The 271,209-nt window shown below is 44.4% G+C and overlaps 1 protein-coding gene across 5 annotated transcripts; it reads right to left on the reverse strand.

Moving 5' to 3' along the window:
• Window positions 1-98,579: 98,579 nt before the first annotated feature.
• net1 (neuroepithelial cell transforming 1) lies at window positions 98,580-243,467 on the reverse strand. 5 transcript variants are annotated; one of them, XM_086010698.1, is made up of 12 exons: window positions 243,304-243,467; window positions 200,510-200,573; window positions 179,708-179,770; window positions 106,470-106,577; window positions 104,753-104,920; window positions 104,060-104,122; window positions 103,504-103,600; window positions 103,011-103,087; window positions 102,115-102,372; window positions 100,989-101,159; window positions 100,567-100,753; window positions 98,580-100,055 (listed from the first exon to the last, which is right to left on the reverse strand). In XM_086010698.1, exons 1-12 carry the CDS (start codon window positions 243,399-243,401, stop codon window positions 99,616-99,618), a joined length of 1,794 nt encoding a protein of 597 aa, XP_085866824.1. In that variant the 5' UTR covers window positions 243,402-243,467; the 3' UTR covers window positions 98,580-99,615. The 5 variants fall into 5 exon arrangements, with proteins under 5 accessions (XP_085866824.1, XP_085866825.1, XP_085866828.1 ...); XM_086010699.1 differs by having other exon boundaries at window positions 179,708-179,767; window positions 243,304-243,466; XM_086010702.1 differs by lacking the exon at window positions 104,753-104,920.
• Window positions 243,468-271,209: the final 27,742 nt, after the last annotated feature.

Raw genomic sequence — 271,209 nt, forward strand, 5'->3', positions numbered from 1 at the left:
CAAGGGCAACTAGGGATGGGCAATAAATGCTGGCCTTGCCAGCGACGCCCACATCCCCCCAAAAAAAATATTTTCATCCTGACACAGGTTTATGAATGTAAATATGGCGAGGACCTCACATTACATGTGCTAGTGCTTGTCACCAATAATGAGACTAAATCATAGAATCGTACAGCACAGAAGGAGGCCATTCGGCCCATCGTACCTCTTTGAAAGACTTATCCAATTAGTCCCGCTCCCCATGTGTATAATGAGAAGGAAAATCGAGCATGCTGGAGATCCCAAATAAAACAGAAAGAGCTCAAACAGCACAACATCTGAAACAAAAAAGCTAGGTTAGGATTTCATGTATGAGCCTTTGGTTGTTAGTTCTGGTGAAAAGCTAGGCCTGAAATATTATCCAGCATTTTCTCTCTTTATATCATCAAGATCACAAGATATTTACAGAGGGCCATTCAGCCCATTTAGTTCATCAATTGAGAAAGACCCTGAAAGTCCCACAATATCAGCATCAATGGTCCTCAAATGAATCCAGGGTTTTTGCTTGTACCATTCTATCCTGAAGTCCACTCCATGTATTGATCACTCTTTGTTAAGAAGAACTTCCTTTATCAGTCCTACATGTTCCTTCATACTAGTTTGAACCCGTAGCCTCTGGTTCGACTCTTACAATTGAACTAGTTTTTATTCGTTCCTGGGATGTGGGCATCGCTGGCAAGGCCAGCATTTAGTGCCCATCTCTAGTTGCCCTTGAGAAGGTGGTGGTGAGCTGCCTTCTTGAACCGCTGCAGTCCATGTGGTGAAGGTACTCCCACAGTGCTGCTAGAGAGGGAGTTCTGGGATTTTGACCCAGTGACGATGAAGGATCAGCGATATATCTCCAAGTCAGGATGGTGTGTGACTTGGAGGGGAACTTGGAGGTGGTGGTGTTCCCATGTGCCTGCTGCCCTTGTCCTTCTAGGTGGAAGAGGTCACGGGTTTGGGAGGTGCTGCCGAAGAAGCCTTGGTGAGTTGCTGCAGTGCATCTTGTAGATGGTACACACTGCAGCCACGGTACGCCGGTGGTGGAGGGAGTAAATGTTTAAGGTGGTGGATGGGGTGCCAATCAAGCGGGCTGCTTTGTCCTGGATGGTGTTGAGCTTCTTGAGTGTTGTTGGAGCTGCACTCATCCAGGCAAGTGGAGAGTATTCCATCACACTCCTTACTTGTGCCTTGTAGATGGTGGAAAGTTCTTTGGGGAGTCAGGAGGTGAGTCACTCACCGCAGAATACCTAGCCTCTGACCTGCTCTTGTAGTCATTTTTGCGATTTATCGTTTCCATTCTGTAGTTAAGATCATCTCTCAAATGCTTCCTCTCAAAGCTGTAAAGCCAAAGTTTCCTCAGGATTTAGCCTCATAACTCAGACCTTTGGCACTCGTGAATCAGCCGCGTGGCTCCTCTCTGCACTCTCTTCAATGCTTGAATGTCTCCCTTGAGTCTCAGTGACCAGTACTGGACATAATGTTCAAGGTGTGGTCTGGCCTGAGCAGTTTGAGCATAGTTTCCTTTGACGTACCATCCATGTTATATGTGGTAATTTGTTGACGTGTGTGAAACTAGACCCAGTGTAACCTTCCAGGATTTTGACAAAGAAGAATGAGTTTGAAACGCATCCTTTATCTGTCTGCATCAATGAGGGGAAAGGCCTCCCTCCTGTTTATGCAAACACAGGTCACTTTGACCCAATCTAATGCTTGTGTGAGGCAAATGAATATTTCAAATGAGCCAGGTACTGATAATCAACGTTGTTCCATCACTAACCTATTTTGACGTATTAGAGAAGTTTTGAAATGTTACATGACGGCAATGATTTAAAGAGATGATTTGTACTGTTGGAATTTAACATTGGTCTGGCAGTCCCTAGCGAATAATCTGGTATTCAGTTTCTCCTGCATTAGTTTTGATTGTCCAAGGGGGGGCTCGGAGAAGAATTTCCCAGATTTTATTTCCCAAAGGCCAGGGTTTTTCTCTGGTTTTTCGCCTCTCCTGGGAACTCACATGGCATTGGGGAGGGGTGTGGTGTCTATATCCTCTTCTTAGGCAGTCCCTCGGAACTGAGGATGACTCGCTTCCACATTAAAAATGAGTGCTCAGGTGACTGATGAGTCCAGTGCGGGACCTACAGCCTCTGTCACAGGTGGGGCAGACGGTGGTTGAAGGGGCGGGGTGCTTGGGTTGATGTGCGCTCCTTGCGCTGCCTGCGCTTGCTCCCGGCGAAGAGACTCGAGGTGTTCGGCGCCTTCCCGGATGCTTCTCCTCCACTTTGTGCGGTCTTGGGCCAGGGATTCCCAGATGTCGGTGGGGATGTTACACTTTTTCATGGAGGCTTTGAGGGTGTCCTTGAAGTGTTTCCTCTGTCCACCTGGGGCTCTCTTGCCGTGCCAGAGCTCCGAGTAGAGCGCTTGCTTTGGGAGTCTCGTATCGGGCATGCAAACAATGTGACCCATCCATCGGAGCTGATCGAGCGTGGTCAAAGATTCGATGCTGGGGATGTTGGCCTGAGCGAGAACACTGACGTTGGTGCGCCTATCCTGCCAATGGATTGGCAGGATCTTGCGGAGGCAGCGTTGCTGGTACCTCTCCAGTGCTTTGAGGTGCCTGCTGTACATGGTCCATGTCTCTGAGGCATACAGCAGGGCGGGTATCACTGCTGCTCTGTAGACCATGAGCTTAGTGCCGGGTTTGAGGTCCTGGTCTTCAAACACTCGCTTCCTCAGGCGACTGAAGGCTGCACTGGGGCGGTGTTGGACTTCGTCATCAATGTTTGCCCTTGTTGACAGTAGGCTCCCGAGGTATGGAAAGTGGTCCACGTTGTCCAAGGCCTTGTCGTGGATTTTGATAATCGGGGGGCAGTACTGTGTGGCGGAGGCAGGTTGGTAGAAGACCTTTGTCTTACGGATGTTTAGTGTAAGGCCCATGCTCTCGTATGTTTCGGTGAAGGTGTTGATGATGGTTTGAAGTTCGACCTCCAAGTGAGCGCAGACGCAAGCGTCATCTGCATACTGTAATTCGATGACAGAGGATGGGATGACCTTGGATCTGGACTGGAGGCGACGGAGGTTGAACAATTTCCCGTTTGTTCTGTAAATTAGCTCCACTCCAGTGGGGAGCTTACTGAGGGTGAGATGATGCACAAGGCATCGCAGCTGTGTGGGACAGGCTGGATGGACCAGAGGGTCTTTTCCTGTCCGTCATTGATCCTATTTGAAAGTGGCAATCACAGAATCTACAGTGCAGGTAGAGGCCATTTCGGCCCATCGAGCCTGCACCGACACATATCCCACCCCATCCCCGTAACCCCATGTATTTAATCCCCTAACACTAAGGGTCAATTTATCATAGCCAAATCAACCTAACCTGCACATCTTTGGACTGTGGGAGGAAACCGGAGCACCCGGAGGAAACCCACGCAGACACAGGGAGAATGTGCAAACTCCACACAGACAGTCGCCCGAGGCCAGATTTGAACCCGGGTCCCTGGCGCTGTGAGGCAACAGTGCTAACCACTATGCCACTGCGCCTTAAGTGGGAAATCACAAGTTATGAAGAAAGAAAGAGAGGGAGACAGTGAGGAGTTTTCGATGCAAAGCTTGGAATGAGTGACCATAACATGGTTGAATTCCATATTCAATTAGAGGGTGAGAAGGTTGGATCTCAAACAAGCGTGCTAAGCTTGAATAAAGGAGACTATGAAGGTATGAGAGCGGAATTGAGTAGAGTGGATTGGGAAAATAGATTAAAGGGTAAGACGATACATGATCAGTGGTGTACATTTAAGGAGTTATTTTACAACTTCCAAAAAAATATATTCCACTGAGAAGAAAAGGGTGTAAAAGAAAAGACAGCCATCCGTGGCTAAGTAAAGAAATTAAGGATAGTATTCGACTAAAAACAAGGGCATATAAGGTAGCCAAATCTAGTGGGAGGATAGAGGATTGGGAAAACTTTAAAAGACAGCAAAAAATAACAAAAAGATTGATTAAGAAAGGGAAGATAGATTATGAAAGTAAATTAGCAAAAAATATAAAAACAGATAGTAAGAGTTTTTATAGTTACATGAAAAGAAAAAGGGTGGCTAAAGTAAATGTTGGTCCCTTAGAGGATGAGACCGGGAAATTAATGGTGGGAAATATGGAGATGGCAAAAACACTGAATGAATATTTTATATCAGTCTTTACAGTAGAAGACACTAAGAATATCCCAACACTGGACAAACAGGGGGCTAAAGGGGGGGAGGAGCTAAACACGATCAAAATCACTAAGGAAGTGGTACTCGGTAAAATAATGGGACTCAAGGCGGATAAATCACCTGGACCTGATGGCTTACATCCTAGGGTCTTGAGGGAAGTGGCAGTAGGGATTGTGGATGCATTGGTAATAATTTTCCAAAACTCCCTGGACTCGGCAAAGGTCCCGGCAGACTGGGAAACTGCTAATGTAACACCCTTATTTAAAAAGGGCAGTAGACAGAAGGCTGGAAACTATAGACCGGTTAGCCTAACATCTGTGGTAGGTAAAATTTTGGAGTCCATTATTAAGGAGACAGTAACAGGACATTTGGATAATCATAATTTAATAGGACAAAGTCAGCATGGTTTTATGAAGGGGAAGTCATGTTTGACAAATTTGCTGGAGTTCTTTGAGGAAGTAACATATAGGGTGGATAAAGGGGAACCAGTGGACGTAGTGTATTTAGACTTCCAAAAGGCATTTGACAAGGTGCCACACAAAAGATTATTGCTTAAGATAAAAAATCACGGGATTGGGGGTAATATTCTGGCATGGATAGAGGATTGGCTATCTAACAGAAGGCAGAGAGTTGGGATAAATGGTTCATTCTCAGACTGGCAATCAGTAACTAGTGGTGTTCCGCAGGGGTCAGTGCTGGGTCCCCAACTCTTTACAATCTATATTAACGATTTGGAGGAGGGGACCGAGTGTAACATATCAAAGTTTGCAGATGATACTAAGATGGGAGGGAAAGTAGTGAGTGAGGAGGACATAAAAAACCTGCAAGGGGACATAGACAGGCTAAGTAAGTGGGCAGAGATTTGGCAGATGGAATACAATACTGGAAAGTGTGAGGTTATGCACTTTGGCAGGAAAAATCGTAGAGCAAGTTATTATCTTAATGGCAAGAAACTGGAAAGTACTGAAGTACAAAGGGATCTGGGGGTCCTGGTGCACGAAACTCAAAAGGTTAGTATGCAGGTGCAGCAAGTGATTAAGAAGGCCAATGGAATGTTGGCTTTCATTGCTAGGGGGATAGAATATAAAAATAGGGAGGTATTGCTTCAGTTGTACAAGGTATTGGTGAGACCGCACCTGGAATACTGCATACAGTTTTGGTGTCCATACTTAAGAAAGGACATACTTGCTCTCGAGTCAGTACAAAGATGTGCGGGTTAGGTTGATTGGCCATGATAAAAATTGGCCCTTAGTGTTAGGGGGGATTAAATACGCGGGGTTACGGGGTTACGGGGATAGGGCTTGGGTGGGATGGCTGTCGGTGTAGGGACCGGGTACTGAATTTGGATGATCAGCCATGATCTCGTTGAATGGCGGAGCAGGCTCGAAGGGCCGAATGGCCTACTCCTGCTCCTATCTTCTATGTTTCTATGTAAGAAGGTTCACTCGGTTAATCCCGGGGATGAGGGGGTGGACATATGAGGAGAGGTTGAGTAGATTGGGACTCTACTCATTGGAGTTCAGAAGAATGAGAGGCAATCTTATTGAAACATATAAGATTGTGAAGGGGGTGGATCGGATGGATGCGGGGAGGATGTTCCCGATGATGGGTGAAACTAGAACTAGGGGGCATAGTCTTAGAATAAGGGGCTGCTCTTTCAAAACTGAGATGAGGAGGAACTACTTCACTCAGAGGGTGGTAGGTCCATGGAATATGCTGCCCCAAAAAGCTGTAGAAGCTACATCATTACATAAATTTAAAACAGAAATAGACAGTGTAAAGTCTGTGGGTTGTGCAGTTAATTACGACACAGACTTCAGGAGTAACATACAACAGGACTTTACTATTCGAAGGTCAGGGCGAATCTGCCCTATAAATCATGCCACAGCACTTATATACCGGTGTGGTCACCGTCGGTATTACCGTATACAGAAGCCAAACAAGTAGTGCCACACCTAAAATAGTTCTCTTAAAGGTGAACGGTTACATACAATAGTCTCTTAAAGGTAGACGGTTACATACACTACAATCCTCCCTTTTTAGCTTACAACATACTATTTCTCATTAACATACATATATTCAACTTCAGGTAAACAATTTACAGATATAGTCTCTGTGGGAAACAGTTCACAGGTTCAGTCTCTGTGGGAACAGTGTATAGATTCAGTCTCTAGTCTTGACTCGGTCCGAACAACATCTCTGTGGTGTAGCCGGTTCACCTTGCTAGCGTGACTCATCCAATAGCCTTTCCCTTGACGTAACAGCTTGAACTTCCGTCCTGCTGAACCAGCAGTGCTGACTTTTACAAACAGCTGGACTGCCTTAGTAATTTTTCCCTACTTTCCCATTAGAAGTGATAATGATTTAGATGGTTATCATCTTCGGCTTCGGCTTTTCCTTTTTTGCTTCTTGGAGACTCTCGGGGCTCCCTTCTCAGCTGCCAGCTGTAGCGCCACCATCTCCCTATGTTCCTTAGACTTTAAGTGCTTCATCCTGATTTCTGCACTTTGGGAGTTTTCATCACAAGCTGGGCAGACCAAGTCCTCGTAATATTCCGTGTCACTCAACAGGTCATGGTAATATTCGGTGTCATCCTGAGCTAGTCTAGCGAGAGGGCCTGCTACTTCTTCCTTACCCAACTGGACGTTAGCCGACTGTTGTTCCCTCCCTAGACATCTTTCCTGAAGGGACTTCTTCATGCGTTCATAGTCATCCCGCTCTTCCTGGGTTTCCTGCAAATCCTTCACTAAGGACCTCATTTGTGATTTCAACACTTCCCCTTCCATCGGGGATTGATTGATCGGGCTATTCAATCCTTCTACTGGAGCAGCTGTTTCAACATTCTGTTGTTCACATAGACGTGATTCAGCGTCCTTTTGGCATCCCAGTAAAATCTGTGTTGCAACCTCAGCTATTTCCATAACTTTTGAGAGCTCCGAACTCCTTCCCTTTGAAGATTGAAGCTCGTGTTCAGATTGTTCCCATTGCAGAGTCTTGTCCCTCAGCATATGAAGGAGTTGGCTGACCGTTAACTCTTCCACGGGAACACTGTGGGTCAGAGTCTTCTCCATTTCATCCACCTTTTCCTCCAATGCTTTCACCTTCTTTTCCTCTTGTACTTTGGCTTCCAGCGCTCGGAGAAGTTGCGCCTTGATGCTCTCTAGCTCATGTTCAGAGGCCATTCTTACAGTCTCTGTGTTTCTTACAGTTCCCTTTTCTTCCACTGAACGGATTCCCAGTTGAATCTGTTCTTCAAGTTGTTGAATCTCGGTCATTGCCGCCCCATATTTGTCTTGGGTTTCCTTTAATATTTTTATGAGTTCTTGTACATCTTGTCTTTCAGGTTCTGCCATGTCTTTCACCTCTAATTTCTCATCTATGGATGGAACTTCTACTGATGAGTCTGTCTTGGCCTTGAGCTCATCAAGAATTTCCCGCAGCCTTTGGACTTCTTGCTCATGTTCAACCTTCAGTTGCTCATATGCTTCCACTGAAACTAGCTTTTCGGAGGTTGCCGAGTTAACCCCTTCCAGAATTGTAGCCTGGGCCTGTTCATACTGTTCTTTCAACTTCTCACACTCTGCTTGTAAGGAGTCGTAGAGAAGAACTGGAATAAAATCCTGGCTTCCTGAAGATTCCTCTTCATTTGCTTCTTCCTGCAAATATTCTAACTCCTGAACAGCATAAGGGAGATGTGATCGTTAATTGGTCACGATGGCTCTATGGTCGCTCTCTGCTTGAGCTAGCTGCTTCTGTTGTCTTTCCAGATTCTCCCATTCGGTGTCATAGAACTTTTTCATTGTTTTCATCTCTTGTACGAGACGGTAACTCAGTTGTTCTAATTGTTGTCGTAATTTGAAATAAGTTTGAGTCCGAGCTCGGCGTTCTTCCGTCATGGATATGTCCGTAACTTGAACAGGCTCAGAATTTTCTGTCGAACTAGGTTGTCGTTGTTCGGTGGAGTTCTGTTCTGAAACTTTGTTCTTCTCTGGAGCATAAGCCTTTATGCATGCCTTCGTTTTTCCAACCTTCGTCGGCAAGTCCATTTCAGCCTTGTCTTTCATATTTGGGTTGGTCTTATCGTCATCCGTTTCAGAATCTGAGCTGATTGTCTGCACCGAGTCCTCACTCGTTATGGCTTTTAGATAGTGCCATTCCATGTCTATTTTCTTGATCCACTCCCGTCCTAGAAGTGGTGGTCCTCCCTCATGTAGTACGTATAAGTTCATTCTTGGGTGTTCTTTACCCCTATCTCTCACTTTGACTCTTATCTTTCCCATGGGGTATACTTTATGCCCCGTGTATGTCTGCAATACGAACTTGGTATCTCTTAAGGGTATATGTGAGAATAGCCGGTGGTAATCCCTTCGATTTATGACTGATAGAGCTGATCCAGTGTCCAACTCCATTTTCACTTGGATTCCAGCTATTTTTAGCATGACCCAGATAGTTTGTAGGTCAGCTTCCTTACTCACATTGTGAATTCTCAGACTACCCAGCTCCTGGCCGTTTGGGTCTGAGTCTGAATTCTGTTCGTCTGAACTCTTCTCAGCCACCTTGTGTACCTTGTTGTACTTTTCCTGTGATGGCTTCCTTTGGTTGTTGGTCCTTTGGTTGTTGGTCTTCTTCCCTGACCGGCATACCTTAGCTATGTGACCCAGTTTGCCACATTTCCTACATTCCTGGTTCTTAAACCAGCATTGGTTCTGGTCTTGTGTTGTCTTCCCACAACGATAGCATTTTGTTGTTGTCGAGGTAATTTGATCCACACTTAGTGCTGCTGTCTTTAGCTGCATTTCCGCAGTTCCCTTCGCTGCGGCTTCGTGCGATGCTGCAATAAGGACAGCCCTGTCAAGTGTAAGGTCGTTCTCTTCGAGTAGTCGCTTTTGCGTTCCTTCCTTTGCCAACCCGCACACGAACTTCTCTCGCAATGCCTCTGTCAGATTCCCTCCAAACTGGCAGTATTTCGCTAGTCTACGCAGTTCGACCAAGTATTCTGCGTTGCTTTCGTCTTTCCGTTGCGTTCTCGCATAGAATTTGAATCGTTCCGCCAACATCAACGGTGTAGGGTTCAAGTGGTCCTTCAGGACAGCCACAATATCATCGAAAGTCTGATCCGCCGGTTTAGCTGGTGCTAGTAGATGCTTCAAGAGCCCGTATGTCTTTGCGCCCATCGAGTTCAGCAAGGTTATAGCTTTGTCATCTTCTTCTATTTTATTGGCCTCACAATAGATCTCAATGCGTTCCACGTACGTGGCCCAGTCTTCTACCTCGGAATTAAAATCGTTGATGTTACCACGCTTAGGCATCTTCCTCTCTTTGGGAACAACACAAGTATTTCTTTAAATTATTATTTCTTTTTTTTTCTAAGATGGCGGTTTTCCCGCGAAAATGGCGCTTTCCCGCTCTTATCTTCTCTCCCCGCCGACTTCAATGGCGGTTTCCCGCTTCTGTCTTCTTCCCCGCCTAATGGCGGCTTCCCGCGTTTCTTCCCTGGCGGGAGGGGTACACTTTCCCCACGGGCGACGGCCGCTGGCTTTCAGGTTCACAGCCTGCGCGTCGGCTTCAAGGCTTTCCCTTTTTTTTTTTAAATTTTATGGCAGGGTGACCGGCTCTGGGTACCCCGTTGACGGCGAACAGGTTCAGCCGCTGGGCTGGCTCTCGCACAGTTCCCCTTGCTCGGCTCTGTCTCTCTCCCGCTCGCTCGGCTCTACCGGCGCTGGGTACACCCCGTTGACGGAGGACAGTTCAGCCGCTGGACTGGCTCTCGCACAGTTCCCCTTGCTCGGCTCTGCCTCTCTCCCGCTCGCTCGGCTCTACCGGCGCTGGTTACACCCCGTTGACGGAGGACAGTTCAGCCGCTGGACTGGCTCTCGCGCAGTCTCTCTTGGTCGGCTCTGCCTCTCCCGCTCGCTCGGACCCCAATCGCGCCTCCCAGCCCTCTCGCAGTCCGGTGCTTCTCTCCCCGGCTGCGGCTGAGTTTCTCTCTTCCCGCGCCTACGCTCCCGGTCGCAGCGCTTCGTGGCTTCGGTCACCTCCCGGCTTTTCCCGCCGGTTGCGGTCTCTCACGACGCCGTTGGACCCGACTTTTTGTCCGGCTCCTTTTTCCCCTCGACCGTGGTCGAGTGCCCAGCCCTTATCCTCCGGCTATTCTTTTCACTTTCCCTTACTCACAGTCACCGTGGCAGAAGGGACAGTCAGTGCCTGTTGCTGATGGAAGTTTTTGTCGCTAAAGTCTTCCTCCTTTCTATTGCTGCAGCCTTGAGTTTTCTCCCAGCCGAATGACGAGGGCGGTTGCCTCTTTTCGACGCTCTTTCGTTGCTTGAAAATATTGTTGCCGCAGGGTACGATCGGACTCGTCGCCACTGTAAAGTCTGTGGGTTGTGCAGTTAATTACGACACAGACTTCAGGAGTGACATACAACAGGACTTTACTATTCGAAGGTCAGGGCGAATCTGCCCTATAAATCATGCCACAGCACTTATATACCGGTGTGGTCACCGTCGGTATTACCGTATACAGAAGCCAAACAAGTAGTGCCACACCTAAAATAGTTCTCTTAAAGGTGAACGGTTACATACAATAGTCTCTTAAAGGTAGACGGTTACATACACTACAGACAGTTTCCTAGAAGTAAAGGGAATTAAGGGTGACGGGGAGCGGGCAGGAATTTGGACATGAGTCCAGGTTCGGATCGGACATGGCCCTGTGGGTAGCGGAGCGGGCCCAGGGGCCGTGTAGCCTGATCCTGCTCCTATTTCGTGTGTCTAATTCTGTTAGATTCAGGAGATGGTTCTGCGATAGTAGATTGGCGGTTAGGATCAGATCAGCCATGATCTTATTGAATGGCGGAGCAGGCTCGAGGGGCCGATTGGCCTACTCCTGCTCCTATTTCTTATGTTTTTATGTTCTTATGAACAAACATTTCCATGCAACATATCAGTACAAGTATTTACAGATTGGAAATGTGCAGAATTGCTAACCAGGAACAAATCAGGATTTGGGGGGGTGGGGGGGTGGTTTCAGTATATTATGGAGTTTTACTTGGATCTGTTGTATTTGGTGTTGTTGGTCAGATCACCGGGCATTAGGAGACATGTGACAGACTCGATCTTTCTGGGAGTGCTATTTGTAACGAGCCAGGTGGGAAGCGTCAGTCCTGATGCACCGGAAAATATAATTCACCGTATAATTCCGATTCCTCATGGCACTGGAGCAGATACCAGTGTCTGGGTGAACCTGCTTCGTCACTTCGTACATGGAAGTGGGGTAGCGCGAATTTCTTGCTTTTCATTGTCCCTTGGCTTAATTTTCAACGCAGCTGCCTGGTCTTGGGAAATGACACCAAGAGCGACCTTTGCTGGAATGGAATGAGAACAACAACAACAACAACTTGTATTTACTGCTCTCTCAGGTGGATGTAAAAGATCCCACGGCACAATTTCAACATAACATCCCTGAATTAACATAACAAAAACAGCTTATCTGGTCATTATTGACGTAAGAAAACTACTAGGCACTTGGTCTAAGCGTTAAACAAAGCTTTAATCAACTGTTTTACAACATGGAGATCTAGTTGTGTCCTTCACTAGTTCCTGTTAAGAATGTCCTGCGCAAGCTGGGCCCATGCCCGAGTATTTATACTCTCCCTGGACAGTGCCACCCGTAGGCCGCTCAGTATTATTTCATAAGTCTTTCTTTCATAAATGACTGATTCATGTCAATTATCACATTGCTGCTTGTGGGAGCTTGCTGTGCATAAATTGGCTGCCGCGTTTCCCACATTACAACACTGACTCCACTTCAAAAGTACTTCGTTGGCTGTAAAGCGCTTTGAGACGTCCGGTGGCCATTACAGGTGCTATATTAATGCAAGTCTGTCTTTCTTTCTTATACAGCACCTTTAACATAGTAAAACATCCCAAGGCACTTCACAGGAGTGTTTTAAGACACTTTCTATATGCTAAGGGTAGTTGGAGCAATGGTCATTTATAAATGATTTTTGAATACCAAAAGACTTTTTCAGTCTTCAAAACGCACATCTTTTCTTTCCTATGACATGGGAACAGTTGGTTGTCGGTTGTCTTAATTCTGCAGACTCCTGAATCTGGCAGATTTATTTGCTGGGTAAAATAAATGATCAAATTTTAACATATATAAAATGTTATTTATATACTTATCAAGCACAATACATTACAATATACAAGTATGTCCTTGGATCTGTGGTTAAAAAGATAAAGTAAATGTTCTATAAAAACAGATCACACTGGAAAAACACAGCAGGGCAATCAGCAACTGTCAAAGAAAGACTTGCATTTCTATAGCGCCTTTCACGACCACTGGATGTCCCAAAGCGCTTCACAGCCAATGAAGTACATTTTGACATGTTGGGGGCGAGTTGAAGGCAGGACTGCTGCTTGTCGGGTCTCCATCGAGTTGTGGCCAACTCACGCTATTTTCCCTTGATTGACCTTGTTAAACCCGCCCAGCGGGTTTAGCAGGCCAATTAAGGGAAAGCTGGTTGCAGAGCACGTCAACATATGACGTATCATCTGTCAAAAATGAATTGTCATTGTTTGACAGCTGTGTGAAACAGTGACAATCTCTGCAGTTTGATCAAGACCTCATCAACCTTTCTTTTACAGAATTGAGATGTTTGTTGCATCTGAGAATGCAACGGACATTTCTCATCTGCAACACGGAGGCGCGAGACTCTCTGTATAAAAGCCGACTGAAGCCTGCAGGAAGAAACAAAGGTATGTATACTTTTAAAAACACTTAGGACTTACGTCAGATACTCACCTCTACACACTTGCACCCATCACTTACCTTCACACCACACTTTTGCACCCCCCCCCCTCGACCCCCGCAGACCCAGTACTCGCCTCGGTGACCCTGGCGGGTTTCGGAGCCTTCGGGAAGCCCGCACTTGTGAGGGCAAAAAGGGGATAATCCTATTTTCTGCCTGTTAACTACTTGTTCCGGGCGCGGGACGGCTACCTGCCTCCTGGCAAGATGGCATGGAGGCGGGTTGGGGCGGGTTGGGCACCCACCCCCAAATTCTGCCATTTTCCCGGCAGTCCCTCCTCCATATCCGCCTCCCCAGGGCTGGCAAAATCACCCCCGTAGTCACTGTTGTAATGTAGGAAATGCGGCAGCCAATTTGTGCGCACAGGCTCCCACAACCAGCAATGTGATAATGACCAGATCATCTGTTTTTGTTATGTTGATTGTTAAGAGAAAAGACAACTTCTGACATTTCGGGTGTGTCTCTTTATTCAGGCAGCGAACCGTGCTCTATCAAAAGGTCTGTACACGAAACATTAACTTGTCTTTTTTCTCTTTACTGGTGTTTTTATTTTTGGCTTCTTTCTTTTTACATTCGATCAAATGACGCATCTTTACAAATGTTTATAACCAAATCAAATGTCCATAAAATGTTGCCTAAAAGGAAAAGAATCCTTACTTCAATTGTCTCTCCATAAAACAACCTAAAAAAGATCAGCAAACATTTGACCCTGAAATGAGCTTCCGACCACATATCCGCGGCATAACTAAGACCGCCTATTTTCACCTCCGTAACATTGCCCGTCTCCGCCCCTGCCTCAGCTCATCTGCTGCTGAAACCCTCATCCATGACTATTGTTACCTCTAGACTTGACTATTCCAAGGCACTCCTGGCTGGCCTCCCACTTTCTACCCTACGTAAACTTGAGGTCATCCAAAACTTGGCTGCCTGTGTCCTAACTCGCACCAAGTCCCGTTCACCCATCACCCCTGTGCTCACTGACCTACATTGGCTCTTGGTTAAGCAACACCTCGATTTCAAAATTCTCATCATTGTTTTCAAATCCATCCATGGCCTTGCCCCTCCCTATCTCTGTATCACCTCCAGCCCAACAATCCCCCGAAATATCTGCTTTTCTCTAATTCTGCCCTCTTGAGCATCCCTGATTATAATCGCTCAACCATTGGCGGCCGTGCCTTCCATTGCCAAGGTCCTAAGCTCTGGAATTCCCTGCCTAAACCTCTCCGCCTCTCTACCTCTCTCTCCTCCTTTAAGACGCTCCTTAAAACCTACCTCTTTGACCAAGCTTTTGGTCACCTGCCCTAATTTCTCCTTATGTGGCTCGGTGTCAAATTTTTTGCCTTAAAATACTCCTGTGCAGCGTCTTGGGACGTTTTACTACGTTAAAGGCGCTATGTTGTTGTTGTTGAATACATAAATTCCGGATCAAATGAAATGTTTGTTTAACGATGTTCTTGGCCTGATGGCGGAGCAGCAATTAAATTTATGAAGGAGTCAGCCTGGAACAGTTGGTAACTCAACAACAGCTGCAGGCCTCCTGGCAGCTTACTGACCATTGGCAAGCAAACCAGTCACATGGTTACCGGTATCTAAAAGGATCACTTGGAACCATCACAAGCAGAACAGTCGGATTTCCAACATCTGCAGTATTTTGCTATCGTCGTAGTCAGGTGACTACTGTTGGCCAATAAGTTTGGCGAAGAACAATGCACAATCAAGTTTTTTTTTATTGTTACTTGCAGATTCCCCATGCTGTTGCTCATGGTCATTCGCAGGGAGAGGGGCGGTGGGAAGAGGGGAATTGTAGAGTGGGGATAGAATGAGGAGGAGGGGTGGGAAGAGGCGAGTGGGGAGCAGGGAGAGGAGAGAGGATATTTCCACTCAAAGCATTTGGAACCAAGTTCGGGAGAGATGTGATTAGTGATAATGAAATAAGTATTTTTTTGAGTGGCCCCCTAGATCATTTCTTTTCCATGGCAATTTGCCAAATCCAACACAGGGGAGAAAGAAGATCTCAGGGAGGAAAAGGCAACCCAGGGCCACGTTCCTGCATGATTCTGTTGTCCAGTACAGTGGTGTAAAAGATCCCCTTGAATTTGTTTGGCCTGGAGATTCCCTTGCAGGGACAGCATGAAGTTTATTTTTCCCTGCAGTAAAGTTGTCGGGAAGCAACAGCCGGTGGGCAACAATCCCCATTCCCAAAATCACTGGAGTGAGACCATGATGTGACTGCAGGGGAAATTCCACACTAAACGCGCTGTTGCTGGCCAGCAGTTTTGGAGCCCAGGACACGAGAAAGCAAAGACTGAGAGACGCCAGTTTAAGTGTCCAGATTCGTTCTTTAATAACATGTAGGGCCGAGTAGCAATTTAGATAAATCCACTTACCCAATAAACATGAAGGTTTATAGCCAACATATGGTTTTCAGCCAAATTACTTTACATTAGAGCTGTCAAATCTCGCTGTATTTTCAGCGACATTTGCTGTTTGCTGTGAATAAAATAAGCTTTTTCTGTGCTTCTCGCTGTAAAGAGATGACTCCAGCTTGGAATATTGTTCTTACATTGGTCTGACCCTTGGGGGGGAGAAATGAGTTTAACAAGGATGATGAAACCCAGCTGATTTTAATCAATTACAGCTAAATATGCCACAATGTATTACATCTTACATCTTCCCCCAGTTCATAATTAGATGGAAATACTTACAGTTAAAACATCAAGATTCCTCAAACAGGATTGAAATGAAACACCAGTTAATCTGTGTGTTTTTTTAAGTGGCCAGTTATAGAATCATAGAAATTTACAGCACGGAAGGAGGCCATTTCGGCCCATCGTGTCCGCGCCGGCCGACAAAGAGCTGCCCAGCCTAATCCCACTTTCCAGCTCTTGGTCCGTAGCCCTGTAGGTTACAGCACTTCAAGTGCACATCCAAGCACTTTTTAAATATGATGAGGGTTTCTGCCTCTACCACCCTTTCAGGCAGTGAGTGCCAGACCCCCACCACCCTCTGGGTGAAAAAAAATTCCCCTCAAATCTCCTCTAAACCTCCGACCAATTACTTTAAATCTATGCCCCCTGGTTGTTGACCCCTCTGCTAAGGGAAATAGTTCCTTCCTGTCCACTTTATCTAGGCCCCTCATAATTTTACACACCTCAATAAGGTCTCCCCTCACCCTCCTCTGTTCCAAAGAAAACAACCCCAGCCTATCCAGTCTTTCCTCATAGCTAAAATTCCCCAGTCCAGGCAACATCCTGGTAAATCTCCTCTGTACCCTCTCTAGTGCAATCACATCTTTCCTGTAATGTGGTGACCAGAACTGCACGCAGTACTCTAGCTGTGGCCTAACTAGTGTTTGATACAGTTCAAGCATAACCCCCCTGCTCTTGTATTCTATGCCTCGGTTAATAAAGGCAAGTATTCCGTATGTCTTCTTAACCACCTTATCTACTTGGCCTGCTACCTTCAGGGATCTGTGGACATGCACTCCCAAGGTCCCTTTGTTCCTCTACACTTCTACAGTTCGCTGGAGAACTCACTTCTCTCCAGATACTGAACCGGTAGACTAGGCTTCAGTTTAACGTCTCATCTAAAAGGTGGCACCTATGACAGTGCAGCATTCCCTCGGTTAGGCATTGAACTGTCAGTGTGGATTATGACACAAAGCCTCTGGTATGGGATTCCAAACCTCATATTTCTGACCCAGAGGGGAAAGGGCTACTAGCTGAGCCAAGTTCTCACACATCACAATTGTAAGGAAAGGGTTAATCAGGCTGTCGTCAAATCTACTAATATTGATTTCTCTTTATTTCTCTGCAGGTGCAGCAGGCGGTTGTGGGCAGAATGCTAGAGTCCATTATTAAGGATAAAATAGCGGAGCACTTGACAAATGGGGAAAGGATCGGACAGAGTCAACATGGATTTACAAAGGGTAAATCGTGTTTGACTAATCTGCTGGAATTTTTTGAGGAAGTAACTGGTAAAATAGATGGGGGAGAGCCAGTGGATGTGGTGTACCTTGACTTCCAGAAAGCCTTCGATAAGGTTCCACACAAAAGATTATCATGCAAAATTAAGGCTCATGGGATTGGGGGCAAAGTATTAACGTGGATAGAGAACTGGCTGGCGGATAGAAAACAGAGAGTTGGAATAAACGGCTCGTTTTCGGAGTGGCAGGCAGTGACCAGCGGGGTGCCGCAAGGATCTGTCCTGGGACCCCAGCTGTTCACAATATATATAAATGATCTGGATCAGGGAATTGGATGCAATATTTCCAAATTCGCTGACGACACTAAACTAGGAGGAGGGGTGGGCTCTGATGAGGATGTCAGGAGGCTACAGTGCGATTTGGACAGGTTGGGGGAATGGGCGGATACGTGGCAGATGCACTATAATGTGGATAAATGCGAGGTTATCCACTTTGGGGGTAAAAACAGGAGGGTAGATTATTATCTAAACGGCAATAGATTGGGAGATGGGGAAGTGCAGAGGGACCTGGGTGTTCTTGTGCACCAGTCACTGAAGGAGAGCATGCAGGTGCAACAGGCGATTAAGAAGGCAAATGGTATGTTGGCCTTCATATCAAGGGGGTTCGAGTATAGGAATAGGGATACCTTACTACAGCTGTACAAGGTGCTGGTGAGACCGCATCTGGAGTATTGTGTACAGTTTTGGTCGCCCCATCTGCGGAAGGATGTTCTTGCCATGGAAAGAGTGCAACGGCGATTCACCAGGCTGATACCTGGAATGGCGGGAATGACCTACGAAGAGAGATTAAATAGTTTGGGCTTGTACTCACTGGAGTTTAGAAGATTGAGAGGGGATCTCATCGAAACATATAAAATTATGGCAGGCCTGGACAGGCTGAATTCAGAGAGAATGTTTCCAATGGCCGGGGAGCACAGAACCAGGGGCCACAGTCTAAAAATAGCGGGCAAATCATTTAAAACAGAGATGAGGAAGAATTTCTTCACTCAAAGAGTGGTGAGCCTGTGGAATTCCCTGCCACAGAGGGCTGTGAAGGCTAATTCAATAAATATTTTCAAGAGAGAATTGGATATATTTCTGAAGGCTAAGGGGATTAAGGGTTACGGAGAAAAGGCGGGGACGGGGTACTGAACTGGTAAGATCAGCTATGATCTCAGACGAAGATCAGCCATGATCTCATTGAATGGCGGAGCAGGCTCGAAGGGCCGAATGGCCTACTCCTGTTCCTATCTCTATGTTTCTATGTTTCTATGTTTAAGAAGGCAAATGGTATGTTGGCCTTCATAGCGAGAGGGTTCGAGTACAGAAGCAAGGTTGTCTTGCTGCAGTTGTAAAGGGCCTTGGTGAGACCACACCATGAATATTGTGTGCAGTTTTGATCACCTTATCTGAGGAAGGATGTTCTTGCCATGGAGAGAGTGCAGCGAAGATTCACCAGACTGATACCTGGGATGGCAGGAATGACGTATGAGGAGAGATTGGGTCGATTAGGCTTATATTCGCTAGAGTTTAGAAGAATGAGAGGGGATCTCATTGAAACTTATAAAATTGTAACAGGACTAGACAGACTAGATGCAGGAAGGATGTTCCCGATGGCAGTGGAGTCCAGAACCAGGGGTCACAGTCTAAGGATAAGGGGTAAGCCATTTAGGACTGAGATGAGGAGGAATTTCTTCACCCAGAGAGTGGTGAACCTGCGGAATTCTCTACCACAGAGGGCAGTTGAGGCCAATTCATTAAATATATTCAAGAAGGAGTTAGATATATTTCTTGAGGCTAAAGGGATCAAGGGATATGGGGAGAAAGCAGGGACAGGGTACTGAATTTGGATGATCTGCCATGATCTCATTAAATGGCGGAGCAGGCTTGAGGGGCCGAATGGCCTACTCCTGCTCCTATCTTCTATGTTTCTATGTTTATGTTTATATTGGAATAATGTTAACCTTTAGCCCATGCCTGTTAAGCAGAGAAGTACGTGCCTCACTGCATACTGAATCATTTGATAACAGTGCAGTTAGTTGTGCAAGAGAAAACATCTGAGCGTACGTCATTCTGTTGAATTGGTACGAATGATACATAAAAAGAAAGTGACATATAATTCAAGGTTTCACTAGGGAGAATAGCGATTATATGGAACAAAAATAAGATGACAAAGTAAGGAAGCTATGCTCGTTAGCTCATCAGAAAAGGAGCTCGTTAAGTAAGGAAAGTTATTGATAAGGGATAAGCCAATTAAATTCTCCTTATATGGAGTTGTATTTTAGCTTTTATATAATTATGTCATGCAGAATTGTGTGGATTGTTATGTCGAGAGAGTGAGAGAAATGTATAAAAACTGGTTGTTTGTAATGAATATTTGGATTCATAAAGGCCTAGGAGACTGAGCTCAAAACCGTAACACATTTAAGTGTCAGCCGTGGTGTGGTAAACCACTGTTGTTAGTATTGTTGTTCACTGTTAGTACTGTTGTTCACTCTTGCATATTGTTGTACTTGTCTGTGCATGCCTCAGCTGACTCCGCCCCTGGCTCCACCCTCATGGCTGGGTATAAAGGTCGCTGCTCAGAAGCCTCCGGCCCTTTTGGATACCAGGCAACCACAAGAGGCATGCTCTGTTCTTTGGTAATAAAAGCCTGTTTATTACTTTCTCAATCTCCAGTCTTTTGTAGCAATTGATAGTGCATCAATTTTATTACCAAAGTTAAATGTTGGCTGCGGATGCTGATCAACCGATGGCGCAAAACGCTGAGCAGCAGGCGCTGCTGCGAGCCCTCAGACCAACATGCCTGGACTTAGACCCCCAAGAAGCAGGTTCGTCGACTAAATTCGCACAATGGCTGCGTTGCTTTGAGGCGTATCTGGAAGCCTCGACCGTGACTCTTGATGAGTACTCCCGTTTCCCGTTTGCCATCCCTTGCTCGGACATGACCAGTACCACGGTCATTAAATGTCTGAATGACCTCTTCGCCTTGTTCGGTTTCCCTAGCTATATCCATAGCGACAGGGGCTCATCTTTTATGAGCGACGAACTTCGGCAGTACCTGCTCGCGAGAGGCATTGCTACAAGCAGGACCACCAGCTACAACCCCCGGGGTAACGGCCAGGTGGAAAGGGAGAATGCGACAGTCTGGAAGGCAGTCCTTTTAAACTTAAAATCTAAGGGCCTTCCGACCTCCCGCTGGCAGGAGGTCCTCCCTGCGGCGCTCCATTCCATTCGGTCGCTGCTCTGTACACCCACCAATGCCACTCCTCACGAGAGAATGTTCTCCTTCCCCAGGAAGTCCACGTCGGGGATTTCGCTACCAACATGGCTGACTTCTCCAGGTCCCGTCCTACTGCGGAAGCACGTGAGGACCCATAAGGCGGACCCCCTGGTCGAGAGGGTGAGCCTCCTCCACGCCAACCCGCAGTATGCTTACGTGGTGTACCCGGACGGGCGGGAGGACACAGTCTCCATTCGAGACCTCGCACCTGCAGGTGCTCCTGAAACACCCTCTTCGCCACCCACCGCTACTCCTGCCTACCCCCAGGACACAGTCCCCGCACGAGACCTCGCACCTTCGGGTGCCTCTGAGAGACCACCATCGCTACCTCCCATTACCCATGCTCTGACCCCTGTAGACGGCATGCAGCAGCCCCAGGGTCCGCCACCTGCTACACCTCCTCTGAACGAGACACCGGGTTCACCGTTGGATGCTGCACCATCACCGCCGCTGCTGCGACGCTCAGGACGGCTTACAAGGCCTCCTGATAGACTTCAGTACACGAATTTTTAGTGCACTTCACCCCGCCGGACTCAATTCTAAACAAGGGGTGAATGTGGTAAACCACTGTTGTTAGTATTGTTGTTCACTGTTAGTACTGTTGTTCACTCTTGCATATTGTTGTACTTGTCTGTGCATGCCTCAGCTGACTCCGCCCCTGGCTCCACCCTCATGGCTGGGTATAAAGGTCGCTGCTCAGAAGCCTCCGGCCCTTTTGGATACCAGGCAACCACAAGAGGCATGCTCTGTTCTTTGGTAATAAAAGCCTGTTTATTACTTTCTCAATCTCCAGTCTTTTGTAGCAATTGATAGTGCATCACGTGGCTCAGTGGGCAGCACACTCACCTGAGTCAGCAGGTTGTGGGTTCATAGTCCCACTCCAGAGACTTGAGCACATAAAGCTAGGCTGACGCTCCCAGTGCGGCGCTGAGGGAGTGCCGCACTGTCGAGGTGCCACCTTTCGGATGAGACGTTAAACCGAGGCCCCGTCTGCTCTCTCGGGTGGGTGTAAAAGATCCCTTGGCACTATTGCAAAGAAGAGCAGGGGAGTTCTCCCCGGTGTCCTGGGGCCAATATTTCTCCCTCAATCAACATAACAAAAAAACCAGATTATCCGATCATTATCACATTGCTGTTTGTGGGAGCTTGCTGTGCGCAAATTGGCTGCTGTGTTTCCCACATTACAACAGTGACTGTACTTCATTGGCTGTAAAGCGCTTTGAGACGTCCGGTGGTCGTGAAAGGTGCTATAGAAATGCAAGTCTTTCTTTTCACATTTGAATCCCCCAACTAAACTATTAGGTTTTGTTGTAAGTACTGCCTTTTAAGTGTATGTTTAAGTATTATTGCATGTACTGTATGCTTAATAAACATATGACACCTGATTTTCAATGTTTAAGAACCTAATTGATTTGAGGAGTAAATTTTATAAATAAGAATCCCTCCACTTACCATTGGAACAGAACATTGGGAGAGGTGTAAAACTGGCTGCCGATTCACTATCACCCGTTTTATGCCTGCCGATAAATGTTAACATTACCCCACTTGTGTGTTGCACTATGGGAAATCAACAGTAATATTATAAGAATACTGCACATCACCCGTGGCATTGCTTACAGTGAGGTGGCCGATAAGCTGTTCTATAAACAGCAGGAGCATTATACCACATAATGCACACTATATTATTCCATTGCTGTGGTACAGCTGAGTTTAACCTGGCCTATCTCTTTAAGGCCATAAAGTCCAATTGCTTTACATATTCTGAGATGAATTGCTGTGGGTGAAGAAAGTTTGCAACTTGGAATGTGCTCGCAAATTTCTAGCTACAGGTAATTAACAAAAAGCAAATTTAACACTTCAAGGCTTGAAGGATGATTGATAGACAGACAGACAGACAGACAGACAGACAGACAGACAGACAGACAGACAGACAGACAGACACAAAAGCAAAATAATGCGGATGCTGGAAATCTGAAATAAAAACAGAAAATGCTGGAAATACTCAGCAGGTCAGGCAGCATCTGTAGAGAGAGAAACAGAGTTAACGTTTCAGGTCGATGACCCTTCGTCAGAACTGGAGTCAAAACGAAGGGTCATCAACCTGAAACATTACCTCTGTTTCTCTCTCTACAGATGCTGCCTGACCTGCTGAGTATTTCTCGCATTCTAGATAGATCGACAGATAGACAGACAGACTGACGTAGATAGATAGATACACAGACAGACAGACGTAGATAGATAGATACACAGACAGACAGACGTAGATAGATAGGTACACAGACAGATAGACATAGATAGATAGATACATGGATACACAGACAGACTGACAGACAGACGTAGATAGGTAGATAGACAGAGAGACAGACATAGAGAAAGAGAGTTCAATGGTCTCTTTCTCTGCCTCCACATAGTCTCTAGTTTAGAGTCAACGTGCTGAGCCTCTACATTTCCAGACTCCCCCGGGACTCGCTATCTCTCTGTACACCTCTACTTTGCTTGGAGTTACCACAGTGGGTATCTCGTTCCTGGGCAGTCTGAGCACTTGACCCATTCAAGATGGTGCCCAACAACGCCAGTGTCCACCACCAGCTGGTTGCACTGGATTATCTTTGATTGTTTTTCTACGCCTAGCCTGGCTCCCCTTAACTGCGCCGACTATTAACAGAAAAGTGCACCAGGCTGCAATGCCAAGGAAACTCCTACTTCTCATTTATCCATCTAAAATGGACAAGCTAATCCTGAAGTCCAGCAATTCATTGCCCTGCACTAAATGTAAGCATATTAGTATCAGAATACAGCCCATATCACACAATCTTTTGAATTGCTCTTCATTCATGGCAATTGGGTGCAGGAATTCCACCATATCCCATAATATCACCCAATGTGATGAGTCAACTGCCAGAGTCTGACATCTGGGTTCCCATCTTCCTAGTGGCTCCTCGGTGTTTGTAAGTCACGGTCCAGTCAGCGCTCTGTCTTGGGATCCTGGTTTCTGATTCAAGCAGCCTTAAATTATCTGGAATGACCTCTAGAAAGGATCCTTTGCACTCTTTGGGGGGAAAATTCAGTTGTTTGTGCCTCCCGTTAGCGCCTTAAGAGGGCGCTAATGGGGCGCAAAGCAACTAGCGCCCGGGCGCGGCGATGTTTGCGCCGCTCGCGAAATTAACTAGACATTTTGCGGCGGCGCTAAACACTACCGCCACGATCTCCTGCCCCACAGATTGTGACGTCAGTCGAGTGCGCAACGCCCCGTTAGCGCCCCGGACTGGATATTGAGTGGCGCCCCCTGCCTTACCGCCTGCCGCTAGCAACGACAGGTTGAGAGGAGTGTTATGCTGTCAGAAAGGGACTGGGGGAGCGCTATTTAAAGGCGACCGCTTCCTGCCTTTTTTTGTCGGTGACATTTTTGCTCCACACATTCTGAGAGAGAGAGAGAGACTTCTGGAGAGATTCAACGTTGTGTGAAGGAGTTTTGGGTATTGAGCAGCACTTTGCAGGTTCATTTTGATTTGCCCTTCCATGCTTCGCCAGCGCTCTGAGGTAGCACCTCGCTCCTCGGCCTTTGCGCCTTAAGACAGGTGTGAAGCGCCTGATTTAGCGCTCCAATCACCTCCAGGGGCGATAAAAGCCAAGTTTGCCGTTGGAGGCGATAATTAGCGCCAGGCGCTAAACTTTGCGCACGGCCGAAAATGGCGCCCCAAACGGGGCGATACCGAATTTTTCCCCCTTTACCTCTAACCACAGATTCCATGCACCATCCATTTCTATTCCCAGTTCTCCAGCACATTAGTAACCTATTAAATTTATGCCTATGGATTTCTGGTGTGAGGTCAAAAGAATTGAGAATTGTTCATTTAATTACCTCACAACCACACGAAACATCGGGGGGGGGGGCGGGGGTCGAAGTTCCACAGGGGTTCAGTGGAAACCGCAGAGAAATGCGGCAACCACTGGTTCGCGCCTTTTCTCCAGGGTTTCTGACAAACTCCCTCCAAAGTAACGGTGAGAGATTGGGAGAAACCGCACGGAAATGCTGGATCCGGATCTATTCCTGAAAATGCAGAAAGTGTCTTCCTGTTAAGTGACAGCACCAAACCTTCTCCACCCAAACTTCTCTCTTCCACATAAGAACATAAGAACATAAGAAATAGGAGCAGGAGTAGGCCAATCGGCCCCTCGAGCCTGCTCCGCCATTCAATAAGATCATGGCTGATCTGATCCTAACCGCCAATCCACTATCACAGAACCATCTCCTGAATCTAACAGAATTAGACACACGAAATAGGAGCAGGATCAGGCTACACGGCCCCTGGGCCCGCTCCGCTACCCACAGGGCCATGACCAATCCGAACCTAGATTCATGTCCAAATTCCTGCCCGCTCCCCGTAACCCTTAATTCCCTTTACTTCTAGGAAACTGTCTATTTCTGTTTTAAATTTATGTAATGATGTAGCTTCTACAGCTTTTTGGGGCAGCATATTCCATGGACCTACCACCCTCTGAGTGAAGTAGTTCCTCCTCATCTCAGTTTTGAAAGAGCAGCCCCTTATTCTAAGACTATGCCCCCTAGTTCTAGTTTCACCCATCATCGGGAACAGCTTCCCCGCATCCACCCGATCCAACCCCTTCACAATCTTATATGTTTCAATAAGATCGCCTCTCATTCTTCTGAACTCCAATGAGTAGAGTCCCAATCTACTCAACCTCTCCTCATATGTCCATCCCCTCATCCCCGGGATTAACCGAGTGAACCTTTTTTGTACTGACTCGAGAGCAAGTATGTCCTTTCTTAAGTATGGACACCAAAACTGTACGCAGTATTCCAGGTGCGGTCTCACCAATACCTTGTACAACTGAAGCAATACCTCCCTATTTTTATATTCTATCCCCCTAGCAATGAAAGCCAACATTCCATTGGCCTTCTTAATCACTTGCTGCACCTGCATACTAACCTTTTGAGTTTCGTGCACTAGGACCCCCAGATCCCTTTGTACTTCAGTACTTTCCAGTTTCTTGCCAATAAGATAATAACTTGCTCTACGATTTTTCCTGCCAAAGTGCATAACCTCACACTTTCCAGTATTGTATTCCATCTGCCAAATCTCTGCCCACTTACTTAGCCTGTCGATGTCCCCTTGCAGGTTTTTTATGTCCTCCTCACTCACTACTTTCCCTCCCATCTTAGTATCATCTGCAAACTTTGATATGTTACACTCGGTCCCCTCCTCCAAATCGGTAATATAGATTGTAAAGAGTTGGGGACCCAGCACTGACCCCTGCGGAACACCACTAGTTACTGATTGCCAGTCTGAGAATGAACCATTTATCCCAACTCTCTGCCTTCTGTTAGATAGCCAATCCTCTATCCATGCCAGAATATTACCCCCAATCCCGTGATTTTTTATCTTAAGCAATAATCTTTTGTGTGGCACCTTGTCAAATGCCTTTTGGAAGTCTAATTACACTACGTCCACTGGTTCCCCTTTATCCACCCTATACGTTACTTCTTCAAAGAACTCCAGCAAATTTGTCAAACATGACTTCCCCTTCATAAAACCATGCTGACTTTGCCCTATTAAATTATGATTATCCAAATGTCCTGTTACTGTCTCCTTAATAATGGACTCCAAAATTTTACCTACCACAGATGTTAGGCTAACCGATCTATAGTTTCCAGCCTTCTGTCTACTGCCCTTTTTAAATAAGGGTGTTACATTAGCAGTTTTCCAGTCTGCCGGAACCTTTGCCGAGTCCAGGGAGTTTTGGAAAATTATTACCAATGCATCCACAATCCCTACCGCCACTTCCCTCAAGACCCTAGGATGTAAGCCATCAGGTCCAGGTGATTTATCCGCCTTGAGTCCCATTATTTTACCGAGTACCACTTCCTTAGTGATTTTGATCGTGTTTAGCTCCTCCCCCCTTTTAGCCCCCTGTTTGTCCAGTGTTGGGATATTCTTAGTGTCTTCTACTGTAAAGACTGATGTAAAATATTCATTCAGTGTTTTTGCCATCTCCATATTTCCCACCATTAATTTCCCGGTCTCATCCTCTAAGGGACCAACATTTACTTTAGCCACCCTTTTTCTTTTTATATAACTATAAAAACTCTTACTATCTGTTTTTATATTTTTTGCTAATTTACTTTCATAATCTATCTTCCCTTTCTTAATCAATCTTTTTGTTATTTTTTGCTGTCTTTTAAAGTTTTCCCAATCCTCTATCCTCCCACTAGATTTGGCTACCTTATATGCCCTTGTTTTTAGTCGAATACTATCCTTAATTTCTTTACTTAGCCACGGGTGGCTGTCTTTTCTTTTACACCCTTTTCTTCTCAGTGGAATATATTTTTTTTGGAAGTTGTAAAATAACTCCTTAAATGTACACCACTGATCATGTATCGTCTTACCCTTTAATCTATTTTCCCAATCCACTCTACTCAATTCCGCTCTCATACCTTCATAGTCTCCTTTATTCAAGCTTAGCACGCTTGTTTGAGATCCAACCTTCTCACCCTCTAATTGAATATGGAATTCAACCATGTTATGGTCACTCATTCCAAGGGGATCCTTTACTAGGACATTTTTAATTAATCCCGTCTCGTTACACAGGACCAGATCTAAGGTTGCTTGCCCCCTGGTCGGTTCAGTTACATACTGCTCAAGAAACCCATCCCTAATACACTCAATGAACTCATCCTCAAGGCTGCCCTGCCCAATTTGATTTGTCCAATTAATATGATAGTTAAAATCCCCCATAATTATAGATGTTCCCTTATTACAAGCCTCAACTATTTCCTGATTGATACTCCGTCCAACAGAGTTGCCACTGTTCGGAGGCCTATAGACTACGCCCACTAGTGTTTTTTTCCCCTTATTATTCCTTACCTCCACCCAAACTGTTTCATTATCCTGATCTTTTGACCCAATATCATTTCTCTGTATTACAGTGATTCCTTCCTTTATTAACATAGCCACCCCACCTCCCCTTCCTTCCTGCCTGTCCTTCCTGATCGTTAAATAACCTGGTATGTTTAATTCCCAGGCATTGTCACCCTGCAGCCATGTTTCTGTAATGGCCACAAGATCATACCCATATGTAGTTATTTGTGCCACTAACTCGTCTATTTTGTTACGAATGCTACGTGCATTCAGATAGAGAACTTTCAAAGATGTTTTGTGACACTTAGTTACTGCTTTTGCCCTTTTTATTACTTTACCTTTTACTCCATACCTTCTGCCCCTTCCTGACACGCTCTGGTTTTTAATTTCCCCACTGCTACCTAAGTCTATGACCTTCTCTGTTGTCATTTTTATTATTTGCTCTCTAGGAACCTCCCCCCCACTAGTTAGTTTAAAGCCCTCTCTACAGCCCTAGTTATATGATCCGCCAGGACTCTAGCCCCAGCACTGGCCAAGTGAAGCCCGTCCCAACGGAACAGCTCCCTCCTGCCCCAGTACTGGTGCCAGTGTCCCAGGAAGCAAAACCCATTTCTCCCACACCAGTCTTTGAGCCACGCATTTAACTCTTTAATTTTATTTGTCCTAGTCAAATTTGCTCGTGGCTCAGGTAATAATCCAGAGATTATTACCCTTGTGGTTCTGCTTTTTAATTTGGCCCCTAGCTGCTCAAACTCCCTCAGCAGAACCTCCTTCCTTGTCCTATCTATGTCGTTGGTACCAACATGGACCACGACAACTGGATCCTCCCCCTCCCACTCCAAGTTTCTCTCCAGTCCAGAGGAGGTGTCCTTAACCCTGGCACCGGGCAGGCAACACAGCCTTCGGGACTCTCGCTCTCGGCTGCAAAGAACATGAAGGCTTGTTAGAGGGAAAAGTGAAAGATTGTTTAAAGGAATGAGGGAAAAGTGAAGGATTGTTAGAGAGAATGAGCGAATGAATATTAGAAGGAACTAGGGGGAGGGAAGGTATGTTGGAAGTACATTGAAAGGGTTGCACCTACATTAAAGTGTATGACAAGCCTTTCTTTACTGGAGAGAAAAGGAGAAACTGCCCATTATTTCCACTGTGACCATCAGACAAAAGCCTAATGACATATTTTGACACAGTTTACATCACAACGATGTGACCGAATGAAGAAAGGTTCCCCAAACATTTTTTTCTTGAAGGTAGCGCCCCAACAACAACAACTTGTATTTATATAGCGCCTTTAACATAATAAAACCAAGGTGCTGCACAGGAGTATTATTAAATTAAAAATTTGACACCGAGCCATATAAGGAGAAATTAGGGCAAATGACCAAAAGCTTGGTCAAAGATGTAGGTTTTAAGGAGCATCTTAAAGGAGGAAAGAGAGGCGGAGAGGTTTAGGCAGGGAATTCCAGAGCTTAGGGTCTAGGCAACAGAAGACACGGCCGCCAGTGGTTGAACGAATATAATCAGGGATGCTCAAGAGGGCAGAATTAGAGGAGCGCAGATATCTCGGGGTGGGGGGTGGGGGTTGTGGGGCTGAAGGAGATTACAGAGATAGAGAGGGGCAAGTCCATGGAGGGATTTGAAGACAAGCATGAGAATTTTAATAATCGAGGCGTTGCTTAACCCGGAGCCAATGTTCTTCTCTTCTTAACCGGGAGCCAATGTAGGTCAGCGAGCACAGGGGTGACGGGTGAACGGGACTTGGTGCGAGTTAGGACACGGGCAGCCGAGTTTTGGATGACCTCAAGTCCCTTTAATAAATCTCACTGAAACAGAAGGTGCTGTTTCTAAATCAACCCAAATATGCAGAGGTTCATCAGTCAGTCAGATTCAAGTGTATCAAACTGAAAAGGAGATTGTAATTTTAATTTATTTTCAGAGCTTGAGCCAAAACCATCAGTTGGCAAACACTTAAGGGTCTGAGCTTTAACTATAGAAGCTGAGAAGGTGATAGACATAAACATGTGCATGCTCATGTGTGCCTGTGTGTGTATTGGTGCGTCTGTCTGTCTGTGTATGTGTGTGTGTGATGTCATGTCTGTGTGTGTGCGCCTGTGTGTCTGTGTATGTGTGGGTGGTCATGTCTGTGTGTGCGTCTGTGCGCCTCTGTGTGCGTGTGTGTCTGTGTATGTGTGTCTGTGTGTGTGTGGTCATGTCTTTGTGTGTGTCTTTCTGTGTGTGTGTGCGTGTCTTTGTGTGTGTGTCTATATGTGTGTGTTTGAGTCTGTGTCTGTGTGTGCGTGCCTTTGTGTCTGTGTCTTTGTGTGTGTATCTGTCTGTGTGTGTTTGTGTATGTGTGTCTGTGTCTATGCGTGTCTTTGTGTGTGTGTCTGTGTCTGTGTTCTATTGAGAGTCAGTGTAGCCAAAAAAGCCAGGATGAGTTGCTTGAGTCAGAGAGGTGGAATGTTACAGTGGGGGTCTGCTCAGGTCTATATATTTCTGCAGTCACTCCCCTCCCCCAAGCATAGTTACAACATGACTAATAAAGTGGATTGCCTTTCCTTGCACGGACTGACATAAAGGTCATTTATCAGCACAAGAAAATTTCAGCTCGAGTCCATTTATTACAAGATGATCGACCTTTGAACAGCTAGTTGTTGACATCATCCTCCCTGAGAATGACTGAACAAAGCACTTCTGGTTAATAACCCTTTGTGGTGTGAAGCAATACCCACCTGTACAGGTACACTTACTCTGAACAGCAAGAAACTAGGCTTTGTGATATCAGCATGTTTGTATGAAATGATTCTATGCATCCTTTTAACAGAGGCATTAACCAATTTAAACTCAACTGGTCACTTACCACATTAAAATAGCAAAATCATTTCATAGAAGCCTATTCAAGAGGTTTGTACCCTAATATCACAATACAATGTTCAAGCTATCAATGTTTTCATTTGCACTGAAGTTATTTATTACACCCGATGTCTTCCAACCCTGTTTGCTGATATCATTTTATTAGGCAGTGCGCTACCGCACGTAAACATCTCGTGACAAGGAACTGGTTCAAATCTTCCCATGACCGTAAACAGTTTAATTGTTGTATCAGGATTTGAGCATAGATATTACCAAGACTCTCCAGTACAGCTGCAAACTCAGTTTTGGATGAGACATTAAATTAAGGTCCCAGCCGCCTGGGAAGGTAAACATAAGAAATAGGAGCAGGAGTAGGCCAATCGGCCCCTCGAGCCTGCTCCACCATTCAATAAGATCATGGCTGATCTGATCCTAACCTCAAATCTTCTATCACTCTCCATCCACCCGAACCCATGTGATCTCCCAAGAGAGGCGAGAAACCAGATAAAAAACCCAATGGCCAATTTGGGAGAAAAAAATCTGGGAAATTCCTCTCTGACCCATCTAGGCGATCGAAACTCATCCAGGCGATCACTGTCCCTATATTTTCTACAGTACTTACCTTCTGTAAAGGCAATCTCCACCCCAGCCAGGAACAGGAATAAAACCATCTCCTGAAATCTAACACAGAATTAGAACACAGTAGGAGCAGAACCAGGCTACACGGCCCCTGGGCCCGCTCCACTACCCACAGGGTCATGACCATTCTGAACCTAGACTCATGTCCAATTTCCTGCCCGCTCCCCGTAACCCTTAATTCCCTTTACTTCTAGGAAACTATCTATTTCTGTTTTAAATTTATTTAATGATGTAGCTTCCACAGCATTCTGGGGCAGCAAATTCCACAAACCTACCACCCTCTGAGTGAAGAAGTTTCTCCTCATCTCAGTTTTGAAAGAGCAGCCCCTTATTCTAAGATTATGCCCCCTAGTTTTAGTTTCACCCATCATTGGGAACATCCTCACCGCATCCACCCGATCAAGCCCCTTCACAATCTTATATGTTTCAATAAGATCGCCCCTCATTCTTCTGAACTCCAATGAGTAGAGTCCCAATCTACTCAACCTCTCCTCATATGACCACCCCCTCATCCCCGGGATTAACCGAGTGAACCTTCTTTGTACTTACTCGAGAGCAAGTATGTCCTTTCTTAAGTATGGACACCAAAACTGTATGCAGTATTCCAGGTGCGGTCTCACCAATACCTTGTACAACTGCAGCAATACCTCCCTGTTTTCATATTCTATCCCCCTAGCAATAAAAGCCAACATTCCATTGGCCTTCTTGATCACTTGCTGCATCTGCATACTAACTTTTTGAGTTTCGTGCACCAGGACCCCCAGATCCCTTTGTACTACAGTACTTTCCAGTTTCTTGCCATTAAGATAATAACTTGCTCTATGATTTTTCCTGCCAAAGTGCATAACCTCACACTTTCCAGTATTTTATTCCATCTGCCAAATCTCTGCCCACTTACTTAGCCTGTCTATGTCCCCTTGCAGGTTTTTTATGTCCTCCTCACTCACTACTTTCCCTCCCATCTTTGTATCATCTGCAAACTTTGATATGTTACTCTCGGTCCCCTCCTCCAAATCGTTAATATAGATTGTAAAGAGTTGGGGACCCAGCACTGACCCCTGCGGAATACCAGTAGTTACTGGTTGCCAGTCTGAGAACGAACCATTTATCCCAACTCTCTGCTTTCTGTTAGAGAGCCAATCCTCCACCCACACCAGAATATTACCCCCAATCCCGTGATTTTTTATCTTGAGCAATAATCTTTTGTGTGGCACCTTGTCAAATGCCTTTTGGAAGTCTAAATACACTACGTCCACTGGTTCCCCTTTATCCACCCTGTATGTTACTTCCTCAAAGAACTCAAGCAAATTTGTCAAACATGACTTCCCCTTTATGAAACCATGCTGAGTTTGTCCTATTAAATTATGTTTATCCAAATGTCCCGTTACTGTCTCCTTATTAATGGACTCTAACATTTTACCAACCACAGATGTTAGGCTAACAGGTCTATAGTTTCCAGCCTTCTGCCTACTACCCTTTTTAAATAAGGGTATTACATTAGCAGTTTTCCAATCTGCTGGGACCTTTGCTGAGTCCAGGGAGTTTTGGAAAATTATTACCAATGCATCCACAATCCCTACCGCCACTTCCCTCAAGACCCTAGGATGCAAGCCATCAGGTCCAGGGGATTTATCCTCTTTGAGTCCCATTATTTTACCAAGTACCACTTCTTTAGTGATTTTAATCATATTTAGCTCCTCCCCCCCTAGAGCCCCCTGTTTGTCCAGTGTTGGGATATTCTTAGTGTCCTCTACCGTAAAGACTGATACAAAATAATTGTTCAGCGTTTTTGCCATCTCCATGTTTCCCACCATTAATTTCCCGGTCTCATCCTCTAAGGGACCAACATTTACTTTAGCCACCCTTTTTCTTTTTATATAACTATAGAAACTTTTGCTATCTGTTTTTATATTTTTTGCTAATTTACTTTCATAATCTATCTTCCCTTTCTTAATCAATCTTTTAGTTATTTTTTGCTGTCTTTTAAAGACTTCCCAATCTTCTATCCTCCCACTAGATTTGGCTACCTTATATGCCCTTGTTTTTAGTCGGATACTATCCTTAATTACTTTACTTAGCCACGGATGGCTATCTTTTCTTTTACACCCTTTTTTCCTCAGTGGAATATATATTTTTTGGAAGTTGTAAAATAACTCCTTAAATGTACACCACTGATCATGTACCATCTTACCCTTTAATCTATTTTCCCAGTCCACTCTAATCAATTCCACTCTCATACCTTCATAGTCTCCTTTATTCAAGCTCAGCACGCTTGTTTGAGATCCAATCTTCTCACCCTCTAATTGAATATGGAATTCAACCATGCTATGGTCACTCATTCCAAGGGGATTCTTTACTAGGACATTTTTAATTAATCCTGTCTCATTACACAGGACCAAATGTAAGGTTGCTTGCCCCCTGGTCGGTTCAGTTACATACTGCTCAAGAAACCCATCCCTAATACACTCAATGAACTCATCCTCAAGGCTGCTCTGCCCAATTTGATTTGTCCAGTTAATATGATAATTAAAATCCCCCATAATTATAGCTGTTCCCTTATTACAAGCCTCAACTATTTCCTGATTAATACTCCGTCCAACAGAGTTGCAACTGTTCGGAGGCCTATAGACTACGCCCACTAGTATTTTTTTCCCCTTATTATTCCTCATCTCCACCCAAACTGTTTCACTATCCTGCTCCTTTGACCCAATATCATTTCTCTGTATTATAGTGATTCCTTCCTTTATTAACATAGCCACCTCACCTCCCCTCCCTTCCTGCCTGTCCTTCCTGATTGTTAAATAACCTGGTATGTTTAATTCCCAGTCATGGTCACCCTGCAGCCATGTTTCTGTAATGGCCACAAGATCATACCCATATGTCGTTATTTGTGCCATTAACTCATTCATTTTGTTACGAATGCTACATGCATTCAGATAAAGAACTTTCAAATATGTTTTGTAACACTTAGTTCCTGTTTTTTCCCCTTTTAGTACTTTACTTTTTACTCCATACCTTCTGTCTCTTCCTGACACGTTCTGTTTTTTAATTCCCCCACTGCTACCTAAGTCTATGACCTTCTCCGTTGTCATTTCTATTATTTGCTCTCTAGAAACCTCCCCCCCCCCCCACTAATTAGTTTAAAGCCCTCTCTACAGCCCTAGTTATATGATTCGCCAGGACTCTAGTCCCAGCACTGGCCAAGTGGAGTCCGTCCCAACGGAACAGCTCCCTCCTGTCCCAGTACTGGTGCCAGTGTCCCAAGAAGCAAAACCCATTTCTCCCACACCAGTCTTTGAGCCACGCATTTAACTCTTTAATTTTATTTATCCTAGCCAAATTCGCTCGTGGCTCAGGTAATAACCCAGAGATTATTATCCTTGAGGTTCTGTTTTTTATATAAAGATACCATGGGACTACTTGGGAAGAGGCCTTGGCTCAGTGGGTAGCACGCTCCCCTCTGAGTCAAATGGCCATGGACGTTCAAGCCCCACTCCAGTGACTTGAGTACATAATGTAGGCTGACACTTCAATACGGTATTGAGGAGTGCTGCACTGTTGGAGCTGCCATCTTTGGATGAGATGTCTGCCGTCTCAGGTGATGGAAAAGGTCCGCATGGCAGTATTCAAAGAAGAGCAGGGGGGTTTTCCCCAGTGTCACGGACAATACTTATCCCTCATTCGACACCTAAAACAGGTTATCCGCATAAATTGGCTGCCGCGTTTCATACATTACATCAGTAACTACACTTCAAAAGTATTTAATTGGCGGTAAAGCACTTTGGGACATCTTGAGGTTGTGAAAGATGCTATATAAATGCAAGTTCTTTCTTTCTTTCTTCACCTTGGGACTATTCAAAACACCTCGAGTCTCTTCGCTGGGAGCAAGCGCAGGCAGCGCAAGGAGCGCACGTCAACCCAAGCACCCCACCCACCCGCCCCTTCAACCACCGTCTGCCCCACCTGTGACAGGTCCCGCATTGGACTAATCAGTCACCTGCAAACTCATTTTTAATGTGGAAGCAAGTCATCCTCGGTTCCGAGGGACTGCCTAAGAAGAAGATTCAAAAGAACACGGGAGTTCTCCCAGTGCTCTGCCCATCATTCCTCCTCCACCAACACCACCAAAAAGAGATTTCCACCTCATCCTCATCTCATTACTGTTCATGGACATTTCTGTCACAGAATGACATTTACAATTGCTTCCATACAAACAGTCACTGCACTCCAATAGTAATTCACTATGTGAAGCTCTGAAAGATTGTCATAAGGCGCTATGTAAATGGGATTTTTATTTTATTTTAACTGCCTCTCAACTGTGACATTTAAATTACGACTTCCAACATTGTACAATGCCACTCAGCAAAGCAGCAATGTCGTGCAAAGCTTTCAAGCTGGCAAAATGTCAGGTCATTTGCTAGACTTGACTCATCCATGCCTTTGTTACCTCTAGACTTGACTATTGTAACACACTCCTGGCCTCCATATACTTAAACTCATCCAAAACTCGGCTGCCCGTGTCCTAACTCGCACCAAGTCCCGTTCACCCATCACCCCTGTGCTCGCTGACCTACATTGGCTCCTGGTTAAGCAACACCTCGATTTTCAAATTCTCATCCTTGTTTTCAAATCCCTCCATGGCCTCGCCCCTCCCCATCTCTGTAATCCCCTTCAGCCCCACAACCCCCCCGAGATATCTGCGCTCCTCTAATTCTGGCCTCTTGCGCATCTCTGATTTTAATCGCTCCACCAGCTGCCGAGTCCCTGAGCTCTGGAATTCCCTCCCTAAAACTCTCCGCCTCGCCACCTTTCTCTCCTCCTTTAAGATGTCCTAATATCTCCTTATGTGGCTCGGTGTCAAATTCTGTTTGATAATCGCTGCTGTGAAGCACCTTGGGACATTTTACTATGTTAAAGGTGCCATATAAATGCAAGTTGTTGTTGTGGTTCGACAAAAATAAAATGTACACTCCCGTCCCAAGCACCAACCCGACTGCTGGTTCAAACTCTGCATTAACAGCGCAGAGACTTGGGCCTGTTACCTGAGGTCATGGAAATGTGCCGGTGTTCTTTGGTGCTGGGTGCCAGCTCACTTGGTAGCTACACCCACAGTTCAAACGTGTATGTGGAATTTGTAGCGTCTTTGAAACATGAATAGTTCAGGATGTTTTGGGGATGTTGGCTGAAATTTTACCAGCTTTTAAATGTTAGCTTGAAAGGATCTTTCATGTGTCTCCAATTGTAGAACTTGCATTCCTTGGTTATCAAATGCAGATGTTAATCTGCCGGTTGCTTGTCTCCTTTCTGCGATATTTCATTTGTTTTCATAGCCTTGGTGGCAATTTTCATACTATCGGTTTCTAAAAACGTCATGCACCATGCCTCCCTCCCTCGGACACTCACGTACCTCAGTGAGTGGCTATTCTTTACATTGGAACCTCACCAGAATGTATCGGTAGGCTATTCTACTATGTGCGGCGGTCAGCACAGCTGAGCGCAGTCCTGGCCTTATCCCATGTCCACACACACGCACACATTTTTTTTCTCCCCCCCCCCACCCCAACCCATGGGCTACTATAATGCCTCTACCACTGCCCCAGTCAAGATCAGCTATCTCAGCAGACATCAAGAACCACACCTGGAACCTTTTGGGTCTGTATGACTCACTTTCACACCAGGTCGTATGAATCCCTTGCTCTGATGTCCCACCCTCTGCTTAGTACTTCTCCACAGTAACGCAGCTGAGATGAGAAGTGCGTATGATATTTATCAATAGTGAAGTCCCACCTGGTATTACTCTCTGGTGCTGTGTCTTGGCCTTCCATACTCTCCATTCTAGCACCCTATCAACGTATTGGAGCAATTAACGTGGAAACTATCACATACCTGGAATTTTCAGGTCAGTGTAAAGTTAAATAAAGAAATACTTTGCATTTACATAGCATTTTTCACCACCTCAGGATGTCCCAAAGCACTTCACAGCCAATGAAGTATTTTTTGAAGGGTCGTCACTGTTGTAATGTATGAAACACACAGCAGCTAATTTGGGCACAGCAGGATCCCACAATGAGATAAATGATCAGATTCAATGGTGTTGGTTGAGGGATAAATGTTGACCAGGACACCAGGGAGAACTCCCCTGCTCTTCTCCGAACAGTGCCAGGTGATCTTTTACGTTCACCTGAGAGGGCAGACAGGTACTTGATCTAACATCGCATTCAAAAAAACAGCACCTCCGACAGTGCAGAGCTCCCTCAGTACTGCACTGAAGTGCCAGCCTAGTTTATGTGCTCAAGTCACTGGAGTGGGGCTTGAACCCACGACCTTCTGACTCAGAGGTAACAATGGTACCACAGCTGACACAGATTTTTTATTTCCTTGCTGGACACGAGGGCAGAATTCTCAGAGCAGCCACTGGGTGACTTGCCAATGTATTGTGAGAATGTAGTATTGTTGAATTTTACCTCTGCTCAGTGGCTCCTCCTCCCCCAATGGTCCAAATCAACCTAGTCAAGACTGGGAACTTACCATGCAAGGAACCACATACGCAAGCTTGATTTATATCATGCCACGATGCCATAGTGCATTAATTTAACAGGAATTAGTACAAGTAGGAATATAGTGGATGCAGACTAGACCATTTGTACTGAATGAGCAGACACGCACACAGTACTTATTTCCATCCAAACATTTAATGTTGTCTTTAATACAATTTTATTATATTCTTCCCGTCACAATGCATTGTAACCAGTTGAGATGTTATGCTGATGCATGGGGCTTTACGGATGTCACTCTATGGCTGCCCACTAGGAACTGAGAGTGGTCCAATATTTCCACCCTGGGAAGAAACAGCTGACCTGTCCTCAGCATCTCCTCACTGCTATACTGACAAGCACAACTTGATTGGGAGAGTTGAGAGTGTGAACTGAATCCTCCAATTCTGGCCTCTTGAGCATCCCCGATTTTAATCGCTCCACCGTTGGCGGCCGTGCCTTCAGCTGCCTGGGCCCTAAGCTCTGGAATTCACCTCCCTGAACCTCTCCGCCTCTCTTTCCTCCTTTAAGATGCTCCTTAAAACCTACCTCTTTGCCCAAGCTTTTGGTCATCTGCCCTAATTTCTCCTTATGTGGCTCGGTGTCAAATTTTGTTTGATAATCGCTTCTGTGAAGCGCCTTGGGACGCTTTACTATGTTAAAGGCGCTATGTAAATACAAGTTGTTGTTGTTGTTGTCTGGTCACACCATATTACATTGGAATGGGGATATAGTGCCACCCGCCGAATATTATTATTTTTTGGTTTGAAGCTTCAAGCACAATATCATATGGGAAGCCCATGATGAGGGTGAAAGAGCAGTCGACAAAGATAGCAGTGATGTTAGAGCTCCTTCTGATAGCTCAATGAGTAAAACATGGTGGGGTACCGAGCCATGCAGATGAGGATGCTTCCACGTTCGACCGTCTGGTCCGTGTTGAGTGAGGGGATCTCAGGCAGACCAGCGGTTGGGTTCCTATGACTCCGTTCAGTGCCCCTGGGATAGGAGAATGGCTGGGTAGAAAAAGTCAGCTCTGGATCCCACTCCCGATCACTACTTGTTGAGCCCTGCTGCAAAGTATTCATGTTGGCATCAGGCAGGAAGAGGACAGGGTTCAGTTACGATATCTTAGCCATCCACCACCCCCGCCCCCGCCCCCCACCCCACCACCACCTCCTAACCCCACTGTCTAGGCTCATCCATGAAAATTGGACACTTGGATGAGGTGTTGCACAGTACCCCAAAATGAAGCTGCCCCTTCAGGAGAGGAGAGGAGGGGAGAAAGAAAGCTCAAACAAAATTCAGAACATCACACTGGGCAATTGTAGGTGAATCTTGTTGCTGGGGGACTTTTACCAAATGGCTGATGGGTGAGATCAGTGAAAGATATTTTCCAGTGGAAATGTGACAACAGGTGTTTGATGTATCAAGCAACAGAATCCTTTAGAGAGGGAGACAGAGAAGGAGGAAAGGTCAGATTCCAAAGGGATGTCATTAAGGAGTCAAACACAGACTTAAAAAAAATACACAGTGCTGGAAACCATAAAAGTAATTACAGATTATAGCTCTAAAAATTATAAATCAATTAGTCCAAAAGGCCTGATCATTATTCACGTATTATATGTACCTGCAGTTTTCTTCGCTCTTTTCCTGAAGGTGGCAATTCGAACTAGACTATGGTTCCACCACCAAACGTCCTCAGATGCTTCGCTGGAATTGCTATTCTTCACATGTGAGCTCATGAATATCAACGAGCTATTCAACCGTACAACTACTTCGTATGGCTGATGTAGAGGTAGAGCAACAACTACAGTGACGTAAGAAAACTCACTAAGCACTTGGTTTGAGTATAAAACAAGGCTTTAATCAACTGGTTCACAACCAGGAGATTCTAGTTACATCACTAGTTCCTGGTTACAAATACGTCCTGGGCAAGCTGGGCCCACGCCCGAGTATTTATACTCCTTGGACGGCGCCACCAGCTGGCCGCCCGGTGTTATTTCATGAGTCATTTCTTCATGAATGATAAGATTCATGACATATAGTTTTACCTTTAGGTGGTTAAGCCAGATAATTGCGTCAGGAGTAGCGGAGTGTATCGCTGTGAAGCCTCCTTTGTATTTGTGAATCGGGCATTGAGTCGTTCTATGTTCCACGGGCTGTTCTGGGTGACCACAGTAGCACACTGGAGAGTTTTTAATTCTCCATTTCTGCATCTAGTATCTGCATCTGCCACAGTTTGTGCGGATGCAGTTTAAGGTTGCCCATAAGCTTCGCAGAAGATCGAACCCCGGGATCTTCCACGGCGGGTCTTTCGCACCGTGATGTGTTATCACAGCCGAGCCTACTTCTCAGCAGGGCTTCACTGGATAGCAGTCAGGAGCAGGAACTCTGTCAGATGTTTCCTCTCGCTCACCTGCGGGTGCTGGGCATCCTCGAGCATCATACTGTTATCTAAAGTGAGATCAACAAATTTAGCATTGGCCACGGATTGAACCTGGGGACTTCCCTAGTCTTTATGAGTCAGTAGATACTGAACAAAGCACTTAACAGCTGAACCATCGCTGTAGTGGAGTGACAGAACACAGGCCCTCTCTCACAACAACCCACGCAATGAGCTCATGACCTCAACAGGCATTTCCCCAGGGGGGAAGGAGGGAAACATAAAAGGTGAAAAATTCAGTTGTTTGCGCCTCCCATTAGCGCCTTAAGAGGGCGCTAATGGGGCGCAAAGCAACTAGCGCCCGGGCGCGGCGATGTTTGCGCCGCTCACGAAATTAACTAGACATTTTGTGGCGGCGCTAAACATTTCCGCCACGATCTCCTGCGCCGGCAGATTGCAACGTCAGTCGAGTGCGCAATGCCCCAGTAGCGCCCCGGACCGGATATTGAGTGGCGCCCCCTGCCTTACCGCCTGCCGCTAGCAACAACAGGTTGAGTGGAGCTGTCAGAAAGGGACTGGGGGAGCGCTATTTAAAGGCGACCGCTTCCTGACTTTTTTGTCGGTGACATTTTTGCACCACGCATTCTGAGAGAGCGAGAGAGAGACTTCTGGAGAGATTCAACGCTGTGTGAAGGAGTTTTGAGTACTGAGCAGCACTTTGCAGGTTTATTTAGATTTGCCCTTCCTTGCTTCGCCAGCGCTCTGAGGTAGCGCCTCGCTCCTCGGCCTTTGCGCCTTAAGACAGGTGTGAAGTGCCTGATTTAGCGCTCCAATCACCTCCAGGGGCAATAAAAGCCAAGTTTGCTGTCGGAGGCGATAATTAGCGCCAGGCACTAAACTTTGCGCACGGACGATAATGGCGCCCCAAATGGGGCGATACCGAATTTTCCCCCCAAAGGGTCAGACACCCTCACCTCCTAGTGGCAGGTCATAGAGGAGCACTAAGAGAGACCAGGGACAATACTTACTTTCACAGGTTAATTTTCAAAGTCTTGCTTCCATAAAACTTTACCATCGACTTCACACGGTGCAGTAGATTGTTGTTAAAGACTTTTCAATATGATCTAATTTATTACACATGGGACACATTAGAATTCCTGGGTAGTTGGGACCATGGGAATGTTAGGCCAAGGAAGACAATAGATGAAGAAGGAAAAGTTAAATAAAAAAGTTGGGAGTGGGAAAAGCCCATTCGGAGTCTATGTATGATTTTAGAGAATGAGTATCCTAGTATTGACTTCCCCCTGTTAATCTTACTCAAAGTGTGTGAAATTTGCACCATTGGGGGCAATTTTGCCAGCCCTGGGGAGGTGGGACTGCCGGGAAAATGGCAGAATCTGGGAGCGGGTACCCATCCCGCCCCCAACCTGCCTCCGTGCCATCTGCTCAGGAGGCGGGTTAACAGGTAGTTAACAGGCAGTTTTTTGGAGAACGCCGATTTTCAGCCCTGAAGTGTGGGCTTCCCGACAGCTCCGAACCTCGCCAGGGTCAGTGAGGCGGGCCGTCGGTCTGCAGGGGTCGGAGCAGTCGAGATGTCCAGTGTGCAGGTGAGTGATGGGTGCAAGTGTGGCGAGGTAAGTGTGTGAGGTGAGTGTAAAGTGTTTTAATAAGTTTTACTTACCTTTACTTCTTCCTGCAGGCTTCATCCCTTCAGATCTCGGGAGTCCCTCACCTCATCGGCACAGAAAGCAGAATGGCCACTGAACTGTCAAAAGCTGCAGCCTCTGCTTTCTGCTCAGGAGAGATCTCCAACTGAGCCTGAGTGGAAGGACTCAACTTAGAGGACAGATTGTCAGTGTTGGACAGCTTCACAGAGCCGTCAAACGCTGCCATTTCATCTGTCAAAAGCTCTTGACAGATGAAACGTCACTCGCTGACGTCACCAGTAACCGGCTTTCCCTTAGTTGGCCTGCTGAGCCTGCTGGGCGGGCCTAACAAGGTCAATCAAGGGAAAATAGCGTGGGTTGGCCACATGTCGATGGAGGCGGGACTAAAACCCGACAAGTGGGAGACCCGCCTCCAAAAGCTCCCCATTGAGAAAATCCAGCCCATTGTCTTCCAGTCCTCTGCTCGTTATCCAAGTTAAATAGTTCACTTACTTCAATCTTTTCTATACTTTACATTCTTTTGAAGAGTTGTATCAAGTCTCCCTTCAGTATTCTCGTCAACAAAAGTAAATTTGGTCACTTGAGCCTTTCTTCATAACTTAGTCCCCTAAAGCCCAGAGTCATTCCACTCGCTCTTCTCTGAACCCTTTCTAACACAGATATATTTCCCAGATTAGGTAGGCCTTCTGGAGTTTTCCTATATTTGCCTTTGGGGCAGGGAGACATTTAGTTGAATGTTTCTTCAGGAGGTTAAACCATTTGGGTAGCATCAACGATAGGGTAGAACGAACACTTTCTCTGGGAGGAACATGTTGAAAGGGGTGACTGGCCTTTTCACAAGATTGATTCAGGTCAAACCATCCCTTCAGCCTATTTGATCTCAGAGATACCAACATTATCACCTTCCCATTACACTATCTAATTCTCTTGTTCCATAATTTGTGTTCTTATAATTGAATAAATCCTCTGCCAAAGGATTTTTCTGGCATCCAAGTAGTGCCAACATAGCGTCAATCAATCCAAGGAATGATTTCAGAATGAAGTGGAATGTCCTCTGTGGAGACCTACCCTGTCCCTCCACCGCTCCCCAAACTGGGCTAACAAACCAAAAGTATGCAAAAAGGCAGAAACAGAAAAGGAAATTGCAATAGAAATGAAATTGGATGAATAGAAACATTACACAATACCACAGATGGGGCGAGCAGCTCATCACAACTAATAGGCTTGTGGCTAAGCTTACAGCCAAAATTTGTGTACATCATGTACTGTGGTTCTTCTCAGCTCTACTTTACTGGCTGTATACCCAAGGTACCAAATCTTAACAAGTATCCATGGCACTGGTGGATAGTCAATACATGCAGTGGTACCAATTTAACATTTGTCAATGGGATAGCTCCCTCATTGATTTCATTAATGGCTTGTGTTAAAGAGGTAAGGCATTTCCTCAAACTCTGCAATCCACACAGTGTCCATTTCTGCTTCTTCGCTACAATTCTTCTAGAATATAATGCGGCTAAAATTACGGTTTAAGCAATCCAGAAGGCGGAAGAAGTTTGTTGAAGGATTCTGAACACTCTGTGGCTTCACTCTATATCAAGTGCTGTAACTTGGCAATTTCCCTTATTGTTTGTTTGCAGGCCAGTTCTTTCAGGTGCAAAGTATTCACTCAGTGCCGTTAAATGACCACTTGCTTTATTACAGTATTACTTTTGCCAAACCTCAATTCATGTTCTTTTACAAACAAACAACACTAGTTGCATCAAAGCACAACATTGCACGATTTGCATGTGGCCGTGACTAATTGATGCCACCTGAGGTGGGTTACTCTAACTGATGGTTTACCGAGACCCAAAGAGTGTGGAACTCTTTACTTCCCTCAGCCTTTCCTTCCTCCTACCAGCTTCAGGCTTTTATAAAATCCAGGTTTAGTGCCAATTAACCACTACAATGTTATTTGCCTCATATTCTTTTCTAAAAGAAAGAAAAGAAAGACTTGCATTTCTTTAGCGCTTTTCACGACCACCGGACATCCCAAAGCACTTTACAGCCAATGAAGTACTTTGTGAAGTGTAGTCACTGTTGTAATGTAGGAAACGCGGCAGCCAATTTGCGCACAACAAGCTCCCACAAACAGCAATGTGACAATGAGAAGAAAATCTGTTTTTTGTGATGTGGATTGAGCGATACCCTATTTAACTCTGGCAGTGTCCTGCACTATGGGCCTTGCCTCTTCATCTAGATCTCTCAATGATTAAAAAAACGGTTACAGGACTACCATAATAATGGCAGCCTAAGCAATCTAATGGAGGCACTAAAATTACTCTGGGGGGAGAGGAAGGTGAAAGAAAAAGAGGCTGAACATGTCTAATTTCTCTCGTTTACATGTAAGACTGAAATAGTGATGGCTATAATCATTCCCAATGGATGTTATATAACCAATCAACAGCCCTGAACCATAGTGCAAATTTGCAATGCTTCTGTTGGCTGGAGAGGAGAGAGCACCCATAGATCGACAGCCATAGGCTTTTAGTGAGCACATCCGTTACCACACGGACTGCAGCGGTTCAAGAAGAAGGCTCACCACCACCACCTTCTCAGGGCAACTAGGGATGGGCAATAAATGCCGGCCTTGCCAACGACACCCACATCTCGAGAATGAATGTATTTTTTAAAAAGACATAAAACTAACCGTGCAATGGTCCTACAATGCCTGCTGCATTTGGCCCGTACAATGAACTTGGCCTTGGACCAGCCCTGAACAAGACAAAAAAAAACAAATAAATAAATTGGGTACCAATCGGTTTTCTTTCTCCGTATACTGTAACATTAAATTCTTGCTGAGAAGCACAAGCTTTGAAGCAGTAAAATGTTGGTAGTAAAAGCAAGCACAGCACCAAGAGTTGACAGAGTGCTTTGCTTGTCTAGACGACATAATCTCAGTTGCTGAGAGTTTACAAGAAACAATTAAAAATCATGACTGCTGGAATGGTGTTTTGGCCTCAAGATCAGCAGCCTGGCACATGAAAGCTGTTGGTAATGTTCTCGAATGGTTGAGCCAAGACTATTCTTTTTGATGTGATCTCGGCGCCAATCATTATTATTGTTCCCACAGTGCCCATCTGCTGAAAAGATAGTCCAAAAAACAAGCAGAACCAAGACAGGAAACCAGGGGAAAGTGGGGCTGGCAGGACACGGTGCAGGCAAGGGATTCCTTCTCCTGCCAATCGCTCAGTAGGTAAGACTACGTACAGGATTACTGGTTTAAAGAAGTCAAACTCTGAAGAATTGTTATGCGTGGTTCCTCCAACTCTGGTCTCTTGAGCATCCCCGATTTTCTTTCCTCCACCATTGGCGGCTCTGCTTTCAGCTGCCCAGGCCCTAAACTCTGGAATTCTCTCCCTAAATCTCTCCGCCTCTCTACCTCTCTTTCCTCCTTTAAGACGCTCCTTAAAACCTACCTCTTTGACCAAGCTTTTGGTCACCTGTTCTAATGACTCCTTGTATGGCTCAGTGTCAAATTTTGTTTGATAACGCTCCTGTGAAGTGCCTTAGGATGTTTTACTACATTGTAGAGAGAAAGGATCTTAGCTCCGAAAATCAAGAAGTAGAATTAGTTTGGGTGGAGCTAAGAAACAGCAAGGGGCAGAAAACATTGGTGGGAGTTGGTTACAGGCCCCCAAACAGTAGTTGTAATGTCGGGCAGAGTATAAATCAGGAAATTAGAGGCGCATGTAACAAGGGTAATACAGTGATCATGGGGGACTTTAATCTACATATAGACTGAGCAAACCAAATTTGCAGTAATAGTGTGGAGGACGAATTCATGGAATGTATGCAAGATAGTTTTCTAGATCAGTATGTTGAAGAACCAACTCGGGAACAGGCTAGTTTAGATCTGGTATTGTGCAACAAGTTGGGTTAATTAATAACCTTATAGTAAAGGGGCCTTTAGAGAAGAGTGACCATAATATGATAGAATTTTATATTGAGTTTGAAAGTGATTTAGTTAAATCTGAAACTAGGGTCTTAAATCTAAACAAAGCAAACTATGTAGACATGAGGGGGCGAGTTGGCTAAGGTAGATTGGGAAACTACAGTAAAAGGTATGACGGTAGAGAAGCAATGGCTAGCATTTAAAGAATTAATACATCATTTGCAACAAATATACATTCCTTTAAGGCACAAAAACCCCACAGGAAAAGTGGTCCAACCGTGGCTAGCAAGAGAAGTTAAAGATAGTATTAGATCAAAGGAAGAGGCTTATAAAATTGCCAAAAAAAGTGGTAAGCCTGAGGATTGGGAGGATTTTAGAATTCAGCAAAGGAGGACCAAGAAATTGATAAAGAAAGGGAAAAGAGAATATGAGAGTAAACTAGCGAGAGACATAAAAACAGACTGTAAAATCTTCTATAGGTATGTAAAAAAGAAAAGATTAGCAAAAGTAAATGTGTGTCCCTTACAGACTGAGACAGGAGAAATTATAATGGGGAATAAGGAAATTAAACAAATACTTGGCGTCTGTCTTAACGGAAGAAGACGCAAAAAACTTTCCGGAAATAATGGAGAACCAAGGGTCTAGCGAGAATGAGGAACTGAAAGAAATCAGTATTAGTGAAAAAAATAGTACTGGAGAAATTAATGGGACTGAAAGCCGATAAATCCCCTAGACCTGATGGCCTGCATCCTAAGGTTTTGAAAGTGGTGGCTATTGAGATAGTGGATGCATTGGTTGTCATTTTCCAAAATTCCATAGATTCTAGAACAGTTCACACAGACTGGAAGGTAGCAAATGTAACCCCACTATTTAAGAAAGGAGGGAGAGAGAAAACGGGGAACTACAGACCAGTTAGCCTGACATCAGTAGTAGGGAAAATGCTAGAATCTATTATTAAGGACATGATAACAGGGCACTTAGAAAATAATAATAGGATTGGGCAGAGTCAACACAGATTTATGAAAGGGAAATCTGTTAGAGTTTTTTGAGGTTGTAACTAGCAGAATCGATAAGGGGGAACCAGTAGATGTGGTGTATTTGGATTTTCAGAAGACAATCGATAAGGTGCCACACAAGAGGTTATTAAACAAAATTAGGGCTCATGGGATTGGGGGTAATATACTAGCATGGATTGAGGATTGGTTAACGGACAGAAAACAGACAGTAGGAATAAACGGGTAATTTTCGTGTTGGCAGGCTGTAACTGGTGGGGTACCGCAAGGATCAGTGCTTGGGCCTCAGCTATTCACAATCTACATCACTAATTTGGATGTGGGGACCAAATGTAATATATCCAAGTTTGCTGATGATACAAAGCTCGGTGGGAATGTAAGTTGTGAGGACGATGCAAGGAGGCTTCAAGGGGATATAGACAGGCTAAGTAAGTGGGCAAGAACATGGCAAATGGAATATAATGTGGAGAAATGTGAAGTTATCCACTTTGGTAGGAAAAATAGAAAAGCAGAGTATTTTTTTAAATGGTGAGAGATTGGGAAATGTTGGTGTTCAGAGGGACCTGGGTGTCCTTGTACATAAATCACTGAAAGTTAACATGCAGGTACAGCAAGCAATTAGGAAAGAAAATGGCATGTTGGCCTTTATTACAAGAGGATTTGAGTATAAGAGTAAAGACGTCTTACTGCAATTATATAGGGCCCTGGTGAGGCCACACCTGGAGTATTGCTTTGGTCTCCTTACCTAAGGAAGGATATACTTGCCATAGAGGGAGGGAGTGCAGCGAAGGTTCACCAGACTGATTCCTGGGATGGGGGTATTGTCCTATGAAGAGAGATTGAGTAGACTAGGCCTATATTCTCTAGAGTTTAGAAGAATGAGAGGTGATCTCATTGAAACATACAAAATTCTTACAGGGTTTGGCAGGGTAGATGCAGGGAGGATGTTTCCCCTGGCTGGGGAGCCTAGAACCAGGGGTCATAATCTCAGAATAAGGGGTCGGCCATTTAGGACTGAAATGAGGAAAAATTTATTCACTCAGAAGGGGTGAATCTTTGGAATTCTCTACCCCAGAGGACTGTGGAGGCTCAGTCGTTGAGTATATTCAAGACAGAGATCGATAGATTTTTGGATATTACGGGAATCAAGGGATATGGGGATAGTGCAGGAAAGTGGAGATGAGGTAGAAGATCAGCCATAATCTTATTGAATGGCAGAGCAGGCTCGAGGGGCCAAATGGCCTACTCCTGCTCCTATTTCTTATGTTCTTATGTTCTTATAGCATTATTGCCTTGGTGTCAGAAGGCTGTGGGTTTATGCCTGGTCAACATTTCTTCCTCAAATTAACGCTACCAAAAGATAGATCAATTAGTCTTGCTATCAATGGGATCTGGCTGTGCACAACTGAACTAGTTATTGCTATCTGTGAGATCTTGCTGTGCAGAAGCTGTGCACCACATTTACCTACCTGTCAGTTACTGCACTTCAGAGTAATTAATTGTATGTTTGTGAGAGATGTGATAAGGTGCTTTTTAAATGCAAATCTTTCTTCCTTAAATAACAAAGAGTTTACGGAACAAAATTTGCTAGTCGCTGAAGCCAACTGCAATTTGCACTGGCCATCTTGGTCTCTCTTTGTATTGACTAGCCTAATGTAATGGGGTGTCCTGTAATTGAAATAAATAGTGCTGACAAAACAGAGTTGTGGACGAATAGCTCAAATTTCCAACAAAAGAATTTGAGACTTAGAGAATTAAATCCTTCAAAAACAGGGAACTTGAGAAACATTTGGTTGGAAAATAAATCTGTCTCATGCTTTTTCCTACACCTTTTGAACCTTGATGCAGTCCTGCGTGGAGGCCTCGACAGAATTATCTCAATTACAAGCAACAGATAAAAAATAAACTAAAAAAATAACAGATAAAAATAAACTTGCTTTTGGGTTTTTTTTACTGTTTGTGTTTCAGTTTGGTTCAGTCGGTCACACTCTTGCCTCTGGATCAGAAAGAAGTGGATCTGAGCTGACTTTACGCTGACATCTTGGTGCCCTACTACAGGAGTGCTGCATTGTCAGCGATGATGAGACATTAACCGAAGGTCTTGGCTGACTGTGCAAGTGGATGTTAAAGATCCCATGGCCATATTTGAACAGCGGGGAGTTCTCCTAATGTTCTGCCCACAGCCAAAAGCAAACTGACTGGTCATTCATCTCATTGCTGTTCATGGCATGTTCCTGGGGCAGAATGGATGCTTGTTTGCCTATATAGCAAGTCAGTGCATTTCAAGAGCAATTTGTTGCGTTAAGTTCTTTGAGGCCTTTCAGTGTGATAAGGCACTACATATAAATGCAAGTATAATTATTATTAGTTTTAATAGCCATCTTTAGTTCTGGTTTGATCTGACACTGAACTTCATTTGCCTTACCTGTACACAATGGGCAGGGTTCAAATAACGCTTCGGTCTGGGGTTCATCTCCAGAATATCATTTACAGGCTGGTTCCGAATCATTTTCTTTCCTCTGTGGACTACACCACAGCTGAAAGGCTGTTGCCCATCGTGGACTGATTCATTCCTTTCTTATGGTTGAAGTAATATGAAGTGGATAGATGGGCCGAGTCTGGCTTATGTCTTTGGGGACAAGAATAGTAATTGATTATTTTTCTTGTTATAGAGGCACTCTGACAAAAGATAAAACATGGATTTCAGTCCTTTGCATGAAAAGGAGTTTCCATGCTAAAAATAACACAAATCAAATAGTGTTACTGGGAATGGTTACTGTTTGAATGCCTCTGTCAGCACCACAGAGTTCAATCCCCACATTTCCTGCTGTCAGCTGTATGCCCTTGAGTAGAATGTTTGTTAAATGAAGTTATTTTTTTCCATGTTCCCTCCTTTTTTTCTGGAAACTTCCCACATCACCCACCCACGAGGCCTCAATCAGTGGCAACCTATAACACGCAGTTAGTAGGAGTTTGAGTGGCCTGGGGTGACCTGGCCTGCAATTGTCGCTCCTTGTAAGGAAAAGTCTGGCCTCTGCTCATGTCTTCTGCACAACGGCATCACTCGGGGTTGGTAGTTCACCATCTGAGAGGGAATCACAGCCACAAATCCCTCTCCTGTCACTCTATGGTACCGTGCTTCAGCTTCCAATGTACTGCTCCACAAAGCAAATCATTAGAAAATTAAAGCTATGCATTTTCCCTTACAGATGTGAATGAACGTACTGCGAACTGAATCAAGATTTCAGTCGCCTATGTGGCAAACATGAGCTGGGCCTGAAATTCTCCTTTTAAAACAGAAAAATGCAGGAGAATTCCTGCAATTCAATGCAGTTAACAAGCCTGTAATGAAATTGAAGGAACGCTCGGCTTTCAAATGCACGCTCGCCAAGAATGCCATTCCATTACTGGGTGATTTATTACAGAGGAAATCAGGGGGGGAAAAATTCAGTATCGCCCCATTTGGGGCGCCATTATTGGCCATGCGCAAAGTTTAGCGCCTGGGGCTAATTATCACCTCCGACGGCAAACTTGGCTTTTATCGCCCTTGGAGGTGATTGGAGCGCTAAATTAGGCGCTTCACACCTGTCTTAAGGCGCAAAGTCCGAGGAGCGAGGCGCTACCTCAGAGCGCTGGTGAAGCAAGGAAGTGCATATCAAAATAAACCTGCAAAGTGCTGCTCAGTACCCAAAACTCCTTCACACAGCGTTGAATCTCTCCAGAAGTCTCTCTCTCTCTCAGACTGCGTGGTGCACAAATGTCAGCAACAAAAAAAGGCAGGAAGCGGTCGCCTTTAAATAGCGTTCCCCCAGTCCCTTTCCGACTGCAAAACGCTCCCCTCAACCTGTCATTGCTAGCGGCAGGCGGTAAGGCAGGGGGCGCCACTCAATATCCGGTCCAGGGCGCTACCGGGGCATTGCGCACTCGACTGACGTCATGATCTGCCGGTGCAAGAGATCGTGGCGGCAGTGTTTAGCGCCGCCGCAAAATGTCTAGTTAATTTTGCGAGCAGCGCAAACATCGCCGCGCCCGGGCGCTAGTTGCTTTGCGCCCCATTAGTGCCCTCTTAAGGTGCTAACGGGAGGCACAAACAACTGAATTTTTCCCCCCAGGCATTCTCCCATTTTCATTAGCAAAAAACAGATCCACCCTGGCTCGAAGTTCATTGAGACAAACCGTTCTTGAGTTGAGTGTTACAGCAATTGGCATTAATTGGGAAACCACACTCAGAGGCTCTCCCAGGGCTAGAAAATAATGGCTGATCCTCGTTGGAGTGGATTGTCCTATCTCTCTGCACACCCATTCATTTCAGTGAACACGGTCTGACTACTCATGTGGACCAGGTGAATGACATCACATCTACATTCTTATACTTTTAGTTCCTTCTCAAACTCCATTACTCATTGGGTAATATCACGTTTGAATAGTTGGAATGCGTAACATTAAGTACAACATTTCAACTCCTCTATCCATTACACTGTGCTCCACTTAACAGTAAGCTTGTGTTCAGTATAAAATATTTTCAAATTCTTCCTTGGAGAGGGTACAGAGGAGGTTTACCAAAATGATACCAGGGTTGAGGGACTTCACTTATGTGAAGAGATTGGAGATTGGATTGTTCTCCTTAAAGCAGAGAAGGTTAAGGGGAGACCTAATAGAGGTGTTCAAAATTATGATGGGTTTTTACAGAGCAAGTAGGGAGAAAATGCTGGAAAGTGCATTGGTAACCAGAGGTCACAGATATAAAATAATTGGCAAAAGAGCTAGAGGGGAACTGAGGAGAATTTTTCACACAGAGGGTTGTTATAATCATGGAACTCACTACCTGAAAGAGTGGAGGAAGCAGATTCCACAAGAACTTTCAAAAGGCAATTGGTTGTGTACTTGAAGAGGACTTATTTGCAACATTATGGGGAAAGAAGCTGGGGTGTGGGACTAAATTGGAGATGGGCCGAAAGGCCTCCTTCTGTGCTGTAAGATTCTATGATGTAAGCCGCAGAACAAAAACTCAATTCCAAAGTGAAATCTTTTTATATGTTGATAAAAGATTTCTGGGTTCTCTTTTATGTTACCCGCTAATCTTTTCTCATACTCTCTTTTCTCTTCTTATATACTTTTTCAATTACCCCCTGCACTCTGTATTCTGCCTGGTTTTCTACTACATTCTGTGCCTGACAATAGTCATAAACCTCCTTTTTCCATTTTATTTTAGCCTCTATTTCCCCTGTCGCCCAGGGAGCTCGAGCTTTGGATGAACCCGTCTTTCCTCCTTATGGGAATAAGCTTGGTTTGTACCCGAACCATCTCCGCCTTGAAGGCCTGCCATTGCTCATCAATGAATAAGCTCGTTAGTTAAACCTCAGGATATATTATCAACATATTCAGGAGAGGGGAAAACAACACTTGTTTCGATTGATGATGTGCTCAGAATTTTCCCTCAGTAATGCATCTGTCAGCTGTCGAGTAAAATATCCCTTTGTTAAACAGTAAAATTGAAATTACCATTCTGTGTTTTATAAGTTAGTCTTCAAAGCAAGTGGATTCAAAGTATTTTCCACCTAAATTAGAGTGATTTACTAGTGTGCTGCAAGTTTGGTATCATTAGTCTACAGCGGAAAAAATGACTTCATGTCCAGTCTGTCACAGGTGGTGCTCTTTTAGACGCGGGATCCTGCTGCCATTGATATATTTAATAGAGGGTGGCTTGGCTTATGCCTGTGGAAACAGATAAACTACTTCCGCCAGAACAGAAAGTGTTGCACGTTCAACCTTTTTTGCTTTCCGTCCATTTGACGCTTCTATAATTAAATTATTTAATAGATGCAAATAGTTTCTCCACATACGTGGGACTCAGCAGTAACATCAGAGAAATATCGCAGCTTTTGACAAGAACAAGTGTGTCAACAGTAAAGGCCTATTTTATAAAATGAGGAAACGCTTCTGGTTTTCAAGAACTCTGCTCATTGCAAATGGGAGCAAAAACCAGAACCAGTGGTGATTGTCAAAAACACAGAACAGCCAAAGGGGAACAATTCCATCACATCACCACAGCTAAGGAGAACAATAAATTTCCTGCGGTGCTAAGAACTGTGTCTGAAAGGTGGAAATACAGACAGAGCCCATTTGAACGTGGCTCTCAACAAAGATGTGTAAAGAAGAAAGAACTTGTATTTACATAGTGCTTTTCATGTCCTTAGGATGTCTCAAAGCACTTTACAACCATTGACATACTTTAGAAGCGTAGTCACTGTTGTAGGAAATGTGGCAGCCAATCGCCGCACAGTAAGATCCCACACAAAAAAAAGCAATGAGATAAATGACCTGATAATGGCAGCACGGTGGCATAGTGGTTAGCACTGTTGCCTCACAGCGCCAGGGACCCGGGTTCGAATCCGGCCTCAGGTGACTGTCTGTGTGGAGTTTGCACATTCTCCCCGTGTTTGCGTGGGTTTCCTCCGGGTGCTCCAGTTTCCTCCCACAGTCCAAAGATGTGCAGGTTAGGATGATTGGCTATGATAAATTGACCCTTAGTGTTAGGGGGATTAAATACGTGGGGTTACGGGGATAGGGTGGGATATGTGTTGATGTAGGGGTTACGGGGATCAGGTGGGGTATGTGTCGGTGCAGGCTCGATGGGCCGAAATGGCCTCTATCTGCACTGTGGGGTTTCTGTGATAATCCATTTTTAGTGATGTTGGTTCAGGGGATAAATGTTGGCCAAGACTCTGGGAGAACTCTGCTGCTCCTCTTCGAATAGCGCCATGGGATCTTTTACAGTAGCTTCAACGTGAATGAAATCAAACTGATATCTAGGTTTCGTTTCTCAAGAGATGGAACAAGTCAGGGAATTAGGATAATTATTGATTCGTTGAAGCATCCGATGGGCCTGAGTTCTCCTTCAGAGGAATGGTGCCAGCATCAGCATCATCGGCACAAAGTGATCTGACCCGCCTGGGCCAGTTGGCTTTTTTAACAGGTTTTCTGATCGTGCACTGTGATACAGAAACAAACACTAATAAAGATACCCAAATGTTAGGAGCAGATTTAGTATTGTAACATTAACCCTGCACAACTAATAAATAATTTGAACACTTCAGCTCAACTCGACTGGGTTCTTTCCTCTTCTATGTCAACTTTACTTTTATAGATAAAGAGTCAGGGGTAGAAAAATGAGAGTCAGCCCATCAAAGTGCCCAGAAACCCTGCTCATATAAAAACCTCCATCACCGCAACCCCCCCATACCCCCTCTCACCCCACCCCCCCCACCCACCTACCCCGTCCCACCCATCACCCCCCATACCCCCACCCCCCACCCATCTCCCCCCGTCGCACCCATCACCCCCCATACACCCTCCCAACCCCCCACCCACCTACCCCCATCCCACCCATCACCCCCCCATACCCCCACCCCCCCACCCCCCCACCCACCTACCCCATCCCACCCATCACCCCCCATGCCCCCACCCACCTACCCCCGTCCCACCCATCACCCCCCATACCCCCACCCACCCCCACCCCCCACCCATCAACCCCATACCCCCACCCACCTACCCCCGTCCCACCCACCCCCACCCCCCCACCCACCTCCATCCCCCATCCCACCCATCACCCCCCATACCCCCTCCCACCCCCACCTCACCTACCCCATCCCACCCATCACCCCCCATACCTCCTCCCACCCCCACCCCACCTACCCCATCCCACCCATCACCCCCATACCCCCTCCCACCCCCACCCCACCCACCCCCATCCCACCCCCACCCCACCCACCCCCATCCCACCCCCACCCCACCCACCCCCGTCCCACCCATCACCCCCCCATACCCCCACCCACCTACCCCATCCCACCCATCACCCCACCATACCCCCACCCCCCCACCCACCTACCCCGTCCCACCCATCACCCCCCCATACCCCCACCCACCCCCACCCCCACACCCACCTACCCCATCCCACCCATCACCCTCCCATACCCCCACCCACACACCCCCGTCCCACCCATCACCCCCCCCCCATTCTGCCATCTAATTGTACTTTGAATCAATGTTCTCTTTAAGCTGCACATCCGCACAGCCCGTTAAAGGGGACGTGCGGCCCCCCAAAAAATTACAGGGAACATTGCTTTGAATATCCCCAGTTCTTATGCTTCTATTACCTTGCTTGATATATTTCTTCAAACACTGATCGCTCTCAGAATAAAGACACTTTTCCTGATCTGTTCTAAAGAAACAGTGGAGAATGGAAGAGGATTGCTTGACCCAAGCATCCCATCCCCCATACAAAGCTCTCGGCCCCGCCTTCCAACAGCAGATGTACGGTTTCCATATCATGGGCGGCCTTCAACTCATTTAATTTTCCAGAGGATAGTGAGTAACTAAAGGTCAAGCTTTCAAAGCCAAATAAAACATTTATACAACTTATCTGCTTGAAATAGCTTTTCCTTATCTTTTCTAAATTTCCGAGGGCCCACTGTCTAGTTCTGAGGTGGGTCCCAGACTAGGAAAAATCAGCCTGTGATTGGATAAACAAGAGCTCCAAACCCCAATTTTATTTCAGGCAATTGAGTAGCAAGTCAGTAATCATTGATCTGGTCACATCATAAACACAGCCAGTTCAATCTCTGATTCATTTTAACAAGTCAAATAGGCCCTTAAAGAAAGTAAAGAAAGACTTGAATTAATATAGCGCCTTTCACGACCACCGGACATCCCAAAGCGCTTTACAGCCAATAAAGTACTTTGGAAGTGTAGTCACTGTTGTTATGTGGGAAATGCGGCAGCCAATTTGCGCACAACAAGCTCCCACAAACAGCAATGTGATAATAACCAGATACAGTAATCTGTTTTTTTGGTGATGTTGATTGAGGGATAAATATTGGCCAGGACACCGGGGATAACTCCCCTGCTGTTCTTCAAAATAGTGCCATGGGATCTTTTACGCCCACCTGAGAGAGCAGACGGGGCCTCAGTTTAGCATCTCCTCTGAAAGGCGGCACCTCCAACAGTGCAGCACTCCCTCAGTACTGCACTGGAGTGCCAGCCTAGATTTTTGTGCTCAAGTCTCTGGAGTGAGACATGAACCCACAACCTTCTGACTCAGAGGCAAGGGTGCTACCCACTGAGCCACAGCAGGACAAGTTATTTTACCCATGATGCTAACCTGAACGCACCTAGACATTAAACTTGCCCGCAGTGCAAATAGGGTTAAAAGGTACCTGGATAAAATTGGTAACATGATTCTTAATCACTGCTCTTCATTTCAGGACTATTCGTTAAGCAGTAATGATCACAAACTGTGCATCGAACCACTAGATCGGGATTCCTGAATGACCTGTTCTCTGGCAAGTGTGAACTTCCTTAGACACTGCATTTGAAATAAACTGTATAACTCAATCTTAGCTGACAGATCCAGTGACGGGATACTACTACCCCCTCCCGGTTTTGTTTTACCAGCACCTACTTTACACGGGGAGCACCATTTTACATTAATGCTGGCCTCCTTCCGCAGGGGGTGGGGTAGTATTAGCAGTTGTTCTATCAACCCGTCGGAGCTGATAGACACCTCCCCTGCTTTCTGGTTGTTACAGTACAGCTGCCGCTGCCACCAACGTGATTAATGGTCCTGCAGCATCCACTTCTGCAATCTGAACAAAGGCTGATTCTAACAACAGGTGGTACTTGAACCTAGTTCAAGAGCCCCCAGTGCTGCCTGTGTTTAACACTGGAATGTGGGAAGGGGCAGAGTGACTTGGCAGATTTCAAGCTGTTCCAGCCTGTAATTATTAGTTTAATTAATAGTTAACAAATCTGGTGGTAACCATTAAAACCAGCCATTAATCTGGACTCCAAAATGCAACTCTGCACATTCATCTGAAGCTGATTTTACCATAAAAAAGCATTTTTTTTTGCTCCCAGTTATGTTTCCTCAAGTACGCTTTAAAAAAATCCAGGCCTATATTTATAACATTACTGTTGCGCAGATGATATCTTCTATTTTAACAGGCAATAAAACACAACTAACCTCAACACAGAATTTCAGAAACTTCTGTGCTGCAATTATATGAATCTGGTCTTTGTCTAAAGGTGCCAAGTTTCCATTACAGAACCTCCAAACGGAAATGTTGATCATATCTGTAGATCAATTAAAACTGATCCAAGAACATTAGAAACTTTTTTTATTTCGTCCCAAAATGAAAAATGAGATTCTCTCCCCAAGGAACTTGGGTCTCATCCTTTCACATTTTAAAGTGAGTTCAGGCTGTCATATCCCAATTAAAGTGAGCAGATTTAGGAGAGGCACCAAGTCCTGGTTTGACAGGGTTTGTGAACAGACCCATCTCACCTTTAAGGCAACTCAACATCAATTCCTCAGATAATGAAGTAGTCTGTGCCCGTATGCAGCAAGACATGGACAACATTCAGGTTTGGGCTGATAAGTGGCAAGTAACATTCACGCCACACAAATGTCAGACAATGGCCATCTCCAACAAGAGAGAGTCTAACCACCTCCCATTGACATTCAATGACATTACCATCAGCAAATCCCCCACCATCATTTGGGAATTCAGCGGCAGCAGCGGGGCTATAAAAGGCTCCAGAGACCAGGTAAGACCTCAGAGCGTCGGCGGGAATTCAGCGGCAGCAGTGGGGCTATAAAAGGCTCCAGAGACCAGGTAAGGCCTCAGAGCGTCGGCGGGAATTCAGCGGCAGCAGCGGGGCTATAAAAGGCTCCAGAGATCAGGTAAGGCCTCAGAGCGTCGGCGGGAATTCAGCGGCAGCAGCGGGGCTATAAAAGGCTCCAGAGATCAGGTAGGTTTACCAGTCTCCGAACTCGGAATTCAGAGGGAAGGAGAGAGGTAAAAAGTAATCGAGGTGTGACGTCACCAGAAAGCAGGTAAGTGATTGGTTGGTGAGTATTTCTCTCTTATAAAACTTAAACTCTGTGGTTTATAGTTTCTAAGGTGCGGTATTCATCATCTAGAATCGGGGCAGAGGGTATTTAAAAATAATCGGCTGAAAATTCAGTAGCCTTAGCGCCTCATTTGAGGCGCTAGAGGGCCTTGCGCCGGAGTTATGGCCAGTAGTGAAATTCCCTGGGGCCCTAAATCGGCGTTGCTCCGGTAGCGCTGCGCCGGCACCGATGACGTCATCGGTGTGCGCAGCGTCCCGGTTGCCGTGGTAACCCGCCCGAACTCCGAAATTGAGTTGCAGCCGCCTCGCCCGTGGCAGCCGCAACCAGCGTTTTGTCAGAGGTGCCTTACTGCAGTTAGCGCCGGCGCATTAAAGGCCCCGCAGCGGCCGGCCGCTTTCCCGCCGGCCGCCTGCCCGCAGCTCCCTCCCCGGACTTCTCTCCCCACCACCCCCCCCGGAACAGATGCAAGCCCGGCACTTGTCCGAGGTGCCGGGCTCATTTTTAAGCAGATTTGCGCGGGCCGCGGCCGGGTGCAGGCAGCTCCTCCTTAACGGAAGGAGGAGGCCTGCACTTCCCCAGCCTGCCGCACCGCATCGGGTGCCGCAGCGCCGGAATTGCGGCGCGAAACGGCAGTTAGTGCCCTTTTCCAGGCGCTAAGACCCTTCAGTAGCGCCGGCAGCCACTGAATTTTTGGCGCGCGCAGGGGACTTAGCGCCGGCACTAATTTCCGGCGCTAAAGCCCTGGCTAAGCCAAAACCCAATTTCTAGGCCCATATTAATAAATGTAATTAATTACATAGAATGGGAGAGCAGGTGATGTGTTGCTGCTGCAATATGTGGGAGCTGGTGGACACCATTGATGCTCACAGTGATCACATTTGCAGTAAGTGCTGGCTGCTCGAGGAATTCCGGCTCCGTGTTGAAGAGCTGGAGTCCGAGCTTCAAACACTGAGACACATCAGGGAGGGGGAGAGTTACCTGGACTCTGTGTTTCAGGAGGTAGTCACACCAAGTAGATTAATTAATTCAGACGTAGTCCATGGCCAGGGACAGGATGGTGTGACTAGAAGTGAGGCAGGTACGGGGATCCAGGAGGTAGTGTTGGCGGAGCCGCAGCCCTTGCTCTTGTCCAACAGGTTTGAGGCTCTTACTCCGTGTGAGGATGGGAACGGGGACTGCGGGGAGGATGAGCAACCTGGCCAGAGCACCGTGGAGCGGGGGGCCATTTAAGTGGGGGGAGTTAAAAGAAATGTTGTAGTGGTAGGGGATAGTATCATAAGGGGGATAGATAGGGTTCTTTGCAGCCGAGAGCGAGAGTCCCGAAGGCTGTGTTGCCTGCCCGGTGCCAGGGTTAAGGACATCTCCTCTGGGCTGGAGAGAAACTTGGAGTGGGAGGGGGAGGATCCAGTTGTCGTGGTCCATGTTGGTACCAACGACATAGCTAGGACAAGGAAAGAGATTCTGCTGAGGGAGTTTGAGCAGCTAGGGGCCAAATTAAAAAGCAGAACCACAAGGGTAATAATCTCTGGATTACTACCTGAGCCACGTGCAAATTTGGCTAGGGTAAATACAATTAGAGAGTTAAATGCGTGGCTCAAAGACTGGTGTGGGAGAAATGGGTTTTGCTTCTTGGGACACTGGCATCAGTACTGAGACAGGAGAGAGCTGTTCCGTTGGGATGGATTTCACTTGGCCAGTGCTGGGACTAGAATCCTGGCGAATCGAATAACTAGGGCAGTAGAGAGGGCTTTAAACTAATTAGTGGGGGGGAGGTTTTAAGAGAGCGAAAAATAAAAATGACAGCGGAGAAGGGAATAGAGCAAAGCAGCAGTGGGGGAATTAAAAACCAGAGCGTGTCAGGAAGGGACAGAATGTATAATGATAAAGGTAAAGTTGTAAAAGGGGTAAAAGCAGGAATAAATTGTCAGAAAACATATTTGAAAGTTCTTTATCTGAATGCACGCAGCATTCGTAACAAAATAGACGAGTTGACGGTACAAATAACTACACATGGGTATGATCTGGTGGCCATTATGGAAACATGGCTGCAAGATAATCATGACTGGGAACTAAACATACAAGGGTATTTGACAATTAGGAAGGACAGACAGGAAGGAAAGGGAGGTGGGGTTACTATGTTAATCAAGGATGGAATCACTGCAATAGTCAGAAATGATATTGGGTCAAAGGATCAGGATAGTGAAAGAGTTTGGGTGGAGATAAGGAATAATAAGGGGAAAAAGTCACTAGTGGGCGTAGTCTATAGGCCTCCTAACAGTTGCAAATCTGTTGATCGGAGTATAAATCAGGAAATAGTTGGGGCTTGTAATAAGGGAACAGCTATAATCATGGGAGATTTTAAATTTCATATTGACTGAACGAATCAAATTGGGCATGGCAGCCTTGAGGAAGAGTTCATAGAGTGTATTAGGGACGGGTTCCTTGAGCAGTATGTAACTGAACCAACCCGGGGGCAGGCAATCTTATATCTGGTCCTGTGTAATGAGACAGGATTAATAAAAAATGTCCTAGTAAAGGATCCCCTTGGAATGAGTGACCATAATATGGTTGAATTCCAAATTCAGTTTGAGGGTGAGAGAGTTGGATCTCAAACCAGTGTACTGAGCTTAAATAAAGGAGACTATGAAGGTATGAGAGTAGAATTGACTAAAGTGGACTGGGAAAACAGATTAAAGTGTAAGACGGTACAAGAGCAGTGGTCTACATTCAAGGAGATATTTCACATCTTTCAAGATAAATATATTCCACTGAGGAAAAAGGGGAGTAAAAGAAAAGACAGCCATCCGTGGCTTAGTAAAGTAATAAAGGATAGTATCCGACTGAAAACAAGGGCATATAAAGTAACCAAATCTAGTGGGAGGATAGAAGATTGGGAAGCATTTAAAAGCCAGCAAACAATAACTAAAAGATTAATTAAGAAAGGGAAGATAGATTATGAAAGTAAACTAGCAAAAAATATAAAAACAGATAGCAAGAGTTTCTACAGCTATATAAAAAGAAAAAGGGTGGCTAAAGTGAACGTTGGTCCCTTAGAGGATGAGACCGTGAAACTAGTGGTGGGGAACATGGAGATGGCAAAGACGCTGAACAAATATTTTGTATCAGTCTTTACAGTAGAGGACACTAAAAATATCCCAACACTGGACAAACAGGGGGCAATGGGGTGGGAGGAGCTAAACACAATTAAAATCACTAAGGAGATGGTACTCGGTAAAATAATGGGACTTAAGGCGGATAAATCCCCTGGACCTGATGGCCTACATCCTAGGGTCTTGAGAGAAGTGGCGGTAGGGATTGTGGATGCATTGGTGATTATTTTCCAAAACTCCCTGGACTCAGGAAAGGTCCCGGCAGATTGGAAAACTGCTAATGTAACACCCTTATTTAAGAAGGGAAGTAGACAAAAAGCTGGAAACTATAGACCAGTTAGCCTAACATCTGTGGTTGGCAAAATGTTGGAGACCATTATTAAGGAAACAGTAACAGAGCATTTGGATAAACATAATTTAATAGGACAGATTCAGCATGGTTTTATGAAGGGGAAGTCATGTTTGACAAATTTGCTCGAATTCTTTGAGGACGTAACATACAGGGTGGATAAAGGGGAACCAGTGGATGTGGTGTATTTGAACTTCCAAAAGGCATTTGACAAGGTGCCACACAAAAGATTACTGATCAAGATAAGAAATCACAGGATTGGGGGTAATATACTGGCATGGGTGGAAGATTGGCTATCTAACAGAAAACAAAGAGTTGGGATAAATGGTTCATTCTCGGGCTGGCAATCAGTAACTAGTGGTGTTCCGCAGGGGTCAGTGCTGGGACCCCAACTCTTTACAATCTATATTAACGATTTGGAGGAGGGGACCAAGTGCAACATATCCAAGTTTGCCGACGATACAAAGGTGGGAGGGAAAGCAGTGAGTGAGGAGGACATAAAAAACCTGCAAACGGACATAGACAGGCTAAGTGAGTGGGCAGAGATTTGGCAGATGGAATATAATATTGGAAAGTGTGAGGTTATGCACTTTGGCAGAAAAAATCAAAGAGCAAGTTATTATCTAAATGGAGAGAAACTGCAAAGTGCTACAGTACAAAGGGATCTGGGGGTCCTGGTGCATGAAACACAAAAAGTTAGTATGCAGGTGCAGCAGGTGATCAGGAAGGCCAATGGAATCTTGGCTTTTATTGCAAGGGGGATGGAGTATAAAAACAGGGAAGTCTTGCTGCAGTTATACAGGGTATTGGTAAGGCCATACCTGGAATACTGCGTGCAGTTTTGGTTTCCATATTTAAGAAAAGATATACTTGCTCTCGAGGCGGTTCAGAGAAGGTTCACTTGGTTGATTCCGGAGATGAGGGGGTTGACGTATGAGGAAAGGTTGAGTAGGTTGGGCCTCTACTCATTGGAGTTCAGAAGAATGAGAGGCGATCTTATCGAAACATAAACGATTGTGAGGGGGCTTGATCGGGTGGATGCGGGGAGGATGTTTCCACTGATGGGTGAGACTAGAACTAGGGGGCATAATCTTAGAATAAGGGGCTGCCCTTTCAAAACTGAGATGAGGAGAAACTTCTTCACCCAGAGGGTAGGAAATCTATGGAATTTGCTACCCCAGAGAGCTGTGGGAGCTGCAACATTAAATAAATTTAAAACGGAGATAGACAGTTTCCTAGCAGATAAGGGAATTAGGGGTTACGGGGAGAGGGCAGGGAAGTGGACGTGAGTCTAGATTCGGATCAGCCATGATCCTATTGAATGGCGGAGCAGGCCCGAGGGACCGTATGGCCCACTCCTGCTCCTACTTCTTATGTTCTTATGTTCTTATTATCAACATCCTGGGGGTCACCCACATAAATAATGTGGCTACAAAAGCAGGTCAGAGGCTGAGTATTCTGCGGCGAGTGTCTCACCTCTTGACTCCCCAAAGCCTTTCCACCAACTATAAGACACAAGTCAGGAGTGTGATGGAATACTTTCCACTTGCCTGGATGAGTGCAGCTCCAACAACACTCAAGAAGCTTAATGCCATCCAGGACAAAATAGCCCGCTTGATTGGCATCCCATCCACCATCTTAAACATTCACTCCCCGCACCGGCATACTGTGGCTGTAGTGTGTACCATCTACAAGATGCACTGCAGCAACTTGCCAAGGCTTCTTCGACAGCACCTCCCAAACCCGCGATCTCTACTGCCTAGAAGGACAAGAGCAGCAGGCGCATGGGAACACCATGACCTCCAAGTTCCCCTCCAAGTCACACACCATCCTGACGTGGACTTATATCACCGTTCCTTCACTGGGTCAAAATCCTGGAACACCCTAACTAACAGCACTGTGGGAGTCCCTTCGCCACACGGACTGCAGTGGTTCAAGAAGGCGGCTCACCACCACCTTCTCAATGGCAGTTAGGGATGGGCAATAAATGTTGGCCTTTCCAGCGACGCCCACATCCCGTGAGTTAATAAATGAAAAAATAACAAAGAGGGAAAAACGACTGAATGAATTTATTGATTGATGAGACTTTTCTTTGGTGGAATACCGCATAGTGCTATCATTGGTCAGTTTGGTTTCTGGTCAGGCACCTCGGTCACTCCTTTTGCTAACTTTTATTTTTTTTTCCTTTCAGTTTTTCGCCTCCTCATCCGGAAGCACAGAATCAGGCGAGGGTATGGTTTCATGGCCACTGACCATACTTCATTAGCTTGCTCAAATGACCATTCTCCATGTGTGACCCTGGATAGTGAGTGTCAGTAGACCATTTCACTCTGGAGAGCATCACAGCAAACCTGGTCCTGTTTTCACTCAGTGTCCAACCATCGCACTTTCCATTATATTTCCACAAAAGTGATCAGAAACAGGAGATCTGCCTGATTTTTTTAACTGGTAAAACTTCCAATGAAGACTCAATCCCTAAAGTGTTAACCTGCCTTGTCTTTTTTCAGACGCTGACAGACTTTAAAAAATTTTTTTTATGGGATGTGGGCGTCGCTGGCAAAGCCAGCATTTATTGCCCATCCCTAATTGCCCTTGAGAAGGTGGTGGTGGGCCACCTTCTTGAACCGCTGCAGCCCGTGTGGTGAAGGTGCTCCCACAGTGCTGTTAGGGAGGGAGTTCCAGGATTTTGACCCAGCGACGATGAAGGAACGGTGATATATTTCCAAGTCAGGATGGTGTGTGACTTGGAGGAGAACTTGCAGGTGGTGGTGTTCCCATGCGCCTGCTGCCCTTTTCCTTCTAGGTGGAAGAGGTCGCGGGTTTGGGAGGTGCTGCCGTAGAAGCCTTGGCGAGTAGCTGCAGTGCATCTTGTAGATGGTACACACTGCAGCCACGGTACGCCGGTGGTGGAGGGAGTGAATGTTTAAGGTGGTGGATGGGGTGCCAATCAAGCGGGCTGCTTCGTCTTGGATGGTGTCGAGCTTTTTCCAACATGTTTTGTTTTTACTTCATGGCGTATTTGCACATTGACTTTAGCAACTATGCTGACACATTTGGGTTTATTCCTCCCTCCCCCCCCCCACCATACATGCCGCTGTCCCTCCCTCCTGCCCCACTTTCCAGCTCTGGGCACCAGGTAGACAAAACTCACTTGAAGTACTCTCTGTTCGCAATGGCCTAAACTCCCTGTATATCCAGCGTCAGGTCAATATCATGATTCTAACAAACCCCCGGGACAGAAATCTAGCCATCAAAAGAAAAAAAGACTTACATCTATATAGCGCCTTTCACGACCACTGGACATTCCAAAGTGCTTTACAGCCAATGAAGTACTTTTGAAGTGTAGTCACTGTTGTAATGTAGGAAACATGGCAGCCAATTTGCGCACAGCAAGCTCCCACAAACAGCAATGTGATAATGACCAGATAATCTGTTTTTTTAGTTATGTTGATTGAGCGATAAATATTGGCCAGGACACCGGTGAGAACTCCTCTGTTCTTCTTCAAAATAGTGCCATGGCATCTTTTATGTCCACCTGAGAGAGCAGATGGGGCATCGGTTTAACGTCTCACCCGAAAGATGGCACCTCAGATAGTGCAGCACTCCCTCAGTACTGCACTGGAGTGTCAGCCTAGATTTGTGTGCTCAAGTGTCTGGAGTGTGAGAGGCCTGCAGCAGCGGGAATGGTCATTGTTTCTGGGGCCTTCGGTTGGTTGCCGTCCAAAAACAGGCCTCCAGACCCAAAGATTTCTGGGAAGCTGTAATAAAAAGGTTGCACTAAATTCTTTGGCTTTGCTGATTGTCCGTCTTAGATCCTTTGGTGCTAAACCCATGAAACTAGGCATTTAATGTTGTCTCCTGGACCGGAGTGCCTGTTTCTTCTAGATGTGTACTTTTAAACTAATATCAACCCTGAGTTAAACAATCTAGAGAAGAGGAAATATGCAGATAATGGATGGAAAGTTGCATTGTACAGTACAGTACCTGTTGGCAAATGAGGCTCACGCTGAGACCCCCCAATAACGATCGTCTGATCACAGTTTGGCTGCTAGTGTCTACAGAGATGAGGAGTAACATCTGCTATTGTATAATATTTTATTTGTAATATCACAGATTGCTATTCCAAAACTGGTTTTGCTTTTGGCTCGTGCCGTTTAATGATCGATTGCTGATAAATGTTGTATACCAATGGTGGAATGATAGGTTAGACTAATGGCTTTTGGTATAAAGGCGATGCCTAGCACTCTTCAATGGTAAGGATTTAATATCAGAAAACACTTGCTTGGATGGCTGTCAAAGTTTACCTTGAATCAATAGCTCCACGTATCTATTGTACGACAAGGCATTGGAAGCATGATTTTTCTCATGTTAGTGGATATTTGGCACAGATTCCCAGCAAACACAGTTAACTCTGTTAAAAAGATAATAAGGATAAAGGTTGTAAGGATAAGCACAGATCTAGATAATCAAAATACAAAGGGAGCACAATGATTGTGCCATCGTTATAATCACCTGTGAAATGACCTTGCCAGAGCTGATTAGTGCAGATTGTAAGTTTTATCTGATTAACCTTGAGAAGGCTTGAAGGTTTTACCTGTGATCATGTTTTCCTCAGGAGACTGAGTAGGTTACATAGCTTCCATAACTGGGCAAGTTGCAAGTTGTACATGGTGTTTGAAGAGAATCTTGAGGGGATGAATGGCCTTTTCTTGTTCCATACTTTCTTATATTATCAAAGATACAGTTTATTACTGGAATTTCCTAGGACATGGTTACTTGCCCTTGTCTTCTTCATATTCTTTGACCCACTTGTTTTTTTATAGTAATAACTCCAGCCTATCCAATCTTTCCTCATAGATAAAATTCCCCAGTTCTGGCAACATCCTCGTAAATCTCCTCTGTACCCTCTCTAGTGAAATCACATCTTTCCTGTCAATCACATTTTTCTAAATATTTTTTTCTGGAATGCATAATTTCTCGAATTAAAGAAGGGGGTAGATAATCTGCTTCAAAGCCTCTGCCAATGCTGCTCTGATGCCAGTCAGCAGGAGATGAAGGGATAATTACTAGTCCTAGCCCCTTTAGGGCTACCTAGGATCAGGCGTATTCCTCAGACGTTCACTTTGAACTAAAGTTTGAGGTAGCCGAATCCTAAAGACCATTAATTGGGTCTAATGGTCCGGACTATCTCTCCCTAAAGGAAAGGAATAACCTGAAAATGTTACCGTCCTCCAGATAGCACGTTTAATAAGTTTAGCTAGACTGCAACGTTCTGGATATTATGAGGGTCCGGAAAACTCCCTCAGAATTCTGCAACTCCTCACCAACGAGTGTACAGAGATTGAGTTCGCGAGTTTGATACAGAAGTCTTATGTGAGACAATTCTAAAAATATATAGATTTATTAAAGAACCGACATGTAATTTACAGTTGGTGAGTCAATCGCAACATTAACAGTTCCAAAAAGAGAAAGCTTATAATTCTATTATCAGAGAACCTTATTCTCAAATCTTAACTTCGCTACAGTTTTACAGTTCTTGGTTTTCTACAGGATATCCACCAAAATCAAATACCTTTGATCCTCGAGGTACAAAGAGTTGGAAACTTACAGAGCCGCCTCTGAAGTCGAGAATTGCTTTGCTCCTTTAAAGCGAGTCTACTATCCCATTTGAGAGTTCAATATTTATACCCTTTTCCAGTGGTATTTCCTTTAAGGTTTTCTGCTGCTGTAAGCTAATTATCTCTAATCATTTTTCTGATGACCCCTGCAATTCTTACAGTCACCTCAGCTGGTAGCATTACAGAATTATGTCTCTTCTCTAGGTGTTGTAAGTTTACCACAAAAAACAGTGTAACGGCAGGTGCGTTTTACTTGCTGTCATTTTTACGAAGGCAGATGTTTCTTAATTTTATGTGCTTTTTTACAAAGTGTAAATTAGAACACCTTGTCCAGGGTGAACCATTGTCTTGTTCCCAAAGATTCAGACTACCGGAGCCTTTAACCTTCTGTTTCAATAAGGTTATTGATTCAGTGTCAACAACTATCTTATCTCTATAGCCAGAATGCCTTCACAGCTTTTTCATAGTTAGGTTTCTAGATTTCCAGCCCCAGTTTGTCATATTTTAATAAGGCCAGAACTCTTTCATAGAATGGTGTATTTTTTTGAATAGGTTATATGGCTTATTCCTTCACAGAGATGCGTGAGGGATGATTTGGAAAATGCTCTTTTCACCAAGGTTTAAATGCAGTCTAAACCGAGTGATGGATTTCCCTTCACTATGGTAGATGTGAGGGTCCAAAATTAAATGAGATTGGTGTTGACCTGTCTTGTTTTACAATTTAGGCCACATTGTAAAAAGGCTTCTGAGATTGAGCTGTGTAACGTATCAAAAGATTGTGTGCAATGGCTTCGGACTGAATGTTCCTGTGGTGAATTTATATATTACTTAAAAAAAAAAACATGGGAGTCTTCAGCCTTCAAAAGAAGCCAATGAGAGAGAATATTATAGATGTATAAAAGATACTAAATGGAATTACAAAAGGTTAATTCGGAAACTATTTCAAGTCAGACCACAACAGCAGGAGATAAGACATTGGTACAAATTGGTAAAAGGCAAATTCAAGACTGATGTCATGAAGCACTTCGTTATATCGAGCGACGTTTGCCTGAATAATATTCCAGGTGGGGACAAAAACATCTGGAGTCTTTTATGGGCCAGTTAAGTGTGATGATGGTGGGACCATAGGTGTCATAGAATCATATAATAGTACAGCCCATCGAGTCTGCACGGTCTCTTTCGAAGAGCCATCCAGTTAGTCCCACTCCCCTGCTCTTTCCCCATATCCCTACAATATTTTCTCCTTCAAGTATTTATCCAATTCCCTTTTGAAGGCGACTATTGAATCTGTGTCCACCACCCTATCAGGCAGAGCATTCCAAATCCTAACCACTCGTTGCGTAAAAACGTTTTCCCTCATGTCGCCTCTGGGTTCTTTTGCCAATCACCTTAAATCTGTACCCTCTGGTTATCGACCCTTCAGCCATTAGAAACAGTTTCTCTTTATTTACTCTATCTAAATCCTTCATGATTTTAAACACCTCGATCAAATCTCCTCTTAGTCTTCTCTGCTCTAAGGAGAACATGCCAGCTTCTCTAGTCTATCTGCATAACTGTAATCCCTCATCCCATTCTAGTAAATCTCTTCTGTACTCTATCCAAAGCATTCACCTCCTTCCTAAAGTGTGGTGCCCAGAATCGGACACAATACTCTAGCTGGGGCCGAACTACTGTTTTATACAGGTTTAGTATAACTTCCTGGTTTTTGTAATCTCTGCCTCTATTTATAAAGCCCAGGATCCCATTTGCTTTATTAACTGCTTTGTTAACCTGACCTGCCTCCTTCAAAGATTTGTGCACAAACACCCCCAGGTCTCTCTGTTCTTGCACCCCCTGTAAAATTGTACCATTTAGCTTATATTGTCTCTCCTCATTCTTCCTAGCAAAATGTATCACCTAATTTTTCTGCGTTGAATTTTATCTGCCATGTGTCCGCCCATTCCACCAGCCTGTGTATGTCCTCTTGAAGTCTATTACTATCTTCCTCACTGTTTACTGCACTTCCAAGTTTGGTGTCATCTGCAAATTTCAAAATTGTCCCCAAGCCCAAGTCATTAATGTATATCAAAAACAGCAGTGGTCCTAGTCCTGAACCTTGGGGGACGCCACTGTATACCTCCCATCAGCTCGAAAAACAGCCATTCACCACAACTCTCTGTTTTCTATCGCTTAGCCAATTTTGTATCCATGCTGTTACTGCCCCTTTTATCCCATGGGCTTCAATTTTGCTAACAAGCCTAATATGTGGTGCTTTATCAAACACCTTTTGAAAGTTTCTATGAAAGGCTCAGCTAGATGAGCCAACTGGCCTCCCTCATCTGTACATATATGCACCATTGTCTGGCTGTGCTGCACCCCAGCTGTTAACATGGTTTCCCCTTTAAATGGATTCTTTCTATCAGTCTTCAAAAATAAAGACATTTTTTATTAGAAATTCCAGATCAGTCTTTTTGGTGCAGCTATGTATAACACGTGCAGATGTCAGGAAGGTTTTTTTTAATGGAAAAAAACTCAATGTTTGCAAAGCACCTTAGAATCCTGAAGCAAATATGGGAGGAATAAGGCAAGACTCTGAACAAAACGAAAATACTGCAGATGCTGGGAATCTGAAATAAAAACAGAAAATGCTGGAGATACTCAGCAGGTCAGGCAGCATCTATGAAGAGAGAAACAGAGTTAACGTTTCAGGTCGATGACCTTTCGTCAGAACTGGAAAAAAGCAGGAAATGGAACAGGTTTTTAAGCAAGTGTAGGGGCCTACACTCCAGTTCTGACGAAAGGTCATCGACCTGAAACGTTAACACTGTTTCTCTCTTCACAGATGCTGCCTGACCTGCTGAGTATCTCCAAGGCGCTGAACAATAGTTTTGGAGCTCGAGAAATGCAGGGTTTGTACCTGAGGACTGCAAAATAATTGTTGTTAATTTATATTCCAAAATGACCTCAAACCTTTTTCCTCTGCTTTACGCTCAGAAAATAAGTGTTCCTTAGCACCCAGTAGAAAAAAGTCAGGCACCTGCTCCTTTCACAGTTTAAGTCACAGCAGCCTAAGCAATCGCTTCTCCAGCACCATCTTTCAGGTTCTTGGAGCCCACTCCTCAGTTGTGTCTTCCCCAAAACAGCACAAAGGGACAATGGATGTTAATTAGATTTGAAGCAACAAACTCCATTTTAACAATTGATTAAAGGCACAATCTGAACCATAGCACCTAACAGCCCAGCACAAAGTCCTTTTATTTTTTGGCACGTTCCACCTTATCATCAGCTCCACTTCTAGCCATCGTACAGTGCCAGGTGGAAAAGTGAGCAGGGAACACAGAACTGGTAGGTTAGTCCTTCACTGCTCCTCAAAATTGATGCAACGATAAAAAATAAGTACCTATATAAATCAAATCAAATCAAATCAACTTTTATTGTCATTGTTAGTGCACAAGTGCAGTACAACGAAATGTAGGCTTGCGGCTCCCGAGAGTGTACATTTAGATTAAGACATTTAAACATTCAACATACATTTGGCTTGTAATACATTAACATAAACATAACCATAATAAAGTGCATTGGCAGATGTGCAGGCTTTAGAGTTTATTTGTGGAGTTCAGTAGGATGACAGCCCTGGGAAAGAAGCTGTTCCTAAATCTGGTCGTACGGGTGCGAATGCATCTGTAGCGTCTCCCAGATGGCAGGAGGGCGAACAGACTGTGGCTGGGTGGATAGGGTCTTTGATGATGGACCGTGACCTCCGTAAACAGCGTTTCTGGTATATGTGCTCTATGGTCGGTAGCTGGGTGCCGGTAATGACGTAGAGAGGTGAAACTCTCTACGTCAAGGGAATGAAAAACAGAGCGAGTCAGTCTGAGCCCCTTGTGTATTTGAGCCCTTTGTGCATCTCCGAGCCCCTTGTGCATCTCCGAACAAACTGCTACAGTGCGACCTTGAGTGTTATAGTCATTTCAAAACAATAATGAAACACCACTTGGTCAGCAGATGTCTGGACTGGTGCTTTGTTGAATGATATCGGATGATCAGGGGAGTCGGTCAATGCCAGGTCTGGATTATCTTCTTTCTTTGACATCCAATGCAAAATTGTGAGGCTGGTGGACTCCAAAAAGCCAAAATGGAATAATCAGATAAAATCATTGTATGAGAATGCCAAACTCGACTGACTTTAAACATACTGGGATGATTCAGGATTTTAGCAACACCATTATGTCAGTGGTAGACTAGGCAGCTGAAACTGGCACTCAAGGTGAATTTACATTGCATGTTTAGTGTTGGTGTAAATCAATTTCAGCTTTGTAGTTAAGCAGCACGGTGGCATAGTGGTTAGCACTGTTGCCTCACAGCGCCAGGGACCCGGGTTCGAATCCGGCCTCGGGTGACTGTCTGTGTGGAGTTTGCACATTCTCCCCGTGTTTGCGTGGGTTTCCTCCGGGTGCTCCGGTTTCCTCCCACAGTCCAAAGATGTGCGGGTTAGGTTGATTGGCTATGATAAATTGACCCTTAGTGTTAGGGGGATTAAATACGTGGGGTTACGGGGATAGGGTGGGATATGTGTTGGTGTAGGGGTTACGGGGATCGGGTGGGATATGTGTCGGTGCAGGCTCGATGGGCCGAAATGGCCTCTATCTGCACTGTGGGGTTTCTGTGATCTGTGAAATTAGAAATGTAAATCGGAACTGCAGGGCAATGCAGAGTGAGAGTCCTTGGAGGGGGCTAATTACATGCCCCTTTGGTTTAACACCACGTGGAGTATACATCCCGTGCCATGACAAGTCTGGGCCCATGGGCACCATAGACTTACCCGACCTTTATTTAAATGTTTAGAGAACATGGCTATCCAGTGACTCCTGCAGGAAAGAAAGAAAAAAAGAAAGACTTGCATTTATATAGTGCCTTTCGCAACCACCGGACTTCCCAAAGCGCTTTACTTTTGAAGCACTTTTGAAGTGTAGTCACTGTTGCAATGTTGGAAGCACGGCAGCCAATTTACACACAGCAAGCTCCCACAAACAGCAACGTGATAATGACCAGATAATCTGTTTTAGTCATGTTGATTAAGGGATAAATATTGGCCAGGCCACCGGGGAGAACTCCCCCTGCTTTTCTTCTAAATAGTGCCATGGGATCTTTTATGTCCATCTGAGAGAGTAAAAGGGGCCTCAGCTTAACGTCTTATCCAAAAGGTGGTACCTCCGACAGTGCAGCACTCCCTTAGTACTGCACTGGAGTGTCAACCTAGATTTTTGAGCTCAAGTCTCTGGAGTGGGACATGAACCCACAACCTTCTAACATCAAAGGCAAAGGTGCTACCCACTGAGCCACGGCTGACACTGGAAGTGTGCAGGTGAGGATAGGACTCTGGTGTGATGCTTCCTACATTGAATAGACTTTTGCCACTCACTGTCAAGGCTCATACATGAGGAATGGCCATTTGGACAAAGTACGGAGGGGAACTGGTGCTTGTGGACCTACACCATAACAAGGAGCCAACAACTTGAAAAGCAGAGAGGAAAGGAGAAAAATTGGCAAGAAGGAAGGTGTATTAAATAAAGAAAAGACGAACTTGCTAAAGAAGGTTTTCCTGCTGGCTTTTGCAACTCTAAGAGACTATGCATGTGCACAATGTAGAGGGGTTTGAACATGAAGTGTATTTTTTATCTATGTACAGTATTATCTGTATGAACCTTAGCCCACTGTTGAAGATAGCAGTTACAATAAAAAATTTGGATTGGGATATCAAACTCTACGTAACCATAGTTAAAGGCACATACTGTTCATCAGTGACCAGAGGACACAGATTTAAGATATTTGACAAACAAACCAGAGGGGAGATAAGGAGACATTTTTTGTTACGGAGCGAGTTGTTCGGATCTGGAATGCGCTGCTTGACAGGGTGCTGGAAGCAGATATGAATAGTAACTTTCAAAAGGGAATTGGATATATACTTGAAATGGAAAAATTTGCTATGGGGATAGAGCGGGGGAGTGGGGGCGGGAGAGTGGGACTAATTGAAGAGCTATTTCAAAGAGCTGGCACAGGCACGATGGGCCGAATGGCCTCCTTCACGCTGTACGACTCTACAGTTATATGAGCTGGAGTAGTGAGGTATAGTTCCAAGGGTGCCAGCGAACTGTCAGCACCTCACTCAAGAGGCCATTCCCCCTACCCCGGGGTGGGGGGGGATACTGAGGCCAATTGTAATGTCCCAACTGCTGTTAACTCAGCATAGGGTACTTAAATAGCCTGAATCACTGCAATACCAAACTTAACTGTGATAAGCTCAGGTCCTTGCCAGAATTTTTAGCACCTGCGAGCTAGGCAGGTCCTCAGTGATAAATAATAATCCACAATTGTGACTGCTAATTTAGAAGAAAGAAAAGAAAACTGTCTGCAAGAATCCACAGAAAATGTGTTGAAGAGGGTTTTAAAAAAAAAATTCCCTCCTCTCCATATTTCTCCTGAAGCCATTGACTTTGGGCTGGTGTTGGTAAATGAGGGAGAGAGAGAGGTACCCTAACCTAGCAACAATCGAGAAAGAGAATTATGGATCACCCTAGCCAGTGTTCAAGGTTGAAATAAGGCCTTGGGATGTTTCTAGTAGTGCCATAATAGAATATTTAGATTGTAACTGTTACGGTCACAACAACAAGGACGCTGCAACTTACGTGAAAGGTTGTTGATATACGTATGTTGTAGAGAAATGTAAACTGGTATGCGTAAGAATCGGCTGAAGGACTGTGCATTGACCAGAGACTACCATACAAGGCAGTTTGATAAGGAGAAAAACAGTGTGTAAAAAAGAACTTTTATGTGAAGTTTTAGAAGAGAGAAACGTACAAGGATGAGTGCATGCCTATGTTCAAATCTACTGACAAAACTCTGCTTGTAAGTTGTATTATACTCTGAACAAATTATACTCTGCTTTTAGATTGTTTTTTATGTTAAAGTAGAAAAAATAAAGTGATTATAACCATAAGACTGAATTTGTTACTACGCAAGTGAACAACGGAAGATTGCTTAAAATAACAGCTGGGTGTGGCCGTCATTCAGTATGTTGGACTTGTACTGGGATGCAATTCCATCGGCGCCAGTCACCCTTACAATACCCAACCCAAGTGGCCATTCTTCAGGTGTTAGCCACGACAGTGACCGTCAGCAGCCAAGTTGACGATCACAGCCAAGCCTGATCTTGACCTCATTCACACATATCCACCCTTCAAGCAAGGATTGTTGGACAGTGATCAACTATCCGCTCCCTAACTCAAAGGCACTGAGGCCAATTTTAGCACCCTGAATGCTGCCCCCACCAAGATTACAGATCACTTTCCAATGCCAGTGTCAGTCATGGCTCAGTTGGTAGCACTCTCGCACTCAGAGTTAGAAGGTTGTTGTGGGTTCAAGTTCCACTCCAGAGACTTGAGCACAAAATCTAGGCTGACACTCCCAGTGCAATACTGAGCGAGTGATGCACTGTCGGAGGAGACTGCCTTTAAACTGAGACCCCGTCTGCTCCCTCAGGTGGATATAAAAAAAACAATGGCAGTATTCGAAGAAGAGCAGGGGAGTTCTCTCCGGTGTCCTGGCCAATATTTATCCCTCAACCAACATCACTAAAAAACAGATAATCTGGTCATTATTGCATTGCTGTTTGTGGGAGCTTGCTGTGTGCAAATTGGCTGCCGCGTTTCCTACATTACAACAGTGACTACACTTCAAAAAGTACTTCATTGGCTGTAAAGCGCTTTGGGACGTCATGAGGTCGTGAAAGGCGCTATAGAAATGCAAGTCTTACTTTTTCTTTTGCAATGGCAGTTATTATAGGTAATAAACTAATAGATGTGCTGGCAGGTCTTGGGGATCCGGCAGCATTCCCAGTCTGCAAATGCTGTCATCCACATCACCAAGTAACAGAGACTGTTCCTCGTGTGTTAAAAGCTGTGCTTCTGTGGAGATGAGCAATTTGCATTTTAACCAAGTTTCGTCTTGTGCAAACATATAGATTTATGGCCAGGTGCCACTTTCTGTGAAGTGGCTTATGTGCTCTCACTGGGAATGGGTCGGGTAGTGTCGTGGTTATGGTGCTGGGCTAGTAATCCAGCGAATTAGTTCAAACCCCACCACCATGGTAGTTTGAGAATTTGAATGCAGTTTTTTTTTAAAATCTGGAAATATAAAGCTGGTATTAAGATGTGGGATTGTCATAAAAAAAAACAACTGGTTCACTAATGTTCATACTTGGCTCCAGTCCCACGCCAACATGGTTGGCTGTTAATTGCCCTCAGATGTGCCACTCAATTGTATCAAAACAGGGCAACTAGGGATGGGCAATAAATGTTGGTCTTGCCAGCAATGCCCACACCCTGAGAATGAATAATAAAAAATTACTATCGGGACTTTCTTTTTTTTTTAAAGAAAAAAGTATGATTAAAGCCAGCTATGTTTTAATTTGCAAATTCAGAACACTTTTTAAAATTTTAACAGTGAGGGGTAGAAATGATCCCGTGTGCTATTTTTTTTCCAAATTAGAAATGGTTTAAGACTTTGTTAAAAGTAGAGGAATTTCACCTGAATGTGCTAATCAATTAGCTAAGAATAGCACACACGCAGCTTTCTACCCGAGTGGCGATATCACTGAAGGTGCCTTTAAACAGTAGGACACAATGGGTTGGATTCTCCTCTCATTGGCAGAGTAGCAGCAGGCCTCCACCCCAGCGCAACCCTGACCCATTTTCCTGGGTGGGGGGGGAGGGGAGGTGGGGGGTGGATTATTACTAATACAGGACTGGCTCCCGGCATGTGGGGGGTGGGGGGGAGGAGGGTGGTGGGGGGATCCTCACCACCAAGAAGGAGCCTGAAATTTCAGGGCCGCAAAAATTCTGCAGCAGTCAATGAGGCAGCGAGGATTTAAAGCAGAGCCCCGAAGCTGCGAATTTTTATTCAGCCCCCCGCCAAGGCCAAGGCCTGAACAGGTAGTTCTACTGGGCCTATATGCAGCGGGGTCGGTGCCCAGAGAAGGTGCGGCATGGGTCAACAGCAAGGTCGGGAGGACCACAATGCATCCTACGAAACTCAGGCAGAGAGGACCTGCAGGAAGGAGGGAGGACAGTAGGAGTATGTTTGTGTGTGTGTGTGTGTGTGTGTGTGTGTGTGCTAGGCCGTTGTAGCAGAGCCTGGTCTCCAATCGTCTTGGATCCCCTTGCCATTGGACCAAGACCTTGCTCTGTCAAGCCCGTGTGGTAGCTGGTGTGCAACGGCCACCCCACGTTAAAAGAATTCACGCACAGGCATCTTCCACCCTTTAAAATGAAGTTCGGGACCTGGAACGTCAGGACCCTCATGGACAACCCCAACAGCGACAGAGACTGTAGGTCCCGCATTGGACTCATCAGTCACCTGAGAACTCATTTTTAATGTGGAAGCAAGTCATCCTCGGTTCCGAGGGACTGCCTAAGAGAGAGAGATATGGAGGAGGGAAATCCCATGGGTAACAGCAAATTCCGCAGTGATTTTCACAGCCGTAGAATCTTGGAGCTTTTGGGGCCATGTCGAGGATCCACTAGATCACCTACATTGTACCACCTTTGTGATTTCTTTTGCTGTAAAGTAATAAAAAAATGTTTTGTGCAATGATGACGTGATAGATAGCACTGTTTTCTTTTGGGGTGGCTGAGAGTAGCCCATTCCCAGGATGTCCCAAAGTCCGACACAACCAGTGAAGCAGTCACTGTTGTTATGCAGGCAAACATGGTGCTCACAGAAAATCCCAAAAACAGCCAAAGGAATGAATCATTCAATAATCTGTTTTTGGTTGCAAGGCGAATGCTGGCCAGGACACTGGGAGAACTCCCTGCTCCTCTTCGCCTGGAGCCAAGAGACAATATTTGCAGGATTTCCCCCTCCCCTATCAGGAGTCAAACAGAGTCCAATTAAGAAAAAAAACCAAGATTTTGCCTGCTGTTCTCTATCTCTCTTGTTGGTGGTAACAGTGTTTATAGATACCTTTTCACAAAGCAGATCACTGCCCGAGTGACTAACCATTAATAATTTCACGCCCTTGAGTACACTAAGATTAATATACAAGGATAGGGGGAGGTGACACACAGTGTAGCTGGTGTCAGCCTCCTCACTTCAACAATCATACCGTTGTCAAGACTTAGCAAGGCACAAGCTACAGGCACCACATCATCAGACCAAACATTCAGGGCGTTACAGGAACATTTGATAGTCACACATGACTCACCCTGTTTTCTGAAGGTTCAGTTTTTGTAGCCACAGTAATTGCGTCCATTCAGTCGAACCCTGGAGTCTTTCATTGTAGCAGACAGATTTGAAAGAGCGCATTATAACCACAGGGATTAGAGCGTTGGTTTAAAGTTACAAAGGTGTGTTCATCAGAAGGTTCAGTTCCTAGGTTGCTCTATCCCCTCATCACATCTCCCAGTTAATTTACCTGAAAAAAAACCTTGCATTTATATAGCGCCTTTCACGACCACCAGATGCCCCAAAGCGTTTTACAGCCAATGAAGTACTTTTTGAAGTGCAGTCACTGTTGTAATGTAGGAAACACGGCAGCCAATCTGTGCACAGCAAGCTCCCACAAACAGCAATGTGATAATGACCAGATAATCTGTTTTTTTCAGTGATGTTGATTGAGGGATAAATATTGGTCAGGACACCGGAGATAACTCCCCTGCTCTTCTTTGAAATAGTGGCCGTGGGATCTTTTACATCCACCTGAGAGAGCAGACGGGGCCTCAGTTTAACGTCTCATCCAAAAGACGGCACCTCCGACAGTGCATCGCTCGCTCAGTACTGCACTGGGAGTGTCAGCCTGGACTTTTGTGCTCAAGTCTCTGGAGTGGGATTCTGAACCCACAACCTACTGACCCAGAGGCGAGGGTGCTGCCAACTGAGCCATGGCTGACACCATTTAGAAAATCAGGAAAAGCTGAACATGGACGTGATTGGCTTTTAAGGGGGCACAATATTAAAGTGTTTGGCAAGTCTTTGTATGTACACCAAGCACAGCAATATGGTGGTTCAATTTATCTCGCACCATGGCTTATCTCGCAACATCACTGCATTGTTTGTGAGTGACATCATCACAACAAAAGGCTCTTTTAACTTACATCAGTGCTGGTGACTTCTGATGTGCAGGTCTTGCGCAGTTGATAGTATTGGTAAATGAAAACATTAATAAGCCTCAATATGACCAACTTTCCAATTCGGTCCCCCAATCTGCCACCAGCTTCTTTTATTGCCCTTGGCTTGGCTCAATGGCAGCACTCTTGCCTCAAAGTCAGAGGACCATGGGTTCAAGCCCCACTCCAGAGACTTGAGCACATAATCTAGGCTGTCACTTCAGTGCAGCACTGAAGGAGTGCTGAGACAATAAACTGAGGCCCTGACTGCTGTCTCAGGTGGGTGTAAAGGAGTCCGTGGCACCATTTGAAGAAATGGGGAGTTTTTCTAGCGTCTTGGCCAATATTTATCCCTCAAAAAAATCACCAAAACAGATTATCTGGTCATTATCACCTTGTTGTTTGTGCTACCTTGCTGTGAGAAAATTCCCTACATAACAACAGTGGCTATACCTTAAAAGTACTTCATTGGCTGTAAAGCGCTTTGGGATGTCCTAAGGTCACTATAGGTGCAAGTTCTTTCTTTTTTCTAAATGAGCTGGATCAATTCAGTCCGCAGTCTTGCACCGTGATATAAAATTGCATTGGATATTGTACATGATATGCGGGTACGACTCAGGGTATATTCCCAGGCTCGTGACTCTTTTATTGCAAATTGCAGAAGATCATCTACTTTATCCTTTGACTCCACTCTCCTGAAGACCCATGTGAGGGTGAATCAGACGAATGCTTAGAAAATGAGCGGAGGCAATGGAATACATGAATGCAGGAGAGCAGTCCTCAGGATTAGTTTTGGCAGTGCTCTCCTGCAACTGAAATGTAATGTGAAGTGCCTAAAGCTATTGTGTAGTTGTTCTGGTTTATCTACATCATTTCAGTCTCTTCCCACCTACTCCCACACCTTACAGTAACGGTGATGCCTTTATTTGTCTCATTTCCTGTGTTCTCTTGAAGGCATGGGTTCTCGTTTAACAGGCACAAGCAGCCATTTGCAGTACCTCACCCAAGGGCCATTGTTCACATGTGAGTCGACACAGAACCAATCAGTGGGCTATTACTCCGTGGAAGGCATCACCGCAAACCTGGGATCAGGTGACGTACCAGAGGGCCATTGGTGTCTTTGGAACTGTAGCTCCACAAGATAGAGTTTTCAGGACAAAAGGGAGGACAACTGGGAAGTGCTGTGTGTGTGTGTGTGTGTGGGGGGGGGGTGGGGGGGTGGAATCTATTAGAAAAAGTTTGAAGCTTTGTCCTTAGTAGTGGAGCAGTGGAGGGTCTAGCAGTTAACCAGTTATCACACGCTCCTCCAGGACAGGGACAAAACTCATTCACCCACATCCTGTCCAGCGCTAAATCCCTGCCCTTGCCAACCTTCACTGGCTCCCCATCCTGGAACGCTTTAGTAAAAATTCCATAAGATCAAATCATTTAGAATGCAGGCAGATGGAAATCAGTCATATCCAAAACATCAATGCAGATAGGAATATGAACTTGAAGTCTGTTGTTTAATTTCTAATTACAAGTGACAGATACACTGATCAATCAGCGAGTCTGTAGAAATGGCAACAGATGGCAGTCTGTGGTCATTTTACAATGTTCAAATGTCCTATCAGAAGGCATAGGTCATTGATGGTGAGAGAGAATGGCAGATTCCAATTGCCATTTATTCTGAGTGAGATGGATCAGGAGGCCAACATGTCTTGTTAAGACAAACATGTTTGATTTGAAAGCGATAAATTTTGCTGAGGCTACGGGGCAAGTGTAGAAATTATTAGGGACATATTTTTTCTACTTCTTTCCTACATTATAACAGTGACGACTCTTCAAAAAGTACTTAATTGGCTGTAAAGTGCTTTGGGACGTCTGGTGGTTGTGAAAGGTGCTATATAAATGCAAGTCTTTCTTTCTTCTCCAAACCAATAAAAAATAACCACTTTAAAGTAGTAAACATTTCAAGGTGCTGAACAGAGGAGAAATAGATACTGAGCAGAGCGAAGAGGGATAGGCAAGGTAACCTTGAGATTTCAAAGAGGCTTCCGATAGAGTGAGCAAGGTAAAGGGATGTGGGGAAGAAGTCCCAGAGAGTAGGGACAAGACGGTTGAAGGCTCTGCCAACTGATGATGGAATGGAGGATGGGGATGAACAAGAGTCCAAAGTCAGAAGACTGGGACGGAGGCCGAGTGGATTGCAGCACGAGAGTGGGGTAAGGCTGTGGGGACATTTGCAAGTAAGGGCACGGATTTTGAATTGAAAGTATGCGTGATGGGGAGATAGTGAAGGTTGGCAAGGACAGGGGTGATGTGTGTGTTGGAATTAATGTTGAACAGGTAATAGGTGATGGGAGTTTTGGATAAGTTGGACAACATTGAATTAATTCTACAGTTAGACAATGACATTTATAAACCTCATATTATAATCAATTTGCTCAGCTAGATATCAGGAGTGGGGGTGATAAACAGCAGTCATCCTGCATTTTGTCAGTTAGGTATTGGAATAGACCCTGTATCAGAACTTAGACAGAGGTATCCAGTTATTCAAACATAGCGTGGTCTCATCTGTGAATACACCATCTCTCTCACTGTTGTAATGGTATCTCTATAGCATCATAACATATCTCAGGCAGGACAAGACCATTGCCCAGAACTTCCACAGGCTGCTCCAGCAGGAGAAGGGGGAAGAACTCCATGGAAATTCATATGTCCAGCTCACCTGTCTATCCAATGATCCCCTATCTATCTCCATATCATTTACAAAATTTAATAACCACAAATGTTTTTCAGATGCCAGGAACTTGTCTTATTCCCTGCGTGTCTCAGCCGTGGTTCAGTTGGTGGACATTCTCGCCTCTGTTAGAATGTTGTGGGTTCAAGTCCCACTTCAGAGTCTTGAGCACAAAATCCAGGCTGACACTCCAGGCACAGTACTAAGGGAGTGCAGCACTGTCAGAGGTGTCAACTTTCGGAGGAGACGTTAAACCGAGAGCAGGGCAGTTCTCCCCGTTGTCTTGGCCAATACTTAACCCTCAATGAACATCACTAAAACAGATGATCTGGTCATTATCACATTGCTGTTTGTGGGATCTTGCTGTGAAAAATCAGCAGCCGTGTTTCCTACATTACAACAGTGACTACACTTGGTACTTCATTGGCTGTCAAGTCGTTTGGCACATCCTGAAGTCGCAAAAAGCGCTATATAAATGCAAGTCTTTATTTTTCTACTCTTTGCAACCCCCTTAAAGTGTGCAGATCGCCTGCACTGGGAGAATGCACCTTCCTTATGTTGATCCACATTCGGTCTGAATTGCCTGTTTATTTTAGATTACTTTATCTTGAATCTACGCCTCCAGTTCTGGAAATGTGTATGTACAGAAAAATGTACCTGCTTGAAGCTGATTAAACTTCTTCATAATCCTAAAAACTTCTACCGATTTCCCGCTTAGTCTTCTCTTCTGAAGAGCAAACAGTCCCAGAGTACACAACTACTTTTTATAGCTCAGCCCTCTACATTTTATAAGGCCTTCACAAAGCAGACCGTGCCCGAGTGACTCAATCATTAAAAGTTTCACGCCTCCGTGTACACTCAGCTTCAACATATAATAAATACAGGCAGCAACATGTGGTGAATGAAGTATCAGTCTCCTTTCTTAACTAATCATAAGGTGTGGAAATCCTCAGGGTATAAACTGGAGGCAGCTTATCCCAAGATGACTAGGTAAATGTAGGCAAGTAAATGGCAGTACTCCAGAATGTGGTGAAACATTTCAGGTGAGCATGGGCCGCTGTGCTTCGGTAAACAGGAAACCTCAAGGCTATTAGGACTGTTTTTGAAATTCTTTTTATTTCACTCCCTTTACATTTTTTCTCACTCCTCTCTTGATGTCATGGCCTCATTCCTTAAGCATAGGCATCCCTCCTACACCTTGTCCAAGTGGCTACTCCTCGCGTGTGAGCCTAGACACGTGAATGTCAGCTACCTATTCACCCAACTGAATAAGTTGCCTTGAAGGAGTGGCCTTTACACAGGGCTGTCTTTCAGTTATACAATTAGAATGAGGTACGAACCTTGTAAAGCTACCACACTGGAAATAAAAAGCTATTATCAGTAGAAAGTGGCCATGAAGGATTGTCGTAAAAACCCAACTGGTTCTCTAATGTACTTTCGGGAAGGAAACCTGCCATCCTTACCCGGTCTGGCCTATATGTGACTCCTGTCCCGTACCAACATAGTTGACTCTTAATTTCCCTCTGAAGTGGTCTAGCAAGTCACTCAAGACCATTGCATCTTTTAAGGAAAGAGTAGAGAAACACATGAAGCAGAGAAAGATACAGGACTAAGAGGAAGAGCAGGGCAGTGGGATTAGTTTTGATTACAATAGGAAAGAGCCGGCACAGGCACAATGGTCCAAATGGCTGCGGATGTAAAAAGACTACTGAGCACTTGGTTTGAGAATAAAACAAGGCTTTAAACAACTGTTTCAAAACCATGAGATTTCTAGTTACAATCACTAGTTCCTGGTTACAGAAACATCCTGAGCAAGCTGGGCCCACACCCAAGTATTTATACTCCTTGGATGGTACCACCAGCTGGCCGCCCAGTGTTACTTCATGAGTCATGATAAGATTCATGACAGACGCCTTCTGTGCTGTAAACCTCCATGGTCCTTCTATAATTCTATGCCCCAGGTATCTTGCCAGGACCAGCATCTGCATTGGGAATAATGCTAAATTGTACCTTCTGCAGTCTATGTATCAACTGTGTTTGTTATTATAAAAAATAGATTATAATTAATATAATTTCCTTTGAAAGGTGGCAAGACCCAAGGTTTTAAATCTTTCAGCTGATAGGTAAGTCGGAGAGACCATTGCATCTTTATCACCTTCCATCAGGAAACGCATTAATTTCAAACTGTGGATGTAAACAGGCTCGAGTCAAATGTGCCCCATGACATGAATCTTGTCATTCATGTGGAAATGACTTATGAAATACTACTGGGCGGCCTGCTGGTGGCGCTGTCCAGGGAGAGTATAAATACTCGGGCATGGGCCCAGCTTGCTCAGGACATTCTTTAACAGGAACTAGTGAAGGACACAACTAGATCTCCATGTTGAAAAACAGTTGATTAAAGCCTTGTTTAACGCTTAGACCAAGTGCCTGGTAGTTTTCTTACGTCACCCCATTTCCAGCCTCGCTGCTCAGGTTTCATGAGCTACTTTCCTTTTCATTGCTTATAAATGAATACCATGTTAAAGTTAAAGACTATGCCCTTTATGCCTGTAAAAACAAATGTACTAAATTGAGATATACTTCCAGTCATTAACCCTCATTTCCTCCAGAAATGTTCATCCCTAAGGTACTTGCTCCTGGATCAACACTGAACACCCTGTCAGCTATACGACTGCTGGCAAGACACTCTGTAAATCATGGAGCCAGCTTTCCATAGACTCTTCCAACAGGCAACAGTTTTTGTGGACTGGACAATAGTGCACCTTTGGGACAAGTGTGGCTTGTTATTTGTACTTCCAAAAGAATAATTAATTGAATAAGATTATGCAGGTCACTATGAGGTTAGAACCCTATTCTTTCAAGGCTATGTACAGCACAGATAGATGGGACAAAGTTCTCTACTTTGTGCCAGCTGCGAACTGCTTTATTTTATACGGGTCAGGCTGGGCACGATTCAATATTAGTGGACAGGGCACATCCCATAATTGTGAACAAACTCTAGCTATTTGGGCAACTTCACTGAAGAGGACGACGATAGTTCCAGTTAGAGGACGACTGTGATAGTTCCACTTGGAGGACGACGATAGTTCCACTTGGAGGACGACGATAGTTCCACTTGGAGGACGACGATAGTTCCACTTGGAGGACGACGATAGTTCCACTTGGAGGACGACGATAGTTCCACTTGGAGGACGACTATAGTTCCACTTGGAGGACGACTATAGTTCCACTTGGAGGACGACTATAGTTCCACTTGGAGGACGACTATAGTTCCACTTGGAGGACGACGATAGTTCCACTTGGAGGACGACGATAGTTCCACTTGGAGGACGACGATAGTTCCACTTGGAGGACGACGATAGTTCCACTTGGAAGACGACGATAGTTCCACTTGGAGGACGAAGATAGTTCCACTTGGAGGACGACGATAGTTCCACTTGGAGGACGACTATAGTTCCACTTGGAGGACGACGATAGTTCCACTTGGAGGACGACGATAGTTCCACTTGGAGGACGACGATAGTTCCACTTGGAGGACGACGATAGTTTCACTTGGAGGACGACGATAGTTCCACTTGGAGGACGATGATAGTTCCACTTGGAGGACGACGATAGTTCCACTTGGAGGACGACGATAGTTCCACTTGGAGGACGACGATAGTTCCACTTGGAGGATGACGATAGTTCCACTTGGAGGACGACGATATCTAGAAAGGCTGAAATGACTGAACTTATTTATGTGAAGAAAAGACACCTGGCAGGAGACATGATTCAGCTCTTCGAAATAACTAAAGGTTGAATTAGACAAGCTCTTTAACTTGGAGAATGAGGATAGGGTTAGAGAACACAAGTACAAATTTTACAAGCTTGAGAAATGATGGAGATTATATACATTAAAAAAATACATTTTCTCCTAAGGGTAGTACACATGTGGAACAGATTCCCAGAGAAGGGAGATAACTTGAGGGCAATTTACACCTTCAAAAGAGAGTTTAAATTGAGAGTTGCAGAGATGTCAACAGCAAAAACAGAAAACGCTGGAGGTGCTCAGCGGGCCAGGCAGCATCCGTCGAGAAAACGTGCGTCAGTTGACGTTTCGGGTATAAACCTTTCCTCAGCACTGCTTGGCTTTTATTTTTCAGGGGAGGTTGGGGAAGGAATTTAGTGCTCCTAGAAGTAAGAAGGGAAGAGATTACATTTTATCGAGTGCTTTATCGCAAAGCACTGAACATACAATGAAGTGCCTAGAAAGTTCCGTCACTTCTGTTAAAGAGGTAATTATGGCAGCCATTTTGTGCATAGGACTGTCCCACCAACAGCAATAAGATGAATGACCAATTAATCTGGTTTTTGGTTGAGGAAGGACGTTGGGAATGACACGACATTACACCCTGCTCTTCTTTGAATGTGACCATTTACCTCCACCTGAACCAGAGCTGGGCCTCAGTTTAACATCTCATTAGATGAGACGTTAAATCAGGGCCCATCTAACAAGGCAAACCATCAGACAGGGTTCTGTGACTGGAAATTGTGCACATACATTTAAGGGTGAGGACAACATCAGGCTTGATTGCGATGCCTTTCACAATCAAATGACCTGCGTTCAGGCCCAGGCTTTTCCCCTCCCACCCCAATTGATTTTCCATTAGATCTGAGGCAGAAAGCAACTCAGAGACGCACTCTTGTATGTCGCCATCTCCATTTTCCACAGGCCATTCCCGTTGGGATGTACTTTGCCTGCCTGTATGCATCTAGCATTCAGAGGTTGGTGGAGGGGGCCTCAGACCACAAACAGAGGAGGAGTTGTACAAGAGCACTCAGAGCGTTGGTGTGCTCAGGCCCCATTAGCTTAAATCAACATTATCAAGTTTTCTTTACATTTTTTTTTACATCAGGCAACCCTTTCTTCTGCTGGGACAGCCTTCCTTCCACAGCAACCTTCCACCCCCATAGTGACGCAACTCCCAGACAGCATGTAAATGCTGGAAATACAGGCAGACTCAACAAGGCATCTCAAGGGCAGGCGGAAGCCCCGACTTGTTAAAGAAGTGCCACCATCTGGGGAAAGGGGTTGGAACAGAGAGCCTAGGCCTCGATGTCTAGGCTCAGGTGTGAAGAATGGCCATTTGGGTGAATTACTTGGGGCCTGCTGGCAGCTAAGGATCGGTACCCATGTCAGAATCAGCACCTACAGGATAGGAGGGAAGAAAAGGGGTGAAAATTGAGGAAAAAAGTGGGAAATTAGGAGTATTTGCTTCAGTATAACAGTGACTACACTTCAAAAAGTACTTCATTGGTTGTAAAGCGCTTTGGGATGTCCAGTGATTGTGAAAGATTGTGAAAGGCACATTGGCTGCATGCCCGATACGAGACTCCCAAAACAAGCGCTCTACTTGGAGCTCCGGCATGGCAAGAGCGCCCCAGGTGGGCAGAGGAAACGCTTCAAGGACACCCTCAAAGCCTCCTTGAAAAAGTGTAACATCCCCACCGACATCTGGGAATCCCTGGCCCAAGACCGCACAAAGTGGAGGAGAAGCATCCGGGAAGGCGCCGAACACCTCGAGTCTCTTCGCCGGGAGCAAGCGGAAGCCAAGCGTAGGCAGTGCAAGGAGCACACGTCAACCCAAGCACCCCACCCACCCGCCCCTTTAACCACCGTCTGCCCCACCTGTGACAGAGACTGTAGGTCCCGCATTGGACTCATCAGTCACCTGAGAACTCGTTTTTAATGTGGAAGCAAATCATCTTCGGTTCCAAGGGACTGCCTAAGAAGAGAAATGCAAGTCTTTCTTTCTTTCTTTCTTTAATAGAAGAATATATAAGACGACATATTTAGGTAGATAGACTTGTATTTATATAGTGCCTTTCACGAACTCAGGACATCCCAAAGCATTTTACAGTCAATTAAGTACTTTTGAAGTGTAGTCACTGTGGTAATGTAGGAAATTCAGCAGCTAACTTGCACACAGCAAGCTCCCACAAACAGCAGCATGATAATGCCCAGATAAATTGGTTTTTTTGTGATATTGGTTGAGGGATAAATATTGGCCAAGAACCGGGGAGAACTCCCTTGCTCTTCTTCAAATAGTGCCATGGGATCTTTTACATCCACCTGAGGAGGCAGACGGGGCCTCGGTATAAAGTCTCACCCGAAAGACGACACCTCCGACAGTTATGTGCTCAAGTCTCTGGAGTGGGACTTGCACCTACAATCTACTGACTCAGAGGCGAGAGTGCTGCCCACTGAGCCACGGCTGACCGAAAGAAGAACAAAAGAAGATTAATTAGAGCAATGATCAGAGCATCAATAGAAAAACAAAATTATTGTGGACGGAAAGTGATGGAAGCTAGAAGTGAATAGATTACTGATCAGAAGTTTAAATTAAGGGTGAACTTCACTTCTGGTCATTGTTTTGAGTTGCCGTGAGTTAGTGCAGTTAGTTGCTGACATCAGGTATTATGGGCTGAATTAACGCCAGAAGTGTCAAGATTTGGGCAATTGTAACTCTACATTAGGGTGTCCATATTCTCTAAACTGCATCTGGGGGCACGCAGGGTGGGAGCACAGCAAAGCAGCCATGTTAGAAAATATAGGTTGTGTAGCGTAGCGAGAATTTTTTTTTTTTAGCAGCCTATATTTTAACAGTTGCACAAATACACTACAAATGGAATATAAATGTGCAGATAATTACCGCGGATGTGGCGTCACACTATTGAAATGCATTCAGACACCTGACCACTCCTCCCAGTGACTGAAGTCAAACCTGACCCCCACCCCCGTGACTGAGGTCACACCTGACTCCCCCCCGATGCCCCACCCCCATGACTGTCACACCTGACCCCCTCCCCCCGTGACTGAGGCCACATCTGATGCCCCACCCCCGTGACTGAGGTCACACCTGATGCCCCACCCCCGTGACTGAGGTCACACCTGACCCCCCATCCCTGACTGAGGTCACACCTGACCCCCCCACCGTGTCTAGGATTAGCCCCCCCTTCCCCCGCGGTCTCTCCCTCCCCCACTCCAGTTGCCGTGCTTCCGGCAGCACGAGCCCGGCTGGAAACTCAAACAACAACCGGCACACGTGCAGAAAGACCGCCGAGTCGCGCATGCACAGTGAGTCTCTCTGGCCATTGTTCAAGTTGTTGTTTAATTTAGCCTTAGAGCCGCAAACTGACTGCCCAGGGGTAAACTCACTGCCCGGGGGGTACGCTCACTGCCAGGGGTCCGCTCACTGCCCGGGGGGTACGCTCACTGCCCGGGGGGTGCGCTCACTGCCCGGGGGGTGCGCTCACTAGCCAGGGGGGGGGACACTCACTGCCCGGGGGGTGCGCTCACTGCTCAGGGGGGGGACACTCACTGCCCGGGGGGGGGGGGGGGTCACTCACTGCCCGGGGGGGGGGGGGGACACTCACTGCCCAGAGGGGGTGTAAAGTCTGTGGGTTGTGCAGTTAATAACGACACAGACTTCAGGAGTAACAAACAAACAGGACTTTACTATTCGAAGGTCAGGGCGAATCTGCCCTATAAATCATGCCACAGCACTTATATACCGGTGTGGTCACCGTCGGTATTACCGTATACAGAAGCCAAATAAGTAGTGCCACACCTAAAATAGTTCTCTTAAAGGTAGACGGTTACATACACTACAATCCTCCCTTTTTAGCTTACAACATACGTATTCCCCATTAAACATAACATATATTCAACTTCATGTAAAACAATTTACAGATATAGTCTCTGCGGAAAAAAGTTCACAGGTTCAGTCTCTGTGGGAACAGTTCACAGATTCAGTCTCTGGTCTTGACTCGGTCCGAACAACATCTCTGTGGTGTAGCCGGTTCACATTGCTAGCGTGACTCATCCAATAGCCTTTCCCTTGACGTAACAGCTTGAACTTCCGTCCTGCTGAACCAGCAGTGCTGACTTTTACAAACAGCTGGACTGCCTTCGTAATTTTTCCCTACTTTCCCATTAGAAGTAATAATGATTTAGATGGTTATCATCTTCGGCTTCGTCTTTTCCTTTTTTGCTTCTTGGAGACTCTCAGGGCTCCCTTATCAGCTGCCAGCTGTAGCGCCACCATCTCCCTATGTTCTTTAGACTTTAAGTGCTTCATCCTGATTTCTGCACTTTGGGAGTTTTCATCACAAGCTGGGCAGACCAAGTCCTCGTAATATTCCGTGTCACTCAACAGGTCATGGTAATATTCGGTGTCATCCTGAGCTAGTCTAGCGAGAGGGCCTGCTACTTCTTCCTTACCCAACTGGACGTTAGCCGACTGTTGTTCCCTCCCTAGACATCTTTCCTGAAGAGACTTCTTTATGCGTTCATATTCATCCCACTCTTCCTGGGTTTCCTGCAAATCCTTCACTAATGACTTCAATACTTCCCCTTCCATCGGAGATTGATTGATCGGGCTATTCAATCCTTCTACTGGAGCATCTGTTTCAACAGTCTGTTGTTCCCATTGACGTGATTCAGCGTACTTTTGGCATCCCAGTAAAATCCGTGTTGCACCCTCAGCTATATCCGTAACTTTTGAGAGCTCCGAACTCCTTCCCTCTGAAGATTGAAGCTCGTGTTCAGATTGTTCCCATTGCAGAGTCTTGTCCCTCAACATATGAAGGAGTTGGCTGACCGTTAACTCTTCCGCGGGAACACTGTGAATCAGAGTCTTCTCCATTTCATCCACCTTTTCCTCCAATGCTTTCACCTTCTTTTCCTCTTGGACTTTGGCTTTCAGCGCTCGGAGAAGTTGTGCCATGATGCTATCTAGCTCTTGTGCCATGATGCTCTCTTGCTCATGTCTTACAGTCTCTGTGTTTCTTACAGTTTCCTTTTCTTCCGCTGAAAGGATTCCCAGTTGAATCTGTTCTTCAAGTTGTTGAACCTCGGTCATTGCCGCCTCATATTTGTCTTGGGTTTCCTTCAATAATTTTCTGAGTTCTTGGACATCTTGCCTTTCATGTTCTGCCATGTCTTTCACCTCTAATTTCTCCTCTATGGATGGAACTTCTACCGATGAGTCTGTCTTGGCCTTGAGCTCATCAAGAATTCCCTGCAGCCTTTGGACTTCTTGCTCATGTTCAACCTTTAGTTGCTCATATGCTTCTACTGAAACTAGCTTTTCGGAGGTTGCCGAGTTAACCCCCTCCAGAATTGTAGCCTGGGCCTGTTCATACTGTTCTTTCAACTTCTCACACTCTGCTTGTAAGGAGTCGTAGAGAAGAACTGGAATAAAATCCTGGCTTCCTGAAGATTCCTCTTCATTTGCTTCTTTCGCAATTTTCTGTTGGAGTTCAGCCAAGGCTGCTATGCTATCTGCCTCTCGAAGTCTCACTGCCATCAAATCTTCTTTATTCTTGCAGTCTATCTCAGCCATTTTCCCTTTACTTTCATTTAACTGAGTGAGTAGTCCCTTATTCTGGGCTGAGAGATATTGCACCTTCTCCTGTAGACCATTGCACTCCTTCTCTGCTCGACATAGCTGGTTACTGCTGATTTGGTTCGGTGTTTCAAGTTCCAACATCCTTTGCTTAGCTTCTTTCAGTTTCGCCCCTATAAGCTCCTCTTGCAACATGGCCACATTATTCTCATAAGGTAAGGAAGCGTTTCTCTTTTCTATGTCCAAGATTTTTTTCTGCATCTCTTTAAGTGCACACTGCGATTCAGCTTCTCTTAACCTTGCCTGCACTAGCTCCGTCTCCAATTGCAGAACAAAATCCTCAGTGTAGCGTGGTTTGCCTTTATGCTGTATCTCTAGATCATGCAAATATTCTAACTCCTGAACATCATAAGGGAGATGTGATCGGTAATTGGTCACGATGGCTCTATGGTCGCTCTCTGCTTGAGCTAGCTGCTTCTGTTGTCTTTCCAGATTCTCCCATTCGGTGTCATAGAACTTTTTCATTGTTTTCATCTCTTGTACGAGACGGTAACTCAGTTGTTCTAATTGTTGTCGTTGTTCGGTGGAGTTCTGTTCTGAAACTTTGTTCTTCTCTGGAACATAAGCCTTTATGCATGCCTTCGTTTTTCCAACCTTCGTCGGCAAGTCCATTTCAGCCTTGTCTTTCATATTTGGGTTGGTCTTATCGTCATCCGTTTCAGAATCTGAGCTGCTTGTCTGCACCGAGTCCTCACTCGTTATGGCTTTTAGATAGTGCCATTCCATGTCTATTTTCTTGATCCACTCCCGTCCTAGAAGTGGTGGTCCTCCCTCATGTAGTACGTATAAGTTCATTCTTGGGTGTTCTTTACCCCTATCTCTCACTTTGACTCTTATCTTTCCCATGGGGTATACTTTATGCCCCGTGTATGTCTGCAATACAAACTTGGTATCTCTTAAGGGTATATGTGAGAATAGCCGGTGGTAATCCCTTCGATTTATGACTGATAGAGCTGATCCAGTGTCCAACTCCATTTTCACTTGGATTCCAGCTATTTTCAGCATGACCCAGATAGTTTGTAGGTCAGCTTCCTTACTCACATTGTGAATTCTCAGACTACCCAGCTCCTGGCTGTTTGGGTCTGAGTCTGAATTCTGTTCGTCTGAACTCTTCTCAGCCACCTTGTGTACCTTGTTGTACCTTTCCTGTGATGGCTTCCTTTGGTTGTTGGTCCTTTGGTTGTTGGTCTTCTTCCCTGACCGGCATACCTTAGCTATGTGACCCAGTTTGCCACATTTCCTACATTCCTGGTTCTTAAACCAGCATTGGTTCTGGTCGTGTGTTGTCTTCCCACAACGATAGCATTTTGTTGTTGTCGAGGTAATTTGATCCACACTTAGTGCTGCTGTCTTTAGCTGCATTTCCGCAGTTCCCTTCGCTGCGGCTTCGTGCGATGCTGCAATAAGGACAGCCCTGTCAAGTGTAAGGTCGTTCTCTTCGAGTAGTCGCTTTTGCGTTCCTTCCTTTGCCAACCCGCACACGAACTTGTCTCGCAATGCCTCTGTCAGATTCCCTCCAAACTGGCAGTATTTCGCTAGTCTACGCAGTTCGACCAAGTATTCTGCGTTGCTTTCATCTTTCCGTTGCGTTCTCGCATAGAATTTGAATCGTTCAGCCAACATCAACGGTGTAGGGTTCAAGTGGTCCTTCAGGACAGCCACAATATCCTCGAAAGTCTGATCCGCCGGTTTAGCTGGTGCTAGTAGATGCTTCAAGAGCCTGTATGTCTTTGCGCCCATCGAGTTCAGCAAGGTTATAGCTTTGTCATCTTCTTCTATTTTATTGGCCTCACAATAGATCTCAATGCGTTCCACGTACGTGGCCCAGTCTTCTACCTCGGAATTAAAATCGTTGATGTTACCACGCTTAGGCATCTTCCTCTCTTTGGGAACAACACAAGTATTTCTTTAAATTATTATTTCTTTTTTTTTTCTAAGATGGCGGCTTTTCCCGCGAAAATGGCGGTTTCCCGCTCTTTCCTTCTCTCCCCGCCCCTTCAATGGCGGTTTCCCGCGCCTGTCGTCTTCTCCGCCTAATGGCGGCTTCCCGCGTTTCTTCCCTGGTGGGAGGGGTACGCTTTCCCCACAGCGGACAGGTTCAGCCGCTGGGCTGGCTCTCGCACAGTTCCCCTTACTCGGCTCTGTCTCTCTCCTGCGCGCACGGCTCTACCGGCTCTGGGTACACCCCGTTGACGGAGAACAGTTCAGCCGCTGGACTGGCTCTCGCGCAGTCTCTCTTGGTCGGCTCTGTTTCTCCCGCACGCTCGGTTCCCATTCGCCTCCCAGCCCTCTCGCAGTCCGGTGCTTCCCTCCCCGGCTGCGGCTGAGTTTCTCTCTTCCCGCGCCTACGCTCCCGGTCTCAGCGCTGCCCGGCTTTCCCGCCGATCGCGGTCTGGCTGTCTCACGACGCCGTTGGACCCGACTTTCCGTCCGGCTCCTTTCCCCCTCGACCGTGGTCGAGTGCACAGCCCTTATCCTCCGGATATTCTTTACACTCTCCCTTACTCACAGTCTCCGTGGCCGCCTTGCTTCCTGCTGATCGGCTCACTCCGCACCGTGGCAGAAGGGACAGTCAGTGCCTGTTGCTGATGGAAGCTTTTGTTGCTAAAGTCTTCCTCCTTTCTATTGCTGCAGCCTCGTGTTTTCTCCCAGCAGAACGACGAGGCGGTTGCCTCTCTTCGACGCTCTTTAGTTGCTTTGGTAGTCTTGCCGCAGGGTACGATCGGACTCATCGCCATTGTAAAGTCTGTGGGTTGTGCAGTTAATAACGACACAGACTTCAGGAGTAACAAACAAACAGGACTTTACTATTCGAAGGTCAGGGCGAATCTGCCCTATAAATCATGCCACAGCACTTATATACCGGTGTGGTCACCGTCGGTATTACCGTATACAGAAGCCAAACAAGTAGTGCCACACCTAAAATAGTTCTCTTAAAGGTAGACGGTTACATACACTACAGGGGGGACACTCACTGCCCAGAGAACACACTCACTGCCCGGGGTACACTTCAGGGATGAGTTTTGTGAACCGGGGACACAGTCCCTCATCCAGGAACTGTCCCTGGAAAACGGGGACATATGGTCACCCTACTCTACATGATAAATGTTCGCTAGCACATGTAAGTGGAAGAACAAATATGTACGATATCACTTCCAAGTACTCACCATCCTTAAATGTACTGTGCAACATGCTGTGCTTATGCAAACTACTTAAGTCCACCCTTTATTTAAAAGTAGGTTTCTGCTTATGAAAATATGGCACAATATATAGCGATAGAGCAGTTCTTCCATTAGAGACCCTGACTAAACTGCATTTTCTCAGAGTAGTTCTAAATTTAAACAGCACACTTGTGTAAGCAACATTTACCCAACACATTTTCAAGTTATTAAGAGAAATGATTTGTCATTGACACTAAAAATTAGACAATTGCTCAGCAAGTAGCTCATCATCATAGCTTGTCACTGAAAAGCCACAGCCAGGAACGAGTGCCGTCATTTTATCTTGAATAGTTCCTTAGGAGTACAGGATGTTGACAGGGGCCACTGCATCAGGCAGTATTCAAATGTCTGCCCTAGGCTCTTCACATTCATGCACCCGAGGTTGTTTCTCAGCTGTCAATTGGTCATACGGGCAGCAGTCTTTGCCATCACAGCTCTTGATGAGTAACTGGACCGCACAGATGAAGAGCCGAGGTACAATCTCCAGGCTTGCTGATTTACACAATCTCAACCAGAGTGGCAGTGGAGGGGGGGGCGGGGGAGGCTCTAAAATTGATCCTGGCACCCATGGCTGGGGAGGTGTAAAGTGGCCACGGGTCCCATTTCCCAATAGCTAACCAGCCACTGCCGGTGGAAGTGTATGTGTCAGACAAGGACAGGATTGAGCTCGTCTGCAATGTCCTCCAGTCAAATAGCTAACTGAAATTCACTGTCCAAACTCGTAGATTAAGGAGGACACTGGGGCAGTGTGCAAGATGGCTGCCTGTGGAACTGAATTGCACAGCCAGTGCCTAAGGCAGAGAGGAGGGAAACTGGGGGAAGGGTTGGGAAGTCTGCTTGAATGATGCATCAGACATGTCAACTTCTGAATTAGGTTTGCAGCCAAAATGGGGAAGTACAGCAATTGTCACTAAAATCACATTAGCCAAATATGGACCCAGAGGCCTCCCGTATTTTCCATTTAGGTCGGAACTGTTTCCTTTACCTCCCCTCTCTCATCCTATTTCCACATCAGCTTACTGCAGATGAATAAATACCATCAAATCCGTCATTGTCCCTGACTGGGGGGGGGGGGACACACACACACACACACACACACACACACACACACACACACACACACACACACACACACACACACACACACACACACACACACACACACACACACACACACACACACACACACACACACACACACACACACACACACACACACGACTGCCTGGAATATTTTCACAATTAAGCACTTAAAAATATCAACAGCAATCTTAAGAGGCAACAGAAAAATAAATCAACTCTTCCTTTTTAATCAATGCATTTATGGAGGGGTAGGAAATCTCCCAAGATTCTAATGTAATGCTGAATACAACTTAATAGGAAATAAAATGGTTTTCCTCAGCAGACTAGATGGCCCAACCAGATGAGTAAACAAAAATATAGAATTACATGGAATATAGAGCACAGAAACAGGCCATTCGGCCCAGCTGGTCTATGTCAGTTTTGGTACTCCACACGAGCCACCTCCCACCCTACTTCATCCAACCCCATCAACATATCCTTCTATTCCTTTCTCCCTTAATGGCCCAGTAATTCCATTCCAAACGCGTGAGTACGGTCGGGGTACTCACGTGTCTGGCCGGAGGAAATGCCGGTTTTCAGCATGCACAGCGCATGCGGGGAAAATCGGTATTTCCTGTCCTCTGAACGAAGGGGTTCAGAGGCAGAACGCGCGCGATTGCACAGGCAGTGCGTGCGCAGTAAAATTCCTTTTTTCCCCCCCCCCCCCCAAGAGTTGCGCGTGTGTAAAGGCCTCTGGTCTTTACGCCAGGAAAAACAAGACGTAAGTATTTAGTGTTTCAGGTAAGTGGGCTTTTAGTACAATGTAGAAAATTTTTTCCCCACAGGTTTGTTATTTTTAAAGAATTTACAGGATGGTAAGTTTAGTTTTAGACCCTATTTATAAAAAAAATTTTTTTTCAAAAAATTGATTAATTGTTTAAAACATTTAAAAAAACTTATTTATAGTTATTATAATCAGTGGGATTTTAAATTTTTTTAATTTAAAGTTAAAGTAGTGTTTTGGCAGCCCATAATGAGTTTCCCCATCCCTGATTGGCTGCACAGTGCTCACCTGATCCCAGCCGGCACATCGCACTAACTACGCCGCTGGATCAGGTAAGCACAGCGCGCCGACAGCTGAACCGGGCCTGTGACAGGAAATGCAAGCAGGCCCGGGCTTCAGATGTCGGCGCGCAGGGAGTGCGCAGATCGGGGGCTTGCATGCGCGGCAAGCCCCCGAACCTAATTTCAGGGCCAATGTGTTTATCTAGCTTCCCCTTAAATGCATCTATGCTGTTCGCCTCAACTCCTTGTGCTGGCGAGTTCCACATTCTAACCACACTCTGGGTAGATTTTATTCCACCGATTCACATTTATGGATCATTATAGCAGATGCAGTTGGGTATCAACTCTGACACCTTTGCCATTCTCAAAACCAAATTCCTGTGAGCATTTATGGAGAAGGGCACAGGCAACAAGCTCACATCCATATTTGGAAGGGGCGTCTTTCAGTAAAATCTCATGTCGTCCCTTCAAATACACAACATGTTTGTCCTTTTGGTCCTCCAGAGGATTAGCTCTCATCAGTCAAGTGAGAAGATTGTGCTGACATCCCAGACACACAGTCATTTAGTCTATATTTATTCTGTGGGAGTGAATGTTATTTTTTTAAACTGCTCAGGAAAAAGGAGGCACTCAGGGGTTTATGGACCTTTTAACATTTGCAAAAATAATGCTGCCAAGTCACAGGCACCACTGGGCAGGACTGCATAATTATTCACTTTTTTGTCAGTTTATTGACTGCTAGCCAACCTAAAAGGTAGTTTTGTATTTTAACTCTGCTGCTGCTGTAGAATTTGCATCCTTACTCTTAAGCTGCCCGTGGAGACAAATTGATTTTACTACTACATGGGTATCGAGTGAACAGTCTCCCACTACGTAGACAGAGCCATTGTTTCTTTATTCATATTTAAGGAGATACTCTTCCTCTCAATCCCACCCCTCCTTTGAACTCAATGATTTTATCCCTCCCTAGCCCAAGGTCACAGAAATCACAGAAACCTCACAGTACAGATAGAGGCCATTTCGGCCCATCGAGCCTACACCGACACATATCCCTCCCAATCCCCGTAACCCCTACACATATCCCACCCTATCCCCGTAACCCCACGTATTTAATCCCCCTAACACTAAGGGTCAATTTTTATCATAGCCAATCAACCTAACCTGCACATCTTTGGACTGTGGGAGGAAACCGGAGCACCCGGAGGAAACCCGGGTCCTGTAGGCCAGTCGTAGCTTTGGGACTGTGATAGGCCAACTGATCGCAGCCTTGGGTCTGCTCTGGTCGGTATGGCTCAGCATCACACTGTGCATGGCCCTTAACCCCAGAGGAACCAGCGTTCCTCAATTTTTAGAATTAGTTGAGACACCCTGGGGCTAACTCTTGCGCAGTTCTGAACAGAGTGCAGATTTGAGAAAGTCTTACATTTATATGGCGCCTTTCATGACCACTGGACGCCCCAAAGCGCTTTACAGCCAATGAAGTACTTTTTGAAGTGTAGTCACTGTTGTAATGTAGGAAGGGGCTGGGGGGCAAGGGGCAATGAAAATTTTAAATGGATTGGAGGGGAAGAGGTAGAAGTTAAAGTGGAAATATAACTAATGCAAGAAAAATATTAATTATTTGTTGCATCGCTTGATACCACACCCAGTAAAAAAAATGATTTCAGTAAAACAGATGGTGCTTTGGCATCCCAGGACTGGAATCCTAACTCTAAAACATCCCTTTTGTAAAAAGCATAGTCAGTTCTTGGCAAACCACTTTAAACTGTTACTAACCCCAGAATGTCACTAAGTTTGCATAACATTTCAAACATAATACAAATTGTATACATTACAAGTGATAACAGCTGGCTTGTATCATATGTTATAGCAGAGGCTGGATCAGAATCACCAAATCTGCATCAGTCTTAAAGAATAACTGACGAAGTGTTATATTATGTAATAATGACCCATGACTGGTTATAAATAATACAAGCATTTCACTGGTTACTGGTGGCAACCTTGCCAGATAATACCATATTTATTGCATCAGACAATATAGGTGAAAAAAGGAATTCAACTATACAGTAACAAGGTTAACATGAGATAATTACTCACGAGAGTCCATTCAACTGTTCTGGGTTCATCCATCCAGAAAGACCCTGAAACACCTCCATTTCACCATTCAATTGTCCCTTAAAAAAATTCCAAGGTTTCCATCTTCACTACGCCAAAGAAAGACAGCACCTTTCACCACCTCGGGACGTCCCAAAGCGCTTTACAGCCAATGAAGTACTTTGTGAAGTGTAGTCACTGTCACTGTTGTAATGTAGGAAACGTGGCAGCCAATTTGCGCACAGCAAGCTCCCACAAACAGCAATGTGATAATGACCAGGTAATCTGTTTTAGTGATGTTGGTCGAGGGATAAATATTGGCCAGAACACCAGGGATAACTCCCCTGCTCCTCTTCGAAATAGTGCCGTGGGATCTTATACGTCCACCTGAGAGCAGACGGGACCTCGGTTTAAAGTCTCATCCGAAAGACGGCACTTCTGACAGTGCAGCACTCCCTCAGGACTGCACTGGAGTGTCATCGTAGATTTTTATATTCAAGGCTCTGGGGTAGGACTCAAACCCACAACCTTCTGACTTGGATGCAAGAGTGCTACCCACTGAGCCACAGCTGACAGTCCATGTGTCCATTCCATGTATTGACCACTCTGAAGAATTTGCCAATAGCCCTACCATTGCCTTTAACTGGTTTGAACCCATGCCCGCTTCTCCTCTCAATTTAATTTTTCACAGAAATGGGGTTGATTAGATAGCTCCCCAGTTATAGACATGAACAGGTTTTAGTTAGCCTCAAATGGAAATATCCAGCAAATTTTTGCTCTCAAGGAGAGAAGCGTGCGAAAAGGAACACCTTCAATTCTGGCACCCAGTATCAGCACCAAGCACTCCCAAATCAGGTAAGATGCCAAGTAATGCAGCATCTATCATCTCCCAACAATTGGGTTGAAAGCACAGGATTAGTAACAGAAAATGCTGGAAAGAAGGTTCTGACGAAAGGTCATCGACTTGAAATGTTAACTCGGTTTCTCTCTCCACGGATGCTGCCTGACCTGCTGAGTATTTACAGCATCTGCAGTATTTTGCTTTTGTATTAAGGTTAAGGAGAGATTTAATAGGAGATGTTCAAAATTATGAGGGGTTGCGATAGTAAATGAGAAACTGTTTCCGCTGGCAGGAGGGTCGGTAATCAGAGGACACAGATTTAAGATAATTGGCAAAAGAACTAGAGTGGTAAACACAGCGAGTTATGATGATCTGGAATTCACTGCCTGAAAGGGTGGTGGTGGCAGATTCAATAATAACTTTCAAAAAGGGAATTGGATGTATACAGGAAAAGAAAAAATTTGCAGGGCTATGGGGAAAGATCAGGGAGTGGGACTAATTGCATAGACTTACAAAGAGCTGGCATAGACATGATGGGCCAAATGGCCTCCTTCTGTGCTGTAGGATTGTATTCTAAGATTGGAAAGAGCCTTGGTTACAAAGAGGAACTAGAGAGGTTCATGTAAGCTATAGTCTATGATAAAAATTAAATTTACCCATGTTCATTGTGAATAAAATTAGTGAAAAGGTCTAGAAATAGGATATTACCCTATTTAATTAATATGAATTAGTCCACATGAAATGGAAGTAAACACCACCTATTAGAAAGAATCAGTGTAAACTGCAAGAAACACACTGGCCAAACAATTACAGATTACAATTTTCCAGTTTTATTGTACATTTTTGAATCCAATAATCTATACATCAGAGAAATGCCCAACTAATATTTATTTCACACTTACCACCTTGCCATGTGTATTTTATACACAATTACTGCTACATACCAGACTCCTCTTCAGCACTCACTTTCACAACACATACTTGTTCCATTTTATGCTGCAATATTTTTTCCATATTGCAATGCGAGCGACTGTTTAAACCTTCAGGCCACTTATGAACCATCTCAAACAGTCGCATCATGGCCGATTGCTAATTAGTCCTCGTCAACCAGCTTTCTTTTCTTCAAGTCCATTATATACTCCTCCTCTATCCTTCTGCAACTTTCCATCATCCGTCAAAACCCCTTTCCTTGGCAATTCTCACTCAGTAGTTAGAAGCACAAAACACTTTTTACATGCTTGCAAGATGATACAGCAGGTGAATGGTCTACAACACAATCACAGGAATGGCTCAAAGACTGAATTGCAGGATACCTAGAAATTGACTTCACAAAACATTTGATCTAAAAAAAAAAAAATGCATGTAATAAATCAAAAGTACTTTATGTCTGAATTGCTAAGTATCTCTTCCTCTAAATACTGTAATATTACATTGGATCTCTTTCAGTGGTTAATTAAAAAACAAAAATCTTATAAACTACACAAAAATATTAAACTTGAAAATGCCTGCAGGGAATATGGATAAGGGAATGTACAATACAAAAATATTGGTAAGACAGTAGGTGCCCTTTACAAAACTGCAACAAAAAAAGATTTTTAAACCTAAGTATGTTGCAGTGAATAACCCAGTAATTTAAAAACACTACTGGGTTATTAATGGATGTAGTCACTTGAGAAGAACCAGAGTAGTTCAGCAAAGCTGACTGCATTTAGTAGCTGCCATAAAACATATATATATTTAACACAGAACAAGATTAGCAATTTAATCCTGCTGCTACACCACAGTACAAACACTGTACAGAAGTATAAATAGAGTCCATTTCCTGAGCCAAAAACAGGAGCGCTCACACTAATGTTTCTGTTCTCTTTGTCATTTGTTCTTGCTGCTCGACTGTTTCTGTGCTTTGTTTTGACAAGGAGTTGCACTGCTCTACGGTTTCTTCGCTCTCTATGCTGCTTCGCAGGCTGCTTGGTTCGGATTCGCTTGTGTCCATGTTGGAGCCAGTTTCTGACCCACTATCTGCCATTTCCGCACTCTCGGAGAGGGCGGGCGACTGAGGTTGCTGCGCGAGGTCTGCTGGCTGAGGAGAGCCGTGCTCGGATTCTTCATTCAACTCGAAGAGCTCTTTGTGGTCTGTCGGAGAAGGCATCGTCTGGTAGAGGGACATGGCATTTCGTAGGCAATTCATCCACTGTTGCTTGTTGTAAATGTCGTTGGCCTGCAGCGTGTGCGATGACTGTCCTTGTGTTGTATGTCGGAAACGAACTCTGAAGATGTTTTTAGCTGCGGATAAAGAACATAAATGAGAATAGTTTCAGCAACATGAAGAAAAAGCAAAAGAGAGAAAAGGCTAGCTTTCTTATTTAATAATCTTGAGTGTATAATTTAAGAATCCATGAAGAAAGCACAGGCAACCATGCCCACCTATTTAAGAGAAGTGCACTCTAGACATTACAACCGTAAAACTAAAACCTTCAGTGGATGCCATTTACTGAATTAAAACCTAACAGCAGAAACACTAGAAAGAATTACTTAGGTCTTAAAAATGTTTAATTAAGCTTCTAAAATGCCACCAATTGAAAGTTAAATTATTTCAATAGGCAAGTATTAACTTTCCAATCTGGTAAAACAGCAGTGGAGCACTATCATCTCTTGGTTGATTGACATGCTGCTAATGAAAGTTGTTTCTCTGCATTTTAAGCATTAAATAAAGCACAGCAGGATAGTTCACAGCTACAATCAGCAATTCACGCAGCCGTTACACTCACTGTTCCAATCGCGAGCCGCAGCTTACCTTTGTCAGAATTGCCAAAGGCGCCTCTGAAGGAACCTCCCATTTTGGTATCCCCATCCTGAAGATCCTCCAGCAGAAGATCTTCAACTGGGATGGGCTGACGGTATACTTGGTAACACTGGCGGTCGTTACGGGACACTGGACGAGTCAGTACCAAGATTTCTTGGAACAGAAAGACATATAGTTTCTGGAAAAGAGAAAGGCAAAAACATTATTAAATTTTATTAAATAAAAAAGACCCCGCATAGGATGTTAAATAAATAATCACACACCAGTATCAACAAAATGTAATAAACCTGTGGGTAATGATGTTATCAATTTGTGTGTGTTCATGTGTTTAACTCCAAATATATACAAATAGCAGGACTCAAACACACCAAAACGTAGGTCTAATGATAACAAGAGGTAACTGCTAAACTTACTGTTCCACGGTTGTTTCGAAGCTCTCCATGGCAAAGCAGTGCCTTGCTGCTTTCAATTCGAGCATCCTTCTGTCTCTCATCCAGATAGTCCAGCTTGTCAATGTAATACTGACAGTCAGACTCTCCTTTTTTCACATTGATGTCGGATAGGACTCCTTGAATTATGGTAATCTAGAAAGCAACATCTGAAGATCAGCAATTGCATTAAACTGTACACTAATGATTATAAATGTCTGGCTTGCAATCTTTAATAATGGATTTAATAAGCATTTCATGTACAAAATTGTGGTCAATTAAAATATCTGAACTGAAAACAAAACATTTAACTCCAATTTAATTTAGAGCTCATTACCCCGTTGTCAATCACTACTAACGTTTTGAGATCATGAATCTGCGTCCACACTTCGTGGAGGAACAGAGATCCATGGGTACAGATACATATGGATCTTTAACATGTGGAAATACTAGTAGAAAAAAAGCCATTAAAAAGACAAACAGGATTCTGGATTTGCAATGAATGCAAAAGCAAGAAGTGATGGAGTACTATGTGCAATTCTGGGCACCCTATCGTAGGAATTATATTGTAGCAATGGAAAGCAGACAACAAAGATTCACCACCTGAAATATGACGTTAAGGTTGAAAGCTCAAAAACAAGGAGCATTTTTCAAACAGAGTGGGCCCAAGAGGTTTTCAAAATTATGAAAAAAAATTTAGGTAGTAAATAAATGGTGAAATATTCTTCCCGCTCGTTAGAAAACTGGCAACAAGAGGGCATAAACAGGGTTATTACTAGAAGTATGAGGGAGAGAAGTTAGAAGAAATTCACCAGAGGGCTAAGTAGAACCCTCACAAGTGGCTATTGAGAGACCAATATGTTCTTTAAAAGCAAATTGGATTTAAAAAAAAAAAAAAAATCATGTTTCCTGCATTTTTTTAATGTTCCTTTTTCAGAGGAGATAGATCGAATGAAAAGTTAGTACTGATACAGGAGTGATGGGCTAAATGGTCTCCTTCAGGGCTGTAATCTCTATAATTCAACCTACAAAATGTTATGATGCATGGGTTGTTTTTAAAGAAATATTAAACCTCACATCAACTATGTAGCTACATCCATTAGACACTTACTGCATCCTCCAGGCTCTTCTGATCAGAGTGGTCACTAGGCGTATGCCGCAAGATCTCCTTTAACAGCAGGGGGTATTTGACCAACCGGCTGCGAGGAATATCCAGGAAACTCCAAAGGTCCAGTTTCCTGCTGAAGGGTGACTCTAAACAGCGCTGAAGGAAATCCTGCACTCTCTTGTCCTGCTTCTTTTGATCCAAGAGTGCTTTTGCTGCCAGCTGGTTGCTGCAGTATTCTTTGTATTCATCAAGCCGTGGCAACTGGAGACAGAGAAAATACAGTTGAGCATGAGTAGTTCTGAAATTGATTTCTATTAAATTTGAAGAAAAAACAATTTTTTGCTTCTAAAATAATTTTATTAAATCAATGGCCATATTATTCTGGATAGACTGGAACTAGATAAATCAATGTGCAGAAAATGTAAGCCTAAGCAATTTACACAAAGCGCTATCTGCCAACCCATAACATTAGTCCATAAAACTAGCTTTCTGATATGAAGTTTGAGGTCAATTCTGGTCCCCTAATTAAACCCAAATAGATTTGTTCTTAATGTACCCACATTTAGATATTTAGGCACACCGCTTGGGGGTAACTTGAACCCATTGCCAGGCCTTTTGGTAAATGGTTCCAAGAAAAATGAAAAAGCCTTCAGCAATGGCCGTTTGCTTCAGGACTGTCTCATGTCATCAACCAAGGTCAGCCTTTGTTTGCTTATAAAGTAAATTGATTGGAAGATGGCACAAAGGCCCTCACACAGCTACATCACAGCAACAGAACTAGAACATAACCTCATTAGATGATTTGATGGTGAGTGGCTATTAAATAAAGTTTATAAGCCTTTGTTTATCCAGAAAAACTGGAGTGTTACGTCTCATGGAATGAGTTTAAAACAACTTACCCAGCTCACAAGAATGTGACCAATTTGTTCAACTATTCCATCTTGTTTTGTAGCTTTTGCAAGCTTAGTCAGCAGCTCTGGAAGAAAACAAATGCATTAATTCAGTTGTCAGCAGCATCAGTCAATCAACTGAAGATTAATACAAAAAACTCAAGTGAAATGAAGTGCTAAAATATGGAATTTCTAACACTCGTGCAACTAACTTCAGAGCATTTGGATTGGGAGCTAATTCATCACAAAAAGCCTCCTGGCATCCTGTGAATAATTGAGGCGGTACTGTATATAACTATTTGGGAGTAAAATAGTGATAATAATTGGGAGCTTCTGTTCTAACTATAGGTGAATCCCTTTATTTATACGGTGTTGATGATCATTATAGAAGAGTTAATTTGACTTGAATTATCTTGCACGTGGAAATGACAAGTGACACTATTAATAAGTGTACCAACTCCTTCACATTGATAGATAATTTTTCATATCAAGAGATATTCACCTTCATGCAGAGGGATGTAAGAATCAAGCGCTCCAAATATCTGTGTCAATTCTTTTTCTGTCAAGATGGACAACTTCAGCATAGGGTCATGATAAGCCTGTGCACAACAGATACAAGAGCAGAGTGTTTACACAATTATCTCCCAAAAAATTCTTAAACAAAAACAAGTATGAATCTGAATGTTCATACTGTAATAATGACTCCCCACCTTTAAGGATAGAACAAAATAAAAGATTAGCAGTTTTAGTACCCAAACATTTGCACTGATGCATCTGATTTTAGACATTGCTACAATATAACTTTGTAACATTTATTGCTTAGTTCCTTTGTATGGGTGTTTTTATAAAATAATTTTATTGTATCGCCCTCTTGAGCCAGAAAACTTACACCAAAAGGTTCAGATTTATAAACAAAACCTCACCAAAAGGTAACTACTACCATTATTCATTTTAAAATGAAGTCTTTAAAAACTGAAGGGTATTCCTAAATAGCTAAGATCTAATTTAAGTTTATTTGTATGGAAACTAGTATTTCATGCTTTTATTAGAACACTGACCTTTCTCGCTAATTTTAGGTCTTCAATTAAATCCTGTTCCCCTCGATACAGCTCAAATATAGCCTGGAAAACACAAAAACACAAATGATGATGACATGTACTTGGCATGAAACAACTGTGTTAAGAATGGCATGTTTTCATGACCATCTAATTTAAAATAAACTCATTTTACAGCCCAAGATTTTTCCCTGGAAGTTTTAAATTTAGCTATAGCTGTACCCATTTATTGTTGAATTAGAAAGGTAAAGTGTACTATGTTCATCACACAACAAAAGCAGCTAGTCACATTTAACAAGTACACTATGTACTTGTGTGCAGGATTAATGTATGGAGACAATTCAGAGTTTGGTGTTATATTTACATATAAATGCAAGTTAGCTGCCCTGAGAAAGGCAAACAGATTTGTGGATTTTGGATCAAATGACTGCACTGGCAAGCCAAATTAAACAAGAGACTTGACCTAAATGGCTAAATATAGTCTTCACAATTCTCTAAATAATCCCATCATCATGGAAAAACTCAAAATTGAGATGAATGCAGTAAAGTTCCAACTTTCATCTATTTTTCCTTCATAGGACAACATTTTTCTTCAAAATAGCTTTGATGTTTACTAGATACTTATTATTTCCGTACAAGGGCAAAATATTGCAAGTGCTTTGAGAACTACTTTGTTCCATGGCATGTACTTTATACCTCTTGTCGTTTAATTTCCTTTGAAGAAAAGTTCTTCGTGCTCATATCAAGAGTCTCGGACCACAATTTGCTGTTGCGCCTTTTAGGTGGGGTTGGCGCTGAAACTTTGCTGCACAGCTTTTGCGAGCAACTTGGAGATTTGTTGTCACTGCGGAATGTGATGGATCTCTGCAGATGGAAAAATTGAGCCTATTAGCATTCCAAAAACACACAAGAATAAAGCATCTATCAGGTTTGAAAACTGCTTATAGATGACAGCTTTTCTTTGTCCTGAACCAAAAAAATCAGAAATCCGTTTTGTGGGATGATTTACTTTGAAATTGTGTATTATTGGCTGGACTCCAACAGCACCGAGACAGAGAAGGCTCTGCTAAACTGGTGCCAATACGCAGACTTGGGTGGACTAGTTCATTATTTTCTAGGTCTTCATATTAGGCAGTCCCTCGGAACCGAGGATGTCTTGCTTCCACATTAAAAATGGAGTTCTCAGGTGACTGATGAGTCCAATGCGGGATCTACAGTCTCGGTCACAGGTGGGGCAGATGGTGGTTGAAGGGACGGGTGGGTGGGGTGCTTGGGTTGACGTGCGCTCCTTGCGCTTGCTCCCGGCAAGAAACTCGAGGTGTTCGGCGCCTTCCCGGATGCTTCTCCTCCATTTTGTGCGGTCTAGGTATGTTAGTGCTCAATAAGAATCCCCATCCACCAAATCTACATAGTGAAATAATCAAGATACTGCTCAAATCAAGCATGCAATATAGACCTCTGTACATAAACTGCCAATATGCCTCAACCATATTGCACTAGCCCTGTGGCCCTTTTGGTATAAAATTGCATCCGATTGGAGGTCAGCTTTGAGTGGCATCCAATCAAATCTAGCTTTCAATTCTATTCATGATTTAAAAAGCTACCCATTGAACTTGGGATCCAGTGACGCACGTCATCAAATTCTGACCACCTGTGTACAAAAGGTGTACAATGTTTGTTTTCATACTAAGGTAAGCTAACTGAAAGCTAGCGACGTAGATTTGTCACGTACACACCCACTGTAAAACAGATCAAACAGGAATTGCTTTTAAACTCAACCGTATTATTAAATCATTATTGACCTCTGACTTGCCTGTGCTAGGTTCGCACTGGTAGAACTTTTCCTCGGCACGCACTTTATTCTTTTGCTCAACACAAATGAGGGGGGGGGGGGGGGGGGGAGGGAGGGGGAAGACAGACATGACACTAATTTTAGTTTAAAACTTGGCTGCTGCAATAGCAGTGGTGGTTAATATGTTGAAGATTCAAGGTTTGACGCCCAGTCTGTGTGGGATTATTGGGTTTCAGCTGGGGAAGCTACAATTATCCTCTTCACCACACAAAAGAAAATCAGCTAAGGACCCTCTTGATCCAGTCACCCCTGTTAAAAAATACAGGGGTGGCTATCTGACAAGGACAGGACCAAGATTGGCTATGATACCCTTACTGTTTAGCAGCTTGCTAACAATTCCCCAAATAAAGCTTGCACACAAAAGCTGCTTGGGCAACTCAGCAGCGAGCACCCATCATCTGTGGTTAACACTTGTGGAAGAGGAGGGGGGGGGGGCGCATAAGTATTTAGTGCCTTATCGGCTCTATTAAACATTTCAAAGTGCTTCACAAAACAATAAATTATTCTGAAATGCAAGGACCGTTATGCAGAAAAATCGAAGAGCCAGGAAAGCAACGTTACCTGCAATGATTGGCCAAAGCGTCTGACGACTCCATTTTTTGAGGGCGATATTAAATTTGCTAGAGACGTTACACGTGACAAGGGTCGAACCCGCTTGTTGCTTGGCTCCTGTAAAGAGAACGAAAGTACCGCTCATGAATATGCATTACTTTCTGTGGAGACCCAAGGAATTCTGGCTGCCATCAGCTCAGCCAACTAAAACATCTGTTCACACACCACCAAATATACAAACACTTTCAAAGCAGACTAAAGCACTGTCTGGTTACTGATATAGCCCAACTTGGCCTCCTCTAGTCCGGAACAGACTGTCTTCAAGGTGAGGGGCAGAAGGGAAGAGGTGAAGGGTGGGTTTTTTTTTAAGTAAGAAATTGCTCCGTCAAGCTGATGAGAATTTCCTAACCAAGCATCAGACAGGCTCAGGTCACACATAGCAAACTAGGTGTAAAAAGTTTTCTCTGTGCCAATAACATGCCTTACACCCCACTACTCAGAAAATGGGATTCTGTAATTGACGTGGAATGGCTTGATGCTGGTATTAAACATTGGAAAGGAGTACACCCTTACCATCAGACAAAAATTAGCATTCAACACTGTTATAAATGACAAACCAGTTCAAGTAGCTCAAGGCGGAATTCATTCACTGAAACTGATTTCAACATTAATCTACAGGTTTAATGGAAAAATAACTTACAAAACCTATGAAAATGTTACAATATCAAGGTAACTAATAACCAGTACTAGTTAAGAGCTTCAATAATTAAAAGTTTCCTCTGAGGATCACCGTTCGGACAAACAAACCAGCAAAATTCTAAGTGTACAAAATAGTTCAACCCATTGCGCAAGAGTCTCACTTTTGTATCAGTGTCCTAGTGGGCAGGTTAACTTGTACGCCAAGTAGACAGCTGCTTCTCACTTTTATCTATACTTACACAAATCTACTGTAGGTTTAAGTCCACTGAGTTTTTTTGTGGACAACCAAATGCTGTGGATCACTGGTCTTAAAATGTCTGTCTCACTTAACAATGGACTATACAGAGCAACAGCTGATGGTACACAAGATTGACAGTTGTGTCCAACTTGGATTTTAGTTGCAATGCCAATGAGCTCACGCATGGCCACAGCCCTCAAGAACAGAAAAGGAAATTTGCATCATACATATTTTCGTTATAATTTTCAGTAATGGTACTGTTTATTTTATTAGAAACCTTGTAGTCAACTTTGTCCTTGGATACTTGTTTACATATTTGCTTCCTTTTTACATAGCTAAATGTTGGCAAGGCCTGTGGTGCAGACCACCACTTGAGTTGCTTTTATACGGATTCAGTCGCACGTTGGTGCCACCAGTTCCTCAGTGTGGGTATCAAGTAGCCAGAAGCAACCTCAAAAATGCATCTTCCAAGCCACTGGCCTTGGCAAACCCAACAGGTTTAATTTGAAACTGCCACTATTTGCATGAGACCTTGGCGATAGGAGCTGGCAGCACTAGGACACCACCAAACCGATAGAAAAACCAGACTGAAAAGGCAGGGGTAAACCAGGAAGTAATGATTAGGCAATATCAAGTGCAAGAGAAGTGCAGAGAGAAACATCAACTTATGGAATTTAAAACTGCATTTGCATTCCTCTTTTAATTGAGCTTCTGGGACTCCAGCACCTGTCAGCTAGCTCCTGTGGTTCATGATGTTGAATCAGTTTTCTATAGCCCAGTGGCAGATTCATAGACACAGTTTCACCTGTATCTGAGAGTCTCCCGCCAGGCTACAGAAAACAGGCTTAACAGCATTAAATGTCGGGAGCCAGTTTCTGGATGCCAGGCTCCTGGAATCCAAATTAAAATATAAAAGCAGCTCAAGAATTGTTGAAAGCACAATAGGTGTTTGACCAGGAGCAAGCTTCTTGCAGGTAGCATTACTTTCATGCAAGGATTCCACAAATTTGCAGGCCATTTAATTGCAGGTCGCCATGAATTGGGTATTCTTCTCTTCAAGCTAAATATTTAAATAACAATTACAGGCGGGACAAGAAAGCATGCCTGAAGTGATCAGTAGCTCCCTGCACGTAGCTCATATTCCAACAGGAATGGTGAAGCGCAACAACAAAACAGAGCGTTACCAGGTGTGAACCAGCGATAATTGCAAAAATAAACTCGGCCGTCTCCAGTGCTTGACTTCTACAATCACAGCTTTTCAGTTACCTATAGGCATTTTTACATTTAAATTGGAGTCCCAGGACAGTTGAACTAAAATCCAGACTCTCAAAACTCTGTACAGTTCTGCCCTACTTATCATCATTCCTGCCTCCCACTCCTAAGCCAGACCAGTTGGGAGGCCATCAATCCATGATGGGATGGCTTTAGAAGGAACCCACTCTGCACATTTAGTTGCAAACAGAAATTCAATGGCAGCTGAAGAAAATCCATGTTTTGAATGGCATCAAGACTATGGAGGTGTCTGCTTAGTGGATGGCCCGAATGCTGCATGTCTGTTATTGATGGCACTCCCAAAGTGCCGCAAAACATGGAAGTATTTAACAGAATATTAATTATGTGCAAAGATTCTGAGCAAATGCTGGTTACATATGGCAACAGAATAGCTAAAGAACAGCTGATTGGAGTCAAATTAGACTGCACTATCAATCTTGCATTCCTTCACTTCCTATCATGTCTGGCCCTAACTGGCATAAAGCCACTCGAGATGACAGCTCATTCGCAATATTGATCCCCCTACTCAGCTGCCTGACTGAGTTATCCTTATTTGAAATCAGAGTGCAACATCAAATGCCAAAAAGGCAGCAACTGCCACAATGGATACATTAAACAGTGAAGCCATCCAACATTTGATATATCCTAGTAGAGTGTACAGTTTAGCAGTGAATCTCAGGCACTGCCACTGTAGCTACCCTGTGATGGAAGGCAAAGTCCCTTTTGTTGGCACCATTAATTGCCATCCAGAATTACCATTATGTAGGCTCAGATTCATCCTGAATTATTGTAATGCGGGACAAGAGGAAAAACTAAATGAAGTAAATCTGGAAAGCCAAACAAAATGCCGGAAATAGATAGCTCAGCTCAAAATTTGAGAGAAATCAGATTAATGTTCCTTTGTTGAAATGTTAACCTTTTCTTTTGGATGCAGATGGGCTTGTGCATTTCCATCATTTTCTGCTTTATATGGCTCTTTTAGTTTAACCAGTAACTGTACCTACACACTACCCATGTAAGTAAGCATTTTCAGTTCACTTTATCATAACACAATAAATGTATTAAAAGTTGATTGCAATGAGAAAAACCACATTACATTGCCCAATAGGCACGTGTTCTGTCCATACCTCCCAGGCACACCTGTACAAACTAGTCTGTGATGCAACACAGACATGCAGCCAGAACACATTCAAACAGCCTGCACTGCAAGCAAAGTTACTTTAAAACAATTATTCCCTTGGGGCAGAGAAGTCAGACTGAAAGGAAGCGATTTTGGGCTCTCTACATCCGTGTTTTTTTTTTAGCCGATAGCAATGGAAAACTTACTGCGGTCTTTGTGCTGGCAAAAAAATGCCCCCGCCTGCTTACTCACTTTCTGACCCCTCCCCCAGTTGGCCTGAACCCCTCAGACAGTATCAGCCTGCGGATAGGCTGCTGGATTCCCCACCAATTGGTGAGCTACCCATCAACACTGGAAACTAGTGGGCAACTTGCCCATAAATAAGAGGCTGAACGGTCCAGATTTGCAGCAATATCTGGTTAAACTTAGCTACTACACACTTTAAAACTCCGCTTTGTGCTGCTGGCACAATAATCCCCACTTTTTAATGAAATTTAACAATGGAAATCTTGTGTACCTCTCACCAGTAGGTTATAAGCCATTTTTATACTGCGGTATGTTTAGTTCAAATTCTGGGAGATTGGTGTCAGTGAGCCACCTCCTCAGGTTTACAATACTAGAACTGGCACCCTGATCCAGGCAGCAAATTTGCAGACCTAGTTTTATGTGGGTGTATGATTTTGCTGCGGTGTCGAGTTCTGTTTAATGATATAATAATGCTGGGAGCTGGCTTACAGATGTTGATTTCCCAATTAATTATGGGGACAAGTAGTAGTTTTCTGGATAAAATGATAAATGGAAATTAAAATCAAGGAATTCAGAATTTATTCTGCACATGTAATAAACGTGTCTTCCCCCAACCCCCCCCCCCCCCCCCTCCCCAACGCAGGCACTAAATTCTATATTCCAGTTCCCTTTTAAATAATCACTAGCCTCAGTAATGGTTCTTTAGCACACTTCCCAATTCTGAACATACAGCTAAACCTAAAAAAAAACTTCATTAAAAGACCTCTTCTTCACGGAAATGGTTTTAGATTATGCCTCACTTCTACTTTCACAATGCGGATAGTTCCTTAAAAATGACCACCTTCTTGCAACACACTTCCTTCAAACAAGTTACTTTTAGATTCAACCCAATAATTAATCAAAAACACATTACACTGAAAATCAAATACCTCACACAAGTAACATCAACTCTTTGCCCTGTTTGCAGCAAGGCAGAACCACAACTAAATTGATCAGCCATTTCTATTTATTGCCGCTTCTATAATCTTTTACCTTGGATTGCTAAAGAAAATGTAAAAAGGACACTGCAGCTTGCCACAGTAAATTCTCAACGCTGTATACACAGTCGCATGCTCTTTTGTATATTCAATATTTAACAGTGATGGATAACCCAAGGTGGCTAGAATTTTAAGTTGTAGGGTCTTACACATCACAAGAGAAACTTTTAAAGTTTTTGTTGTGCAAACAGCTGCAGCCTCTTATTGTAGACACCCATCTTCAAATGGATACTATAGACACCCCAAGGTCATCTTACCCTTGGGAGTGACACTCTGATTACAGATGAATATTCGGCTGCATGGAGATACTCTGATGCATACTTCCGACTTTATTATAGATGTCTACATTACTCTATGTACTTGTGTCTTTTTTTTTAAAGCGACTTTTTGGCTAAACAATAGTTTGTTTTTTTAAATACATCGGCAGAGGCTGCACATCCTCAATGGAAACGGACACTGGATTGCTCCCACAAATCCCAACCTTCACTGAGCCTTATCTTCAGCATCCTTGTTTTTATTCCCTTTTCCTCCTTTTACTTGCTCAATGTTTTAAAAAATGTTCCAGCATTTGGCTCTTTTTTTGGACTTCCTGTCCATTTCTCACATTCTGCAGTTCTCTGGATCGGTTGCTCTCAATCTTGCAGCACTAGCACTGTCTTCAGCCTGTGATCAATAGCCTTTGTGTCCATTCACAGATAGCTTGCTGCTGCTATTATGAGCTCACAATTGTGATTGGTATCAGTCTTAAAACATTATTTTACATTAATATTTAACTTGCTTACCACAGTAAAAGTTTAACATAACTCAAAACTGCTGAAAACTGTATTTTGTTTTTGTTTTCAAGTTATTCCTTTAAATCGACATGAAGGCTATTTGATCACTGCAGACATAGTCCTGAAAGGGCTGTAGTTAATCACTAATTGAAAATACTGTCCCCCAATAACCAAACATGTTACAGCCAAGGCGGCTTTTATATTGCACTTGGTGCTGTAAATGGAGGTCTTGCTCAGCACCACCATAGTGAACTTGACAGATTTGTTGAGGTTGAAAAGACCTGTTCTTTTACTCTGGGGGGTGGGGGGGGGGGGGGGGGGGGTGGGTGGGAGCGCACTAGGTGTGGGAATAGACTATTATTGAAACAAAACTACGAACGAACGCTGGAAATTTGAACTGGTATAAGACTGTTCGGCAGCAACACTTACTAGTACTGTACTTGTTTAAAGCCGACAGTAGGGGAAATTGTTAAATGGATATGGAAAAATAAAAGTAGTGAAATCATGATGTAATTAATTTGAAATGCTAACTCTTCATGTTTAGTGCACAAGCTCTCTCTTTGTAAATGTTAATTCCAACTCTCGAAACCACCCACTGAAATTCAAATTAGCAGCAATTTCCAATTCGAGCTGTTGATTAAAGACAAGAAACAGGAATTATTCCTACAATGGGGTGAAAGATCATCTCAAATGGCTTTTCTTTGAGCAGGAAGGATTCCATATCCAAGACAGATCTGCTCCTTTTGTTTCCATGATTAAGTGTGAATTCTTCGCACTCCTAACATATAGTACAGCGGTCAAAGTCCCAAACCACCCATCCATCTATCCAGCCAAGGAGCAGAAATCCTTGGCTCTCAATTCCCACTGATAGTGTCCTAAATGAAAGGAACTTTTCTATCATCATGCGAATTTTATGTTGGGAAACCAGTTCTGCAATAGCAGCTACAGAACTGAACCAACATATAAATATCTGCACATGTGCAAGCTTGTTAGTGTGCATTAAAATTGTAAAGAGTGCCTTTTTGCCAGGGGAGAAAACTTTCCTCATTGTTTTGGAAGGTCCACACAGGCCAACAGGAGCAAAACCCCATTCTCGGCATGAATACAGCACAGGCACAAGCACTTCAGCCACTCAGCTTAGCCTAATGCATGGGTGTGTTTCCCAGGTGTTGATAGTGCTACTGCTGCTGCCACCAGTGGAAGGCCCAAAGGTCCAAGGCTCAATTCCCATTTTTTGCCAAGTTGGAGTTGAAGCATATTAATTGGCGACTACAACTGGGCTCAGCACTCAGGTCAGATCATGAGGAGGGCATGTAAACATCTGCTGGTAATTGCTGCTGGAAAATGTACGTGTTTGTATGTTGGATGAGAACAGGTCTACCCTCAGCAGTTATGCCCTCAAAGTCAAATAGCTTTTTGGCACCCACAAAATCTACATACGTAGGTAGAAAGATGCAGGAAGGCTGAAGGTGACTGTGGAACTGCAGCTCAGCATGCATGTGCATTTTAACGCTGGTGCAGTATCAGATCTTGTGTTAGTCACGATGTAGATGCTGATGTATACACACACTTTATTTCCCAGAACACTGCATCAGAACTAAAATCTCACCTAAAATGAAACGGTTTTGGTTGGACAGGAAATTGTATAAACTCAAACTGCAAACCTTTCAAAAGGATGTTATGGGAATCTTTTGGACAATAAAAAAGTTCCAACATGTGCATCCTGTAGCAAGAAAAATCCCTTCAAACATCAATCTTTAGCTTTTGGCAAAGGAATGAACTACTGAATTTAGTCAATTGCTAACCACTACTCATAGGTTACTGCTTCGAAATCAATGGGAAAAACAGGGGCAGGCAGAATAGAAGAGTGTTCTAAAACTCCCATCACCATTTCCTAGAATTGATAACAATATTGGATACTTAGGAAATGTTTCAGGCATCTAGAAAGAACCTCCACTTCTTACCTAGAAGTCTATTCCATGAGTTGCTCATCCTTTGTACAAAGTACTTTGTGACATGGGACCGAAATGTGCTTCTCAAGTTTGAACCTATGCCAACTTGTTTTATCAGTTTAAGGAGTGTTCTAGATATACTTCTCCATACCATATACTACCTTATATATCCTATGAAGTCATCTCCAGTTCCCTTTTCCAAGGACGAAAACCCAATTTTCTCATTTTTTCCCCCCTCTGTCCTCAGATGCTGGGAAATCAGTCTTGTGCCACAGCTTGAATGTCTCTCTTGCATCTTGGTGACCAGAACTGACACCATACTCAACACGTGACGTGGCTAGGACATTCAAGGTATAATTGCTTCGGACTTGTACTCTACTATTTTGGTTCTATAGTTGAGCATTCTATTTGCTTTGTTGATTTTGTTCAGAATTCATTCTCGGGATGTGGGCGTGTTGGCAAGGCCGGCATTAATTGCCCATCCCTAGTTGCCTTCGAGATGGCGATGATAGGCCTGCTTCTTGAACAACTGTGGTTCTCATTTGTGGTTTGATACAACAGAGTGGCTTGCTTGGCAACTTCAGAGACCAGTTAGGACTGAACTAAGTTGGTGTGGGACCGGAGTCACATGTAGGCGGTGATAAGGACTGCGGGTTTCCTTTGCTAAAGGACATCAGCGAACCAATTGCGTTTTTACGGTAATCTGATAGCTTCATGGTTACTTTGATCAGTACAGATATTTTAATTCCAGGTTTTTATTTTTAAACCGAATTCAAATTCTCAAACTGTCGTGGTGGGATTTAAACTCTCTCACTCTGGATTACTAGTTCTGTAACAATCACTACGTTACCATACCCACATTCATACTGCTCCAAGGTTATTGGGCATGTTAAGCACCTTCCCTACTGATTATTCTAGGTCTCTTTTGACTGGAGTTATTTTGACATCTTTCATCAAGCACTTATGTCACCCACTTTTTCCCCTCGTAGAGTACTTCACACTTTGTATTAAATTTCATCTGCCATTGCTCACTATTTACATATTTTGCCTAAATTCATTTTGTGCCTCCCTCCAACTGCGGCTCCTAGTTTGCTATTGTCCACAAATTTAACAAGTTTGCACTGAGCTTCCCAATCCAAATGATAGGGATTCCAAAATCAATCCCTGGGCACTCCACCTGACATAACAAGTTCCCACTGCTTCCAAACCATCAGCCAATTTGTTATCCATGAATCCTCAACACTTTACAGTTAAGTAGCAGCTTTGTGTGTTAAAGGAGCCTGGATTTATGTGGGTGTTCTACAATCCATTTAAAATGTCAAGGCGGGCAGAGAAGGTAATTTGGAGTACATTATAAACTACATTGTCTCAAAGAATGACGGTGCAATTTTAGTATCATTCTGTTTAAACAAAAAGGCAATTTACAGATTACTCCCTATTCTTTCATGGCTCCAATGATTACAGCTTAACACTTAATAAGGAAGCATTATCTCAGCCCTGTGTTACACAAATAAGTTATCTAGCCCTCTCCCAAACAAAAAGAAATACTGCTTTGAATGATTTTAATACCGATTACAGTTTCCATGTATAGTTTCTTCACTTTACTTCCAAAGTAAAATTAACCCATTTAATCTTACTTTAAACTCCATGATCTTACATAGGATATACGACACAGAAACAGGCCACTCAGCTCAACCTGTCCATGCCAGTGCTTATGCTCCACTCGAGCCTCCTCCTCCTCATCTAAATCTATCAGCATAACCCTCTATTCCCTTCTCCCTCATGTTTGTCCAGCCTCCCCTTAAATGCATCCATACTATCCACTTCAACCACTCCCTGTGGTAGCGTGTTCCACATTCTCACCGCTCTCTGGGTAAAGAAGTTTCATCCGAATTCCTTATTGGATTTCTTGGTGATTATTTTATATTGATGGCCTCTAGTTATGCTTTTCCTCACAAGTGGGAACATTCTCTCTGTATCCACTCTATCGAAACCTTTCATAATTAAGTCACCCCTCAGCCTTCTTTTTTCAAAGAGAAAAAAAGAGACCCAGCCTTGATATTAAATTAAATACAGGGCTTTTGGTTTGTGTTTTGCACTTTCCCCTATCGTTAACACTTAATACCCAGCCCACATATTTTGTTTAGATTTCTTCCCTTGCGTATCCTGTGCTGAAGGCAACATCTTAATTTGGGATATACGTGGGTCGCTTACTCGTACCTCACAGCAGTGATCACTGAATGGGTAGGTACTGGTGAAAGTTGAGGTCAACTGGAGCCGCCCCACTGCTGTGCTGGCTGAAACCAGCTAATTCAGCAGAGACAAGGGATCAAACCTGGGCCTTCTTGGGTGGCGTGGCCAGGGAACCTCAATTTTAAGTTTCTGATTAAACCTGAATATAATCAGGATGCGTTTTCCCCCAGGCCTATGTTGCAGCAGAAGGAGCATTGTAGAAGGAGCGTTCCTTTAAAGGCACTCTAACTATCAGATTTCTTTCACCACCCTTTTCTTCTTCTGCTCCAAAATGTTTGAGACTTTATCCGGTCCATTCCCATCTCTGTTAGTTTCATCATCTTTCCCCTTTCATTTTCCCATGTCTTGTGCTTATGTGTTCTTTGTCACCCCATCAGCTTACTGACAGTTCCTTGATGAAAATTCTCATCGGTTCCGTAATGACCCTGTCGTCTTGCAGTAGATTTGCTTCCTATATCTGGGAACTGATAGTAACAGTAATAAGGTGAGTGCAGTTTGCTAATACAACACAGCCAAACTGTGCAAGCAAACAAAACGCTCTGCACCATGGAGCAGTTAGAACCGGGTTTTTCCTCGATGAATCCTCAGTGAGTTCCAATCTCAGGTCAGTTACCCAGAGGGAAAGTCACGTAGCTGTAAGGCAATTTGTCCACAATAAAGGGAGGGAATTAAAGTTTAAAACAAAGCTAAATGAGATAGCTAGTACTCCGGTACACCACTTACCACCTCAATACAGAACAAGTTTTGTAGATACCAAGGAACAGGTCAGTTGTACACATCCTTAGCAAAGGAATGGCGCACGGCATGAAAGGGTGGTGATGGTGTGATTGGCCCGGGGGGGGGGGGGAGAAAAGAGAAAGAAAGAGGCAAAGAAAGAGAATGAAAAATACAAAAAAAAGAGATTGGAAGAGGGCTTCACAATATTTAAATGAAATTGTAAGTGTAATGTTTGGCTGTTTTTAGTATGCAATATTGCATAAAGAACAATGGCTTTCAGTAAATACATTCTGAATATATGAGGAATATTCCCACTCCCCTGGACTGGTTTAAAAAAAAACTTACTACAAGGTGGTCCTTATAAAGCTAAAAGTTAGAAAACCAAAACTCACAAAAGCTGAGCCAAATTTTATAATCAAAAAGGAGGACCAAACTGGAAAATGAAACAGGAAAAAGGAATAAGGGCCACAAAACACTGCTTCAAAAAAGTGATTGCCTGTTAGCCCTGAAAGGAAGCAACCGTCCCAATGTAAACACTACAAAAGCTATTTGAACCAACACTAACAAAGAACCATCGGGTCACTTCCAGCTGATTTCTCAAGAAAAAAAAGCAAGTCACCACCAATTAAAATGATCAAAAAAGACACAATGAAAAAGTCAAACGTGGGCAAATCCCCCCCACCTCCAAAGTCACTATGAAACATCTGTAAATATGCAAAAAAGTTTTAGCAGAGAGTTGATAGTTTATTAAAGACAGTAATTAGAATAGTACTACGAATCCCAAGCCAGTCAGTTTAATTAGGCTGCATTGCCATTGTGTCACATTTACAGTTAGATACATAAAATGGCAAAAATGGTTCTAGCCCATGTTAACTATATCATTGCATGCACCAGCTTGGTAAAGTACAGTTGTTGATTTGAACTGGTTTCAAAACTGTTGGGGAACTGGTTTTTGGAACAATGCATTTTTTTTGTGGGGCACAAACTTTCAAGCATTTTTCTAATGCAGCAGAAGCCAGCTGGACATTGGCTGCTCTTAACTAATCTAAATCATATCAAGTGCATAGCACAGTCATTGACATTCCACTGGTTACAAAAGGGTACAAAGTATTTTGTAAACCCAATAAAGTTCTACAACACCTCATCATTGGCTAGATAATGTTCGAACTGTACAGCAGTTTAAACAAACAGCAGATTTGACCAACACCCCAGTTACACCTTTATTTAGACACGGTATCAGACAGAGTCTTTTCAAGAACTGGCAAAGAAAAGTATATCTGATCACCCTGCACAACTGTCCTGACAAACACTGAATCCCTTCTCTCAGCAGACACGAGTAACAGTATCTGATTACAGCGAGTGCAAGCTGCAGCCTGAGGTCATAGTCTACTTACTTTGAGTGCCTAAAATAAAAGACAGTTGGGGTGGACCCAAGCAGCTGACGTAATATTACAAGTAACAAAACGCTCAATTTTGTATTAAAGAAAACTTTTAAACCTTGCTGATCATTCCAGTACAACTAATTCCACTCCGCATAATATTTCCATATCAAACCAACATTAAAGTTTCATAGCTGTGTTCCTGCAACAGTGTTTAAAAAAATTCCAAGAATTCTTACCTCCAATTCTTTTGTAGGGAAGACGTGTGACTGAACATCTACCACTTTAATAGTCCTTTTAGTGGGCAAAAGGTTTTGTATCTCATCATAAGCAACCATACTTGTCAAGTTACTAGCTAAACCCTTTTAGAAGACCGGTGTTCAGAGTACACAAAACGCACTCCAGTCTCCGTGCTGATCTCTTCACTCTGCTGCTGCGAGCCAACTCTCTCACAACTGCAGACAGCTGGGAGGAGCTATGCTGAAGTGCAGCTGCCCACACTTGGATAATCAATCATTTGTTGACTTTGTAGGTGGGCCACACCTTCTCTGCTCCACCTACAAATGCTGGAGAAGTTAGATAATCTCTCAACAAACTGGGAAAGTAAAGTTACAAACTGAACTCAAACTAATTCAGCTCAGTTAGATTGATAGCAAGGATTACAACATATCCCTCTCTCTTGCCCTATAGAAACACTAGAAAGGCAAATAAATTTTGTTCAAACTACTCCATTTTTATCCAAAAAAATGTATAATGTAAATTAAAAAAAAGTCAAAGAAATTTTTATGCTGGAATAAAGACCTTCTGCTACTAGGCTACTCTGGGTGACATCACACAGAGGTGTCTCAGAGTGGCTCCACTAAGATCAGTGGGAAGGATGGCACCTCCTCTCCCCAAGAGCCAGTTGACAAGCACTGGTCTCTAACCAGCACTCCGCTCAGGCTGAATGCAGTAGTGCCCAACCTTGGCACTCTCCAATTGGGAGCTCAGCTTTCAGCCCCAAATCCGGTCAGTCACTAAAACCAGCTGCTTTCTCCTCTGGAACAATGCCCACACACCACTGCCAAAATACTCATCTACACCTTTAATACCTGGAGGGTCAAATCCTCAAACTTCAACTGATTCAGAACTCCAAGGCCCAGCTCCCACATACCCATCATCCAATCCCCGTCAAGCTCCTCGTCCTCATTTCTAAATTGCTCAACAGCCTCATGTCATCTGCCTCACCACTTCCCTTCCTGCTGTAAAAAGCATAACTGGAAACTCTCTTTAATGCCTTCACCATCACAGACTCTACAATAGGTCTTCTTGCACGCAAGGAGAATATAAATCCAAATAGGTGTTAAAGGTCTCTTACTGCACCCCTCAGTCACCCATTTAAATTCCTTCACCTGGTAAAGCATTATAAGGGTTTTTCTACCAGCTAGGAAACTACATACCCAACTGGTAGTGCAGATCCTTGGAACTGGATGGCTCCAGATTAGCTCTTTGGGTGGTCCAAATCTGTGAATCCCCATTGCCTTCAAAAAGCAGCTGATCCACAACACAGCTGGTCGTCGATGTCACCAGTGAGGCAAAGCAGTAAGGGGACTTGAACTGGCAGGAATATGTTCAGGTAAAAAAAGTGACTTCACAATACTTTCCTCCCCGCCCACTCATATAGGAAATGGGAGGTACTTTAAAGAAAGGACACCCCTAGGCTTTGCTACCCCTTTTTAAAAAAAAAAAATCGTGAACCAAAAATTCTATTTCTTGATAGCATAATTTGTATTTTGATGCAACTACTTAAAAAATATAATTGGACATTAGGAAACTTTATAATTGGTTTCAGTTATTAAGAGTGTAGGTTAGTGACTACTACAGCAAGGTATGAAGTGAAGGTAAGAACACGCACACTAAAATTCCTGTACCTGGGGTTGCTGCTGTATATTTGGTTGGTAGTAATTCACATAGTCCACAACTTTAAGAATGGCACGAAGCATTAGGAAATCAGTGTCAAATCTTTTCCAGTAGACAATGGGCCGTATTTTGCTGTAGCAGGGCATCCAACAGCGTCTGCTGTTAGTTAAACTTGCCCATTTAGGTTTTTTTAATTTTTGCTCGGCAAGTTGCTGAAAGTGCAAGCCGATAACATTGCAGCGAGTTTAATTCATATCTACCGTGCAAATACAGGAACGTCATGCCTTTCAATGGTGAGGCAGACAGCGAGACACCATTTTCGTGAAGCTAACGGCAGAGCAGTGTATCTTGGACCGCAGCTTTTGAATTTCTGCATTTAACCGCAGCTGCCCCTCGCCTGAAGTTGCTGCAGCATTTGTGCATAAATAACAGAGATTTATTTTGACAGTAAATTATGGCCCAATATGTTTCAGTAATACACATGGGAGGATAGGGAGTGGTGAGAGACAAATACAGATATAGAAACAGGAGAAAAGAGAGAGAAATAGGACAGAAGGAAAAAAATTACAAAGAAAAAGGAGAAAACTAGAAACTGGAACATGTAAACAGGTTTGCAAAATGTTCCAAATGAGACAGGGATGTGTCACACCAAAACGTGAAGCTTTCAACTTTCTCCCTGATTCAAAATGAAGGGGTGATATTTTCAAAAGAAGCTGCATCAAGATTCACTGATCACTAAGCTGTGCAAACCAGTAAGCCTGCCCATTTCCCCCATAACTGCGCTGTATAACATTACACTGATCTGGATTATTTAGGACCAATAAGCTTGGCAAAAGAAAATAATTCTCAAATGGTTTCAGGATATTAAAATAGCACGTTGACTGAATTAATTATGATTTCTTATTTCTGTGCTGCTAATCATGCACGTCTTATGATCAGTAACAGTGCAGATATATGTATTAGAATCAATTTTAAGCATGATGTGATGACTTATGGGTAAATGTACTGCCTGATGTGTGCTGATCCATGCAGAGCAGGATGATCAGAGTTTCAATCCCCCAGTCTTGTCCTTAGTTAACTAATCAGAGCCAGGGTGGCAATAGGACAGCGCAATTGGCCCCAATTGTCTAAGATAGGGAGGAGAAAGGTGCATGTTAACATAAGAACATAAGAAATAGGAGCAGGAGTAGGCCAATCGGCCCCTCGAGCCTGCTCCGCCATTCAATAAGATCATGGCTGATCTGATCCTAACCGCCAATCCACTATCACAGAACCATCTCCTGAATCTAACAGAATTAGACACACGAAATAGGAGCAGGATCAGGCTACACGGCCCCTGGGCCCGCTCCGCTACCCACAGGGCCATGACCGATCCGAACCTAGACTCATGTCCAATTTCCTGCCCGCTCCCCATAACCCTTAATTCCCTTTACTTCTAGGAAACTGTCTATTTCTGTTTTAAATTTATGTAATGATGTAGCTTCTACAGCTTTTTGGGGCAGCATATTCCATGGACCTACCACCCTCTGAGTGAAGTAGTTCCTCCTCATCTCAGTTTTGAAAGAGCAGCCCCTTATTCTAAGACTATGCCCCCTAGTTCTAGTTTCACCCATCATCGGGAACATCCTCCCTGCATCCACCCGATCCAACCCCTTCACAATCTTATATGTTTCAATAAGATCGCCTCTCATTCTTCTGAACTCCAATGAGTAGAGTCCCAATCTACTCAACCTCTCCTCATATGTCCATCCCCTCATCCCCGGGATTAACCGAGTGAACCTTGGGTGGAGTGTGGACAGAAGGAGACTATGCTGTGATGTTCTCTCCTCCACCAGCCCCCTGAACTGATTAACTTGTTCTTTAATGTCTAGGTTTGTACACAGAATCACTGAATGTTAAAGCACAGGCATTTACCATGATGTACCCAGTTTAATCTCGCTTACTCGCCATAACCTTGAATATTCCTTTTTCAAGCAACTATCTAATTTTTTTAAAGCAACTTATGGATGCTGCTTCAACAATGGTTTGTGGCACAGAACTGCACATTCTAACCATTCATCCAAAATCTGCTACCCGTATCCTAACTCGCACAAGTCCCGCTCACCCATTACACCTGGGCTTGCTGACCTACATTGGTTCACGGTCCAGCAATGCCTTGATTTTAAAATTCTCATCCGTGTGTTAAAATCTCTCCGTGGCTTCGCCCCTCCCCATCGATGTAAACTCCTCCAGCTCTACAACCCGCAAAGATCTCTGCGCTCCTCCAATTCTGGCCTCTTCCCACCTCCGATTTCTTTTGCTCCATCACTGGCAGACGTGCCTTTAGCTGCCTCGGCCCCAAGCTCTGGAATTACCTCCCTAAACCTCTCCGCCTCTCTACCTCCTTTGTCACCCCTTAAAACCCACCTGTTTGACCAAGCTTTTGGTCCAAGCTTCTGTCCTCATCTCGATGAGATGGTCAAATTTAGTCAGGTCACACTCCTGTGAAGCGTCTTGGGACAGTTGACTAAATGCAAGTTGTTGTTGTTCTCCATGTAAAAATATTTTTCAAACCACCCCTTTAATTCTTTATTATCTTAAATTTGTCCTCTCTCACTACCAACTCTTGTCGACAAGGAAAGGGACACAAATTTAAGATAATTTCAAAAGGAATCTCTCAATTTCTTATAACTTAAAAAAAATCTAATTTTCTCCCCTCCTCCCCCAACATTTGCTGGGCTCTGGTTCCATCAATTGCCCTCCAGCACCTCACTTAAATGGCCTTTATTCATGCGTGAGCCAATACAGCAAGTGTTTATGTAACAATTAGTGGACTTCCAGCACCTGTGGAACCATACTTCCGCAAGTGTGGGTGTCTTCAGCAGAGGATGGGAGAACTGAAGGGAGAAAAAGTTAAAACATTTCTGAAATTCCTTCAATAATCTCTATACAAGACATTACATTAGAGAAGGATGGACATAGCACCATAATCGCATCTCAAAACAAACAGAACTCCTCTGGAGGTCCCCTCCATCACAGAAGGCAGTCTTCAGCCAATTCGATTCAGTCCACGTGATATCAAGAAACGGCTGAGCTCACTGGATACAGCCAAGGCTCTGGGCCCCAACAACATCCCGGCTGTTGTGCTGAAGACTTGTGCTCCAGAACTAGCCACGCATCTAGCCAAGCTGTTCCAGTACACTGATAACACTGGCATCTATCTGAATGTGGAAAACTGCACGGGTATGTCCTGTCCACAAAGCAGGACAAATCCAAACTGGCCAATTACCACCCCATCAGTCTACTCTTAATCATCAGCAAAGTGACGGAAGCTGTCATCGACAGTGCTATCAAGAAGCACTTACTCACCAATAACCTGCTCACTGATGCTCAGTTTGGGTTCCGCCAGGACCACTCTGCTCCAGACCTCATTACAGCCTTGGTCCAAACATGGACATAAAAGCTGAATTCCAGAGGTGAGGTGAGAGTGACTGCCCTTGACATCAAGGCAGCATTTGACCAAGTGTGGCATCAAGGAACCCTAGTAAAATTGGAGTCAATGGGAATTGGGGGTAAGCGTTCCATTGGCTGGAGTCATACCTAGCACCAAGGAAGATGGTTGTGGTTACTGGAGGCCAATCATCTCGGCCCAGGATATTACTGCAGGAGTTCCTCAGGGCAGTGTCCTAGGCCCAACCAGCTTCAGCTGCTTCATTAGTGACCTTCCCTCCATCATAAGTTCAGAAGTGGGAATGTTTGCTGTTGATTGCACAGTGTTCAGTTTCATTTGCAACTCCTCAGATAATGAAGCAGTCCGTGCCTGCATGCAGCAAGACCTAGACAACATTCAGGCTTGGGCTGATTAGTGGCAAGAACTCCTTACCTAACACTGTGGGAGTATCTTCACCACATGGACTGCAGCAGTTTAAGGCGGCGGCTCACCACCACCTTCTCGAGGGCAATTAGGGATGGGTAATAAATGCTGGCCTTGCCAGCGACACCCACATCCTGTGAACAAATATTAAAAAATACCGTTGCAACAAAAACAAATTAAAATTTGGCTAATAGCTACCTGGGAGTACAGTCGAATCCTTTCAGTGGACCTTGGGGCTGCAATGATTTGATTAGGAGTTTGAGAACAGGAGGGCAGGCAACTACTGTAGATCATTATGCTTGGTAATATTTGTAAGCAGGGGAGTATACTCACCATCCCTGTATAGGTTATGGCAGATAGTTACGACAACATTTTGCAATAAGAACCAAAAATAAACCTATTCTGAGAATTAGCCCATTGCTCAATGGGTAAGCTGCACTGTATAGGATGGTACTGAGCATGTGGTACTGTGGTAGAGCCCAGAAAGAGCACAGTTTTGATCTTGGCTTATGCCACCTTGGCTGATTTCATGAATGCTACAATGGGCCTTCACATCCCCATATTAGCAAGGGTAAAATTAGCCAAGGCATCCATTTCAGATTGTCAAGCAGCTACATCTGAAAGCATGTGTCTGGTGATTGGGAGGGGGCAGATTTGGGCTCAGTTGTAATGTTCTCTGTGGCTAAATAGCCTGACAGTCACAGTCCAAGTCCAGTTAATACAATGCTCAATAAAAGTGGGTTACTGGAGTGATCTTGAGGAACTGTATTCCAACAAGGCGCAAGGTAAACAAGCTTTTAAATGCCATATGGACAAGATAAACCCAGGATTACAATAATGTAACTCAGGCGAGTATTTAAAATGTATTAACATCTCTCGAGATTACTAAATGTTTGGAATGATCTTCCAGGTGGGGCAAGAGGCACAAAACAGAAACAATCAAAATGCAGCTGAATGTTATAAATGGAAGAGTTTGGGTAATGGAAAAAAGGAACTTCAATGGGACAAATGTCTTTTTATGCCCCCACTTTTCTAGACATTTTGGCTTGCAGAATGGGGAGAAATTTGGCACACACACAAAAAAAAAGAAAAAGGCTATATAAACTAACACTGGGATAAAACCCAGAGCTTACTTTTCTTTACACATTACTACAGCTGACACAAAAGGAGAATAATGGGTTAACGAATCTATTAAGAGACACAAACTGCTTATATTTTGCTGCCAGAGGCTTAAGCAGCGGCATCATAAGTTATCCTTGTTCTGCTCGTCATATGATAACTGATGATAAACAAATTCGCAAATTGTCACAGCTTCAGTTTGGTGGTTTATTATTCATTTCACACTCTCACTTTACCGGGCTGCGTCCATTAGCAAGCTTGACATTGGAGCAAGCCCTGCAAACTAAATGCATCAACACCAGTGCCACCAATGCCAAAGACATCATGGCTTAACTTAAGAGATTTGCCAGCTGAATCCATTGGCAAACAAACAGCATCCAGCAGCACCAAGTCAGGTTTGCCATTTTAGGTCTGGCTATGCTGACCTCAGCCTACCACATACATATATACCTAACATGGGAAGAGGTCAACCCAGACAACGAAACATTGCAAATGTGACTTTACACAAACTGCACATGGACAAGATTCTTCCCCGCATTGTGGCTTTAAAATGGTGTTTAACATTTCAGAGCAACTGCAAGTGCAAATCTCGCATGCACATTAATCCACTGTGGCTAAATCAGTGTACACCATTAAATGGGGGAGATTTGGCAGCAAGGAACTGGGATATATTACAGAACTGCATCCAATGGCAGCAATTCAAGAATACTTGCCAGCTTTTTGTACTGCTGAATCTGCCCTACATATATTGAACGGCATTTTCGGCAATAATGGGCGAAAGCACATGCACTGTTTGCATGGCCTTGACATCTCTGTACTAAGAGGGAAGATGGTAAGCTTCTTCCTAGACCCCATTCAATGGCCGCTGTTGCTGGCCACTGGTGTGCTGGCTATTGCTCAGATATGAAGCTCCACTATAATGTTTTCCTTCCTCTGCTTGGAGCCTCAGTCCTAAATCATCTGGGCTCGGAATGGGAAAGTGGGAATTAAACTAACGGTCATCCGCAGTCCATGGCAGGGAGTTGGTGCTCCAGCACTCCGCACCACTGTGCCAAAATTCTTCATTAACGAGGGGTGTTGCAAGTCTGCCTTACATTTCCTTTTTTTTTATTATTTACTCAGCTCCTACATGTCTCAGATGGGGAACAGAAAGGAGCAGGCTCCCAGAGTCCTTGTGACAACCAGATCAGAGACCCCTCTGAATGGAGCTCAACAAGTCAGTACATGAACTTCAGCATAGAGTTTTGAATTCAATTATTTCAACTGGAACAGTCTCCTGTGCGCCAAGAAAACTAAACTACCTTTAGAGAAAGGTCACAAACTTCTAGCAAAATTGAAGAAACTAAATACAGGAAAAATGAAATCACAATTGAAAACAAAGTACACAGGTTAGCACGAGAGAGATATACACATGTGCATCACAGTGCAAAATAATAAAATCCACAATAAACTTTGCATAAAGCCTGAAAAATAAAAACTTACTGAAAGTCCTTTAATATACCCTAGACATTAAGATTACATTACTACTTCAGAATCACAAAATAATTCCCTTATGATGCCTTTTGTGAATGAAGTGTCAGTATTGCAATGCCAGATCACGACAGATCTCAGTCCATGAGTGGGGTTCGGTTTGATCATACACGGTTCTCACTTTATTGAAGACATATTAATGGTCTCAATAAAGTGAAAACCATGCTGATGACATGTAAAAATAATAAAGGTTAAGATGATGTAAAACTCGAGAGCAAATCTTGAGCGGTTTCTCTCTCCCTCCTTTCTTAAATAGCGGGGTTACATTTTCCATCCTCCAATATGCAGGAACTGTTCCAGAATCTATATAATTTCAGAAGATGACATCCAATGGCCACCTCTTTCAAAACCCTAGGATGTAGGTTATCCGGTCCTTGGGATTTGTCGACTTTTAGTCCCATTAATTTTGCTAGTACTGTTTTTTTACTAATAATTTCTTTAAGTTCCTCATTCTCGTCACGCCCTTGGTTTTCTTGTATTTCTGGGATGTTTTTTGTGTCTTCCTCCGTGAAGACAGAAACCAAGTATTTATTTAATTTCTCTATTTCCTCATTCCCCATTATAAATTCTCCCGTCTCTGACTGTAAAGGACCTACATTTACCTTTGCCGGTCTTTTCCTTTTCACATACCTATAGAAGCTTTTACAATCCGTTTTCGCTAGTTTGTGCTCATATTCCATTTTCCCTTTCTTTATCAATTTCTTACGGACTGAACGGAGGTGTTCCGCAAAGTGGTCACCCAATCTGCGTTTGGTCTCCCCAATGTAGAGGAGACCGCATCGTGAGCAGCGAATACAGTATACTAGATTGCAAGAAGTACAAGTGAATCGCTGTTTCACCTGGAAGGGGTGTTTGGGGCCCTGGACAATGTCCAGTCTGCTCAGTGGAAGCAGTCCCATCTGAGTCAGAAGTCATGGGTTCAAGCTTCACTCCAGGGATTGGAAGACGTAACCTTGGCTGACACTTCGTGCAATACCGAGGGACAGCTGCATTGCCACCTTTCAGATGAGATGCGAAGCCAAGGCCCTGTCTGCCTACACAGATGGACATAAAAGATCTCATGGCACTATTCAAAGGAGAGCAGGGGAGTTCTCCTGGTATCTTGGCCAACATCAATCTCTCAACAATCATTAAAACAGATTATCTCACTGGCTGCCACATTTGCCTACATCACGACAGTGACTACACTTCAAAAGTACTTCACTGGCTGTGAAGCACTTTGGGATACAGGAAACTTTCGTTTAAACGGAGGTTAAATGTCCGGAACGCTCTATCCACCGGCAAAATTCAGGAGTCGGTTCAGATAAGTTTTTTTACTTTTCGTTGCTTTTTTCTCCAGTCGTGGGTCTGCAAGCGTCTAGCTGAAGCTGTTGCTTAGCTACAGAGACGCTTGCAAGCTGCGCTGACTGTTTTGAAGCTGTTGCTAAGCAACAGAGTTTGTTGCTTCAGACGGAGCTCAGAAGTTCCGTATGTTTTAACATTAGCGCTCATTTCTCCAGCAGTGTTGATCAACCGGCACCAGCTCGGTCCCGTCAGTGCCGGATACCAGAAAGTTTCCTGTATTGAGAATGTGAAAAGCACTATATAAATGCAAACTCTGTTTCTTATATGGCTTAAGAGTCTTTAATATTGGCTTCAGTGTGGTGTTTGCATCAAGAGGTTCCCAGAACAGGGGTCTCACACAGCCGGTGGCAACCCCAACGTAAACCTAGTGGATCCACCAAATCTGGTGTCGGAGAAGACTCCTCTCGTCCACGGTCTTCCCAGTGGCCAGATTTAGTGAAGCTGACAAGTTTACATTGGATATGCAAACAGCTCACTAACACCAATAGAAGAGCAGCTATAAACTACAGTAAGCTAGCTGGGCACTTTTATTTGTGCATTTTGTTGACAGTGAGTACCATGGCATACTCCCATCAAGGTCACTTAATATAGTTGATAGGAGAGGCTATCCTGAATTTACAACTGACAAATTAGTGTGAAACGGAACTGTAATTTAAATCAAGTAACTCTGCAAACCACTCAAACTTCACTTGATTTAATATATTATCACAGCACCATTTCTTGTTGAGTCATTGAGTATATTCAAGGCTGAGATAGATAGATTTTTGGACTCGAGGAATCAAGGGATATGGAGATCAGGTGGGAAAGTGGAAATGAGGTGGATGATCAGCCATGATCTTATTGAATGGCGGAGCAGGCTCGAGGGGCCATATGGCCTACTCCTGCTTCTATTTCTTATGTTCTTCATTTGTTATGTACTACATATTATAAAATATAGATTAATTGTAAATTAGAGAAGCAATTAGTTACATTCAGATATAAAAGTAGCTCACTACATTGGAATATCTGCAAGCCAGATAAATCAAATTGAGATTTCTGAACATAGTATGTACATTCACAAGCCTCTCAGTTTTTTTCCCTGTTCCTTTTTGATTATGGTACTGAATTCTGTTCAAAAGGAGGATTGTGCAAATAGTGAATGTTGTCCTTCAGGAAATCCATGGATTTCTACAGTAACTCGAAAGGAGCATTCCATTCAACACTAACAGATGAACTGGTGTGACTGAGCTTGTGTGGCAGAAAGCAAAGTTACCGACGTTACAGGTGTACAAACCCAGCCTTAGTTATTCAAAATGTAATACAATTTCTACTGCATTTCTGTAGCACAACAAACCCAACAGTACAAACTGAAGTTTTCAATTTCCATTGAATGTTGCCACCGAGATCTAAAAAAGTAAGTGATCTGCTATATCAGATTGCTTAACATGAGCCACTCTGTCATAATGGATTTAAAGTTTCTGACAATACAATGAGAGGGGAACAGTCTAGTAGGGTGGAAAAGTAACCCAGGAATACTATAATGACCACAATATACAAGAGTCAACATTTAGAAGTCTACAAGCACATTTTCTAGCAGGAATCACTGGGAACTCCTGCTATTTTTTTCTCTCTCTCCAGACCACGCGTGCTGAAGCGAATTGTACCTAAAATGCTATCCCATCGGAGTTCAGCTAACTCAGCTCAGGCCAGGAATCAAATTGTATTTTATTAAATTTGTTCTTGGGACGTGGGCGACGCAGGCAAGGCTTCATTTATTTCCCATCGCTACATGCCCCAAAGTGGTGGTGGGCCTGCTAGAACTGCTGCAGTTCCTGTGCAGACGGTGGTCTCACAAATGGTGTTAAGTAGGGACTGCCAAGATTCTGACCCAGTGACGATATATGTCCAAATCAGGATAATGTGCAACTTGGAGGGGGAATTGGAGGCGATGGTGTTGCATTGCTGCTCTTACTCTTCTTGGCAGTAAATGTCACGGGGAGGGGCGGTGCTGTCCAAGTAACCTTGGTAAGTTGCTGCAGTCCATCCTGTACATCCAGCAGTCGCAGTGCGCTAGTGGTGGATATTAAGTCCAGTGGTGACAGGGGCACCAATCAAGCAAACTGCTCCGTCCTGGAATGTGTCAAGCTTCTTGAATGTTTCTGATCTCTCCAACTGACAGATAAGACTCTCAGGCTACAAACTAACAAAATTAGGAGAAGCAAAAGCAGAAATGGCTAGAGAAATTAGTGTTTTGTTTAACTACAGAATCTATTACAAATAGTAAAATGTGGCAGAGGTTTGACCATTCTCTGTAGTATTAACACTTCCACTATGTAGCAAAAATCGGTGATACAAGTTTGTAAGTGAAACCTGAAATTCACAGAGCATCAGCTCATTAATTGCCTGGAAGAGATTCACTTAAGAAATCTTGATTCAGAGTCCCAGTTATAGAGGTAGAACGTCCCGAATCCGGCAACCTCGGGATCGAAGCCGAGCCGGTTTTCCCGGACTTCTGAACGGGTTTCCGATGTCCTAAATCCGGAAACGTCCAAGCCCAGGTTGCGATATTTCCGGACTTCGGACATCAGAAACACGTGCCGAGTCCGGAAATGCCCCCGGTTTTTGGTAAGCCTCCGTCGGTGTTAGGATTCCAGAACATTTTACGGATTCCGGACCCCTGTCAATCGTCTCGGATTCCGGAACTCTGGATTGGGACGCTCAACCTGTGCCTTGTTTTTGCTTAGATGTCTGAACTTGGACAAAAGATTTAAAAAAAACACAAGATCACTAACTGGGTGATGTTGAAAAAGCACAGAAACTGGGGTTTTCCGATAAAACATTTGCACGTGTGAAACAAAGCAAATGAGTGAGACTAATAGCCGCCTCCTCCCTCACCATCCACTCCAACCCGCCCAGTGGGGTGACCAAGTACCGATAATAGTTGTCTGCGATACTTGTTCAGTAATTCACCTACTCGGCGACAGACAAACTCCTCCGAAGTGACATCAACATTAGTCAAAGGCATAGTACCCCCAATACAAAGAAACAGACAGTCCTTCCAGAAAGTGAAGCTACAAAACGTTATGAACTCTCAAAGATTGATTCAAATATACAATGTTTTCTGAAATGAAAGAAGGCAACCGCTCACAATTCACACATTTTTAAGCAGCACTTACTAGCCACTTCGCAACTGGCAGAGTCGAGGTCATCCACAGCAAGAGGAAATCTCAGGTCCAATCTTTTCGAAGGCAGAAAGAGATGAGCAGAGATTTCTCTTTCCAACAACTTTCTCCAGTCCTTCCAATTAAGCTTTCAAAAGGGAAGCCAATTAAGCATAGGCTCAGATGATATGAATTAAATTGCAACTTCATGTCCTTCCATCCCCAAATGCCCAACAAAGAGGTGATAAACAATTCATTTGAAGTAAAATATACTGCATGAAAGATTTTAAAGAAACAAAGAACTTGCATTTATATAGCATCTTTTACAACCTCAGGACAGCCCAAAGCACTTTAGTCAATGAAATAATTTTGAAGTGTAGTAACTGTAGTAATGTAGGAAATGTGGCAGCCAATATTTACACAGCACGGCCTCACAAACAGCAATGAGCTAATGATCAGCTAATCTGTTGTAGTGATGGTGTTTGAGGGATAAATATTGGCCAGGACACCAAGAGAACGCCCCCCGCTCTTCTTCAAATAATGCTGAGGGGGCAGAGAAGGTCTCATCTCAAGTTTAACGCCTCTTCCGAAAGACAGTGAGGTCCCTTAGAAGTGCAGAGGTATCCCCCTAGATTTTGCACTCAAGATTCTGGCATGGCACTTGAACACACGACCTTCTGACTTAAAAGTAAGAATGCCAATACGGAGCACAGGCATCCAAAGTCACCTAATCCAGGCACAGATCAATAGGAAGTATGCAGGCCATATTCACCCTATACGTCCTCACATCCATATTCCAGTCTTGTTTTTTTAAATTGCACTGGCTCGTCTGTTGGCATTACCCTTCCTTGTCACCATAATGGAAGAGGAGCAGCAGAGGCTGGGCGCCTAGAGTGGCTGGAGATCATCCTTACGGCGAGGGTGGAAAATCCCACTCCATGCAACACTTCTCTGGGAGTGGGGACATTGAATCACAGGCCAGGATCTAGTGGGTGAGGGAGGAGATTCCCTAATTAGGAATTAATGGCAATAGTGAGTTGTACCGGTCCCTTATTACACAGATAGTATCGCAACAGCCAGGATGAGGTCACATTTTGGGCCACATCGTCACCTTATTAATGCTCCTTTTAGAATATATTTAGTGGAATGCTGATACACAGATTTGACACAGCTGGCAGCAACCCCAGATTAAAACAGCTCAGAAAAAACATCCAACTGTGCTGTTGTGGCGGAGCCACTGAATGACTCTGGACAACTGTATATAATTCCCTTTAACGATGTTCTAACACCAGCCTAAGCCTGTACCATGCTGTTAGACATTACTTTGTTTTGTATATAGTGTTTTGTATGTACGGGGCGTGGCCCCTTCAAGAGCACGGGAAAACGTGGGTAAACGCGATGACGTCACGTCGCAAACCACGTGACTGCCCAAGCAGTCCTCGTGGAATCTCCATCTTGTTAAGACCTGTTTTCGTGGTTCTCCTGTATCGATCTATTTTAGTCTAGCTTGATGTAACCCCGCCTGTTCCTTTCCTTTCCCCAGGGCTTGTGCGTGGTTATCATTGGAGACAGGATGTCTGATCCTGCTGTGTGTTGTGCAGATGTTAGTGGTGGAGATTAGTGGCATAGCAACAGGCAACTGCACTACAGTTTGATACCACGAAGATTCAGCCTCAAAGGCCACCAAATTCATTTGCTTATCATCATAAGCAAATGAATTTGGTGGCCTTTGAGGCTGAATCTTCGTGGTATCAAACTTCCAGAAGTCCTACAGAACAGTGAAACTACTGCACTGCTGCCCGACAACTCTGAAATCTATTAAACTAGCTTAATATCATCCCTGGAATGCAAATCTCCTACCTATAATTTTTTGATTCAGATACTACTGTCCAATTGCTCCTCTCCTGATTTTGATTTAATTTACCTTCTATTCAGTTTTTTCCTTTTCAGCATTTTTCCCCCCCAGTTCTTTTCATTATGCATATTTTTTTGTCCAAAACATTTATCTATCAGCCAACATTTTTTTTTCGTTGACTTCAGTTAAATCCAAGTCTTGGCAATGAAATTGCTCAAGTTCCCCAACTCAGTTGTGCCATCAGGGGAGATGCCTCATGGAGTCCTCATGCTTCTCCATGGGGAGGGTGGAAATGAGTAAGTGTCTTTCCGATTAGTTTTGTACACTTACGAGGAGCTGGTTTTAGGACAGTATTCACAGCAACTTGGGAGAAGAATCTGCCTACCTTCTCAAGAGATTAGCGTACAAAGTTAAAGCACATGGGATTGGGGGTAAGGTGCTATCTTGGATAGAGAACTGGTTGGCTGTCAGGAAGCAAAGAGTTGGAATAAACGGGTCTTATTCCGAGTGGCAGGCAGTGACTAGTGGGGTACCGCAGGGATCGGTGCTAGGACCGCAGCTATTCACAATATATATTAATGATCTAGATGAGGGAACTAGATGTAATATCTCCAAGTTTGCAGACGACACAAAGCTGGGTGGGCGCGTGTGCTGTGAGGAGGATGCAGAGAAACTCCAGTATGATTTGGACAGGTTGGGTGATTATACTGCATTTGCCATGCATCTGCCCAATGTGGATAAATGCGAGGTTATCCACTTCGGTGGCAAAAACAGGAAGACAGATTATCTGAATGGCAATAGATTGGGAAAAGGGGAAGTGCAACGAGACCTGGGTGTCCTTGTGCACCAGTCGCTGAAGGTAAGCATGCAGGTGCAGCAGGCGGTTAAGAAGGCAAATGGTATGTTGGCCTTCATAGCGAGAGGATTCGAGTACAGGAGCAAGGATGTCTTGCTGCAGTTGTACAGGGCCTTGGTGAGACCACACCTTGAGTATTGGGTGCAGTTTTGGTCACCTTATCTGAGGAAGGATGTTCTTGCCATGGAGAGAGTGCAAAGATTCACCAGACTGATACCGGGGATGGCAGGAATGACGTATGAGGAGAGATTGGGTCGATAGGCTTATATTCGCTTGAGTTTAGAAGAATGAGAGGGGATCTCATTGAAACATAAAATTCTAACAGGACTAGACAGACTGGATGCAGGAAAGCTGTTCCCGATGGCGGTGGAGTCCAGAACCAGGGGTCACAGTCTAAGGATAAGGGGTAAGCCATTTAGGACTGGAGTGTCAGCCTTGATTATATGCTCAAATCTCTGGAATGGACGTGATCCCACAACTTTCAGACTCGGAAGCAAGCGAGCTAGCACTGAGTCAATGCTAACACAGGTTTGAGGTTATACACATTCAGTATCATGTTTGTGTAGATTAAGGTCCCTTACAAAAGAAAAACAGGTTCAAACTGCAACGGCACAGAGAGAACACACAAAACAGTGTCTGTGGAGACAGGAAGATCAGGACATCAATCATGCTTCTGATACCCAATACAGTACTTAAAACAGTTTCATCTGCCCCAGCACTAAAACAGGCATCATTGTACTGTACAGGAATGATACACAAGTGACACATTATGGCAGAAGTGCTCTTGTCGTTAATGTACAGTATGTGCACTTACCAGTTTCTGCATAAACAGTAATTCGTTAACTTTAAATAAAAGTAAACCTTGGAACTGGCCAAGTGACAGAGCATGGGATGCATGTGCAATTCTGAACACAAGAACAATTGGTGGATAAAAATCTTAGAAAAATAGTCTACTATTTTGTCACTTGGGAGGCAATAGCGTCAATGTTTGCTCAGTCAGAAGTCAGTTGGAAAATAAATGTTATTAATCCAATTTTTTGAAATTACTGAGAAATTCCATCTTTCTTTAGCACTTGTGTGGCATTTTAAAGTGTGTATAATTGCATTTTTATAAGCAGCTTATTAGGTCCAAACAGCTCAGTGCTGGGATGTTATGTAGACTTCTTTTTTGACATAGCCTAATTAAGCACCTTAAATTAGCTTTCATCAAGGTTGCAAGTAGCAGGTAAAGACACGTAAATGAGAACATGTTCCAGTTCACCACAAAAATAATCAAAGGAACCAAGAATATTATGAACAATTTCTCACGTTTACTACTATTTAGTTAAGATAACCAGTTGATGATCTGTGATCATGGAAAAAATATTGGTTTGCAGTATTATCCATATTCTTCAGTTTTACATGAAAGATTGGTTGAAGATAGCACTAATGCACAATTAAGTGTAGTGAGTGTAGAATCATCCAACAATCTCTTCTCTAAAAGGGCCCCAATCACATGCACCAACTCTACCTTACAGTACAATGAAAAATGTTTTGAGATATCCTGAGGATGTGAAAAGGTGCAATATATTTTCTTTTCTTCTTTCCTTCAGTGATCAGCAATTGTTTCAGATTTTCTCCCAGACTTGAGAGGCCAGTAAACAAATAACTGGTTATAAAAAACACAAATGTCATTTTGAAGTTGCTTTGTGATGTCATCGACAGCAATACGATTTGCACTAGCTGGATGGATGGCTGAGAATGGTGGCCACCAAGCTGGTTAGAGTGACAGAGAGAAAGGAAAAGTGTAGCGTAAGGCTTGACCTACACAGTACTCCATCCTCTTGTAAAAAGGATCACAGAACAGAACATGAGAATTAAACTTCCCAAAACTTGTGAACCTCTCAAGATGAGTTATTAAAAGGGATATTTCACCTGATAGATCTGCTGATGCAGCACAGACAGTTCTGAACATGTTCACTTTCAAAAAGGAGACCTTATGTTTAATGAAGGAAAACATTAATTGTCTAGGTGACAATTTGTATTCTTGAATAGGTGGATTCATAACAATCTCCCAACCAGATCAGTGGGATTAATAGGGTTGTTAGGCTAAGATTTATTTTAACAGTTGGTGGTCAAATGAGGTGCAGGTTCCATGTACTTAGCCAGTGACTATTTAGCATTAGATTCTTAATTAAAAATTTAGAAATCCATCCATTTTCAGTTAAATGGTCTTAAGACAGATTGTTTAAAAAAAAATCAGCGCAGGCCTCATTCCTTTATGAATTAATTAAACAAACAGGATAAACCAGTACAGACAATGAAAGGCAGCACATTGTTGGGTGAGGCACTGTAGTAAGGATTTCTTGCTGCTTACATACCTAAGGTGGGGAGGACAACATTAAGGATATTCTTTTGCTTTCCTATTACAAGGATAAGTAATAGAAAAACAGGAATGACAAGTTAAAGGGAAAAAATGGAGGGCAAAGCTGAAAACAATACTTGCAAGATTAAATAATACAACAGGAAGTCATAGGACCTCAAAATTAAAAAGATATGAAATAAATGTATTTACTGTGGTTTGCTGCTTTAACAGTTCCCTCTCCTTGGGTACTGTACCCCTCCCCTTGAAATCTGCCATCATCACCCCCCTCAAAAAAAACCACCCTTGACAACCTCTGCCCTGGCAAACTACAGCCCCATCTCCAACCTCCCACCTCCCTTTCCTCTCCAAAGTCCTTCAACATGCAGTTGCCTCCATAATCCGTGCCCATCTTTCCTACAACTCTGGTGTTTGAATCCTTCCATTCAAGTTTCTCTCCTGCCACAGTACTGAAATGGTTCTCATCAAAGTCACAAATGGCATCCTATGTGACTGTGACAGTGGCAAATGATCCCTTCCTCATTGTTCCTGACCTGGCTGCACCCATTGACACAGTTGACCACACCATCCTCCTCCAACACCTTTCCTCCGTCGTCCAGCTGGATGAGACTGCCCTCGCCTAGTTCCATTCTTATCTATCCAGTCGTAGTCAGAGAATCACCTGCAATGGCTTCTCTTCCTGCTCCCGCACCGTTACCTCTGGAGTCCCCCAAGGATCAATCCTTGGCCCCCTCCCATTTCTCATCTACATGCTGTTTTGCGACGACAACAGCCGAAAACACGTCAGGTTCCACATGAACGCTGACAACACCCAGCTCTACCTCACCACCACCTCTCGACCCCTCCACCGTCTCCGATTTGTCACGCTGCTGGTCAGACATCCAGTACTGGATGAGCAGAAATTTCCTCCAACTAAATATTGGGAAGACTGATGCTATTGTCTTTGGTCCCACCACAAACTCCATTCCCTATCCACCGACTATCCCTCTCCCTGGCAATTGTCTGAAGCTGACCCAGACCGTTCGCAACCTCGATGTCGTACTTGACCGAGAGGAGCTTCTGACCACATATCTGCTTCAATCACCAAGATTGCCTAATTCCACCTCCATAACATCGCCCGACTCCGCCCTGCCACAGCTCATCTGCTGCTAAAACCCCCATCCATGCCTTAGTTACCTCTCAATGACTATTCCAACTCTTTCCTGGCCAGCCTCCCATCTTCCATAAACTTGAGCTCATCCAAAACTCTGCTGCCAGTATCCTAACTCACACCAAGTCCCGTTTATTCAGCACTCCTGTGCTCGCTGACCTACATTGGTCCCCGGTCCAACAACGCCTCAAATTTAAAATTCTCATCCTTGTTTTCAAATCTCGCCAGGGTCTCGCCCCTCCCTATCTCTGTAACCTCCTCCAGCCCAAGAACCCTCCAATTCTGGTCTCTTGCGCACCGTGATTTTAATCGCTTCACTATTGGCGGCCATACTTTCAACTGCCTAGGCCCCAAGCTCTAGAATTCCCTCCTTAAACCTTTCTATCTTCTTAAGATGCTCCTCAAAACCTGCCTCTGTCCTAATATCTCTATGTGGCTCGGTGTCAAATTTTGTTTGACAACATTCCTGTGAAGGACCTTGGGACATTTTACTATGTTAAAGGCACTATACAAATGCAAGAAGTAGTTGTTCCCATTTTTTGCAATCCTGAAGGTGCCGACAGTATCCAAGTTGTCCTTCTTTGACTGAGAGAAAAGATAGCGAGTATTGGCAACTGGAGGGTACTCCAGTGAATCCTGATCCAGTCTTAACCGGACATCCACACATGAACTTTCCCACAAAGGCAAACCAGGAGCTGGAATACCGAGTCTTGTTCTCTGGGAGCACTGATCTGAGAATCTGGTGTGGCTATCAGCCTTCCAGATTTCTGGAAAATTGGGAGCCAACATCCACATCGTAATGTCTGATCTGCACTTCATAGTGCAAAGCTCTGCACCGGCAGCAACCCTTACGAGTTCAAATAACTTATTTTTCTTTTTATAATGCTCTAAGACAAGGTGTGTTAGAATTTATTAGTTTGGCTTTATTTAAATGTGCAGTTACACTGTAACTTTAATGTCTATGCTAAGCGATATCTAATATGCACGGATACTAAACTAGAAGTAAATCCAGAATCAGGGCCCTACGTAATCAAATCAACTTTTATTGTCATTGTTAGTGCACAAGTGCAGCACAACGAAATGTAGGCTTGCGGCTCCCGAGAGTGTACATTTGGATTAAGACATTTAAACATTCAACATACATTTGGCTTGTAGTATATTAACATAAACATAACCATAATAAAGTGCATTGGCAGATGTGCAGGCTTTAGAGTTTATTTGTGGAGTTCAGTAGGATGACAGCCCTGGGAAAGAAGCTGTTCCTAAATCTGGTCGTACGGGTGCGAATGCATCTATAGCGTCTCCCAGATGGCAGGAGGGCGAATAGACTGTGGCTGGGGTGGGTAGGGTCTTTGATGATGGTCCATGACCTCCGTAGACAACGTTTCTGGTATATGTGCTCTATGGTCGGTACAAATACAAAGCAGAGCAAGACTCCCTGGAGGAGGTAGTCCTACAATGCTTCATTTTGATATCACAGGGAGTGCAACTCCATAATGGTGTCAAACGTGGTTTGCAAAGTGTTTAGTTGATCTGCAGGACCCCATTTACACTTTTTAAACCTACCTGACCTTAACTTAAAAGGTTTAGAAAGCAACGCTTCTCCATTTCCCACTCTAAATATTTGAATTCTTCATTTTCAGGTGTCAGCTCCATGCATCCATGTGTCCAGACATATCTCCTAAACATGACAGTTAAGAGTTCCAGCCAGGCAGCGGAACAACAGGGTTCAGCCTTGCCGGAGCTCAAACTGCAGTCAGTCAGTCTCCAATCGTTAGCAGCAGGGTGAATGCACTCTAAATTAAAAATGTAACAGATAAGCATGTTTAGAACACTTAGCATTGCGTTGCAGAAATCGGATTGTCCGGCCACGCAATCTATACTCTGATCACAGAATGTAGTTGAACATGCTGCAGGAATTTGCCTCGAGAGGTTACAGAATTCTAGGGACCCTGGCTATAAGGCAGGATGGTTCTGTAGTGCAGCGCCTTTACAATCTGGTGTTAAATGATGTCAGAGTATCGAGTCAGATAGACCAAGGCAATCCTGGTTTGATCCCTGGTTGTGCTGAATGTCAGTCAGGGCAGACGTAGGGCAATTGCCTGTTGCTGGGTTTGGACAGGGAGCAGAAATGTAAATGAAGGAAGAAGGGAAAAGTCAATCAAGGTTCCTGCTCCTCATGTCAGCAAGTCCAATCAAATTCAGTGGTGATCGGATAAAGGCAAAACTGAGCTCAGCTGTGATGTCCCAGCCACCCCCTCACTGGTGAATAAGCTCAGACATTATCTGGGCTCACACAGGAAGAAAGACCACTTCAGACTGTTGCTAACTATAGAACTAGACATAAGAACATAAGAAATAGGAGCAGGAGTAGGCCATACGGCCCCTCGGGCCTGCTCCGCCATTCAATAGGATCATGGCTGATCTGAATCTAGACTCACGTCCACTTCCCTGCCCTCTCCCCGTAACCCCTAATTCCCTTATCTGCTAGGAAAATGTCTATCTCCATTTTAAATTTATTTAATGTTGTAGCTTCCACAGCTCTCTACCCCAGCATGAAATCAGTAACTTCACAAGAAAAGGGGGTAGAAGATTCCAGTTAAACTGAATCATTCTGTGCTCAAAACTATTACTTAATTTTGTACAAAATCAAACTTTGCAATGTTTCACTGGAACTTACAAATGGACCACAATCACTACAAGGTGTTTCATCACTTCTTCTTTCTAAATTCACAGTAAGACAGAATTTCTCAATTTCTACAAAGCCCTTCCACATTTTCATAAAAGCTCCAATTATAGCCAAGGGCTCTGGTTTCTGTTGGTTAATTGGCAGACTGAAATATGCCTACTTTATGTCTATTTTCTTTACAACCAGCCTCATACATGTGACTTTTTAACTGAATGAACAGGAACAGCACGACAGATGTACAAGGTGGGGGAGGGTGAAGAAAGATAAAGACAGCCATGTTGTCAATGCTAGACACAGGAAGAACAATGAAATATTGAGACTAAAACAAACAAAGATTCGACTGTAGTTATGTGGAGAGCATCTTGTGTGAACAAAAGTATAAATCTCATCATAAACATTTTGATAGTTACAAAAATTGGCCTTTGGAGCTGCTGTTTTAGTCAATCAAATGACAGTGAGTTAAATGGCAGAGCAGAAGATAGTTAAGGTTGCATTATTGGTGTAACCCTGTCAATTTATTGTTTTTCCGTATCAGAACTATGAAGGCGGCTGAAGACCAATAGCTAAACAATGGCCCTATCGGTATGACTGCATACTGTCAGAGTACATGGTCATACCGCCTTCGAAACTGACCGCAAAATTGGAATTCCCGCATGTGCTAAATTCCGAGCTAGCGAGCTGTCAAATTCCGACTACACATAGGTGTCGCTGCATCTTTCACCCCTTCATACAAATGAACGTGCTGGCGAAAAGTTAGGCTAATTGGCCACCTAATGAGAGGTAATTATGCTGAAAGTATTTAAGTCTGTTGGAAACAGGAGCAAGAAGCCTGTTGCACAGCAGAAGAGTACCAGATGAGAAAAACTCTATTACAAATGATCTGTAACATTTGTTTTAAAGAGGTTATCACAATGAAGTGTTTGTGAGCACACTGAATAAAGCATTAAATGAGTGGTTTGTAACCTTATTTTAAAACAAGAAGTTAATAATCAGAGTGTAAAGTAATGAGAGACTTGTATTGCCAGTATGTATTATGATGTTTGTAACAACTGATGTGAATTTTGAATAAACATACTTTGTTCTAATGAGAAATTTACAATGACAGATTGTTACCACAAGATTGCAGTTACAGAATTTATTATAATGGCAGCCTTTTAGTGTCACGTATATCTGTATAAAGGAGATTGGCTAAGAGTCAGGAAGTGAAAGGAACACCGCCTCACGCGATCCCAGGTTCACATACACACACAACAGTGTGCTCCTGGGCTCCGTGGGGCACGTTGCACACAACCTTTAGCGTTTGAAAGCAAGTTCTATAAGGGGGGTTCGCACAAGTCAAGTGTGGATTTCCTTGCGGTGTCAGCAGCGTACTCCTTAGCTACATTCAGGGCCATTATCTTAGCATTTTAAGGGTTAAAATTGATGGATAATTATATGCTGCAAGGGCTATGATCAGTTAAATGAGTATGGTAATGGACCAGGAACCCAGAGGTTGAGGGAATTCAAATCCCACCATGGCAAGCTGTGGATTTACAAAAGGTAAATCGTGCTTAACTAATCTACTGGAATTTTTGAGGATGTAACTGGTAAAATAGATAAGGGAGAACCAGTGGATGTGGTGTATTTGGACTTTCAGAAGGCTTTTGATAAAGTCCCGCATAAGAGATTAGCGTGTAAAGTTAAGGCACATGGGATTGGGGGCAAGGTATTGACTTGGATAGAGAACTGGTTGGCAGACAGAAAGCAAAGAGTTGGAATAAACGGGTCTTTTTCCGAGTGGCAGGCAGTGACTAGCGGGGGTACCGCAGGGATCGGTCCTTGGACCCCAGCTATTCACAATATGTATTAATGATCTAGACAAGGGAACTAGATGTAATATCTCCAAATTTGCAGACGACACAAAGCTGGGTGGGAGTGTGTGCTGTGAGGAGGATGCCGAGAAACTCCAGGATGATTTGGATATGTTGGGTGATTGGGCAAAAACATGGCAGATGCAATATAACGTGGATAAATGTGAGGTTATCCACTTTGGTGGCAAAAACAGGAAGGCAGATTATCTGAATGGCAATAGATTGGGAGAAAGGGAAGTGCAACGAGACCTGGGTGTCCTTGTGCACCAGTCACAGAAGGTAAGCATGCAGGTGCAGCAGGCGGTTAAGAAGGCAAATGGTATGTTGGCCTTCGTAGCGAGAGGGTTCGAGTACAGGAACAAGGATGTCTTGCTGCAGTTGTACAGGGCCTTGGTGAGACCACATCTTGCGTACTGTGTGCAGCTTTGGTCGCCTTATCTGAGGAAGGATGTTCTTGCCATGGAAGGAATGCAGCGAAGATTCACCAGACTGATACGTGGGATGGCAGGAATGACGTATGAGGAGAGATTGGGATGACTGGGCTTGTACTCGCTGGAGTTTAGAAGAATGAGGGGGGGATCTTATTGAAACTTATAAAATTCTGACAGGACTGGACAGACTAGATGCAGGAAGGATGTTCCCGATGGTCGGGGAGTCCAGAACCAGGGGTCACAGTCTAAGGATAAGGGGTAAGCCAATTAGGACAGAAATGAGGAGGAATTTCTTCACCCAGAGAGTGGTGAACCTGTGGAATTCTCTACCACAGAAGGAAGTAGAGGCCAATTCATTAAATATATTCAAGAAGGAGTTGGATATATTTCTTAAGGCTAAAGGGATCAAGGGGTATGGGGAGAAAGCAGGGACCGGGTACTGAAATTGGATGATCAGCCATGATCGCATTGAATGGCGGAGCAGGCTCGAGGGGCCAAATGGCCTACTCCTGCTCCTATCTTCTATGTTTCTATGAAACGGAATTCAATAAATGACCATGGAAACGGCTGGATTGTCATAAAAACAATGTCCTTCAGGGAAGGGAACCTGCTGCCAATGTTCCCCGTAAGTTGCACTATGTTCTGCGTGGCCTGTTTCTTATAATGCGGGGTCCCTCTAAATTTCTGCGCACGCACAGTCTTTACAATATAAAAGCCATTGGGCAGTCTGTGCGGGACCGTGAAAATGACTGCTTGGGTTGCACACGCTTAGCGGGAACAATGCCCACTACCCCTACCTGGCCTGGGCTACACACAACACATCTGCACTATGTAGTTGCCACAACGCCTGCTCAATTGGCCTAATGAGTCACTGATTTGTCAGGGAAACTTGCACAAATGCAGCATTGCCCTCATAATGAGATCAAATGAAAGGATAGCCTGAGTACGCTGATTGATAACAAGGATTTATTCATCTACGGAGCACGAACCTTCTGCACGTGCAATTAGCTCCGTATCAGTGGACAAGAAAGCTGCGGGGAAATCAAAACATTTAGTGGCAGCTACCCCATGATGTAGTGAATAAAGAAACAGTATTGAGCAATTAAGATCTGAAGTCTTAGGACAATTTTTTAAAAATGTTTTATTCATTGATGGGATGTGGGTGTCGCTGGCTAGGCCTGCATTTAGTGCCCATCCCTAATTGCTCTTGAAAAGATGGTGGTGAGCCGCCTTCTTGAACCGCTGCAGTCCATATGGTGTAGATACACCCACAATGCTGTTAGGAAGGGAGTTCCAGGATTTTGGCCCAGCGACAGTGAAGGAACGGCGATACAGGTCCAAGTCAGGATGGTGTGTGACTTGGAGGGGAACTTGCAGGTGGTGATGTTCCCATGCGTCTGCTGCCCTTGTCCTTCTAAGTGGTAGAGGTCGCGGGTTTGGAAGGTGCTGTTGAAGGAGCTTTGGCGAGTTGCTGCAGTGCATCTTGTAGATGGTACACACTGCAGCCACAGTGCGCCGGTGGTGGAGGGAGTGAATGTTGAAGGTGGTGGATGGGGTGCCAATGAAGCGGGCTGCTTTATCCTGAATGCCGAGTTAGCTGATTTCAGCCTGGGCAGCAGTTGGGCATTAGACTAGCCTCAAGCTTAAAAAGGAAGGGGGGGCGGTGGCAGGGAAAGGGGGAAACTAGCCAGGGTTTCTCCACTCGATTACAGTACTGCAACCATTGCTAAAAAAAAAAAATATGCATTCATGGATGTTAGGTACTAACAAAACCAGACTTGGCTGTGCTGCTCTCCATGGTTAAAATGACACACTCACCGTCTAGAATCATGCATGAAGAACAGCTACTTGGACAAAGTATTGGGGGCTGACAGCATCTGCGGAACTAGGCATCGTAGCATCATAGAATGGTTACAGCATGGAAGCCGGCCATTCGGCCTGTGCCAACTCTCAGCTAGTCCCACTCCTCTGCCCTCTCCCTGTAGCCCTGCAATTTTATTTCCTTCAGATACTTATCCAACTCCCTTCTGAAAGATAAAATCGAGTCTGCCTCCACCACCCTTTCAGGCAGTGCATTCCAGATCTTAACCACTCGCTGTGTAAAAAAGTTTTTTCCTTACATCACCTTAAAGCTGTGTCCTCTGGTTTGCGACCCCTCTGCCAATGGGAACAGTTTCTCTCTATCTACTCTGTCCAGACCACTCATGATTTTGAACACCTCTGTCAAATCTCTCCTCAATCTTCTCTGCTCCAAGGAGAACAACCCCAGCTTCTCCAGTCTATCAAAGTAACTGAAGTCCCTCAACCCTGGAATCACTCTCGTAAATCTTTTCTGCAATGTCTCTAAGGCCTTCACATCCTTCCTAAAGTGTGGTGCCCAGAATGGGACACAGTAGTCCAGTTGGGGCCGAACCCGTGTTTTATACATGTTCATCATAACTTCCACACTTTTGTACTCTATACCTCTATTCATGGATCCCTTCAGCCTTTTTAACTGCTTTCCTCAACCTGCCCTGCCACCTTCAACGATTTATGTACATACCCCCGGGGTCTCTGTTCATGTACCCCCTTTAGGATTGTACCATTTAGTTTATATGTCCTCTCCTCATTCTTTTTACCAATATACAACACTTCAAACTTTTCTGCATTAAATTTCATCTGCCACATGTCTGCCTATTTCACCAGCCTGTCTACGTCTTCCTGAAGTCGATCACTCTCCTTCTGACTGTTCACTATACAGGAAACTCTCTCTTTACCGGCACCTAAATAACCGGAAATCTCTCTTAACCGGCAAAATTCAGGAGTAGGTTCAGGTAAGTTTTACTTCATATTAGTGGCCGTGTAACTGGGGTTCCTGGATCTGTGGCTGTGTACGGGGCTCTTGTACCTTGGTAAGCATACCTCTCTAATCCGGACTTTTTGATAACCGGCACCACGCCGGTCCCGGATAAAAAAAGTTTCCTGTACTTCCAAGTTTTGTGTCATCTGCAAATTTTTAAATTGTGCCCTGTACACGCACATCCAAGTCATTAATATATATCAAGAAAAGCAGTGGTCCCAGAACCGACCCCTGTGGAACACCACTGTATACCTTCCTCCAGTCCGAAAAACAACCGTTCACTACTTCTCCCTGTTTCCCGTCACTTAGCCAATTTTGTATTCAGGCTGCCACTGTCCCTTTTATTCCATGGGCTTCAACTTTGCTGACAAGCCTATTAAATGGCACTTTGTCAAATGCCTTTTGGAAATCCAGGTCCACTACATCAACGGCATTACCCTCATCAACCCTCTGTTAACTCAACAAAAAACACGATCAAGTTGGTTAAACACAATTTGTCTTTAACAAATCTGTGCTGGCTTTCCTTAATTAATCCACACTTGTCCAAGTGACTTAATTTTGTCAGATTATTGTTTCTAAAAGCTTCTCCACTAGCGAGGATGAACTGACTGGCCTGTAGTTACTGGGTTTATCTTTACACCCTAGGATGCATCTGGTGATTTATCTACTTTAAGTACAGCCAGCCTTTCTAATACCTCTATCAATTTTTATCCTAATCAAGTGTCTCTACTACCTCCTCCTTCACTATGTCTATGACAGCATCCTCTTCCTTGGTGAAGACCGAGGCAAAGTACTCATTTAGTACCTCAGCAATACCCTCTGCCTCTGTGCATAGGTTTCCTTTTTGGTCCCTAATCGGCTCCACCCTTCCTCTTACTATTTATATACCTATAGAAGACTTTTGGATTGGTAGTAGCAAGGGTCAGCACCTTCAGGGTGAACAAAGTTGAGTTTTGAGAAACAGTGAATTATTTTACATCATTTCATAATCTGAAACATTTTTCATTTAATGATAGTTTATTTTTTCCAGTAAGTGATGAAGTGTCATCTTGGCTCAGTGGTAGCACTCTGTCCTCCACGTCAGAGGTTGTAAGTTCAAGCTTCACTCCAGGACGAGAATGCATATGCTTGGCTGACACCAGTGCTGCACTGAGGAAATGCCATCTTTCAGGTGAGATATTAAACTGAGGGCTTGTTTTTCTTTTCTGATGAGCGCAAAAGATCCCATGATAGTATTCAAAGAACAAGTTCTCCTAGTGTAATGATCGACATTATTCCCTCAAACAACACCGGCAAAACAGATTAATTGGTTATTTAACTCATTTGCTGTTTGTGGAACCTTACTGTGCAGAAATGATTGCCACGTTTGCATATAGAACAGCAATTACACTTCAAATGTGATTCACTGATTGTGAAGCACTTTTGGATGTGCTGAGGATGTTTTTTTTTTTTTTTTTTAATTAAATTACTTTTCAAAATAAGAAATTTGCAAAACAAAAAGAACCTTTTTAAAGCCTGCCTGATGGCTAATTGGTGGCGTTGAAGCTTGAGCCAATTATTTATAAAGTGAGTGGAAATGAAGTGAGTCGTCATCAGTATTTGTTCCAGAGAAGTCAAACTTGAATCTCAGAAAATGCTGGAAATTCCAGCATTTTCATTTGTTTCAGATTTCCTGCATTCGCAGTATTTTGCTTTTGTATGAATCCATCTCATCCTTCACTGCTGTTAAAATGCGTCACTGATGAGGATTTGAAATATTCAGTCGGTTAGTCTCATTTGATGGGATTCCAGTACTTAATGGATCACTGTACTACTGAAATCTAAACAAAGTCTGTCGATCAAACGATTAGCAGCCTGAAAAAAACACTTGCAGAGATGGAGGAAAAATGGTTGAGGTGTGCGAGACACAAGATCACAATATTACAGCAAATACTGATGAGAATAAAACCATGATTAATCCAGTCTGCAATAGAGCAAAGGTCATGAATAAGGATCAGAAAAATGGAATTTCCCAACAAAGTCAAAACACCATTGCATTTTCATTGTGTTAATTCTAATTTGGTCCACTTCAATCAGAACCATACTTCCCTTTCTGCTCCGGCATGAAGCATTAAACATCCCATGTACTGCATTTCACACTCAGCTGCAGTTTGTGGGAAAACAAAACCAAATCAACAACTGATCCACCGAATTACTGTACACAAGATATAGATTCAGGCATTTATGGAAAACTGCTCAAGCTGATTTCCCTGCAATCAACCAGCAACAGCCATGCATATATAATTAGGGGAACAGAGATTTGAAAATTTTGCAATGCCACTGTGCCTACACATCAGTCATCTAACACTGAATTGTCATTTAAAGTAAGAACTTGCATTTATGGAACACCTTCCACATTTCCAAGACATCTCAAAGCAATTCACTGATAATTAATTACTTTCAAGTGCAGTTATAGTTGTGTAGGTAAATGTGGCAGACAATTTGCACACAGCAAGGTTCCACAAACAGCAATGAAATAAATAACCAGTTAACCTTTATATTGCAAAACTGCCTCAAGTCAAAGTGGTTTTGTAAGGCAGCCTCTGCTGCTGTGAAATTCACCTGCTCCACAATGCTGGTCAGATTTCAAAGCACTAGAAATGTTAGAGAATGTTTTTTTATTTATTAGAGGTTTTATCTGTTCCTCAGATCAATAAAGGTTCTTGTACACTGAGGTCAGCATTCATAGTTTATTAAGCATATAGTACATGCAATAGTATTTAACATACATTTAACAGTACTTACAACCGCACAGGGCATGAATAGTTTGGGACGTAGATTTTTTTAAATTATTCGTTCATGGCATGTGGGCGTCGCTCGCAAAGCCAGCATTTACTGCCCATCCCTAATTGCCCTCGAGAAGGTGGTGGTGAGCCACCTTCTTGAACCGCTGCAGTCCGTGTGGTGAAGGTACTCCCACAGTGCTGTTAGGGATGGAGTTCCAGGATTTTGACCCAGTGACAATGAAGGAACGGCAATATATTTCCAAGTCAGGATGGTGTGTTACTTAGAGGGAAGCTTGGAGGTGGTGGTGTTCCCATGCACCTGCTGCCCTTGTCCTTCTAGCTGGTAAAGGTCGCAGGTTTGGGAGGTGCTGCCGAAGAAGCCTTGGCGAGTTGCTGCAGTGCATCTTGTAGATGGTACACACTGCAGTCAATGTATGCCAGTGGTGGAGGGAGTGAATATTTAAGGTGGTGGGTGGGGTGCCAATCAAGCAGGCCACTTTGTCTTGGATGGTGTTGCGCTTCTTGTGTTGTTGGAGCTGCACTCATCCAAGCAAGTGGAGAGTATTCCATCACACTCCTGACTTGTACCTTGTAGATGGTGGAAAGGCTTTGGGGAGTCAGGAGGAGACACTGGCCGCAGAATACCCAGCCTCTGACCTGTTCTTGTTGCCACAGTATTTATGTGGCTGGTCCAGTTAAGTTTCTGGTCAATGGTGATCCCCAGGATGTTGATAGTGGGGGATTCGGCGATGGTAATCACCGTTGAATGTTAAGGGGGCGGTGGTTAGACGCTCGCTTGTTGGAGATAGTCATTGCCTGGCACTTGTGCAGTGCGAATGTTACCTGCCAGTTATCAGCCCAAGCCTGAATGTTGTCCAGGTCTTGCTGCATGCGGGCACGGACTGCTTCATTTATCTGAGCTCAGCATGCAGGTTGATCAGACCATTTACAAATCCAAGATATTGGTACAAACTGTTACTTATTATACATTTCTCACCCACCATATGACAATTCACAAAATTTCTGCATTACACTATTCTACAAAAGTTAATACAACTCCATATAAAAAGAATTTAATTGAATTTGTCCCTATCATTAACTTAAATAAGGAAACTAGTTTATTAACTAAACAAGGTCTTTCTCCGTTGGGCTAACTAGATTGGTATAACTCCCTTACTTTGGTGCCTTATCAATAATTTAGATCTTGTGGCATATAATTGCTAATCCATCAAGTGAAACCTTTAATTACGTCTGTTTTTGATTCTGCATCATGTTAAGTGTGCATTAGGGACGGGTTCCTTGAGCAGTATGTTACTGAACCAACCAGGGGGCAGGCAATCTTAGATCTGGTCCTGTGTAATGAGACAGGGTTAATAAAAAATGTCCTAGTAAAGGATCCCCTTGGAATGAGTGACCATAGCATGGTTGAGTTCCAAATTCAGTTGGAGGGTGAGAGAGTTGGATCTCAAACCAGCATACTAAGCTTAAATAAAGGAGACTATGAAGGTATGAGAGCAGAGTTGACTAAAGTGGACTGGGAAAATAGATTAAAGTGTAAGACGGTACATGAGCAGTGGTGTACATTCAAGGAGATATTTCACAACTTTCAAGAAAAATATATTCCACTGAGGAAAAAGGGGCGTAAAAGAAAAGACAGCCATCCGTGGCTAAGTAATAAAGGATAGTATCCGACTGAAAACAAGGGCATATAAAGTAGCCAAATCCAGTGGGAGGATAGAAGATTGGGAAGCATTTAAAAGCCAGCAAACAATAACTAAAAGATGGATTAAGAAAGGGAAGATAGATTATGAAAGTAAACTAGCAAAAAATATAAAAACAGATAGCAAGAGTTTCTACAGTTATATAAAAAGAAAAAGGGTGGCTAAAGTGAATGTTGGTCCCTTAGAGGACGAGACCAGGAAATTAGTGGTGGGCAACATGGAGATGGCAAAAACACTGAACAAATATTTTGCATCAGTCTTTACAGTAGAGGACACTAAAAATATCCCAACACTAGACAAACAGGGGAGGAGCTAAACACGATTAAAATCACTAAGGTGGTGGTACTCGGTAAGATAATGGGACTAAAGGCGGATAAATCCCCTGGACCTGATGGCTTCCATCCTAGGGTCTTGAGAGAAGTAGCGGTAGGGATTGCGGATGCATTGGTGGTAATTTTCCAAAACTCCCTGGATTCAGGAAAGGTCCCAGCAGATTGGAAAACTGCTAATGTAACGCCCTTATTTAAAAAGGGAGGTAGACAAAAGGCTGGAAACTATAGACCAGTTAGCCTAACATCTGTGGTTGGTAAAATGTTGGAGTCCATTATTAAGGAAGCAGTGACAGGACATTTGGATAAGCATAATTTATTCGGACAGAGTCAGCATGGATTTATGAAGGGGAAGTCATGTTTGACAAATTTGCCCGAATTCTTTGAGGACATAACAAACAGGGTGGATATAGGGAAACAAGTGGATGTGGTGTATTTGGACTTCCAAAAGGCATTTGACAAGGTGCCACACAAAAGATTACTGCACAAGATAAAAAAAAATCACAAGATTGGGGGTAATATACTGGCATGGGTGGAAGATTGGCTATCTAACAGAAAACAGAGAGTTGGGATAAATGGTTCATTCTCGGGTTGGCAATCAGTGACTAATGGTGTTCCGCAGGGGTCAGTGCTGGGACCCCAACTCTCTACAACCTATATTAACGATTTGGAGGAAGGGACCGAGTGCAACGTATCCAAGTTTGCCGACGATACAAAGATGGGAGGGAAAGCAGCGAGGAGGACATCAAAAACCTGCAAAAGGACATAGACAGGCTAAGTGAGTGGGCAGAAATTTGGCAGATGGAATATAATGTTGGAAAGTGTAAGGTTATGCACTTTGGCAGAAAAAAATCAAAGAGCAAGTTATTATCTAAAATGGAAAGAAACTGCAAAGTGCTACAGTACAAAGGGATCTGGGGGTCCTGGTGCATGAAACACAGAAGGTTAGTATGCAGGTACAGCAGGTAATCAGGAAGGCCAATGGAATCTTGGCTTTTATTGCAAGGGGGATGGAGTATAAAAGCAGGGAAGTCTTGCTTCAGTTATAAGGGTACTGGTGAGGCCACACCTGGAATACTGCGTGCAGTTTTGGTTTCCATATTTAAGAAAAGATATACTTGCTCTCGAGGCAGTTCAGAGAAGGTTCGCTCGGTTGATTCCGGAGATGAGGGGGTTGACTTATGAGGAAAGGTTGAGCCTCTGCTCATTGGAATTCAGAAGAATGAGGCGCGATCTTATCGAAACAAGATTGTGAGGGGGCTTGATCGGGTGGATGCGGGGAGGATGTTTCCACTGATGGGTGAGACTAGAACTAGGGGGCATAATCTTAGAATAAAGGGGCTGCCGTTTCAAAACTGAGATGAGGAGAAACTTCTTCACTCAGGGTAGTAAATCTATGGAATTTGCTAACCCAGAGAGCTGTGGAAGCTGCAACATTAAATAAATTTAAAACAGAGATAGACAGTTTCCTAGCTGATAAGGGAATTAGGGGTTACGGGGAGCAGGCAGGGAAGTGGACGAGAGTCTAGGTTCGGATCAGCCATGATCCTATTGAATGGCGGAGCAGGCCCGAGGGGCCGTATGGCCTACTCCTGCTCCTACTTATGTTATGTTCTTATTAACAGTCAGTCAATCTCATGATTCTACAGAAACCCCAAATTAAAAGATGTATACCCAGAGGTTTTCCTTTTTGCAGGACTAACTGTTTTCCCTGCATCTATCATCAATGATTATAGCTCCCTGAAATTTAGGAACCAGTAATGCAATGGTATGTCTTTCCCACATTACGCTGGTGACTACTTCATCCGGAAACTGACCAGTGCTTTTGGGTCAGCCTCGCTTCAAAAGTTTCATGCTCACTACTTCAAAATTAACTTTTACTTCCCTGCTCAATAATAGGGCAATATTACTACAATACAAAGAAAAATCAATAGCAGCACAACATTAATAGACTTTAGAAAAGCCTGATTAACGCTTTCCTTAGAGACCAACTGTGGTGCACAACCTTTATGTGCAACTATCTGACAACAGTCATTTATAATTTCACTTGCTAGCTATCAGACCCTCCCCAATGAATTGGGTATATCCATACAAGTCCAGCAAAGCAAAAGCCAGATTTATACATAGAAGATAGGAGCAGGAGTAGGCCATTCGGCCCTTCGAGCCTGCTCCGCCATTCAATGAGATCATGGCTGATCATCCAAATTCAGTACCCGGTCCCTGCCTTCTCCCCATATCCCTTGATCCCTTTAGCCTTAAGAAATATATCCAACTCTTTCTTGAATATACTTAATGAACTGGCCTCCACCGCCCTCTGTGGCAGAGAATTCCACAGGTTCACCACTCGCTGGGTGGAGAAATTCCTCCTCATTTCAGTCCTAAATGGCTTACCCCTTATCCTTAGACTATGACCCCTGATTCTGGATTCCCAGCCATCAGAAACATCCTTCCTGCATCTAGTCTGTCCAGGCCGGACAGAATTTTATAGGTTTCGATGAGATCCCCTCTCAATCTTCTAAACTCCAGTGAGTATAAGCCCAATCGACACAATCTCTCCTCATACGTCATTCCTGCCATCCCAGGTATCAGCCTGGTGAATCTTCGCTGCACTCCTTCCATGGCAAGAACGTCCTTCCTCAGGTAAGGCGACCAAAACTGCACACAATACTCAAGGTGTGGTCTCACCAAGGCCCTGTACAAACTTGTGCATGGAGAAAAAGCAGCCACTGCTGCAAGAGGCTGGTATTTGCATTGCTGTTCCAGTTCTACTGCTTCCAGAGGTGCCAGGGAAAAAACTTCAGCTGGGGCTATAACCATTAATGCCAATGCAGCAAATAATTTCTTAGGAGCTCCTGCAATACGTACATTATGTCTAGCCTTGCGTAAAAGCACAAGTTAACATGTAGCCCCTCCCAGCTGCCAGCATAGCATTGGTAGGGACTTCACCTACCTGACTTCCAAGTTCAGAAATGGTGTGCAGCACAGTGAGACCTAAGGAATTGAAGAGTAAACCAAGACCAGCAGATTTGTCCATGGACCACCAGCAGCAGCGTGAAAGCAGATAACTGCACTCTGGTACTGAACAGTGTTCAAGTAGACTGAAGGATTTCCTCTGTAGAATGTCCCTTACACAGATGGGAAGTGACTACAGTACGCATAAAACAGGAAAAAGATGCTCAGTACAGAGTAGACTTAACTAATGAACTTCAGTATAGCGTTAACAGCCATAGCATGCATATACAAACTGTAAATCTTATTCCATTCTTATGGCATTAAATGCTTATTTATAAATCTCTCCTGTGAAGCCCTAAATAGTTCTATTTTAGTGGTGTAGACATGCTATGTGGCTGGGCATGGGCAGTGCATAGCATTGTTGAGAATGTTTCTGCAGTATTTATTCCTGCTTGAAAAATTGCTGAAACATTGCAGACACCAAGAATGGGAAAATAAATGTTATTGGCTTTAGAAAGACACACAGATCGAAACAGATGTATTTTGCTCCTTTCACTTGTCATAAATGAAGTGGCTATGTTTAACACAAAAGTTGGGGATGTTTATATAATTATCAAGGGAGAATTACAAAACTGTTGCGAATAAACCTTAATCAAAAAATGAAATAGCTCCCTTTTGTTCCAAAACTCCAAAGAAACTCATGAAGATCGATTCAACACAAGGTCCAATTCCCCACCGATTTATCCCCTCCTTTCCTGCATTCATGCCTTGCAGAAGGAGAACAGTTACACACACATCAGCAGCACTTTAGGACTTCATGCAAGTGGCTATTCTTCATTATGGGGAACAGGGAGTATCCTATCCCTCACCAAGTCACACAATTCCACGACTTCTGTCCTTGCTGATCTACTCTGGCTTCCAGTACTCCAATTTAAAATTCTCATTCTAACGTTTACATCTCTCAATGACTTTGCCACCCTCACCTCTAACCTCCACCAGCCATACACCCCTCTCCACCCAGAACTCCGGTTGCTCCAACTCTGGCCTCTTGTGACTCTCCTCTCACCCCACCCCACCATTGGTGGCTATGACACCAGTCGTTAAGGCATCACGTTCCTAAACCTTCTGCATCTCTGCCTCCCTTTCCTCATTTAAGACCCCCTTTGATCAAGCTTTTGGTAACCACTCCCAGGATCACCACCTTTGTCTTGCCATACTTTTTTGTTTGATTACTCCTGTGACAGGCCTCAGGACATTTTTCTACATTAAAGCACTATATAAATGCAAGTTGTTGTGCTTGAGTGAACAATCCCATCACTCTCCAAAATATCACACATGCAATTCCATCAGGTGATTAAGAACAGAAACCTTGGCTATTCCTTTATCTCCCGAGCAGAGTGATGCTGAAGATAACTAGCACCCAAAACCTCCCTAAGACCTACTGGTTTGTGTGGTTTAGCACAGTACCACACACACTTTCATTTACCCACTAAGCCATCAAGATAGGTAAGTTTGATTATTTTTAAAAAATTGTTCCCGTGGCAAGGCAGCATTTATTGCCCATCCTGGATTGTCCCGAGGGTATTAGGAGTCAACTACAGAGTGTGGGACTGGAGTCATATGTAGGCTTCCTCCCTGAAGAAAGGTCATCAATTAACCAATTTGTGGTTGACGACAATTTTACAGCTTTAATAGTCAGCTCATCTGTTGCTAAAACCCTCAGCCAAACCTTTGTTACCTCTAGACTTGACTAGGCCAACACACTCCTGGTTGGCCTCTCATTTTTCATCCTCTTCAGCTTAAGGTCATCCAAGACTGTGCTGCCCGTGTCCTAACTCGCACCAAGGCTCACCCATCACCCCTGTGCTCACTGACCTACACTGGTTTCCGGTTAAGCATGGTCTCGATTTTAAAATTCTCATTCTGGTTTTCAAATCCCTCCATGGCCTCGCCCCTCCCAGTCTCTGTATCCTCCTGCAGCTCGACAACCCTCAGATATCTGCGCTCCTCCAATTCTGGTCTCTTGCACATCCCTGTGCCTTCAGCTGCCCAGGCCCTAGAATTCCCTCCCTAAACCTTTCTCTAAGTCGCTCCTTAAAACCTACCCCTTTGACCAAGCTGTTGGTCACCTGCCCATATATCTTTGTGGCTCGGTGTCAAATTTTGATCGACAATGCTCCCATGAAGCGTCTTGGGACGTTTTGCTATGTTAAAGGCGCTATATAAATGCAAGTAGTTGGTGCTTATTTTGGTCTAGCTCACAAGTTACCAGATTTATTGATTTCAATTTCACAACTTGTCAAGGTGGGATTTGAATTCACAACCTTTGGTTTATTAGTTCAGTACCATAACCACTAGGCTACCACACCTTCATATTTACTGGAGACTCACAGGGGTGCATTTTTGACTTATGCTCCACTGTCAAAACATACATGACCACTTGGCCAAAAAAAGTTTTGCTTCCCAATTTACTTAAAACTATGCCAGACTAGAAGAGCATCAAATTCTAATTATGTTACAAGTCACGTTGAGCTCATTTTTTTCTCCATCCTCAAAAAAAGGTTCATTCCTCCGATTTCCACATCGTTCTTCAGCCAGAAGATTCTGAGATGCAGACATTTCCTTGTCTATGAAGCTACACTAATACTAATCAGGCATTTTCCAAGTAGAGCAAGTTGGATGATTGCTACCTGGCCTTTTGCTCCACCCAGACTCAAACGAGGAAAATTTCACTCCAAGTATTCCATGCAGCAGCTAAGTTGAAAACTAAAAACTCTCTATGGATGACTAGTTCAAAAAGGCATTCCGCTCTGGAATGATTTCAATTCAAACCTATGTTCTGGGAATCAATATGTGGAAGATCCTGACTTCAGTGTTTTTTCTATTGCCAGAGAGCAAATAACAACCATTTCCAGAATAGGCCTCAATATTGCACAGCAGACATTACCAAATGCACATCATTCCAAAATTGTTCACAAGTCAATTGCAACATAATTACACAAACACATTCAATTCAGTGAGAGGCCACTCCAGTTGTACTTCATATTAAAAGCTGTTCAATACTGGGCAACGATTAGGCAACTGTGCTTTAAGTCCTGGCAATACAGAATAAAACCAGTCCAGGTAATTGACACACAGAAGCTAATAAAAAAAAGCACAAATAACCTTTAAAAGCCAACAGCTAAATCTAGAAACAACTACTGCTACTTTGGTTTGAGGGGCTATCACAGTAGCTCACTGGTAAATGCACTGCATGTACTAACCATGCACTAAATTCACTGGTAAATGCACTGCATGTACTGACCATGTACTAAATTCACTGGTAAATGCACTGCATGTACTGACCATGTACTAAATTCACTGGTAAATGCACTGCATGTACTGACCATGTACTAAATTCACTGGTAAATGCACTGCATGTACTGACCATGTACTAAATTCACTGGTAAATGCACTGCATGTACTGACCATGTACTAAATTCACTGGTAAATGCACTGCATGTACTGACCATGTACTAAATTCACTGGTAAATGCACTGCATGCACTGACCATGTACTAAATTCACTGGTAAATGCACTGCATGTACTGACCATGTACTAAATTCACTGGTAAATGCACTGCATGTACTAAATTCAAGCACTCTTCTCAGCTGGGCGGGCTCCAAAAGGCCAAAGTTCTGGGTCTTAACCATTATCCAGAGAACGTGCATATTTGACGACAGGACGAAGCACAGATTTGAATCACCAACACCAACTCCCCAGGTTCACACATCAAGAATGGCCACGTGGGTAAGGTACTGGAGGTCTGCTGGCAGCCAAGGAACCCTGCCCCATGATGAGTCACCTCTTTTCAGAGCGAAGGAATGAAAATTTGGGTGGGGGTGGGGGAAGACGACCAAAAGGAGGAGAAAGCCCTGCTCTGATCTCAGGGGAAAAAATACATTTGATTTGGTCATACTTTTTTAATTAAATAATGGTTAGTATGACACTGCATCTTAGAGAACCAACACACAATTCCCCGAATGGTGGAACACAGGTCGCAGACTGATGAGTTATTACGCTATTGAATGCAAGCTCCAGGCGCCAGGCAGTTCCCAGCAGAAAGATGGTACTCATAACTTCAAAAGACAAATACATGTAGGTGTTGACAGAAACCTGAAACTTGTTATACTTGTACAAGCTTCTAATTCTACAAATGTTCTTTGTTCACTTGGCTCCTATAAGTGAAACCTTTCTTTAGGTCTTCAGCATAATCTATTATTAGGAGTGCACTCCTATCGTGCTGGCCGCCTCAAGTGTTTTGTCGCCTGAGTACAGTATTTGACTGGTTCGCGCTGTACATAGTTCACTGATGGTGTCATTGTATGGCTCGAGCCAAAAATAATGCTAGGGGAGCAGTTTTCAATTGCACCAGTGTAGCATTTCTGAAATACAAATGGTGCTATTATAGAGAAGCAAACAGAAATATAAAGCATTTCAATATAAAGTTACATCCGAACACAAGAAACTTCAACTTGATTATTGCATATTCTGCATATTCTCCAAGACATCAATGCTGTGCAAATTTACCCTATGGCTGAGTCTCGGTTACAGGAACTGCAATCGAAACAGCTCGACACCTAACCTCATGTGGTGACTCAGTACTGTAGTATATACACAGCACCTATGGACCTCATTCCATTTTATGATTGAAATTTTAAAACGAGGGAAATGTTTCAAGTAAGTTCATTAGATTGGACAATTATATTACTGCTAGATGACCTCCCCAGTGATGCTCACTGATTAGGTTTGTACATTTTTCCCCATTGCTGGTCAGCAGTGCTCAGCTAGTTGTGATCAGAAGTGGAGTTCATGTTCTATTCTAGTTTAATCCCAAAAAATGCTTCTCCCTCTGCAAACTTATTCCTCGTTCAGATATTCTAGTTCATATAATTCCACCTTTCCACCACTGGATATGCTATACACTTGCATTTCTCATTCTTTGCGCCTTGTTGCCATGCTGCTCAGCTTTCTGAAGTAAGATTTAAAAATGAGCGTAACAGGGCACGTTTAGTAGAACGCAATTGCGCAGCAAAATGTGTAAAGATGAAATGTACTAATTATCCTATGTTTAATTGCAGAAATGACCATACCAGTTTAGAAAGATGAAACTTACAAAGAGACACTGACATAACCCTTTTCTGGAAAAACGAAACTTAGTAGTGGTCAAGAGAGAGAGGGACTCGTTTCTCAGAAATCACATGTCCTGATGACTCATTTCCAAGAAATCAGAGGGTCCACAGGCCCCTGCAGTGAAAAGTGAAACTTATGTTATAGGCTACCTTGTATAAGTTGGACACACCTAGTTAGTGATTAATGTATAGACTTTTAAATCGATTGGACCTCTTGCAGTAGGTGGTCTCGGAATATGTGTATAACTGTGTAAACCTCAAGAGATTCGGTGGAGTCGGAGCCTTGTGTTGGGACGCAAGAGCCACAGCTCCCCAGGCCTGAATAAACCGTTTTTACTTCAATTATTGGGTCTGTCTTTCTTTCAACAAGCCAGTGTCGTCGACCCTGTATATCACTTGGTCCGCACTTTGGGGGCTTACATCACTTTCCATTTGTTTTTCTTAATCAGCTATTTCCAAAATATTGAAATTCAAGGGAATGCAAGGGGACGTGCAACAGACTAACTTCATTTAATCATTTTCGAGGGAATAACCCAAAGTTAATGCAAAATCCAACATGGGTGCACTAAAAAAAACACTTCATATGTGGAGTCACATGCCTAGCATGGGCACACAGACATGTTAGCACAAGCAGCAGCTCTTTTTGCCTGGGCTCGATTTAGGCTGTGTGTTGCCATTTTTCTGCTTTCTCCCCATTCTCTTTTATATTCTTTATAAGTAATTATCTCGTAACTTTTTGAATGCTGCAACTGATGGAGCATTGGTTGCGCCTTGCAGCAAAAGATTCCACTATACCTCTGCATTCAAAACTTTTAAACACAAAGCTTTTTACAATATTTATGATCAAAATTATTTTCTATGGTACATTCTCTACAGAATAAATGTAAACACACTTATTAGTACTGTTTATGGACCACGATCAGAATGGAGATATTAATATGCTATTAGTATAATGTGGGAAAATGTGAGGTTATCCACTTTGGTAGGAAGAATAGAAAAGCAAAATATTATTTAAATGGAGAGACGACAGAATGCTGCAGTACAGAGGGATCTGGGTTTCCTCGTACATGAAACACAAAGTTAACACGCAGGTACAGCAAGTAATTAGGAAGGCAAATGGAATGTTGGCCTTTATTGCAAGGGGGATGGAGTATAAAAATAGGCAAGTCTTGCTACAACTGTACAGGGTGTTGGGGAGACCATACCTAGAGTACTGTGTACAGTTTTGGTCTCCTTATTTAAGGAGGGATATACTTGCATTAGAGGCAGTTCAGAGAAGGCTCACTAGGTTGGCTCCTGGGATGAAGGGGTTGTCTTATGGGGAAAGGTTGAGCAGGTGGGGCCTATACTCATTGGAGTTTAGACGAACGAGAGGTGATCTTATTGCAACATGCAAGATTCTAAAGGGGGTTTGACAGGGTAGCTGGTGAGAGGATGTTTCCCCTCGTTGGAGAATCTAGAACTAGGGAGCAGTTTCAGAATAAGGGGTCGCCCATTTAAGACTGCGAGGAGGAGGAATCTCTTCTCTCAGAGGGTCGTGAATCTTTGGAATTGACTACACCAGAGAGCTGTGGAGGTTGGGTCATTGAATATGTTCAAGGCCGAGATAGATAGATTTTTGAACGACAGGAGAGTGAAAGGTTATGGGAACAGGCAGAATAGTGGAGCTGAGGCCAAGATTAGATCAGACATGATCTTATTGAATGGCAGAGCAGGTTCAAGGGGCCAAATGGGCTACTTCTGCTCCTATTTCTTATGTTCGTATCTGCAGTTTCCAGACTACACACTAGTCTGGCATTCAGGTGGGAGACAGAACTTTGATTCCACACAACTTCCCAATCTCAGCCACAATATCCAGGGAAGGTGTTGAACAGAACTTTTCATTAGGGGAGACAATAAACTGGCTAAGTTCTCGACTGCCAAGTTGCATCTTTTAGTGCCTGTCAAAGCACATGGGCAGAAGCCTAAGAGCAGGTTGCCTGTTCGTAGTTTCAGCAAGTGAACAGCAGGAACACAGGTGGTGAAAGGATCAAAAAAAGGGAGAGAAAACTCAGTGAAGTAAACAAGCAGGCAGTGTGGGGAAGAGAAAAGAAGAAAGGATTACAGTACAGGAAACTCTCTTTTAACCTGCACCGAAATATCCGGAAAGCTCTCAACCGGCAAAGTTCAGGAGTAGGTTCAAATAAGTTTTACTATATATTAGTGGCCATGTAACCGGGGTTCCTGGATCTGTGGCCGGGTAACCGGGGCTCTCATACCTTGGTAAGTATACCTCTCTGTAATCCGGACTTTTTGATCAACCGGCACCACACCGGTCCCGTCTGTGCTGGATAAAAAAGAGTTTCCTGTATAAAGATGTCAGAAGTGCATGTGCTTTTGCTTTCTGGTGTTATTTTTATTACTCAGTTATCCAAAGAATATTGTACCATTGGTTATGACCGAAGTAAAATATAAAACATGGTGGTGCTGTACCAGAAAACAATGAGACCAGGATTTGCCACTTACAATAGAAGGCGATTTCCTGATGCGTGGCAGGAGCATCCTTGGAAGAACGTCACGTCAAAGGAAGTCATGCCGAGAACTGCACCTCCCAGTGACTGGTTCTACAGTCACATTGGCAAAAGGCTTGGGAGGTGGCAGCAAATGGTGCATGATGAGGGTGGAAAATAGCAAAGATCACGGAAATTACAGCATGAAAGGCAACCTTTCAACCCATCATGTTTGCGCTAGAACTATCTACTCTAATCACATTCCTCTGCCCTTTCCTTTTATATTGAGCCTTTTCAAATACTTATCAATTCTCGGTTATATTCTCTGCCTCAATAGCTACTTGTGGTAAATCATTCCATGCTCAAATTCATCTAATAAGAATCATAAATCTCTGTCCCCTTGTTGCTGATTCAACCAGCAGAAACAATCATATACCAATTACCCTCACAAAACTTATTTTGAAAACAGATTCGATTCCCCTTAACCACATGTTTTAATGAAAAAGCCCCAATTTTTTTGAGCCTCTCTTCATAGCTATAACTTCTCATTCCCAGTATCATTTAGACATAGACATAGAAGATAGGAGCAGGAGTAGGCCATTTGAGCCTGCTCCGCCATTCAACGAGATCATGGCTGATCATCCAAACCCTAGCACCCAGTCCCTACACCGACAGCCATCCCACACAAGCCCTATCCCCATAACCCCACGTATTTAATCCCCCCTAACACTAAGGGCCAATTTTTTTTTATCATGGCCAATCAACCTAACCCGCACATCTTTGGGCTGTGGGAGGAAACCGGAGCACCCGGAGGAAACCCACGCAAACACGGGGAGAATGTGCAAACTCCACACAGGCAGTCACCCGAGGCCGGATTTGAACCCGGGTCCCTGGCGCTGTGAGGCAACAGTGCTAACCACTATGCCACCGTGCCGAGCTGAAGGTTTGCTGTACTGTTTCCATGGCATAAATATCCTTCCTATAATAGAGTGCCCAGAATGACAGGCAATAATCTAAACATGGCCTAACCAATGCCTTGTTAGAAATTCAATCTTTAAAAAAACATTGCCACATTTATTGGCCAAGTTGACTGAAGATGGCGATAGGCTGCTTTCACAGAATCACAGAAACCCCACAGTGCAGATAGAGGCCATTTCGGCCCATCGAGCCTGCACCGACACATATCCCACCCGATCCCTGTAACCTCTGCACCGACACATATCCCACCCTATCCCCGTAACCCCACGTATTTAATCCCCCCAACACTAAGGGTCAATTTATCATAGCCAATCAACCTAACCCGCACATCTTTCTTGAATAGCTGCACGTGAAGAGATTCATTTTTAGAGTGGCTTATTTGGCTACCTCAGAGGCATAACCAGATAGTCTGGGACAAGAGTCACATGTAAGGGTAGGGGTAGCAACGACCCTTCCCTAAAGGAACGCAGTGAAACAGTTGGGTTTTTATGATAACCCAGTATCTTTCATGGTCATTTTTTTCTGGTGCCATCCTACAGAATTACCAGGTTTATTAAATTCCATTTCAACCTGCCATGGTGGGATTTGAACTCTCAACCTCTGTCAATCCAAAAAATGACAAACTACTCAGTTATACCGAATGCTCCCATGTATAAACATATAGATAGAGCACCTTAAAAGGAAGGAATGTTCCACTCCAAAATAAAACACAAATCTCTCATCTTGCTGCTTTGTCACTAGCTGGGTTAGTGCACATACTAGCTACTAAACATAGCCCTAAGTGCTCTGGTTTTCAATTCACCATGACATGAACCCATACTGTAACAATGCTCAACACTTAAACATGAAACAGAATAACTTGTACTGTAACAATGTAGCCAAATAATCTACTGTATATTCCACTGTCAAAGTGGCTGTGCTGTTTTATCTCACATGCGTGAAAGATTCACAACTAATAAGCATAGCAGACTCAATCTTCAAAGGAGTACATTTTTTGGTCTCTGAAGCTTCTTGCAGTACTTTACATTATTTGTGCCAACTATGTATCTATTTTAGTTTTTCCATTCATTCATTCAGTTTGGAAAACTTCTCAACTTGGAAGGAAAATTTAATTTTGTTTTTGACACTATGGATGGAAGTCCTGTGGAATGTCAACCAAGTTTTTAACAAGCATTTTTTTGTCTTAATCTTGTTATTTAGCTACTAGGTTACAAGTAACCTTTCCGCTGGCTTAGCAAGCCGAGCCATATGGACCAGGAAAGTTACTAGTTTAATGACCTGCGCTGAACTAGCAATGGGTTGCTACAGTTGGCACAATGTCTTAGTGCTGTAATCAAGTCTATGCTTGGTGGCATTCTATCTCAGACTGCTCTCGTGCAGTCTCAGCTTGATGCCATGCAAGCTCTGACTGTTGCCATCATGGCTGGGTCTACCACCGTCGACTGGGGCTTTCACGGTGTTGCAGCAGTGCCAGCAATCTGTGCTGCAACAGTGCTAGGGATGCGGAGGTGCTGCCTCTGGGGAGTGGCAGTGGATCAGGAAGCTGCTGTCCTCTCAGGATGACAGCATTCCTGCTCCCACCACTGGCACTCCATTGTCCTCATCGCTGCCAGTCAGACAGCTAGCCCAGACTGCTGCCGTCCATGCTGAGGTGGTGCAGTCTACAACCGGGTCTTCCAGGCCCAGAGCTGGTCAAAGGCATCCTGCAAGGCCATCTGCAGTCTCCCGCACACTCAGCAGCCTTCCACCCGCCATGCTGCAGCCACTGGGCCAACACTTCGTAGGAGCACTAGAGTAGGCAAAGGTACAGTAACGAGAGGCACTAAGGGATTGCACGAGGGTGAATAGATGGTAATGTTGCTGTAAATGCGTCCACTGATTTTTGATAAATTTATCAATTCAGTTTGGATTATTTTGTGGCGTCTTATTTCAGCTTTGCGCAGTGATATGGCCTGCGACAGGGATGAAATGGGGATGTGGTGAGCAACAGGGATTTGGGTTTTAATTTATTGGAACCGCAGTATGATGAGGCGGTCACGAACCACCCTTCCGGAAGGCCAATTGAGTGGCTGCCTCCTCCCTCGCTCCTGTTCCTCCTCGTCTTCTTCCTCCTAAGGTGGTCCCGCAATCCCTGGTGGCAAAAAGCTAGGCCCTCATGATGGCCAAGTTGTGCAGCAGGCAGCAGACCACGACTAAATGGGACACCCGCTCAGCCGAGTACGAGAGGGCTCCTCCCAAGCAGTCAAGGCAGCGGAACCGTTGCTCGAGCATCCCAATGGTCTGCTTGATGATGTTCCTAGTGGCGGCTTGGCTCTCATTATGAGATGAGGAGAAACTTCTTCACTCAGATGGTAGTAAATCTATGGAATTTGCTACCCCAGAGAGCTGTGGAAGCTGCAACATTAAATAAATTTAAAACGGAGATAGACAGTTTCCTAGCAGATAAGGGAATTAGGGGTTACGGGGAGAGGGCAGGGAAGTGGACGAGAGTCTAGATTCGGATCAGCCATGATCCTATTGAATGGCGGAGCAGGCCCGAGGGGCCGTATGGCCTACTCCTGCTCCTACTTATGTTCTTATGTTGCAGAGGGGAGTCATGAGCCAGGTGGAGAGCGGATAGCCTCGTCTCAGACGAGCCAGCCGCAAGCTTGATGTAATGGCTGGAAGAGTGCTGGAACACCAGTCTGGCGCAGAATGAAGGCATCATGGCTGCTGCCAGGATAGCGGGCATTCACATTGAGGACTGGCTGTCTGTGGTCACACACCAACTGCACATTAAGTGAGTGGTAGCCTTTGCGGTTACTGAAGATCTCAGGATTATGTGGTGCCTGCAAAGCCACGGGGGTGCAGTAAATCGTGCCCTGCACCATGGGGAAGCCCGCTAGCCTGGCAAAGCCACATGCACGCTCATCCTGCTTCTCTCTGGTGATGGGGGAAGAAATGTAGTCCCTTCTCCTACTGTAGAGAGCCTGTGACTTCCTGGACAGCAAACTGCAAGATGTTAGCTATAGCTCCTGTTGCAGACTGGAAGGATCCACTGGCGAAGAAATTGATGGCGACAGTGACCTAGACTGCCACTAGGAGCACCGTGGTCGCCCTGATCTGAGGCTCGAAGTCTGGTTGCAGGAGGTTGCAGAGTTCTGTTACCACCTCCTCGCTGAAGCAGAGCCTTGCAAGACACTGCTCCTCGCTTAATTGAAGGTAGGAGACGTGCTGTTGGAATACCCTCGTAGGGCAAGGCCTCCTGTTGAGCGCACTCATGGCCCTTTTCCTCCCTCTGGCCACATGTCCCAATCTTTCTCGCTGCCTCCGCTCCCTCCGCCGTAGATCCTGGAGGGTGAGGTTGACTGCCAGTACAGCCCCCATTAATCTAACCAAGTGTAGTACTTTGATATGTTGGGAGAATAAATGAAACAAATTTTTTGTAGCCACAACACTCCGGATACTAAATAACCTTTAAAATGATTTAATGAATCAGTTTCACAATGTCAAATCGACAAGGAAGCAGTGAAACACCGCTAACCTGACAGCTGTGACTCATTACTGAGGATGCCTTAAAGTAGCACCTTTGGAGCTGACATCAGCCTGCTTGACGCCTCCTCTCCCAGTCACTGTTGGGGCGAGGTGCTAAGGCGGGAGGGGGAAATGAATTTTGCAGATCGGGCACCCAGTGAGCTTTGCAAGCTCACTGACATCACAATCTACCTGGCGCTGACTCGTAGTGGCGCTATGTGAAGGAATATACTATATAACCTTTTAGAAAAATACACTATCTTATGAAATAATTCTGGCCTTTGAGGTAAGACAGTGGTTGACCCGGAAGAGTACTTTATAAGGAACTCTACTGTATAAATTCTTTAAAACATGACAAACTGGGTTTGGAAATTTAGAAACCTAGCTATGAAAGAATTCTGACTATTGAAACAGGACAAGTTGTTGACCCTGAATAAATAATCTTATTGAAAACAGAAGAATGGGACGGCTCAGAGTGGCTGACCTTTTGGGAACACTACAATGGTCAACCCTGGATAACTGATAAATTAAACTTCATAAAGATAAGGAACATCTGCCTTTCACACCTTTTTATATGGTGAACCCAGAACACCTGGAGATGTTGCAGATTCTGGAATATTACAAGCTGATGTGGCAGTAAAGAATTGCAGAGGTCAGCAGAAAGATGAATAGTGATAATTGACTTGCATCAGCAGAAACCTTAAAGGAAATACAACTAAAAAAGGGTATAAATATTGTAGTCTCAAATGGGATATCAGTCGCTTTAATCGGGCAAGGCAATTCTTGCCCGATTAAAGCGACTGATATCCCATTTGAGACTACAATATTTATACCCTTTTTTAGGGCGGTTCTGTGGTCTTCCACTCTTTGTACCTCGGGGATTAAAGGTATTTTGATATTGATGGATATCTTGTATAGAAAATTTTAAGAACTGTAATACTGTAGCTAAGTAAAGATTTAAAAGTAAGATTCTCTGTTAAAAATAAGATCGTATTTTTTCTCTTTTTATAACTTAACGTTGCGATTGACTGATTCACCAACTGTAAATTGCATGTCAGTTCTTTTAATAAATCTCTATTTTTAGAATTGTCTCACACCTGTATCAATAACTGACGAACTCTATCTCTGAACACTCTTTGGTGAAGAGGTACATTTTTCTGAGGGGAGATCTCCAGACCCTCAATATCCAGGAGTTACAGTCTGGCTAAACTTATTAAAAGCACCATCTGGAGGATGGTAACATTCTCGGGTTGTTCCTTTCCTTTAGGGAGAGATAGCCCGGAATTCCAGACCCAGTTAAGCATCTTTAGGATTCGGCTACCTCAAACTTTAATTGAAAGTGAACATCTGAGAAATACACCTGATCCGGGATAGCCCCAAGGGGGGCAAGACTAGTAAATATCCTTTCAGTTACTGGGGGGCAGCGGAGATTTGACATGTGTTGCTGGAGTTACCTCACCCTGGCGCTACTGCATCAGTGCCCTGTTAGCGCCCCCACCAGGCACTAACTGGAGGCGCTAGCCAACTGAATTTTTCCCCTTAAGTGCCTTCAAGTAAGGAGAAAACTAATTGGGAAAAACTGTTGAACAAAATTTCCTTTACTGCATGTGCATGTACTTTTACATGCTCCTAATAGAGATCCTGGAAACAAACCACATATTTTTGAGCAGTTAACTAATGGGGAATAACACCCCAAAAACAGCAATAGCAACATACTGTGGATGCTGGAAATCAAACAACAGAAATGCTGGAAACACTCAGTGGGCAGTATCCTAGGCCCAACCATCTTCAGCTGCTTCATCAATGACCTTCCCTCCAACATACGATTAGAAATGGGGATGTTCGCTGATGACTGCACAGTATTCAGCACCATTCACAACTCCTCAGATAATGAAGCAGTCCATGCCCGCATGCAACAAGACCTAGAGGACATTCAGGCTTGGGCTGATATGTGGCAGGTAACATTCGCGCCACACAAGTGCCAGGCAATGACTATCTCCAACAAGCGAGAGTCTAACCACCTCCCCATGACATTCAATGGCATTATCATTGCCACATCCCCCACCATCAACATCCTGGGGATCACCATTGACCAGAAACTTAACGGGACCAGCCAGATAAATACTGTGGCAACAACAGCAGGTCAGAGGCTTGGTATTCTGCAGTGAGTGCCTCACCTCCTGACTCCCCAAAGCCTTTCCACCATTTACAAGGCACAAGTAAAGAGTGAGGGGGAATACTCTCCACTTTCCTGGATGGGTGTAGCTCTGACAACATTCAAGAAGCTCGACACCATCCAAGACAAAACAGCCCGCTTGATTGGCACCCCATCCACCACCTTAAACATTCACTCCCTCCACCACTGGCGTATCGTGGCTGCAGTGAGTACCATCTACAAAATGCACTGCAGCAACTCGCCAAGGCTTCTTGGACAGCACTCCCAAACCCGCTACCTCCACCATCTAGATGGACAAGGACAGCAGGTGCATGGGCACACCACCACCTCCAAGTTCCCCTCCAAGTCACACACCATCCTGACTTGGAAGTATATCATCGATCCTTCATTGTCGCTGGGTGAAAATCCTGGAACTCCCTCCCTAACAGCACGGTGGGAGTACGTTCACCACACAGACTGCAGTGCTTCAAGAAGGTGGCTCACCACCACCTTGTCAAGTGCAATTAGGGATGGACAATAAATGCTGGCCTTGCCAGCAATGCCCACATCCCATAAATACATTTTTTAAAAATTCAGCAGGTCAGGCAGCATCGAGGAGAGGAACAGAGTTAATGTTTCAGGTCAAGGACCCTTCACCAGAACTGGAAATAGTTAGAGAGGTAACAGATTTTTAAGCAAGTGCAGGGGCAGGGATAGGGAGGAGGGGAGGAAAGAATAAAAGGGAGGGACTGAGATAGGCTAGAAGGCAGGAGAGATTGACTGACAAAAGGGATGATGGTACAAGGCAAAAGGAGAAGCTAATGGGACAAGTTAAGAAACAAAAGAGGACTCGAGATGAGGTGTAAATGGTGATGGCAGAATCAACAGTTACCGTGAGAAAAAAAGGGAGGCCGAGGCCGGAGAGATCAGAGTGGGAGTGGAGCGGAGAATTAAAGCGACAGACGATCGGACATTTGGGGTCACGTTTATGGATGGGACGGAGGCGTTCCGCAAAGCAGTCACCTAATCTGCGTTTGGTCTCCCCAGTGTAGAGACCACCACATCATGAGCAGCGAATAAAGTATTCGAAATTGGAAGAAGTGCAAGTAAATTGCTGTTTCACCTGGAAGGAGTGCTTGGAGCCTTGGACAGTGGGAAGGGAGGAGGTAAAAGAGCAGGTGTTGCATCTCCTGCACTTGCATGGGAAGGTGCCGGGCGAAGGGGTGATAGAGGAGTGGACCAGGGTGTCGCGGAGGGAGCGGTTCCTTTGGAATGCTGAAGGGGGTTTGGGGGGGGGGGGGGGGGGGGAAAAAGAGAGAAAATAAGGGAATGTGTTTGGTGGTGGGATCACGCTGGAGGTGGCTGAAATGATGCAGGATAATCCATTGAATGTGGAGGCTGGTGGGGTGAAAGGCGAGGACAGGGGGAACCCTGTCGTGGTTCTGGGAAGGAGGGAAAGGGGCGAGAACACAAGTGCAGGAAATGGAATGGACACAGTCGAGGGCCGTGTCAACCACGGTAGAGGAGAATCCTCAGTTGAGGAAAAAGGAAGACATATCAGAAGCACTGGTATGGAAGGTGGCATTGTCAGAACAGATGCGGCAGAGACGGAGAAACTGGGAGAATGGAATAGAGTCCTTACAGGAAGCGGGGTGGGAGGAAGTGTAGTCCAGAGAGCTGTGGGCTTTTTGTGGGTTTGTCAATAGCCTATCCCCAGAAAGGGAGAGACACGTCAAGGATGGGATGGGAAGAGTCGGAGATGGACCATGTGAAGGTGAGGGAAGGTGGAAATTGGAAGCAAAATGAATGAAATTTTCTAGTTCAGGACGAGAGCAGTAAACCGCACCTATACAGTCATCAAAGTACTGGAAAAAACAGGTGAGGGAAGGGATCTGAGCAGGACTGGAACAAAGAATGTTCCACCAAAAATAGCAAAATGCACTATGTAAGAATGAAACTACTTTTATGAATCCATGCCAAATAACACCTACACCAAGGTATGCCGAAACAAAGGATTACACAGGTACATTGGTTGCCAATACAACTTTCGTTGCTAGTAAACAGGCAGTAGAACAAGCAGCAATATAGTAAGATTCCTACGATTCGTCACTAGTATACTAGACACTGTAATGCCATAGGCGGCAATTCAAATTTATGCAAGTATAATATGCATAAACAAATAGGATAGACAACGCTGTTGGAGCCAGTGGAGGATGGGACTGGGGGGGGGGGGGCGGGGAAGAGAGAAGAGAAAGAGAGAGATGAAAGGGGTTGGTGTGAATGGGACTCCATCAGTAGAAAACCAAGTGAATGTTCTCAGTAAGGCAGGCCCAATAACTCTTGGGTGAATTCTGTGCTTCTTTCCAAGTGGGAGAAGCTGGGTATTCATTCCACATTTCCCCCCACCCCGCCCCATCAAATGCCTAAGGATTTTAGTCTGTGAATGAGGCCGAATAAACAGACCACAGAAGTCAAGTAACAGAATGCCATTAAGTACTGAGTTTATATCAAGTGTACTACAAAATATCACAAGAAAATTATTGATTACTTCTCACTGGTATAGTCTTCCTCATTAATTTAAGTTTATCTGCCTTACAAGAATTACCTCTGTTGTGTATGTACCTTTAAGAGAATAACTGGTCTCAGACTGCAGTACCGGCAGTGACCACCCCTGTATAAAAGGCGCTAGAGAGCCGGTTGTTTAGATTCGTTATGGACTTCCACCAGTAAACATCTGTTTGTTTTCACTCCTGCTAGTCCGTGTCTAAATCATTCACGGACTTAACAACCTTCATCCCACGGGGTGGGAAAAATGACACTTCCTTTTAAAAGGGCAGAAATACCAGGTAAAGAAATCACACCTGCACCATCAACGGATTGTCCCTCCAGCCTCAGTATATTACAGCTTAAATTGGAGGCTGCCCCCAGTTCTCCTTCCCCTCAAGGAAGCAGTAATGAGGCCTAAAAGACTAGCAAGAGTTCTGAAACATAGCGATAAAATGGTGTTTTTTTTTAAAAAAGCAACTATAAAATGAAATGCAAGGTGGTCATTAACCTAATGCACAGCTGCCATAACTCGAATAACTTTTCATGGGTTATGTGGAACACTGTTCCAGTCCGGCTCAGGTCCCCTCCCTCACTTCTTTCCGGTACATGGATGACTATTGGTGCCGTTTCCTGCTCTTGCCCAGAACTAGATAATTTCATCCACTTTGCTTCCAATTTCCACCCTTCCCTCACCTTCACATGGTCCATCTCCGACTTCCCTTCTTCGACTTCTCTGTCTCCACCCTGCTTCCTGTAAGGACTCTTCCATTCTCCCAGTTTCTCCGTCTCCGCCGCATCCGCTCCGACGATGCCAACTTCCATCCCAGCGCTTCCAACATCTTCCTTTTTCCTCAGCCGAGGATTCCCCTCTACTGTGGTTGACACGGCCCTTGACCGTGTATGTTCCATCTCCAGCACTTCTGCCCTCACCCCTGCCCCTCCCGGAACCATGATAGGGTTCCCCTTGTCTTCACCTTTCACCCCACTAGCCTCCACATTCAACGGATTATCCTCCGCCATTTCCGCCACCTCCAGTGTGATCCCACCACCAAACACATCTTCCCCTCACCTCCCCTTTCAGCATTCCGAAGGGACCGCTCCCTCTGCGACACCCTGGTCCATGCCTCAATCACCTTCAACACCCCTTCCCCCGGCACCTTCCCGTGCAAGCGCAAGAGATGAAACACATGCACTTATACCTCCCCCCTTCCCACTGTCCAGGGCCCCAAACACCCCTTCCAGGTGAAACAGCGATTTACTTGTACTTCTTGCAATTTAGTATACTGTATTCGCTGCTCACAATGCGGTCTGCTCTACATTGGAGAGACCAAACGCAGATTGGGTGACCGCTTTGCGGAACACCTCCGTTCAATACGTAAGGCACGCCCCCCCCCCCCCACCCCGAGCTTCTGGTCACCTGTCACTTTAATTATCCGCTCCACTCCCACTCAGGCCTCATCGTCCTCGGCCTCTTGCATTGTTCCACTGAAGCTCATTGTAAGCTCGAGGAACAGCACCTCATCTTTCGATTAGGCACTTACCAGCCTTCTGGACTCAACATAGAGTTCAACAATTTCAGGTCATAACCTCAGCCCCCATCATACAGTATATAAACTTATCTACACTTTTTGCTTGTGTCTTTTCTTCTCTCCCACATGGCAGCTGTCTTCCATTCTCCCAGTGCAATTTACACTCAATTTACACTTCATCTAGAGCCATCCTTTGTTTCTTAACCTGTCCCATTACCATCTCCTTTTGCCTTGAATATCTCTTAATGTCTCTTAACCTCTCCTGCCTTCTATCCGATCACAGACCTTCCCTTTTGTTCTTTCATCCCCTGCCCCCTTTCCCAGCCCCTACACTTGCTTCAAAATCTGTTCCATTTCCTGCTTTTTTCCAGTTCTGACGAAAAGTCATCGACCTAAACTGTAAACTCTTTCTCTCTTCACAGATGCTGCCTGACCTGCTAAGTATCTCCAGTCGAACTGAAGCTATGAAACTGTCTCTTCATCTCTTCCAACCCCCACCAGAAATTTGATTGTATGTGGAGACTGAATGATTAGGATACAAGATTCAATCAATAGTGCTTCAAATCTGGACTACTATACATGTACATTTTGGGATAATAATTTCTGGTCATGGGTTTTGTACTTGCATTTATATAGCACCATATTACACAAACAAAATACTTGATATAATTGTGTTACTTTTGAAGTGCGAGCAGCATTGCTTTTTAGACAAGCAGGCTTATTGTGATGACGGTCTAACAAAGCACCGCAACAATGTTGGGTACAGAACAGATGTAACTCTTTCCATTTTCCTTAATTTCCCACCCAAAGTCACATCCTGAAGTATTAATTTTTTGCCCCTTCCTCATCTACATCCTCCCAGTGGCATCATTTGCAGGAACAAGGTCAACTGTCTCCCATGAGGTGTGGGGCAGGCTTGATGGACCGGCTGGTCTTTTCCTGTCCGTCAATTTCATACATTTGCACATCCTCCACTGCTTCCCTCACCCCACAAACTCCTCTGTGCTGCAGACTGACTGATGGAAAAGGACCTTGTACCTCAACTGACAAAAAGTCTTCACAATCTCACCAACATTCAAAGGTTTTTTGCAAACTGGGATTGAAACTGGCATGTTTTTGGACTCCAAGGGATTTACTGCAAGATTTCACTCCCTCCACTGTCTGGGAGTGGAGGACCGGGGAATTCTCAAAATGGATCTCAAATAGAAAGAATTTACAAGCTAGCCCACAGGATTGAAAATGGAAAGAGTCATACTGGCTGGTCTGTATCATTCCACTACAGTTTGTTGTGCTTTTCTAAATTGTACACATCAGATCTGGCAGTGGGGATTGGCAACTTAGTTTCATATGGCATTTTTTTTTCCCTTCAACAGTTTAGCTTGACTGCAAGGCTGCTCCCACAGTTATTGAATAAGCAGCCCGAATTTCCGGGCGGAAGTTTCCCATGGGCGGATGCCGCCTAACAGCAAAAAAATCTACACACCTACCTGATGGTCCTGGATCCACGGAGATTCGCGCCTCTGGGCCTCTACGCGTATGCCTGCGTAGAGGGCCACGTACCCCAGGGGTGCAGGTAGTTCGCAAGCGCCCCAGGATCACGTGGACCGGTCCAACCAATCAGAGAGGGGATTCCCATTATGCTTATGGGGATTCCATTTACATAGAGTCCCCATGAGCTGAATAGGAATCCCCTAAAAAATGCATTTCAACACAAATAAAAAAAATTACATGTATAAAATTAATTAAAATACAATTTCATCAAACATGTAAACCCAACTAAATTTATTTTTTGAAAAATAAATTTAAACTTTAAGGGACCAAAAATATATTATAGGTTTTTGAATGTTTAAATGATGTTTAAAAAATATTTTAATATTTAATTTCACCCATATGCTGATAAAAGGCCTTATGCCTGCTTTTACCAGGCGTAAGAGTTACATGGGCATTCGCTGGCAAGAGTTACACAAATAGCAAATAGGCCATGGAAAATCTAGGCCAATGGCTTTCCCCCCCACCGCTGGAAAGGCACATGCGAAGCTCCCCAAGAACATATCTTTTGCCCTCCCCTCATCTGCATGCGGCCTAAATTCAAAGCGTGAACTCCTCTGTTCTCGTGACAAATGCCGGGTGTTTTAAGCATTTTTGTACTTTTGTTTCAGATTTATAGTATCTGCAGTTTTTTTGCTTTTAGTCTAATACTTACTTTCAGTCTATTGATTTGCATGGTTTATTGGGTCACTTTAATGGTGACTTGGTAAAATTGGTAGGTTAAAAAAAAAAGTCTAGAGCACAAGGCAAACAGCATATGCTACAGTTTAGCGATTTACATTTAAAGTGTGGCATCTTCAGTGAATTTGTAATAACCCAAAAAACTGACTTGAGAAACCAGCTAGACTTGCCACACACACACACAAAATAAAAGTAGAACTTTTGGTTCACAGAATATATTTCATAGAAACATAGAAGATAGGAGCAGGAGTAGGTCATTCGGCCCTTCGAGCCTGCTCCGCCATTCAATGAGATCATGGCTGATCATCCAAATTCAGTACCCTGTCCCTGCCTTCTCCACGTATCCCTTTAGCCTTAAGAAATATATCCAACTCTTTTTTGAATATATTTAATGAACTGGCCTCCACCGCCCTCTGTGGCAGAGAATTCCACAGGTTCACCACTCTCTGGGTGAAGAAATTCCTCCTCATTTCAGTCCTAAATGGCTTACCCCTTATCCTTAGACTATGACCCCTGGTTCTGGACTCCCCGGCCATCAGAAACATCCTTCCTGCATCTAGTCTGTCCAGGCCTGACAGAATTTTATAAGTTTCGATGAGATCCCCTCTCAATCTTCTAAACTCCAGTGAGTATAAGCCCAAGCGACACAATCTCTCCTCATACGTCATTCCTGCCATCCCAGGTACTCCTTCCATGGCAAGAACATCCTTCCTCGGGGAAGGCGACCAAAACTGCACACAGTACTCAAGGTGCGGTCTCACCAAAGCCCTGTACAACTGTAGCAAGACACCCTTGTTCCTGTACTCGAACCCTCTTGCTACAAAGGCCAACATACCATTTGCCTTCTTAACCGCCTGCTGCACCTGCATGCTTACCTTCAGCGACTGGTGCACAAGAACACCCAGGTCTCTTTGCACTTCCCCTTCTCCTAATCTATTGCCATTCAAATAATAATCTGCCTTCCTGTTTTTGCCACCAAAGTGGATAACCTCACATTTATCCACATTATAGTGCATTTGCCATGTTTCTGCCCAATCTGTCCAAATCGTACTGGAGTTTCACAACATCCTCCTCACAGCTTACCCTCCCACCCAGCTTTGTGTCGTCTGCAAATTTGGAGATATTACATCCAATTCCCTCGTCCAGATCATTAATATATATTGTGAACAGCTGGGGTCCTAGGACCGATCCTTGCGGTACCCCACTAGTCACTGCCTGCCACTCGGAAAACGACCCGTTTATTCCAACTCTTTGCTTTCTGTCTGCCAACCAGTTCTCTATCCGAGTCAATACCTTGCCCCCAATCCCATGTGCCTTAATTTTGCACGCTAATCTCTTATGCGGGACCTTATCGAAAGCCTTCTGAAAGTCCAAATACGCCACATCCACTGGTTCTCCCTTATCTATTTGACCAGTTACATCCTCAAAAAATTCCAGTAGATTAGTCAAGCATGATTTACCTTTTGTAAATCCATGTTGACTTTGTCCGATCCTGTCACTGCTTACCAAGTGCTCTGCTATTACATCTTTTATAATAGATTCTAGCATTTTCCTCACTACCGATGTCAGGCTCACCGGTCTATAATTCCCCGCTTTTTCTCGACCACCTTTTTTGAATAGTGGGGTAACATTAGCTACCCTCCAATCCATGGGTACTGTTCCAGAGTCTATCGAGTTCTGGAAGATGACCAGCAATGCATCTACTATTTCCAGGGCCACTTCTTTAAGTACCCTGGGATGTAGATTATCAGGCCCTGGGGATTTATCGGCCTTTAGTCCCATCAATTTTCCAAACACCATTTCCCTACAAATACTGATTTCTTTCAGTTCCACCCTTTCATCAGGCCCCATGTTCCCCGGCATGTCTGGGAGGTTATTTGTGTCCTCCTTTGTGAAGACAGAACCAAAGTATGAATTTAGTTGGTCTGCCATTTCTTTGTTCCCCATTATAAATTCCCCTGATTCTGACTGCAAGGGACCTATGCTTGACTTCACCAATCTTTTTCTCTTCACATATCTATAAAAGCTTTTACAGTCAGTTTTTATGTTCCCTGCAAGCTTACTCTGATATTCTATTTTCCCTTTCTTAATTAATCCCTTTGTCCTCCTTTGTTGAATCCTAAACTGCTCCCAATCCTCAGGATTATTGCTTTTTCTGGCCAATTTATAGGTCGTCTCCTTGGATCTTATGCTATCCCTAATTTCCCTTGTTAGCCACAGTTGAGTCACCTTTTTTGTTTTATTTTTATGCCAAACTGGGATGAACAAATTCTGTAGTTCATCCATTCGGTCTTTGAATGTTTGCCATTGCCTATCCACCGTCAACCCTTTGAGCGCCATTCCCCACTCAATCCTACCCAACTCGCTCCTCAGACCATCGTAGTTTCCTTTATTTAAATTGAGGACCCTAGTCTCTGAGTCAACTAATTCATTCTCCATCTTAATGAAGAATTCGATCATATTATGATCGCTCAGACCCAAGGGGTCTCGTACAACAAGGTTGCTAATTAATCCTTTGTCGTTACATAATACCCAGTCTAAGATGGGCTGATCTCTGGTTGGTTCCTCGACATATTGGTCCAGGAAACCATCCCGTAAACACTCCAGGGATTGCTCCTCCACAGTATTGTTACTAATTTGGTTGGCCCAATCTATATGTAGATTAAAGTCACCCATGATGACTGCTGTGCCCTTATTGCATGCTTCTTTAATTTCCCTTTTAATGCCATCCCCAACCTCCACCTTACTGTTTGGAGGTCTATATACCACTCCCACTAATGTTTTTTTCCCCTTAGTATTTCTCAATTCTACCCATACAGATTCCACATCATCAGAGCTAATATCCTTCATTACAATTGTATTAATCCCTTCTTTAACCAGTAATGCTACCCCACCTCCCTTTCCTTTTTGCCTATCTTTCCTGAATATCGAATACCCCTGGATGTTGAGTTCCCAGTCTTGGCCATCCTTGAGCCACGTTTCCGTAATCCCAACCAAATCATATTTGTTTACCTCTATTTGCGCAGCCAATTTGTCCACCTTATTACAAATGCTCCTCGCATTAAGACACAAAGCCTTCAGGCTTGTTTTTTTAACGCACTTAGACCTATTAGAATTATTATTTACTGTGGCCACGTTTGATTTAAACCGTTGATTTCTCCGACTGCCATTTTGTTTTTCTCCTTCCTATCTTTTGCTTTTATCCCTGTTTCCCTTTCCTCTGTCTCCCTGCTCAGGTTCCCAACCCCCTGCCATTTTAGTTTAAAACCCCCCCGAACAGTGCTAGCAAACCTCCCCGCAAGGATATTTGTCCCGCTCTGGTTCAGGTGCAACCCGTCCGACTTGTACAAGTCCCACCTTTCCCAGAAGCAGGCCCAGTGATCCAGGAAACTAAAAGCCCTCCCTCCTGCACCAACTCTTTAGCCACATATTCATCTGCTCGATCCTCCTATTCCTATACTCACTAGCACGTGGCACCGGGAGTAATCCAGAGATTACAACCTTTGAGGTCCTGCTCTTTAATCTGCTACCTAGCTCCCTAAATTCTTGCTGCAGGACCTCATCCCTCTTCCTACCCATGTCATTGGTCCCAATGTGAACCACGACCTCTGACTGTTCACCCTCCCCCTTCAGAATGCCCTGAAGCCGTTCAGTGACATCCTTGACCCTGGCACCAGGGAGGCAACAAACCATCCTGGAGTCACGTCTACGGCCACAGAAACGCCTATCTGTACCCCTTACGATAGAATCCCCTACCACTATTGCTCTCCCACTCTTTTTCCTCCCTTCCCAAGCAGCAGAAGCACCCCTGGTGCCAGGAAGTTGGTTGCTGCTGCCTTCCTCTAGTAAGTCATCCCCCTCAACAGTATCCAAATCGGTATACCTGTTTGAGAGGGGGATGGCCACAGGGGTCCCCTGCACTACCTGCCTGCCTCTACTGCTCTGCCTGATGGTCACCCATTTCCCTTCTGCCTGTGCAGCCCTTACCTGTGGTGTGACCAACTCACTAAAATGTGTTATCCACGACCCTCTCAGCATCGTGAATGCTCCAAAGCCCATCCATCCGCAACTCCAGCGCCGCAATGCGGTCTGCTAGTAGCCACAGCTGGATGCATTTCTGGCACACGTGGTCATCAGGGACATCGGCAGTGTCCCTGAATTCCCACATAGAGCAAGAGAAGCTCTATTAAAAGAAAATATTGCAGACGACCGATCCAGTCACTGAACCCCAAATCTCTTTCCACCTTCCCCACATTCAAACTTGGAAATTTTAAACCTACACGAGTGCCAATTGGGTGTTTACAAATATCACTTCCTTTGTGGAAAGAAAGAACCTGCATTTATATAGCGCCTTTCAAGACCTCAGGATGTCCCAGGAAGTACTTCAGAAGGGTAGCCGCTGTTGTAATGTAGGAAACATGGCAGCCAATTTATGCACAGCACGATCCCACAAACAGCAATGAGATAATGACCAAATAATTTTTCTCCCCCAAATGTTGGTTGAAGGATAAACACTGATCAGGTCTCCCCTGTTCTTCTAATAGCGCCACTGCATCTTCTACATCCATCCGAGAGGACAGACTTGGTTGAACATCTTACCCGAAAGATGGCACCTCTGACAGTCCAGCACCCCCTCAGTGCTGCACTGAAGTGTCAGCCTAGAATCACAGAATCACAGAATCTACAGTGCAGATAGAGGCCATTTCGGCCCATCGAGCCTGCACCGACACATATCCCACCCTATCCCCGTAACCCCACGTATTTAATCCCCTAACACTAAGGGTCAATTTATCATAGCCAAATCAACCTAACCTGCACATCTTTGGACTGTGGGAGGAAACCGGAGCACCCGGAGGAAACCCACGCAGACACAGGGAGAATGTGCAAACTCCACACAGACAGTCGCCCGAGGCCAGATTTGAACCCGGGTCCCTGGCGCTGTGAGGCAACAGTGCGTGTCAAGTGCCTGCAGTGGGACTTGTACCTACAACCTTCCGACTCAAAGGAGAGTATGCTCCTACAAAGCCAAGGATCCCTCACCGACGCCCACTCCGCCCCAGACACCTGAAACCTATTTTAAAAAGCTGTTTTTCTTCTGACTCCCATCTCAACACTATACTTGCTTGAGTTGCGTTTGTTTTTGAAAAAAGTTCGCTTTTCTCCCCCGCCCCCCCCCCCCCCCCCCCCTCAATCATTGAAACCGTCCACTTCCTTAGAGGTGCACGGTTAGAGATGGCGGTCACCATCTGGCATATTACTCACGATTCAAGTCCCAATTATTCACGTACTAACCTTGAAAGTGAGCACTAGCGGGCTATTTAGCTAGCGAGACAGAGCCATGCTTGAGCCTCCCCTCATTTGGCACCCACACTTGGGACACTTCCAGCAGGTGTCACGTGATCGCAATCAGAGTGAGAACTTCAGCCAATGTTCCTTTCCCTAGCCCAGGATCTCAGCAAAAAGTTGTAGTGGCTTCACCACTGCAACTGGCTGAGATCAGTTAATTCAGCCTAAAGTGGGACCTTCCTGGTCTGTGTCTCAATCCTTGCACTAGGAGTTATCCAATTTCAGCTGTGTGGGAGGGGACAGGAGTTAATGAATGGAAGGCTATTGCCTCAGCATCCTAGGCTAGGGAGGAGATGGAATACAAAAGTGAAAATTGGCCAAAATGCACCTGACCATTATCCGGTGACACGTGTTGAAAGTGTGCGTGGATTGTCAGCAAGGGAGAACAGGATCAGGCTTGATTATGACAACTCCACAGTCAACATTCACTCTCTAGATTCAGATGTAAATAACCAATTGGCGAGGTAACAGAAGGCAGCCGGTGCCTGTGTAACTCTGCCTGGCATGACTCATCATCACTTTCACATGAGGAGGTGGTGGTACTGAAAATTTTTAAAAAGGGAAGCAAAACCATAGTTCACAGAGTAAAATGGAAATAGTTATTGCGGCAATATAACAAAATTGAAAAAAATCCGTATTCAATATGGACTGGTTGGGCCGAATGACCCGTTTGTGCTGTAGATTCTTTGTAATACTGTATGTACCAACTTTAGATCAAATATCTTTTGTTGTTCAAATTTTACTTTTGCAAGTATATCCTTGCATAATAATTGAGTCGCAATAATAAGTATAATACATGTTAATTGAGTACAACCTCCACAACTGCCAATTCCACTTAGTAAGAAAGCTGTTCTTTAAAAAATATATCCTTACAGCAAATCAAACCTTTTATAGCGGAGCTATAAAATACATTACTGTACCTTAATATCTAGGCTGCAAAGGCTGACGACGTCATCATCTTTCGCTTTTCGTTTCCTTTTCTTCTGGGGAAAAGAGAAACAAAGTCTTAGCAAGTTTCCCAGTAAAGAAGTTCGAAACAGATCAGAAAATGTACGAGCTAGAATAGTTCAGATTCAGCCACCAAAAATTGCTCTAATAGGAGTTACATGGGATATGTATGGCACGCTGCACCACATAATGCTGATTACCCTTCAGGTCATATAATGAACAGTATCTTTTCTCTAATACCAATAAGCTTAGAACTATACCAGTAATGTGTATTTGAAACACCTACCAAAAGGCAAATACTCTGCGATCACACACAAAACAAAGTGACAACATGCTTCACTTGCACAGAAAAAGATGAAAACTTCCAATACACAATAATGGTACAATATTTTGAGTTTGTTTTCAAACAATGCTCCATGTCAAATTTGGTCCTTTAGTTCAAGTCATGGGAGAGCAACACTCATTTGACACCTCGCCTCATTTACATGACTAAAAATGGCTCCTTTCTGTTAACCAATGAAGGTGGTGTGCATCTGGAACTTCACTGTTGAAATAAGGGAGCTGATTTTAGCATTGCTAACTTGGGGAGCCACCACGTGGATGTCGCTGTCTCTTGCCACAAGCCAGAGAAGAACCAAGTGAAAGAGCGGCTTTTGCATTTAAGGAGATAGATAACTGCACCAGTCTTTCGAAAGCCCAGGCACACTCACTATCTGCATTTCTAATCCACCCAAAACAGTAACTTTCCCCCCCTCCAATCGCCTCCTGTATCTGCCTTACTCTACTGAAGTCAATAACGTTTCAAGAATTCACCTCAATTAAGACGTTTCAAGGATTTGGCTACTACTGCAATACTGGGTTTTCTGCACTACAGGTTTTTGATGAACAGTCTAACCTAAATTTATCACCTGAAAGCTGGATTTCTCCAATGTGCTCCTTGCACTTCTACTGTTAGAAATCAGGGTTGTCCAAAATGTATATGGTTAGGCAAATAAAATTGCGACACGAATAATGCTGCGTTTACATGATTTTGTCTCCAGTTCTAATACAAAAAGTCTCTTCAGACTAGTATTACAATAACTGGATAGATGCTTAGAATCTGCTTGCGTTTTGGTTCTCTGCGGATGTTACAGCATTCTACAGTGTGACGGTCATATACAAACTTGTTTCCAAGCTAACTAGCTGATGTGTTCAAGTTAAGATTTCAACCTTGTCGATGTATCTCTAATTGGACCAATTAAGACCCAATGCTGATGTTTCTTCTATTATTGCTAATAACCATGATGTAATGCTAAGGTAGGAATCAGAGTTAGCTTAATAGAACTGTTTGCGAAGATAAATAAAAATTACTATGAAACACATAGAATAAAATGAATTTAGAGGAGTCAAGGTATCCACCTCAAGATGGAACAGTCTGTTAGATTAAAAAGGGAGATAGTTTGGATAACGGCAGGATGAGCAAGACATCGCTGACGTGGGCCCCATGATGGAAAGGAGAGGCCTCGTACCAATTGTACCCGGGAGGACAGGGACCAGGGAGATAAGACACAAATTCCAAAGGAAGAACCTTCAGAAAGATTAAACAATAAGACAAATTGGCTGAGATCATGAGACCCCTGTAGGGGAGCGCTTTCATCCAAAAATCGAGAAAAAGAACTCAGCGCCACATTGGGTACTGAGGTTTTAGGGGAACCTTTGTAGGTTAAATGGTCTGGTCAATATTGTGGCTTCAAGCCCACCCCTAAAAAGAGAGAATAAAATTAACACCGAGGGCTTGCCCAGACAGTGGAGGGAAGAGCCAAGCAGAAGTTGGGCTGTCGAATGTTCTTTCGAGATCCCATACTCACTAACTCGGAGGTTCTAGATGAAAGAGAAGCCGCAAGCCAGAGATCTGTTCAAGCACGCCAACTGTCTGTCTGATTGGGACCAGTACCAGCTGTTTGTCACAGTCGTGTGTTTTTGCTGTATAACTAGCATGTTATATTCCGCCTTAAACTCTGATTAAACACAATGGCCTAGAAATTCATTGTAGCCACTTTTGGGGCGGTAAAGTCGGGCGGCCGCTAAAGTTTGCGCCCGCCGCCAAAGTTTGCGCCCGCCGCAAAATCGAGGCCACTTCTCCGATATTCATTAGCTTCGCCCTAAGAGTTTGCTCGAGCGCTAAAACTGGCGCTGGACGCCTCTCTTTAGGCGCTAAGCCGGAGGTGCTGAGCGAGCGCGCCGAGGCCGGGCGCAGCGCAGGTGCAGCTATCTCGTGATTGACAGCAGACACCCTGGCGCCGGCCAGCTCTTAAGGGGGAAGGGTCGACTTTGTCTGCTGCCACGCCCTGGATAGTGGAGCCCTCCAGCTAGGCCTGAACACTGCTGCTGGACCCAAATAGCGCCTGAAGCCATGCAGAGGGCCCGTGAACGAGCGCAGCGCTTCTCAAAGTGTGATCGGAGTGTGCTGGTTGGTGGTGTGGAGAAGAGGCGCCATATTTTGTACCCGGACAATGGCAGGAAGGCGCCAGTCCGCGCCTACCGGAGAGCCTGGAGGCATGTCGCCAGCAAGGTGTCAGCCAACAGCGAGGTCCCCAGGACCGGTGTCCAATGCCGCAAAAAGTTTAATGACATCACGCGGATTGTCAGGGTGAGTACCCTTTCCAGTGACGACCTCATCCTTGCATGTGCACCTCACATTATGGGCAAAGGGACCTGAAAGCCCTAATGGCCAGCCCTCATCCAGCAGCTATGGGACAGGCATGAACATCAATTGCACATTCTGCACTTAACACACTGGCCAAGCTATTCCACCATGGGAGGCAGTGCACACAAGATCAGGGCTACACACTGTACTTAGAGGCCGTCCTTTCTCTTGCAGGCCAAGCTGGCCAATAATAGGAAGAGCCGGACTGCGACCGGGGGAGGCCGACCCCAGATCCAGCCGCTCACCGAGCTGCAACATCGCGTGGAGCGCATCATGGGTGCCCGGGTGATTGGCCCCGTTGCATCTGGAGATGCCGACCCTGTTCTGGGCACCAATGGTAAGGACACCACCTTTTGGACCTCTCTCGTCCCACTTGCGCATCAGATCTACATCCTTTGCCACTGTCCGACCAATGCGCAGAATGCCACCACTCATGCATCCCTCGCTGACGCCCTCTCCTCACTCTAAAGCTACTCTTGTGCCTTCCTGCTTTCAGATGGTGAGGAGGTCCCTGAACTTGCCAGTGACAGCCCCTCAGAAGAGGAGGAGGAGCAAGAGGAAGGCGGCCCATCAGGGGAACCCTCAGCCGCGGCAACCCATGCGAATGTAGGGGACACGTCTTCCCTGGAGGGGAGCGTGGCGGAAGTGTCGGAGGGGAGGGGAGCTCATGGGACCTGCGGCCTGCAGAAACGCGGGAGGGGGGTGCCAGCTCGGCGGCCTTCTCCCCAGAAGGGGGAAGGGTCGGAGGGGAGTCCAATTGCTGGGCCCAGCGGCGTCCAGCAACGCAGGAAGGGTCGGCCAGCTCGGCGGCCTTCTCCCCAGAGGGAGAGTCCGGCCTCCAGTCCGGAGATGGTCTTCGCCAAGGAGATGGAACGCCCCGAGGACTTGTCCGTGGACTCTGAGCGCCGGCACACTGAGCTCATGGGGGTAGTGGCACGGTTGCCTGAGGCCATCGAGTCCCTCTCTCGGAGTGTGACCGACGTCGGGGCCTCACAGGCCATCAGTTTGGCGGAATTCGGGGCAGAGCAGGCAGCGAGTCGGACGGCATTCGGGGCAGATCAGGCAGCAAGTCGGGCGGCATTCGGGGCAGCAAGTGGGCAGCTGATCAGTGGTGCCGTGCAGTCACTGGGTGCTCTGATGAGGTCACTGAACAGGTCAACACGGGCACTCACTGCTGCCACACTCGCTGTGTCAGCCAGGCATCGCCAGGGCACCCGGCGCGCTGCAGCAGCACAGCGGTCTGTCCTTCGGCAGATTGGTGCGCATGCTGCAGTGCTGGCCCGGGCGAGTGCCAGTGTCTCAGGCGACCAGCGAGCGCCTGCCATCCGCCAGCTTGCCCCCATTCCTCCAGCCACCACTGCCACTCCCCCAGTGGAGCTGCCAGGAGCTGCTGCAGCGACTGATGCTGGCCAGCCACAGCTGCAGCATTCAACAGCCGCCCGCTCGACGGCCAGACCTCGACTAGGCCGACCCCCAAGGGCATCTGCCGTCACGACATGTGCCCCTCTGGAGCCTGCCCCCAGCCTTGCAGCAGCCAATGGCCTTACTTTGAGGAGCAGCAGGAGGGCGGGCAGGGGCCACACAAAGATGGCCAAGGCATCGCCCTAGCGGGCCAAAAAGTCGAATGTGTGGCCATTGTGTTTGTTTTTTGAGGCCGAGAATTGGAGGTTTGTTTTTTACGAAGGCCGAGGATGACGGCCATTTTAGTTGCACTGTTTTGTTAATCCTCTCCAGGTTGTGGGAGCGAATAATGTGTGTGTGTGTTTTTTTTTTTTGAGGGTTTCGTCTGTTTTTGGTTTTCATGTGGGAAGGGCCCCGAGTTTGTACAATAAAGCATTTTATTTATTAACATTGTCCATGTTTGATCTTTGAAGTGTTTGTTGCCTTAACCGGCTGAGGGCTTGCGGAGCGGCTGCAATCATGTTCTTTCATTGGCACAAGCCATTCCCTGACAGGGGGCCTAGAAGTGACGTTCAATAAGCCGCCGACGGGCGGCCCTTGGACCTTCTGCCTCCCTCCTGGGCTGGTACTCCTCGTCCTCCTCATGCTCCTTCTCCTGAGGTGGTGGTCCAACGTGAGGTGGCAGTGCCCGAGTCCTGCGGATAGCCAGGTTGTGCAGCATGCAGCAAACGACGACGAATTGGGAGACTCGATCCTGCGAATACTGGAGGGCTCCCCCGGAGCGATCGAGACAGCGGAACCGTTGCTTGAGGACGCCGATTGTTTGTTCTATGATGTTCCTAGTCGCTTGATGGCTCTCGTTGTATGCCTCTTCAGCAGGGGTCGTGGGCGCGCGGAGCGGGGTCATGAGCCAGGTACACAAAGGATAGCCTTTGTCCCCGATAAGCCATCCTCTTGGGGGAGGCTGTGCCTGGAACATGTCAGCCACAGTTGTCTGTCGCAGGATAAAGGCATCGTGGCTGCTGCCTGGAAAGCGGGCATTGACAGCTAGGATGCGCTGCCTGTGGTCACACACCAGCTGTACGTTGAGGGAATGGTAGCCCTTCCGGTTGCGGTAATCCTCGGCATGCTCCAGAGGTGCCCACAAAGCCACATGCGTGCAGTCAATGGCACCCTGCACCATGGGGAAGCCCGCTTTTCTTGCAAATCCCACTGCACGCTGCTGCTGCTTGTCCAGGGTCATGGGGAAGGAGATGAATTGATGTCTCTTTCTGAAAAGGGCTTCGGTCACCTGGCGGATGCAGCAATGCACGGCGAACTGGGAGATGTTAGTGATGTCCCCAGCAGCGGATTGGAAGGAGCCGGTGGCATAGAAGTTGAGAGCCACCGTCACCTTCACTGCCACCGACAGACGTCCTGCGCATCAGCTGTGGCTGCAGATCTCTCTGAAGCAGCTGGCAGATGTCTGCAACCACCTCCCTTCTGAATCGCAGCCTCCTTACACACATCGCGGCAGACATGGTCAGATAGGAGGACTGCTGGCGGTATAGCCTGGGTGGGTAAGGCCTCAGTTGGCGACGCCTGTTGCCCCCTCTGCGTCTAGCCAGGGCTGCCACTCTCTCACGGCGTCTGTAAGCCCTTCTGGCATAAGGCTGAAAGTCAGCGTTGGCACCCAATGCAGCCCCCATTATATGCTGGCAAACACTGAGCTCTCAATGAAGGCAAAGATAATTGCTAAGCTCTGGCCTGAGCCAAAAATACCTGTCCTAGTGTTGGTCCAAACCAGTAAGCTCTCCTCCTTGGTCTCGCTCCAAAAAACCGTTGCACAAGAGTGAATGCTGCAAAATGGCTGGCCTTTATAGTGCAGGGTCAGTGCCCTTTAATTAGCGCTGCCCGCGGCCCGACTCGGCTGTGTACCGTTCCACTGGGCGCACAATGGCCCGGCGCGAGTGAAGTTCCGGTTCGGAGCGCACAAAGGGCGTTGCACTAGTAAATGACGTCATGATCTGCGCGCGCGCGCTAAGACTTTGCGCCGGCGCTAAATGTGTACTGAAGTTGGGGCGAGGGGCAGATCGCGCTGTGCCCGGGCACTAAGCGCCTCGCGCTCGAAATCTACTCCTCCTAAGGCGCGAACGGCTGGCGCGCCCAACTGAATTTCTAGGCCAATATATCTACTATATTGGTTTGCAGTCGATCCTGATTATTTGAATGCAAGAAGTCACACAACACCAGGTTATAGTCCAACAGTTTTATTTGAAATCACAAGCTTTCGGAGCGCTGCTCCTTCATCAGGTGAAGTGGAGAGATGCATAAAGACACAGCTTCTATAGTCAGAGAATAATGCCAGATGATTACAGGTAATCTTTCTAACTGCCATTTATCACACCTCGGCAGAGAGATAATCACAGCGATCAAAGGTGTGAATGGTGTCCAAACAGGTCAGTCAGGAAAACATTACATCAAAGAACAATGAGGTGGGGTCACAAGGGGTCAAATGTTGCAGATGCTGGGGTCTGTATGAAAAACAAAAAAGACAAAAAAAAACGCAAAATCGTCGAGCAGAAACTGATAGCCAAGTTCCACACTCATGAGGACGGCCTCAACCGGGATCTTGGGTTCATGTCATGCTACATGTAACCCCACCTGACGTATGGTCATCCAGACTCGAGTCATCGTTGGCTTGTTCTCTACACAGATGCGGCCGGACCTGCTGTGATTCCCAACAAAAATGTTTTTTTGTCTGTTTTTTGTTTATCATATAGACCCCAGCATCTGCAACATTTGACCTTGTGACCCCACCTCATTGTTCTTTGATGTAATGTTTTCCTGACTGACCTGTTTGGACACCATGTACACCTTTGATTGCTGTGATTATCTCTCTGCCGAGGTCTGATAAATGGCAGTTCGAAAGATTACCTGTAATCATCTGGCATTATTCTCTGACTATATAAGCTGTGTCTTTATGCATTTCTCCACTTCATCTGACGAAGGAGCAGCGCTCCGAAAGCTTGTGATTTCAAATAAAACTGTTGGACTATAACCTGGTGTTGTGTGACTTCTTACATTTGTCCACCCCAGTCCAACTCCGGCATCTCCACATGATTATTTGAATGACTAGAGATAAGCTACTAATTGGTGTAATCTCTACACTACACAAGGCGATGTCACCTTGAACGTACACAGTCTGCGTTCTCACTCAAAGGCAATCTTGCCAAGTTTCACTGGCTACTTGTGTCTCAGAGGGCTCTCATCCTCAAATCTCAATGTTACCTACTCTCCCGAACCATGATCTTCTCCAGCCTGAAGCCCATTCACATGCTCTATGCTTTTCTGACACCAGCCTACTTTTCGTCCTGCACCACCATTGGTGGTCTTCCCTTCAGCCACGATGCTCCCTTCCTTCACACTGATCTAATCACCTCCCTCGCAAAGACCTGACACCGGTAGTAGGGAAAACGCTAGAATCTATTTTTAATGACGTGTTAACAGGACACTTAGAAAATAATAATAGGATTGGGCAGAGTCAAAACAGACTTATGAAAGGGAAATCATGTTTGACAAACCTGTTAAGTTTTTTTTGAGGTTGTAACTAGCTGAATAGATAAAGGGGAACCAGTGGATGTGGTGTATTTAGATTTTCAGAAGGCATTCGATAAGGTGCCACACAAGAGGTTATTAAACAAAATTAGGGCTCAAGGGATTGGGAGTAACATGGATTGAGGATTGATTAATGGACAGAAAACAGAGTAGGAATAAACAGGTCATTTTCGGGTTGGCAGGCTGTAACTAGTGGGGTACCGCGAGGATCAGTGCTTGGGCCTCAGCTATTCACAATCTATTATTAATGACTTAGATGAGGGAACCAAAATGTAATATATCCAAGTTTGCTAATGATATAAAGCTAGATGGGAATAAAAGTTATGAGGAGGATGCAAGGAGGCTTCAAGGGGATATAGACAGGTTAAGTGAGTGGACAAGAACATGGCAAATGGAATATAATGGAGAAATGTGAAGTTATCCACTTCGGTAAGAAAAATAGAAAAGCAGAGTATTTTTTTTTTTTTATAAATGGTGAGAGATTGGAAAATGTTGGTGTTCAGAGGGACCTGGGTGTCCTTGTACACGAATCACTGAAAGTTAATATGCAGGTACAGCAAACAATTAGGAAAGGAAATGGTATGTTGGCCTTTATTACAAGAGAATTTGAGTACAAGAGTAAAGACATTTTACTGCAATTATATAGGGCCCTGGTGAGACCACACCTGGAGTATTGTGTACAGTTTTGGTCTCCTTACCCAAGGATGGATATACTTGCCATAGAGGGAGTGCAACGAAGGTTCACCAGACTGGTTCCTGGGATGGGGGGGGGGGGGGATTGTCCTATGAGGAGAGATGGAGTAGACTAGGCCTATATTCTCTAGAGTTTAGAAGAATGAGAGGTGATCTCATTGAAACATGCCAAATTTACAGGGCTTGACAGGGTAGATGCAGGGAGGATGTTTCCCCCCTGGCTGGGGAACCAGGGGTCACAGTCTCAGAATAAGGGGTCGGCCATTTAGGACTGAGATGAGGAGAAATTTCTTCACTCAGAGGGTGGTGAATCTTTGGAATTCTCTACCCCAGAGGGCTGTGGAGGCTCAGTCGTTGAATATATTTAAGAGAGATCGATCGATTTTTGAATATTAAAGGGTATCAAGGGAAATGGGGATAGTGCAGGAAAGTGGAGTTGAGGTAGAAGATCAGCCATGATCTTCTTGAAAGGTGGAGCAGGCTCGAAGGGCCAAATGACCTACGCCTGCTCCTATTTCTTATGTAATCACTCAATCTTGTTTTTGACTCCTTCTCAAATGTTGTCAAATTGGTCTTTTTCTGGTTATTGGTGAGGACTGGTCACTTGCAGCAATATTTAATACAACTTTGTTGCTCAGAAGTTTTTTTTGGGGTATGGTACTAGAATACAAAACAAGGTGACTGTATATTTCTCCAGATATAAAGAATACCATCTCGTGAGCTGCTTTCATTCACTGCCTCCAGGAGGCAAAGCACTGCTGGTGGTAAATGTAAAGCGCTGGTGCCATCAAAAGGGTACCATTTGTTCTGGTCACAGGCAGTACAGACTTCCACAATGCTAGCTTGTACAGATCTCGTCACACCCATCAGGAAAGGGGCCACGCCAGAATTTCAAAGTACTGTTCAGTTCCTGAAACCTACACATTTCTCAGAAGTTACATAATTCTGTGTGCGATGAAAACCGAAACAACTCAAGGGGCCAGTTTTCAAAGACACCATCAAGGACAGCAGCCCTAAGGTTTCGACATCAGGAATGAATTGTTCTTTCAGTTTATGCTGAACTTAATTTTAGGGTTAGCTTTTCAGGCAAACAAACACTGCCTGTGTGAATGTCTCACCATCTTATTTGAGACTCTGGGGCATGGATAGGAAATATAGCCATATAATTATTTCACATCACAAAATTGGCAAAACCACACTTAACTTTTATAGTCACTAGCTGATCAACAGTCGAATTGAAATAACAGAAAACGCTGGAAAAACTCAGCAGGCCAGGCAACATCCGTGGAGAGAGAAACAGAGTCAACGTTTCAGGTCGAAGACCCTTCGTCAGAACTGAGAAAAAAAGCAGGAAATGAAACAGATTAAAAAGCAAGTTTGGGGGGTGGGAAATGGGGGAGGGGGATGAAAGAACAAAAGGAAAGTTCTGTGAAAGGTGAAGAGACATTAAGAGATATTCAAGGCGAGACAAGATGATAATGGGTGAGGATAAGGGGAACCCTATCATGGTTCCGGGAGGGAGGGGCAGGGGTGAGGGCAGAAGTGTAGGAGACAGAACGGACACTGTCTAGGGCTGTGTCAACCACGGTAGAGGGCCGTGTCAACCATGGTAAAGGGGAATCCTCGGTTGAGGAAAAAGGAAGACATGTCGGAAGCACTGGTGTGGAAGGTGGCATCGTCGGAGACGGAGAAAGGAATAGATTCCTTACAGGTGGCAGGAAGTGTAGTCCAGGTAGCTGTGGGAGTCAGTGGGCTTGTAGTGAATGTTGGTCAATAACCTTTCCCCAGAGATGGAGACGGAGAAGTCGAGGAAGGGGAGGGAAGAGTCGGAGATGGACCATGTGAAGGTGAGGGAAGGGTGGCAATTGGATGCAGTGTGAATGAAATTGTTCAGTTCCGGGCGAGAGCAGGAAACGGCATTGATACAGTCATCAATGTACCGGAAAAAGAGGTGAGGGAGGGGACCAGAGTAGGACTGGAACAAAGAGTGTTCCACATATCCCACGAAAAGGCAGGCATAGCTAGGACCCATGTGGGTTCCCATAGCAACACCTTTAATTTGGAGGAAATGAGTGGAGTCAAAGGAGAAGTTATTCAATGTGAGAACAAGTTCAGCCAGGCGGAGGAGGGTGGTGGTGGATGGGGACTGGTTGGGCCTCTGTTCAAGGAAGAAGCGGAGCACCCTCAGGCCATCCTGGTGGGGGATGGAGATGTTGAGGGATTGTACGTCCATGGTGAAAAGGAGGCGGTTGGGGCCAGGAAACTGGGAACTGTTAAAGTGGCGGAGGGCGTCAGAAGAGTCGCGGATGTAGGTGGGAAGAGACTGGACAAGGGGAGAAAAGATAGAGTTGAGATAAGTTCCGTGTGGCAAGAACAGGCTGAAACGATGGGTCTACCAGGGCAGTCCTGTTTGTGGATCTTGGGAAGGAGGTAGAAGCGGGCTGTGTGGGGTTGGGGAACTGAGGTTGGTGGCCGTTGGGGGGGGGGGGGGGGGGGGGAAGATCTCCAGAGGAGAGGAGGTCAGTGACAGTCTTGGAGACAGTGGTTTGATGTTCGGTAGTGGGGTCATGGTCCAGGTGGAGGTAGGAGGAGGTGTCGGAGAGTTGGCGATCATAACCTCGGCCCCTATTATATTTTTTTATCCACACTTTTGGTTGGTGCTTTTTCCTTTTCCCCCCCCACCCCCTCTCCCACATGGCAGCTGTCTTTCACTCTGCCAGCGCATTTCACACTTCATCTGGAGCCATCCTTTGTCTCTTTACCTGTCCTATTACCATCTCGTCTCGCCTTGAATATCTCTTCACCTCTCACAGATCTTCCCTTTTGTTTTTTCATCCCCTCCCCCAAACTTGCTTTTTAATCCGTTTCATTTCCTGCTTTTTTTCCTCAGTTCTGGCAAAGTGTCTTTGACCTGAAACGTTAACTCGGTTTCTCTCCACTGATGTTGCCTGGCCTGCTGAGTTTTATAGTGTTTTCTGTGATTTCGGATTTCCAGCATCCGCAGTATTTCGCTATCGTAATAGTCAAATTGATCCTGGAGAGAGCATGGAACAAAGATACTGTGCTTTTAAACAAGGGAGTACGAACAGGAATTCTCAACGAAGCTCAGCACTCCTATAATTAAAAACCCTGCTGGCAGAAACAACTGCTCTGCCAATCAAAAAACATTTTCTAAAAAGTGTGCCAGCCAGGTAAAAAGGTAACACCTCCAGAGAGCAGAGCGCCAATGTTAGATGATGTGATGGCTCCTTTCTCATTTTTCCACTGTGAACCACATATCATTGGTCACGCGCTTAGCAGTGACCAGTTAGAGAACCAGCACAGTAATTCCTTCTAAAATTTAGATTTTTTCATGTGTTAACTCTAAAAATAATTCACAAGCAGATTTTCATCATAGGCACAAACATCAGGAGAACCACAAGAGTCTGATGGCTGTGTATTTGCAAGATTGCTGTGCCCATATCTTTATAACCTTACCTGATATTGCTTGTGACTGTCTGTGCAGAGTTTCAATTAACTTCTTGTTTCTGTACTTATCCAATACAATCAGTTTCTTTTTTGACGCACATCTAAGAAGTGAATCCATTCTTACCGTTGATTACATTGAAAACAAAGTACAGACATATCAACAGGAAGAGATGTAGAATGCAATACTTTGTCAAAGAAAACTCTTCTAAAAATAATTTTAAATGTTCCATGTCTGCAGAGAAAATGTAATTTGAAGTCTTCCAACGACTTAGGTCACATTACTGCTACACCTTATCACAATGAATAGACTCAGATTCTCTTTTGCCCAGTGGAGAATCAACAATCACAACTACTACATTTTAACTAATCACGAGTCCTTCACAACTCGTCTACGCACAATACTTGTTCCCTCATGTGGAATGAAAATAGCATTAGCTACCCACCACATTGAGCATATACACAAAATAGATTTTACATAAAATGCGGTTACATGCAAGGTGATGGGGAGAGTTTCAAAGTACTGTACCAGTAACAAGGTGTTAAAATCCTTATTTGCTCAGCTGCATTGGGAAAAGGTGAGTCTGCTTTTTGGAACATTGAGCTTTGGTTTCGAGAATATCTTGCAAACATAAGGTGTGAATCTGTTACTTGCCCTTTTCCTTGTTTCAAATAGGGAGATGCACCTCCAATTAGTACCAGAAGTGTAGCCCCACTGATATTTCAAAGTGCAGGAAAGCCCCATTTAATATTCACCTAGTGTAACACCTCTGAAAGCATATTGGAAAGTGCACCAGACAAATCGAACACCTCACAGCAATCTGAAGGTGGCATATGAGAAATGCAAATGGACTGCTCAATCACTGCCCTTAATGAAAATGAAGGAATAAATAAATGAATGAAGTAGCGGACACCTGTTTAGCACTATAAAAGTAAAAAAGCAATTGACAAATAACCCCCATGATGTGGTTGGGTGAACTGTTCCATGTTTATGCAGTATTATGTAGCATTCATGTTACTGTACTGTTGCGAGTGGAGTTAGTGCTACTGGCCAATATTTATCCCTCAACCAACTTCACCAAAAATACAAATTATCTGGTCATTATCACATTGCTGTTTGTGGGAGCTGACTGTGCTGCAGTGTTTCTGACATAACAGTGACTACACTTCTAAAGTACTTCCTAGTGCATCCTACGGTCGTGAAAGGCACAATATAAATATAAGCTCGCTCTTTCTTGGATTTCTATTGGAGGTGCAGTACTGCAATGTTAATAGGCAGCAATATTATTAGACAGTAATTTCTCCCCCCCCCACAGTAATACCACAGATTATAGGAAGAACGTTGAGACAAGAGAGTGTGCAAGGCAGATTCACTCGGATGCTGCCTGGTTTATGGGAATACAAACAAGAAAGGCTAAGGAGATATGAAAGGCTGGGAGTCCAAGGAAAAAGAGATTAGAGCAATAATGAGATTTTAACAAATATATATGATAAATATAGGGGATATTTCAAAAAAATATAAAAAGGGAAGTAAAGAAAAATTATATTCAAAAGGAAGCCAATTATGTCTATGGGCTAAAAGTAGAAAAGTCACCAGGCCCAGACATTATGCATCCCAGAATACTGAAGGATGGTTGTGGAGCCACTAACCTTAATACTCCAAAATTCATGAGTAATGAACTGGAGGGTGGCAAATATTATACCCTAGTCAAAAAGGGGAAAGGGATAAACCAGCAAATTAGGCTTGCCTCTGTTGGGGGTAAACATCTACAGTCCATAACGTAGGAAAAAATGAGTGAATGCTTAGAAAGGCTTAGGGAATAGAGGATAGTCAGCACAGATTCATAAAAGGTAGGTCATGCTTGTCTATTAGGGTTGTTTTTTGTTGTTGAGGTTATCAGTGCATATATAAAGGGAATGTAATGGAAATTGTACAAATAGATTTTCAGACAGCATTTGATGAAGTGCCAGTAAGAAACTGGTTACAAAAAATCAAAGCATAATGCATTGAAGGGAATGTAGCCACATGAGGGAGAGGGAGTGTAAAGGGACCTTTTTGGATTGGCAAATGGTATTATGGGTGTCATTAAATACAAGGAGGAAAGAAATGATGCTGAATTTGTACAATACATTGTTTAGGACACAGATGGATTACTGTGGGGTTCTGGGCATCCTATTAGAGCCTTGGAAAGGGTACACTGAAGATTCATTACAACATGAGGAAAAGGAGGGTGACAGTCACAAAGAAAGGTCTAAACTATTGAAAGTCCCACCCCACCCAAAAAAGAGAAAACAATTAAGGGAATTCTAATAGGGGCTTTCAAAATTATGATGGGCTTTGAGAGGCTGAAGAGTAAACAATTGTTTCCACTGCTTAATGAATCATAACAGGGCTGCAGAGACTCAGGATTAGTTACTAGAAGAATAATGGGGAAGATAGAAGAATTTTTTTTCAATGAAGATATTAGAACATGGAGCTAGGGAACTGGATAAGTATTTGAGAAGCAAAATATAAAAAGGATACAGGGAGAAGACGCAAACAAAATTAGAATAAATAGTTCCAGGTGAAAAGCACCAGCACAGGCCCAGTGACCTCCCTCAGTGCTGGAACTTCTCAGATTCCAAGAGCAAAATGAAATGTACAGACTCAAAAACTTACATTTCTGTACAGAGGTAGCTCAGGGTATTTTGCAGGGCAGTGGACAATGAGCAGGAGAAAGGGAGGCGAGAGTCAATTGCCATTAGCCAGCAAGGAAACCCCGAACCCCTTTTATGTCAGATACCCAACATGAAGCCAGATTAAACTGTGTAACACGGGCATGAGATTTATCACACATCACTTGTCGATGTAACTGGGAATGTTGCTGCCGTGAAAGCCCTAGTTGTTGACAAATGATACCATCTCATCAGAAACTGAATAGCAGCAGTGTTCCAATGCTAGAGATAAGGTTATTGCACCGAAACCTACGTGACCCCCTCGGGCTATTTTTAAAAAAAGACACACTGGTAGGCCCCGCAGAAACTCAAGACATCAGGGTTATTTATACTCAGTTCAGCACTAAACACTGCAGCCAAAGGAAGTGAAATGACAGTAGACAAAGCAGAATGAAAAACATACCAGTGTTTTGTTAAACACCTGACATCATATGCAATATTTGTGTAGTGCCCCACGACTTCCAACTAGTTTCAACCATTCAATCGTGGCATAGCATCAAGAAATTTTAAACACACGGAAATTGCTAGTTATTTAATAAGTCACCAGTTTATTGTATTAAGCTTCATCAGTCTTTGAACTGAAATTACTCCCGCTTTTCTGATCAATTTATTCATTTGGTCCTTCTTCATAAATCAGGGCTCTCATCCCAAAACTTCCAAATAAAAAAAAATCCTGCACAACTTTGAAATGTTGAACTTCAAAACACTCCTCCAAAAAGTACTGACTTTCTCAGTCAAGCTTTCCCCATTTGCAACATTTTCACAGGATGTTCTTTCAATTCCTTCCTCCCCTCCTAACCCCCCCCACCTCCACCCCCGTCTCTGCACCTGCTTAATATGTTACATTTCCAGCTCTGATGAAGGGTCCCAGACCTGAAACGTTAACTCTGTTTCTCTCTCCACGGATGCTGCCTGACCTGCTCAGTATTTCCTGTTATTTCCCCATCTCTGCCTCTTGGCTAATTCATGGTCGCTTAATTCAAAATACTGGATTATTAAAATTTTGCACTAAAAAAGCCTGCCATGCCATTTTAACAAAGTTACTTAATTCCAATCACTGGGCAAATTTTTGGGAGGAAAAAGTGACTTTGCACTAATGCAGTAGATTGCTGCATAATGCAAGAAAAATGTAAACAGTGAACTTCAGCAAGTTTTACTTGGTGGAGAATAGCCTGCACTGTGACAGGCGGAGGCAAGTCAGACTCACATGGCCTAACATGCAAAGTTTATCAGCAGGCATCCAACGCAGCAAAACCTCAAAAAAGGGAAATATTATTCACAACAGCAAGTAATCATCTTCACAGTTACAGTAGGGGTGCAAGGATTGGCATTAGTAACACTGGGTTCGAGGGAGGAAAAAAATATTTAGACTACAAGAATGTCCCTTCTTGGGAGAGATACAAGTAGTAACTCAGATTTCAATCTTGATAAAGACCATCTATGATCACTTCGTGTTCTTCCACATCTTACGCCCCATCTCTAACCCCATTATACTCAAAATCCACCCCTGCAAAACCACCTTTCCTAGTTCCTTTACCAATATATTTGCCAGCTTCCTCTACACAATACACTATTACTGCCTCTGCTGACCTACTCAGCAGCAACCTTGGTTCTGCCTTTGACTCCAAGTCAATTAAAGTCACCTGATTGATATCCCATCTCTGTACCCTAAAATCTGAGGCTACGCACACCAGCTGCATGAATATGATCATCCACACTCAGATTTGGCTTGACCACCTCAATAGCGTGCCTTAATCACCGAAGCCAAATACCCCCACTGAGTATCCTGGAGATCAAGGACAATCCCAGACGACTCCTCTTCACTTCTGGCACACTTCTTTCTCATCTGCAATGCCAGAAGTGCAAGGAGCTTAAGGACCATGTCCTAGATTGCCTACTTGCATGGCTGCCTCAGCCAGCGAACTACTCCTCCTCTCCCATCCCCAAGCCGCTCCTTTACCCACATCACTGTGACTTTCATTTCCTCCCCTTTGTGACTGCAGCCATGGCACATTAGCCCTCTGCAACCTATCCATGGCATTCAGAATGATCGTTAACTCCTCTTCACTGCCTCCTTTGTAGTTCAAAACTCATTTGGTTCCACTCTTAAGCATCAACAGACAGCATATCTCTAGTGACCTCTCCCTTCACTCTACCATAGGAGGCAGAGCCTTCAGCCATCTCTGCCCTGCTCTCTAATAGAAAGTCAGCTTGGATCAATGGTAGCATTCTTACCCGAGTCAAGGTTGTGATTTCAAGACTCTCTCCAGGACTTGAGCACATAATCTAGGTTGACAATTCTGGGGCAGTGAGACATTGTTGGAGTTGTCATCATTTGGATAGATGTTAAACCAGACACTGTCTATCTGTTCAGGTGGATGTAAAAGATCTCACAGCACTATTCAAAGAAGAGCAGAAGAATTCCCCTGGTGTCTGGGTAAACACACATCCTTCAACCAAAACCACCAAAAGCAAATTAACTGGTCATTTATCTCAGCTGTTTTTAGGATATGCTGTTGGTTGCCACATTTGCCGACAAAATATTGACTACTTTTTAAAAAGCAATTCATTAGCAGTTTATGTCGCGAGGATGTGGAAGGTGTTACATAAACCCAAGTTCTTTCTTCTCTAAATAACAGAAAACGCTGGAAAAACTCAGCAGGCCAGGCAACATCCGTGGAGAGAGAAACAGAGTTAACGTTTCAGGTCGAAACCTTGCTTCTCTAACCCACTTTACTGGGTGATTTTTATCGCCACCTTTAAAAGCCTCAAAACTTATCTTGGCAGTTAAGCTTTCAACCAACTCCCCATATTCTTCTACTGCATGGCATGTGTTGTGTTTCTGAAGAACTTTGGGATATAGCACTATACTAGCTGTACAGACGGTTATCAGGCCTGCTGAACTGTACTCCAGCAAGAAACAGCACTTTCAGGAGTGAAAAATCAAAGAGAGCCAAGACAATGTCAGCAGACTACTCGATTGTGAATGGCATCACAGCAGAGCCCAATTGCACTCTCACCCATGCACTTTGGAGCAGGAATAAACATTAACAGGAACCCTGGCTGATTTTCCACCTCTGTACACTAGAAACGCCAAGGCCAGCTGTAACTCCACTTAAGAACTAATCTGTACGGCTCAATGCCAGACTAGCAGTGCCTTTACCTATTGGGTCATCAGGAGACGGGAGTAGCTCCACTTGTCTTTTTATGCAGAAAGACCAATCCTTCGAACTGTCTACACAAAATATAGTAACCGCTTCTCCCCCCTTCTCACTCCACATACTGAAAAACATTTCCACAGCTTCGAACATAATAAAAATATTTTCTCACGATGAAGCGGTGTTTATGTGAAGTGAAATCTGTCTTAAACATACCTTTCGCAAGCATGTCAATGAACTCTTATATACACACAAGTTAAGATTGCATCATGTGGGATGAAGCAAAAGACGGGGCTGGGTGCAATATTTATTTTGTCCAACTTGACAACTGGAACCGAATGATCATCTTCCAACTATCGCAGAAAATATTGGATATTAGTTTCATGGGTTAGGAATTAAAATCAGATTAGCACTAATTGGTGGCCACATTTCCCTACAAAACAACTGTGACTACACTTCAAAAGTCACGCTTTGTCTGAAGTGCTTTGGGATGTCCTGAGGATGTGAAGAGCACGATACAATTGCAAGTTCGTTCTCCCTTCCGTGCTTGTGCCTGGGGTTTTGGATGGTCTTTGTGTCAAATCAGAGGTTACTGGAGGTTAGTTTTTGGAATGGGCAGTTGAGAACCACAAAACCAGCTGAGTTAAGTCTGTTTTGGTGGTGCTGGTTGAGGGATTAGTATTAGTCAGGACACCAGGAGAACACCCTGTTTTTTGCAACGAGGTCCAATCCCCTTCTCCCACCCAATTTGGTGCATAAACAAAAAGCAAAATACTGCAGATGCTCCAAGTCTGAAAATGAAAACAGAAAAAAAAGCTGGAAATTCTCAGGTCAGGCAACATTTGTGGAGAAACAGAAGTCAGGACTGCAGAAGGGTCTTGCACCTAAAATGTTGACTAATTGCCTTCTGTTTTCTCCACAGATACTGCCAGACCTGCTTAGTATTTCCAGCTTTTCCCAATTGGGTGCACATCAGCTGAAGGAACTATATTTATATAATATACACAACCAACTCAAACATGATGTTAGTAGAGGGCACGAAGAGGTCAAATACCCTGCATGTTAATCAGGGAACAATGCACATGGGGGGGGGGGGGGGGGCAAAACTTCATAACTAACAGTTGTTTATTAGTCAGAAAAATGCATCCTTTAGGTTCCAAGGCAGGTGGAAATGGCTGTTCTTTCTCCATTGGTGCAAAAACATTAACACCCAATGAAAGGATCGAAATGCTATGGCATTGTGACCATTAAGAGCCCAAATCATAATCTGAAACAGAGCTGAAAAATAACTTATTTTCCAACCACTATGAAAATGTTTTCACCATTTTTCAACTGAGTCAGTGGACAGAACAATCTATCCAAAGGGTGAGTAGCCATCTGCAGTGTATAGTCACCTATTAAGTAATTGATTAGAATTGCAGGGAACAAATCATTCCATCATCCAGTTTTAAAGAGGTGAACACCCGGATCTCAGCTAGGAGAGCAGTTGGGGCATTACAACTGATACCAGCGGGCAGCCCAGCCTGCAGGGAAAGGGTGGGTGAAATTATTCTGGGTTTCCACTTCTGTTGACTATCCAATAATGTCTGCTGAAAAATGTGCATGTATATATAAATAGCAGGTGAACAGGATTAGGCACAACTGGCACCCATCATCTAGGCTCACACAAAATTTGCTACTTGGGCAACGTACCAAAGTTGCCAATTTCCATGTAATCCTAATACAAAAGCAAAAAATACTGCAGATGCTGGAAATCTGAAATAAAAAAAACAGAAAATACTCAGGTCAGGTAGCATCTGTGGAGAGAAAAAAAGAGTGTAATCCATCTAATGCTGTACGAGCAGGAGTTTAGAGCTTTTGGGAAAGAAGGGTGGAAACTTTGGTGGCAAAAACAAGGCGGCAGATTATCTGAATGGCAATAGATTGGGAGAAGGGGAAGTGCAACGAGAGCTGGGTGTCCTTGTGCACCAGTCGCTGAAGGCAAGCATGCAGGTGCAGCAGGCGGTTAAGGCGGCAAATGGTATGTTGGCCTTTGTAGCGAGAGGGTTTGAGTACAGGAACAAGGATGTCTTGCTGCAGTTGTACAGGGCCTTGGTGAGACCACATCTTGAGTACTGTGTGCAGTTTTGGTCGCCTTATCTGAGGAAGGATGTTCTTGCCATGGAGGGAGTGCAGCGAAGATTCACCAGACTGATACCTGGGATGGCAGGAATGACGTATGAGGAGAGATTGGGTCGATTGGACTTGTACTCGCTGGCGTTTAGAAGAATGAGAGGTGATCTCATTGAAACTTATAAAATTCTGACAGGACTGGACAGACTAGATGCAGGAAGGATGTTCCCGATGGTCGGGGAGTCCAGAACCAGGGGACACAGTCTAAGGATAAGGGGTAAGCCATTTAGGACAGAAATTAGGAGGAATTTCTTCACCCAGAGAGTGGTGAACCTGTGGAATTCTCTACCACAGAAGGCAGTAGAGGCCAATTCATTAAATATATTCAAGAAGGAGTTGGATATATTTCTTAAGGCTAAAGGGATCAAGGGATATGGGGAGAAAGCAGGGACCGGGTACTGAATTTGGAAGATCAGCCATGATCGCATTGAATGGCGGAACAGGCTCGAGGGGCCGAATGGCCTACTCCTATCTTCCATGTTTCTAAAATTGGAAGTTAAAAAAAAGCATAATCACAGCAAGAATGATACAAATAAAAAGTGTCAAAAGGGAAGAACCAACCCTTTTTCTTTCTTCCTTCCATATTCTCTTAACCATAAAATTAAAATTTGAAAATGTTGCAACTGCAGTTTAACTTTAGCTCACTGAGGCAACAGTTCCTATAAAAAGTGAAAGGAGGAGGTGTGCGCTTTGAATGAAAATAATTTAAATTATTTTGGCACTATTTCTTAGAAAGGCCAAATACTACCACCACCTTTGAAACCTGAATCAATTCTTAGGTTAAATGACTTAGCAATCCATCTTAAAAAGAAACAAAATCTTTTATGAAAACAACTATGGCGCATCACAAATAGCAGTTGAAACACCACAACAGAAAACACACTTACCAAAGTAAAATCCCACGGTCCAGGGGTCAGAAAGGTAAAGGAACTTCCTCGACGGAGAGGAGGCCTGAAAAACAGAAAGCCCACAGTTTATGGGAGTGTCGGCCATCTGATTTGGCAATGATCCAGTTTGAAGATCCCAATGTTCTCTCAATAGTGCGATTGTAGCTGGAAGAATCTAAGCCAATAGAGTACAAAAAAACCCTCACATTTCAGTGCCAAAACCTAGATATTGTACAAATCACATTCTAAACTCCAAGAGTGGGAGAGCAATAGTGGTAGGGGATTCTATAGTAAGGGGAACAGACAGGCGTTTCTGTGGCCGTAGACGTGAATCCAGGATGGTTTGTTGCCTCCCTGGTGCCAGGGTCAAGGATATCACTGAGCGGCTGCAGGGCATTCTGGAGGGGGAGGGTGAACAGCCAGAGGTCGTGGTCCACATTGGTACCAACGACATAGGTAAAAAGAGGGATGAGGTCCTGCAGCAAGAATTTAGGGAGCTAGGTGAAGGATTAAAGAGCAGGACCTCAAGGGTTGTAATCTCTGGATTACTCCCGGTGCCACGTGCTAGTGAGTATAGAAATAGGAAGATAGAACAGATGAATGCGTGGCTAAAGGGATGGTGCAGGAGGGAGGGCTTTAGTTTCCTGGATCACTGGGTCTGCTTCTGGGAAAGGTGGGACTTGTACAAGTCGGACGGTTTACACCTGAACCAGAGGGGAACTAATATCCTTGCGGGGAGGTTTGCTAGCATTGCTGGGGGGGGGGGGGGGGGTTTAAACTAACTTGGCAGGGGGATGGGGGGGGGGGTTTAAACTAACTTGGCAGGGGGATGGGGTACAGAGTGGAGCTATAGTAGGGGGTGATTTACAGCCAAATACAGAGGAAAAAACAAGTCAGCTGGGAAGGCAGAGCAAATATGTGAAGGCAAAAAGGGAATATGGCAGGGCTGGAAGGCATTTATTTTAATGCAAGGAGTCTTGCAAATAAGGTGGATGAACTGAAGTTGTTGTTGAACACATGGGAGTACGATATTGTTGCCATCACGGAGACATGGTTGAGGGAGGGTCAGGACGGGCAGCTCAATATTCCGGGGTATAGAATCTTCAGGCGAGACAGAGGGGGGTGTAAAAGGGGAGGGGGTGTTGCAATATTAATTAAGGAGTCAATTACTGCTGTAAGGAGGGATGATATATTAGCGGGTTCCTCAAATGAGGCCATATGGGTAGAACTTAAAAACAAAAAGGGGGCAAGCACTTTGCTGGGAGTGTACTATAGGCCCCCAAACAGTCAGGGGGAGATAGAGGAACAGATATGTAGGCAAATCTCAGAGAAGTGCGAAAATAATAGGGTAATAATAGTGGGGGATTTCAACTTCCCCAATATAAATTGGGATAGTCAGAGTGTGAAAGGCTTAGAGGGTGCAGAATTCTTAAAGTGCATCCAGGAGAGCTTTTTGAGCCAACATGTAGAAAGTCCTACAAGAGGGGGCGGTACTGGACCTAATTCTGGGGAATGTAGCCGGGCAAGTGGTGGAAGTATCAGTAGGAGAGCATTTTGGCGACAGTGACCATAACTCGGTGAGATTTAAGGTGGTCATGGAAAAAGACAAAGACGGCCCGGAAATAAGGGTTCTAAATTGGGGGAAGGCCGATTTTAATATGATAAGGCAGGATTTGGCCAAAGTGGACTGGGAGCAGCTACTTATAGGAAAATCCACATCAAAACAGTGGGAGACTTTCAGAAGGGAAATAGAGAGTACAGCGCCAACATGTTCCTGTAAAGTTCAAGGGTGGGACCAACAAGCAAAGGGAACCTTGGATGACAAGGGAGATACAAAAATGCATTAGAAATAAAAGGGGGGCTTTTGGCAGTTACAAAAGACTAAAGACGGAAGAAGCCCTGGAGGAGTATAAAAAGTGCAGGGGCATACTTAAAAAAGAAATTAGGAGGGCGAGGAGGGGCCATGAAATAACACTGGCGAGCAAAATAAAGGAAAATCCTAAGATGTTTTATAAGTATATTAAGGGCAAGAGGATAACCAGGGAAAGGGTAGGGCCCATTAGGGACCAAAGTGGCAATCTGTGTGTAGAGCCAGATGATGTAGGCGGGGTTTTAAATGAATTTTTTGCATCTGTGTTCACTATGGAGAAAGTCGATGCAGACATAGAAATCGGGCAAGGGGACTGTGACATACTTGAACATATTAGCATCGAGAGGGAGGAGGTGCTAGCGGTTTTAGCAGGCCAAAAAGTGGATAAATCCCCAGGCCCGGACGAGATGTATCCCAGGCTGCTGTGGGAGGCAAAGGAGGAGATTGCAGGGGCTCTGACACAAATTTTCAGAACCTCTCTGGCCACAGGGGATGTACCAGAGGACTGGAGAACAGCTAACGTAGTACCATTATACAAGAAGGGTAGCAGGGATAAACCAGGGAATTACAGGCCAGTGAGCCTAACATCTGTGGTAGGGAAATTATTAGAAAAAATTCTGAGGGACAAAATTAGTCTCCACTTGGAGAGGCAAGGATTAATCGGGGATAGTCAGCATGGCTTTGTCAAGGGTAAATCATGTCTGACAAATCTGATTGAATTTTGAGAGGGGGTGACTAGGGAGGTGGATGAGGGAAATGCTGTGGATGTGGTTTACATGGACTTCAGTAAAGCTTTTGACAAAGTCCCGCATAGGAGACTGGTCAAGAAGGTAAGAGCCCATGGGATCCAGGGTGCCTTGGCGCGTTGGATCCTAAACTGGCTGAGTGGCAGGAGGCAGAGGGTGATGGTCGAAGGTTGCTTTTGTGACTGGAAGCCTGTGTCCAGTGGGGTACCTCAGGGATCGGTGCTGGGTCCCTTGCTGTTTGTGATCTACATAAATGATTTGGATGAGAATGTAAAAGGTATGATCAGTAAGTTTGCAGATGACACGAAAATTGGTGGGGTGGTAAATTGCAAGGAGGAAAGCCTCAGGCTACAGGACGATATAGACAGGTTGGTCAGTTGGGCGCAAAAGTGGCAAATGGAATTTAACCCTGAAAAGTGCGAGGTGATGCATTTTGGACGGACAAATAAGGCAAGGGAATACACAATGAGTGGTAGGACCCTAGGAAGTACAGAGGGTCAGAGGGGCCTTGGTGTACATGTACATAGATCCCTGAAGGCAGCGGAACAAGTAGATAAGGTGGTTAAAAAGGCATATGGGATACTTGCCTTCATTAGCCGAGGCATAGAATATAAGAGCAGGGAGGTTATGATGGAGCTGTACAAAACGCTGGTGAGGCCACAGCTGGAGTACTGTGTGCAGTTCTGGTCGCCTCACTATAGGAAGGATGTGATTGCTTTGGAGAGGGTGCAGAGAAGATTCACCAGGATGTTACCTGGGATGGAGCGCCCCAGCTATGAAGAAAGACTAAACAGGCTGGGGTTGTTTTCCTTGGAGCAAAGAAGGCTGAGGGGGGACCTGATTGAGGTGTACAAAATGATGAGGGGCATAGATAGGGTAGACAAAGAGGAACTTTTCCCCTTAGTAGGGGGGTCAATAACAAGGGGGCATAGATTCAGGGTAAGGGGCAGGAGATTTAGAGGGGATTTGAGGAGGAACTTTTTCACCCAGAGGGTGGTTGGAATGTGGAACTCAATGCCTAAAAGGGTGGTAGAGGCAGGAACCCTCACAACATTCAAGAAGCATTTGGATGAGCACTTGAAATGCCAGTGCATACAGGGCTATGGACCAAATGCTGGAAAATGGGATTAGACTGGACAGGGATGGATGGGCGGCGCAGACACGATGGGCCGAAGGGCCTCTTTCTGTGCTGTAAAACTCTATGACTCTATGACATACCAGCTAATGAAACCCATGCTAAAATTGGGAGTCTTCGGTCTCCCTCTTTCGAGCAGGACTGGCGATTAAGCCAACAAGACGCTAGCTGCTGTAGAACTGATGTGGCCAAGAGTGGATTTACTAAACTCTTCATTCGCTATCTGTAGGAGGCAAGGGTAGTTTTACATACAGGCCATGCTGACACCAGCTGTAATTTGTGTGTGTATTTCTGGGTTTAAAATTGGCATCATGACCAACTGTTCTTTGTAATGCTACGTGCACACGTTCAAGCAGCAAAATATCCACCTGGCTGACATTTTTTTTTCCTGTCAGTTTAATTTGGAATTAAAATTTCTTTAAAAGGAGGGCCTAAACATATTTAATTCAAATTTCAGGTTGTCTTTTATATTACTACACTTTCTTTAACAAAACAGAAAAACTGTTATGACAGTAATGGAATACAGGAAACTTTGTGCTATCCAGCACCGACGGGACCGAGCTGCTGCCGTTACCTCAAAACTGCCATACACTCCAGAGCTAATGTTGAAACATACGGAGATTTTCATCTCCGTATGAATCAACAAACCCTGTTGCTTAGCAATAGCCTCTAAACAGTCGGCTAGCGTCTCTAGCTGAAGCTGTTGCTTAGCTACAGATGTTGCAGAGCTTGACTGTTCAAAAAAAGCAAAGAAAAAGAAAAGAATAAAAAACAGCTCCTGATTTTTGCCGGTGGCTCTAGCTTGCCGGACGGTTCGCCTCCGGATAACAAAGTTTCCTGTGTTTAGGTCACAACAGAAAACGCTGGAAAAACTCAGCAGGCCAGGCAACATCCGTGGAGAGAGAAATAGATTCAACATTTTGGGTCGAAACCCTTCTACAGAACTGAGAAAAGGCAGGAAATGAAACAAAAGGCAGTTTGGGGGCTGGGAAATGGGGGAGGGGGTGAAAGAGACATTAAACGTACAAGGGTTTCGACCCGAAACGTTGACTCTCTCTCTCTCTCCACAGATGTTGCCTGGTCTGCTGAGTTTTTCCAGCGTTTTGTTATTTTGGATTTCCAGCATCCGCAGTATTTTGCTATTCCATTACTGTATTGGACTGTCTTTCGTTAGTGAAGGAGCCCAGACAATTGGCATTGTAAAAAAAAAAAAGCAATTTTGCATCCAAAAATTAATTAAATCTCTCTTGCGAGATTTATTGATCAGTTTGTTCTGCATCAAATTTTGACTTCACTTGAACAAAAACAAAAAGCATTTACTCGTTCTGTAACACCTCACCAACTTCTCCTGAATTCTATTAAACTAATACCAAATCAGTTCTTACTCAAGCTAAGAGAAAGGTCACTTAAGTCTTCCATGAACAGATCATCCATTTTAAATTTTAAACTTTTTTTTATTGATGTGAAACACCATTACAAACCACACTTAAAAATCACTTAGTACTAAACATTTTAACATCAGCAATTTCACAAGTAACTAGCACTTACTCTGCCTACCATTCACATCAGAGAAAACTGCTACAGGTTAGAGGGCAAAAAGGTCTGGTTCTGAAAGTTGGAACTTTGATTTTGTACTGCATTCCTATAGCTACTTAATATTTTCACTCAGATGTCCATTTTTAATTTTTTTTTGCAAATATATTAAACACAGATGATTAAAAATTTGGTTGGAAAGCAAATCGTTTAATATGGTCAACAAACCAAAATTAGTTCAGCAAGAATGAATTTGATTCTTGTTTAAACAGAAACACAATCAACATAAAACAAAGTCCTCAGTGACTCTTGAAATTTAATCAAAACAAAATGCTGGCAGTGAGGTCTGTAGAGTACAAACACCAGAAATCCTGTATCAAATAATTTACAATCAAAATACAGGTTTGCCAAAGCACAAGTTCATGTCTGGTCAGTGCTCAGTGTGACTTCTCAAGAAGCCAAGACTGAAGACTTATTTGTTAAAGCAACAATGAACAGGCATTTGAACAGCACCTTTAACATTGCAAGGGACAGACAAAGTCATAAAGGGACTTGTAAAGGAAGATTTTGAAATTATTTTCTGTGCATGGGTTGTGGGTGACAATGAAATGTCCACATTAATTGCTTATTCTGAGTTGGCCGTGGTCAGGGGAGAAAACAGCCCTTCTTGAACTGCTGCAGTTCTTATGGCGATGGGGTTATGTAGGGATCTTCAGCAACAACATGCCCAAGTCAGAATGATGTGCGACTTGGGATGGGAATTTGTAGATGACACTCTTTCCACGATCTTGCGGCTGTTGTCCTTTCAGCGGTAGAAGTCATGGAGGAGGGAGGTGCCATCAAAGTAAGCTTGGTGAGCTGCTGCGATGCATCCTGTAGATATTACATACTGCAGCCACTGTGCATGGTGCGCGTCAAGCTTTGAATGTTGTTGAAACCCATTCAGGCGAGTGGCAAGTATTTCATCAGACTCCTGACGGGAGCTGAATTTGATGCATTGTGGGATAAAGAGACAATGTAGGTCAGTAAAGAGGGCAATAGCTCAGTGGGACTTAGTATGGGATAGGATTTAAGTGATAGAATTTTGTACAAGTTGATGTTTATGCAGGATGGAGTTCAGGCGGCCAAGGAGAACATTGGAGGACTTAAGCTGGATGCGATACAAGGTGTGGATGAGTTTCAACTGCAGTGGGGGTAAAGTAAGGGTGAAAGCAGGTGACATGGTGTTGGAAACAGATGGTCTCACTGATGGACTTAGGGATTTAAACTCATGTCAGAGTCAAATAGGATACCAAGACTATGCGCCAAGTCGGAGCAAGCAGCTGGAGAAGGGGATATGATCAGGGACTACGTTACAGCTGCCAAGCAAAAAAAAACTTGTGTTAAGAGTCATAATGGCACAGGAGGCCATTCGGCCCTTGAGTCCACGCCGGCTCTGCAGAGCAATCCAGTCAGTCCCACTCCCCCGCTCTATCCCCGTGGCCCTGCAAGTTTATTTCCCTCCAGTCTCCCCTTAAAAACATTGAGCATCTCCGCTTCCACCACTTCCGTCAGCAGCGAGTTCCAGGTCCTCAAATCTGTGTCCCCTAGTCCTCATACCATCAACTAGTGGGAACAGCCTTTCTCGGTCTAGCCTATCCAAACCAGTCATAACCTTGTGCACCTCTTTCAAATCACCCCTCAACCTCCTTTGCTCTAATGAAAACAAATCCAGCTTCTCCAACCTGTCCTTGTAGCTAAGATCCCCCATCCCCGGAACCCTCTCAAGGGCCTTCACATCCTTCCTAAAGTGTGGTGACCAGAACTGGACGCAATACTCCAGTTGTGGCCTAACCAGCGCTTTATAAAGGTTCAGCATAACTTCTCTACTTTTATATTCAATACCTCTATTTATGAAGCCCAAGATCCCATATGCTTTGCTAACCACTCTCTCAATATGTCCTGCCACCTTCAGGAACCTATGCACATTAACTCCCAGGTCCCTCTGTCCCTGCACACTCTTTAAAACTGTGCTATTAGTGTATATTGCCTCTCCCAAAATGTATCCCCTCACACTTCTCTATTAAATTCCATCTGCCACTTGTCTGCCCATTTTGCGAGCCTATCCATGTCCTGTTGCAGTCGATTGGTAAGGTTGTTTTTCCAGACTGGAGGATGGTAGACAGTACACACACTACTGTCTACCATCCTGCAGTCTGAAAAACAACCATTTACCACAAATTATCCAAGCTGCCACTGACCCACCTATTCCATGAGCCTCAATTTTGTTATCCAGCCTTCTATGTAGTACTTTGTCAAACGCCTTCTGAAAATCCATGTAGACAACATCCATTGCATTCCCTTCATCAATCTTTTCTGTTACTTCACAGAAAACTCAAATTAGATTAGTCAAACACTATCTTCCTTTTACAAACCCGTGTTGGCTCTCCTGAATAGCTTAAACCACTCCAAATGTCCATTAATTTTTTCCTTGATTATTGTTTCTAAAACTTTACCCACCACTGATGTTAAACTGACCAGCCTGTAGAAACTAGGATTGTCCTTACACCCTTTGAACAGTGGCGTCACATTTGCCATTTTCCAATCCTCAGGCACCTCCCCTGCATCTAGAGAAGATTGGAAAATTATGGCAAGCCCTTCCACTATCTCCTATAGCATCTTAAACATGGAGACATTTTTCTAGGTGCTTCAGAAAGGCATACATCTAAAAAAAAAAAAATGAAAGCCGAACCAAAGGAGAGACCAAATCTTGGTCAGAGATTGGTTTTAAAAAGAGAGCAGAGGAGAGGCGGAGGAGTCTCAGGAGGGAATTCCAGAGCGTGGGGCCGAAGTGGTAAAGGTATCTCAGGATGTTTTTATATGCAAACTAAAGGTGCTATATAAATGCAGCCGTTTTGTTGTTATCCTATTTTGTTCCTGTACCTTAGTAAAACCCAGTTGTACAAGTTTGCCACTGGTCTACAGAAACTGGAAGTCTGCTCTTGGACACTAGGTTACCAGGGATCTATCCTTGGCCCCCTTCTATTTCTTACCTATACGTTGCCCCTCGGCGACGTCATCCGAAAATAAAATACCAGGTTCCACATGTACCGTGATGACACCCAGCTCTACCTCTCTCTAACCCGCCACTGCCTGATATGGTCATGCTGTTCGTCTGACATCCAGTTCTGGATGATCAAAAATTTCCTCAAACTAAATATTGGAAAGATCAAAGCCGTTGTCCTCGCCGATCTCTGCCCTCCTCTAATTTTGGCCTTTTGCGCATCCCCAATGTTCATTGCTCCGCCATTGGCAGCCATGCCTTCAATGACAATGATTAGCCTATCCATTCTATCAGTTTCAGTTCAAGATATCTGTCCTTATGTGACATCCCCATAAGACAATTAGGCTTTGCTTGACATTTTTAAAGGTAACATATGCAGCAAGATCACAATCAAAACTTGACCACATTGTGTGTTACCATGGATTGTGTTGCACTAGTATTGAATTTTTTTTTTTTTTTTTTTAAAAAGCAGTGTCGTTACATGACAAGCGGAGACTCATTTCCCTCAACATTGCCAGTATGTGGATCTAAAAGTTATACAGAATTAAGGAGCCCTGTGAGAAAAAATACATCTGGATCAGATAGGATTGGTTACTAGTTAAAATTGAGGTGTGGCGCCAAGGCCAGCTGTCGCTGAAGGCAGGGAAAACTGATCAGCTAACATAGAACTGAGAAAATTTGGCATGGTCTGCCCTGCCTGAAGTATTAAATCACCACAGCCAGCAACACAAACACACGGCCCTCGCCCTTCTTTCCATTCAGTAGGGGAACACTCGCCAGGTCCTCTTGTTTGCTTTGGCAACTGAGGAGTTGGAATGAGGAAAAAGGCAAAGCTCAGAGATAAAGAAGGTGGAAGTGGGAGGGGAGGGACATTAAAACTAATTTAATCGACAATAACCCTTTGTTACTGCAGGACCCAAAGGGAGCAAGTAGAACTTCCAAGTTTCGGTATGTAAAAAAAAAGCAGCTAGTCAAAGTCCAAGATAATCCTCTTGGATAACCACTGCTTAAAATGGCATTGCAACAGGCTACCAGTGTGCTAAATAACCATAGCAATAGCATTGAGCTGGTTCGGTTTTATCAATGCTGTTGCAAACAGGAAGCATTGAGAAAACTTTCAATGAAATGATATTATGGGAGGTTCCCCCTCTCTCTCCCAAAGGCCCCATATTACACTGGGGTACAGTTCCACAAACACCAGCCACCTTCTGACTAACTTAACCTAACTGGCCACTCGGAGGTGACACTCGACCAGAAGTGTCCAAACTGTAGCCCATGGGCCATACACACCCTCCCCGTCACAGCCTGGCAATCCACTTCTTGAAGTCTAGTCAACTCAGACTTGTGCTTGTATTTATGATTTGCTAGTTTGGATTTAGAGGGCCTGGGGATTTATAGCTGTCAAATTGGTGGAAAAATACTAAATCAGCTCAAAAGATCTACAACGCAAATTGTGACTCCTCCCCTACGGTCACACTGCCATCTAGTTCCCGTCTCCGTGTAGGGCTGCTGAACTGAAGTTAGACAATGGGAACTTGAATTTAAATTTTATACGTGGTCCACTGCACAAACCTCTGCAGCCCACGGACAAAAAGCTTGGTCACCGTACAAGCCAAGAGTGTTCATCAGGAGGCTGTTCAAATGCAAGAACAGGTCAATCAAACACGTCAGTTTTACTTTCAGCAAAAATGTTAGGATAGGATAGGTTGAAAAATAAATAATAGAATAAGAAATGGGAAAGAAAAGATAATATGGGTAAAGTGGAGCCACCAGGGCAAATGCACAAAATAAAAAATGGGGATCTACAGAGTTAGTAATACAGTAAAATCACTCCCAAAATCAGAGTAGTTGGTACTCGAATTTGAGCATGGCTGCAAGAGCTAAAAACAAAAGCTGAAGGAGCAGAGGGTCAGAGTTTCCTTGGACTCTGCTGCCACTCCAAGGGATGAGCTTTGTTATTGGAACCAACCTTTATGGTCATACAAGTTAGCAGTTTACCATGTATCATTATTTGCAAAGTTGTGTTGTGCATCGTTGCCAGGCATCGCACTCGAGACATCTTCAAGCAGCCTAGTTCTGGGATCAAAACAAACTGATAGGGCTGTACCATATTAAAAACATCTCACAGACAGCTCACTGTGTAAATAAATAACCACAAGGGCGTTACATTACTGTTCCAACAGGGAGGGATACTCTCCCACATAAAAATACACATCACCCCGATAACCACAACGGAAAATGAATAATACTTTGATTATGCTCAAACTTATCGGCTTGCAAATCTGCTCGGGTAAAATAACTCAGTTAAGTGCAGTAAAATAAATCATGACATACACCTGAAAACAGACACGATTAGCTTCATTGCAAGTCTAAGGAGAGCAATGCAAGCTGTGCACTATGCTCCCATGTTCACATTGCCATATGGTTCCAGTCTCCATGGCAGCCTGCTGAAGACAAATTTTGAAATTCAAAAAAGGTGCTGAACCTGCAGGTGACAACCATCAGCATAACATTGTGACAAATTGGAAACAATGAGGTACCACTGGATGTTGCCTGACAGATGAAATGATGGCTTGAGTGAATCCTCAATATAAGCCAAGAAAGTGGCAGGATAGATGATGTCAACAGAAGCCTGTTGTAATCCCCGCTGACTAAGTTTTTAGCCGCCATCCCTTCCCTCTGCTGACCAAGTCTTCAGTCCGTGCTGTGGTGGACATTGGCTGGAAAGACGAGTCCAAGCAGGCAGCAATTATGTTAGACAGCAAAACATTGGAGAGGAAATGCTAGCATTTTACTGTAACAAGCGCAGAAAACCCTGCATCTGTCCCAAGCTAGCCCCACCCCTCCCAAGCTAAGCAGGAATTGTGCACCCAGCTGCCATCCCTTCGCCCCCAACACACCACGGGCCAAGGGATGGCAGCTGGCAGTTACTCTTCAGAAGCAATCACCATTAAAAAAACACTTGTATTTCTACATTCAAGGTGCTATATAAATGCAAGCTAAAATGTAAATCAGACAGAAACTGACACCAATCCAAAGGAGATATTAGAAAGGGTTAACTAAAAGCTTGGTCAAAAGGTAGGTTTTAAAGGAGGCGGAGACGCAGAGGGGTTTAGGGAAGGAATTCGAGCTTAGGGCTTAGATGACTGAAGGCACGGCAGCCAGTGGTGGGGAGAAGGGAATGGGACATACGCAGTGTCCGAGTTCGAGGAATGCAGAATTCTAAGAGGATTCCAAGGCTGGAGAAAATAAGGACTTGCACTTAATTAGCACCTTTCACAACCTCCGGATATCCGAAAGTGCTTTACAACCAACAAAATATTTTTTTTTGAAGTGGGAGGAGTGAGGCCTTGAAGGGATTGGAACATGAAGAGGAGAATTTTAAATAGGGGGCATTGGGGAGCCAATGTATGTCAACAAGGCAGGAATGATGGGCGAGCAGGACTTGGTGTGGGTTATGATGGGGGAGTAGAGTTTGTAATGAACTAAAGCTTATGGAAGATAGTTTCAAGTGCAGATGGACAGAGGCAGGGATGGGCAACATTGTGGAGGTGGAAGTATGCAATCTTCGTGATGGAGAGGATATGGGGTTGGGAAGTCTGCTGGGGGTCAAGTAGGATGCCGAGGTTATAAGCCGTCAGCTTCAACTCGAGACACTGGTTGGGGAAGGGATGGAATCAGCGGCTAGGATACAAAGTTTGTGATGGGGCTGTAGACGACAGCTTTGGTCTTTCCCATGTTGTAACAGGTGAAAACTGCGGCTCAAACAGGACTGGATGTCGGACAAGCACACTGATAACCGAGGTGGTAGAAGGGTCAAGAGAGGTGGTGAAGTACAGCTACCCTTCCAATGGGCTGGTATTCTAATCCCCTGATGGCTGGTTGGCCCCACTCTGTAACCACCAATACTATTACAGCTCAAAATGCTTTTTCCAGATATAATGGACACAGTACAAAAATTTCACACATGCACCCATAATGCTTGATTTAAATTCTACGGACCACTCTGCAGCATTTAAAAATTTGGCAGGTCCAGGACATTTTTTTTTTTTGGGGGGGGGGGGGGGGGGGAGAAAGAAAAAGAGTGAAAAAAAAAACCATGTAGAGGATGAGTCATGGGAGTTCCTGCTGAAAATATGTCCAATGTGAGATCTGCTCAAGTCATACATAATTTTGGAACAGCTAAACGTTTCAACAACCAGATAAACGCAGGAGTTGCAAAAGTGCAGCCCCCGAGCCTTGACTTTACAACTTACTCTTTGATCTTGAACTATAACAGCTTTAGGCACTACAACAGTGACTCCACTTCAATAAGTACTTCATTGGCTGTAAAGCGCTGCGAGACATCTGGTGGTCATGAAAGGTACTATATAAATGCAAGTCTTCCTTCCTTACTGCAATTCAGCTGTCGAAGCCCAAATAACCTGCTATCTATGCTTACACATTTTCAGGTTTGTCTTAGGAATTTTGTGGATCTGGAGTTTTCAAGATGTGTTTTATAGCACTGTGGTGGATAAATGCTAAATCAGAACACCAAGGTCTGTTGGCTTCAGCAAGCTAAGATACATGCAAATTGGTGGGACCACAGATTTAAACTTCCCACACGGCCCGCAAGGCTCCATGGTGCATACCTACGTGGCACACCAGGTCCAAAGCTTGGAATCACCTACAGAAAAATTGACAAGGTTCACTTGCAGCCTAAGTGACCTATGTGGATTCTGATGAAAGGTCAACCTGAAACGGTAACTCGGTTTATCTCTCCACAGGTGCATGTAGTCCTATGTTGCAGCTTCCCCAGGTTGGCACCTCATTTTCAGGTACGCCTGGTGCTGTTCCTGGCATGCTCTTCTACACTCCTTATTGAACCAGGGTTGGTCCCCTGGCTTGATGGTAATGGTAGAGTGAGGGATATGCCGGGCCATGAGGTTACAGATTGTGGTGGAATACAATTCTGCTGCTGCTGATGGCCCACAGCGCCTCATGGATGCCCAGTTTTGAGCTGCTAGATCTGTTCTGCATCTATCCCATTTAGCTGTGGTAATGCCACACAACACGATGGAGGGTGTCCTCAGTGTGAAGACCGGACTGCGTCTCCACAATGACTGTGCATCTGCGACAGGTAGATTCGTGAGGACGAGGTCAAGTAGGTTTTTCCCCTCGTGTTGGTTCACTTGCCACCTGTCACAGGCCCAGACTGGCAGTTATATCCTTCAGAACTAGGCCAGCTCGGTCAGTAGTGGTTCTACCGAGCCACTTTTGGTGATGGACATTGAAGTCCCCCACCTAGAGTACATTCTGTGCCCTTGCTACTCTCAGTGCTTCTTCCAAGTGGTGTTCAACATGGAGGAGTACTGATTCATCAGCTGAGCAAGGGCAGTAGGTGGTCATCAGCAGGAGGTTTCCTTGCCCACGATTGACTTGAAACCATGAGACTTCATGGGGTCCGGAGTCAATGTTGAGGACACCCAGGGCCAACCCCTCCCAATTGTATACCACTGTGGGACAGGACATACTCGGGGATGGTGATGGAGGAGTTTGGGACATTGGCTGAAAAGTATGATTCTGTGAGTATGACTGTCAGGCTGTTGCTTGACTAGTCTGTGTGACAGCGCTCCCAATTTTGGCCCAAGTCCCCAGATGTTGGTGAGGAGGACTTTGCAGGGTCGATAGGGCTGGGTGTGCCGTTGCTGTGTCTGTAGCCGGTGCCGAGGTCGATGCCTGGTGCTCCATCCGGTTTCAACCTTATTATTTTGTTTCGAGCTTGGCCATTTCAGAGGGCAGTTAAGAGTCTTACCACATTGCTGTAAGTCTGGAGTCACATACTGGCCAGACGTGGTAAGGACGGCAGATTCCCTTCCCTAAAAAGGACATTAGTGAACCAGATGAGTTTTTACGACAATCCGATTGTTTCATGGTCACCATTACTGATAATAGGTTTTTATTCCATATTTATTTAATTACTGAATTTAAATTCCCCAGCTGCCGTGGTGGGATTTGAACTCACGTCTCTGGATCATTAGTCCAGGCCTCTGGATTACTAGCCCAGTGACATTACCACTATGTTACTGTTCCTGAAACTGGCAGTAGCCCTGGTACAATAACGAGTGCAGTAGAGCTTGCCAGGAGCAACACCAGGCTTACCTAAAAAAAGGCATTTGCAACCATATTCAGCCAGAAGTGCCGAGTGATGATGCATATTGGCCTCCTCTGGAGGTCCCCACCATCACAAAAGCCAGTCTTCAGCCAAATTGATTCACTCCATGTGATAGCTGACAACATCCCAGCTATCGTGCTGAAGACTTGTGCTCCAGAACTAGCCGCGCCTCTAGCCAAGCTGTTCCAGTACAGCTATAAACACTGGCATCTATCCAACAACGTGGAAAACTGCCCAGGTATGTCCTGTCCACAAAAAGCAGGACAAATCCAACCCGGCCAATTACCACCCCATCAGTCTACTCTCAATCATCAGCAAAGTGATGGAAGGTGTCGTCGACAGTGCTATCATGCAGCACTTACTCACCAATAACCTGCTTACTGATGCCCAGTTTGGGTTCCACCAGGGCCACTCAGCTCCTGACCTCATTACAGCCTTGGTCCAAACATGGACAAAGGAGCTGAATTCCAGAGGTGAGGTGAGGTGAGAGCGACTGTCCTTGACATCAAGGCAGCATTTGACTGAGTGTGGCATCAAGGAGCCCGAGTAAAACTGAAGTCAGTGGGAATCGGGGGGGGGGGGGGGGGGGGGGGGAAACGCTCCACTGGCTGGAGTCATACCTAGCACAAAGGAAGATGGTTGTGGTGGTTGGAGGTCAATCACAACCACAGGAGTTCCTCAGGGCAGTGTCCTAGGCCCAGCCATCTTCAGCTGCTTCATCAATGACTTTCCCTCTATCATAAGGTCAAGTGGGGATGTTCGCTGATGACTGCAGTGTTCAGTGCCATTCGCAATTCCTCAGATAATGAAGTAGTCCATGCCCACATGCAGCAAGACCTGGACAATGACCATCTCCAACAAGCGAGGATCTAACCACCGCCCCTTGACATTCAATGGCATTACCATCGCAGGCATGATGGAATTCTCTCCATTTGCCTGGATGAGTGCAGCTCCAACAACACTTAAGAAACTCAACACCATCCAAGACAAAGCAGCCCGCTTGATTGGCACCCCATCCAGCACCTTAAACATTCACTCCCTCCACCACCGGCGTACCGTGGCTACAGTGTGTACCATCTACAAGATGCACTGCAGCAACTTGCCAAGGTTTCTTCAGCAGCACCTCCCAAACTCGCGACCTCTACCACCTAGAAGGACAAGGGCAGCAGGCGCATGGGAACACCACCGCCTCCCAAGTTCCCTTCCAAGTCACACACCATCCTGACTTGGAAGTAAATCACCATTCTTCCATCGTCGCTGGGTCAAAATCCTGGAACTCCCGACCTAACAGCACTGTGGAAGTACCTTTACCACAGACTGCAGCAGCTCAAGGCGGCGGCTCAGCAACACCTTCTCAAGGGCAACTAGGGATGGGCAATAAATGCTGGCCTTGCCAGCAACGCCCACATCCCATGAATGAATAAAAAAAATTAATGCTTTACAAAGTTCTATTATCTACAACAAGTCCACAGCACTTTTGATGCACCCAACACACCCAACGTTATTTGTCTTAGCAACTTTTGTATGTGATCAACATCTGCTCAACAGTTGCATCTAAATCTGCTTTCTGAGCCACCTTATTTAATGATGCACACTCAATGAGTAATATTTTCATTGCACAGCAGCAACAGGGCAGCATAAACTATTGAGAAATAGTTGCCCAATTTTGATATCCCTTTGCTTGGAGCTTTCAGTCCTCCCACACAACTTGATTATAAAATTTGGCAACCTATTTAAAACTCCTACAATCGGAGCAATGGGAGGCTTTCAGAAGGGAGATGGAGATCATACAATGGCAACATGTTCCCGTAAAGGTCAAGGGTGGTTCCAAAAACCACAGGGAACCTTGGATGTCAGGGGATATACGAGAATGGATTAGGAAAAAAAGGAGGGCTTTTGGCAGATACAAAAGGCTAAAGACGGAGGAAGCCCTGGGGGAGTACAAAAAGTGCAGGGGGATACTTAAAAAAGAAATTAGGAGATCAAGGAGGGGCCATGAAATAACACTGGCGAGCAAAATAAAGGAAAATCCTAAGATGTTTTATAAGTATATTAAGGGTAAGAGGAGAACTAGGGAAAAAATAGAGCCCATTAGGGACAAAAGTGGCAATCTGTATGTGGAGCCGGAAGATGTAGGAGGGGTTCTAAATGAATTTTTTGCATCTGTTTTCACTATGGAAAAGGACGATGTAGACATAGAAATAGGGCGGGGGGACTGTGATATGCTCGAACATTTTAACATCGAGGGGGAGGAGGTATTGGCGGTTTTAGCAGGCCTAAAAATGAATAAATCCCCAGGCCCGGATGAAATGTATCCCAGGCTGCTGTGTGAGGCAAAGGAAGAGATTGCGGGGGCTCTAACACACATATTCAGAACCTCTCTGGCCACAGGGGATGTGCCAGAGGACTGGAGAACCGCTAATGTAGTACCATTATTCAAGAAGGGGAGTAGGGAAAAACCGGGGAACTACAGGCCAGTGAGCCTAACATCAGTGGTAGGTAAATTATAGAAAAAATTCTGAGGGACAAAATTAGTCTCCACTTGGAGAGGCAAGGATTAATCAGGGATAGTCAACATGGCTTTGTCAAGGGAAGATCATGTCTGACTAATTTGATTGAATTTTTTTGAGGGGGTGACTAGGTGTGTGGATGAGGGTAACGCAGTGGATGTGGTATACATGGATTTCAGTAAGGCCTTCGATAAAGTCCCGCACAGGAGACTGGTCAAGAAGGTAAGAGCCCATGGAATCCAGGGTGCCTTGGCACATTGGATAAAAAACTGGCTTAGTGGCAGAAGGCAGAGGGTGATGGTCGAAGGTTGTTTTTGTGACTGGAAGCCTGTGGCCAGTGGGGTACCACAGGGATCGGTGCTGGGTCCCTTGCTGTTTGTGGTCTACATTAATGACTTGGATATGAATGTAAAAGGTATGATCAGTAAGTTCGTGGATGATACAAAAATTGGTAGGGTGGTAAATAGCGAGGAGGGTAGTCTCAGTCTGCAGGACGATATAGATGGGTTGGTCAGATGGGCGGAACAGTGGCAAATGGAATTTAACCCGGAAAAGTGCGAGGTGATGCACTTTGGGGGGACTAACAAGGCAAGGGAATACACAATGAATGGTAAGACCCTAGGCAAGACGGAGGGTCAGAGGGATCTGGGTGTGCAAGTACACAGATCCCTGAAGGCGGCAGAACAGGTGGATAAGGTGGTAAAAAAGGCATATGGGATACTTGCCTTCATTAGCCGAGGCATAGAATATAAGAGCAAGGAGGTTACGATGGAGCTGTATAAAACACTGGTTAGGCCACAGCTGGAATACTGTGTGCAGTTCTGGTCGCCACACTACAGGAAGGATGTGATCGCTTTGGAGAGGGTGCAGAGGAGATTCACCAGGATGTTACCAGGGCTGGAGCGCTTCAGCTATGAAGAGAGACTGGGCAGATTGGGTTTGTTTTCCTTGGAGCAGAGGAGGCTGAGGGGGGACATGATTGAGGTGTACAAAATTATGAGGGGCATAGATAGGATGGATACTAAGGAGCTTTTTCCCTTAGTAGAAGGGTCAATAACAAGGGGGCATAGATTCAAGGTAAAGGGTGGGAGGTTTAGAGGGGATTTGAGAAAGAACTTTTTCACCCAGAGGGTGGTTGGAGTCTGGAACTCACTGCCTGAAAGGGTTGTGGAGGCAGGAACCCTCACAACATTTAAGAAGCATTTGGATGAGCACTTGAAATGCCATAGCATACAAGGCTATGGACCAAATGCTGGAATATGGGATTAGATTAGACAGGGCTTGATGGCCGGCGTGGACACGATGGGCCGAAGGGCCTCTATCCGTGCTGTATAACTATGACTCTATGAAGATCATTTTCAGCCATCATAAGGCTGGAGAATCAGAGAACTAATGCACTGGGGTGGTGTGGGATGGCGGGGGGGGGGGGGGGCGAGACAGAAGGGAAAGGATGAAGAGGAAATTTCACTAATTGCCGTGAAAGGTGTCAGCCCAGTGATCACATTATTTCGAAGAAGCACACCTTGCTGTGCACAAATTGGCTGCCACGTTTCCTACATTACAGCAGTGACTGCACTTAGTACTTCATTGGCTGTGAAGTGTTTTGGGATGTCTCAGGATCGTGAAAGGCACTATATAAATGCAAGCCTCTCTTTTGATTGTAGCCCCCATGTTGTAATCAATGGTTTCTAACAATCACTTCAGTTACTCATTCAACAGGAATTTCTTTATTCAATTACAATTTCCGCTGTTCCCATTAACTGTCATTTCAGGTTTACATGTTTATTGCGAGAAACCTTAGTAATTGAGTCATGTTTACAGAAGAAACATCCCATCCCTTTCCAAGTCAAAGCACTTCACACAGAATCACAGAAACCCCACAGTGCAGATAGAGGCCATTTCGGCCCATCGAGCCTGCACCGACACATATCCCACCCGATCCCCGTAACCCCTACACCAACACATATCCCACCCTATCCCCGTAACCCCACGTATTTAATCCCCCTAACACTAAGGGTCAATTTATCATAGCCAATCAACCTAACCTGCACATCTTTGGACTGTGGGAGGAAACCGGAGCACCCGGAGAAAACCCACGCAAACACGGGGAGAATGTGCAAACTCCACACAGACAGTCGCCCGAGGCCGGATTTGAACCCGGGTCCCTGGCGCTGTGAGGCAACAGTGCTAACCACTATGCCACCGTGGTGAAGTACAAGCCTGCAAGGTCACATCATGTTCTGTGGCCTTGGGCTTTAAGTCAATGCTTGGCAAAGCCCCAAATTAAGTCAGTAGCAAGCAAACACCACTATCTTCCCTATTAGTTTTAAATTGGTAATAAAAATATTTCCTGCTAATAAAAAGGTAAATTTTAGTTCATATTACACCAAATATCAATATTCCGAATTTGGTATTTCATATAACTGGTAGACTTTTTCCATGCAGTTTCCTACACCTCAGTCATTTTACAACATTTTTCACAGGCTTGGGAAAAGTTTCTTGGGAATCTCCTAGTCTGAAGTGCGTTCAGTTCTGGTAGCCCTCCTCCCCACCCCCTCTGGTCAATGGGGGGGGGCGTGGTGGGGGTGCGTGGAGAAGAGGAATGCATATTTGCTTTTAAAACAGAAAATATTTCTACTATTGCCATGCTTCAGTTCTCGATCTACTGTTACGAAGGCCTTGTTTTCATTTGTATTCCAGCAAACTGACAAAAGACACCCGACATCCACACTAATCAAACAAGCTCCCTTACCCTGCCAGCTGATTCACAGTACAAAAAGCCATCAGGAGAAGAACCAGATGTAGTCGTATGAAGATAACCAACCATGGATGCAGGTATCAAGAATACAAAATGAAAACAAGGCCAACATTACAAGCATTTTTTTGCCCCATATCTACTATCTCAGCAGTTCATTGCCTGAACGCTCCATCAAGATAGTATCCGAAACGGCAAGACTTCGTGGGGGGTACAATACTTAAAACAATAAAGATAGGGAAAATACCCTTTCTAGAACATAAAAATGTAATATAGAAATCTCCCATCTGAGATAGTCATAAAAATGTCTCAGAACATTAAACAAAATTTCTATTGGCTGGAATGAAGAGATTCATGCTGATGGTGTACAAACTACCTCTCCTATCTTCAAGGCAGAATAGACGTGAAAAATAAGTGAATATTGAACCTTCCATTCCCACCTGAATGACTCCCCTCTTGCAAACTGCCTACTTGAGCTATTGAGAAACACAATACAAACTATTAACTTGCATTGTTTTGGCTCCTGCTCCATTTCATATGTAAAAACATTGACGCTAGTGGTATCGTAACTTCAACCCCATTTTTAGGTCAGGAACCTTCATCGCAATACTGGATGAGAATAGTGTAATCAATTGATAGAATTACCACAGGTAGCAATACTTGTCCTGAATGACTAGGACCACTGGTAGTCCCATAGCTCACTGGCAGAGTCTTGTGGTGCTAATTACAGCAACGTAATCCTATCCTCAAACCAAGCAGAAGAAAATTCCCTGTTACAGATCTAAATGATCCAGTCAATTCATTTTTGCTATTATACAGTAAATTAGAAATAAACTCCAGTAACAGTCTATTCAGCAATAGACTTCCTGATCCCTGGTTACTTTTAATTAGCACCATTTCTCAATTCACGCAATCCAACAATTTATATAAAAAGCAAATTCCACTAATCTGTAATTTCCCCATATTTATTGCAACTGTTTTGTTCTACAGCGTCAGCCTATAATTAAGTAAAATTGAATTACATATTCAACAGGGATATTAATCATAAGTCATTGTTAAAGCATTTGGTATTGACACATTAATCCAACTTCACTAGTTTATCATTTCTAAACGCAGGCTCCCTGGAGGTTTACACCGAGTAGCTGAGCTATACATACTAGTAAACTTCCCTGTTTGATTCCTAGTCCACATGGAGTTCTCAGCCAGAGCAGAGTTGGGAAACTCTGCAGTGCCCAGAGAGAAGAGGTTATAATAGTTAGAGCTCCAGTTACCAATTATTATCCAGTGACTCCACCTGCACATGAATGCCAGCTGAAGACAAGATCCTGAGGGCAGAATGGCTGTTTAACCAATCAGCACTCACAACTTACACAAATAATGGACACTTGGTGAGGCAATCTATGCATTCAAGGGGGGGGGGGGGGGGGGGGAGAAATGGAAAGAGAAACAGTCCAAATGCTCCAGTCAACTTGCAAATGATTTTTAACCAAAACAAAGAAACATACTGTACCACGTGAATCACAATTTCAGACTGAAAGTGTGGATTTTACCTCCAAGTGCTGAATCACTTGTCAGTTACTGCTGCTTCAGCAAACGTTGCTCAAGTGCTGATGACACCAGAGTATTTTAATCACTTTGATGTCAGCTATTCTGGAATATCATGGGGTAGCGATCTTGGTGATGTTGGAGGAGAATGGTGAAAGATCGCCAGCTAAGTTTTTATTTTAATCACCATTCCCCCTTAGTGATCAACCGAGACCCAAAATACCCTGAACGTAAGCACACCTCTTAAATCATAAATGAAGATGTCACTCGCAAATTCGGAGACTCCTCTCACTCATAATAGAGCACACTACCACAGGTTATCAACAATATCCTGTATTTAGCTTACAACTGTACTTGACAGCAAGATTGAGGCAGTTTAGTTAATCGGAAACTGGCATGTTGAATGTGCCCAGAGACAACTTTGGAAAAAAAATGTTTCATTACACTTATCATTTTAATCCATTCTTGATGAAAATGGCACCCTTGTGAATAGAAAATAAAGTAAATTGACTTTATTGAAATACAATGAAACAGGAAGTTGCAATACATATTTGGCTATAATAAAATGGAAATATTTACTCGTGTCTAATTTTGCCATCCAGACTGCAGACATCTCACCACCAGTTTGTTCTGGGATTGCCAATAAGATTTACATCGGCTTGACGTAAACGTCCTCTAGTTGCGAATGTCAACATGGCCTGCAGGCAGGTCATTTAATACTTCCCACTGCAACAATGACTCACTCATGTAACCTGGATGCAATCTTACTAGTTTTGACAGTAAACAGAACAAATTTACAGCCAGGTCGACATTTATGTCTGGGCTGGACAAATTGTTGCGGCTCTGCCACTGCATCTCAGAGACTATGCTGCACTCTAGTGGACATTTCACTTTTACTCATGCAGAATTTAACCTCATTCTATTTACATTACATTGCTGTTTCCAAGTGAACTGTTCTCTGTTTAAAAATACTTCCCCTTTGTATAATCATCAATGAATCTGAAATATTACAAGAAACACTTAAAGACAATTGGGGATATCTGACACTCCAATGGCAATCCTTGCACAAGCTGGGCTGTGAATGATAAAATCTGTCGCTTGCACCAACACAGGGAGGTTTGGTACCAAACTGTTGTTCATAAATGCCAGTGTCCAGTTGATAAATAACTTGATCAAGTCAGACTGGCCCATTAGATATACATCGTTGCAGAGTTCTCCTTACTTTTACTTCACATTTTTTCTTTTCCAAAAATGGACATGGGATGGCAGTGGGGACAGAGACATTATATATATATATATTTTTTTTTTTTTTTTTTTTTTTAAATTGTGCTATTACAAAGCTCTGATGCACGAAAGCTCATACCTGCAACCACCAGAGATTCCCTGATTGCCGTTGAAATCATTGTGGGAAGGTAACAAGCAAAAGCATCGGGCATCCGCTTGGTACCCTCCCCATTAAAAGGGAAGTCCAGTGGACTGTTACCTACCTCCCAGTTTTTTCCTGTGGCACTGGTAGAAGCCTGAACTAGAAAACAGGTTGTTTCAGTGTGTAGATGGTACATGAACAGAGGAGAAAGGAAAGGGACAAAATATTTGTATATTTACAAAGAAAAGTAGAAACCATCTTGTGTTTTAACCAGATACCAGAATAATGTAGAGTAGGGCATTCTTGTGCTGGCCTGGTTAGCATTCCTCCCTCAACAATCATCCAAAAGATTAACTAGTCATTAATCTGGTTGCTGTTTCTGGGATTTCACTGTCCACAAAATGATGCCATGTCTCACTACAAAACAGTCACCGCACTTCAAAGGAATTCCCTGTATGAGATGAGGCACTACAGAAATGCACATAGGAGAGTTTTGCCGGTATTCACCACATTTCTCTCTCCTGGCTCTTGCCCCTGCACCAATCTCAAGGAGGCAGCATTACTCAGGTATTACTCATCAAGAGCATAGAAAATCCTCACCAACGGAATATTCCCAGTGAGACTTAAAATAAAAGAACTAAACTAAAACAGCGAGATCTCTCAGACATTCTAACCTTTCAATAAAAGGAGTGTTGACTTACTTCAAACTATATTCAAAGATGAATCCTTCTATTTTCAACCACCTCCCTTTGTCAAAAGTATTTTTTCAACAGGTCTCAACATTTCAGATTTGTGGCTTGCATCATTAAGTGCCGATCCTGGCCAGTCATGACAGGTATATCAAATCGCTGATAACATTTGTTTCGGTCCTCACCATGTGATATGCACTGTGGCACATGATTTCCAGAGATTACTGGGAATAACATCCAGCATGTATTATTGCAGACTGAAAACAGTGTGCATTTCTGCTTTGTTGTTTTTTGAATGTTTAATCTCTATATATTTTTTAAAAGTATAAAGCAGGCCAATCCTTCTGCCCAAATTAAAATATTAAGAATCCAATATGAAGAATGGTCACTTGGGCGAGATACTCAAGGGCTGCCAATTTTCAGACAGGTATATCCAAATGGGAACCTGCCCCTTAAAGAGATGAAAAAATGGATAGGGATGGGGGTGGACAAGAGAGAAAAGGAACATAACTGTACCTGTATACTTGTTGCTAATCAGATGGGTGGCTGTTCAGTCAGTGTGGAGGCCTCTAGTGGAGCTACAGTATAATGTTTCACTTCATCAAAAAAATACAGATTTTGATTCACAGATCAACTTATCCCAACTGTTCACAACTGCAAATAACGCAGTACACACACGGGAAATGCAGCTACGATTAGCCTTGTAGTTATGGTACTCTATTAGCAACCCAGAAGTTATGATTTCAAATTATAACATAACAATTTCTGAAAGTAAATTCAATAACCTAGTAACTAAGGGCTTGCACCAGAAATATGACTAAAATCTTCCAGGCGGTCACATAAACCCAACTGGTTCTTTAATGCCCTTCGTGGAAGGGAACCTGCATCTCTACCTGGTCTACCATACATGCAGCTCCAGTGGTTGACTGTTCGTGCCTTCAGGAGGTGGGCCTAGCAAGCCACTTAGCTGTAAAACAACTGCTACATAAAATAACTAACTGTTGGACCTATCGACAATGACAGACAAGACTGGCAATCCCAACTCAGTCAATTCTGCAAAGCTCTCCTCTCGAACGTCTGGGGCAGATACCCAAGATGGGAAAACTGTCCCACAGACGAGTCAAACAACATCCATTATCTTTGTATCACACAACTACCAGGATGGTAGAGGGAAACTAGATGGACCTTGGTCCAGCAATACCTCTATTCCGAACAGCCAACATCCCAGAGTCCATCATCATCATCCCTGGCTATGTCCAGTCCTACCTGCGAGACAGACCCATGGGAGGTGGGGACAGTGTCACACTGTCACGTAGGATTGCCCCCCCCCACCCAAGTTATTCCAGCGCAGTTATGACAGTGGTCTTTCCTCACAAAATGCACTGGAAAATTCTACTCTCAAGTACTCATGTTTGTGTTTCTTTTTTTAAAAATTCGTTTATGGGATGTGGGCATCACTGGCAAAGCCAGCATTTAATGCCCATCTCTAATTGCCCTTGAGAAGGTGGTGGTGAGCCGCCTTCTTCAACCGCTGCAGTCTGTGTGGTTAAGGTACTCCCACAGTGCGGTTAGGGAGTTCCAGGATTTTGACCCAGCTACGATGAAGGATCGGCAATATACTTCGAAGTCAGGACGGTGTGTGACGTGGAAGGGAACTTGGAGGTGGTGGTGTTCCCATGTGCCTGCTGCCCTTGTCCTTCTAGGTGGAAGAGGTTGAGGATTTGGAAGGTGCTGCCGAAGAAGCATTGGCGAGTTGTTGTAGATGGTACACACTGCAGCCATGGTACGCCAGTGGTGGAGGGAGTGAATGTTTAAGGTGGTGGGTGGGATGCCAATCAAGCGGGCTGCTTTATCCTGGATGGTGTCGAGCTTCTTGAGTGTTGTTGGAGCTGCACTCATCCAGGCAAGTGGAGAGCATTCCATCACACTCCTGACTTGTGCCTTGTAGATGGTGGAAAGGCTTTGGGGAATCAGTAGGTGAGACACTCACCGCAGAATACCTAGCCTCTGACCTGTTCTTGTTGCCATAATATTTATGTGGCTGGTCCAGTTAAGTTTCTGGTCAGTGGTAACCCCCCCAGGATGTTGATGGTGGGGGATTCGGTAATGCCATTGAATGTCATGGGGAGGTGGTTCGATTCTCGCTTGTTGGAGATAGTCATTGCCTGGCACTTCTGTGGCACGAATGTTACTTGCACTTATCAGCCCAAGCCTGAACGTCGTCCAGGTCTTGTTGCACGCGGGCATGGACTGCTTCATTATCAGAGGAGTTGTGAATGGTGCTGAACACTGCAGTCATCAGCGAACATCCCCATTTCTGACCTCATGTTGGAGGAAAGGTCATTGATGAAGCAGCTGAAGATGGTTGGGCCTAGGACACTTCCTTGAGGAACTCCCACAGTGATGTCCTGGGGCTGTGATGATTGACCTTCAACCACCACAACCATCTACCTTTGTGCTAGGTATGACTCCAGCTAGTGGAGAGCTCCCCCCTGCCCCCGCCCCCAATTCCCATTGACTTCAGTTTTACTCGGGCTCCTTGATGCCACACTCGGTCAAATACTGCCTTGATGTCAAAGGCAGTCACTCTCATCTCACTGCCAAGAGATTATGGTATTTTCTCTGCAAACTGCATTCAGTACAAGTGATGACTCTGTTGTCTATTGACACAGAATTTCAACAAAGCGCTGACGAGGTAAAATGGACATTCTAAGCATTTCTTGAACTCAATCAACACTGGAGTGTTTACCCTGAACAATGTGATACAGCTCCCATCCACCCAGGGCTGATTCCAACCCCTGTGCATCAACTCAAAAATGGAAATATAACTGCAGCCTTAGATTAAGATGCATTGATATGAAAATTGGTGAATATATTTTCAGGTAGCCAATAATTACAAACTTCATTTTTGGCTGTGTATGGGAGGCTGATACCCAAAACCATTCAGCATTTGGCGCTCAATCAACATGTTGGAGCCTCAACTCTTCCAACAATTACAAGCTGACTCAGCAGGGTGTTTTCCATTTCTTCACAATTAAACCAGCACCTTAATGATGAAGTCCTGTAAATGTTTCATTCCATTTATCGTATTCATGCTGGTCCTAAATATGAACATCGCATACAATAGTATAATTCACTAACTTAATTATAAGCAGTATTTGAAGGGTCATTCTCCAGAAATGTATAATATAGTACCACAAGCTTGGATGAAGTTGCTGGTTGTGTCCACAGTTCTCCACATGCTGTGCTCACTTTAATTGTACCACTCTGGGCAGTTAGAGTTGAGGCCAAGAATTGACATACAGGAACAAAAGATATTCACAGAATGAATGGCTCACTTCCTCAAATGGATACTGGGATAGCCCAATTTCTCATCAGCACTCCTCTTGTTTGTCACTGTACAGCACTGCCAAGAAAGATTATGGTATTTTCTCTGGAAACTGCATTAATTACAAGTGATGACTGTTGTCTACTGACACAGAATTTCAACAAAATGATTACATTTAAGGTTCAACAGAGTATTCATATTGTTGGTTACTTGATCATTGCCCTCTAAAGGCCATTTCTATCCTTGGACTCGATACAGGAAACTCTCGTTTAAACGGCACCTAAATATCCGGAATTATCCACTAACCGGCAAAATTCATACTCCAAAAACACCTCAATAACCGGAAATGTTGCCGAGTCCGAGTCTCCCGCGATGGCCGAGTTAGTCAGTGTGTGTAGTTCTCCAAACTGCCACTACTTGGCTTCTTGGCGCTGTCAGAAGTCCGAACACCTCAATAACAGGAGTCTGACTCTGTTTGTTAAAAAATAGCCTTGGTGGATAACCCTCTCCGTCATCCGGAATTTTTAATCAACCAGCACCATCCCGGTCCCGTCGGTGCCGGATACCAGAGAGTTTCCTGTACATATTTAATTAGGCCAAGAGTGTAGAAAAGCTGACTTACTCACAGGCCGCCACCACCAATATTGCTCTGAACCTGCCATTAAAGCGTTCATCATGCAACCAGGGGACAAGTTGGTTTGGATTTTTCCGTGCACCCTATGCTGAGAGAAGAGACCTGGCCTCCATTCTGCAGTACAGGAGTCTAAACCCACTTTCCCCACAGGGATGCTTCCACGCACTACATTGTGGTAAATAATTTTTTGGGAAAAAAAGAATTTTTTTACATATGTTAATTTGTTTTTAATAGTGTAAAATTTGTTAGATACCAGCATTAATAATGGCCCAGAAATTCGGGTCTCCACGGGTGAGTACACATGGGGTACTCACCCGTAGGAAGTGCCAGTTTCCTGCATGCACTGCGCAGGTAAGTTTATTTTTAGCCCCGTTAAAGATAAAATTATTTTTTTCAAAAATTTAAATTGTTTAAAATAGTTATTTCATGTAATTTATAGTTTATTTAAAAAATGAGATGTTTTTTAAAAATGTATTTGAATGTTTAGTGCTATTTTGGGGCCGGAGTATTTATAAGTCTTGACAGCTCTTCGTGTCAATCTTATGAATGGAGCATTCCCTGCTCAGATTGGCTGCCCATGGCCCACGTGATCCCAGGGGACGCTTCGAACGAACTGCGCCCCTGGGATACGCAAGCACTGCGCGCCGGCAGTTGGAGCAGGCCCAGGATCGGAATCCCACGGGGGCCCACAGCTAAACGGCCGGCGCGCAAGGCAAGTGCAGATCGGGGGCTTACACCCGCGGGAAGCCCCCGACCCAAATTTCTGGGCCAATAACTTCACATGCAACTAGGTAATCAAAGCTGAAGCTACAGAAATCTTAACCAGATCAGTGAATGTTGTTTCGTCAATTGTCTCAAACTTCCTATAAAAGCTACTCGGAGAATCATCTGTATTCCATTCAAGGCTTCCTCTATTTGGATCTTGCTGCATGGCTGAAACTGGGGAACTTGTGGAGCATTGAATCACTGCGTGTTTATGCTTCAATACACTATGCTGCCCAACCAAGGTGATCCAAGGGCAGCCAGCCATGATGCCATGTGGAAAATTGGAACTTGAAGCTGTAGAATGATAAATGCCCCTTTTTTCCCCATGCTATGGCTGACAGCAGATGAGAGTTGCAAATCTGCTCTGATCATTCTTGTTTTGGTACAGTGGATGACCATTGAGAACACAGCAATAAAACCCAGTCATGTCCCACTTGACTCAGGGTTTCTTTTGCTTGTGTGATCAGCACCTCCCTCACCCGCCACACTCTCCAGAGTCTAAGGGTTCGGAGGGCAGTTGCAGCATGTTAGCTGCCACCTTAGCAAAGATCAACTCGCTCAGCAATATACTTTCGGAATGCCCAGCTAACAATTCAGAAAAAAAACTTCCGATTTGGAGAATGGATAAATATACCACTTGGTGTGATACTGAGCCAAACAGGACAAGGAAAACCCAGATTCAGCTCCTGGTTTGTATGGAGTTAACCAATCTCAGCCAAGGTGTAACTGACCTCGGTATGTTGGCTTGGGTTGGGCAGTGAGGGGGAAGAGAAGGGAAACTAAAAATAAAAGCCAGTGTTGCCATCCCCACTCCTAATTGCTAGCCACAGACCATTCCTAGGAAGTGTACATGTTTGGGCATCAGGTGATGTAGACCTCGAGGTTTAATATGGCACCTCCCACATTCCAACACTCACTACTGAGGCTCACAGAAGGGCCCTTGGGTGAACTATCAGACTTGTCTGCTAATATATGTAACTCAAATGTAATGATTCAAGCTTGATCCAGATACATTTATTGTGTCCAATGCAAAAGGTCCACTTGTACAGGCAAGCTTCTGATCCTCAGGATCTAACGTGACAATATTGATGAAACAATCTTGGACAGCAGACCACGGAGAAAGATTAACACTTAAGATTAACACTTTTACCAGAGGTATGCACTTGAAATAGTATAGGTGATGACCATACTCTTGAATGTACAGAATATCTCAGGCTAAAACTGCAAATCAAGTTTATTAAATAAAATTGAACCAAAGAATGAGCAAAAAGCATATTTCACAAGCTTACAATGGTTTAACTGATTTCCAATATCCATCTGAAAATAACATCCTATAGAGTTCAGAAATAACCGTTTAGACCAAACACCTGTGAAGCAAAGATTTACACGAGAGTGGACAAGCACGGAGCATTCTATTAGACTAGAAATACTGTGTGGGGTTTTGGTCTATCTCGCCTGATTCCCCGTATAAAGCATCTTAGTTATCAAGGTAGGCTAAGAGAGTTGGGACTCTACACTTTAGAGAAGCATAGACTATGGGGGTGGTCTGATTGAGGTTTAAAGATAATGAAGGGAATAGATTGTGATTCAGTTGACAATAGGTTATGGAAGACCAGGAGTCACAATTTTAAGTTGTGGAAGGCCAGATCTAGGTTAGACGTCAGGAGGTAGTTGTGGTGTATGTAACCTGTACCACCTTAAGAGAACTACCTTAAGAAGATGAACTACTTTCTCTTGCTACTGTATATTGTAGTACCGGTGGTGACCACACCGGTACATAAGCTCTGTGTCGTAATTTGTAAAGCAGTTCAGCCCTGACCTTCAAGTAGTAAAGACCTGTGTAAGTTTTTCCCTGTTGTCTGTGTCCACTTATTTAAAATAAGTATATCTGGAACACACAGACTCAACAGTGGCGACGAGTCGATCTTACCCAGCGGCAATTGCATCCAAGGCAGCTTCGTCCCCAGAACGGGCGTCGAGAAGAGGCATCCGCCCTCATCATCCTGCTGAGCACCGCATTTGCACGGGAGGCATCGAGAACCCGGGTTGGAATTGCTGACCACGAAGTCCACCATCAGCGACAGGCAGTGATCATCCTTCTTCCACGGCGGTGGGTAAGCCGATCTAGCGACACGGGCAGAAAGTCGGCCGCGTTGTCAGTGGAGAAGGGGGGGAAGAGACCGGAGGAAAAAGGGCGGAGAACTCGACCGCAGCCGGTGTAAAGGGCCGGCCTGCAATCGGAACAGACGCGCAAGCAAGAAAGGAAGCGCTAATACCCACGAGGACAGCGGGGAGTAAAAGCAGCAGCGTCGGGGGGGGGGGGGGGGGGCGGAATTAAGGACCGTTGGGAGGAGAGAACGGCAACAGCGCGGTAATCTCCATTGTAGCCAGCGGGGGAAGAAGCCAAGCGCGGGAAGCCGCCATTTTAGTCGGCGCAGGAAGAAGACAAGCGCGGGAAAAGCCGCCAAGCGCGGGAAGCTGCCATTTTGGAAAAAAAAACTTAAAGAAACTTACAAGGATGCCTAAAAACGGTAACATCACTGCTTTTGATAGCGATGTCGAAGATTGGGCCACTTATGTGGAGCGTATGGAAGTTTATTGTACAGCAAATGAGATACCGGCTGAAAAGAAAGCACTAACCCTATTAAACTCGATGGGTGCGAAGACGTACGGGTTATTAAGGCACCTTGTAACACCAGATAAGCCGGCGGATAAGACTTTCGCGAATATTGTTACTATCCTGCAAGAGCACTTAAACCCCACGCCGCTGCTGATAGCGGAACGATTTAAATTTTACAGAAGAATGCAGCTGAAAGAGGAAAGCAATGCTGAATTCTTAATTGAACTGCGCAAGCTATCAAAGTACTGTCAGTTTGGTACAGGACTAGCAGATGCTCAGAGATAAGTTCGTGTGTGGACTATTAAAAGAAGGAACTCAGAAGCGACTGCTAGAGGAAAAGGACCTTACGCTAGATAAAGCTGTCACCATTGCAGCATCGCACGAGGCGGCAGCACGAGGCACCGCGAAAATGCAGCTAAGGCCATCGGAACTCAGCACCAATCAAATGGCATTGGGTGCAGTAAAGTGCTATCGTTGCGGAAGGACAACGCACGATCAGAACCAGTGCTGGTTCAAAGATCAAGAATGCAGAAAATGTGGCAGACTCGGTCACATAGCGAAAGTATGCCGGTCAGGAAAGAAGACCAGCAACAAAAAGTCACCACAGAAGAAGTACCAAAAAGTACACAAGGTGACAGAGAACAGTTCGGATGAACAGAAGACGGATTCAGACTCCAGCAGTAAGGAACTGGGTTGTCTAAGAATACATAATGTGGGTAACACAGCAGACCACCAAACTATTTGGGTTACACTCCAGATAGCAGGAGTCCAAGTGAAGATGGAATTGGACACGGGATCGGCATTGACTGTCATGAATAAGCAAGATTACAAAAGGTTATTCTCACACATTCCCCTAAGGGATACGGAGATTGTATTGAAAACATACACGGGGCAAAGAGTATACCCCATCGGAAAGATAAAAGTAAAGGTGGTCCACAAGGGTAAAGAAAGCAAAGGAATGGACTTGTATGTGTTACTTGAGGGAGGTCCACCACTACTGGGACGGGAATGGATCAGGAGAATAAATATGGACTGGCATTCCTTAAAAGCACTAACTGTAGATTCCGGTAAAAAGGACAATGTCAAACCTAAACGACTGTCCAGAATATTGGACGATGCTAAGGAGGTGTTCCAACAGGGACTGGGAACACTGAAAGGAATTACGGCAAGCATCAAGGTTGAAGAACATGCAAACCCGAAATTTTTCAAAGCCAGACTGGTACCTTATGCGATATGACCTGCTGTGGAAGCTGAGCTGGAAGGGCTAGAACGTTCAGGAGTACTGTCAAAGGTGGACTGGAGCGAATGGGCCACGCCCATTGTTCCCGTCATGAAGCGTTCATTGAGCAACAAGCCGGGGGAACCGGGGAAGGTTCGCATCTGTGGCGATTTCAAGATCACTGTTAATCCGGTTCTTCACACGGTGCAATATCCGCTTCCGCGGATTGAGGATATCTTCGCTTCGTTGTCTGGCGGGAAACACTTCACCAAGATAGACCTGGCGCAGGCGTACTTACAGATGGAAGTTGATGAAGCGTCACGCCAGTATCTCACGATCAACACGCATAAGGGCTTATATCGGTATAATAGACTGGTTTTTGGAGTGGCATCGGCTCCAGCGATTTGGCAAAGGGCCATGGAGCAGGTATTACAGGGAATTCCTGGCACACAATGCTATCTGGACGACATTCTTATTACAGGAGATGATGAGGAACACCTTGCTAATTTGGAACAAGTGCTCACCAGATTGAAAGAGTATGGACTTCGAGTTAATCGCCAGAAATGAGAGTTCTTTCAGAAGCGAATCTCGTACTGTGGTCACGTCATTGACCAGGAGGGGCTTCACAAGTCACCTGACAAGATCGAAGCTGTTGTGAAGGCTCCCGCTCCGGAAAATGTGTCCCAGTTGAGGTCGTTCCTAGGGTTGATTAACTATTACCATAAGTTTCTGCCAAATTTATCCACGGTGCTACACCCGCTGAACGCTCTTTTACAAAAGGGAGTGCCATGGAAGTGGAGCAAGGACTGTAAGCGGGCTTTTCACAAAAGCAAGGCACTGATCACCTCTAAGGAAGTGTTGGCTCACTTTAACCCAACGCTGCCTATTCGTTTAGCTTGTGATGCTTCTCCATATGGTATTGGGGCAGTGCTATCACATAAGTTGCCAAATGGCTTGGAAAGACCAGTCGCGTTCGCATCCAGATCATTGACCTCCGCTGAGCGCAACTATGCTCAGATAGATAGGGAGGCTCTCAGCCTCGCGTGGGGAGTAAAAAAATTTAATCATTACCTGCAAGGCCAAAAGTTTACGCTGCTGACAGACCACCAGCTGTTGGTTTCCATTTTTAACCCCAAGAAGGGTGTTTTGGTGATGACAGCGCAGAGGCTCCAGAGATGGTCCTTTTCCTAGGGGCACATCAATATGAGATCGAATTCAAAGGTACAAAGCAACACATGGTAATGCTGATGGGCTGTCGCGCCTGCCACTACCTACAGCGGAAGAGGCACCGACAGTTGACCCTGTTGAGTTATTTCACTCGACCATCATCGAATGTTTGCCAGTCACCAATGCGAGTATTGAGAGAGAGAGAGACCAGGAACGACCCGACACTGTCTCGGGTCTACGAATTGACAGTGAAGGGATGGCCAGCACATGGCGAACCACTGTTACCGGCATTCTCAGCCAGACGAGAACAGCTGTCCGTTTGTCAAGGAACATTGATGTATGGAACAAGGGTGATTATTCCTCCTAAATTAAAGGGAGAGAGTTCTAAAGGAACTGCATGAAGGTCATCTGGGGGGGGGGGGGGGGGGGGGGGGGAGTCAAGATGAAAAGCCTTGCTAGGGCTTATGTGTGGTGGCCAGGTATCGACAAACAAATAGAGGATCTGACTAAAAGCTGCTCAGGGTGCCAAAAAGTTCAAAATGCACCTCCAATTGCACCGCTGCATCCATGGGAATGGCCGTCAACCCCATGGCAGCGTGTACATATCGACTTTGCAGGTCCATTCATGGATTCCATGTTTTTGATAGCGGTAGACGCACATTCTAAATGGCCAGAAGTGATTAAGATGGCGACCACTACCTCGGAAAAGACGATCGCAGTTCTTAGAACCATATTTGCAAGAAATGGATTGCCAGAACAGATATGTTCAGACAACGGACCGCAGTTCGTGTCAGAAGAATTCCAGAAATTCATGAGGAAGAATGGGGTGAAACACTATACATCTGCCCCATATCATCCGGCTACAAATGGGTTGGCCGAGAGATTTGTGCAAACGTTCAAAAAGGCGATAAAGGCCATGAGCGAAAACCATATTCCACTACAACACAAGGTGGACAATTTCCTAATGGCATATCGAAACGCCACACATGCAGTGACAAATCAAAGTCCTGCCATGATGTTTTATAACAGGAGGTTGCGGTCCAGGTTGGATTTGTTAAAACCAAATGTGCGTAGGGAAGTCGAAAACAAACAGTTCCAGCATGTAAATAACAAGACCACTCGGAGTTTCGAAATAGGACAACCAGTGTTAGCCCGGGACTATAAGAATGAGAAATGGCAATCTGGAACAATTCGTGCCAGACAAGGACCCCTGATGTACACGGTAGAGATTGGTGAAAACGTAATACGACGTCATGCTGACCAACTTGTAGAATCGAGAACAAGGGTCGAACCCATGGCTACGGCAGAGACACCAGTGGAAGAAATTATTGAACCTGTAGCATCTACCTCAAACGCGAACGTACATGAGGATGTTCAATCCATAAGAGATCAATTAGAGGAGTCACCCCAGCAACCAGAATCAGAGACCCCTGAAAGGCGTTATCCAACTCGGATCAGGAGGCCTCCTCAGAGACTGAATCTTTGAACAGTTGCATGAAAGTTGTATATATGTTATCCATGTTATGTTTAAATTGGGGTGTACACTGTTAAGCTAAAAAGGGAGGAATTGTGGTGTATGTAACCTGTACCACCTTGAGAACTACCTTAAGAAGATGGACTACTTTCTCTTGCTACTGTATATTGTAGTACCGGTGGTGACCACACTGGTATATAAGCTCTGTGTAGTAATTTGTAAAGCAGTTCAGCCCTGACCTTCAAGTAGTAAAGACCTGTGTAAGTTTTTCCTGTTGTCTGTGTTCACTTATTTAAAATAAGTATATCTGGAACACAGACTCAACAGTAGTTCTTTTCCAAGAGAATAGTACACCTTTGGAACGTGCTGCCATCTCATGCGGTGGATACGGATTTGCTGAATTCCTTTAAGCGAAAGCTGGACCTGTTTCTGTGCATCAGCAAATAAGGTGAAAGTAGGGAATAATGGTAAAAGGTTAAAATTAAAAAAGGTTCTTTATCTGAATACACGAAGCATTCATAATAAGTTAGACGAATTAGTGGCACAAATAGAGATGAATGGCTTTGACCTAATAGCCATTACCGAGACGTGGCTGCAGGGTGACCAAGGTTGGGAACTAAGTATTCCACGGTACTTCACGTTTCGAAAAGACAGACAGAATGGAAAAAGGGGGGGGGGGGGGTAGACCTGTTAATAAAGGATTACATAAGGACAGTAGTGAGAAAGGACCTTGGCTTGGAAGATTAGGAAGTCGAATCAGTATGGGTGGAGACAAGAAAGAACAAGGGGCAGGAAACACTGGTGAGAGAGTAGTTTATAGCCCCCCAAACAGTAGCTATACCATTGGACAGAGTATTAATCAACAAATAATAGGAGCTTGTAACAAAAATACAATACAATAATCAAAGGGGACTTTAATCTTCATATGGGCTGGGCAAATCAAATTGGCAAAGGTAGTCTGGAGGACGAGTTCATGGAATGCATCAGAGACAGTTTCCTAGAACAATACATCGTGGAACCAACCAGGGAACATGCTATTTTAGATCTTGTATTGTGTAATGAGGTGGGGTTAATTAGTAATGCCATAGTAAAAAGGGTCCTCTGGGGAAGAGTGATCATAATGATAAGTATTTCACTCTCAATGTCAATGTGAACTTTGAAGTCCAAAAGTAGAAAGTCTTAAACTTAAATAAAGCCAATGACATAGGTATGAGGGGACAAGTTGGCCAACGTAGATTGGGAAATTAGATTAAAAAAGGTATGATGGCAGATAAGTAGTAGCAAACATCTCCATTAAGATTCCATTGAGAAATAAAAACTCCACAAGAAAAAAAAGTGAACCATCCATGACTAACTAAAGAAGTTAAGGATAGTATTAGATTAAAAGAGGCTTATAAAGGTTGCAAAGAATAGCTGCAAGCCTGAGGATTGGGAGAGCTTTAAAAACCAGCAAAAGATGACCACAAAATTAATAAAAAGGGAGAAGTTAGAATGAGAGTAAACTAGCAAGAAATATACAAACAGGTTGGAAGGGCTTCAACAAATATGTAAAAAGGAAAAGGAAGAGAGTAGCAAAAATAAACATTGGTCCCTTAGAGGCTGAGACAGGAGAAATTATGGGGAATAAGGAATTGGCAGAAACATTAAACAAATATTTTGTATTGGTCTTCATAGTAGAAGACACAAAAAGCATACCAAAAATAGTGGGGAACCAAGAGGCTAATAAGAGTGAGGAACTTAAACTAATGAAGATAATTGAAGAAAAAGTAGAGATAAACTAATGGGACTAAAAGCCGACAAATCCCCTGGACCTGATGGCCTACATCCTAGGGTTCTAAAAGAGGTGGGTAGAGTTAGTGGATGCATTGGTTGTGATCTTCCAAAATAACTGATTCAAGAACAGTCCCAGGGGACTAGAAGGTAGTAAATGTAACCCCTTTATTCAAGAGAGGGAGAGAAAAAACAGGGAACCACAGGTCAGGTAGCCGGACATCAGTCGTCAGGAAAATGCTGGAATCCATTATTAACGAAATGGTAACTGGGCACTTAGATAATCATATGATTAGGCAGAGTTAATATGGTTTTATGAAAGGGAAATCGTGTTTAACAAATTTATTAAGAGCTTTTTGAGGATGTAACTGGCAGGGTAGATAAAGGGGTACCAGTGGAGGTAGTATATTTGGATTGCCAAAACACATTTGATAAGGTGCGACATAAAAGGTTGCGACGCAAAATAAGGGCTCATGGGGCTGGGGGGGGTATAATATATCAGCACGGATAGAGGATTGGTTAATGGACAGAGAGTAGGGATAAACGGGTCATTTTCCAGTTGACAGGCTGTAACTAGTGGGGAGCCGCAAGGATCAGTGCTTGGGCCTCAGCTATTTACAATCTATATTAATGACTTAGATGAAGGGACAGAGTGCAATGTATCCAAGTTTGCTGACGATACAAAGCTAGGTGGGAAAGTAAGCGGTGAGGAGGACGCAATGAGCCTACAAAGGGATATAGACAGGTTAAGTGAGTGGGTTAGAAGGTGTCAGATGGAGTATAATGTGAGGTTATTCACTTTGGTAGGAAGAATAGAAATGGTGAGAAACTATTAAATATTGGTGTTCAGAGAGATTTAGGTGTCGTACTACAAGAAACAGAGTTAACATGCAGGTACAGCAAGCCATTAGGAAGGCAAATGGTATGTTGGCCTTTATTGCAAGAGAGTTGGAATACAAGAGTAAGGAAGTCTTGCTAAAGTTGTACAGGGCCTTGTTGAGACCACACCTGCAGTATGGTGCACAGTTTTGGTCTCCTTATCTAAGGAAGGATAAACTTGCCTTAGAGGCAGTGCAACAAAGGTTCACTAGATTGATTCCTGGGATGAGGGGGTTGTCCTATGAGGAGAGATCGAGTAGATTGGGCCTATACTCTGTAGTTTAGATGAATGAGGGGTGATCTCATTGAAACAGACAGGATTCTGAGGGGGATTTACAGGGTAGATGCTGAGAGGTTGTTTCCCCCTGGCTGGAGAGTAAAGAACTAGGGGGCATAATCTCAGGATAAGGGGTCAGTCATTTAAGACTGAGATGAGGAGGAATTTCTTCACTCAGAGGCTTGTGAATCTTTGGAATTCTCTACCCCAAAGGACTGTGGATGCTGAATCATTGAGTAAATTCAAAGCCGAGATCGATAGTTTTTTTGACTCTAGGGGAATCAAGGGATATGGAGACTGGGCGGGAAAGTGGAGTTGAGGTTGAAGATCAGCCATGAGGTTATTGAATGGTGGAGCAGGCTCAAGAGGCTGTATGGCCTACTCCTGCTCTTATTTCTTATGTTATAAGAACATATGAAATAGGAGCAGAAGTAGGCCATTCGGCCCTTCGAGCCTGCTCCGCCATTCAATGAGATCATGGCTGATCTTCTGCCTCAACTCCATTCACCAGCCCTATCACCATATCCCTTGATGCCCTTACTAGTCAGAAATCTATCGACTTCTGTTTTGAATATACCCAATGACTGAGCCTCCACAGCCCTCTAGGGTAGAGAATTCCAAAGATTCACCACCCTCTGAAAAAATTTCTTCTCATCTCAGTCCTGAATGGCCTACCCTTTATCTTGAGGCTGTGGCTCCTGGTTCTAGACTCCCCAGCCAAGGGAAACATTCTCCCAGCATCCATCCTATCAAAGCTCTGTAATAATTTTGTATGCTTCAATGAGATCCCCTCTCATTCTTCTGAATTAAAGAGAATACAGGCCTAGTTTACTCAATCTCTTCTCATACGACAGTCCCGCCATCCCGGGAATCAATCTTCAGAACCTTCGCTGCACTCCCTCGATGGCAAGTATATCCTACTTAGGTAAGGAGACCAAAATTGTACACAGTACTCCAGGTGTGGTCTCACCAAGGCCCTATGTAATTGGAGTAAGACTTCTTTACTCCTGTACTCAAATCCTTATCGGATTACTGTTCTTGAAGAGAGTCTGCCTGACAGATGCCAGGCCAAAAAAAATCCCTTCAACAGCTAAACTGTGACAGCCTTGCTCCTGTGATTGATGTCCTAATGATCAATCTATAATTGTTTGTCATCTTGATATTGGCAACTGGTTAGCTACCTACATAGATTTGGTAATGATCAACTATACTGTCCTAACCGGCTCTGCTGTGTGATCTCAGCTTCCCCATGAAGAGGGGCAATGACAGCAGAAATTGTCCCAACATGTCGTTGCAGAAGCCCTTTTAAAGTGGCCACGATGCTGGCCAGTTATGAGCTCCCATAAATAAATATAAAGCAGAAACAGAAATGAAACAAGAAAATTGCAGAACTGTAACTCAGAATAGCAATAAAGAATTGAGACTTTGGAAGGAAGACATTTGCTGTGTTATATAGTTTCCCCAGATTACCAGAAAACAATGAACTGCTCATAATTTAAACCATTAAAGAAATATTTGCGTCACACACACTTCACCTCAAGTCAGGCCTCCTGAACCAATGTACTTTCATGCATCAATGTGTTACAGGTGCATCTTAAGTGGTGCTATGAATAGCTGCCATTGTATTGCTCACTTCACGGTTTGGCTCGAAGGAAAAAAAGAGAAGCAGAGCTCCATATTTGCATACTAGACTTAATAACATTTCCAACAATTGAAAAAAAAGTCAACAGATAAGTCAACTTTTTTGATTTCCAAAAATAGATTTTCCTGCAACAGCGAGATCGGCAACATGCATCATAAATCCTGCCATCTCGCTTACCTATTCTCGCCTTTCATTACTTCCTCCATATTTTCCTGCATTTCTAATTCTCCTACATCTCAATGAGCATGCCAGCGAATCAAAGCGGTATGGCCAATGTTTGACACGAAGCAACCTTCTGTGAAAATTCTTGAAACTACAAAAGCTCAGCTATTTAATGAGAGTCATCACATTACAACAGTTCAGCCTTAATATCACTATTAAACATATCTGAGTAGGTTTGCCTTTCTCGATAATTTCACTGAAGTTTATTTCTGGGTCTTAGCAACTGTCTAATCTTCTTCATAGTTTTTATGCAAGACTGTGACCAAAGTGAAGTACCCACTTGGCCCTTCTGGCCTCCATATCACCATATGCAAACTTGATGAAGCAGTAAGCTGGAATATATAATTTAAAGGAGGCGATGAAACTGAGAAAAGTTGTTGTCAGTTGAATTATACCTAATGATTGTTGTGCTTCATAATTTTCACCTTGGAGTTGGCTGCCCTGTGAACATCTTCCAGATCCTGTATTCTCAGTGATAAATGACGATTAACTAGCCGAGTTATGGTCACAGTTCCATTCACAACTCCTCGGATAATGAAGCAGTCCATGCCCACATGCAGCAAGGCCTGGGCGACATTCAGACTTGGTGGCAAGTAACATTCGTGCCACACAAGTGCCAGGCAATGACTATCTCCAGCGAGAGAGTCCAACCACTTACCCTCAACATTCAACGGGATTACCATCGCCAAATCCCCAACCATTGACACTCTGGGGATCACCATTGACGAGAAACTTAACTGCACCAGCCACAAAAATAATGTGGCTACAAGAGCAGGTTAGAGGCTGGGTATTCTGTGGCGAGTCTGACCTCTTGATTCCCCAAAGCCTTCGACCATCTATAAAAGGCACAAGTCAGGAGTGTGATGGAAGCTCGACACCATCCAGGACAAAGCAGCCCGCTTGATTGGCACCCCATCCACCACCTTAAACATTCACTCCCTCCACCACCGGCACACCGTGGCTGCAGTGTGTACCATCTACAAGATGCACTGCAGCAACTCACCAAGGCTTCTCTGACAGCACCTCCCAAACCCACAACCCCTACCACCTAGAAGTACAATGGCAGCAGGCGCATGGGAACACCACCACCTTCAAGTTCCCCTCCAAGTCACACACCATCCTGACTTGCAAATATATTGCTGTTGCTTCATCGTCGCTGGGTCAAAATCCTGGAACTCCCACCCTAACAGCACTGTGGGAGTACCTTCACCACACGGACTGCAGTATTTCAAAGCGGCAGCTCACCACCACCTTCTCAAGGGCAATTAGGGATGGGCAATAAATGCTGGCCTTTCCAGTGATGCCCACATCCAGTGAACTAATATATAAAAAAAATTAGGCTAATGTGAGTCAGGTCTCTGCAGCTTTAGCTGCTACCATTCGTTCTGTTGCCTTGAAACAATGCAAAAGTTATTTTCCCCTCAAATAAAATATTGTAAACATATTGCAATGTTGCTTTTGCTAGTCTTGTTTCCTTATGGATACATGGTCCAAGTACTGTACAGCTCAATCAAATTCTGACTTTCTGGTAATTTTGTCACAATTTCAGTTTTAATTGATTGTGGGCTTTATGCACAATAAATAACCATGAAGTCAATAAAATGGCAATTCTAACATTTCCTGGCCAACATTCTTCCTTCAACCAACACCTAAAACAGATGATCATTTCTATTGGTTGGAGCTTACTGTGCACAAATTGGCTGCCTCATTTCTTACATTACAACAATGACTGCACTTCAAAAAGTACTTGATTAGTTGTAAAGCACGTCCTGAAGTTGTGAAAGACGCTATATAAATGCAAGGCTCTCTTTCATTTGGGAAAGTTCTGGAGATATGTTTCTTGAGTGTAAAACCTAATAATGAAGATAAACAAACAGCTCTCCATTCTCTATATAAATCTTGGTATCATTGTGATTTCTCGAAGTCACCAGTGCCATTATTTTCCAGCTTAAGTGGCAGCAGCAGGAAAATAAATGTTCATTCAGGAAAATCACAATCGCATTGATATTTTATGGGGGCAGAGGTACGAGAATTAACTTAAATACAGTTTTGGTGAGGATAATGGCACATTGGCACAAATAGCTCAGGAAATTTTGGAATGGCATAAGTTATGGCTTGGGCCACTTACACCAATATTTCCTGGAACATTTGTACTAGAATAAGAGAGCACATGTTAAGTACATTACAGTGTAGCAGTGCAGCCTTCGGTCACCTGAGGAAGAGAGTGTTTGAAGACCAGGACCACAAACCCGGCATTGAAGCTTTGACCACGCTCGATCAGCTCCGATGGACAGGTCACATTGTCCGCATGCCCTATATGAGACTTCCAAAACTAGCGCTCTACTTGGAGCTCCAGCACGGCACGAGAGCACCAGGTGGGCAAAGGAAACGCTTCAAGGCCACCCTCAAAGCCTCCTTGAAAAACTGTAACAGCCCCACCGACACCTGGGAATCCCTGACCCAAGACCGCACAAAGTGGAGGAGAAACATCCGGGAACGCGCCGAACACCGAGTCTCTTCACCGGGAGCAAGCGGAAGCCAAGCGCAGGCAGCACAAGGAGCGCACGTCAACCCAAGCACCCCACCTACCCGCCCCTTCAACCACCGTCTGCCCTGCCTGTGACAGAGACTGCAGGTCCCGCATTGGACTCATCAGTCACCTGAGAACTCATTTTTAATGTGGAAGCAAGTCATCCTCGGTTCCGAGGGACAGCCTAAGAAGAAAGACTATGGCTGAAGTTTACACGGAAATCTTGGCCAATGAAATCCATAATTGGATTGGGTCAATTGGGCTTATAATCGCTGGAGTTTAGAAGAATGAGAGGGGATCTCATTGTAACTTATAAAATTCTGACAGGACTGGACAGACTAGATGCAGGAAGGATGTTCCCGATGGCAGGGGAGTCCAGAACCAGGGGTCACAGTCTAAGGATAAGGGGTAAGACATTTAGGACTGAGATGAGGAGGAATTTCTTCACCCAGAGAGTGGTGAACCTGTGGAATTCTCTACCAAAGAAGGCAGTAGAGGCCAATTCATGAAATATATTCAAGAAGGAGTTGGATATATTGCTAAAGGGATCAAGGGATATGGGGAGAAAGCAGGGACACAGTACTGAATTTGGATGATCAGCCATGATCTCATGGAATGAGGGAGCAGGCTCGAGGGGCCGAATGGCCTACTCCTGCTCCTATCTTCTATGTTTCTATAAAGGCCAAAGGTGGACAAGCAGCCTTGGCTTAAACTATGAAATTGGGGTGGGGGACTCAGATGAAGGGGGGTTAGGGAGGGGGTAGAATGAGGTGAAGGGGGGGTAGGAGGGCAGGGGAGGGGGCAAAGGCGAATCAGAGGCGTGTGGGTCTGAGGGGCGTGGTGTGAAGGGCGGTGCAGCCCAAGGCTTGCTGCGGCCTCTGTGCCCGGAAACGGACCCGGTCCCCCCCTGCACTCACTCACCGGCGGCAGCAGCTATCCGGCGTGGTCAAAGGCGCTGAGGACTTTCTCTTCAGCGGCGGCCTCCGGTTCTCTTTCACCGCCGGCTCAGCTTGGCTCATGGTTCAGGCGTCTGTCAGACACAGCGGCGACTGTGCGAACGCCCGGCCAGTCGCTTTTTGAACCTCGCCGCCGGCGGCCCGCAACCAACCGCCCTCCGCGTTTAAAACTGGCGCAGCTCGAATGCACCAATCACCGCGCGCCCCTCGTTGCCACGACAACGCTGGGGCCCAGCCTCTTCTCAGGCTAATCGGAAGCCTAAATCGAGCAGCTGCTAGGTCGGAATGGTGAATACAGCAGCAGCTGAGATATGATGAGACGGGTCGAGACAGAGTAGATAGAGAGAAAACTATGCCCATTGGCAGAAGGGTCGAGAACCAGAGGACATAGATTTAAGGTGATCGGCAGAAGAATGTAAGAAATTGAAGCAGGAGTAGGCCATTTGCCTCCTTGAGCCTGCTCCGCCATTCAATAAGATCATGGCTGATCTTCTACCTTAGCTCCACTTTCCTGCACTATCCCCATATCCCTTAATATCCAAAAAGCTATCGATCTCTGTCTTGAATATACTCAACCACTGAGCCTCCACAGCCCTCTGGGATAGAGAATTCTGGAAGAACCAAAGGTGACATGTGCAAAAACTTTTTTTACGCGGCGAGTGGTTGGGATCTGGATTGCAATGCCTGAAAGGGTGGTGGAGGCAGTCTCAATCGTGGCTTTCAAAAGGGAATTGGATAACGAGCTAAAGGAAAAAAAATTGCAGGGCTATGGGGAAAGGGCAGGGGAGTGGGACTATCTGAAGTGCTCTTGCAGGGAACCGACATAGGCTTGATGGGCCGAATGGCCTCCTTTTGTGCTGTAACCCTTCTATGATTCTATTCTATGAATGCAATAAGCAGGTGAGAGCCTTTAAAAAAAAACAGCAATAATAAATATTCTTGTTACCAGCCTTTTTTCCTCCAATTTTGCCTTCTACCTTTATGAAAGCATTAAATCCCTCACTAGCATACAGTTCTATGGACAGTGGTTGTCAAGTGACCATTATTCATCTGTAAACCTTTGACAGAGTACCGGCAAGCTATCTGACTGGAGAATGTTGCTTCTGAGTTTGATCCTGTCTTCACTCAGCATTCACATGTACACACTTCCAGTATAGGTTACTTTATTATGATTAGAAGCATGAAACTTAGTTATCAGCCTTGTACAGGTGTCATTTCATGTCTGAGTCAGAGTTTGTGGGTTCAAGCCCCACCCCATGGAATTGAGCACGTAATCTAGGTTGACATTTCAGTGCTGTAGTAAGGGAGTGCTGCACTGTCAGTGGTGCCATCTTTACGATGAGACAGTAAACTGAGGCCCCGTCTGTCCTTTCAGGTTGACATAAAAGATTCCACAGTGCCATGTGAAGAAGAGTAGGGGAGTTCTGTTGGTGTCCTGGCCAATATTTATCCCTGTACCAACATCACTAAAACAGATTATCTGATCATTTTACTAACCCTGTTTCTTTGTAGCAAAGTTTACTTGTGACTGGTGAAAGTCCTTCAAGCAATGAATTCTTCAACAACTCAGAATTTGTCTTCCAATGGCACTCGAAACATTTATCGATTTTGTTCACTTTTGTCATTTGCAATGAAAAACTGTGATAACTGTTTACATTGTGCAATAAGCATATGGAGCAGGTTCACTGGAAAAGAAGAAAGAACTTGAATTTATATAGCTCTTTTCATGACCTCAGGATGTTCCAAAGTACTTAACAGCCATTAAGTTACTTCCAATGTGTAGGGATTGTTGTAATGTAAGGAAATGTAGCAGCCAATTTGCATACAGGTCCCACAAACGGCAAAGAGATAAATTGTGGTGTTGGCTGAGGGATCAATGTTGATCAGATCACGTGGAGAAATCCCCTGCTTTTCAATTAGTGTCATCGGATCTTTTATATTCACCCAAGGTTCATTTGACAGAATTTGTCCCTTCTGAATCAATACTGACTGCTGTTTGCTGGGCTATTATCACAGAAATCACAGAAACCCCACAGTGCAGATAGAGGCCATTTCGGCCCATCGAGCCTGCACCAACACATATTCCACCCGATCCCCGTAACCCCTACACCAACACATATCCCACCCTATCCCCGTAACCCCACGTATTCAATCCCCCTAACACTAAGGGTCAATTTATCATAGCCAATCAACCTAACCCGCACATCTTTGGACTGTGGGAGGAAACCGGAGCACCCGGAGGAAACCCACGCAAACACGGGGAGAATGTGCAAACTCCACACAGACAGTCGCCCGAGGCCGGATTCGAACCCGGGTCCCTGGCGCTGTGAGGCAACAGTGCTAACCACTATGCCACCGTGCTGCCCTGATTGTACAGATAAGCCTCAAGTCTACTCCTGATTAATTTACATGGAATGGAAATAAGACAAATGGATCTGTAGTTGCCTGTCTCTATTTTGTCCCCGTTTTTGAATATAGTTAGCCTGTTTTCAATTTACAGATAGCTCCACCGTGTTCAGTAATGGTTATCAGTGTCTCATTAATCTCCTCCCCAGTCTCTTTCAGCACTTTAGGATAAATACCATCTACCATGAGCATTTATTTGTTTTGAGCTCTCATTAATAGTCCTTGATTTTACTTAGGTTAACTCCATTTGGGGGAATGATGCCCATGTCTTTGTGAATACTGTACTTGGTTAACAGAGTGGGAATTCATTTCCATTACTGTTGCGTCCGTGTATAATAAGACACAGACTGTGGAGAACGGTACAACAGGTGTTTACTCAACGTGGCTCACACTGGAACTGATCTGTACAGATTACTACTCAGTGCTATATACAGGTGTGGTCACTGCCGGTACTGCAGTATACATGAGCTGTAAAACATAGTGCCCCCTTAAAGGTATATACATTACAATTCCTCCCCTTTTAGATTAACAGTACCAAAACACTCATTTAACAATTAAATATCAAACTAATTACAATTAACACTTTTAACATGCAACATTAGCTGAAAATAGTCTATTTATATATTCAGTCTTTGGGGAGGCTTCCTGATCCTTTCTGGATAGCGCCTTTCCCGAGTGTCTTGCTCTTGGTGCGGAGGCGATTCTGGCCCCCTGTCGTCGGTTGGTTCATCAGCTTCCGATGCGACTGTTTCTGGGGTAGATGCGACCTGTACGTCGGGTTCATCACCAGGTACGTATGGGCGAGGCATGGGGTTGATTTGTTCCTGTGACTCTAGGATCTGGTCAGCATGGCGTCTCACGATGCTCTCCCCAACGTCCACTGTGTACATTAGTGGGCCCTGCCGTGTGCATATCGTTCCTGGCTGCCATTTTTCTGTTCGGTAGTCGTGGGCCAAGACTGGTTGCCCTATATTGAAGCTCCTTGTTGGCTTCTCATGGATGTGCTGGAATTGCTTACTCTCAACATCTCTTCGTACGTTTGGTCTGAGCAAATCCAGGCGAGATCTTAACCTTCGGTTAAAGAACATCATGGCTGGGGCCTGGTTGGTGACTGCATGTGTCGCATTCCGGTAGGCGAACAGGAAATTGTCCACCTTGTGCTGCAGCGGAATGTTGTCATTGTACATAGCCTTTATTGCCTTCTTAAAGGTTTGTACGAACCTCTCAGCCAATCCATTTGTGGCTGGATGATACGGGGCGGATGTGTAATGCCTTACCCCATTCTTTTTCAAGAACCTCCGGAACTCTTCGGACATAAACTGTGCTCCGTTGTCGGAGCAAATCTGTTCTGGCAAGCCATTCCTGGCAAAAATGGTCCGTAGGACTGCAATAGTTTTCTCCGTGGCGGTGGAGGACATTTTGATGACCTCAGGCCATTTCGAGTGCGCATCCACGGCTATTAAAAACATTGAGTCCATGAATGGACCAGCAAAATCAATATGCACCCGTTGCCATGGAGATGAGGGCCACTCCCATGGGTGCAGAGGGGCCTGTGGTGGTGCATTTTGGACTTTCTGGCATCCTGAGCAGCTCTTGGTCAGGTCCTCGATTTGTTTATCGATTCCCGGCCACCACACATAAGCCCTGGCTAGGCTTTTCATTTTTACCCCTCCCAGATGACCCTCATGAAGCTCATTGAGCACTCTATCCCTTAACTTGGGTGGAATTACCACTCGGGATCCACACATCAAGGTCCCCCAGCACACTGACAGCTGTTCGCTCCTTGTCGAGAATGCTGGCAACAGTGAGTCGCCATGTGCTGGCCATCCCTTCACCGTCAAATCATATACCCGAGACAGTGTCGGCTCATTTCGGGTTTCCTTTTCGATACAAGCGTTAGTTACCGGTAGGTATTCAACTATAGTCGAATGGAATATTTCGACAGGATCCACTGCTGGTGCTTCCTCCGCAGTAGGCAGTGGCAGGCGTGATAGCCCATCAGCATTTCCATGCTGTTTCGTGCCCTTATATTCAATCTCATAGTGGTGCGCCCCTAGAAAAAGTGACCATCTTTGTAGTCGTTGCGCAGTCATCACCGGCACGCCCTTCTTCAGATTAAAAATGGAGACAAGAGGCTGGTGATCAGTCAGCAAGGTGAATTTCTGCCCGTGCAGATAGTGATTGAACTTTTTCACTCCCCACACTAGGCTGAGGGCCTCCCTGTCAATCTGGGCGTAGTTACGCTCGGCTGAGGTTAGTGATCGTGACGCAAAGGCTATTGGCCTATCTGAGCCATCCGAGAATTTGTGCGACAGCACCGCTCCAATGCCGTAGGGGGACGCATCACATGCCAACCGAATTGGTAATGCCGGGTTGTAATGGGCCAATACCTCTTTCGATGTGATTAGTGTTTTGCTCTTCTGGAAAGCTCGTCTACATTCATCACTCCACTTCCATGGCACCCCAGTTTGCAGTAGGGTGTTCAGTGGGTGTAGTATTGTAGACAAATTTGGCAAGAACTTATGGTAGTAGTTTACCAGCCCGAGGAACGACCTCAGTTGTGACACATTTTCCGGTGCTGGAGCCTTGACTACTGCCTCAATCTTCTCTGGGGACTTATGCAACCCCTCTTTATCGATAACGTGGCCACAATACGAGATCTGTTTTCTAAAAAACTCGCATTTGGGGCGGTTAGCTCGGAGCCCATATTCCTGCAATCTAGTGAGCACCTGCTCCAGGTTGGCAAGGTGATTGCTGTCATTTTTGCCCGTGACCAAGATGTCGTCCAAATAACACTGGGTCCCTGGGATCCCTTGCAGGACTTGTTCCATTGCCCTCTGCCAAATAGCCGGAGCCGATGCTACCCCGAATACCAGCCGGTTGTATTGGTAGAGACCTTTATGGGTGTTGATTGTGAGGTATTTTTTTGATGCTTCTTCTACCTCCATTTGCAGATACGCCTGGGCCAGATCAATCTTAGTGAAGCGTTTCCCTCCAGATAGCGAGGCGAAAATATCTTCAATCCGCGGAAGTGGATATTGTACGGTGTGAAGGACCGGGTTCACTGTTACCTTAAAGTCCCCACAGATGCGAACCTTCCTTGGTTCCCCAGGCGTGCTGCTCAACGGCTTTTTCATCACAGGGACGATGGGTGTAGCCCACTCGCTCCAGTCTACCTTGGACAGTACACCTGAACGTTCCAGACTCTCCAGCTCTGCTTCGACGGCTGGGCGGATCGCATAAGGTACCGGTCTGGCCTTAAAAAATTTTGGGCTTGCGTTTTCTTCAATTTTAATCGTCGCTGTCATGCCTTTTAGTGTTCCGAGTCCTTGCTGGAACACTTCTTTCGCGTCAGTTAGGATCTTTGACAGTCGCCCAGGTGTGACGTCGTCATCCTTTTTGTCAGCCACAGTCAGTGCCTGTATGGAATGCCAATCCAGTTGTATTTTCCGGATCCATTCATGTCCCAGTAATGGTGGTCCTCCATCTTGCAATACATACAGGTCTAGTTTTGGTGTTTCCTTACCGTTATATATAACGGTCACCCTTATTTTTCCTTTGGGGTAGACTTTTTGCCCCGTGTACGTCTTCAAAATAATTTTTGTGTCTCTCAAGGGTATGTGTGAGAATAGCCGCTCGTAATCCCGTCGGTTTATGACTGTTAGGGCTGATCCTGTGTCCAATTCCATCTTTACCTGGACTCCTGCTAACTTGAGAGTGACCCAAATGGTTCGGTGATCCTCCGTTGTGATCACATTATGTAGCTTCAGACAACTCAGTTCCCTGCTTTCGGAGTCGTTATCACTCTTTTGTTCGTCTGAACTATTCTCCGTCATCTTATGTACCTTCTTGTACTTTCCTTTGGTAGGTTTCTTATTGCTGGTTTTCTTTCCCGACCTGCAGACTCGTGCTATGTGTCCTACTTTTCCACACTGTCTGCACACTTTGTCTTTGAACCAGCAATCATTCTGGTCGTGTGTTGTTCTGCCGCAGCGATAGCACTTCTCTGTTCTGTATGACATTTCGTTTGTGCCATATTCTTGCGGTCTCTGTTGTATCTCTGCAGCGCCCCGTGCTGCTGCTTCATATGATGCCGCAATGCTGAAAGCCTTGTCCAGCGTAAGGTCCTTTTCAGATAAAAGCCGTTTCTGGGTTCCTTCACTTTGAAGCCCACACACAAACTTGTCCCTTAAGGTATCTGCCAGTCCCGCTCCAAACTGGCAGTGTTTCGATAGTTTGCGCCGTTCTGTTCTCTAATCAGCATTGCTTTCATCCTTATGCTGGTTCCGTTTGTGAAACTTGAATCCTTCCGCTATCAGCAGCGGTGTGGGGTTTAAATGTTCCTTTAGTATCGTTACTATGTCTTCAAAGCTCTTTTCCATTGGCTTCGTTGGGGTTACTAGATTTCGTAATAAACCATACATCTTTGCACCCATTAAATTTAACAATACTGACGCTTTCTTGTCATCTGACACCTCATTTGCCTTGCAGTACACCTCTATTCGTTCAACATATGTAGTTCAATCTTCGACTTCATTGTCAAATGCGGTGATACTGCCACTCTTCGGCATTTTGGGTGTGGTTTAAAATGGCGTCTCCCAATGGCTTAAAATGGCGTCTCCCGCGCTTTCCTTCCTCCCCCGCTGCTGCCAACGCTGCTCCCGGCGGTTCTCGTGGCAATGGCGGCGCCCTGTAGGTTTCGCGCGCTTCTCCTGCGCTGCTGCCAACGCTGCTCTCGGCGGTCCTCGTGGCAATGGCGGCACCTCGCGGGTTTCTGCGTGTCTCTCTCTCCCTCTCTCCGACGCTGCTCAGCCCCTGAACACCGGCTGCGCCCTGTGCGCTCTGCCCTCTCTCTCCCCCGTCGATGCTGCTCGGCCCTTTGCTGTGACGCTCGGTCGGGCTCTAGCCCGCCGCTGTCCGGGAAGGGTCTGTGCACTACCTGTTGCCAGCCCATTTCGCTGGACCACCTCGACTGGAAAGCCAAGCCTGGCTCTCGACAGCCTCCCCCGCAATTCTCGAGTCTCTGCTGGATGACTGGGCGGTTGCCCGTGGTCGACGCCAGAGTCTCTGGCCTTGACCTCCAATCCACTGTTCTCCAGGAACGAATCCCCGGGAGGTGATGCAGAGTTGCAGGTAGGTTCGAACCTGCCTCGTCGCCAATGTTGCGTCCGTGTATAATAAGACACAGACTGCGGAGAATGGTACAACAGGTGTTTACTCAATGTGGCTCGCACTGCAACTGATCTGTACAGATTGCTACTCAGTGCTATATACAGGTGTGGTCACTGCCGGTACTGCAGTATACATGAGCTGTAAAACATAGTTCCCCCCTTAAAGGTATATACATTACAATTACTGTGAATTTCTTAATTTGGCTCGAACAATTTTTGTTCCCTCATTTGTCTTTATGTTCAACTTCTAATGTACTAGCTCCTTGCAGCATTTTTGTTAGCTGATTATTGTGAAAATGTCTGTAAACTATTATGCCTTCCTTTGCAGTACTTGCTGGTGAATGATGTAGATTTTTGAAGCAGTGTGAGCAATTTGGTTTCTACTTCAAAATTTTTGCTTCGACCTGCATACCTCTAATCCTTTGCACGTAGCTTCACGGAATATTTTGCAATTCTTGCCTTTGGTCTTAAAAGTTTTCCAGACTATTCAATCATTGATTGGAATTTACCAATTTCTGTCAAGTTTCCTGAAGTCGTAAAAACCTCTTTCTAACTTATTAACTTTTGTTAGATGCTGAGTTGGAGCCCCAGAAAATTTAGTTTAAGGTTTATAACGTTGCTGTTATTGTCCCTTGTGAAAACTGATGACAGCCACAAATAAAACCACTCATGCATCGATTGACCTACAACTGGATGATCTGTACCATCCTTTGTCAGCCTTACTTGTGCTTTTTAATGTCTTGCTTATGCAAATATCATTTAATCAAATAATTTAGTGACTTTACACACACATTTTATTTTATTAGGAGAAATACACTATTACAGCACTACATTATTATTGAAATCTTTCCAAACTCCAACTTCAATTAGAATATTAATGTGCAATTACAGAGGATACACCCAAGTTTCTGAAATTTTAATTCACCAAATCGTAAAATGTTTCCTTATCTACATTTAAAAAATGAGAAAATTATACAGGCAATTTTAGTATGGAAATAATTGACAAAAATAATTGACTAAGATGGGTTATTATCATTCAAAGATTTTGAGCTTTTTAATATGTTTTTTTTGGCGCCTGCTCTTAAGGAGGATTAAGTAAAACATATCGAGCAGGAACTGCCAGGGCGACGCTCGCCCGGGAGCCATGAGATGGTTAAAGGAATGGACTCGAAACCCTGGATTAGCAGGGTAAGTACTTAGTAAAAGAATATAATGGGTTAAAAGCATGAAAAGCAAATGAAGGATTACTCGTGTGCAGCCAATACAATCAAAACAAAATTACAGGTAGACTAATTTAGGATTAATAGCCGACCAAGGAAAAGATCGTTTGTAATGTAATGCGCAAAGACCTCTGAGTAGTAACTGCCAGCCCAGCCAAAATCAGAGCGCATCATGGACTTGAATTTGCTCAAAGTTGCCTTGAGACTGTATTGATTGGGAACTTGTACTATTTGAGGACACTTACTCCGCTGACAGCGAAAAATAAGGCAGAAAATAACAAAGGACAGCTGCTCTCCTGGACCGTGAGAAATTAAAGAAAAAGCCTATTCTGTTCAGCAACAGACAAAGGTAGAAACTATATAAAATATCCAGGCTTACAGTGATTTTCAGGAGAACCACAGGAGACCACAAGTAGCAGCCGAGGGAGACGTCAAGGAAGAATTTAACCCCCTGAACTCTCTCAGAACAAGAACTTGATCACCGTTTATTCTGATTTTACTCCCCAGATTAAGGTTGTATGATAACGTTATCTGGAAAAGCCGTTGTGTCTTAATGTCAATAAATTAGAAAACCAGATGAAAGTCTTGGTTGATTCTTGACCTTTCAGGCTCAATAAGAAAACCCGACATCTTCATATGTAAATAACTGGGAAGATTGGCCAGACTTTTTTTTTTTAAGTGTTTTTTTAAGGAAAAATATAAATGCAAAAGAAGAATGAAAGAATTCAAATTTCAGTCAAAAAAGCCAGTATTCAATAGATTCTAGATAAGAACAAAACCCATTGCAGAAATCTTCAACCCTGACAACTGGAGCTTGAAAACATCACATAAACTATGCGCTCATACTTATTTGCCAAATGTCAATCATGCAGCTACAATTGTTGAAGATAATAAGTAGCAAATGTAACTCCTGTCGTTCATTCTGCCATTTAGTGTCAGCTGTGGCTCAGTTGGTAGCACCCTCGCCTCTGAGTTAGAAGGTTGTGGGTTCAAGTGTCCCACTCCATGAGATTTGAGCACAAACATCTAGGCTGACACTCCAGTGCAGTACTGAGGGAGCGCTGCACTGTCGGAGGTGTAGTCTTTCAGATGAGATGTTCAACGAGGCCCCATCTGTAATGATCAATAACATGTCATTCTATAGTGGACACTAGGTGGAGCCGTAGAGCTGTGCAGAGCTGTATGTATAAGACTACACTACCCAGCTATATATATATTAAGACTACATTACCCATGAGGCACTAGGCTACCCACAAGGCAACAGTCAAGATGGCAGCCTGCACACAGGAGCACACATGCAGCATCTCTACAGATACTGTACCTAGAGAACGTGTACTGAATAAATGACTAGCTAGAAGCTAGCTGTGTTCATAATAAGAATGTCTATTTATAAATGAACATAACATGGTACCAGGGTGGTGAAGATCTGCTGAAAATTGTGAAAAGCGACATGGAGAATTTGAAGCCACCAGAGCGTTTGAATCTCACAGAAAAAATCGACTACAACTGGCAGACTTTTAAACAGCAATTCGAACTCTACATTGCAGCCATCGGATTCGGTACGAAGCCAGACGCAAGGAAGATAGCGTTGCTGCTCACGGTTGCAGGCCCACAGGCGATAGAGGTATTTAATACATTTGTATTTAATCCAGCAGAGAACAGAGAAAAATTAGATGTGCTAAAACAATTTGATGCACATTGCTCTCCCAAAAAGAATGTGACGTATGAAAGATACATCTTCCGTTCTCGGACACAGCAACAAAATGAGACTTTTGTTAGCTTTATAACTGATCTGAAACTGAAAGCACAGACATGTAATTTCTCTGAGCTCAAAGCATCCATGATTCGTGACCAGATTGTGTTTGGTATTCATGATAAAAAAGTCAGGGAACGTCTGTTGAGAGAAACCGAACTAAATTTGGAAAATGCAGTGAAAATATGCCAAGCCAGTGAGCTAGCTCGAAAGCACGTGAAGACTTTCAGTGAAATCAATAATTATGCGATTGTAATGAGTGAAAATGCTGCTGTCGGTGCTGTGTCCTACAAGGGGAAGAAACGTGGGCAGAACAGAAATGAAAAGCAATCGGAGGATGAAATTTTTAATTGTAAAAGCTGTGGTTACAAACACCAGTTAAGACAATGCCCAGCATTTGGAAAAATGTGCACAAAGTGTAATGGAAAGAATCACTTTGCCAAACAATGCTTTTCAAAAGTACAAACTAAGAAAGGGCAACGAGTTAATGTAATTGAGGACACTGATTTAAGTGAGACATTTTTTGCAGGAATAGTGTTGTGACGATATCAAAAAAGATACAGAAAATGTGCAGCCCTCAGAAATGGACAATGCTGAACATAAAGTCAATGCAGTAAAAGTGGACAAATGGATGATCCCACTGCAGATAAATGGAGCATTAGTTACATTGAAACTGGACACTGGGGCAAAAGCAAACTTAATCAGTATGAGTGACATAAAAAATATGAAAGAAAAGCCCAAAATACAGAAAAAGTCAGTACTACTGAAGAGCTATAATGGACAGAAAATAGATAGCTTAGGTGTATGCAGACTTAAAGTGACAGTCAAAGACAAAGTGCATCATCTCATGTTTTCTGTTGTGGCTGAAAGACTTGATTCGATACTAGGTGACAAAGCTTGTGAAGACTTAGAACTGGTCAAGAGAGTCTACCGTATAAACTGTGCCACAAGCAGACCAGATGACTCAGGTGATGAAGCAGAGAGCCCATCAAGGATGAAAAGGCCAAAGGGTATCCATGTCTTTAAAAAGCCTAGTTTCTCCAAGAAGAAAGAAAAAGACTTTAAGGTCAAAGAGAAGCCAAAGGAAGAAAAGCACAAAGAGGAAAAACACAAGGAGAAAAAGTCCAAAAATATAACTGCAGCAGATGTTGTTAAGCAGTGGAAAGAGAAAAAGAAAAAGAAGAAGCCTGCACCAGAGCAGGAAGCAGTTCCGGTGGATACTCCTTCTTCCCTCAGGCCAATCTTTGGTGTTCCATTAGCCGAGGCTGCTGAGAGGACTATGCTGTATGATGGGATCCAGCTGCCAGCAGTTTTTCGAGAGTGCATTGACTACATTGAGAGTTATGGCATGAAGAGTGAAGGAAACACTGAAACCCTCTCCAAGCAAAGATCGCAAGGAGACCTCGATCTATACAAGAGCAGATTGATGACAATGCCGCAACTGCATCTTGTCATTCACCGCCAGAACAATCTCATGAAGACACATCAGACTTACCCGTGTTGAGAAGGTCCACACGTGAAGTAAAAGAGCCTGATAAACTTAATCTTGGAGTACAATGTAAAGCTTTGAAAACGTGTTGACTGTTTTGAAAATGTTTATGTTTATAGAGCACCAACAAAAGTGTTACTGATATTATCTTTATTGTTTTCTTGAAAGTTGATTGATGTTGATTTTGTTAAACCTCAAAGAAAGGGGGATGTAATGATCAATAACATGTCATTCTATAGTGGACACTAGGTGGAGCCGTAGAGCTGTGTAGAGCTGTATGTATAAGACTACACTACCCAGCTATATATATATTAAGACTACATTACCCATGAGGCACTAGGCTACCCACAAGGCAACAGTCAAGATGGCAGCCTGCACACAGGAGCACACATGCAGCATCTCTACAGATACTGTACCTAGAGAACGTGTACTGAATAAATGACTAGCTAGAAGCTAGCTGTGTTCATAATAAGAATGTCTATTTATAAATGAACATAACACCGTCTGCTCTCTGAAGTGGACATAAAAGATCCTATGGCACTATGTTGAGTTATCCCCAGTGACCTAGCCAATATTTATCCCTCAATCAACACTAAAAACAACCCAAATTGGCTGCCGCATTTCCTCCATTACAACAGTGACTACACTTCAAAAAGTACTTCATTGGCTGTGAAATGCTTTCGGACATTCGGTGGTCGTGAAAAGCGCTATGCAACTGCAAGTCTTTCATTTTTCAAGTTTTTTTAGTTGCTTTATTTTACTTCAGGCAAATCCTCCCAGTTATATATGATGATGATAACCATTACATTTTTGTCAGTTACTGTGTATACTAAAATTATCTGTATAATTTTCTCTTTTTTAAAATTACCACTCAAAATCCTGACAAGCAATTCCCATGCTGTCCAAACAAAGCAGGAATGCAAGAATCTTGTTTACAGAACCCTCTGATTGAACAATTGCAAAGATCTTAGACTGAACAGTGACCAATATCAATATTAATTGTTTCTATTATTTGTGTGGACTTGGTATCTACTCCCCTTTGTTAAGCAATACAACTAGCTCAGTCCTAATGACGTATGTGTCTGCTGAATGTAACTATTCTACCTTGGTGGGGAGCTGCCTCCCAGCAATTGACATGAACAGGGATGAACTATTTTGAAGGGGGGTTCGACCTGAAACGTCAACTCAAATTTCTCTCCACGGATGTTGCCTGACCTGCTGAGTTTTTCCAGCATTTTCTGTTGTTATTAGGGATGAACTATTTCCTGAACAGAGAGCAAAATACTGCAGATGCTGGAAATCTGAAACAAAAACAGAGAATGCTGGAAATATTAGGCAGATCAGGTAGCAGTGGGAGGTGTTCAAAAAAGAATTTAACTAGATACAGAACCAGTTTATACCCCTAAGGGGCAAGAGATCTACTTGCCAAAAAAAACCAGCCATGGATGACTAAAGAGGTAAGGGACAACATAAAACTAAAAGGAAAAAGCATACAACAATGCAAAAAATAGCACAGATCCTGGCGAATGGGAGAGATACAAAGAACAGCAAAGGGTGACAAAACACAGGAAGAGCTACAAAAAGGGAGTATGAAAATAAACGTGTAAGGGAGATCAAAATCAACACAAAAAGCTTTCACAATTATATTAGGAAAAAGAGGGTGGTTAAGAGCAATATGGGCCCCTTAAAAACTGATAATTGTGATATAAATGAAAATAATGAAATGGTGGACATGTTAAATAATTACTTTGCGTCAGTACTTACAGTAGAGGACGAGGATGTGGGCAAAACTGGCAAGATTGCACCGAAAAGGTGATGGTAGTCTGTCTTGAACTGCTGCAGTCCTTGTGGTGCTCCCACAATGATGTTCAGTAAATAATTACAGGATATTGACCCAACAACGATGAAGGAATAGTGGTGATATCCAAGTCAGAATGGTGTTTGATTTCATGGGAAACTTGGAGGTCATCTTGTTCTCACTAAGTTGTTTCTCTTGTCCTTCTCCCTGGTAGAGGTCACAGGAGAGGGTACTACAGGATAGTACCTATACTGTCGAAATAACCTTGGTGAGTTGCTACAGCGCATCCTGTAGATTGTACATACTGTAGCCACTGTGCGCCAATGGTGGAGAAGCTGGATATTAAGTCCAGGTGCAGGGGCACTGATTAAGCAGTCTTCTCTGCCCTAAATGGTTCTGGTGGAACCCAAACTGAATGTTGATGAGCAGGCGATTAGATATTGCTTGATGGTACTAATGATAATGCCTTCATCATCTTACTGATAATTCAGAGGAGGCTGATGGGGTGGTAATTGGCTAGTTAGATTTATTCTATTTTTTGTGTATGGAGTGTACCGAGGCAATATTCCACATTGTCGGGTAGATGCCAGTGTCATAGCTCTACTGGAACAGATTGGCTTGCTGATTGGCTAGCTCTGGTCCAGAGGTCTTCAGCACTACAGCCAGAATATTGTCATGGCCTCGAGCCTTTGCTGTGCCCAATGCACTCAGCAACTTATTAATATCACATGGAGTGAACCAAAGTGTCTGCACATCATTCATGCCTTTGTTACCTCTAGATTTGACTATTCCAATGCACTCCTGGCTGGCCTCCCACATTCCACCCTACTTAAACTTGAGGTCATCCAAAACTCGGCTGCCCGTGTCCTAAAAGGTAAATCATGCTTGAATAATCTACTGGAATTTTTTGAGGATGTAACTGGTAGAATAGTTAAGGGAGAACCAGTGGATGTGGTGTATTTGGACTTTCAGAAGGCTTTCGATAAGGTCCCGCATAAGAGATTAGCGTGCAAAGTTAAAGCACATGGGATTGGGGGCAAGGTACTGACTTGGATAGAGAACTGGTTGGCAGACAGGAAGCAAAGAGTTGGAATAAACGGGTCTTTTTCCGAGTGGCAGGCAGTGACTAGTGGGGTACCGCAGGGATCGGTGCTAGGACCCCAGCTATTCACAATATATATTAATGATCTAGACGAGGGAACTAGATGTAATATCTCCAAGTTTGCAGACGACACAAAGCTGGGTGGGCGTGGGTGCTGTGAGGAGGATGCAGAGCAACTCCAGTATGATTTGGACAGGTTGGGTGATTATACTGCATGTGCCATGCATCTGCCCAATGTGGATAAATGCGAGGTTATCCACTTTGGTGGCAAAAACAGGAAGGCAGATTATTATCTGAATGGCAATAAATTGGGAAAAGGGGAAGTGCAACGAGACCTGGGTGTCCTTGTGCACCAGTCGCTGAAGGTAAGCATGCAGGTGCAGCAGGCGGTTAAGAAGGCAAATGGTATGTTGGCCTTCATAGCGAGAGCATTCGAGTACAGGAGCAAGGATGTCTTGCTGCAGTTGTACAGGGCCTTGGTGAGACCACATCTTGAGTATTGTGTGCAGTTTTGGTTGCCTTACCTGAGGAAGGATGTTTTTGCCATGGAGGGAGTGCAGCGAAGATTCACCAGACTGATACCTGGGATGGCAGGAATGACGTATGAAGAGAGATTGGGTCGATTAGGCTTATATTCGCTAGAGTTTAGAAGAATGAGAAGGGATGTCATTGAAACTTATAAAATTCTAACAGGACTAGACAGACTAGATGCAGGAAGGATGTTCCTGATGGCGGTGGAGTCCAAAACCATGGGCCACAGTCTAAGGATAAGGGGTAAGCCATTTAGGACTGAGATGAGGAGGAAGTTCTTCACCCAGAGAGTGGTGAACCTGTGGAATTCTCTACCACAGAAGGCAGTTGAGGCCAATTCATTAAATATATTCAAGAAGGAGTTAGATATATTTCTTAAGGCTAAAGGGATCAAGGGATATGGGAAGAAAGCAGGGACAAGGTACTGAATTTGGATGATCAGCCATGATCTCATTAAATGGCGGAACAGGCTTGAGGGGCCGAATAGCCTACTCCTGCTCCTATTTTCTATGTTTCTATGTAACTCGCACCAAGTCCCGTTCACCCATCACCCCTGTGCTCGCTGACCTACATTGGCTCCCGGTTAAGCAGCGCCTCAATTTCAAAATTCTCATCCTTGTTTTCAAATCCCTCCATGGCCTTGCTCCTGCCTATCTCGGAAATCTCCTTCAGCCACACAACCCCGCCCCCACCCCGAGATATCTGCGCTCCTCTAATTCTGCCCTCTTGAGCATCGCTGATTATAATCGCTCAACCTTTCTGTTGCCTAGGCTCTGAGCTCTGGAATTCCCTGCCTAAACCTGTCCGTTACCTCACTTTCCTCTTTTAAGACACTCCTTAAAACCTACTGTAGTGTATGTACTTTGAAGAAGGAACTATATTCTGCAGCCCCTGTATACTGCAGTACCAGTAGTGACCACCCCTGTATATAAGCCTGTGTAGTAACTTTGTATAGTAGTTCTAGTTTTGTCTCCATTCAATAAACACCTGTTATAACCAACTTCTGCAGTCCGTGTCTCAATTACACACGGACATTACATTGGCGACGAACAGATCCGAACTTACCTACAGTTCTGCACCACCTCACGGGGATCCATCCCTGAAGCGAAGTTATTAGAGGTCGAAGCCAGAAGGAAGAAATCCAAAAAGAAAAAAAAACAGAAGAAACGGGCGTCGACCGTGGGCAACCGCCCTCTGATTCATCGAATTCGATGATTTGCAGGAGAGGCTGTCGAGAGCTGGGCTTGGTTCTCCAGTCTGTGGTGTTCCAGCTAATCGGGCTGGTGGCAGGTAGTACACTGATCCTTCCTGGGCTGCGGCGGGCTAGAGCTCGATCGGGTGGCTTTTCAACGGGGCCGAGCAACGTTGTCGGGAAGAGGAGAGAGAGAGAGAGAGAGAGAGAGAGAGAGGGTGGAGCACACAGGGCACGGCCGGTGCTACGAAGCTGGGCAGCGTACAGACCCGAGAAGAGGGAGGGAAGTGTCCCATAGGGTCTGCTCTGACGATGGGAACAGTAATTAAAATAAAAGAAAAAGAAATTAGAAGCGCAGGAAGCCGCGAGGAGCTGCAGTTTGCCACGGGGACCGTGGAGAGCGGCGTTGGCAGCAGCGCGGGGGGAAGCGCGCGAAGACCATAGGGCGTCGCCATTAAGGCAGAAAAACGCCAGCAACAGCGCTGGCAGCAGCGGAAAAGGCAGAAAGCGTGGAAGGCGCCATCTTCATCCAGCGGGGAAGGCGGCAAAGCGCGGGAGATGCCATCTTAGATCACGAAGATGGCGAAGACTGGCAATATCACTGCCTTCGATAATGCAATAGAAGACTGGACCACGTATGTGGAAAGAGTCGAAGTATATTGCAAGGCAAATGAAGTAGCCGATGAGAAAAAGGCATCGGTACTACTAAACTTAATGGGCGCAAGAACGTACGGCCTATTGCGGAACCTGATCACTCCAGTCAAACCAATGGAGAAGAGTTTTAACAAAATTGTTGATATCCTACAGGAACACCTAAATCCTACACCGCTGCTGATAGCAGAAAGATTTAAATTCCACAAGAGAAATCAACATAAAAAGACGAGAGCAATGCTGATTACCTTACGGAACTACGCAAGCTATCAAAGCACTGCCAGTTCGGAGCAGGACTGGCAGATACCCTATGGGACAAATTTGTCTGTGGACTCCTGAGTGAAGGAACCCAAAAGAGGTTACTCTCAGAGAAAGAGCTGACGCTAGATAAGGCTTTCAGCGTGGCAGTATCGTACGAAGCAGCAGCAAGGGAAGCTGCGGAAATACAGCAAAAGCCACAGGAATACGGCACCCATGAAATGACACGGGGATTTGAAAAATGTTATCGCTGCGGCAGAACAACCCATGACCAGAAGGACTGCTGGTCCAAGGACAAAACATGCAGGCAATGCGGAAAGATGGGACACATTGCACGAGTTTGCAGGTCTGGGAAGAAGACTAACGACAACAAAAAGACTACTAAGGAACAGTACAGGAAAGTACAAAAGATGACGGACAGTAGTTCCGAAGACCAGAAGAGCGATAGTGAATCCGGGAACAAGAGAGACTAAGCTGTCTCAAACTACACAAGGTAATCGCAAAAGAGGATCACCGAACCATTTGGGTCACCCTCACGATAGCAGGGTCCCAAGTCAAAATGGAATTGGATACAGGGTCAGCCCTGACTGTCATGAATCGACGAGACTATGAGCGGCTATTCTCACACATACCCTTGAAAGACACATCATTGTCTTGAAGACATATACGGGGCAGAAAGTATACCCCAGAGGGAAAATAAGGGTGCCTGTCGAATACAACGGCAAGGAGATACAGAAATTGTATCTGTACATACTGCAAGATGGTGGACCACTGTTATTGGGACATGAATGAATCAGAAAGATAAGTTTAGACTGGCACTCCATTCAGGCACTGACTGTGGCTGGTAAAAAGGATGACGACATCACACCTGGACGATTGTCAAAAATCTTAGCTAACGCTAAAGAGGTATTTCAACAAGGACTGGGAACTCTTAAAGGCGTAACCGCCTCGATAAAAATAGAAGAGAATGCAATTCCCAAGTTTTTCAAAGCAAGACCGGTACCGTATGCAATTCGCCCAGCCGTCGAGGCAGAGCTGGAGAATCTGGAGAATGCAGGCGTGTTATCTAAGGTAGACTGGAGCGAGTGGGTGACACCCATCGTTCCTGTCATGAAGAAAACGTTAAACAATAAGTCTGAGGAGCCAAGGAAGGTTCGCATCTGTGGGGACTTCAAGGTGACTGTGAACTCAGTCCTTCACACAGTACAGTATCCTCTTCCGAGGATAGAAGATATTTTCGCCTCACTATCTGGAGGGAAACGTTTTACAAAAATTGACCTAGCGCAAGCATATTTGCAGATGGAGGTTGAAGAATCCTCTAGGAAATATCTCACGATAAACACTCACAAAGGTCTTTACCAGTATAATCGACTGGTATTCGGAGTAGCATCAGCTCCGGCTATATGGCAAAGAGCGATGGAACAAGTCCTGCAAGGGTTTCCGGGGACTCAGTGTTACTTGGACGACATCCTAGTGACAGGTGAAAATGACAGTGAACACCTTGCCAACCTAGAGCAGGTGCTCACTAGACTAAGAGAACATGGGCGACGAGCCAATCACCCCAAGTGCGAGTTTTTTAAGAAACAGATATCGTATTGTGGCCACGTGATTGATGAAGAGGGGTTACATAAGTCCCCTGACAAAACTGAAGCGGTAGTTAAGGCTCCAGCGCCTGAAAATGTGTCGCAACTGAGGTCATTCCTCGGATTGGTGAATTACTACCATAAGTTTTTGCCGAATTTGTCCACAATTCTGCACCCACTGAACGCCCTGCTACAAACTGGAGTAGCATGGAAATGGAGCGATGAATGTAAGCGGGCCTTTCAGAAGTGTAAAGGCCTGATCACTTCAAGAGAAGTATTGGCTCACTGCAACCTATCACTACCGATAACACTGGCGTGTGATGCGTCTCCCTACGGCGTTGGAGCGGTACTGTCACATAAATCCCTTGGTGGTTCAGAGAGGCCGATAGCTTTTGCGTCACGCTCGTTAACTTCAGCCGAGCGTAACTACGCCCAGATTGACAGAGAGGCCCTCAACCTGGTGTGGGGGGTGAAGAAGTTCAATCACTCCCTGCACGGACAGAAATTTACTCTACTAACTGATCATCAACCTCTTGTCTCCATTTTCAACCCTCAGAAGGGCATCCCGATAATGACAGCACAACGGCTACAGAGGTGGTCCCTTTTCCTAGGGGCACACCAATATGACATCGAGTACAAAGGAACTAAACAGCATGGGAATGCTGATGGATTGTCGCGCCTACCGTTGCCGACGGTGGAAGAAGCACCTGCAGTGGATCCTGTGGAGATATTCCACTCGACCATAGTCGAATGTCTACCTGTGACGAATGCAAACATAGAAAAGGAAACGCGAAATGACCCGACACTCTCCAGGGTCTATGATTTAACGGTGAAGGGATGGCCAGCACATGGCGAACCACTGTTGCCAGCATTCTCGCCGAGAAGAGAACAGCTGTCAGTGTGCCGAGGAACCTTGATGTGTGGATCCAGAGTAGTAATTCCACCCAAATTGAAGGATAGAGTGCTCAATGAGCTTCATGAGGGTCATCTGGGAGGGGTAAAAATGAAGAACTTAGCCAGAGCGTTTGTGTGGTGGCCGGGAATCGATAGAGAAATCGAAGAGATGACCAAGAGCTGTACAGGATGCCAGAAGGTCCAAAACGCCCCACCACAAGCCCCTCTACATCCATGGGAGTGGCCCTCATCTCCATGGCAAAGGGTGCACATTGATTTTGCTGGTCCATTTATGGACTCGATGTTTTTAATTGCGGTGGATGCACATTCAAAGTGGCCAGAGGTAATAAAAATGTCCTCAACCACCACAGAAAAAACTATCACAGTCTTACGAACCATATTCGCCAGAAATGGGCTGCCTGAACAGATTTGCTCCGACAATGGACCACAGTTTGTGTCTGAAGAGTTCCGGAGGTTCTTAAAGAACAATGGTGTTAAGCATTACACATCCACCCCATATCATCCAGCCACCAATGGATTGGCTGAGAGGTTCGTTCAAACATTCAAGAAGGCTATCAAGGCAATGTGTAATGAAGACATACCCCTACAACACAAGGTGGATAACTTCTTGTTTGCCTACCGGAATGCGACACATGCGGTTACCAACCAAACTCCAGCCATGATGTTCTTCAATCGAAGAGTACGATGCCGCTTGGATTTGGTTAAGCCAAACATCAGAAGAGATGTGGAGAACAGGCAGTTTCAGAATATGAATGAAAGGCCAACCAGGAGTTTCAAGATAGGTCAACCAGTTTTGGCCCGGGACTACCGCACAGAGAAATGGCAGCCAGGAACGATCTGCACACGGCAAGGACCTCTAATGTATACCGTGGACGTTGGAGAGAGCATTGTAAGACGCCATGCTGACCAGATTCTAGAGTCACTGGAAAACGTCAAATCTACACCACGATCCGATACACCTGGTGATGAAACCGAAGTACCTATTGCATCTACCTCAGAATCGGTGATATTGGAAGCAGACGAACCAAACAACGACGTTGATCCCGAATCAACTTTGCCAGAAGAACCTGATACCCCAAAGAGGCGTTATCCGGACAGAATCAGGAAGCCTCCTCAAAGACTGAATTTATAATTGATTAACTTCAGCTAATGTATATAGCAACTGTAATTGTAAATATGTTATTTAATTATTAATCGAATGTTATGTACTGTTTAGCTAAAAGGGGAGGAATTGTAGTGTATGTACCTTGAAGAAGGGACTATATTCTGCAGCCCCTGTATACTGCAGTACCAGTAGTGACCACCCCTGTATATAAGCCTGTGTAGTAACTTGTTATGGTAGTTCCAGTTTTGTCTCCATTCAGTAAACACCTGTTATAGCCAACTTCTGCAGTCCGTGTCTCAATTACACACGGACATTACACCTACCTCTTTGACCAAGCTTTTGGTCACCTGCTCTAATTTATCCTTATGTGGATCGGTGTCAATTTTTTTTCTTAAAATACTCCTGTGCAGTGCCTTGGGACGTTTTACTACGTTAAAGGCACTATATAAATACAAGTTGTTGTTGTTGTTGTTGTTGACATTGGTATCTGTCATGGTGGGGACCTCAGGAGGTGGCCGAGTCGTATCACCCATTCACACTTTTGACTGTAGACAATTGCAAACATTTCAGCCTTGTCATGTGCTGGGCTTCACCATGGTTGATGGTAGGGATGTTCATGGATCGTCCTCTTCCTGTTATTTGCCTGGTTGTTCACCACCATTCTCAACTGGGCATGGTAGGGCTGCAGAGCTTTGCACTGATCCGTTGTTTATAGGACTGCTTGGGTCTGTCCATAAACTGCTGCTTTTGGTTTCAAGCATATAGGTAGCCCTGTGGAGTAGCTTCACTAGGTTTGTGCCTCATTTTAAGGTATGCTGGTGCTGCTCCTGGCATGCTCTTCTACACTCCGCATTGAACTAGGGTTGGTTTCCTGGCTTGAAGTTGATCAAGGAGTGGAGGGTGTGCTGGACCATGAGGTTACTAATTGTGATGATATACAATTCTATTGTTGCTGATGGTGAACAGTGCCTCATGAATACCCAATTTTGTGCTGCTAGATCTCTCCTTAATTTGGGCTACTTAGCATGGTGGTAGTGTCACACTACACAATGGAGGATGTCCTCATAGTGGAGATGAGACTTTATCTTCACAAAGACTGTATGGTGGTTACTTTTATCAAGCGTGTCTGCGACTGGTAGGTTCACGAGGATGAGGTCAAGGTGGTTACTTCCTCTTGTTGATTACCTCAACACCTAATGCAAGCCCCGTCTGGCAGCTCTGCCCTTCAGGACTCGACCAGTGGTGGTACTACAAAGGCATTTTTGGTGACGGTCGTTGAAGTCCCCCACCCATAGTACATTCTATGCCCTTGTTTCTGTCACTTTTCCTCCATGATGTTCAACATGGAGGAGTACAGATGCACCAGTTGTGGGGTGCAAGAGGTGGTGGTTAGCATGAGGTTTCCTCAACCTTGTTTGACTTGAAGCCATGAGACAATGTTAAGTCAATGTTAAGGACTTTCAGGGCTACTCCCATCCAACTGTATTATTATGGCCCCCACTTCTGGTAGATCTATCCTGCCAGAACATACCCAGGGATGGTGATGGAGGAATCTGGGATGTTGCCTGATAGGTATGATTCTTTGAGCATGACTATGACAGCCTGCTTGACTAGTTTGTGGGACAACTCTCTTAACTTAAGCACCAGCCTCTACATGATAGTATGGAGGACTTTGCAGGGTCGACTGGTCTCAGTTTGCCTTACTTTTAGCCTGATATGATGTCTGCATCGTTGCCGATAGATCTGTCCAATTTTCTTCTCATTGAACTTTGTGGCAATTCTTTACAAATTGGTGGCTTGCTTGGCTACTTCAAAGGGCATTAAGAGTTAACCGGATTGGAGTCACATGCAGGCCAGACCACGTAAAGATGGCAGGCTCCCTTCCCTGAAGGACACTAGTGAACAAATTGGGTTTTTATTACAATCCTGCAGCTTTCATGCTTATTTTTTTACTGGTGTTAGTCCACAGATTACCAGATTTATTGAATTCAACTTCACAATTTGCCACGGTATGACCTGAAACGAGATGGATCCTATATGTATGTCACACGCATGTTTTTCCATTCATTGGCACACTGGGTTGGTGCTTCATCATTATTGGTGCCCCAAAACAATGTGTCACTGGCTCATCCCTATGCTTTCTTTTACAGCTTCTAACTTCTACCACTGTGATCCTCACTGAAATGTGGACCAATCCATTAAAGAAAGAACTTGCATTTATTTAGTGCTTGGCGCGTCCGTCGGACTCACAAAGCACCTCACAGCTGCGGAATTACTTTTGAAGTGTAATCACTATTGTTGTATAAGCAAAATACACATAGCAAGGTTCCACAAACAACAATGAGAGAAATTATATGTTTTGGTGGAGTTGAGGTCACCAGGAGAACTCTCCCATCTGTTTTTTGAATAAAGCCATAAGTGTGAGATGATGCATTTTGGGAGGACTAACAAGGCAAGGGTGAGGTGATGCATTTTGGGAGGACTAACAAGGCAAGGGAATACACAATGAATGGTAGGACCCTAGGAAGGACAGAGGATCAGAGGGACCTTGGTGTGCATGTACATAGATCCCTGAAGGCAGCAGGACAGGTAGATAAGGTGGTTAAAAAGGCATATGGGATACTTGCCTTCATTAGCAGAGGCATAGAATATAAGAGCAGGGAGGTTATGATGGAGCTGCACAAAACGCTAGTTAGGCCACAGCTGGAATACTGTTTGCAGTTCTGGTCGCCGCACTATAGGAAGGATGTGATTGCATTGGAGAGGGTGCAGAGGAGATTCACCAGGAAGTTACCTGGGCTGGAGCGCTTCAGTTATGAAGAGAGATTGGACAGGCTGGGGTTGTTTTCCTTAGAGCAGAGAAGGCTGAGGGGAGACCTGATTGAGGTGTATAAAATTATGAGGGGCATAGATAGAGTAGATCGAAAGGAACTTTTCCCCTTAGTAGAGGGGTCAATAACCAGGGGGCAGGAGGTTCAGAGGGGATTTGAGGAAAAACTTTTTCACCCAGAGGGTGGTTGGAATCTGGAACTCACTGCCTGAAAGGGTGGTAGAGGCCGGAACCCTCAACATTCAAGAAGCATTTAGATGAGCACTTGAAATGCCATAGCATACAGGGCTACGGACCAAGTGCTGGAAAATGGGATTAGAATAGACAGGGCTTGATGGCCGGCACGGACACGATGGGCCGAAGGGCCTCTTTCTGTGCTGTAAAATCTATGACTCTATAATTTACGTCCAGCGAACAGGCAGACAAGGCCCAGGTTTAATATCTCATCCAAAAGATGGCACCTCCGACAATGCACCATTCCCTCAGAACTATACTCCAGTGTCATCCTAGGTTATTTTCTAAAGTCCTTTATTGGGGGCTTACTCTTATGACCTTCAGTCTCAAAGGCGAGAGCACTACAACTGAGCCAAGCTGATGTAGTTTTATTATATCCATAAACCATAGCAGTTCCATGTTCCAAAAGCATTCGTGAATGAGGGCGATATTAACTAATGGTCACAATGTCAACTTTTCCCCCAGGAAACTAGCTCTTTAACAGGACAACTGCATTATTGTACTGTTTGATTTTATTTTTCTTCTGAAAATATCATGCAAAATGTCACAGTCTATTCAATAGAATAAAACAATAATAGAATAAAAATGTACTGATTAACTTTTGCAAAAGCAAAATACTGCGGATGCTGGAAATCGGAAATAAAAACAGAAAATACTGGAAATTTTCAGCAGGTCAGGCAGTATCTGTGGAAAGAGAAACAGAATTAACATTTCAGGTTGATGATCTCCATCGACCTGAAATGTTAACTCTGTTTCTCTCTCTCCACAGATGCTGCCTGACCTGCTGAGTATTTCCTGAATAAGTTTTGATGGGTTAGCGATTGTAGGCAATACCTGATGTAGCATGAAAAAAATACAGACCAGAGGCCACAGATTCAATCTGAGGTCTGTCCTATTAGCTGACTTCAGACAGGGGCTCCTCGATTTGGCCCCAATTCCCCGGGCTAAGGAGGAAAACATCAGACCGGATTCCTGATTGCTTCCTTGTGACTGCTGCTGTAAAGTGTATGTGGGAGCATCAGGTGAGGAAAGGGCCTGTGATGCCCACAGTGGTCAAATAGCCTGCTAATCTAACCCACTCTGCCGATCTGATCCCATCAGTTTCCCTCTAAAGGGGTTCGGTTAAAATTTACCCCCTTACTGTCTGGCTCACTTGAGCAACTGTTGGAGAGGTGCCGCAACCTATGTAGCTATACACCAGCATAAATAAGTACTTTCAGCAGAAGAGCAAAGGAAACTGGAGAGAAAAATGCCACTGTACCGTTGTCAGACTTAAACCTTGGATTGTTGGCAGCTCCAGGGAATTCTGAACTCCCTGGATTTTCCATTTCTTTTAAATTTCAGCTCACAAGCAAGCATCAGAGGACACACATGCAGCGTATGTATTATACATTTTGATTATAATTAGTACTTTCCATTACAATATATATTGCAAGTTGTTTTCTTCCCCTCTTTGGTCTCTTCAGCTCTGTAGCACTATTCCCCAGCTGAGCAGCCCATGTAGGCAATCTGTTCCCAGGACTCTGCCAAGTGTCAAAGCTCCTCTTGAGCGGTCTGCCCTAATGTTATTTCTTATCTCCTGTTCTTTGCACTTCTATTACTCCCTCCAACATCCTTCTCCCTTGCACTGCCTTGCCTGATACCAAAAACCCAATGAGGAATTGTCGGTGTAAATCTACATCTTAATACTTGATATCACAGTGGATTGGCACATCAGGCTCTGTGCCTTCAAACCAGCATTTTCATGTCGACTTTCCATTTACTAATCATTACCAGAATGTGACAGGCCGCCAGCTTTTTGATCACATGCAGCTCATGAACAACAAAAAAAGCCAAGAAATTATGTTCAAAACCACTACACTATTAGGAAGGAAGTACAGTAATTGGCATGGTTTTGGACAAGATTGTAAAATGAAGACGTGCACAGATGTTTAAAAAAAATCATCTTCAAAAAGCAAACACTGATCTTTGCTCCTTGTGGATCATTTTCTTCACACTTTATACTTTTTATAGTGAAGGTTTATATTTCTATGAATTGTAATTTTCTGTTCTTCATGATTTAATCAGTACTAATTTGGAACTCTACGTATATTTTGTTTCTGTTTCTAAAGGAATTTTATGCGTCATTTTTATAGAGAACTGAAACCTGAATTTTATAAACTTGTTTCCCCCTTGTCTCAGCCCAGTTACAGTACTGTGTACTTATATGGCTCTTTGTAGCTTCACAACTGCTGCCCGAGCTGATATCAGCAAAGTTAACACAAAGTAGGGATCAAACATGGTCTGTGTAGCACGATGCCATATCAAGAGGTGCTCTTACTCATTCAGCCATTAGAGGTGCTAACAAGCATTTATATTTTAGTAAGTATTTGTACTTTCTTTACAGATGTGTCAAAAACTTTACAGTGTAAATGGTGCTTATTTAAATAGTATGCTTGTTCATAATTTCTACACCGCGTGAGTTCCTGATTTTCAGTTGAGCTCTCTGAAGGAAATAGTGAGGAAACATTCCCGCCTATAGCTATAAAACTGCACATAAGCACAAGACTGAAATTCCTTTCTTAAAGACAACATAAAAAAGTTGAAATAAAAACAGGAAATGCTGGAAATACTCAGTAGGTCAGGCAGCATCTGTGAAGAGAGAAACAGAGTTAACGTTTCAGGTTGATGAACTCTGTTTCTCTCTCAACAGAGGCTGCCTGACCTGAGTATTTCCAGCATTTTCTGTTTTTATTTCAGATTTCCAGCATCCGCAGTATTTTGCTTTTGTATAAAAAAGTTGAAATGTACGGTGCTGAATAAGCCAGGATAAAGGTGTTTAATTTGTACTTGACCTTACCTCAGCTATAACTGGAAAAATCTAGTTAACTAAAGATTAAGCTGTGGAATGCAGTGTTTGTTAACGTTATAGATAAAATACTGTTCCATGTGTATATTAAAAAAAATATTGTTACCTCCAACCATTCAGTTTCAATTATTCACCTCATGAAAGGAAGCACAATTTGAAGCACTGAAAAAAACAATACTTTTCCTGACAATGAAAATAAAATGTGTTCTGGTATCAGTAGTAAAAAGGGCAGTGTGTCGAATCCATTGTACCACCCACTCTCTGTTAATCACTAATGGCTTCAGTCACAACATTATTAACTGAAGTAACAACAGAAAATGCTGGAAAAACTCAGCAAGTCAGGCAACATCCGTGGAGAGAAATTTGAGTTGACGTTTCGGGTTTGACCCTTCTTCAAAACTGGAGAGAAAAGGAACTAGATCGAAGGCAGGGCTGCGATCGGACAAAAGAATAAAAGAACCAAAAGAAGTAAAAGAGATTAGAAGCTAGACGAGATGGTAATAGGCTGTGATTAGGTGTAAAGTGTACTGGCAGGGCAAAAGATAGCTGCCAGGTGTGAGAGAGAAACAAAAGGAAAGGGGGGGGGGAAAGGAAAGGAGTGGAAAAATATAAGTGAAAATGAAATAGGGGCCGAGGTTATGATATGAAATTGTTGAACTCGATATTGAGACCGGAAGGCTGCAGAGTGCCTAATCGGAAGATGAGGTGCTGTTCCTCGAGTTTACGTTGAGCTTCCGTGGAACAGTACAAGAGGCCAAGGACGGTGAGGTCCGAGTGGGAATGGA

The sequence above is a fragment of the Somniosus microcephalus genome, chromosome 17 (genome assembly GCF_052327205.1).
Source record: "Somniosus microcephalus isolate GS21.2 chromosome 17, FLI_Smic_1.0, whole genome shotgun sequence".
Lineage (NCBI taxonomy): Eukaryota > Metazoa > Chordata > Chondrichthyes > Squaliformes > Somniosidae > Somniosus > Somniosus microcephalus.

What these genes read in the sequence shown, in the direction of transcription:
- net1 (XM_086010698.1), bottom strand. Translation starts at nt 243,401, where the DNA reads ATGAGCCAAGCTGAGCCGGCGGTGAAAGAGAACCGGAGGCCGCCGCTG. An exon ending in TTTGCAGCCTAGATATTAAG is followed by an intron (nt 106,578 to 179,707) that starts GTACAGTAATGT and finishes TTCTCTTTACAG; the next exon opens with GAGCCAAGCAACAAGCGGGT. An exon ending in GTCACATTCTTGTGAGCTGG is followed by an intron (nt 102,373 to 103,010) that starts GTAAGTTGTTTT and finishes CTCTGTCTCCAG; the next exon opens with TTGCCACGGCTTGATGAATA.